Source organism: Leuresthes tenuis, unplaced genomic scaffold (genome assembly GCF_036924035.1).
Source record: "Leuresthes tenuis unplaced genomic scaffold, fLeuTen1.0.hap1 SCAF_2, whole genome shotgun sequence".
Classification (NCBI taxonomy): Eukaryota; Metazoa; Chordata; class Actinopteri; order Atheriniformes; family Atherinopsidae; genus Leuresthes; species Leuresthes tenuis.
In genome coordinates this window covers 18,900,104-19,138,065 of record NW_027325356.1, presented here as the reverse complement: position 1 = coordinate 19,138,065, position 237,962 = coordinate 18,900,104, and the positions used below count along the sequence as shown (strand labels likewise).

The window sequence follows — 237,962 nt, the reverse complement described above, 5'->3', positions numbered from 1 at the left end:
CCACACTTACACGACACTGCTGGTTATTCCAGTTACTTTATGCCAGTGAGCAAAGAAAAGTACCTTCCTTGCTTTTAAGGCAAGGCAAGTTTATTTGCAAAGCACAATTCAACAACAAGGTGATTCAAAGTGCTTTACAGAGACATTTAAGCAGTAGACATAAAAAGCATGATTTCAAAGTTTAACAAAAAATAAAGAATTAAGAACAATAGATAAAATCAGAGCAATAAAGATGAAACTGAATAAAAATCTAATAATATATATGAAAGATGAGATAAAATAAACTGATAAAAATGTAAATGATGATCAAATCAGTAGTTAAAATATGATTACGTTAAATGAACTACATCATATGTCTACCACCTAAAATGAGCAATTGGGAGTGTTGAAATAAAACCGAGACGGCTCAGAATAAAGAAATAGAAACAGAAATAAAACCGAGACAGGTCAGCGGGGGCTGTTAGCAACACACTGGAAGTATCCACAGACCAGGCAGTAATCTCTGGTTTTGGACACACTGACACATCTTTTCATATCGTGAATGAAATTCCTTCATTTATTAAAGCCGAACTGCTGGATTATGAGAAGGTAGTGCACATATAAAAGTAAATATGTTGTGCCCTTAAAATATGCCTGCTGTAGATAACACTCAGATAAAAGTACACAGGACGGGCGCAAAGAATTACTTCAGATGTGGCTTCGGGTTGCAGAATATCCAGATCAACACAAAAAGTATGTCACGATAAAACATAAAATGTCCTTTTTTAACAACAACCAAGATGTAGAGCAGTCACTGGTTTGGTCACCACTCCTGATTAAACCCAAAGTAATCAAATAAAAAAAATATATCTATATATCTAAAAAGATATATAAATATATCTTTTTAAGCCATTTTAATGGTTTGACAGTCAAACGTATGAAATAATCAGATATACAATAACCACACAGTCACATGAGGGGAAAATTACATTAATGCAGTTAGAATTATTCAGTTTTCTGATCGGGGAGAATGATTTGTTGAAAAAAGTCAAACATAGAATGAAATTCAGTATTTTAAAAAAAACAAATTTTACAAAACAGGAATGTTTAACATATGTGTAATTAAATAAAAATATAATAAAAGACAACACTGTGACAAGGTTGGAGATTTGAAATCAAATTTCTGGATGTGATGTAGAAACCACACCTGACTTAGGTTTTTGTTACAACAGGACAATAAACACTTTTACCACACGGAGTAGTTGATGTAGTTATTTGACCACAGACCGAAAGGGATATTACACTAACATGTCTCAGGTTCTCACTGCCTGCATACTGTCTCACAGACAGAAATGAAGCTGTTGTAAATTACGTGGGTTACATCTGCATTCGCTTTATATGACAACTCCCAACACAGCAGTCTGTGCAGCAGTTCAGTGACGTTGCTTTAAATAAATTTACATTATGTCAACAGGAAGGAATTGTTTTATGAGGAATTGTATAGCTGAAAATAAAAGAAGGGCATTTTAATTTGCCATGTAGTGTTGTGATTTAATATATTTTGATGAGAAGTGGGTTTATGGTGGGGGGGCTTCAACAAATCAGTTCAGGCTACAATTAGCTAATATGTATGTAGACAATATGGTGTTTGCTGTAACAATGAAAAGAAAGAAAATATATTTTTCATATTATTTTCCCTTTTGTAAACTGAATTTTAACAGGCTGGTGTCAGCATGTTGGTGAGAAGTCTCAAGATAAAATATTGGGACATTTTATAGTTTGATTGAAACTTGAAAAAACGACCACAGTAACTCTTTAATTACATTTAATGAACATTTCTTTTGCTGCAGGATGTATTTCAGCCGTCAGTGCCGTCAATGTCTTTTGTGATTAGTGTTTTATGGAGAAAGTTTTTTCCTCAACCATAGTAGCAATTGTGGGCTGCTGGTGAGCTGTAATAATGTTTGAACCTGAGCTGGAAACCAGTTCCAGTTGTATGAAACATGAACTCAAACATGATGCTGTTTGTGCATTTGCACCAAACACCAGTTCAGAGAGAAACTGACCGTCGACTGAGCTTAAAGCACCTCTGCCTTTCTCCAACTAACTGCCGTCTATGCTGAACGTCAGTGAAACCGCTTTTACTCTCAGATTTTAATTCTTAACTTTGGTCCTGGTTTTGGAATGACCATAAATTCAACTCTGCATGTTTACATCCTTTCAGATACTGAAAACACACCATTTTCACTTGGAATCTGTTGCACTGCATCTACTTACTACCTTTTCAGGAAACCAACTGTGCGACAAAAACGTTGGTTAAGCAGCACAGCGTTACCTGACTTATTCATCGTGATCGTTGCCCTTTCTTTTACTGGGCGTCAGACTTTGAAAAAGCATTGATTTCACATCAACTCCTGCATAAACAGTCTTGGACAGCCTCCGAGTTGTCACCTCTGGCTCATTTTTCCCCAGTAAAGCTAATCTATGACATTTGAGTGATGCAATTTCACCACTACACAATCTGGTGCACTGTGAGAGACTGCACTGCATAAGTGGGAGAAGACTCGTAAGACTTTAAAGTTCTGCACACATGTGATCTGATACATAAAACACCTCCTGATACCTACTCCTTAGTGCATGTTGTTAGAGAATGTCCACTGCACAAAATTTATTCAAACTCAGAAAACATTATTAGAGTTCACCGCTTACGCAGCTGCATATCGAACAAATTAATCTTTAGATCTCAATTTAAATCAATTGGAGAGTCAAAGCTTCCTCTTTGAACTCCACACAGCAGCTGCAGACTGACAGTATCAGTCATGAAATGTGATTTCAAATGCAATCTATATTTCCATATAAACATGACTTAATCAAGTTACAATGCAAGTCTTAAAATCACATTAAGAAAATTCATTTAAACAAGAGTTTTAAGAGCATCACACTCAGTCTTTTATTTTTTTAAATTTAGATAGAAAAATCATTATTAAACATATCTGAGTGGTAGAACTTTAATTACCATTATTGCAGCAGTTATTGTTCATCAATAAATGCAGCTTGATGCATCAGCTCTTCCACACTCATTTCAATAGTCATTTTATTTTCTGCAGCACATTTTATGTAAAGTAAACGTACTTTACATTTAAATACATGTATTACAGCTGTGTAATATGTATTGCAGACTCCCAAAACACGATCAAATAGACACTTGTGAATCAAACTGTACAAGAAATTATTCATATGCAAACATAAACAAATGCACGCGCACACACGCACAGACACACACACACACATAGTAACTAACCACAAACCTGAACAGAAAAATACTAAGTTTAGCTTTAAATGCAGACACAGTTGTGTAGACAGGTCGGCAGGCAGCTTGTTCCAGAGAGCTGAACCGCAGATACTGAGAGCAAACTCAGCAGACTTGGATCTAATTCTGGGTTCAGTTTGAAGACCTGAACCTGATGACCTCCGAGACCTCAGAGGATTATAGACAGTGAGCAGAAACGTGCAGGAGGACAAAACCATTAAGTGCCTTAAAGACTATCAGGACGATTATAAAATTGATTTTATCTAATAGCTAATGAGGTGATTTGAGTACCAGCGTTACATGTTGTAAGCGTGTAAGAACTATGGCCGTTGCACTCTGAATGAACAACTTCAGATCCTATTACAGCATTTCTATTGGAAAAAAAGTCACGACTTTGACTTAGCGATCACAAAACATCCATATTATTCAACCACTGTTTGGTAGAATTACTTTCTGTCTCCGTCTACTTTCTGAGCCACTTCACAGACAAATATTCTAATATTTTGCCACTGTTCAGTCGTTGAAGACACGATCTCCTGGCCCATGTTTCACAGGTGGGGTAAGGCTTTGTCAAGAAAATTCTCCCTTAATGAGGCTCAGATTCGCTGAAGCCAATTAACACAAAACATTTATTCTTGCAGCAAGGAGACAAGTCTGCACAACATATCACAAAGCTAACCCAGAGTTGTCTGAGTTCAAGAAATTATACTATCGCTATTTATATCTCCTTCTATGAGATCACTAGCCAAACAAGGTCAAAAGACATTCAGTAAATCAAGGTTCAGACAGAAGATAAAGAAGTAACAGTGTGATGCCTTCTAAGCATCCAAGGTTTCTAACAAGATAGGAGGAGGAAGCCTCCCCCAGTACACAGTCACATACCTCATTTCATACAGTATAACCTGTGGAGTCTTTCCGCTTCCTGGGAACTATCATCTCTCAGGACCTGAAATGCGAGCTGAACATCACCAGAGGATGTACTTCCTGCAGCAGCTGAAGAAATCCAACCTGCCAAGAACAATGATGGTGCACTTCTACTCCTCCATCACTGAGTCCATCCTCACCTCTTCCATCACCATCTGGTACGCTGCTGCCACCACCAAGGACAAGGGCAGACTGCAGCCTGTCATTCGGTCTGCAGAGAAGGTGATTGGCTGCAATCTTCCACCTCTCCAGGACCTGTACGCCTCCAGCACTCTGAGGCGACCATATGTTATTCAATATTATAGATGTACATATATATGTATATATATATATATATATGCATATCTATAATACTGAATCATTTTTTAAAAACTGAAATGAAATATTTTATTTTTCCCTGAAAGGACAATAGTATTGTTGCACCAGTATAAAATAAACAAAGATTAGTCAGTAGCTGTTTCTGTGGGCAGGATTGACCTCCTGTTCTGTTCATTGATGCAACAAAGCTGAAGAAGCCTCTGACTGAACACACTTTGTGGTTTCATCATTACATTATGTAGATGACGGGCAGTTTTGACCATCATGCTCACAAACCACTCCATGGTTGACTTGTTCACATTCAAGATCCACAACGTGCCTCAAATAGCTCATGACAAGAAAAAAAATGTCTGTGATGGAATTAATTTTTCATGAAAACATCATGCCATATGGATCACAAAAAGCTGATCACATATAACCTATATAAATCTAGAGTTCATAAACTTACAACGACACTTTAAACGTCCTTAAACCACGATTAACCATATATTCCAGTCTGTATGAATAGAATAAGTTCCACGTTAAGTGGAATAATAATAATAATAATAGTAATGATGTTGATGAATAAGAAGAGGAAGAGAAGGGAAATTTGGGCACATTTGTCTCGTTAAAAAAAGTTACTATTGTTGCACATAGTTTGCGTTTGGATGCATAACTTCCACTTACAGTATTCTTACGAATTGATAATAGGATAACTTCCTGCACAATGTTTTCAGTAAATACGCCCTCAGTTTAGCTTTCTGTTGTTTTCCTCTGGGATTCCTCCAGCTGCAGCAGTGACAAGAAACAAGAGGAGGAAGAGGAGGAGGAAAGGGAGGAGGAGAAGTAGGAGGAGGAGGAGGAGGATGGGCAATGCCAGTGACGACGGTGCCACAGCAAGCCACTCGGTCAGGTTCACGGTATCTGTGAGCGTAAACACACACGCGCGCGCGCGCACGGTATCAGACGGAGGAAACAGAGGCGAAGGAGCAACTGAACACCTGAGGAGTGACTGCTGTCCGCATACACCGCTGTCCTCATCTGCTCGTCGCTCTCTAGGAAGAAGAAGGACGAGGACATTATGGCTGCAGTTTCTTCACAAATCCGAGGACTTCAAGCTGATGAGGTAAACTTACACATTTGTTAACGAGGCTGCTCACGTGACCGGTCGTTAGCCAGCTAGCTAACTAGTTAATGCTCAGTACAGAAAACTAGACGCAGATCGATCTGAATGTCCGCTTTGACAGATAACTCACTATCTGGTTTACCTGCGATTCGGGGAGTTTAGTCCCAACTACATCGATGTGTTACGTATCCCCAGAAAATCGATACAAGTGATCATCTGTAACTACTTTGCAGCTAGCTGCACTTCGTCAAACAGGAAACCAGCTGGGCTGTCAACGCCTCTGCCGTCAACACAAACTTACACCAGACTGAGATTTGTATAGCTACTGTTTTGCCAGTGGCCAGGGGCCCCCGGCGACGAGGCACACACATACACTGAGGCCCCTTGAAGTTACAAAACAATGGGACTGGTTGCGAAATCTGACGATGATTCACAACTTCGCAGGAAAACCAGGAGCGAGGCAGTGGTTATGGTGGAAATGCACGGAGGAGCCTTGCGCTGTCGGGATGTTACATCATCTGCACACTAAACAGCGATCGCGTTCAGACTGTGCACGACATGCACGAGATGGGAGTCATGATACAGCAACAGCTGTCTGAGCCCTCACGAGTTTGATATTCATATCTACCGTCCACCTGTATGAAACAAACCTGGACGCCTGTTTGTGCGCCTGCTCTGCCACAACAACACAGTTAATATGAAATATTGTTCACCAGTAATGAAAATGTCAGGTTTATAGGTAGGGTTATAAATCCTTTTATTACATAGATATTCAATGTGAGGATCATAGTCATTACAATTGGGTTTAACTAGTAAATTATGCCAGTTAAATGTTGATTTTACTGGTATTCAAACAGTGGGTCACAGTCTTTATGTCCCACTCGAAGTTATCGACTTTGGTCCTTTTTTTTATTTGGCTGAAAACCAAAATGTGCCCCGACTGAAATGCATCTGGTTGAGTATTTGAACTTTAGTACCCTGAGATAAGCAGCAGCTGCTGCTGTTAAACCAAAGCAGACAAAGTAGAAACAAACGAGTGGAAACTAGTAGTGATAGAAATATGGTGTTTTTGTGCTAGTTTGATCCAGCTCTTCACCGTCAAATCAAATGATTACGATCAGGTAATTTTATGACAAAGTGTGGCCAGACTGCTTTGAATAAGCACTCCTCTCAATTAAATTGTCATTATTACATTAATTATTCATTGTTTATTCAGGATGGATCCAGAATCCTGAAAGTGAAAGTCGTCGCTGGTATTGGGCTGGCCAAAAAAGATATTCTTGGAGCCAGGTAAGTAACAGAGATGCTTAACCTACCTGTTCGATACTTGAGTAAATGATTCTAACATCCTCAGATGTCACATTTAGTCTTATTAACAGTCCTAAACCCTCAGAGAGATGTTTTACTGCCACACAACACAAAAAAAGGCACGTATTATTGAAGCTATGACATAAAGCTTAGTGATTTGGCTAAATGGTTTTCAGATTTTTAGTGGTCCAACAACTAAGTGACTAATCAGATCGACATTTCAGCTCTTTGTCAACAAATCAGTCACCTGGTCAATTATTTTACAATTAGTAAATTGATAATTGGTTTCTAGTGTCAGTGTTAAAATAGACAATTTCATCTAACCAGCATCCACAACCCGCGTCCCTTTCATTTACAATGATATTTTTTGAGATATGAACACTTTACTTGATTATTTACTTAAATAAATGGCTAATAATCAAATTAGTTTCCAGTCATCTTTTTCACCAAATGTTATGTTTCTACTTTTTTTCTTCCAAACTCGCAAGCCATCATCCTCACATCGGTATGTGTTGATGGTGTTTACCTGTCACTGTTTTCTTCGTCAGTGGTTTAGTTAATCTTCTGTAGTCCACCGTTCTCTGAAAGGCCACTGAGGGACTTTGTTGTTAAAAAGAGAAGCCTCCGTTAAACCTCCGTTTTCTCCACATTAAGTTTGATAATAACGTCCGGGACATCCAGACAAACAAATCTGTGACGCTGGTTCACCCCCGAGAGAAGGCAGTAGCAACACGAGTTGCACATTCCACTTTTTTAACGTGTCACTTTCTCCATACTTATATTTCTGTCTGCTTTTAGCTTTCTTTGAAATCCAAACTTCTCCAAAACCTTTAGTTCCAGTAAGAAATGTTGATTTTTATTTTAGTGTGTTTGTTGCTCAGGGACTTATCTTGCCTTTAAATCTACTGCATGTCAATGTAATATGTTGTTTGTGACAAAACACAGTAATCATTAGGGCTGGGTAATGAATAAAGTAATGGCAATGATGGTCACGGTTTTTATGAACAGTCAGTGTCTCAGATCATTATGAAAATGGAATTGCAGCCATTACGCGAGCAGCCGGAACTGTTATGTCGGTGTTTTTGTGCTCCGAGTCCTGATAAGATCAAACATTAATGTTTCCTTTGCCAAAGCTCAGAGATAAGGCCGACGCTGGTGACAGAAGAGCGTCATTTAGACTTTAAAATGAATGTCTATAAACTTGACTCTTGCGCTCTCTCTGCTCTGCTCTCTGTGGCGCAGTGATCCATACACAAGACTGTCTCTCTATGATCCTGTTAATGGAGAAATCACCAGTCTGCAGACTAAGACGATTAAAAAGGTGAGTAGATGCACTCCTGCAGTTTCAGTTACACTTGCTCCATTTGTGGACTCGATGGATATGTGACGTGTTCTTATTTATTTTCCGTCATTAAGACTCTGGATCCAAAATGGAACGAAGAATTCTTTTTCAGAGTAAGTAAGACTTTAGATAATTCAACATTAGTCACGATTTCATCATGCAGTTATGTATCTGTTGTGCCTACATGGATGTATTAGGAATATACATGTATTCAAGGCCTGCTTCACTTAATTTTTCAATACAAATGTCAGCTTTGTCAAGCAGGGCTCATGTTTACAGCACTTCCACCAGGCGATTTTTCACAGTTTTCACATAACAATCCGCTGTGTGTATTTCAGGTGGACCCCAGCAAGCATCGCCTGTTGTTGGAAGTGTTTGATGAGAACCGACTGGTGAGCCACTGAGTTTTCTTCAACTTTTATATGATTTGTTGATAGGTTTGAAAAATGACCCCCCCCCCCCCCCCCCCCCCCCCAACTTTTTCTCATCTATTACCGTTGCTCTTGTTTATCTCTTTACAAGATGCAAATATAAAGGTTTTATGAGGAGTTTCAGCAAATACTAAGTAAGGGGCTTCAGAAGAGTAGCATCCAGCCTGAGCAGGTGGCTCCATTGTTTGTTATGTGAGAAGAGGAGAGGATGAAATGATTAACAGGACCTTATCCATGGTCTTCATTTTCAACAGATTGCAACCTGGAAAGCAGACGCACCTCCTCCCCTCTACCTGAGTGTAGTTTCATACGATGGTCATCAGTGATATGTTTACATTTTAAGATAACAGGAAATGTAGTACACAGGGACCAAAGAACGGCTAACTGTATTTTTTTATTGTATTTACCGGACTAAATGGCAGCATATTAGTGTAAGCGAGTCACTTAAAGATCCATCGGCTTTCGTACATTTTGATCAACTAGATAACACTTGAAAGCTGGCCCGTAAGCCTAAAATGATGACATCGGTTTTGTTCAGGAAACAATGTAAAATCCTCAGACGAGGCTAATCGCTGCGGTTCTGAATAGCTTGTTCAGCTCTGTTTCCTGTTGTGAAAACTCAAATATAAATGTTAACAATCCTCCAAAGCTCTTTGCCAGTTCACGTCACTCCTGTAGATGTGCAGTGCAGACTTTACTGGAGAAGAAAAAACAAACGAGAGACTGGCTTTCTGCCTGTAATTGCTCTAAAGAGGATTCTTTGCTACGTAAGAGATGGCGACCGCAGTTCTGGTGTTGTATTTTTGTTTTTAAAAGCTCTCTGGTGGAGGTAATTGTGCTGTCGAATGTTTTTTTTAAATGTCTGATAAGTGGATAAAGTATTGGGAATTGCTTCCGTCTTTGTGTTTGAAGAACAGGATTAATGTCTGCTTTAAGTGGAGATTGAAACGAATTAGCATTTTTTTTTTTTTTTTTATATAAACCTGCTTTATATACTACAAGAGACAATGAAAACAAAACAAGGGAATGTGTTATATTTCTGTAGATGCGGGTATCCACTAGTCAGTGTAAGGTTGACTTTGGTTTGTCTTCCTGTCAAAAATGCAGGGGCCCTTATTTTCCCACAACATGTGTGATATTATTGGAAACCAAAGATACCTTATTAGTCTGTGCTGTAAATAAAGGCAAATCTGGCTGGCTTAAGGGCATCCTAACGTCTGTGTAGATGAAGATTGAGAGTCATGTATCACTTACTGTGATGGAGCTAAATAGTTTCTGTAAGCAGCTGCAAGTGGTTGGGGAAGAACTGATGTTTTTAATTGTGTGATTAAGTTTGATTTCAGTGTCTAATATTCTGTTGCCTTTTAATGTTATGGGTTTCAGGAGTACTTGGTTGTTGCAGGATATCAGTTGAGCTGCGGCCTCTTTCTCAGGTCCTGAGACACATGAACAGCCAGGGTTGAGAAACAGCACCACACATGCTGCTAACTGCATCTGTATCTGAGCAGCTGCACAGTTCTGACTTCGACCAAGGCAAATATCACCTTTGCATACAGGCACATGTTGATTTTGAAATACACTGACTACACTAACCAGTATATTATTTTCTTAATGAGCCTTTTAGCCATGATGCAACTAGAAGTTGTGGCGATTAAACCAGAACTGACTCATTTAACAAAAAACATAATTGCTTGAGGAAAATTCAAGCAAAGACACAGCCAGTGCGGTGACTAAAGCAGCCAAGCTTTGGCATATTTGATCAAATGTATTTGTATTAGTGTTTAGGTAATAGTAATATATCCTACATTAGAAATGTAGCCCAATCAAGACTAAGGCTGTGTTCACCAACCTGTCTTTCAGGTAAAGTCTGTTGAGTAATTACTGAGTTGCAGCAAATTCGGCTCCTATAAGAGCAAGTCGGAGCACAGCAATTTCTAACCAATCAGTTTTTAAAAGCCAGTCATGTGCACACACAAACACACACACAGTATGACATTTGTAAGAGGTAATACTCTTATTAATACTCTGCTGGGAAAACAACATCATGTGACTATTTCTTTCCCCTCCTTCAAAGCTTATATGGTTCTTATTGTTGTAAGTCCCTCGTCGAGCTTTGCTTCTTTGTCTTTTTGTAACAGTTGTTGCACAATATCTGCGTCTGACATACATACAGTCAATCATTATTCATTTCTGTTTCCATGTGCAATTGTTTGTAGATTGGCGGAATGTCGCTACGTCACAAGTTTGCTGTCACATGTTAAAATAAAACTAGGGTGGGACTGACTCACATCTGCCTCATCATGTTCCAGGTAGATTTTGTAGTGCTTCAGAGGGTGTGTCCGGGCTGTGAACGGGTTTTTGTGGAAGTGCACGTCACTGTTTATCTGAAAGATTGAGAACAGGGCCAAAAAGTATTGGAGACATTTCCTGTTTAGTCTTGTTGGCGGCACGATGAAAGAATGAAACTCTCCCTTTTTCTGGGCCATAGGCATGTTATTTAGATGCTTATTGTTCCCTTGACAATGAGTAATGACAATTTCTATAACCTAACATTGGATTTTTCAAACAGTGCCATTATAAGATACCTCTGATCCTCATCTAGTTTTATGGTATGGCGACTCATTAATACTCGTGATCCACTCAAGAGAGAAAGCCATGACTTCGAGCTGGTTTTCACTGTAACTGTGAGGGATGTGAAAGTGTGATGTACAGATTGCTATAAAAAGCTCTCACAGTGTGTATGTTTTACAAAAGTGGTGAAAGCCTCAGGCAGCACAACACTTGACTGATCTTTTACAGGTAGATTATTGCCTCTTATGAGTAATTCAGTTAATCCCAGGGGGAGAAAAAATGCACTCTTGATTTATGCCGAGCAGATTAAACTCCAAGCTAAACTGTCACAGACTCCACAGCCCGGTGTGATTTAACAACAGTGTGGCCCTTCCTGGTTCCATGTTGATTTACCAACAGCTGGAGATGCTCTGACATGCACAGACAGACTTGTTGAAAACATAACTTGTTGAAAAATCACACTTATTAAGACAATCCCCTCTTAATGTTTTCGCATACTGGCACGAGGATGTCTGCTTAGCCCTGTCTCGCCTCCAGAAACAGCATGAATAGAGGGTATGCACATGCCATCAACACAGTATGGAGAGGTTGCTATGGTTACCTCCTCTTGAATGCATTACCATCATGAATTCACATGACTATTGGGAAAACAATGAAATGGTAAAGAGCAGTTTTGGGGTTGCATGTAGAGATTCTGAAAGACGAGGTTGTTGTTTTTTTTTTTACTGCTGAAGAAAGCTGAACTCATGGAGATATAGACATAATTGCTCTACTGGACATTGAAGGAAAAATTCATGTTCTGCGAAGTTCACCTATATTTTTACCGATACTATCATTTAGACTTTGCTACATTGGCAAGATACAGGTTCAGATGTGTCTTTGTGAGGGTTGTAGTTAGCACTTACCTGATCATATGAAAGCTAAACTCCACCACAGAGATGTGACTAACTTTTCAGTTCCCTACTGGTGGTGGTTGTTGCCTGGAGTTGTAGCAGAAGAAGATCTTTTTTTTTTCATTAGATTTGGCTAAAATACAACGGTAAGGGAGAAATTTAAGGCCCAACCTGGATGTAGCAATGTCAAAGAGACTCTTCTCACAGAGCAGATGTCAGTTGTGGTTGTAGTTTCGGGTCATTTCCAACTCGTTTCTTTTGCCAGTACTGCCAGTTATGTTGTCTGCCGAAAACATAAGGGCTCTACTGTTTTGGATTTTACATATCGTCAGCTCATATCACTACGGCCCGGTGGAAGATGCAGACACAACAACAAAGTGCTTTTAAATGCACACATTCACGGAGTAAAATAACAATAAAAATGACTTTGTCATACTTGTAAAACATGCTGTGATTTGATGTGTGATTTTAAAACCAGACAATGAGCAAAGGCTTTTGTTAATGTTTCATTTTAGCATAAAAAAAAGGGAGACCTTTATTCATTTCACAAGGGAAAATTCAGATAAAGTAGTTTTCCTAACATGTACTCTGCGTGCCATTGTTCCTCCAGTGCTTTATGTCATTTATTTGATTGTTCTTGATTGAGGTTTGCTGTAGAATAGAGTTTGGGGTGGGATTGCTGAGACCGCCCGTCCCCTGTCTCATGCTCAGTGCAGAATAATTTAATCTGAATCTATCAAAGTGATTGTAAACAGACAGCGATGAGAGAAGCTGCTGATTATCAAATGTCCATCAGCTGTAAGTGGCAGCCGAGGTTGCCACGGTGATATTAAATGCCACACTCTATTTCACTCAGACTGAACATTCACTGAGATTTTGTCTCAAAGCACAGCTGCTAAAAACTCGACTCCTGTTTGTACAGTTGTGTCCTTGCGAGCATTAAGGCTTTCCCACACGCATCGGTGTCACATTCGGGAATCTGCTGTACAAAATGTGGTCAGATGGATGTATTAAAAGCAAGAGTTGGGTCATACTTTGTCTGAGAATCCTGCTCTTATGCCGTATTGGAGTCAATGGGGACAGTTGGTGGGATTCATGTGAGTTGGAGGCATGCAGGTGAAAAGGTGTAGATCTTGGCCGAGAACACGAACGTTCCTGTGTTTTGATTAAAGAGCAATTTTAACCTTCCCCACTCTGTTGAATGTCAGTTTTTTTCCATTACAACATAATAGGATTACATTTTACTGCAGTCCCATCAATAATTACATTTCAGAGAGTAGTTAGTTCAACTTACTGCAGCTGCGCCTGCAAACTGATTTTTCCAGCCTCTAATCAAACCACACCTCACAGTTTTTAGTGACTATGCCTTGGACTCTTTCTTCTTCTGAAACTTTTGATAATGTTTCTTTTTCAGTGTTTCTTTTGTTTAACATTAATGCCAAATTATTGTGTATTTTACAGGCAGCTCCGCTGTATTATTGACATGTGACATCATGCTCGGTGACTCTGTGTGTAAATATGCTGCGTGAGTCACCAATCTTATCTCATGGCCGACACATTACCATCAATTGCAGGTATTGGCCACATGAGTTCTTAATTTCCAGTCACGAGGTTTCCTGGCAGTCTGTCTCAGTTGTTTCAAAAAAAGAAAAAGTGTGATGAGATCCACGGCAGCGGTGTTCTCCAGTGACTCATGTCTTTATCCTGGCTGTGCCTCTTACTATTAAACATTACCCTGAAACTGATTTGGATGCAGTGTAATGCCCTGAAATAGGTCAGTCAGGCTCACAATAGGCTGCCATTAATAAATTGGACTGTCAACAGCCACGGAGAAGGAATCAGACCAGCTCTGACTGTTACATGAGGTGTCGCATAACTGGTGTCATGTCACTGTAATGTCACAGGATCACAGTTCTTTCTCCTTCGTATCTTCTTGTGTTTTCCTCGTCGAGCAGATAGTGTGCAACAGCTTGCCTGCTCCCTGCAGGAGGCGTTCAGCTCAGCTGGCACTCTCTGCAATATTTGACAGCTTAAATGTTCTTTTTGCATTATTTACGTTTCATTGCCATGTAGAATCAGTTTTGGCATCTCTGTCACATTTTCACAGGCTGGGGTATTTTTATGGTGTGCTTTCGTGAAACCCAGTCCCCGTTTTGATGCCGAATTATGTTGAAAGTCATTCTCTTTGATTTCCTGTAATTCAATAGCAGTGGGTAAAAATATTTGTGGGGGCACAGAGCAGCAGAAACATTAGAAGCATAGCAGCGGCAGGAAGGAGAGTCCTGAGTGAGTGGCCTGAAGCAGATTTAGCAGTTAAGCAGTGTGACTGAGCTTCGGTCTGAGATGCAGCATGGAGGACTGCCATGTTGTTTTTTTTCCCAAGGAGTAAACAAGAGCTAAGTGGCTGCAGAAGAGAGAAGGTGATACTAATTTGTCTCCACTTTTGGAGGAATAGTCAAGGGGTACTAAGCTAAAGAGACAGCAGCTCAGCAGCAGAACACCTGTCTTTTATGTTTTAGAATCTTTTTTGTTTTCTGTCTGTGGTTGAAGCTTCCCCAAGGAGCTAACTGTGCAGATCGCTCTAGTTTCAAAGGTCGCATGTTTGGGTCATGTCTCCAAACAGAACCACCTCTGACTAAGAGCTGAGATCAGCCTGCAGAGGAATGTAGGTTGTCACAGGAGCTATTTTAGCAATGAACGGCCACTAATGATTGTGATCACAGAGCGGAGTGCGAAGCAGTTGCTTTGCTCCCTTTTTTTCTTACCAGCAAGTTCGATCATGCAGCCCTCTGTGGCGCTGCAGGGATTAGAGAGTTAAACAAATGGCACGTCGGCTCCGCTTGCATTTTGCGTCAAGGAGAAGCAACACGGACCCCCTGTCAGAAAGCCTCAGCAGCCATGGTGAGGAGAGTGGAGTTAATGTGTCAGCTCACAGCCCCGCAGAGAGTCTGGCGCAGAGTTCTGTCCACTTGAAGGTGACTCCTCTGTCACCAGACTTTGCCAACAGTCAGTACTCTTCAGTATTCATCCCTAGGGTTAACACTGGAGGGTGTAATAAGAAGAGCATTCTGCAAATCTCGCTGCAGCCCTGCGGAAAGCTCAGTGGAGAGCTGGATGGCAGTGTAGAGGATGGAGACCCGGGACTCAGTGAAGGTGGAGCAGGTACTTGCTCGGACGGAGGCTCGTGTAACAGCAGCATGGCCAGTGACGCCGGATACTGTAGCAGCAACAGCATCTTTGAGCCCGAGGCTCCAGAAAAGCAAAGGACCAACCAGGAGAGGAGTCTGCTCAGCTGCAAGTCCAAGGTCCCGCTGCGACGGTGCTCCTCCTTGGTAATATTTCCAAAGAGCCCCTGCAGCACCCCACCTGCTTCCCCAGTAAGTCCTGTGGCTCTGCCTGCTCTCCCACCGACAAGGGGGTCTTATCAGTCATCTCTTCAGACATCTGCCAGTGATTTCTCACAGTTTGATGACAGAGTGACTTGCAAAGGGTCCACCACCGCTGCAGTAAGTGGCCGTCGTCAGTCAAAAGGGAGCTGTTCAGCCGAGTTTAGGGACATGAAACATATGGTGCACTTTAATATTCCTTTACAGGACGAACCAAAATGTAAAATGCAGGACAGGAGTACTGGGATGGAGCTGTCATCGGTTCCAGACAGATATAATCGTCACTCTAGCAGCGTGCTGCTGCATTTTGCCCACCAGAGACCAATGATATCGTCGAAGGGAGCTACAACCATGGCTGCTGTCAACGTGCGATATCCTGAGGCTTATTACCCAGCCGAACACCCCGACAGTGAACACGACTCTCACAAAAAACTGTATCGCAGTACCTCTGCTTGTTTGTTTTCCTCAACGAAGCCATCAGAGAAAAACAATAAGCTCTGTTTATCAGGAAAAGGCCAAGACAGGCCTGAGGAAAACCATTGTCATCGTGCCATACAAAGGAGCTTTTCCCTTGAGGTGCCCTACCCTAACACTGGAATTTCATGTCACGTTTCGAACCCAAAGCTCAGCAACCTTTACTCTCCACATGTGCACATCCACCTGTCCCCATGCTGCCCTGCAAAGTTTCCCGGTTCTGTTTCTGACGTTCACACCCACCATAGATATAATGCACCAAAGAGCCCAGGTCTAAAAACCAAGGTGAGTGTTCATTTTAACCGATGCCTGACTGATGGAATGAGCTGAAATGTCTTAAACTGTCTGTATTGAAGGATGGAGCGGCGTGGATCTGCAACAACAACGTTGTTGACCTGGGTCAAGGCTTTGGTCTGACTCTTCAGGAAACTGCTTTAACCTCAGTTTCCACATACAGAATTTAAATGAATGGTTGTTGGCTGTCGTAGTAGTACAAATAACAAGTAACTCAACCTTAATGCAAAATTTAGCTTCATTGGCTTAATGTAGCTAACATAAAGTTTAGGTTCAAGTTCAAGTAAGGTTACGATGAGCCTTACTTCTTTTTCTTTTTTCTTTTTTTTGTATGGATTTATAAACGATGCAATAAAACGGCTCTTTTCCACTACGTTGCTTTTCAGGTCGTTAAAACGTTGTTTACTCGGGTTAAGCAATTAGGCTTCTCACAAGACGCAGCGACCTCCAGTAACTGAGAAGATCTGTACAGCTAAGTCATGCAATTAACAAGGCCAATGTGGACAAACATTCAGAGGTGTTCAGTTACACTGCAGTAAATCCATCTGCAGATGAGTTTCCAAGAAATGTGGGAATTAGAAAAAGACGGATTCCCTTCCGTGTTGTGGGTCCCGACGTTCATTTGTGTGCAACTTAACTTTAGAATAGTTCTCCGTTTTTATTATTCTGTTAGCACCATGAGTGATCGGCCTAAGTATTTACTGAGGCTAATATTAGTGGTGGGAAAAGCGGTGCCCCTTGCTGGTATAAATAAAGTGCCTCTGAAATGTTCCCCCTGACTCCAGATAGTCTGGTGGTCTGTAGCACTGCCCAGTTCTGTGGATTCAAATTTAACAGCATGATACTAGAGCAGCGCACAGTCATGCCAGCCATCTGCGGACATGCTGGTGTGTGTGTGTGTGTGTGTGTGTGCGTTTGGAAGCGTGTAAACCTTTTCCAGTATACGGTGGTGTGTTACCTTCCCTGTGGGTCCCCCTACCAAGCAGTGTTTGTTAAATATCAGGTGTCGGCCTTCCCTGCATTTAGCAGGTTGTCAAGAGCGAAGGTCTCCTTCAGTAATTAGACAATCCCTTTTCTTAAACTGATCTAAATATGTTTTTGTACTTTCATCCTTTGAGAAGCTTCAAAAACACTGCTGTTGACAACTGAAAGTATCGGTTGTGTTCATTTTTACACTTTAGTGTCGCCTACCATGCACTCGTTTTTATATTTAAGTGCTTTTTTAAAAAACTCATTTGCCCGTCTTGCTCTCACTCTGACCTGTAACTATGATTTTGTACTTAATGCTTATGCCAGGGTTTTACTGTTCAGAAGCTAATTTAGAAAATCACTTGAGATAAAAGAGTTTGTTAAATGACCAGATGTAAATGTAAACTCATCAACAACGTGATTCGCACACTGTGAAGTGACTCCGATCGAAGGTAAATCATAGCTTAAATAAACAGGAAGCAACTAATAGGTGTAGAGAAAAAAAAACACAAAGTCTTAAAATGCTTAATAATCCCCGTCACGCAAGACGTAAATTTAAAAGAAATGAAGGAACTGAGTGACTTTTTTTCTAAATCCATGTAAATGAGGGCATAGATTTATTTTTTTTATTTTTTAAATACCAGCCTCTTGGTTGTGATGCAGCCGGCTGAGGTGTTATTAAAGAAAGTTTCAGCCCTGCTGTTCTTATCTGTGTTGCCCTCGTAAGCCCATATTCCTCCTCACATAAGTTAATGAACAACCAGATGCGACAATATTACACAAGCCAAGTGGAAAACATGAATCACATCTATTTTCTCTTGTGTTTTGAGCCAGTCTGAGTCATACCGTTATTTTGTATATCATCTTTAAGCAATTATGGGTTATTTTACATAGTTAAATGAGCTTGGGTGATTTAGTATTCAGGGTTTTTAAGGACATTGATTTGAACACGCATGCACCTTTAAGCTGATGTTACTGTGCTCGTGCTCGAGGTCCAGTGCTGCACGTCTCAGATCGAGTTGGGGCTTCTTTAGTTTCCGTTACAAATGAGAACACGCTCTAAGAGACGTCACAGCCCTACTTTGAAAAGAGCTCACCATAGTGTCCTTTCTCCATACATGCTTAGCGCAAAGCCCAACTTCAAACTTGGAAAGGTTTATGGATCCGATATCAGCCCGCAGTTTGGGGAAATGTGGCCTTGTTTTGTATTTACTACACATTTCCCATGAGGGTATTAATTGAATAGGTAAATAATCTCTTATAATAACAGCAAATTATTTCATGGTTGTAAAACTGGAGCCTATCGAACCACTTTACAGTTTTGACTTAAATATGCCGATCCTCACCACAGTTACTGGCCCGGAAACTCTTAAGAAGTACTTATACAAGCTGTTACCCACCTGTTGAAAACAGTTAGTTGTTGCACAGCTAAGATGGATGTCACTGAGCGTGTTCCTCAGATGCTTCTAACATGTGTCTGTAGCTGTTTGGACAGCCTCATACAGTACACCATCATCGCTGCTTTCTGCCACATGCTAAACAGAGTTGCATTTAGTGTTACATGAACCCTCAGGGGTGCTCTAGATGGACATTTGTCTGTCGTTAGCTTCATATCTAGGGTAGTAGGTTCATATGGAAAGAGCTCCTACTTCCCCCTTTTGTTAAGCTTCACCTCACCTCACCAGGGAGGCTTCTTGGAAGAGATGATTTCAATTTCTAATTTGTTTGCTACAGATATAGATGTGCCCTACTCGGCTCTTCAAGCTCGCTTGAAGAGCCTTCATCAGTTCTGAGCTGACCGAGGGGATCAGTTGTCTAATTGGTCTATAACTGCGTGGTATGGTTCAGCTGAGCAGACCACTAAACGGTATTAAGAGCGACATCTGCTGAATATTGTTGATACTGATATGTCTGAGTGCCACAAAATTTGGAAGCAGGGTGTTTAAGGATATGTTTCAGCCTAATTGTGGTCAGTGGAAGCAGGTCTAGCTGGAGGTCTGACCAACACTGACAGCTGATGTGAATGAAACACTAAAAATTGTAACGTCGGCAGCTTCTCACAAAACTTATCCTTTTAAGAAGAGCATATATAAATCTCATTGAACTTTTCTGGGCATTACTTGATTTTAATATGCTCTTTCTCTGTCTGTTTTTTTCCTTTTATTGCTAATTTTATGGATATATTGCTCTTATCAGCAAGTTGCTTTTATCCGTATGGTCATTCGTTTTCATGCCTTGCTTTGACAGTTTTTTGTAAAGCACTGAGTCACATTTAGCTTGAAAAAGTTATATCCAGATAAAGATTGACTGACAGCTTGACTGCGTGAGCTAATCTGTAGTGTTTTACGCAGCCGGAGCGTCTGTGTATACTGTATTGATCGCTCTTCTGTATATACTATACATTATGCTTATTATCACTTAGTATAGCTTATTTAGGGGCCATATCTAAACAGTACTGAAAGCACTTACTGAGGACAGTGGAGAGTAAATAAATGCATCAGACATCAATGACACTCAGAATCAGTATTTCTAAGACTTTGGCATCAAGGAAACAATGTGCACAGCAAGCAACTTCTTACAAGAAATGGAAAGCTTCCCAGAAGAACAGCAGTGATAATAAACATGGATAGAAAGCACCGCTCTCTGAGACATGAGTTACAGCTGTGCCTGAAGACTTAAAATAACATTCATGTGCAGTCATCGTGCAAGAAAAAAGCAATTGTTCGGACTGCTCAGTGCTGATTTGACTTTCTCCTAAGCTGACTTTATCTGTTTCTCTTGGCTCCACTATTGGAAGTGCAAGGGCAGGACCAAGGAGGCCCATTTCTAGATTTGTGCATGTGACCGCTTGTGCTGCTGTCAGACAGTTTGACCTGTCGGGGGTGTTAATGTACTCACAAAGCGGACCCCCCCCCCCCTGTACACTGTGTTCGCTTTAGGGCCGTCTGCTTTCGAGACTGCAAAAAGGGGCATGCAGCGAATGCGCCGAGCCTTCAAAGCAGAGAGCGTATATCTGGCAAATGCTACATAATTTTGATCCCAGTCTCTCTTGCAAAAACACAGAGCAGCCATTAATTTGGGGATGATACACACATTCCTATCTGTGCTGCACAGTGAATATGTACAGAAATAGATCAAGTCAAATGACTGTTGCAGTTGGAGGGTGAAAGAGCACAGTGTTTGAGAGATGTTTTCTCTCTCATGTAATGACTGAGAGGAAGCAGAGAAGTTGAAGCTACAGAAATATTTCCAGAGTAAAAGTCCTAGTCTTGACATGGTTGGATAGAAAAGTAGGTTGGCTTCTTGATACCGAGTGACACAGACTGTCTCAATATTACATTTCTTTTATATAGTCTGAAGGCAGCTGAGTAACAGCACATTTGGATGTAAGTCTTCTGTGTGTATGTGTGCGTTATTGGCAGAATTCTGACATTTGTGCGATTTCCTTTTTCCCTTTTAGACACGTGATGACTTTCTCGGACAGGTGGATGTTCCCTTAAATCAGATACCGGTGAGTCTTGGGTTTTTATTTTCTACACTGATTTCTATGATTTGTTAATAGATGCTGAATGTTTTTCCTTGAATTTATTGTTTGACCTTCTTCTGATCTGGAAAAAGGACTCTTGGTGTTTGGAAACTCACGTGTAAAAGTAATCCATTATCACATGCATCAAAACTGGGGCGTTAATAGTAAGTTAAAAAACATCCGCTGCCAGACGTACTGGCCTAAAAGTTTCTTTGACTTTGGAAAAGCGAGACCTGCTCCGTTAAGGTGTTTTTCCAAACGGAAAGGGAGCAGCTTGTTTTCGCTGTACGTACGAACTCTCGACCTCAATCTGATCCGTGTCGCTGTGTAAACATGAATGCATACACCCTTATTCTGGTGTTCGTTCCATATCGTTTTCCATCGTTTTGGAAACACGGCCCGTCATGTTTATGTTATGCTCCTGCTTTTGTTTAATTGTAAACGCAGACCCCCAGAAAATTCCAATTCCATTGTGCCCTGCCACCATCATTTCATGTCATCCTAAAAGTGCTGTGTTGTGATGCAGCGTTGTTAAAACGTGCACAGTAGAATTACACCTTTCCTTTTTTTTTTTTTTTTTTTTTTCCTCCCCAGACAGAAAATCCTAACACAGAAAGGCCATACACATTCAAGGATTTTCTGCTCCACCCACGAAGGTTGGCATTTCATGATCTCTTTCCATTTTACATTCATTTATTTATTTATTTATTTTTTTTACACATGTTGGTACATCTATATGCAAAGGAAATGATACATGGCCACAACTTTGTTATGGAATATTCCTGACGATATTTCTTTCCTCCATCGAAACATTTACTCTTGTTCCTTATTCCTACAAAGCCATAAGTCCAGAGTCAAAGGACAGCTGCGTCTCAAAATGACCTACCTGCCAAAAAACACGGGCTCAGAGGAGGATGCTGCAGATCAGACTGAAGAAATGGACGTAAGTTAATACGAAGTGTCACGGATCCCTTTGTGGTAGATTTGCTTCTCCATTGATCCCTGTGGTGTCAGGCTATCAGGATGTCTAACAATCCCTGAATGTAATACTATGGAAAACGCCAATGTGTAGCTCTGACTCTATCATTAATGAATGCATGTGCAACAATGGGGCGCCACGTCCAGGAAGGGCCTTACAAAGCCAGACACAATCTCTGTCTTGTAGTTAGGGCTATAATGTATGGCCCCCACGCTAATGACAGTCAAATGATGATCACTGGAGCTAATTAACAGCCATGGTCTCCACGCTAATTGCAGCCAAAGATGATCAAAGGAGATTTGGATGTAGGGGAAAAGTCAGGAGTAGGAGGAGGGACTATTATATGAATAAATGTTTTTTTTTTTTAAAAAGACAGGACAACGGACCCAGCCTCGGGTAAAATTAGTAAATAAGACATAATGGTGGAAGGATGGGGAAAATACGCCATATGAAAGGAGGGGCCCGGGGAGGAGCAGCCTCAGGCCCCAAATTGTATAAAAGATGGAAACTTTCAGAAGAGACTTCAGACTTAGCCCGGGCTACTTCTCATGTATGGTCATATTGTAACTCTGCAATAAACCATCATTGGACCGCGAACCAGCTGAATCTGTCTCATCTTTGATTCTTCGTGACTTCTCATCTTTAACTACTGAGTATAGCATATTAGGTAAATTGAACGTCCACAGAAAGTCACAACATCCCTCAATCTGTTTGTAACGGCAGCTTCAGCCTAAGATGAACCCTCGCCGGCTTCTGGGCCACAAATTTTATTCCTCATTCAAAGATATATGTCATTCATTTCATATCTCATCTCGAGTTTCTACTTGCCTAGAATTAGCCACGTGATCAATTTTTGGCTCAGAATCAACAATTCTCTCTTCTGCATATTGTGAGTTCAGTCGCTCGGAATACCAGGAACCTTCTGTTCACTGCTGGGAAGAAGCTCGATGGGTGTAGCTGCAGTAAGGATGGGGTTAAGCTCAAATGCCAACCCAGTCCAAATTTTGGCAGAGGCTTACTTGTGAGACCCAACATGTAACTTAAGCCATGATGGGCTGCATGCAAATGAATTTGCTGCTTAGTCTGCTTTTGAAAACTTCATATTGTGTCTGTATAATCAGTGTAAACGCAGGTAGAAATCACGCCGTGGCATCACCTATCTGAAAAGTATGAAAGTATGACAACATCAACAAGTGAAGGTCAGAGCAGTAAAGGGTTGTTTGTCTTCTGAGTCTCGAGATAAAACAGAACAGGAGGCCTTTATCATAGATCACCATTTGTCCCACTATACGTCCAAGGCATATAGAAGCTATGCTGCATAGTTAATAAAATCTAATCTAGCTGTCAGGTTGACGTTTGCGTGTGCAGTTAACCGTTGATGTTTGAACAGTCACCTTCCAGCATGTTTCACCTTTTAAAACTGTGTCTTCATGTTGTGCAGCCTGGTTGGGAGCTTCTGGAGTCTCAGGACATGTCAGGTCCCAGGCAAAGCCAGCTGCTGCCTCCTCTGCCCCCTGGCTGGGAGGAGCGGCAAGACAACCTGGGAAGAATCTACTTTGTCAATCATGAAAGCAGAACCACACAGTGGCACCGACCCTCTATACAGTAGGAAGGCTCCCATATCCCAACAAGTCGCGTTATTGTCTTGTTGGTGTATATTCGATTAAACCAGAGTGTGTGTTTGTGTGTCTCCCATTGAAACAGGGACAGTGAAGTTGAAATTCAAAGAAGACAGAACAATAATACGGATGCGGAGCATGCCTTCATTGCACGCAGACAGATCTCAGACCACGAAGAGAACCCCACACAGGAGTCTCCTGAGGTAACCGTGAGTTCAGACCTACCTTCACCTTTCCATCCTGTTTAACTTGGTTTTGTTTTAGACAACACAAAAAAAAAGAACATTTTTAATTTCAGCGTGCCCAGTTTGATGTTTAAAAAGTAACATTAAAGTCTCACCTGCAAAGATGGGGTCATCTGCTCATTTTCAATGAAAACAAACTTTGAAAACCAGCTCTGTATTACCTCCTCAGCACCAAGCCACAGGCACAGTACAGTTAGTGGTGAACATGGTGGAGAGAAGGAGAAGGAGAAGATGCATGAATAACCAGACTTTATCAAGCCTGAAAGATGAATCCTAAAAACTAATGTTGCTCTGTCTCTCACTGGGTTGTCATTGCTGTTGTTGATTCACTTTTATGCGATCACATAAGGTGGCTTTTGTCCATTTTAGAGAAATGATGATGTCCATTTGGGGAAATGGAAATCATTTTGTGACCTGGCAAAGACAAAAGGACATGACTCAGTCACTTTTTCCGGTTTTAGCCGGTAAACAGTACACTCACATGACTGACCTGCCTTTTCCCAGATATGACAGAATATCCCAGATATTCTCAGAGATTAAAGTATTTCCTGAGGAAGAGCTTTCCCCATTTTCCTCCATAGGGTGTCCAACACAGTTTATTGTTGTTGTGTTTTCCTCCTCAAGGTCTAGTTTTTGGTTGAGACTACTACTTCCTCTACTGTATTATAACCGCTACCTCTGCCAACACTATGGAGCCTGTTTTATTCACTTCAAACCAGTTGATGGATGATTCACATTTCATTTTTGAGGCTTTTCAAAAGATTGTTTCTAAGTCTAATTTGCCTTGCTAGTGAATGGAAGCGTAGGTTTTGTCAATGTGTAAATCAGCGCCTCTTTTTTTTTAGAAATAAGTAGAAATATGTCAGTGTCGTGGTAGCAGTTTGTTTCCATGGGCCAATAATTTGATTAATGAGGTTTAAGAATGTGAAAGAAAATGTTCACAACACCGGTTAAATAGCTGTCGGCATCTCTAAACACACTAGCTCTTAACCTTGGAGTCTCCTCTCACTTACCCTCCAGAGCTGGGAGATAATCACAGATGACGACTCCACCTTGTGTCACAGTAATAACCAGCTCACATCACCTTCATCCCAGGAGCCTCCAGAGTTCCACTCGTTCTGCGACGAGCTCAGAAACGTTTACGTTTCACGGCCCTCGGCTCGAGAGCAGCGCAGCTCGCAGACGGTGAGTCATTACCTGAGAAGTTAGAGGTTACTGAAAGTCAGAGGAGAATAAACAGATTAATGTGAGCCATGAGTTTTCATTAACAGCAGTGGAATATACATGTACGTTCATGACCAAGTGATCATTGGCGGTATCTGCTGATCTGTCTCCTGTTCTGCAGAATCATGTGAGTAATTCAAGCCATTCCAGTCGCAGAGAAAGTGCCCGAACTTCAGCCGGAGAGGAACATCCTGCTAATCCTTTGGTGAGCTTTTCCGTCTCTGTTGAAATCACAGGTTTTAACAAGCCCGTCTCGCATCAACATGCACTGTGGACTAGATATAATGAAAATGCAAACCTGTGTTTCTTTGTTAGATATCTTGTATTTCCACTTGTAATCTGGGATTTGATCTTAAAACTGTCTTTCAATAGTTGCTTCCGACGTCAGCTGGGTTACCCCCAGGCTGGGAGGAAAAGCGTGACAGCAAAGGAAGACGCTACTATGTCAACCACAACACCAGAACCACCACCTGGGTACGACCTATCATTCAGGTGGGCTTCAGTGGGCTTATTTACTGACATCGATGTGCAATGACACTCCTCACGAAACTTGAACTACTTTTTTTGCGATATACTTATTAAATGGAACAATGACGTGTACTTGGTTTGTAGGTATGCTTATAGCTTTGTTAGAGGTACCCAGCAAATTCACATTTTTTTCAAACATTTTGTCTTCCTCTAAGCAGCAGGACAGGATGGGGTGTACAAACCTATAAATTCTATAAACGTACACCTTCAAACATCATAACATGTCAGCGTGAAATAGCTTATATTTTAGACACACACACAAACAGACACACATTATGTGTAATTTTAAGCTGAGCATTTAGCCGATACAGAGAGTAATGTAACATAATACAGTATATTCATGTGTACACAAACACAGAAAATGTGCCGATTAAGTTCCAAGAAGGTCATCTGTAATACATTTACATGTACAAGTACTTGTATAGTACCAGCATGTTACGTAAAGTATACATGAAACTCACTTCAGAATCCATAAATAAGATGAAATGAAGGTACACTCTTTCTCGTTAAAGGACTTGTTGCAAAAACCTAGAATAACACCAGTCCCTTAATGGATCTATTCAGTGTTTATATAAGTGTTTTTATAAGCATCTAATGCCTTGCTGGTGTATATTTTGTTGGACAGAGATCTTCAGAGGCAGCAGCAGTAGCAGCAGTAGCAGCAGCAGCAGCATCAGCAACACCGAGTGGTGCTGGTCTGTCTCAAAGCCCCACACCGTCACAACCGCCCGCTCCGCCCGAGGAGTCTCCTCAGCACACTCCAAGCCCCGACGCTACACTTGAATCTGGCTCAATGCCCACTGGTTGGGAAGTTCGCTGTGCGCCGAATGGAAGGCCATTTTTCATCAATCACAACACGAAGACGACTACCTGGGTGAGACGAGGGCTTCAACCGCACAATTCAGTCCAAGATTGTAACCACTCTAGTGGGGGTGCAGATTCCTACATGGCACCGAGAGACTGATTTAAAAAAAAACAAACCTTAAAAACAAAGCTGTTTTTCTTTTTCACAACAAGAAGGGGTTTCCATTTCCTATATCCTTTTCTAATTGAGGCAACATACACAATATACAGCAGTGTATGTCAGCAGCATTTCTCGTGTAAGCATTTCCTCTTTGACTGAAACACGCCCTGTTTGTCTTTCTCTGAACAGGAAGATCCCAGGCTAAAGGTTCCTGTGCAGATGAGGAAGAGGGGCTCACTCGACCCGGCTGATCTGGGCCCTATGCCAGTAAGTCCATGCGAATATCAGCAAGAAAACAAGTGGCAGACATGTATCAATCTCGGGCTTTTGGTGTTGGGTAAACTTATTGTACATCATGTAATCAGAGCCAGCAGTACTAGCTATTTTAATCCAAATGCTGTTTTCTTCCTTTCTAGCCTGGTTGGGAGGAAAGGGTCCACTCTGATGGGAGGACATTCTTCATAGATCACAGTGCGTACGAGTTTTACTCATTTAAACCAGACAGCACATCTTAGACTTCTGCTATGTTCATATATTTCCTTGTCATTGAATGGTGTCTGATATATTTTACTTCACAGACACCAGGACCACACAGTGGGATGATCCCAGATTACAGAACTCAGCTATAACCGGACCAGTGAGTATTGACCGCATTTGACAGTCTTTTCATCGACGGAGACCATAACAGGGAGTTTTTGTCAACTAACACTGACATTTGTTGATTGTAGGCAGTGCCTTACTCTCGTGATTATAAACAGAAGTATGACTACTTCAGAAAGAAGCTGAAGAAGCCGGTGAGTGTCCTTGGACAGCAGTTTTAACAGAGGTGACCGTCTCTTACCAGGCTTGCATCTTCTCATAAATGTTTGTTTTTTAACTAAGGCCGACATCCCAAACCGCTTTGAGATGAAGCTGAGACGAAATGCGGTGCTGGAGGACTCCTACCGACGCATCCTCGGAGTAAAGAAGGCAGACTTGCTTAAGGCTCGACTGTGGGTGGAGTTTGAGGGAGAAAAAGGACTGGATTATGGTGGCCTGGCCAGAGAGTGGTTCTTCCTCATGTCCAAGGAGATGTTCAACCCATACTACGGACTGTTTGAGTACTCTGCCACGTAAGTCTAAACTCTCTTGGTTTGAAACCTTTGTTTTCTTCATTTATTATTTCTAGTTTCCAATATACATGTCCTTATTGTTGAATTGTTGGTATTTGACTAAATCTTTGTACATAAGCCAGATTCTGCATCTTGGCAAGACAGATTGGCATCCAGTACTGACAGCTACAGGCAGGTGTGAGTTACAAGGGCAGTCAACAGGTGTGACAATGGTGATTTTCATGTGCAAAGACAGAACTGGAGAAAGAAAAGAAGAGCACTTATGAAAGCTTTTCGTGGATGTAAAGATTCTGCCGCTCGACTCTCAACTGGTTTTGTCAGGAGTTTGATTCGTCAAGCTGATAGAAATTTATTGAAGTGATAGAGTTCACGCACAAAGGGTTTATCCGGTCGTCTGCTGATTTATTTCCTTCCAGATGTCGCTAAGCAACAGGAACATCTGGTGGACGTATTGGGTTACTTGACGTGAGCAGAATCAGAGCTGTATCTCTTATAGACCATAGTGCCACATGAAAGAAAGCACATCTCAGGATTTTTGTGATAAGGCATAGACTGAAAAGGTTCATTATTAAACAGTTCATTATTATTTTAATGATCAGATTTTTTTTTTCAGGGACAACTACACGCTACAGATTAATCCTAACTCAGGTTTATGCAACGAGGACCACCTGACCTACTTTAAGTTCATTGGTCGCGTGGCTGGCATGGCTGTGTTTCATGGCAAACTCCTCGATGGTGAGTCCTACCAGTTTAGAAAACTAAACACCATTTATTTACAGCTTTAAAGACGTGACTAGAATTCAGTTTTTAACTTTCTCTGCTCTTCGAAGCTTTCTTCATTCGACCTTTCTACAAGATGATGCTGCAGAAGCCGATCACCCTGCAGGACATGGAGTCTGTTGTGAGTACCAGTGGAATTAGAGGAGCACACCTTGAACCAGGATCTCTGGATGAACATATTCATGATATAAATGTGTTATTATTTGTTTTAGGATAGTGAGTATTTCAACTCCCTGAAGTGGATTTTGGATAATGACCCAACAGACTTGGATCTGAGGTTCACCATTGATGAAGAGCTGTTTGGACAGGTTTCTAACCTTTCTTTGAACATTTAATATGGGACTATGTGTGGCTTTCTGTGCGCCTGACATATCACATGTTATTCTTCTTGTTCAGACTCATCAGCATGAGCTGAAGCCGGACGGTGCAGAGATCATCATCACCAATGAAAACAAAAAGGAATATATCCAGTAAGAACAGCAAACCTCACTTAAAAATCACACTTTTTTATCATCTTTGGAGTGTTTGTTGTGGTTTCGATGCTAACTTCTGTTTTGTATCTGACAGCCTGGTGATGCAGTGGAGGTTTGTGAACAGAATACAGAAGCAGATGACGGCTTTCAAGGAGGTAACAGTCGTTTTTTAAAACTTTTTTGTAACACTTATACAGCTATTAAAATGCAAACTTGGTACATTTTTCTGCTTCAGGGATTCTTTGAGCTGATTCCGCAAGATCTGATCAAGATCTTTGACGAGAATGAGCTTGAGGTGAGTTTTTTTTTATTTTTTAGATTATCTGGTAAGTAGGGATCAACATTCAGATCTGAAAAGAGAATGATATCGATCAGGCTAACTGCTCCGTTTTTGCTCCCCAGCTGCTCATGTGTGGTCTTGGAGACGTGGATGTGAACGACTGGAGGCAGAACACTAAGTACAAGAATGGCTACTGCGCTGACCACGTGGTTATCCTCTGGTTCTGGAAAGTAAGACGTCTTTTAATATCCAGAGTCAAGACACGTTCTGTGGCATGGACCTCTCTGTTTGTTTTATTGTCATTGTTTCATGTTATTGTAGACTGTGCTGCTGATGGATGCAGAAAAGCGAATCCGGCTCTTACAGTTTGTGACGGGGACATCCAGGGTGCCGATGAATGGCTTTGCTGAACTCTACGGTGAGATCATGTACTTTGATCTTATAATTATTTGCTGTATTTTTGTTGTATAAAACCACATCTATGTAATAATTAACGTTTCATATTCTTCTGTTCACTTAGATGTCTTTTCATGTCTTTTATGTCCAAACAAATGTCGATCTCTGCCCTGTTCTTTCCCTCAACACTCTGTATTCTCACTCTTCATCTTACAGGCAGCTTGACGTTTGTTGGAAATCAGCTCCAGATTTGATCATTTTTTCCATTAACAACGCTTTTGTTTTCCAGGGTCTAACGGGCCGCAGTTGTTTACCATCGAGCAATGGGGCACAAGTGATAAACTCCCCAGAGCCCACACATGGTGAGTGGTTTATCGTGGTTATACTTCGCCTTTGTTTGCACGATGAAGAAGAAATGGATACAGAAATGCGAAAAGGAGAAATTAAATTTGCTTGGGGACATGCAGAGGAGAAGAACATTGAAAGGGGAAATAAAATGGAAATAAACACATCTTCAAATGAAGAAATCTGCAAGGGTTCAATGGAAAAATACTTTATAAAATGACAATAAAGACACAGAGAGGAATATGTTTAGGAAAATAAATAGAATGCAAAGCAAAAAATAACTGAGAAACAAATACGTTGAAAATTGAAAGTAGATCAAAAATAAATGTTTAAAGAAATGATCAAAATCAGTAAATGAAATTGGAAGTTAAAGAAACAAACGGTAAAATTCATCCAGCTGCTTTCTCTCTCCTGGGATGCCTTCAGTAAACACTAGTATCATCACGCTGCCTCAACATGTCTCACGGATGAGGTTGTAGCTTCAGACCACAAGCTGCTCAAAGCCTTCTCTGTACTTTTATCTTCCCGTCATTCTGGTACAGATCAGTCTGAGTTTTAACCTGTATCTGTTCTCTTGGAGTGTTTTCTTCATTGTGGAAAACATCCCGAGAGGAAAAGGCAATGCATCCGTGAGCATGGCAACATGAAAAGGCCTGGATGACAGCCGGGGTGGATAACTGCAGGTGCATATCTCATCATTTCTGTACATACACCTGCAGTTGTCCACCCCTGCTGTCATCCAGGCCTTTTCACGTTGCCAAGCTCGCCAGTACACCGGCTGTTGATTTGTCCAATCCTGATGTTCCTGCCATCCCTTGTATGGATTGTACTGATGGCTGGTTTTACTTGTAGTGAGAGCAGTCTTACCTCATTTCGTGTAAGCACAAGCACCAGACCTTTTTTAACTGTTGAAGAAATTATGGAAGAAAACACCAAAATCAGTTGTCTTCATACAACCTCCCTAATAAAGGAGGTTCAACGTTTTAAAGAGCTATTCAGCTCAGCCTTAAGTAAGATTTAGAGTGGCCATCAAATGAGAAGCTAATTAAAAAGGACTTGCTAAAGATACTGTGTCATAGTGCGCAGTGTCTGTTGGTGGAAGCCTGCTCGCTTTTCTGGTCTTTCTTATAGTGGACATAAGTAGTTGCTTAAGGTGACATCTGCTGGTACTCCAGCAGTTAGTCAAATTTAGGTACAAATGGAAGAATTAACCTGAATGGTAACTTCAAAATTAAAGGCTGTTAGGCGCCCGCTATCAAAAGGGATCAAATGAAGGAGAACAGAAGCTGAACAAAGGTAGACATCTATGCTTTAATATTGTGTTTTGCACACCTTTATCACTGTGTCAGTGTTAGTAGGAGCCCATACTGTAAATGAGCTATAAAAGCAGGGTGTTTTCTTTTTCTTTTGATTTAAGGAATGTTCATAAAGCATTGTTGTCCACATGCTACAGACAATGTAAAGAAAATTTGATTAAATATTTTTTTCTAATGTAACACTTTGGTAATTTATTCTCTCAGTGAGAATGCACTTTAACTGGCACTGTTCTCTAGTGGCTGGATGTTGTCATAGCTCACCCTCTCCACTGCTGAGCTGAACACCGTCATTAGCCTCTGTGATTTAGTGATGTTGATTCTTTCAAACGACAGCTTCTTATTTTTTTGTGACGACAGCCTGAATGTGACTGTAACCCTGATTGTCTTCACTTCACTCTCCTAAAGCTTCAACCGACTGGACCTTCCTCCTTACGAGTCCTTTGAGGAGCTGAAGGAGAAACTTCACATCGCTATTGAGAATGCACAAGGCTTCGACGGGGTGGATTAGTGTGTTTGCAGGGAAACAACATAAAGAGGAATGTGGTGAGAAAACAAGCTGTGCGTTCGACTCGGCTCTTAACCTGCCAGCTGTGTGACAGATGAAGGAAAGTCACACAACCTTCACTTTGGTCCTCTTTTGGGACACGCATGAAGAACGAACACTAAATCTGGAGTAACAGAGGTATATTTGTGTCTCTCCACGTGTTCTCAAGTTTACAAAGCAGGTTTCCTTGCTATTTGATTCTATATTACAAGTCGCTCAAAGGTGTATTTGCTCTTGTTTGTTCTGCTAAAATTGTTAAATATTATAAAGAATTGATTCTGTGAACTGACATGAAAACTTACTGTGAATGAATGCTGTTGAGTTTGTGACAGAAACATCTAACCTTAAAGGAGATTAATTTGGTTTGAATCAGAATGGCTTCGTGAGCATCCTTCCTCTTCAGATTCTTGTGAGACTCTGGTGGTTGTTATCTTTACAAAACTCCTTGCTTTCGGTCTTCACTATTTAGCTAAACATTACAGGTGTAAAGAAGACGTGGGTTGTAATCATCAAACTTCTTAAAACAAAGTAGATTCCTAAGAACCTCAAATAATTGTCATATTAATATTTGCCCGCTATGGGACAAATAAAGGTATTCTTATTCTTATTCTTAACTTTAAAATACACAAAACTGACCCAGTTGGAAGATCATACGTATACATTGGGATGATTTCCTGAATTAATTCATTCAAATAGAATTTTTTTTATCACTAAATCGTGTCCTAAATGTGTTACCTTGCATATACTGAGTGGTATCTCAGGGATTAGGGGTATTTCTGTGCACAGTCACTGTTTAATGCCTGCAAAAGACACCTGAAACCTCCGGCACAGAAAACACACAGTTGCTGTCGCATAGTTGAAAGTTATGCAAGCAAACTACTAATATGATGTCTGCCTAAGACATGTAGACGGCCGCAGCCCATCAAAACACTTAAAAAAAAATGTATTAGTTTTCCATACTCGCCTAATCCTGTTCAGGGTTACAGATGCTCAAAAACGGACATTTACGAACAGTAACAAGCAAACAATAATAATCCCCAATGCGTAGATTCAAGTGTTACAACAAGACAGTTACATGACATTAGATAAATATAACCAGTTAAAGATAGCAGATCATGTAGATTTGACATAGTATTAAGTGAGCATTGTAGTACTGCTATTAATGGCCTTTAAATACTATAAGATGTGGTGTGAACATGTTAGATTATGACGCTAATTATCCCCACAATCTGGTCTGAATAGTATTACAGTTTGTAATGTTGTTGATGTACAGACCAGCGACCAATGTAGCATCCATGTATAAATGTCTGTGGTGTCAGCCACTGACAGTTACAAGCTAACAAACCAAATTAGAAAAGAAGCCAACTACAATTATTCTGCAATGATCAGTCTTTTCTTTGGTTCAGAATTGACTCTACATCTTAGTCTCCCCCATGTCGAAGATGTGATTTCTGCAGACCGATGTGGCATACAGCATCCACAGTGCACGGGGTGCCATCTTGATTCGTGTTACTCTTTAAATGATTAATTTATCAATGAATCAGAGTAAGAATTTGTTCTGCCAGCACCCCCGCCCCTTCAGAGTTTATACTTTTTCTAGATGTAGGAAAACGAATTAGTGGACACTAGAGAACATTTTTACATACTTTGTCCGGAGGGCAACTGCTACCACTTCAATGTCAAAGTGATCCCAGATAAGTAGAAATTTTTGTTTTTTTCATTTGTATTTTCTGTGTTTTCCATTTTTCATTCCAGTAATTTAGACACACAGATGCAGTAGATCTGAAATTCATGGACCTCACAAGCATTTAAAGCAGAAAATTAGCAGATTACTTACAAATTTGAGCGACTTAGACTAATTGTATCAATGTCTAAACAACTAAGGTAGTGATTTACCAATACCAGGACCATTAAAAGACGAAATTAATTATACTGTACTATACCGTATCTGTGTAGTCTGCAGATAAGAAGTAACTGCATGCAGTGTTACTGTGCTGAAATATCATGTATACTTGTACATATTGGCTCATGGTATCTGAATATCACTTGATTTTTGAGTTTCTCTGATATTACACAAATATATTGTATATGCAAATATAACTTTGAGCTCTACAAACTCATAAAGCATTTGTCACTGAAACTGTTATTAACTGTCATTATGCTGTCACTCAGCATCCTGTTTTGCTCTTTGCTCGTGATCAATAGCTCCTCTTACTCGACTTCTCGTTCTGTGTACCAGAAAAACTGAATGAATTTATATTCATCTTGTATTTCCTGGGTTTTAGCTTTGCATAGATGTTAGAAAGCCAATCTTACACAGTTTACACACAGTATGTCAACTAGTTTTGCTGCCAGTTAAAATCATGTTGTTTTTTTTTTCTTCTACTCATCAGGGGTGTCTACTGCAGCACAGTGCTCTATTTTAAGAGTGCACCTTTAACGATTGTTCCTTTTTTTTTTTTTTCTTTCATTCTCAAAATGTGTACAGATTATTGTTTTCAAAATGAAAAGTCACTTGTGCTACCTTTTTCAGAAGGACACTGAACAAAAGCGGTGGCTTTAACATTTTCTGACAGTGAAACGTGTTTACACTAGCTGCCATGTTTACAGGTGGGCGAGAAAGGAAAGATGGGCTAGTTTCTTATCTCTGACAACACTCTTTTCTACTTATGCTTTTATAAAGTGAAGCACTTTGTTAATATCTGATGAGTCTTACTTCTAAACTGTCTGAATCTTTGCCAATCTATCACCTGTGGACTGCTTAAAAATGCTCTTTTTAAAACATGATCCTATGCTTCGAGTGCACGTGTTAAAATGTTTACATGTGAACCTTGCTAAAAACGACGACAAAAAAAAAAGAGCACATTCTCTTCTTTCCCTTCTATTTACAGATGAAATATCAGGGCCTTCTTTTGTAATGTGTCGTAGAATCCAACTGTGTTATCGATGTTTTCATCTCTGAATTATGTGTATTGTCCACTGAACACAACACTTTACTCTGAACTATCAAATTTTGTTGTTGTTATAACACCTATAAGTGCATTACAACATCAGCGTACATGGGTCATATGTTCAGCAGTTCAAAGGTAGAAATGAGCTGTTAAATTATGATTGGACACCTACAGCGCGCCAAACTGAATATGAACTATATTGGAAAAATAAACGGATATAAAAGCGATGACGCTGTGTCTCCATGTCTAACTTTCAGTTTTATCCTCTTTCATCCTTATTCAACGCTATAGAACACATTGGCAGTGATGCAAATATGTCTTCTTTGGAAAAGTTGATGTCGTTGAATAATACCAGGCCGATTTCTTTGACTCTCGAGTGACTTTTACTACTGATGTACTGGGTTCTACCTGCGAACTACGGGTGGGGGAAGAGTTTATTTTAGGACAAGCACAAGATGAAGCAGCGCAGAGAAATCTTCGGATGTCTGGGTTTACTCACGATGACAGGCAGATATGTATCTTAAGAAAGATGAAGTAGCTTTAGTATGTCTGAACACAGAATGGGGAGAGAAAATCTGTCAGTCTGTACAATGTGAGTTTCCAGCAGAAAAAGCGTATAAAGAGTTTGTAGGACTGATTCTAAGCAGGATCTTTGTTGTTTTTCTGAAATGGACTCTTTCTTTTCTAAACTAGATGTTTTGTCTTTTCTCTGGGATGTAACATCTTTTCACACCACATCTTTGGGTAGCTGTATTACTAGTGATAGATGATTGTGCACATTTCTTCCAGCTGGGGGAGATAAAACACACAGCATCTTCCAGAGGGACGACACTAAACTCTTAGCTGATATCTGAGGAACATGTCCGGCTTGATTCAAACATGTTGGCAGTGAAACCTTTTTACTTCCTAGTTTCCTGTCTTGTTTTTTATGTCTTTAAGCGAAGGATTCATGTAGAACCCCTCCTCTCACTAAATAACCAACTGGTCCAACTTGGTTACCGTTATAGCTTCTAACCAGAGCAGCACGCACAACTCAACATCTTTGGAGCTGAAACCTTTTGTGTGGCTCAGCTGAAAAGTCACAGTCCCAATTTCCCCTACACCCTCCCCATTGGGGCACTAAAAGCCCCTTCCCTTCTCAGAGGTCAGTGGGAAAGGTCACGCACAATTCAGGCCAGCCTCTCGGACACTTCTGGGGTCAGTGGGGATGGGCATGCGTGTATGGAGGAAAACACTGTCCTCAACCAATGGCAGAAGGTCTTGGGAAAGCTGGCTCCCCTTTACCAACAACCTTACCAACATGCAAAACGTGATAATGACTTATAGAGCATTGATCCGGCCTCAGAGCTTGACCCGAGTTCACATGCAGTCTGAACATCCCTCACCCACTGCCGTATTGACAGGTGCCCAAACTGGAGTCTTGATTAATTGAACACTCAGGGGAGAGCCTGACTGACAATGCATGAGGTCAAGCTGAGACTTTCTCACGTTATGTAAGAGAGGTGCTCGACACCAAAACTCCAGCTACTGTCAATTATGTGGTTATGTAAGACAGTACAGGTACTGCAAAGCAGTGAAGTAGTGCGGGGTCTACACTGCTATACGTACTATACCCACTTTTTTTCTGTAATCATAGACAATGCCCTCTTCTAACTCTCCTCTTACACTGAACATCACACTCACTGGTATGCCACAAGCCAACTTTTCACTTTCCGAAGAAGGTAAAGACATGACCTGCTTGTCTCTGCCTCTCACTGGCCAGCTCTGGCTGTCTTTGGATGAGTTATGTTGGGTTTATGCTTTAGATTCAGGGCACTAATTTCACTCTGAAGCTTACTCCCTAATTTCATTGTTTATAACACGGAACGACCACAGTACTGCTGCAAGGGAAACATAACAAGCAAACAGCTTATTAGTTGTGTGTGTGTGAGAGAGGTTACGGTGGCAGCAAATTGTTACATTTTTCAAATATTATAGTATAGTTTATATTTATTTATTTATTCATTTGGTTAGTTAGTTGAATATTTCCCATAAAACCTTTAAGCTACATTTAGTCCTAAAAGACTCGTTAATTTGTTTTGAATTGTTGAGTGAAGCTTTTTTTCTGACCAGAATTTGTTGCTGCCAATTAAAAGCTAATCGAGTTCAGAAATTAAACGACACCGAAGATCAAATATTTTCTTCTATTTGGATCAACTTTTTCATTTACTGGAACAAACTGCAGGCTTTTCGAGACGTAAGAACTGAAATTCAGAGCAGAAACTCTGTATCATTGAGTACATCTAGCTTAAACTTTCAAGTCAAACACCCTATCTTAGTAATTAAGACAGCAGTACAGTTGTATATACATATATATATATATATATGCATATTATAAACATTTTAGAAGCATTAACCCTTTCAAATGGAGTCCATTTTTCTCTGAAACTGAATCAGCACTTTCTTTCAATCAACACTGTCTTTTCTTCCTATTGAACATCACAGCTGTGCGGCGGTCCGGCCGCTGAACAAAGGTTCACAGACGGACGAAGGGGGAGGCCCACGGGGGGCAGAGGTTTTGATGTCGCTCCACAATAGGTGATGGACATCGGATCAATATCGACATTGACACAGCAGCTGTCCTGCTCCTATCAGTGCTCGTTTGTAATTGCAGGTCACACTTTTAAAGGACAAACTCATTTATATTAGCATGTTTTTTTTTACCCCCGCAGTTGGTAGAGACCATTTGGTGGGAAGTGGGTCGCTGATACTGAAAGATCTGCCCTCATCAATACATCTGACTTGTATTGACGAGGAAAAGAAAAATGTTCCTGCTGTGAAGGGACTGGAAATAAAAGTTATTCATGCAAAACTTGAACTGAACACTCCAGAGAAGTGTTGTTACTGAGGCTGCTGAGGTGGGTGTGTCAAGTAAGGTTACTCAACTTTAACTTGATGACATTTGTTTGTACATAAAAACTATAACTCAGGTAACAACCTTCAAATAAATCTCACTGAACTGTCTGTTTTGTGTTATTTCGGCTGTCCTGTGTGTAGAAGTGGAATGGCACTATTCTGACAAACAGAGTGAATTCATAATGAACTTAAATAAATGAAAAGTCTGTGAAACATACTACATGGAAAGAAGATCTTCATTCAGTATCTATTCAGTTTTGTTGTTGCTTTTCAGCTTTCCTCAGCAACTGAGTGAGTTTCCCATGTTCTCCTCGTGATCTCTTTATGTAAGCAAACTCTCAAAAAAATTATTTTAAATCCATTTTCTACTAGCCGGTCTAACAAAAAAGAGAAAAAAATACATTTGCGTATGCTTAACAAACTAAAAGGTGACAATTAATGTGCCAATCTTAACTGACAAAGTCCTTGTGAATACATCAAGGTAACAAGCTCCCATCCACATAAAGATTCAGCATCTTGTCTGTTTGGAGGTTCTTCAGGGATCAGAGGAGTGAAAAGAGACTTTAACCAATGCAAGACACTGCAGAACAGCAGAAGATGTAAACTGCACTTGAGTGAAGGTGGGCTTCCTAGTTGTAAAAAGCATGTACATTCACAGAAATATACAAATCAGTGCATGTAAAGACCTGTCCATGTGAGACCTTGTGAGATCTTTTAACCATAACATGGCACCCGAGCTGCTGTTATGGCTGAACACCTCATTTAGTGCTCGAGTGACCCTCAGCATAAGAAAATGCAGTATTAATCAGAATGGCGCAAGCTGCCTTTTTTGTGAATGAACTCCCAACCATGAGAGGACCACTAGAGGTGCCATCGTAATGTAAGTATAAAAGTAGTGTTTTCCAGTGTTTGATCTCTCCACTCCACTACATTTTAGACATGAAAAAGGCTACTTCATCACCTGAGAGTTTTAGATTAAATCTAATTTTATTCTGTCATGGATTGATGCTGATGTAAAGCTGAAACACTTGTCTGATCATTAAAAGTCATTAAGAACTTCCACGACGATTACCTGAGTCATTTTGAATGCAGTGTCAAAAAGTCTCATGTTTCCTGCCTTTTTAAATCTGCAAAATGTGATGATTGGACTGTTTGTTGGTCAAAGCAAGTCCAGTCCAACAAACAGTCATAGCTGAGAAAACATTAAGTGGTGAAAAGAGATGTAGCCACCGAGGGTTGGCTGGGCTCCATCTCCATGAATTACAGCCCTAAATGACTGCTTTTACATTAACACGGGCATATTAATCACCCAATGATGTAGCATGTCTCCTGTGAGTTATTTTAGTGCTGCTTCCTTATCATAAATGTGCATTTTTTGCTGAAGTAACACTTTTTCTATTGAACAACAGAACACTTCTACTTTGCTGTATTGTTCTTTTACTTAATAATGCTTAGAAACACTTATTTCAGCAATAGTGGGTGTTTGTTGGCTTAAACAGGAACCCACATTCACTTTTTATATCCAATGCTTGTCAAAACAATGACCCAAAAGTAGTTTTATAGAGCGAGTGTGCTGCATTTAAGGTGTCCTGTGTGTGTCCTGCCAGGAGATGGCGCTGGACACTTCTCTCCACGTTGACCTCCCTGAGGTGTTGAATTGACTCTGTCCATCCCAGAGGAGGGAAACTGCGCTCCTGCATCTCTGACCACTACTGATCCTCGTCAGTAGCGTTGAGGATCATGTGGAGGACACAACCATGAGAGAGTAGCTAGCATGCGTGGACAATTCATATAAATGGCGCCTGTCCAAAGGAAATTATACCAGCGTTTGCTGCTCTTTGTCATTTTTCTTCCAATCTCAGGTAAGAAGCATTCAAAACTTTGTATTTTGTGTGCGGGTGGAAACACGTTGAGTGCGGTGTGTCAGTGAGTGGTCCTACCTGCGTGTTCGTCCATCTGTGGAGGCTAAACGGGAGCAGAGAGCTCGGCTTTAACTTAAAGTTTAAAGAGCTGACGCTTAGTGTCAACGGCTGTCTGACTGTCTCCTAACTGCCGACCGCGAAATACGAATAAACTAGTGTTTTATCGCCGAGTTTGTCCATTTTCACTGATAAATGCATTTTATTTTTTTTTAACTACATAAACAGTTTAAAGTATCATATAATTGAGAGATACTAAGTCAATAAACTGTACAGTTTCAGTCAATTCAGCTGACGGGTAACCGTCGACACTCCGCTACATTCAGCTACATTGTTTTTTTTATAAAATATATTTAATAGTCAACGGAAATGATAGTTTTTTAGAAGTATAGTTTTACTCGTTATTTCAATTTCACCAGCTGTAGTCGGGGAAATTGAAGTGAGAGCTATTTTCAGATTCTTTTTGTCAGTTTAACACTGCTCAATGCCTCAATAAGCTGACTGAAACGTTAGAGTGAGGCATTATGAGTTGATTACATATCTAAATAACATGTACTTTGAACATCTTGAGCTCATACGAGTGAAATGACAGCATTCGTGCTATATCTATAGCTACTGTGGTTTTGTGATGCTCTCACAAGGGTGAAATTAAGGGTCATCAGTCCATCAAATATAGTCACCAACACAAAGCCAACAGGTGTTTTTATCATCCATGTTAATAAAGGAGCCGCACTGTGGAAACGCTTTATGCATGGTCTGCTCCTTTGGAGGCTTTGGAGTGAGTCATAATGCAGGCATAATGTGATAGGATGAAAAACATAGTCTAATGTTGTTCCATTAACCCTCGCTGAAAGGGAAGACCATGCTTGGAGTTCAGGATTAGGTTTCCATGTAAACTAAGGGGACTAAGAGGATAGTCTGTTTCACCTTGAGCAGGTGACTTTATAACTTTGAGTAAGTGGAGCAGAAAGACTTTATGGAGCTGCAGTGTGACACTGTGCTGAACAGTGGGGCCTCCAGCTGGCAGCAATCCTAGCCTCTTACAGTAAATGTGATATACTAGCTGAGATTGGGCTTTAATCTGTGTTGCATTTGGATCCGCTGTCACTGATAGTACCCACTAATGGTATACCGTGCCATAGCCCTTGTAATTACTGACTCCAGAAAAAAAAAAAAGAATGCATGCTGGTGTGTAAATGCTTTAAATTCTTTCTCAGACTTCTGGGAGTGAGCCTTGCTTCTCAGCTCCAACAGAAGACCTCTTGCCGATAACCACCTTCACCCCCTGTGTGCTTTTCTCACTGTTCTCCTTGTCTTTTTTTTTTTCTTTTCCCACAGGTGTTTTATGCTTTAGTGAGTTATTTTTCATCAAAGAGCCCCACGATGTCACTGTCATGCGGAAAGAAGCGGTTATTTTGGACTGTCAGGCCCACGGAGAGGCCCCCATTGACATGACGTGGCTCAAGAATGGAGTAAAATTAGTGGAGGATGAGCGGGTGTACCTGCTCTCCAATGGCTCCCTTTATATTTCAGAGGTGGAGAGCAGAAGAGGAGACAAATCAGATGAAGGGTGCTATCAGTGCCTTGCTCAGAACAAGTATGGAACAATCCTGAGCCAGAAAGCCCGTCTTACAATCGCAAGTGAGTATCATGTTGGAGTTGCCTGGACACTGAAAAGTGTGGAGGACATGCTATGTATAAATGTATTCAAGTTTGGGTATAGGAAAAAAAAAATCTACGTGGAGGTTGTTATTACTTTTAAAGATCTTTAAGCAACATAGACCTCTAAAAGTGTGGATTATTCAATTATACGTGTACTAGGACTCATATCTGTTGTGTTTTTAGCGGCTCAGTCATGCAATCAGAGCAGCCTTGGTGGTAGCAGGAAGAGGAACAATTCTTCAAAGTTAGAGCTTAAAAAAGATGTTGCTCAGATGGGGGGAAAAGGCCTATTGGTGTGTTAATGAAGGAGCAGGAGATTTGAAAGGTTAGGAGCTGTCCAGGAAACTAGCCCTCCGATGCTAAAGAGCAGATGACCCCTATTCACAGGCCTGGGCTTTCATGTTATTGCACCCTGATCGCTTGAGGAATTGTTCTTTAGGAATGCCTTCCCCTTCAGTGCAGAGCGAGTTGGCCTCGTATTTTAAGGGGGAAGGTAGGGAAGCTTCAGGCTGAGTTGGTCTTTCGGGACCTCATATCATCTCCTCCCACCATGAGATGCATGGCTGGTGTTGTGGCATTTTTTATAGATTGCATGTTGACCATTCTACCCTGCCAGCAATGCATTCCCAACTATGCTTAAAAAACACAGTTTTAACGTCCTATCCAAGATGCTTACATTTGACTTTGTCAGATAAATCCAGCTGTTACAAATATAGCTTTTATATATACAAATAGTTTCATTTGAATCATTTTTCTGTACAAGGAATAATAATAGTAGCGTATCGCCTGCAATCAGCGAGTGTCTTGTAATAAATGACATGAATTACTCTGCAGCAGAACTGAACTACATGCAGTGCTCACTTGTGGAGCTGGTACCTAAAGCGGACATGTAGTTTTATTAATTGATCGAGTAGTTTACCTGCTTTATAGCTTGAAGTAAAGAGGTGATAAAGGCTGCCAGTAAGCTTTACTAGTTTGTTTTAAAATGGCACTTAGACCTGCTAGAAGGTCTATCTGGAAGCTCATAAAATTTTCACATACCTGAGAAATGCCCAGTTGAAGGACACAACTGAGTGGGGGTTGTCACAAGTGGCACGCACACACACACACACACGCGCACACACACAAATGTGAATTGCTGTTTCCCAGTACGGTGGCTTTACCCTGAGTGTCTAAATGACCAAACTTTATTGCAGGCCTTCCCAGGTCACGAGGGATTGGAGGCTCTGCACACAATTGTTTTCTGCCTCACTAGTGAAAGAATGAAAAGCTTTTCACTCTGACCGTTTTTGTCCCCTTTGCCTCCCATGCTCACAAAAGAAAAGGTATTCTTTGGGGGCAGTTGTTTGTCCTGAAATCAGTGGACAGAATAGCTGGACTTGGTCACCACAGCAAAGCCAATTGCATTCACTGTAAAAGTTAAACATTAGTAAGTCCAAATACTTTGGCTGAAAAGTCTGCCGGGCGTGCGTAGTCTTCTATCTTGTGTAGTGTGTTCAGAAAACATGATACATTTTTCACATATGTCATCTGGAGAAATTGTATTTATTTTGATCCACGTGTTCTGGTGACCGGAGGTCTTTTCATATGTTAGCACCTCAGCTGGAAGATTGATGGTATAGTATGTGGGGAGCCTCACTGCCTGCTTTCATGACATGGTTTATGTCTCAGCGCTGGAGTTATGCTCTGTGGGAGATTTTTAACCCTTTGCTCTCAGGCTGAAGCTGCTGGTTGTCATTTGAGGAACGTGGTGTTGATGGAGAGCAATCTTAAACATCAGATCAGAAGGCATAGAGGTGAGATGGGATTTGGCCTCGATGAAAGAAAATGTGACACCTGGGCTTCATCTTCTGACTTTAGTTAACGGACTTCAGATTGATGGGGATATTGGTACATAGATTTGCCTTCTGAGTTGGCTCCCCTTTTAATTCTTCATGTGACAACAGGTACTCAAGGCAAGGAAACAAATGAACATGTCAGATTTCTGTGAACTAACTTAATTCTTCTCAAGTTTCACTGATCTAATATGGATGGCTTCACTTACTGTAAATTGACTGCGAAAGCCTCAGACCAGTTCATGGTGGTAATGCTTTTCAAGTGAAATCAGGGGTCTTGCCGGGAGACAAAACACCAAATTCAATGTATGGCAGCATGAAGACAGGATGAGATGCTGCTGGCCACCACTGAATGTAACTGAGGGAAGAAACACTAAACTTTATAAGTCTCACAAAAGAATTGTGTGTAATGTTGGTCTGATACATTTGCCCAGTGAGGTATCAGCGTTTCGGATCAGAGCCTCTTATGTGGATGTGGGAGGTAAATGATGGCAGCTGTTCTTTGACAAAACAAAGAGTAGTGCAGTGTCGGTGGTCAATTTTAGGAAAATTTCCCGGTAATTTAAAGCTTTTTACAACAGAATCAAACAAACAAAACAGGATTATCCAGCAAAATAATTATCAGTGCGTCATGATGGTGTCCTAGAGTAAAGTTTTGGTTTGCTTTTTTGTTTGCTGTGGTTCTTCAAGCGATACATATATTATTTTTATTCATTTATTTTGCATTTAAAGATTACAGCAGAACAAGCTTTAAAGAAAGTATGTGAACGAGCCGTTGCAGCTGATGTTTTATGTCCTCCCTGTGTCCATAGGCAGGCAGGTCAGGACCACTACTTTAAGTTGCTAAGGAATTCATCTGACATGCACTGGTTTGGCACAATTAGAAGCTCCAATAAGGCTAAAGCAAACCTTGCTCAGTGTGAACTACGATGCGAATGAATGAAATGCCCTTAAGTGAGACAACTCAAAGCCTGGAATCTTGTTTTTCTCCTCTGCTGGATACGAAAGGTTACCATGGTTCCCCTGAACGGCAGGCCTGGAGGTCAAAGGTTGCTTTAAACTGCTCGATAGATGGAGGGCAGAGAGACAGAGAACGGGGCTTAAATCTTTCGTAAAATAATGACAAATAGTTATCTAACGTTTTCTGTTGCCATGCTAGTCATCAACTAATCTACTTTTATTTTTAGTACATTTTTTTTGTCCCACATGTGTTATTTTGCCATCTCATTTGTCTAATAAAACATGAAAAACTATTAAACTTCATTTAAAAGCAGAATGCAGGTATACAGATTGACTTTCTTAACTCTCATCTGATATGCAGGTTAAAGACAATGAAGCCTCTGTCTGTGAGTGGAGGGTTGCTGTTGAGTGATTAGAAAACTTTGTGGCAGAGATAAGGACCTGGAGGAGGGGGATGAGCGCTCTTTCTAACACTGCTCCCCCACTGCCCGTCCCGAGCTTTGAGAGGTCACACTGCTCATGGGAATAGTTCTTTGTTTAGCCAGGCCAGCGGTCACTTGAGTGTCCTGCAGCCTGTGTGTGGAGCAGCAGCACATCTGCCAACCAGCCAGTGATTGATTTGTGGGCTTTTAAGCTTTGCATTCTTCTTTTTGCTTATCAGCCCTCCCTCTTCTTTTTTTTTTTCTGAGCATTTTATTAATGCTCGGTGGGGTCATTGAACATTGTAAACAACTCATCATTCAATGAAACTGTGGAGTTTTTCAGTGGAACTGGTGGAATGAGCAAAACCAGAATCACCTTATTTTCTTTAAGCGAGGAATCGGAGTCATAAGTCGTGTCAGCGGAAAAGTTTTGAAGGTTGATTCCATGATCTGAAAGCCATCAATTCAGCATCCGGCCTGCAGGATCAGGAGAGAATGATCAATTTTAATGTCCCAGCAAAGATTGGACCCTTGGGGGTGGGTTGGAAGAGGGATGGTTGGGGGGGGGGGGCATCCACATAACTAAACACACATGCTGCCTTTGTCATCAGCACCAGGTTTAGTCACACATACTATCTGTGACTGCTGATGAAATCACTTTTGGCCTTTGGAAATGTTGTGAAAATGTTGTCCTGTAATATTTCAGTGTCAGTGAGTGTGCGTTTTGCAGAAAAGCTTCCTCCTTAACAACAAAACTTAAAAGTCATGGAGAAAACACATATTGTTTAACATGAGATGTGCCTTCTCGACCAAAAAAGTCAAAACTGTGATTGCTGAAGTTGTCTTTTCATTCAATAGTAACTGAACTGAGGTAGCTGGTGTTATTTGAAAAGTTAAATGCACAAACAGACACTACAAAGCAACATGGAAGCATAATAGTGTTAAGTCCCCTGTTAAAATAATAGCTGACATGCAGGTGAAGTATGTACTATCCCATGTTTGGCTTTGACTAAGAAACTGACCACAGTAGCCATTGGAGAGATAGCTGAACTAATTCCTGGCATTTGTAGGGGAGTCTTTGTTTGGGCATGACCTGTCCGTTGACCTTAAGTGTGTTGAACTGCTGGCATCTGAAAGCCCATCTGCTGCAAGCTAAAGTGTGTTAAATGTAGCTTTAATACTCTGGTTCACTCAGGACCCCAGGGTGAACATGGCAGAATAAACAGGAATACCTACTCAACTTACTGTTGTATTTCTTAAGCTTTCAGTTTTGAACTCCGGACATTACTTGCACATTAGATCAAACGTATCCTTGTGAGTCATTCATCAGCAGATTTTGCCTGTTAAAAGTATCCTGATATCTCTCCTGAGAGAGGAAGACGACCTTTAAAGTTATCACATTGCAGTCAAATGTTTGCAGCAGCTGGACCGTGTGTAGCCTTTCTTATTTGCTGTATTAGCAGCAACTGGCAGATGTCAAAGATACAACAGCGAGGGATATCATTACAAAACATAATTCTCAATCCTCACAGCTGGAGAACAATGTAAGTGATTTCTAGGCGGTTTGCTCAGCAGCACTGGTTTGGGGTGGTCAAACAGCGTTCTGCCTGAGCCGAGTGCGAGCCAGGATTTGTGGAGGTCAGAGGTGAGAGGTGAGATTGCTGAGAAGGGCAGATGGTCGGAGCTGTTTCCTCAAGCTTTTGGGGAATGGGTTTAGGTATTTGTTCTGTGTTTGAGTTAGGGTGGAGGCCAAAATGTTCAGTCAAAGGTTTCATGTTTATATATTTTGGTGGAAGGAAGATTACAAATACGCAGAAGCTGTGTGACTTGGAGAAAAAAAAATAAAAAATTTGCCTTTTTCTAGACAGAAGAGTCGGTGATAGATGGCGGAATGAGTAAAAGTATTTGGTTAAGTAAATTACACAAAGTTTGATTTATTTGCTGTGGTAATTTAATCCACACATTAGATGCCCCCTCGGCAAACATCATCACTCAAAGCAGCAGGACTGCTATGGCCAGTATGTGACAACCTCTTGCTTTTATAGATTTTCCACCTCGTCTTAGTAGTTTATCAATAATCAATGATTGTCCCGCTGTTTGCCAATCCAAAATCTCTTGCCTGAATAGAAAGGCAAAGTAGGGAGGCAAAGGATCAGTGTAGCACATCTCCCATGCCCTGCAGTCATTTCGCTTCAACACATGGTGGGTGTGTGTGGGAAAGGGGCTTTGAATGCCTGTCCTTGCCTCTATCTTCACATCAAACAGCCACAGAGGAGTTACAGGGTAACAGCTCAAAACTAATTTGATTAAATGGGACTATAGTGAGGACATCTGATCCGGGCCACAGTTTGCCTCTTGTCCGACAAAGAATGATATCAGTAACTTTGTCCGGAAAACGGCAGCATAGTGAACAGCAGTCATGCATTTAATACTTGGTTCGTACTGCCATTAAGTTCCACAGATCCAGCCCTGCACCAGCACTGTGACAATTTTGAATTTCTTAATCCTCACTTTTCTGGTTGGATTCACATTAGATAAATATTTTATGAAAAATTATAATTTAGTAAACAGAAGTATACATTGATCTTCAGGAATTAACCTGTCAGAGTTTGTTTGGGTCAAAATAAGGCGCTCGTTCCAAACATTCCAGAGCGATTTGTTCGCAAGTTGCTGTCGAACGTGTAAAGGTCATAACTCACTGAATGTTTTTTGTTTTGTTTTGGTTTTTTTTCGTTTGAAAGTCAGAGCTCTCCTGCTGTTTGGCACCACAACACCTGGCACCTCTGCTCACACACAGACATTCATCATTCCCCTCATACACACCGCTGTGTGTTTATTGCAGTGCAGGGATTTCCTGTAGGCCTTTTCTCGAAAGCAGAAGTTAACACAGTGTGGCGCCGCATGTTGGGGAAAACACAACGATAAGGATGATGGATGTCGCTACGAAGTTGGCCGTTCATGCTTTTTGTGCGTTTTCATGCAGCATCTCTACGGGATGATATTAGAATCGAACCATTTTGAGGGTATTTTAGAAAGGTTTGGGCTGTTTTCATGTGCTGAAAACTTGTGGTATGAGCACGACGCCGTTCTTTCTGCTCCTTTGCTGAGTGCGGTTGGCTCACTTCAGCAGAAGTAGCTCCAGCTGTGTGGACAGAGGTTAAAGAGCACTGCAGTGTGTTTGTGTATCCATACTTAAGAGCTGATAGCTCCAGCTAGGCTGCAGTTGTGCATTCGGTAAACTGAAGTACTGAATTGTACTGAATTTTAGAAACATGTTTTGTTACTGTCTATTGATTGGTCTTTGTAGTATTGATTATGCTTGCTTTAACTGTATTTATTACAGTTAAAAGTAAGCACGCCCTGAGTCTCGCTGTCACAAACAGCAGTGCAATTGATTTCTTTTCACAAATGACTGACCACAGGCTTCTGCAGCTTTCTGAGAAAAGGGGGATGGTAGAGCTGTGGGTGACCTTTTAGGGACTTTTATGGCTCACAAGGAGAATCTGTCAGCAAAAATGGCTAAAAACAACAACAACAACTTAAATCAATGTAAGATTCACTGACATATGCAGCTGTATAAATGGCCTTGTTGTACTTCATGTTGGTTCTCATTTGCTCGCTGGTCAGCTGATGGCTGACAAGAGCTCAGTTTCAGGGAAACCCTATCCATGCAGGATATAGCTGTTCCACTCCAGTCAACACCTTCTTTCTGCACTCGGCATGTCTATGGCTTTCGGTGGTAGGCACCTCTGTTTTATGACATCCACTGGAACTGACTGAGATGGGAGGATGTCTGAAATAAATTTCTATGTTTGGAGACAGTCATTGATGTCATTCATAGAAATAAATGAATGTATTGATTAATGAATACACACATAATGGCCGTAATTTGGATTTTGTACTTGCAGAAATGTCTTTTTTTCGTAATGACATTTACCATCTATATGGGGGTAAGTATCAGTAAAGTGAAGTAAATCTAATTGTCAGTTATACTTCCTGCTGAGTTGAGAGTCTCTTCCCTGTGCTTTCTCTGTGGGGCAGTTGTTTCAGGCTTTTTAGGTATTTAATTTAATTTGCTTGGAGTCAGCTAAAGTTCTCACAAAGCAACAAAGTGAGTGAAACTCAACACTGGTTTTCACAACAAAGAAACACCTCAAGGGAGTTTCCTGTGACTTTATTCAAAGAAGACTTCTTTCATGGTTGCTGCCGAGAATTCTAGTTTGGTCTTTGAGATGTTTGTGTCTGTTAAAGTTTTCCCATTCTAAAACACTGCATGATGACGGAACAATGTTGCTAGAAGAGATCTTCTGGATTTGTTTTTTTTTTTTTGGCTCTGGTACTGCAGCCTTTGAAAGTCTTTAATTTGTTTCTCACGATGTTTTGTGCAGGTATGTCCTCTTTTGCACTCCAGCCGATGTCCGTAGTGGTGATTGAAGGCTCAGTTGCCAGGTTTTCCTGTAAAATCAGTGCACACCCTCCTCCTATCATCACTTGGGAGTTCAATCGGGTCACATTACCCCTCTCTTCTGAAAGGTATGCGCTGTTGTTTCCAATTTAACTTTGCGGTTCTCATTTATATTCTTCCAGAGAAGAACTTCAAAGATGTCATCACTCTTAGCCATATCACTCGTTGAAAACGTTCCACATTTAATCTCTTCTCTGTCATTTAGAATCACAGTGTTGCCCAACGGAGTCCTTCAGATCCACGGAGTGAGGCGAGCGGATGCCGGACACTACCGCTGCATTGCCACGAACGTGGCCAGCCGTCGCCGAAGCACAGAAACCACCCTCACTGTCACCCCAGGTGTGTCATCTAGCTTTTAATTTGGTCTGTGTCTTTGAAATAATTATAGACTTGTCAATACTTTGCTGAAAGGTTAATTAATTCTCTAAAGATACAGCAGCAGAACGATAGCTTTTTTTACTCGACTCTTTGCATCACATCACTCAACATGCACTAAAGCTGCCCTCCTCTCTCTCTCTGTAGCTCTCGGCCCACAACATCCACAGAGACCGCGCATCATCGCTGGGCCACAGAACATCTCGGTGTCCCTGCACCAGAATGCCATCCTGGAGTGCCTGGCTACAGGCAATCCACGACCCCTCATCTCCTGGAGCCGAGCAGACAGCAAGTCTATTGATGTTTACAACACCAAAGTGTTGGGAAATGGCAACCTCATTATCACAGACATCAAGCCCCAGCATGGAGGAGTCTATATGTGCAGAGCCACGACTCCTGGCACTCGGAACTTTACTGTCGCCTCAGCCAACGTCACTGTGTTAGGTAAAGACAGTGTACAGTAGTTTGACTGTGTATGTTTTGCTTTATACTGTTCGTTTGTAATTCTTCATCTTGCTTTTATAAAGCACCACCTTCCTTTGTGGAATGGCCTGAGAGCTTGACCCGTCCACGTGCCGGCACCGCCCGCTTCGTGTGCCACGCTAAAGGAGTTCCAGCGCCTCAAATCACATGGTTCAAGAACGGAGAGAAAGTTCATTCCAATGGTCGGATTAAGATGTACCACAGGTGTGGGTTTTTTTTTTTATATTAATTTTGATTCTTCTCTGATATGTCAGATGAATTTGTTTTGTGTGCACAAATATAGTAAACACAGGCCACATCTCGTCTGACCACGAGATGCTCGTTAAGCAGTCGTTGTTAACCAATATAAAACCATTTAGATCAATTATTCACTATGTTACCTGTGGTAGAAAGGAAACTGAATAATTTACAGCTGTGCAAATTGGATTTTTGTTGTTTTCCAATAATTTGTTCCTGCTCTTTATTCAACCGTCACTGCTTGTTAAAGTAATTATTGAATGACAACACCTTGGAGAAAGAGCCTCAGTAAGATGCTGTGTGGGTGTTTACTCTGTATCTATGTGTTTCCCAGCAAACTGGTCATCAACCAGATCATCCTCGAAGACGATGCCATTTATCAGTGCCAGGCAGAGAATAAGCTAGGATCGGTCCTCTCCATGGCGAGGCTCATCGTGGTGATGTCAGAGGACCGACCGAGCGCTCCCAGAAATATCCGAGCTGACACGGTGTCGAGCACTGCCATCCTTCTGGCTTGGGAGAGGCCTCAGTATAACTCTGATAAAGTCATTGCTTACTCTGTGCACTACATGAAGGCTGAAGGTGAGTGACGCGCGGACCCAAAAGTGAGAACATCTTTGTTTTTCGTTTGTGTCACAAACAATCCATAAATTTCAAGGAAACTGTTCATTCACAAGGACATTTAAGGTTTGTGACATTTATGCCAGGAAATACCAGAACATTGACTTTTCAGCTTCCTGCCTATTAGGTTTAGGAGCAACTGTGAGTGGCCTGTACTGTTCTGCTGGAGGTCAAAAACAGGAGTTATTCTAAATGAAGCAGAACAAAAGACTTTTGAACAAACCAGCATAGTCCTCAAGACCACAGACCTGTAGAATTTCGAGAGGCAGGGTCCCTTCCTTTACTGCACTGGCTGAAAAAAAAAGAAAAGATGCAGTATGAACACAAAACTACTCACAAAAAAAAAGCACATGGGATGTAGTGTGGCAGCATAAAAGCTTTAAGGCCTTTCAGCTTTCCTGGGAACTTGCTCTTGATAATAAGAGTCACATTCAAACAACACAACTTTTCAGAAAAAGTGCGCTGCCTGTCCATTCAGGCACTGCACTTAATCACAATGCCACTGATTTCCTCTGGGGAAGGAAAGTATGCAGGATTCAACATGGCAAAAAGAACACCTGCTGGATTTTATTGACAGTAAGGAGGTCAAAAAAAAGAATCTGACCAAATACTCTCTCCGTTTTATTGAGTAACTGGTATTTGTCAGGGATTTTCTGCACTTGATATAGATTTTTTTTTTTGGCACAGTCTCCTTGGTCCCAGTCAGAGAGAATAGCTGCTTATTGTCATTGACAGAGTATCAGACAGCGCACTCTTCACCTGAGGTTGATGACAGAGAGGCTTTCCACTAAACTGAGGCTCTGCTGAAAGGAGTAACTAATTAGCCTGTGTGATGGAGTGTCCAAAAAGTGTGTATTCTGTGAGGCAGCGAGCGGGTGTGAATTGGAAAGAAAGGCAAGCATTGTGTCTTTACAAAGAGGCTTACTGAGGCGTTTAGACTATTTAGAATGCCTTTTGTTTACTCTGGAGTACCTTGTTTACCAGGTCACAAATCAGACCAGGTATATAGTTTTTTTTTTTACTCTGGGAAAAAATGTTGTGAGAAACTTTGTTGGGAAGAATGGGAAGCAAGCGTTGAGCATAGCTCCAAGAAATTTTGTCATTTGTAAAAAGAAACTGTAAAAAAATTGTAAAAAAACTTACACAACTCTGTATTTAACCGGTTGAAAATCAGAAAATGTAATGTAATGGTAATTTACTGTGTCTATGCAGGTAATTATACCCTAATTATTTTAAGTTACTCAGTTATTAAAATACACAAACAAAAATAATTACAAGATTTTATTTCGTAGCAGCTTCGTAAACATTAACCACGGATATCCTGCCATATCCTGCTTTTTATTTTCTTATTCACCAACCTGTTTTTGTCTTTTGTCTGTCATCATTAGCCTACTAATGATACTTTAAACCAAATCCGCTTGACAGCTAATTTTATAACCTTGTCAATTGTACAGGATTAAACAACGAGGAATATCAAGTTGTCATCGGAAACGACACAACTCGCTACATTATAGATGATCTGGAGCCGGCTCGGAACTACACCTTCTACGTGGTTGCCTACATGCCGATGGGAGCCAGCCGCATGTCGGACCACGTCTTCCAACACACGCTTGAAGATGGTGAGTTCTGCACCCAGGGAACGTTGGAAATGAAAAGCCCCCTCGTATTACTAAATGAGTAAAATGTGTTTTACAGACTTCTGTGCACAGTGGAAATTTGAGATAACCTTCAATAAGAGCTGGAAATGCTGATATGTCTGTTTAGAATGCAGACAAAAACTCTCAATGCTTCTTCTTTTCTCATCATAACAAGCAGCTCTAATATTTCATTTCACTATGCTTCCAGTGTGCACAGTTTCTCCACTCTGTGGTGGACAAACTTGGAATTATGATTACTATTTGTAGTTTTAAGTTTTACTTTTAGGTTGGGGATGTGTTTTGATTTGTAATCAGGTGACACAATCACTTAGTCGTCCTTCGCCTAACTTTCCGGTCCTATTTTTCCCCACAGTACCCCTCCGGGCCCCGGAGCTCAGCCTCACCAGTCGCAGCCCCACAGACATCCAAGTGTCTTGGCAGCCTCTTCCAAAGAAGCTGAGTCGTGGGCGAATTTCCGGCTACCGCTTGTCCTACCGCACCACTGCAGAGAGTGCAGTATCACAGTTAGAGCTACCTGGAGATATAACCCAGCATCTCCTGGAAAACCTGCAGCCTGACACCATCTACCTCCTGCGCCTTGTGGCTGCCACCAGCATAGGGTGGGGTGAGCAGTCTGCCTGGACGTCTCACCGAACTCCAAAGGCATCCAGTGCTCAAGGTACAACATTTTAAAGAGCTCTCCTCCAAATTTCTGAAACAACAGCCTGAAAATTATACAAAAATGGTGATTTTTTCATTTTTTTTTTGTTTCAAAGTTAAAACACGCCGTCCTGCTTAAAGAATATTGTCGTTGACAAACAGGAACTTGACCCCAACAGCTCAGTTATCACTGCACTGCTTAGCTCAGATTAAACCACGAGACAGAGCAAGAGATAAAGAAGAGCTTGCACTAATAATGCTGTGAAGGCAATGCGTTTCTTACACGCTGACCTTTGCCCTGCACTGTCAATAGCATTGGAAGGGCTTCAGTCATGGGTCCTAAAGGAAGCAGCTCAGGCCTCCGGGTGGGAAAGAGTATATGGCTGTTTGGAGGTACATCTGAAGCATTGAGGCGGGGGAGGGGAGGATTTGTTTTTCCTGCCCATTAGTCTCCAGTTTAGACTCAGACAAGTCTTTCACTGGCAAGCTTCTTATTGCTAATATGAAGTTGTGTGATACGGCTCCCTACGCTGTTAATAAGGTTATCTCTGGTTTGTATTGAGTGTGAAACAGCTGGTGAGCTATCGTACGGTAGTTAACATTATTCAAAGGAAACCTGGTCAGGAGGCTCATCTGCCCAACACATTAACTCTGGAAACAGCTCGTCACAGTTTCCTGACAGTCGTCTGTTAGATGCTATCCATGGAAAAACACTGTCTCTGAAATCTTGTTGAATTTGATTACACTTGTTAGCCCGATTCTTTCATTGGAAGCCCAAGAACAAGCTGGAGAAATCTTTTATTAAACAAAGTATTTATTAGCGATCACATGTAAAGTATATTGCATCGCTGGACTCTGAGTGATGAGCTCCCGCAGGAAATCCGTCAGGCCGAGCCTCGATATCCGGAAGCATTTCATATTTATATTCAGCTTTATCTCACAGGTTGTACTCACACTTGCCAGAGTATAATTGGCCATTTTTTAGTGGCTTGAGCAGGCCAATCACTGTCCTCGTTGTGTTCTTTGGATGTGATAGACTATGTGTATGTGTGTGTGTGAGAGTGCTGTTTTAGGCGTGTATCTAATGTACCAGACCTTTCTAACCCAATAGAGATGTTTTGTCTGACCCAGTTGTTTTGTCTTGCTATGTCATCCTAAAGACTTGGACCATTTAAGGTCATCTATTGTGCAGTATGAGCAGAGTGGAAAAGTACCAGCTCGGAAAATAGGTTATTTAGTGAAATACAGAATATGAATACATAATGTCTAAGAACAAAGCCAATTATAACACATTAAAGAAATATTATAATAGTTTGCAGTCAAACTGAAAATCAAGCCAAAAACAGAGATGTTTTTCAGTTACGAGGCAGCCCTTTGATTACATGCACCCTTATCCAGAATGTGTTTCTTTTCCTTTGCATTTTTGTCTCAGTAAAGCATTTTGTAATATCATCATCATTGAATCTGAATGTTCTCTTGACTCTGTCTCCGGTCAGTTCCTCTGGCTCCCGAGTTGCACCTGGAGCCTTTGAACTGCACCACTATTTCAGCACGGTGGCAGTTGACACCCAGAAAGTCAGCCAACATGCAGGGCTACAAACTTTTCTACCATGAGGAGAGCCAGCCTGAGAGCGCCCTGGTTCAGCTGCATCCGTCTGCGAACACACACATCATCGAAGGCCTTGGTGAGTTTTCCTTCAGGTTGCCTTGTGCCCGAGGGACACCTTCTGTGTAGTTTACTATTTACTTGTGTGTGAACACCACCGCATGACTGATATTTCATAAATACTTTTGCTGTAATGTATCTGTTTTTATCAATACTGCATAATGATAATGTGTTTAATGAAGGACACAGACACAAAACTTAGTTATCTAGCATCAGAATTAGCATAATTAAGGATCTTAGTCAGTGATAATGGGCGGTCATCAAGGAGCTTAAGTACTCTTCACTCATTAGAGTCAATAAACACAGGCAACCTAAATGGTCAAACAAATTCTACAAGTGACTAAAATACAGTCACACAGTACAGTCTGTACAATTATTCAAACTCACAAACTCACAAGGTGTTCAGGAAAAAAGCCTGCGGAGGACAAATTTGGTTTAAAGCATTCACAGCATCTGTTGACAGGCAGGCATGTGAGTGATTAATAGGCTTTAGTCTTGTCATGTGTTGAGCAGAGGTTCACTGGGCGTAGAGGAGAACAGCACCACATCCCACTTCCATGACCTCCTAACCTCTGAGCAGGAGTTTTGTGTGTGTGGCTTTTTAGCTGCCGCCGAATGGTGTTTGGAGCACATCACATCTTTTCTGGCCTTCAGGTCAGATTCATTTTAGCTGTTTTGTTTGAAAAAGGAGAGGAGGCTCAGGCCAGTGCAGTGGACATCTGACCATCTGTGGCCAGAGGGGGTCAACCAGGTGGTCAGCAGCTGACTTGTAAATCAGGAAGCTCTGTGCTTGAATGAGATCTGAAAGAAAGGCAGAGAGACAGGGAGGCACTATAAATTAATTAGGTGTTAACTCTAACCACTGCAGGCTTTTAATTAGTTAGACATTTACTTCAGCGGATTGCAGGGCTGCAGTACAGCTGTTGTTAGAGTAACTGATAAGCCTGACCTTAAATGATAAAGTTTAATACGATATAAGATAACAACTAAAATTACATGCCAAATTAAGAATATCTGTAGATGGTGATCAGAAAGTAGTCACCAAAATATTGAACTACAATTGAACAATTTTTTGTCAATTAACTTCAATTTATTTTTGTCTTTTTTTATGTGTTTTTATGTTTGGACTTCTGAATGAATGCTTTGAGAAGACGATCAAGATGCAGTGAGTTGGCAAAACTGGCTAAAATAAAAAAAAAGGGCTTTAGCTGAATAAAAAGAATGCACTTTGTAAAAGGAGCTTTGAAGGGCTGTGTTTTAGAGAGGAAAGCTGCTCTGTGAAGGCTGATTTATCTTGTGTTTTATGACTGCTTTGAGCTGTGTTGCTGGAGGAGCACAAACATCAAAGACTCTCATTGTGTGGCTTTGAGAGCCACAAAAATAGTTTATTAGCCAAGACCTAAAGGAAACGCATCTCCCGACTAACTGACAAGTTACTGAGTTGCTGACCAAACAATGGGCAGGTTTTTTTGAGCTCTCTAAAATGCTGCTCTGTAAGTATCTAACCCCCCGTGTGGCAACACATCCTGCAGCAGTGAAAACACTGATATGAGGAAGGTTTATGCAAGAGGAGATTTGAACATGTTTCGAAAGGCTTTGGAAGTGATCCCAAAAAAATTTAAACACATAAGAAGATTTAATGGCAGTGTAGATAAAGATCCTAGGTAATGATAACAGCTGTTACAGTAAAACAAATGGAAGTCATTGACTTGGTGAACACCCTCTGTGACGGCTATAAAGTCATTCACACTGTAACTACAGTTTGTCAGCATTAGCCAACACAGGTCACTGGTTGCATCGTCTTAAGCAGAAGCTGCAGAAGTTAAGAACATTTCTTGTAATAAACAGTATTTTACAAATTCTTGAGATGGAGCACATCGTAATCTGCGTTGTATATGAAATCTGCATATTTTAGGAGGTCTCAGGAGAATCGTCTGTTTTAATTACGAATAACCACATTGATTGTCTCGACTACAGCCTGTAATTTACTGCAGATTATCAGCAAGTAATGACAGCAGGCGCGATTTATACAAATAAGATCAAAACCTGAAAAAGATGGGAGACAAATCTTTGGTTTACTCATATTATCCAGTAACAGTGGTGATGCATTACAAGCTGACAGGAAAAAATCTCTTTGAATCTTTCTCAGCAGGTGATCACTACAAACTAAATCTGCTCGCACTGTAAATGACATTTCCTATAATCCATTTGATGTTGAAAACAGCAACATTGATTCCTGAACTATCAGCTGTAGCAATACTGGATGCAGCTGAGTCAGCTCTGTGTACAACTGCAGAAGAGCACGCTCTGAAGTGCCCCCCCCCCCCTGTTAAATTATCACTTATGACAATGCAGATGATTGAAAGCGCCCCACGAGAGACAGGAATGTGTTCAGGAGGCTCCAGTTGGGTGTAAATGGTGCTGTGATGTGACCTCTCCTCACGTGTGTATACTCTGCTTGGCCCATGAGAGGAACATGGAGTCATCACTGAGGCTTAAATACCTTTCATACCTGTTGGCACCAGACACCGCAGCATGCACAACTGTAGATTTATCTCTCTGCTGCAGGCCATGTTGCATCCTGTCCACATTAAAGATGCTGTGACGTGTATTTGGTGTGAAAACTAGGCCAAAACAGCCATCACTTAAAAGGTTGTTTCATGCTTAAGCTGCATGCGTGTCACTATGCGTCTTGGTGTTGATTTGTGTGGGTAAGGGCAATGGGGGGTGTTGGAGGGGATGATAGATGCTGGTGTGAGGGTTCATGCAGGAGTTGACATTTATGGCCCCTGTTCAGGGCTGGTTTGCCGCTGCCTGGGGGGCCTTTCGCAGCAGAACAAAACTTCAGGGGCCAACGAGAACTGCATTTCAGCCATTTAAAAAAATAAAAAGAAGAAAGAGGGAGATAGTGGGGCACAAATGGCTCAATTATGCTGTTTCATACAAACAGAAAGATTCTACCCTGTATGTCTTCACTCAGAAGAGCTTCTAAAGCAGAGCTCTACTTCTGGGTGTCAAAACTAATTGACAACTAAAATTATTATTGGCTCTTAATCAAAGTCAAAAGAAAGTGTACACGTGGTATTTGAAACGTGTGCTGTAAGCATTTTTCAGTCTATTGTTAAATCTAAACGCTACTTAAAAAATCTAATCTTAAAAGAACAAACTATTTATTTCTTTGTTGCAGAATCTGGTTGTGAACGGTAACACCCTGGTTGTTTCTAATCTTGTTATTTGTTGAACCTTCAGGATGTAACAATATATTTTGGTCACATAACAAAGCTTTCGTTGCTTTTGAAAGTTCTGCTCCTCTGTGGCTGAAAAAAAAACCTGTCGGCTGAGTCGTCTCTTATCAGGACACTGCTACACCTCTTATCAAACAGCATTTTATTTTGACTCTTGGTGCTTCCCTGTTTTTGCTCTCACTTCCTCTGCTTGACCCTCCCCCTTCAGAGCTGGATGTGTAACCCCTCCTTTTGCAGGATTTAGCTTGCCCAGATTCCATGTCAAAGGTCGTGGCCCAGATGTCACAGCTTCCCCCCTCTCAGAGCTCCTCTCTCGCATAATTACGGTAGACCCATTGTATTGTGGGGCTGGGAAGAGGTGTCCTCTAAATGCCTGCTCGTCTTTAGAGGTGGACACTAAGGCTTAACAAACTCCATGGATAAGAAGAAGGGCCCTGAAAAGAATGAAAGCCTAGGACTTCTGATTTTATCTACCTCTTTTAGGAACAAATGGAGAAAGATGCCGTTTCAGACCATCTTCTTGCTTGATTTTGACATGTTAAACATTTACATACTCTCCTCAAAGACCAGCAACTCACATCCAACAGCACCAAAGAGCGGCATTTTACCTTTTCTTGCTCTTAATTGCCTTTGCAATTAGCTATTGAAAGTTTCCCTGTGAAAAAAAAAGATTCTCATCTCATATCCACACCCACCACCCTGAATTCTTTCAGTTTTATCTCGACCAGACCTGCTGGCCCTGGTGTGGTTCCAGTGAAACTCCTCAGGGCTGCTGGGGGGGTGCAAGTAGCTGAGCTCCACCTCCTCGAAACTTTGCAAACCTCCATGGAAACAAATGCATCTCATGTGGTCTCCATCTACTGTGATGCCCTTACAGCAGAAGGGCTGTTTTTCCTGCCGGATACACATAGCTTTAGTGATAGTAACAGGATCAAGATTAACTTGTGTTTGTGTGTATGATGTAGGCATTCATATTGGGGTTATCTATTTACTTCCTGTGTAATGACTGTTGTTACCACGTCTAGCTTATATGCCACAGAAACAAGAATTCAAAATGGTAGCACTCACATTTAAAACTTTCTAACATACTAACAGGAAAAAGAACATTAATAATGTCTTATCAAGCAAACTGACTTCCTGTTGAAACCGTTGTCTCCTCAGACTGCAACCAAACATCTGAGAAACATTAACTTTAATTAAAGGTTGACTCATAAGACCCACAATATCGATATTGTACGCAACATTTAAATTAGAGTCTGATCATAATTCTTTTTAGAGTAAAAGGGACATTTGGTCAGATGGCTATTGTTCAGGAGGCCTGCAACTGCTGTTGACCGTCTGCAGCGTCCCTCCCAGGGGATTTTGTCTCTGTGTTTGACCCCTGGACTCAGAACCTGAGAAGAAATGGCCACTGACCGCTGACCAGTAGACCTGACCGGGGCCGGTGAAAGAGCTTTCTCATTTGCAATCAAAAGAGTTGGGGTGACAGGGTGATGGATAGTGGAGCTCCTCTGTTCTGCTGCCCTGGGTGCTGTTGAAGCTGACCAAAGGACTCGCAGCACCGAGCATCTGTCACACACTGCCTCACCTCCCGTTCCCACCACACCAGAAACCTCACTGACCCCACACTCACACAGTTCAGCTCGCCTTCAAACAGCAGCCGTGCCTCCTATTGGCTGTAGGAGTCTGACATAGCGTCATGTTGAGTTATTACTTTGATTGGAAAGTAATGGGGAGCATAATGCTAGACTGAATATGTTTATTTGTTTTTTTTTCATTAAGATCCTAGAAAGAAGTACCACGTCAAGCTTCTGGCTTATAATGTTGCTGGAGATGGGTACCAAGCAGACCAGACTATCAGCACCCCCGGATGTGTGTGTAAGTGATGCAATATACTGCAAAGTGTTCTCTGTGTTTCAGGAATCACAGGGCGTTAAATTCCTTATAAAACAAAGTGGGAAAGATAACATAAATCTCAACGTACTTTACCTCTCAGCTGTTCGAGATCGCCTGGTGCCCCCTCCGCCTCCTCCACATAATGTGCACGCCAGGACCAACGGCTCCTCCGCTGTTTTTCTGCACTGGGCCCGGCCAGCCTTCACCACCAGCCAGGTGGTCAACTACACTGTCCGCTGCAACCCTATAGGCCTGCAGAACGCCTCGCTGGTGCTCTACCTGCAGACGTAAGAATTTATTCATAACACAGGCTGTCATTTAAAGCTTCTGTAATGCTTTTGTCCATCCAGCGTCACTCACACATATTATGGCCTTTTAAACTTGTTCTGGCTTTTATGCTTACAAGTAATTGTGTGATTACATATCTAGAAGACTCAGCAGTTTCTGGTCATCTGATGAACTCATATTGAGTAGTGCAGCTTTAATCAATTTCTGTTAACTTCTGTTTATTACTCTTCTTTCTGTAGGGTGTTACGTGAAAGGTCGAACTATATTTACCGACTCACTTACTGTGTTATGGCTTTATTCAATCCATAGTTTAGCCCCTTCTCTGTACGTCACACCATGTAATTTACAGCGATACAAACTTTTCATCATTTTTTCAGAGACAGTTCAAACTGAATCACATTACACTGAACAGCATGAACACTCTCCTCAGCTGTGACTCTGTTGCTCTGCATCACCATCTCCTGGACATTTATAAACCAGCAGTTCACCTCAGTTAAAACTGAATCTTATGAAGTGACCACATCTCACATTTTATTTAACTTATATCAGTGTTTTGGCTTGATTCATTGAGCATTGCATTTAATCAGTTTGGAAACTCCTGTTTTTTTGTTGTTTTTAAAGTACCTGTCGTCTCTTTATTCTGCAGGAGTCAACAGAGCCTCCTGGTGCGAGATCTGGAGCCAAACACTAAGTACGAGTTTGCCATTCGCCTTCATATTGACCAGCTGTCCAGCCCCTGGAGCCCTGTAGTCTATCAGAGCACCTTCCCTGATGGTGAGCGTGAAATTTATATTAAATCTTCAGTTACTGTTGGCATGAGCATGCACTTCCAGTTTTGATAACGATTCCATGTTGAAGTTGCTCACTGGCTTTCTGTTCCAGTGTTTGTGGTTTTTTCACATTGTCCTTTCATCCATTACCTCGCAGCTCCCACACAACCTCCGTCCAACATCAAAGTGGCTCTGATTGAGGAAGGCACCGCACTGGTTTCATGGAAGCTCCCAGATGAATCCAGTGTAGCTGTGACCCACTACACAATCCTATATGCCTCGAGGAGCGACTGGATTGCTGGGAAATGGCAAGTGCTGCAAAAAGAAGGTAAGGAGGAGAGTTGAAGTACATTCAGATCTTCCTATCAGAATGTATAAAATATACGATTTCCAGAAATAGAAAGCAGGATGACAAACTTCTTTTTTTTTTAAACAATAAATATTGTGTCTGGTGCAAGAGGCAGCAGAGAGGTGTTTTTAAGAGCAGATGACCCCAAGAAAGACATATAACTCCCCCTCTGCCAGTGGCAAAGAGGTCAAAAGTGAAGCCATTCATAAATCCCCTCCCACCCAGCCCCCTCTAACCTCAGGCTGAGCATTCACTCCCCCCCCTGCAGTCTCTGCTGGACACTGGTAGTGTGGAGACTGGGTGGTTGAGAGAATGTGAATAGCTCTGACCCCCAGTGCTTCCCCTCAGATGTCCCTCTCATGAGGATAGTTTTTTTTGTTCCTCTTTCAGTGCATCACAAAGTCCTGTTCTTCACTAGTCTGCTTCAGGGTTTAAACAGTAAAAGAAGTCATTTAGGGAAATATGCCTATTTATGATTATTTTTTGGCATTTTGTTTTATTGTTTTTAATGTCTGTTGCTGTCGACCACTCCTTGCTATGTTGCTTTTGTGGGACTGCACATCTCTCTTTCTGCGCTGGAAAAAAATACCCCAAATCCTCACCCTCTTTGTGATTGATATCATGGTCCCTTTGGACAGAGTTAGGCCTGCTGTTTTCCATGTTTCCAGTTTAAGCAAAGGAGCTGCCTGCTCCAGCTACGTGTTTAATTCATAGACATACAAGTGTCTGGAAGGAAAGAGGCGTGTGGGATAATTCCAACAAGGGGACTTTTTGACTTATTTGACTTGAACCTATGTTTGTAGATTCCTGACATGTTGACTGCATTTTGACACTCTTAACTAGTCTCTCCCACTTGTTTGATATTTGACCAACGTAATATTAATATATTCTTACAATAATAGTCAGTTGGCCTTAAGTTTGCTGCGTGAGGGCAGGCTGCTGTCGTGTTGTTAAACCCTCAGCAGATAAGGTTAAAAAGACAAAATCCTTTTATTCACTAAGAGTCAAATCTCACCACAGGGAGTATTACCATGGCGCTGCTGGAGAACCTGAAGCCGGGTCAGGTGTACTTGGTGAAAGTTTCTGCATCCAACAACATGGGCGATGGGCCATTTTCTCCCACAGTGGAGCTGACGGTCAGAGCAGATCTCTCCGCTGGTAATGATATCCGGCTCTCTCGTGGCCCCACACACTCCACAGGTCAGTGGCATAAACATCACGTTAACAGAGACACACGGCTTATGATGGGCAGGTCTGTCTGACAGTGTAGCTCTGATCCTTCACAGGCTTTTCTGACAGCTTCTACCACCTGGACCAAAAGTCAGTGACCGGTATTGGTGTGGGAGTCTGTATCGCTCTCATCTGTATCATCATCTGCGCTTTCATCATCGTCTGCAGAGGCAAAAACAGGTACTTAGTGTCTCTAAGCGCAGTGATAACAGTGATTACTGTCCTCCATTACTCTCATGCCCTTGACTGTCCTGTTTGGTGTGTTTTTTTTTCCCCTGCAGTAAACTTTCAGCTGTTAAAACTTACCGAGAGCAGCCGAGCACATCTGCTGCTGGACATCTGGCAACTGAGGGACAAGCAGAGAATGCAGAAGTAACCATGCCAATGATTAGCCGAAGCCACTTCATTGATGCCAAGGTAAAGCAAACTTATCAAAATCCTGGGAAAACTTTGGAATAATATCGCTCTGGTACAATTATCTGTAGTTTCCGCAAAATGTGAAAACCCCGATGAGAACCACTTATAATATGTGGATAGTAAGAAAATTGTAACTATTCAATCATCCTCACTTTACAGTGAAACTTTTCAGTCTTTACGAAATGTTTTTTCTCATAGGGGGGAACAAATCTCATCATTAATTCTCTTGGCCCTGTGCAGCTCTGCTCTCAGAAGAAAAAGAAATGGTCTCTCTTCAGCAGTGACATGACAAAAGACGACAAAGAAGCTCAAGTAAGTTTAAGAATGATGAGTTCTGCTCATTAGTTCATAATCAGCAGTTTGTGGGTTGGAAGGGAAATGAATATGGAGGGTTTTGAAATGACGGAGGACTATAATGCATTGAACCTCCGGCACAATGCTCGCCATATGCCACGGCTCTAACTTTAAGCATAGCTTTCTGTAAACTCAGCCTAAACACAACTTCAAGGTCTGTTTGTTGGTGTCTGTTGGAGGTTTGGATGCTTAGTAATTTGTCCTAAAATGATTTAAGAAGCTCCGTGTTTTTTTTAATGAGTTAATCTGAAGGTGGAATATTATCTACACAGAGATCAATTTCAACTGTCAGTAGCTGTAAAAATGAGCCGTGAGACTCACAAACTTTCTCTGTGCTGTAGAATAAGAGATACGGCGTCGTCTCCTACCAGGCAGGCACCACAGTGTTGACCTTCGAGGAAGAACTTTCCGTTTCTCCAAACCAGCCCACCACCCTGCAGTCTCTGCTGGGGCGTCCCGGCGACACGGAGGGATCCTCCAACAGCGAGGGCAGTCACGAAACCGGTGACTCGGGTCGCTATTCTCACGATGAGACAGAGTTGACAAACTTATCCTCTGGTCCCAACAGTCGCCCATCGTCTCTGAGAGCAGAGGACAGCGGAGACTTGGACTGCGGCGATCCTGCTGGAGAACTGAACACGCTGTCGGAAAAGATTCTGACCGACCTTACGGAGAAAGAGCGCGTCGATGGTGGCTGCAGTCGTCAGGAAGCTCAGAGCAGTTCTCAGTCTGCACTTAGTGTGTAGGCTCGTCTGTGAGTTGTCATGTGTGTGTGCGTGTGTATGTGTGTGTGGAGGCAGTGTTACTGGCAAATCATTTTTATCGTGCTAAAGGAGAAAAACAGTTCAGCAGGACTCATGCAGTATATGCCGTCGAAAAAGCGGGTAAGAAGACTGATCCCACTCCCGTGTCAGTCATTAATTATGAAGCTACACAGAGCAGCAAGTTAGCTTAGCACAAAGACAATCCAAAGGTAACAAAATCCACTTTCCTGCTCCACTACAGCTCACTAACATGTCATATTTCATGTGCAAAAATCAGTTTGTTTGATCACAGGGTTTATAAAGTGACTCCCTGGAGAACACGGGACTTTTTGTATGAAATAAAAAAAGTCATAACATGTTAGATAGTGAGCTTTAGAGGTGACGGGTAGATTTAGTTACCTTTGTGCTGAGCTGTATCCACCTTGAAGTTTACTCCAAGCTTCGTGTGAGACTGACGGAAATCCTCTCATGTATCAGTCCACCTGAAGGACATTTTTGAACTGGAATTCATCCCCCAAAAAACCTGCTTCAGTTCTTTTCACTGCAGGCCTGTATGTCAGTGTGACAGTTTTGTAAGTGTGAGAGAGCGGTTTAAAGAAGCGGAGGCATTTTTTGGTTTTGTTGTTATCTTTTGCTCAGCAACATTATGAACAGAGCCAACAAAGGCGGGACAGTAAGCAACGAGAGTGTCGTTTGATTTCTTTAACTTCTTTCTTTTTTTATTTTTTTTTTATTTCAATGAATGTCTTTTTTTTTTTCTTTTCTTTTCATTTGTTGTGTATATTTTTGGAAGAAAAAAAAAAATCTCACCCACCATGAATGTTTAGAGAAGATTGTCAAAAATGTCCCAAAAAATGTGACATTTCTGGCTTTATTTATGAGAGTTTTATCACTGGAGCGGAGGGGAAGTGTGAGTCCTCTCCGCTGATTATCTACCTCGGTTTGCCTCAGGGTGAACTTTCCACTGTATATTTAATAACTACTTATACTTATGTTACGTGATGGGCTGCTTCGGTTACATTACACGTTGTACTTCCTGATGACCTTTTTTTTCTGACCGTCATCCCGTTTGTGTTGTTTTTTTCTCTTGTGTTTGTCGGATTTGGTGGATGGTAAGGGCGCTGCAGCTTCTTCCTCTCGCTCCACCTGTGGCGTGGAATGAAGGATGTAAACACACACAAACACTTTGTTATTTATCTCCTCAGGTGTTGCTGAGGTACTGAGCCAGTATTAATAATATTTTTGTTCATTTTGTCCATTATTGAGTAATGACATGACAGAAATAATGAATGTCAGCTTGTGTTTTTGTCTTGTCAGTGTGCGGCTGCCCTTGCTATTCCTGTTTTATACTACCTCGTTTAAGAGTTGCTTTTATTGTCTTATTGTTTTCCTAAACTCAGGGAACAAGGTTTAGTACATTTGAAAAGTCATGTAGTGTTGCATGGTGAACTGACAGGGTATCTTCTCAGTACTAAACTGTCGTAGTGTGTAACTGCCCGATAGATATGAATGAATCTTATGAATGTATCTCTGACATTTTGTGCCCGCAGCTCAAGTTAGTGCTGCCTTCCCCACAGATGGAAATCCCCTCTTGATGTCTGTTTTTTCCCAACAAACTCCTGCGTTTGTTGACCTCTTTATTTGATTTGCATTAAGATTCACACCAGAAGTGCTTGCAGAGGCATGTCGGAATAGAAAAGCTTTATAATTGGCCTTAAATGTCGACAGCGTCCCTCAGACGGGGAAACCAAAGCCTAACTCGTCTGAGGGAGCAGCTCCACGTGAGGATGCGACACATGAAGAATGATTGTGATGTAAGTGTTTAATCAGAGATTCAAGTGAAGAATGAACACCGTAAAATGTTTTACCTCTAAAATATCTATTTTTCTTAGAAGAATGTACGTCAGAGGAGTACGCTTTGTAGTTACTTTGTAGTAAACTTTTTTTTCTTCGTCACTGTAGTTGAGATAAAAAATTAGCACTTGTCTGCCACGTAGTTTTGTATCACAGGCCAATGTGCAGCGGTGACCGTGAAGAAGCTATTACCCAAAGAGTTGTTTGCTGATTGAGTTTGTTTTAGCCTCTCAACTAATCTCTGGCAGAAGGTTGCTGAGGAGTGAAAGTTAATCGACCAAAAATGAGACGCGGCCTTGGAGATCAGTTGAGGTGCTGCTCCTCGAACGAAGCCTTGCATGTTAGTGGCCTTGACTCACGACAAAAAGAGTGCCGAGGGGTCGTGGGTTCAAACTCTGAGAAAGTGCCAGCAGGCTCCCGAAGGAGTAACCTTTAATAATCAATGTTATGCACACTGACCAAACTATCCTGTCGCAGAGTTCCTCGTAAATTGTTGCAAGCAGATGTCTGTACATTGTAGGTGAATATTATAAGAGATAAACACAGTCTATTATATTGATTTAGTGATCTGTGTCGCAGCAGTGCAGTCGTGTGTGTGGATGTGCGCCCGCTGACTTTTCTCCTCGCCAATGAGTGGAAAATAATTTACAGAATGGTTTAAAAGATTGTATTTGAGAGAGTATGACACAAATGTTTAAGTGTGCGACGATATTATTCAGATTTAATGTCTATATTTTGATACTGTGTCCTTTTAAGAGTTCAGGGATGAAAAGTTGTTGCAGATTTGAATTGTTTTATGGTCAATGAAATGTCAGCGAGGGCACAAATCTCTGCACGCTTCTGTGTTTGTTAATCAGAGGACTCTGCGGAGGATTCAATCATGGGAAACGAGAAGTGACACAATCAGTTTAACTTTCTTTTAAAAGGCAAACAGTATGAACCAAAGATTTTTTATTTTTCCTCTTTTTAATGTCACCGTTGCATGTTGGTAAGAGGTCCGTTTAAAAGCATCCTCTCTTTGTGTGAAATGTAACTTTCTCTGTTTTCATGCTCGTTTTACCTCTAAGATGAGCAGCAGGATGGAAGCAATCATCAAATCCCACAAAAATCAAGTTTTTGCTCTTGTTGAATCAGTTGTCTTTCAAGATAAAATGTTTTTTATGTGGTGGGTTTGTGTTATTCACCGCAGACAAACGTTTCTTTTGTAACTTCAGTGTCTTCATATATCCTGTATTAGTGAAACTTTAAAGGCCCAGTCCTGGAACCTGGAAACATCTCGTTTATCACATGGACTCATGACACTTCCGAAGGTGTTGTGCAGTGAAGATGCCGACTTCCTGCCTAACCAAATGAGGACGTTGTTGTGATAACTAAACACAAGACTAGTTGAGTCCTTCCAGGTTCTGAGTTGGGTCTTTATAGTTCGTGCAGGTGCACAAGTGCTACCTCAGGTGTCTGTTTTGTGTTATATTCTTGTGGTCGGAGCAGAGCAGACAGACTGGGGTTGTTAACGTCTGTAACACTGAGGTCAAACAAGGGACCCCGGGTGTTGCTCTGCCTCTTTTCATCTCAATGACTGTGTTGGAATTACGTTCCTGTCCAAGGATGTGAATTTAAAGGGATAAAACTCAGTGAGTCCGGTGTGCAGAGGAACCGACGGACCGGCTCTTCGTTCTCCCTTCTGAGCGGTGCAGCGCTGCGGGTCATTTACAGTCACACTCAGGGGGACCCGCAGCTGCTCGCCCTCAGTTTTGAAATTGAATGTAACTTTTTGTAATTATTATGTTATCTGATATTTTCTGTCATTGTTTTGTTATATTTTTGTCATAAAATTAAATGTTTTGGGTTTTTTAAAAAGTTTTTTTTTTTTTTTAAATGTTTAGTTAGGAGATTTTAGACGATGCTTAATGACGAAAAAGTCTGATTCTCAGTTTAAATAATAATAAAAATAAATACCTGATGCGACTGTGTCATTTTGTACTGTTTCTCTTTTAGTTTCTTTTGGTTTAAACTTGATAACAAAGAGTCCAGTTTTAGTTCATTCCCTAATTCATTTTAGTCCTTTTAAACCTTTTAAAGTCATTCCATACAGCAGACCACTGTAAAGATGTGTTTTATTTAAACTAGTTTAAAATATGCTACTTTCGGTCAACAAAAATATCTCTTAAAAGAACATTCTGGTCATGGCAGAAAACAAAGCGGTTACGTGACACAGGTTTGTGATTTCATGTCTTTACATTTATTTAAAATAAGTGTCTGAATAAACCAGGGAAACAATGTTTAACACATTCAGCTGCTGATCAGTATTGACGCCTTAAAGTGCAGAGCAAAGCAACTAAACACAAGGACTGTACTTTAAACTCTCAATGATTTTCTAGAGGATTAGCATTTCAAACTCCTTTAAATCTCACCCCAGTGGAGGAATAAACACTGTAGTCTCTGAATAAAGAAAATGTGCTCATAACACAGCAAAACAAAGCCCTGTGTTCCAGTTAATGTCGGGAAGATATAAGAGCATAATAAACTTTATTGTCAAAGTGGAAAAAACGCAACAAAATTCAGTGTGCAGCCTAAAAACAGACCTTAGAAATGTACATAAAAATGTAAATCATTACTGCATTACCAAACACAACTCAACATATGCTTAAAAGAAAAATGAAAAGGAAATGGCAGCATAAAATGTACAAATAAATAACCTTAAATATCATTGTACGTGATATATTCATAAGAATGGACAGTATTGCACTAAAATGTAAATACTTTGTGTGATTTGGAGACTATTTATGATCTTTGTTGCAGCTCAGGAGGAAGAACAGTCGCCTGCCAGTTGGTGGGTTTGTGGTTCAATTACCGGCTTCCTGAGACCACATGCTGAAGTGTCCTTGGGCAAAAGACACTGAACCTCTCATTGCAGTGTGTGACTGCGGGTCGGAGAAAAAAAGCGCTGCATAGCCTGTAACGCTGTAAGCAGTGTTTGTGTGAATGGTTGGTCAACAAGAACAGAAAAGCACTTTATATAAAAAGGTCTATTTAGCGTTTTTCAAATCAGAAAACAGTGAGGAATGCTTTCAGTGAGCTGAAGCCCTACATTTTAATGCCTTTGCTGAAAGTAACTTACTGTTTACTGACAAACTGATGACTGAGCCACTGATTTCAGCTCTAACTGTTGTGACTTTTGAGTATTTTAACTTACGCAGAAACTCTGTCTTGAAATATCTATAATTCTATTTGGTAATGAAAGGTACCAGATAACTGTGGTTGTGTGGAAACCTTAATAATAAGCCTCTAAATGTGAAAAAGGGATATAAACGGCAAAGGGAGGTCAGCTAAATGTACACCTCTACATTTATGTTCTGTAACCCAACCAAACTTGAGCCCTAAGGACATACTCCTGGCAGACTCTGACCTTTCATTTAACCAGCATAACATGTAATTATGGAAATATATTTAGTTAACAGCGTTTTACTGTGAATTACAATAAATTAAAACTAATACACATGAGTTGGTGTAATGTGGTTTCCCAATGACGGTATGAAACATTAATAATAATAATAATAATAATAATAAGAAGAAGAATAATAAGAAGAAATAGGTGAAAAACATTTTTAAAAAGAAGAACATGTACGTTCAACATCTTTTAACAGGTTAATATTTGTTCTGCGTCTCTGTCAGATTGCCACAATAACAATGAACAGGCGTTTCTAACAGTAAACGTTTCTGTGCCTGCCACGTAATTCATGTTAATGCTGTAACACTTTACACAACTCTTACACAAGCCTGTTTTTTGTGTTCCGTCGTCGCCGTCACTGCTTGCTATGTCACGCTTCCTTGTTTACGTTTTTTTTCTCATCCGCCAGGTTTTGTCTCCTCGGCTTTTGCGCCACCCTCGCCAAGCCTGTTTGGCCACCGCGCTGCCTTATGGGAAACGTAGTTCAAAAAGTTTCCAGAAATCTTTTGTCCTGTTTCTCAGTAGTACCACTCAAAAACTACATATCCCACATACTGCTGTGTTGTTAACGGACCACCAGTGTTTGGGTGTACTGCAATAGCTGAGACTGCGTGCAAACAGCTGTCTGGTCGCTGGGTGCAAAACACTGGTGAGTTTAGCCACTTTTCATTGTTTTGAAACATCTGATATTGTGAAACTGCTGCTAAAAAAAAACAAAAAACGACGGGCGTTTTTCACACCGCGGTAAATGTATGCGTTTGGAGGGGGGGGGGGGGGGGGGGGGGTTCATTTAAACTTGTAAAGTCAGCTAACCAGCAGCGATAAAGCCACTTAACGTCGTCGTGAGATGTTTGCAGACGGTGCTAACGTTAAGCTATAATTAACAGTTTATGGTTTGACCGTTGACACCGTTGCTCTTTAGCCACCCGGTGGCTGTTTTCATTGTCAGGCCGCGTTGGTTGGCATCATCTGTTTACTGTTTACACCGCTGTGTGGCCACCTGGGGGCGCTATTATACCTGTTTGTTCGTATTTTATTTAAATGGACATCTTCAGATTTGATACGTCTTATCCTTTCATCACAACAAAGTGCTTGGAGTGTTTAACATGTTTGTATTCTGCAGGCCCTGTTAATTGTTGACAGCTGACAGAACATGTCAGAAACATCCAGTGATGCGGAGTCGTCCTGTGGATGGACCATTATTAGTAATGAGGTATATGTCTTTTTCCCCTTTGACTGCCAAATCAAAGCGATATTAGCGTACAAGCTCTGTGTAGGAAGTATTGTTCAGTCGCACAATAAACATCTGTCTGTCTTCTTTTTGTGATTTGAGAGTTGAATCATTGCTCTTTGTGGGAAATGTAATTATTTTAACACATGCACAATAAAGATGATTTTACAAAGACATGATCATCTCATATTGTCCAATTCTGATGCATGCCTGGTGTGATATAACAGGGTTCAGATATTGAGACTTTGGGATCGGAGGCTGTGGTTGAATTTGGAGCTGAGGTATTAGACCCCCCTACGGTGGAAGAACCAGAGCTGCTGGAATCACAAGCCTCGGCATCTGCTGGTAAAAAAAGACATGCCTTCATTTATATATTTATTCATTATTTAAATGTTTATGCCCAGGCTTAAAATGGATTATGATAAAGCAGCCACCTTTTGGCAATGCTTAGGCCAAGAACCGCAGTTCCTTGAATGACCACAGGGTGGTGGCTTCAAAAATAGAGTCACTGCTCATTGTTAAAATGGAACATATGGCCTTATGCTTCAGTGGTTTTCAGTTTCATTATAACTACTGGAGGATTCATTTTATATAACTTACTCAGTTGTATTATGTTAAGACTCAAAGTTACAAATGAGCACAGTCGTTCTAAGTAGACGTGTACAAGACGTGACGAGCTCCCGATAGACGTGCATGGCGGTCTCAGGTCATCAGTCCTTACATTTCTCACTAGAGCTGTGGATGGAAATGGTCAAATGTGCTCAAGCCTTCAGTATGCTAGTGCACTAACTAGTGTGTGATGTACTGGTGCTAATGTACGCCTTTTACTTAGAGACTTTTTTATTCTTTGTCCTTAAAGCTGAAATGCCATCAGTTGAAAGGTTGTACATATAAAATGTAAACATTTGTGTCTTGCACTGTGGTTTGAACCAAATGTGCATCTTGAAAATTTCAATATGGACATGGAGTTGTGCAATATTCCAATGTTTTATGTACCACAGGGTTAAAAGATTGATTAGTAATTGTCATTGCAAAAATTTTTGCAGGTTCTCAACTTTTTAAATCACATTTAGTGTGCGTTATATTTCCAGCTTTGTCTGTTGAAGAGAAGGCTGCTGATTCACTTGAAGACACATTGGGAGAACAGACGTTAGATGAGACACTGTGTGCCCCAAAGGTGAGCGGACCTGACAATGATATGCGTCAGTCTGTGGATAATTCAGTACCACGTTGTTACTGAGCACCTTAACACCTCTGGATCTCTTGCAGGCTGCAGACTGTGCTGCAGGGAAAGAGCACGTGTTATCCTCGAGCGATCATTCGGACATTGTGACTCTTGGCGACTTGAAGGAGGGTGAGCACGTGCAGGAGGAGGCAACCGCCAGTGAAGAACTTTACCTCGGCACTTCCTGCAGCAGTCATTACGCCTTCACCGCCACAGACACTGGTAGGAATGCAGAACAACACACACTGAACAAGTCCCATGTTTCCTTCTTCAAGCTGACTCTTGTTTCCACTCACATCCAGTCAAGATGGAGATTCAACACAAAACATTTCTCCTCTGCCTGATCAGGTTTGTTGTTGAGTCACTGGAAACTTCCACAGACTCTGGTGAACCTAAGCTACCACCTGAGGAGTCAGCTCACTGGAAGCCGCACTTTTCCAGGTGGCCGGATTGAAAATGGAGTGAATGCCAAGCTTGTTCAGCAGCATTTCAAACTAATCCTGATGAGTGTCAGATGGCTGTTTGTTTCTTGACTGTATGCATGAGCAGATTTTAGGAATGAATGTGTTGTTTTTCCCACCATTTTTTAGAGTTTATTATGACAAACTACAGCAAAGTTATCTAGAAAATCCAAGATGAGTCAAAAATGAGTACAGATGAATTTTCTACCTCAAGTAATAGTTGGGAAATAGACTTTTTTCACTGTCTTCGTGATGTGAAATGAGAGGATTGATTCTTACATGTCTTTGCAGTAGTATTGGGCAGATTATATGAAACTTTTGAGTTCCCTTTCTTTATATGTCAAAAACACAAGCACTTCTGGGTTTCAAATGCAGACTCACTGAAATACCTGCTAATGTTTGTGTACATTCACGTTTTTCTAATGTTCATCTCTGTGTTTTTGACTTAGCTTCCTCTTGTGGGACTGATATGTCTGTCGTAAAGTTTAGCTACAAATCAGACAAACTGAAATAGCAGTTTTCTGAGGCAACAGTGACATTTTAAGATTTGCATTTTAGGCAAACAGTGCACTTCACAGGATTACATAACATCCACCCTCCATACGGCACAGTGAAATTGACGCCACACTCAGCTTGGCTTAGCATGAGAACTGGTAGAGAACAACAGAACCACCTGCTGCTGGGCGCTGGCAGAACAAGGAGCTGATTATGATCTCTATTTAGAAGATAGATACAGGTTCATGGTCAGTGCACATCTCCACCCTGTTAAAGAAAGCTCAGAATGTGTTCTGCATTAGGCATTAAAGATGCTGTTCATCTGCTCTACTTAGTTTTTTTTTAAGGACACAAGTTTTTGCTTGTTGGGAATCATCTTTTGATGGAAGTTTGTTTTGTTATGTGTAGACACAACTCTGGTTCATCCCTTGAGTTAGGTGCAGTTTTAGTTGGTTTAACAAACTAAAAAAGACACATTTATCTGAAAAGTTAAAGTCAGGTACAAGGACTGGACTGAGAGTGGGTGAAACAGCTGACGGTGTCCAGAGAAAAACAGAATTCAAAATCCCGTCTGAAAGCAAAATATAAAGAAATGAGGAGTGGATTAAGACAATCCTGTAAATATCACGTTATGCTGAGGGATGGGCGCAGCATGCATGGATGCATCTGTTGCTTTGATTTGTAACGTGCATGCACAGAATAATGTTCTCTGGAGATGCAGCAGGATTAAAGGTGTCTAGAACATCGCTGTTACATGTCTATCGAGCATCAGGGATAAAGGGGAGGTTACAAAGTCTTCTGAAAAACTAAACCCTTTACAGATAATGAAGAAACCTATTTCGCAAACTGTGGAACTATTCCTTCAGTGTAATAAAAATATTTTGTAAACACAGTTAGTTTTTTGTGTGTCTGCTTGATTAACTTTACATATACTGCACGTGTTTGTGAACCAGCTCTTTTTTCCTTTAATCTGTTTTTCACGTTGTGCTTTTCTGTCTCTGCAACACTTAATGTCCCGAATGCAGCTTTCCCAGCACCGCAGCCACCAGTGACAAACTCAAGCAGCAGTGAGGATGAAGCTGGTCGAAGCGCCGGTGCTGTCGTACGAAGACGAAGGGTGAGGAAGAACACCGCGAGCATCGTCACGGAGCCGGAGGAAGAGGAGGAGCCTGTGCCCGAATCACGCTCAAGTGACGAGGAAGAAAAGGTCAGAGAGGAGGAGCAGACTGAAGTTAGTCCAACAGCTGCTCTGGATGACCGAGGGCAAGGCCGGGGTGGCCGCATGCTCAACAAATGTATCCTGCTCACCCTCATCATAGCCATCAGCATGGGTTTTGGCCACTTCTATGGTGAGAAGTTCACTGGAGAATTGCAAAAAGGTCCTATTGATGCTTCTTTTCTAAAAGGTTTCTTTATGCGCTGCTCACTGAGTTATCGTTACCAGTTTCAGTTATCAGTAAACTTCTGTTCCTCGTAACTGTCGTCACAGATCTTTGTGTTGTGAATAACCTGTGTGACAAATCTCGTGCAGGCACAGTCCAGATACAGGAAAGACAAAAAACCTGGGAGAAAATCAGAGGGAATGAGCCCGATGTCGTCAGGGATCTGCTTCATGTGAGAAAACAAGGTTTTACAAACCAGGTCAGTGAAAACACTGCTCACAGTTCAGAGGATAAGATGCTATGTTTTTGGGAAGAAAGCAAATAATGATAACCACTAATCCTACTGTCACCTTAAACGTAAAGTCAACCAAATATAAAAACACATAAATTCTTAGTATTTTAATGCTTTATCAGGGCATGTTTGTGCTTTTTATGGGGAGAGACTTTCCTCAGTAAAAGGACACAAAGATTAAGTTAATTTGCTTTTTTGTGTTATCAAATGCTCATAATCAGACGAGCACTTAGTCCCACATATGCTCATCAGCGTGTGGTTACGGAGAGGCGTATATTAAAGCAAATATAGCAAGAGGCACCGTGTGAAAGAGCAAAGGAGAAACCATTGAAAAGCTTTTTGTAGGACCTAAATAAGATTAACTGTTGCAATTTGAAAGCTTGGAATGTTGATATCTACTTACACTCAGTATAAGTGTAAATGTGTCGATGATTCTGAGTGACCATCAGAGTACTGTTTTAAGTCACTGCTTCAAAAGAGCAGCAATAATGCCTAACGAGTCAGTCGTGAAACACATGAACTTGACATCACTGAGCCGTAACTTGTTTTTTCTGTTTCTGACTCTGGTTCAGAGGATTGATTTTGGACAAGACGACCTGGATGAACAAGAAGTTATTTCGTTGCTCGCAGAGGTGATTGAGAAGATAAAGAAAGATAACAAAGAGCTCAACGTGAAGCAGGTGCACATTCAGGTAATCTGGATGTCAGCTTTCCGACAAAACACTAATCCAGTAAAAAATGTTTACATGTCCAAATTGAAGCAAAAAGAAGTAGAGTTTTTCCTCTTTGGTTTTGTTTTACAATTCAAACGCTGGACATTCAGTAATCATGACATGTGCTGAACATCATTTACTTCCTGTGTTCTCAAGGCCCAGAGAGATGATCTGGAAATGTTACTGAAACAGACGGTCGAGGAGAGGACTAACATCATGTCCCAGCAGCAGAGTTTGACAGCTGAAAAGCAGCTGCTGAAAAACTCTCTGGAACACAAGGAAAAGTCTTTGTCCATCTTACGGGAGGAGCTGAGGAAGCTGCGCTCTCAGATCACAGATCTGGAGGCGGTGGGAGCCGGAGCCGACTCGCTGCTGTCAGAAAACCAGAGGCTGAGAGACCAACTGGAGGAGGAGAAACAGGTGATCAGAGACTTCCACGTCCAGAAGGAAGACATGGTGGGGGAAGCACAGATGCTGAGAAAGCAGCTTGACAAAGAGAGGAGGGTCACAGAAGAGCTTAGAAGAGAGCTGAATCATCTGAGAAGTCGCATCCCCGAAGCTGGAAAGGAAGGCGTCTTAGAGGCCGAAGAGCTGCAGTCACGACTGACCGAACTGGAGAAGAGGCTGGGCTTTGAGCAGCAGCGCTCTGACCTGTGGGAGAGGCTGTATTTGGAAACCAAAGACGACAGAGCCAAAGGAGACCGGGAGTCCAAAGTGAAAAAACCGAAAGGGAGCATGGCTGGAAAAGTGAAGGAGACGTTTGATGCCGTGAAGAACTCCACCAAAGAGTTCGTCAGCCACCACAAGGAGCAGATTAAGAAAGCCAAGGAGGCTGTGAAGGAGAACCTGAGGAAGTTTTCTGATTCTGTCAAATCTACTTTCCGACACTTCAAGGATTCAGCCTCCACCTTCATCAACAAAGCCCGAGGTTTTTATCACAAGAGATCTAACAAAAAGAACACAGAGGAGTCGTGGCAGCACAGACAGCACGGGCCTCGCCACAGACACAAATCTGACTTCTTCCAGAGCGACCACAACACTCGAAAATCGGGTGGGAAAGTTCATGAAGATCAGGGATACCATAACAGCCACAGAACCAGCATGAAGGGATGCGCCGGGGTGTTCGACTGTGCATACCAGGAGTCCATGAGCCTCTTCAACATAGCCATGGAGCCAATCAGAGCTGACGAATTCTACCAGCTGCTGCAGAGCTACCTGCAGCAGGAAGTCGAGCACTTTCACCACTGGAAGGAGCTGGAGATGTTCATCAACAACTTCTTCCACAACGGAGTGTTCATCCATGACCAGATGCTGTTCACAGACTTTGTAAGTGGAGTTGAGGACTACCTGACGGAGATGTATGAGTATCACAGCCTCGCTGATGATGTGTTTGGAGATCTCGATGACTATGTCTACAGGCACTTCTTCGGAGAAGCGTACACAAAAAGCTACGGTCCGCGGTAAGTCTCCTGCAGATGTTCGAGCAAAGTGTCGTCTAATATCTCCCCCCAAATGGTTTTCAGCTCCCAGCTAAGACGAATGCTCTGTTTTACCAGCATGTAACCTCTGAGGAGTTTCCTGAGACAACAGACTTTTCAACCATACCAGCCTTTCATCTTGGCAGTGAATTAAAGTAGTTATAACTGAATCTGTGCTCCACTCTCCACAGTGGCGCTGCCGTCTTTCATTTGTTCGTCTTGTGTTTGCATCACACAGAGGGCCGTTCGAAAGACCTGACGCAGGCTCAAAGGAAGATTTGAGGGCGAAGCATCAACAGCGGAAGCAGCAGAGAGCCAGATCTCGACCACACAGCGATCGTAAGTGGAGCAGGTCGGGAAGAGACGCAGACAGACACATGGCCGACGTCAAAATAGAACTGGGCCCGATGCCGTTTGACCCGAAATACTGAAAACATCACCGCTAGTTTAACAGGATCGCTATGATTTTTTTTTCTCCCAAATTTTTGGTTGTATTTAGCAGCAAAATCTCCTTTTTTGTACGTTTGCACAATCTTTTTAATGCTACTGAAGGTCCTCGAGCCATTTGGCAAAGTAACGATTTTCAAATTCCAGTGAAAAAGTCATATTTTACACATTCGTGATGAGAGAGATACGTGTTTAACTTTGGGTTTGTTTGTGAATTTACAGCTGAAATAACAGCCACATTCATCTGAAGCAACATTATCTTCTTTAAACGCACAGGAGATGTCCATTTTTAACTAAACTACTGCACCATGTTAAGGAAAAAAATCTAAATGTAAACCGTCCGTGTACATTGTTTTGATTTGCTGCTGCGGCGGCCAGTTCGTGTGACCTGGTTGCGATTTTCTTTTGAAGAGTTCAGATGCTGATTTCTAACATTCCACCTCGAGCTTGTGTTGACTGGACCTGGCAGTTTTATTTAACATTTACATGTGTTGGACAGAAAAGACTGGAAAGGTGACATCGCCGCTAATTTAACTGGGGTTCAAAATGTGCTCGTTTGACCGGAGATATTTTGAAATGACAACATCTGAGTTTAAAATATTTATTTTGGTAGCAAATCAATGTGTTACATTTTCATAGAGAGAAAGTCGCCATTGCTCCAGTGTTTGTCTCAGTGCCTTTCATAAATAAAGATGCTTCCTCCGACTCTTCCCTCAGGAAAGTGTGTATGAAATATCTCTGCAGACCTCACAAAGTGATTCCCCTGAAGAAACGCAGAGATTTCCTGAAACAAAAACATGTTCCAATTAAAAATGTACTTTTTTCCACACCCCGAATACAGACAAAAAGATGCTTTTTGTGTCGCACCTTTTCCAAAACATCGAACAAAACCAGATGTGTTGGCAGAGAGGATTTGTACGGAAACGAAGTCTTGAGCCACAGAAGCGGCTCGTCGAAGAAACTGTCGGCCTCATCCAAATAATCCTCCTCTCCGAGATCTGGTGGGCACTCCAGAAACCTCATCCTTAGTGGGCAGTGCACGTAGCTACGAGGAGACAATCGGCTCCAATGAGCTCCACAAAAAAGGGAAAGACACGACAGACACTGCCGTCTCATCTGAGTCTGTGTGCCACGTAATTTAGCCACAGAGCTCATAAAATATAAACCCTGGTGTCCAGTGATCATGAACTTTCTATTTACTGAACCACACTAACATTTACATTTTACTATGAAGAACATCTAATCGTGTTCAGCTTGAACTAACAAGCAGCTTTTTGTATTGACACATCTATCAGAACTCTCACAGTTAATCATAGGAAAGTGTAAACGATGACGATTTCAACAGAAACACACTTCAGAGCTCAGAGTGTTGGCTCTTTGACGCTGTGGGAGGCTCCTGTACCTGTAGAAGGGCGTCGAGTGGCAGGGCATGAGAAAGAGGACGTCCGGCTGTGGGCTGCTGGGGTCGCTGCTGACGTCGCAAAGCGTCCGAACGTGGCTCATCACGTCCAAGGTGCCTCTCTGGTGAATCAGGCCGGTGTACAGGGCCATAACCAGGTTGGACACTAACAGAGCGACTGCAGCGGCTCGACGCCACGCTTTCAGATGGGCTAACGATGTTCCTGCGGTACGACAAAGGTCCAACATGAACACGTAAGTCTGAGAGCCACAACAGAGTGAGTATGTGGAGGGGAAACTGCAAACTAACCACAGAAGACCATACAGAAGGGCAGCACGGGATAGATGAACCTGAACTCCTTGTGAGGAAGCAGACTGAGAAGAAGAGACAAAAGACACTGGAGTCGCCAAACATTTCATACAATTTATAAGACTTATCATCTTCAGTATTTTCCCTGATTATACTTCCATCCACTCATAACTAAGGTAAAGAACGAGTTAATGATCACGCCTCGCTTCTGTAAACGAGCTTCACCTGTAAACACAGACGGTCCAGACGACTGCTGCCAGAAGGATTTTGTATCTTCTGAAGGCGAGGGTGCATCCGTGAAGAAAGAACGGGAGATGGGGGCCGATCACGACGGCAAACCCCTGCGTGAGGTACCAGTGCCACGGGTGAGAGCCGTAGAAGTCCGCCACACCGTGGACGATGTTGAACATGAGGAAGTTGAGCTGCACCAGGGTCCACTGGAACACAGAGATTGGCCGTTACATCCCATTTTAAAGGCAGGAGCTGCTGGATATGCGTGGTGTGTTTTACCTTTTCATAGAAAAGACAGTCGATCAGTGCTGAGATCAGAACGGCCAACGTCCTGGTGATGAAAACAAAGACACGGTGAATGAAAGAGGGAAAAAGAACGGTTTCAGTGGATATGAGCCCGAGAATACAAACCCTATAGGGACGTAGCTATGAGTGATGAGGTTCAGTTTGTGTTCCTCCTGCCAGAAATGGTAGATCAGCAGAGGAAACCAGACGATCAGGGCGGTCGGTCGAACAATCACAGCCAAAGCGACCAGAGCCAAGTACTTTTTACTGGAAAGAAAACAACAACAAAGTGTGTGTAACTGACACGTCTAAGAGACTGGTGCATATGAAAAAACTGAGACGGGTCAGGGTGGTAACAAGCAGGCACCTGCTGTGTGTTTTGGAGCCTGGCAGAGGAAAGTAAAAAAGAGCCAAACAGGTGAGGGTGGTCTCTGTGCTGTTGGTAAGAGTCCGGGTGCAGCAGAACCACGAGAACCAGGAACACAGGTGACAGAAGAACTGGAGGCCAAAACAAGTGGAAACGGCACAATGACAGGTGAAGATTTCACTCATTTCATTTCATCATTGTGTTTGTCCTCAGAAATTACTCGTTAATAACACATTCAGTGGTGCACTGAAAGAGAAGCTGTTTACAGCTCTTTACTCAGGGACCCGATTACATCAAATCTGCCGTTTAGATCATTATTTGTGCTTAGAGACACACAACGCCGGCGCATTTTCTTACCGTCCATTTTGCCACGTCACGATTTTCCAGCGTTCGGATGAGGAAGAAGAATTTTACATCAGCAAACGCAGCCAAGAGCGCCTGAACGATTCGTGGAAGCCAGATCTGCAGGGGCGGTCAGATCAAGTTTAACGGAGATGACAACCTCCGGTGAAAAGAGGCTTGCTTAACAGGAAATAAAGCAACTTGCCAGAAGATAGACTGAGTCATAGTTTATAAGGTGAAGTATCTTGTAGATGAATGCAAAGAAAAGAGGATAAGAGAACCCTCTTATTCCTGCCTTCCACTCCCAGGTCAGATAGCCATAAGTTACAGTGTTAAGGTCGAAACGGAAGAAATCTTCAGAGTCAAAACACGACTAAGAAGCTGGTTTTAACAGAGAGACTGAGAGGAGGCGTTCCTCCGCAGGTTGTCTTAATTCCAGGTTTAGTTTTTGCAGCCAACGAACTTTGGAGGGCAGGAGATTACCAGTCAGACAACACTGGCGACAACTATTTCAATGTCCTCTTTTTGTGCCTTTGTTAGTTTCAGATTAGTGGCATTACCATCGGGCTCCTTGAGATGAACAGTCGGTGGAATTAAAGCCCAGCAGAAGACACAGAGGGGGCGATGGAAATAAAACATCTGTTTTGGTTTAATGCAGCTGTTTCTACACAGGAGGGTCAGCTCAAATAACTAGTCGGGTGATTTAGTGGTAATAGTGACAGGCCTTGTGTGATCATTCTGCTGTTTTGTCTGGATTTTTCACTTATATCCTATAATGAAATAAAGTGAATAAATGAAGAGCCTGTGTGCCAGAGAACTGATGTGTGCAGCATGAGAAGAGCTAAACAGTGGGCATAAAGCTTTATTTGCCTGCTGTTATGAACCACTCACAGAATTCTGTTAAATGTTAAAGTCAAAGAATTAAAAAGCCAATTATCACATAATGAAATGCCTTATTGTCGCGTGCAGCTGTCTCTACTGGAAGGATATTTGAAGACCATCCGATGGGACACCTCCAGGGACTGCCAGTACTCATCAGGGACGAAGCTGGTCTGGACCAGGACACAGTTGATCAGCCTGAACGCCACAGAAAACGCAACCACTCTGGCTCTCAGCGCACCTGTGGCGATCACCAGAAACAAGTGCACGTGAATAAAAAACGCACCGGGCGCGCGCGCGCACTCACGCAATGGTCACAATCGCGGCTTTAACCATATGAAACCTCAATAAGACCCGCACCGTCGTTGAGACCGCTCCCATCGTCCTTTGAGTACAGCTGGGATTTACGTCTCCTCAGCTTCACATTCTCCACTTTGTTCCCAAACTTCAGCCGCGACCGGAGGCTCTCCATCTGCTCTCAACATAGCTCACCTGTCGAGGTGTGAGGCAGGTGAGATCAGTCTCATTCACGAGGCTGACGGAGCGGCTTCAACCAGGAACCCAAACCCCGCCTGTTTTACAGAAAGTCTGCTACAACTGAAAACAAATCTGTTTGTCAGGCTGCATCTTCAACAAGACAAATGTGATTTCATATAAACTTCCTGTTAAATCAGGGGAGTTGTGCTCGCATGTTTCAGCTCCTCTTCCGCACTCCGACCTACTTCCGGTGTGTTAACTCACGACTTCAAAATATGAGCTCGTCTTCAAACTTTATTTTTTTAATTCAATTAGCTTTTTAAACTAAATGTATATATTTTTTGAAGATAAAGACTTTAAAATAAAATGTCGACGTGGGCCGAAAATCAACACTGTCAAGCAAGTTCATTTCGGCTTAATTTAGCCTTTCTAATTTCAGGATTGTTGATGGAACAGGACGATCAAAGCATCTGTCTGTCTGTCTAATATAAAGATAAATATGTTAAGTTTTTAATGTAAATTAAACCTGTTTTTCTCCGTTTCCAAGTGACTGTAAAATCATGCCATGTAAAGGAGCAGAAATGATAATAAATCCATTCCATTCCTCGAGGAGTTTTGATGATCGTTTAGCTGCATCAGCGTCAGCAATCAGTTAAAATTATTTGGAAAAAACACACGATTATGCATCCCCAGTATGAACACATGGTGTTATAAATTTGATATATTAAAGTATTATGAACTATTATGAACCAAAATATACAGTAAGTGTGGAGGTTGATGCCACCTTGCAACAATAAACTAAATCATTCAACAATGAAATCCATTCGTGTTCAGAGACTAAAGGAAATTGATGCTTTTATAGGTCAGAGCCTATGGTCAGAGGTTTTGTTAATATTTCCTCTGTATCTTTCTCTTGATATAACTGCAATGTCCAGTTGTTCTCTGTGTTTGAGTCAAGACCCGATTGTCTCCTTACATGACATATTTAGCCTTCCTGGTGACACACCAGAATGTATTGTAATTCTGCTCTTTTCTGTATTTTCTGTCATTCTGTAGAGACATAGAAGGTAGTTAGAAAAAAACTTACTAATTCAAACTGATATCTTTGAGAAGATTTTTATCTTTATATGGAAAAAGTAAGTCCTTCTGATTCACTTCTAAAATAGTGCAAGGACAACCTATCAAACATTACACTAAAGCGGCGTTTTGTGTTGTTGTTTGACCTGTTTTGCAGTGGAAATGTAAAAAAAAAAAAAAAAGGTAAACAGCTTATAAAGTTAGCAGGCAACAGGTCAGAAATATATTTGGCTATAAAAAAGAGCATCCTTGATAGTCTGAGTGAAATACATTGCGCTCACATTGTGTCACAGTCACATTTTAACATGCTAAATTAAAAAGAATATGGAGAGTTAATTATCTATAATTGAAAAACAGAGAATGCAAATAAATCTCTGAAGGCAAAAACCTACAAGGTTGCCAACCGTCATTGGAAGCCTCTTATCATCAGGTCAACTGGCAGCATAACATCAAAAACAAAGCAGAGTTACAGAAAAATTGAATTCCACTATAGTCAAAAATTGGCAACTGAAAAGCTAAATACTTTTCCTTAGATAAGTTAATTTAGCAGAATAAGATTAATAGTTTCCTAACATCATTGTGCCCTTTTGCTGGGTTTAAAGTAGTGACACTGTTGAAACAGCTCAGGTGAAGTTTCACCTTCTGTGAAAGACCACACAGCACATCACCGCAGTCTCCGCTGGGGGGCGCTGTGTAGCTTCCTGCTGCTGCTCTGGCACATTTCGGAGTAGAGGAAGTATGCTCTCCTGCTGTACGTAACCGTCCTGGCTGTTGTTTCTTGTCTTTACATGCCATCTCGTCTTCCTATCTATGAATGATCATAACAGTTGCATCGCATAATCTGCTTCCTCGGTGAGTTCATGTTACAGTAAATTATCTCTGAAGTAGCCAAAATATCACGTTTGACCAGCATTCAACTAAACGGTCAGGAAAGCGTCAAGTTCATAGTTGCGTTGTTATAACATCTGGTCAGGATTTTTCAAAATAAATCGATCAATTTTGATACAAGGAAAATATACCTTAAAGATCTGCATTGCACTCATAAATGTTATAAAAATGTGCCAAAATGCAGTTTGTAGGCTCAGCTCCCGTAATTCAGTCTGAGGTTTTGTTTATTTTGAAATTTTCAGTCTTTATGAGGAGAAGATCCAGTTTATCTGAAGCTGACAGACCATCGGCAGAAGTAAAGCCATATGTCACTGTGTGTTAGCTGTGCAATGTGCACAAACATGCATCCAGGCTTTGTAGATTGAAAAAACACAAAGATAATAATTTTTCTTTTTAAATTCTTATGCAAGATACTGCCGTAGTTCATACATATATATATGAACTACTGAAATATTGTTGATTATTTTACCTCATGTACAAGGGCCTGTGGATACACTTTTAGAGTATTTGCATTAGCATACTCAGCAAAAATTAGATGACGTGCACAGTGTGTGGAGTCCATGCAAAAGGTTACACTTAAATTTTTACAAGAACATGTCACATTCAACACAGTGTAGGAAATGTAAAATGTCAGCAAAGACTCATATAGGTGTTTGCATACACACACACACACACACACATCTGTATTCTGAGTGACACCACTTTGTGATTCTTTCAGGATCATTTGGGTGCCTGTGGACTGGGATTCCTCATTAAAAGAAGTCATGTTCCGACGAAGACTGCCGTTCGCACAGTTGGCCATAGCCACGCTACTTGGAGTTTTAGGTGGTGTTTATATCTACAGACCTTATTTCGAGCCATTACCGAAGATACAGCAAAACCAGGATGTGCCAAAGAAACAAAATGAAACAGACTGAAGCGGTTCACCACTCCTCGGAAATGCTTTGGAGACAGAAACCCGAACAATCGGGGGCTGCTGGACTGTCACTGCTATACTGGAGTTCACACAAGAGACAAGACCAGTCGATGAATTCTGCTATGGGACGCTCTGTGTCTTTGTAAAATATGATTATTAAAATATCTTGTGATGATTTTACCTGAATGATCTCATTCAAAATGACATTACACACCTCTTCACATCTGTTTGTTAATGAGGATGAAAAGTTTGCCTCACACTTCCTCTCAGTGCTATACATGCAAAAAGGATTTTGTAGGTGGATAATTGACTGTTCGAAAAATTATGGCTCCATCATTTTTCTAACATTGACATTACATATTGGCACTGTAAGCCAAAAAAAAATATGCATTTATAAAACACTTTTAGTCATGTTTCCTAAATATCTATATAGATGTTTAGGAAACATGACTAAAAGTGCTTTTCCAATGGTTCTTCGACACTCTGACATCCATTTTATACTATGTGTGTACAGGTGGCAAACTCTTTCCCACAAGGATTAATATTCACTGAAAATGAGGTTTGTCATCCAACGAAGCCTTAAAACGGTTCCTGTTTTACAACACGGGATCCATAAATGTCAGTGATTTGTGAAGCCATACAACCTTTGTTCAGGCAACAGCAATAAAATATCAATAAAACTTGCTTAAAAAAATGTTCCTGCAAAAGCAAAAAGGAGGAACTCTTCATCTCAATTCTCTCATGAAGCTCTCACAAGCACCATGTAGTGAATATCTGTAACTTACACAGTAAGTTTTAGCATTTGTCAACAATCGGGGCTTTGAAAAGTTTGTCTTATTCTTATAAAGTCATGTGGGCTGAGCATTTGTGTCAAAAATAGAAAAACACATTTCAGAAATGTGCTTTAATATGTTATTGGTTTAATATCCATCAAGGGCCAAAACCAAAAGTAACCGTGCTGTCCCATTGACATTTACACTTTGTCGGTTTTACATTGAATAGTTTTCTAAAACTGCATCGACCCATAAATAGATGATATTGTGGTGGGCAAACAGAGTCCCACTGATTTTAACTATGTCACGTTAAGCTATATTATTCAGTGGATGAAAATCAGAGAAGACAGGTCAGGTGAGATAATGTTTTTGGACAAAGGGGAAACAAAGAAGGCTCTATGACGTATATTACTCATTGACTTGTGTGAAAAACTCACACCAACACCCAGAATTTCAAACAGTTTCAAACTTTTTAAACAGTATTTTCTTGAAATTATTCAAACAGTCCAGATACTTTGGTTGTAACGGCCGTTGTGGTGACATTCTCCCTTGAAGGTCCAGATGCATCTCTCTGGTCCTGTGTCCGGTCTTTGCTGGATTTCTTCCTCTCTCTTTTGGACAACACTGCCTGTGATACCATCCATCTGCTGCCAAGTTGTTTAAGGACACTGTAGAAGAAGTTTTCTACAAATATCTCTTTGGCAATCACCTTGTTGTTGTAAAATTAATACTTTATCTCCATCAAACTGTGTTTTCTTTAATTTATAGATGGAACAAAAGGCGTGGGAGCATACAGTTTTGTATAGTTCCAAAAGGTCCAATTTGAAACAGGTTCTTTACGAAGTTCTATGTAGACACAACACAGGTACATCAATTAATTTAGGTGTCCCTATTTGTATTAAAACGATTAATAGGAGATTGTAAGTAGAATGATATGTAAAGAAGATACATTATTTCTTAAAAATGTTCAGGTACAAGGACTTGAGAGATAATGACTACAAAAAAAAACCCGACTAACTGTTATTGAAGATCTCTTTAAAAGAGAAAAAACCTGGCTGCTTGGAAACAAAATAAGAGGAAATGAGGACAGGCTCAAACTTCTGAGACAGAACTGCATTTACAACTTTTTAATATTTAAAACAAATACAAAAACCTAAGTTTCTCTCAGCGTGTTGATGGTGACTTGAAAAATGTTTCTAAGATTTGCGGATAAAAAACATCTTTGTGCTGAAAATGACAGATGGATATTTCTTTAGGTAATTAAGATCATATTTTAGTAAAGAATCTTTAAGAAAAGCGAAATAAAGCTTAATCAGTGGAACCAGCTCTGAAACAAGTTTAAAGCAGCATTGGTTGCCATGTAACGTCCGGAGTACTTTAAACAGCCTTTTCTCTCAGTTAACTGTCGCGAGCTCCGTGGGGAGGAGCTGTTTCCCACCAGCACGAGACGAAAGCCACACGGAAAGTTAAGGTGGTTCTCAGAGTAAGTGAGGCTGCTCTCATGATAACTGATGGACCAGAGGCGACGGTGAAAGTAGAAGAGTTGATTTATTCACCTTTCGTTAAGTCTTCAACGGCCACTTTAGCTACTTTTTAAAAGAGGACGACGCAGCGCTCAGCAACAACGCCCCGCGGCTGGTGAGTACTTTGTTTTCAGGAAATGTCAGTCGAAAAAAAACAACAACAAAAAAAAACAAAACACACAGCCTGTAGCATCTGTCAGGAGTTAGCAAGACGCTGAAAACTTAACTTTACTCCGCTCGAGTACTTGGGTATTTAGGAGTGCCTGTGTGCTGATTGTCAAATTCACCCTCACCTAATGGCAGGCTGCTGGCGTTGGGAAGCATTTTTCCACCTGCCTTATCCTCTTCTCAGAGCTGATAGCTTTCACAACACTTGCTTAATAACTGACACACCATTTGTGCAAGCGAGTAAAACACGGGGTTCTCCTCGCAGAAGTTAGCAATTTAATCACACTGCGCTTGTATGCTTGCATGTTGGCAGAAATATGTCTGACAAAGGGGAGCTGGGAGGTTGGCCTCCAGCTCGGTAGTCTCGGCAGGATATGTATTAAGTAAGAAAAAAATAAATAACATGGCCACCAGTTACATCCCGCATGTGGACCAGCTGAGGATCATTAGATTGTCTATATGTGTAGGTTAATTAATCTAGGTGTTGGACATAGACATGGCTTATCATGGAAATGGGTTAAGGGCGCCTGTTCAAGCCTCTTGCTGATAAACCCTCTCATGGTATTTCAAGGACTAGATTTAGCCGCCACAAGTTTTAGAAGTGCACTTCCACAACAAATCCATCCATTAGATTTCATTCTCAACTCTTTTGCTGCTGCTGCTGCTCTTTGTGTCTCAGCCAGTTAAGTTTTTGGTATGTCCATATCCGCATTTTTCCAAGGAGCTGCCTGCTTCTGCGTTGGACGGCTGCCCAGGGTGGGTCCTACACTTTATCCCTGACAAATGATTAAAGCGGCTGTTTGTTTGCTGTGCTGTATGGGTGGTAGCCTGGCAGACGGAGCCTTAAGGTCCACTACCATCGCAGGAGAAAATGCCCAAGGATCCAAAGTACATCTCAGAGTTTTATACATGTACTGACTTGCAGCAGAAAACATTTGAGGTGTCTTTCAACAGCGTCTTTGTAAAAATATTTAGGAAACACAGCAAATAACAGCTCAGTAACATATGACATATGATAGAAAGTCTGAAATCCTACATCTGTCATGAAGTGATGTGAAAGACACCTTGAACTAAAGCAGGAAGAAAAAAACACCCTCTTATTGACATTTTCTGTCAATTGATGGAAAATAGTTGACAGGCTAATCCACAGTGAAAATAATCCTCAATTCCTGTGCCCTAATCAGCTGACAGAAATGCAGATTTATTTGCTGGGTCACAGTAGAAATACTGGCGCTGTACAGATTAAGTTTTTCAGTCACTTTTGTCAGTCCCTGTGGAAAGAAAGAAGTGCTTTGGGCACAACTTGTGTGTATTAGTCAGGAATTAGTTGTGGTGGCTTGATTGATTGTTATCTTGACTAATTTTTTAAAATGCACCGCAAAATGTCCTGAAATAGTAAAAGCTTTAAAACACGAGTTTAACTTTGGGCACAATGTGGAGTCTTTTGACCAAATCATTTCTAGTTTCCTCCCTGCAGTTTGTTTCCTTTAGTCATACATGCTTAAGTATCAGATAATGTGGATAATTGATTTAAAATATCGCAAACTTTAATTACCATTGGATGAGTTGGGAGATCTGGACCTCTCTGAACATCTGGAATAAAAGTTTTCTCAGGTGACGCTCAAGACATTCTGTGAGGAGAATAAAATCAAACGACTCCATTCCTTGTTTCTAGTTTCACACACACATGTGAAATTAAAAAGAAGACTAAAAATACTTCATGAGCAGCCTTGTGAGTGAACCAGACATGCCCTCGCACCTCAGCACAACACGGGCAAGGGTCGTCCTTATTACAGCTGCCACTTCTGTCTTTGATTGAACTGTTTTGTTACTGACCAAAGAAGAAATAAACTCAAACAGGTGTCCCGGTTAGTTCTGCACAGCTGTTTAAAAGCTGATGCTGAGGGTCTTTTTCGACTGAGGGGGCAGTATGATGGGGCGTCTCGGTCTTGTAGTGGAACAGGGACTCGTTTGTTGTCTGTTCAAAAGGTTTTGGGAAACATGAGACTGATGTTATTTCTTCTACTATTGGTTTAACTCGCACGCTTTCTAAAGAATGAAATGTTATTAAGTAAAGTTGATATATTAGGGCAGAATTGTCAGACGTCTGCACCTCAGGCCGTAACTCTTCGCATCGCAAGAATTCAGCTTTTAAAGCTTTGATATGTCTCTTTCCAGCTTTTAGTGTTCCCTTTTCTCCCATTTGGGGAAAACGCCCCACCCCCCCACGGAGGAGGATAGGTTGGGACTTGATTGTGCCAGGAAGGCTTGTGTAAGGCAGTAATGAGGACAGCACTTGTTCTCTCTGATTGCCAACTGCACTGCTCAGTGTTTTCTTGCCCAACACAACGGAAGATCTGCTATCAGAGCTTGCTTCCTTTTCACAGCTATGCTAGTACAGTGTGATGAAGAAATTGTTCTGCAATCATAGATTTCAACAGTTTTCTTTTTCCATTTAACAGCGCTGTTCACTTACTGCTTATTGCAGTGAGATTAAAACTCAGTTTAGTACTCAGAATGATACTCGGTGAGCACCAAATGTCTGATCAGGTTGATATAATCTGCAGAAATGTGCTGCTGACACAGTTTTCACTCCACCAGTGTGGTTTTTGCTTGACTGTGTCACTTCTGCTACTCGTTTTCACATAGTCAAAAATCATCTACTGACTCAAGCTTTGGTGTCAGGTTTAAAAAAAAAAAAAAAAAGCCACTAAGTGGCAGAACGCTTGATAAAGTCGTCTGTCAGGCAGAGTTGTTCAGCCTGCTTCACTGTGCTGCTGTCAGAGTAAAATCTGAGTCGTTATTGCAGGAGAAGAACTTCTTTTACAGCTAAAGCTGTGTGACGTGTGAATGCCTTTGTTTATCTAATGCGTCATAAGATGGGGCAAAAATTGATCTGAGTTTAATAAGTTGTTTTTAACTGGCGTGCTGAAAGTGTGTTCTTGTAACATAAGATGACTTTAACCTCATTCTTTCAATGTTAATGTCCATGGGAGCGAGCAATGGACCGACATAGAAACATAATTCAAAGCTGTTAATCAGCTTATGTGCAAATGTTTGAGTTCATTTTCTGTGATTACCAGGTAATACAATCTGAAAAGAAGAGAAAAAACTATGTATTTTTTTTTTTAAATCACTGAATCAAATGTTTTTCAACAGTCCAGTGAGTTGAATTTCTTTTTTTTTTTTTTTAAGAAAAAAAAAAAGCATTTGAAAAAAACCTGTATTTCTCAGGAAAGTAATCCTCGCAGACATGTTGCAAAGCGGTTTAGTAAAGCCTGAAAGTGGTGCGTCATATGAGAAAGGAGCAGGGAAAACTTTTACAGTGTTTCAGTAACGATGGCATGTGACAGTGTAAGCTATTTGAACCCGAATAAAAACCACCCAACAAGTGCAATTAATTTTTATTTGTTTATTAGCTGGTGACAACAAATTCAGCCGGAGCTGCTTCTAAAAGTCATGTTGAAAAGCCTTTTAAAGTTATAAATAAAACATTATTTCAGACCTTTACCTGCCTGAGTCCAAGCACGTCCTTGAGCAGGAATGTAAACGTCATGTGGTTTGCAGGTTTCAGCTCTCCATTTATGGCCTTATCAATGCTCTAACAACCGTTTCCATCACAGTGCATTTATCACGGATCTTGATTTTGCACGAGACCCTAATCTGCTCATGGTTCCAGATGAAAAGGTTCAGTGGGGGACACAGTGAAAGAATGCATGGCCTGTCTGAATATTTGTCAATTCTGTGATCATATGACACATCCGTGCCTTCTTATAAGTGTTCTGACCTCAGTCAGTGAACCATTACAAATGAGATTGTTTCATCTATATAATAGATGACATATAGTGTGCCTCTTATTAACAAAGGTTTGTGCAGGGAACTTTCACTCATTACTCCTCATTAAGACTAAATCTTTACTCTAAAAGGTTTAGAATAATAGTCTACTGATCAGTGGGGTTGTAATAACATTTACAGGACGTAAACCGAACTCTGGTTAAGGCTGTGTGTTTGGCGAGAAATTGATTGGAAATGCTTGTGTCAGTAGGATGAAACGCCACTTTCCTTACACATATCAGTCTGTTGTGTCATCAGCTGTACAAATTCATTACTGGAAATTTTATACATAACATCTGATGTAAGATATTTCCTCTTTTATTTATTTATTTATATATATATATATATATATATGTATATATATATATAAGAAGACACCCTCGTAATGATGCTGTTGCTCATTCATACTTGCCAAATAGCGGTGCTATAGCATTGTATAAGTGCATGCTTTCAGATAGCATGATTTCATCATGATCTAATCGCAGAACCAAGAGACATGTGTCATGCCTGGGGTGGTTTGTTTGTTCTGCCTGTCTGGCTTTAACTTAAAGACACCCACACGCTGTCCTAGAAAGTCCGAAGATCTGTACTACGAGGCAGGTTCAACATATGAGACGAGACCATGTGCTGTGTGTTTGGGAGAGAAATGTTGTCCCATTCTTGTCTTATAGGATTCTAGCTGCTCAACGGTCCGGGGTCTTCCTTGTTGTATTTCATGTTTCATGATGCATCAAATGTTCTCAGCTGGTGAAAGGTCTGGACTGCAGGCAGGTCAGTCCAGCACCTGGACTGACCTTGTGTTGCGGAAATATTCAAGACCTTACCTGAAAAATATGTTGTCTGGATGGGAGCAGATGTTTCCCAAAGCCTGTATATACGTTTCAGTGCTGATGGTGCTTTTCCAGATGTGCAAGTTACCACTTCCATGGGCACTAATGCACCCCCACGCCACCGGAGATGTGGGCTTTTGAGCAGAGAGTCCGCAGGACAGTTTTTATGGTGTCATATACGGCATTTGATGGAGTATTTAAAGTCTTAACACTTCTACTTTGAGGAGCATTGTTCTGAAACATTGTTCCACAATTTATAGACTCATTTTTCTTTGAGATCGCTGAGCCCATCTTTACTTTTAGGGACTTTGCCTCTGGAAAGTGCTGTTCTTATACCAAGTCCTGTTACTGACTTGTTGCCAGTTAATCTAAATAATAGCAAAATGTCCTCGCAGCTGTTTGTTTTTAGTACCACTCACATTTCCAGCTCATTTTGGCCCCCATTCATTAGCTTTTTGAGGCTGCACATTATGAGCGAGTGGTGGGTTAGAACAGTTGGTTAATAACAGGAATATCTTTAATTTTCCTCTGGACGCGACCCTAATTTACAGATTGAATTATGTTCTGAAAGAAATAAAACTTGCATAGTAATGGAGCACATCAAATAGTTATGAAAATGTTTTGAAGAGTTCTGATTGGAAAGAAATAATCACTTTATTATTATTGCACTTATTTTTCAGGGGAATGCCTTTAAATACTCCAGTATAAATAACCATCATTCCTAAACTTCGATGTTGCAGTGCATATAATACCAAACAGGAAGCCCATCTGCTATTGTGGTTATTTCTCCCTTTCTCAGAATTTAGACTATTTTAGGTTTAGCATCGCATCTAACATGTAGACTTCATATACAGAGTGGGATCAGCCACTGGTTTGCAAACTGCCTTTTTGAAGCCTGAAGTTGGACTATTAGCCGTCACTGTCTTGTCTTTTTGACCATATTTGCACAAGAGAGCGGAAATTGATCCTTGAATTCTTCATGTACAATATTCTAGTTAATTTTTACTCATGGAATTATTTTCAAAAAGACCACCTGCAGCATAATTGGATGGTCTAAGTGTAGCTAATGGCATTGTTATTCTTATGTTTGTTATTTACTTCTCTGGTTCCTGTTATTAGAATAATATACTGACATATCTCCAGTCCCCAGCAACCACCTACACATATTTAACCTGTTGTTGATCGCTCATTTCACAAACTGAGTATCTACAAACTGAGTAAATAAAGCTTAAAAAAAATCTCTGGATTTAAGCACTTTGTGACCCGCCTTTCATTTGAATGCTCAGAGCATTGTGGAGGCAGCAAAAATTAAGTACTTGATAAGATTCAGATTTCTTTAGACTAGAAGTTTAGAGTTTAGTCCAGATCCAGTCTTTCTACTTTAAAAAGGTTATAAGAAATAAAACCTCATTTGTTTTGTCTGGCCCAAAAAATCTGCAAACACCTGCAAAAATCTGTCTTTTGAGTTCAGTATGAAAGTGTTTTAATTGTGCTTAATGAGCTGGAAGAATGTGTTGCTACTGAAACCGACTGCTGCCATTAATCAGCTCTGGCTCCAGTAGGCTTTGATGGAAGTGCCACACCTGGGTGCGTGCGCTCATTTTCAATTAGGGTGCTGCACTGTGGGCTTCAGGAGTGTGCATGGCTCACTCTTTCCTGACAGAAATACAGGAAAATTTACTCAATGTAACTTTTTATAAGAAGGTTCTTAAACTGACTGCAACAGCTTGTGGACCAAAAGAGATGAGACTTAAAACATTTTACCTTAAATTGTACTAACTCTGAAGTCCTGCTGCACGGGACTGACATCCACGCTCCGGTCAATGTAAGAAACTTGCCCAAACATCTCAGGCAGTTGTGCATATCAGAAACTGGTCCTACACTGCTGGCAGGATACATCCCTTCATCTTGTCCTAGCCTTTTTTAAATATATCTATATTTAAAAGACACATTTAGACACTTTGCTCTTGGTGTAAAAACTGTATATACGGTATACTGTATCTCACAGCGTCACTGCCTTGGCAGCGACAAATACCACTTTGACATTTATTTCTTTGCCAAATACTGTAATTTGTTGGTTGGCTGAGTTTTTTTGTTTGTGTGTTTCAGAAATTACGGACTCACTATGTCTGATGGGGACTATGATTACCTCATCAAATTCCTAGCCTTGGGTGACTCTGGCGTGGGAAAAACAAGCTTCCTATACCAGTACACGGATGGAAAGTTTAACTCCAAGTTCATCACTACAGTTGGAATAGACTTCAGAGAAAAAAGAGTGGTGAGTATGTACACATTTCTCAAGCCGGTTTTGAAATAGTGGGGAGCTCCTTCATTACTCAGGGATTTTGTGCTCCAAACTTGGGATGTAGCTGTCTTATTAGGGGCTTAAGTGCTTTTCCACAGCATTAAGTTATACTCTTTTCAGTCTTTTAACAAAAGACTACTGATGGATGTTGCAGCAGAATTCTGAGATTCTGAGGCTCATGTTTGTTGAACATCAGGCAGCTCCCTCCTTAAAATTAAACACTTCATGCCATTGGCAAACAGCTGAGTGGCGTTCATATTTACTCTGTTCTTGTGTTATTGCTGCTGAGCTCCAGCTCTAAGAATGTAGCCCAGTGTCTTAATAACCATTTTATTATACTGAATGAATATCCAGCTTTGTCTTTTAACTGCCGGAAAATACAGAGTTAAAAGATCAGGGGAGGAACATTTAGACTGCGTTGATTTAAAAAAATAAATAAAAAATTGTTGGTGATGAATAAATGATGCACAGAACAGCTTTTGTAATCATGTGGGTCATCGTTGAAGACTAATCATCACGCAAAATCCAAAAACTGTATAAACTCAACTGAAACTGAGTTTTCCAAGTCCATGAAATGTTTGATGTGTTAATGAAATGTGTTCTGAGATGAGTGCTCCAGTAAAACTGAACCCAGGCATGCAGCTGTACGCTGTAAGAACAAGCACCCAGAATACTAACCTTCAGTAATAAAGTTTTTACACCTGAATTAGCGTGTCGAAACAGGTATGTTAAAAACAGTAGCAGCATGTTTATCCCTTATTCTCTGGCACTGTATTATATTCAGAACAGGGTCCAGAAACTAGCACCACACCCACCAGACGAGCCTGCAACTGTGACACCATGAAGGGACGGCGTTACGCTGTATCCTCACACACATGCACGTGCATGAATTGTGTAACAACTCAAATGTAGCTATTTTAGCCTTTCAAATAGAAGCTTTCAAACTTTTTGCTCTGCTGCGTTTGCATTTTAGGTTTAAAAATCAGGTCGTGCTTCAAACTGGTCATTCAGGGCTTACAGACATCAGCAAAGTGACTCTAACGCAGCGGCTCCCAACCTCTGATCACAGGGTGTGCACGAGGATTTCATTCCACAGAGATTGTTCGATTTGGATGTGCACGTGTCAGAATGAGATGCATCAAACAGAGTTCAGCTGTGTGGACAAGTGCTCGTGACTTTTAGAAAATTGAAAGAAAAGAAGACGAATTAAAAGGATTTAAGTTTCAGTGGCTTGTTTCACCGCACTAGGTGACATCGTGCACACGAAAGGCTACAGAGGACGTGTACAGTTTATCAGTGACTTGAACAGGAGCTTCCTTTCATTGTCCATCTTACTAAACTGATTTGCATATGATTGATTTCTTTTATATTTTTTAAATTTTTCATTATTTCATAAAACAAAACCTGGAAATGGATTTATCCTTCTATTCATATGACTGAGACTTTGTAATCATGGGGGGTTTTCTTTGGAAAGGCCCCAAAACAAGTTATTAGATGCAGTGGATGTCCATTACTTTTTTATGTCAGTTTATGTAAATCTTTTAAAGATTAATTTATTTATTTAGATATGATTTAGTTTTTCTGTAAAGCTTAGTTTCTCACATCCTGAGTCCTGAGCTGAATAGAGAAGTCTTGTTGCTGTAAAACGTCTGGTCAGTACAATCAATACTAGAACTGGTAGAGTTGAATCACATTTCTTGGTTTGCTTGCACAGATTTGTGGTGGATTCAGGCGAGTTAGATATTTGACCCGGTTTGTCTGTTTCCCTCAGATTTACAAATCAACGGGTCCAGACGGGACTTCAGGCCGAAAGCAGAAGATCCACATGCAGCTGTGGGACACTGCAGGACAGGAGAGGTCAGACGGCTGACTTGTACCAGCGTTTTATGAACTTCTTCATAGCTCTTTACCTTCATACCATTTTTTTTTTTAATTTCTTCCTGAATGATTTCAGGTTCCGAAGTTTGACAACAGCCTTCTTTCGAGATGCGATGGGTTTCCTCCTCCTGTTTGATCTCACGAATGAGCAAAGTTTCCTCAACATCAGAAACTGGATGAGTATGTCTCCCGATGTGATCATTGATATGTTTGTTCTTAGTCTCATGAAAGACTGGAGACATAATCAGCAAACAGAAGTTAAGATCTGACACTTGATAAGAACTTTAATCTGTCTGAGGGTTGTTAGAGCTAAAGGATGGTTGTTGTAATAAGTTCATATGACGTTCTGACCTGAGCTGCTGCTCAGGTTACTGTAATTGACGTCCATCTTTTCTAACAAGTTAAGATGTTACACCTTTAAATGGGACAAAATGCATAACGGGCCGATGTGTCCCTCAGGTCAGTTACAGATTCACGCATACTGTGAAAATCCGGATGTCGTCCTGTGTGGCAACAAATGTGACCTGGCGGATCAGAGAGCGATCAGTGAAGACGAGGCCCGGGAACTGGCAGAGAAGTATGGGTACGTCCGTCTCCGTCTGAGTCATCTGTGCATAAACTTCTCCCTCAAACATTTGTTAAGAAGGCCGTGGCAGCAGTGTTTGCCTTCATATGCTCAGGAAACTGTGAGACTACAGCGGTCCTCCTCAGACAAGCAAATATTTGTTCACATGTGTAAGATATCCTGCTTCTGGCCACATTAGACACACCTTTACTGAGAGCACAGGTACTGTGCAGCAGTTTATCAAAGGTTATAAATGCCTTCACAGGACGAATAGCTTTCAGTGTTTGACACGAGTCCTACGATAGCTATCATAGGTATGTTTAGCAACATTATTCATTTATTTCTTTTTGAAATGTTACTTATGGCTTTTCTGATTTCTGCCTAACAATTCTGTTGTTGCTGAAACATATAAAAACACCAACATGAGTTCAAATGTCCCCTTTATCATGCTAAACGTGGACAACGTTAATTTTACCAACATGCACCATCCTGGAGTGATACAAGCTCACCAGCTGTATTTATCCACAGCTAAAAATAGACCCCAATACCTTTCCTGTTTGCTTTTGTTTGTTAAACATTATCAAAAGTTACAGTTTCCAGATTTTTATGACACAATTGAGCTCCTTTTTCGAAATACAAACCTGCCCCTTTCTGGGGTAATGAAACGGGAACTTTCATGGAGATTGAAATGTATTAAAAACTGAAGGTTTGTGTGACATCATAAAAATCTCTGGTTCAGTTTCTATGACCTTGACTTGTCTCCTTGCAGAATCCCATACTTTGAGACAAGTGCTGCAAATGGACAGAACGTCAACGAGGTCGTGGACGTTCTGCTGGATCTGATCATGAGGAGGATGGAGCGGTGTGTTGACAAGTCCTGGATCCCAGACGGGACCGTCCGAGCCAACGGACCCGCCGACCTGGACCTCTCTGAGGGCTCTGATAGAGGCAAATGTGCATGTTAGAATGATTTCATGTCACATGTCTGTATTTCACAAAACATTTCAGGAAAGAGTGAGACATCCAAGTACAAGAGAAAGTTTGTTTATCCCACTTTGTATGTTAACGAAATTAACTTTATCATCAAAATATATGCGTTTGGCCCCCTTAAATCAGTGTATTACAGATCTACCGTCAGTATAGAGGTAAATGTCTTTTAAATTGGGGCATTTTATTTGTACTTACATGAGACTTTGGGGTATTTAATTCACACCGGCTCTAAGTCTGTGATATTTATTACTTATGAAGCCTCCAGTTTTAATAAGTAGTTTATTAGACTGATCGGATTTTCTGTTATAAATGCAGTCCTCAGCAGAATAGTGACCTGGCATGTCACGTGTAATATAAATGTATTCTTAACTTGTAAAGAGAAAATTGGGCAATATGTCTTCTTTGTAGGAACCTTTTGTTCACCACTTAAGTGCCATCGTTACTGTAGACGCTGAATGTCTCTTAAAAGCCAGTGAAATGTAGCCCACATTGACCATTCAGCTGGATGAACAGTCAACGCTGGCGAGTTTTCTTCTGTGCACCTTTTCGCCTGTAAAAAGTGGATTATTGAGTGCAGTTTGGTCTATACTTTACGTACAGTTTTGGCCAATAGTTGTCTTAGTTGTTCAAAATGCTTTTAAGTAGATAACGTATAGATGCGTGATTGAAAAGTTAAAAACAGCAGAGGAACTCAGGAACCCAGATAATTCAGGTGCTGCCAACTATTAGACTGATGCTGAAATACAGAAAGGAGGAAAAAAATGAAAGCTTTTTTTGGCTGAGTGCATAACTCCGATCTTTATGGATTTAGTATTTTTCTTTCATTCGGTGCTTCATGTAGAAAATGAATACATATTTTTATAAAGGATCCCCATCATGATAATTAGTTTAACAAATGCCCAATAATTAAGCTTGTGGACTTCAAACTTAAAAACATCAGATTAGATTCACACATTAAATATCAGTTAGAGCAGGAACTCTCACTGAGCCTTAAAATCATGAATTTAAAAATGTATTTTAAGACAACATTCAAGGTAAAGTGGCACAGAAACATTATTGTTATTGTTTATTGATCAAGTGATTCAGTTTTTTTTCTTTGGTAGCATCTTTACTGTAGTGCCAGAAAGCCGCTACATCGGGTTTATTCTTGAAAACTGGTGAGTCTTGCTGTTGTATTGGAAAGTTTTATAAATATGACAATAAAAAGGGGTTTTCACATTAATGTGCCAAAACGTTGCATTTAAAGACATTCAGTTTAGTTTATAAATCTTCTAATATTTTACAAAATTCACGAAACACTGGAATAAAACGTTTAATTGTCTCACACACAAAACTACATTTGTTTTACACTGTATTACATCATTTATTTTGTTAAAGACTAGTTGTGACATTTTTAAGACTCATTGATATATTTTTCTTATCATAATTTCATCATGCAAATTTAGATAATTTGAAAATGTTACAAAAAAGTGTATGTAATGATGTTAATAAGATTAAAGTATATCATTCTGTCAGTTGTGCCATACTTTAAATGTGTAAATTATTTCCAAAATAAACATTTGTATTTATGTATGACCTTGAAGCAGGATCCTGTTTTGAAAACGTTGGAAAAAATGGATGAGAATCATTATTTAATATATTTGGTATATATGTTGCCACTGCTAGGAAATATATAGACAACATCTACACAAAATTTTCTCTCAAGGCAAAAAAGGTAGTTTTTTTTCTGTTAAGAGAAACGGCTGTGCGGCTGTGCTGCAGTTCCACTAATGACCTTCCGGGGGCAGCACTTCCGCATCTGTGGCTGCAGGAATTAAACTGGGGAAGAAGAAGAAGCAGCAGCAACATTGAACCCAAACAGACAGGGCGTTGGAGTTGTTTTAAGGTATCGTTTCTGCTTTTACATGTTGTCATGTGAGAAGTTTTAGGTCAAACCTAAGTTTTATTGTAAGTCACTGCTTAAACTGGGCCACGGGCCGACGTGTCCACCTAAAACGCACTCGCCGTGTTTTTATTTTAATGGATAAATGATGTGTGGTCACAGCGTAGATTGTATCGTTGGCAAAGAAAGTGACGAGCAGCGACTGGCTCTAAGTTATTCGCTTTATAGCTAACCAACTACTATTGGTAGTTGGCTAACACCGGCACAACTAAGTTTGTGTTTACCATGCTAGAATACAAGCAGTGCTAGAATTGTTTCTAGTGTTTTGTGTATTTTCTGATCGAAACGTGTGTGAAGGGAATGCTTTGCAGATAAACGTTGTCAGTTTGGAGTTGGATCCTGAAACCGAAACCTAGTCACATCAGTCACATGAACACAAATTGAACAAGTTGTCTGAACTTTTCTTTGTAGATATTGATATTATGTTCTGTTAATCCAAATAGACAATAAATACGTGATGATCCATAATTTCATTTTAATGATTTTCTTATTGATTGTTGAACAGCTATTCATTGAATTAACGAATGTAGTCAAATAAACGCATAAATGAGCATTTTGGAAGTTTTCTTTCCATTAGTACCAAAAAGGAGTTATAAGAGTTTAAAAGTCAATATTTGGAATCAGCAGCTTTATTCTCCAACACAGCCTGAACCCTCTTAGACAAGCTTTCCTGTCATTGCTTTTAAGTGGTCTTCAGGAATAGTTCTCCAGGGTTGTTGAAGATCATCCCAAAGCTCTTCTTTGGATGTTGGCTGCCTTTTGTTCTGTTCTCTATCAAGATGATCCCACACTTCTTCGATAATGTTGAGGTCCGGGCTCTGGGGAGAATTTGTCCATCCATAAGACCTGTTCCCACTGATTTTCAATCCACTTTTTGTGTCATTTAGCACCCCTCAGCCTTTAGCTTCATCATTTCTGATGAGGCTTCGGCCAACTGTAGATTAATCAACTGGAGGTCCAGATGTATCTATGAGGTCCTACATGTTCGAGATAGTTGTTTTTCACCCTGTTTCCTCTGTTTTTTTAAGGACAAACTTCACACTATGCTGAGAAATGTCAAGTTTTCAGCCAACAGCTTTTTGGGAATCACCTTGTTATCTTTGGTATTTTTTTATGCAGCTAAAGAAATGGGATCAGATTATTTGTCTTTGTCACTGGATACTTTATGCTGGAATGATACATAGGTTAGTGTCAAACAAAAAGAAACCATTCCTCTGAAAACAATCTGCTTGAAAGAAAAGATTAAGAAATGAGGGCGTGCACAAGACTTTGCGCAATACTATATGATAAAATGTTTTTACTGTGGTGACTCACTTCACCATAAGCAGAACATGTATCTCCAGTTGATAATTAGCTTTTAACATGGGGACAAACACATGAAGCGTGTAAAGTTTAGTTCAGTTTAGTTCAGTCCTAATAACGGTTCATAACAGAGCACAGTCTGTATGACAAACAGTTTTGACTTTTAAGCTTTTGGTATAAAGAGCTTCTTTTGTATGTGTTCGTCTGTGAGCTCTCATTCACAGGATCATCTGCACTGAGACTCTCGGGGTGGTGAGGAGGGGTTTCTGATCATTTCTGTGTTCACTCCTGCAGAATGCCTTTCCATTTTTGCCCCCAGTGTGGGACAAAGTTGCAGCCGGATTTCAGATTTTGTCCATCATGCGGGGAAAAACTTCCCTGCTCTGCCGATGAATCTGGACCCGACGAAGCAGCAACGTCTGTAGTTCAAACAAGCCCAGCTTTTAGCTCGAGTTTTGATTCCACGGACAACAAGGGTGAATATCTTTGCAGCGTTGTCATTGATGATTTTTTTAGAATATTGTCTCACTTCTAAACCTTTTTAGTCTGCAACCCATTAATGTGTCACTTTAACCCCAGTTTCACCCCGTCCTGCACTGCGAAAGGCCAGAAAGTCCCTGCACCCGGACAAAGCAGTTAAATTCAACATCAACGATGCCTCTCCACATGAGGTGGCTTCCACCTCTCCTGTCAGAGATGAGAAGACTAAAGGTGATCAAAAGGGCGTGGAGGCAATTTAAAGTTCCTGATCAGAGAAACATGTGGTTGCATGAAGTGCCTGTGTGTTGTTGGCACAGGTTAGATGGTTAAAGCCAAACTTCCGGACATTTTTCTAAAGTATTGCATGTGATTGATAAGAATAAGTAACACGTGAGAACACAAAGAATCTGGTAAAACTACAGCTTTAAATCCTGAAAGTTAAAAGGCTTTAATTTGCATCAGCAGGTCAGAGTCGAGGGTGTTGGGTGTCACCGTCAAGGCTGCACGCGGTCGCTGTCAAAGCCGGAGCAGAGGTGGAGCCGGCGCCAGAGTCCTCGTCGCCTCCTGTCGTAAAATCCTCTCGACCTGGTGAGCTGAAACCCAGTCTGCTTCATCGATCCGCTCAGGCACACACAGCGCAGTATTACAGCGGGTCTCATCTCTATCTTTGCTGTCATATATATATATTTTTTGTTTGTTTGTTTAATCGCTGATGGGTCCATGTGTAGTCAGGGGAAAAGCAAAACTCTGCAGCCCCACGAAGAAGAAAGAAGAAGAGGGACAGAGCCCGTCTGATAAAACAGAGGGATCGACAGTCGACGGCGTTTCCTCACCAGTCATCAGGTCTCCTTTAAAAGGTGAGCTACACCTGTCTCACAGGATGTTACACACATCCACATGTGGATTAAATACATCCGTTTGGTTCATTCGAGTCTACTTAAACTAATGGTGCAGTCTTATGTTGTCACACATCATGTCGGTGACAGATGTGCTGACCATCATGACAGGTTAGGTTAGGTAACTTTATTCATACCCGAAGGTAGAGTTGGTCAGCACATCTGTTCACATAAATATCATCTTTCATCTAAATTTTCATCTTCTTCGTATATATGTTATTTTAATTGTATCTCTTTATTTTTCTCTTGGTCTTTTTCATATCGGAGTTTAGTTTTCTGCTGTTTCCCATTGTTAAGCTGAGATGTTGTAATGAATGCTGCGACTTGAGAGGCCACAGTAGTCGAAGGACTGAAGAAGTTGACAAAATGTTGCTGTTTTGAGGCCAAATGCTGATATCTGTGCTTAATTGTTGATTGTGAAATATTAAAGGAGAAATGGGAAAAGCAATGGAAGGAAGAGCAATCAAAAAGTGATTATATTATATGTAACATTTAGTATTATATCAAACTAAATGATAAGAAGAGTATTTTATGTGCCATAATACTTTCTTTTTTATCTTTGTATTTCCAAATTTGTTTAGTCTTTTATCTGTATCTCTTCATATTTTCTGAATTTATACTTGTTTTTAACTGATTACTCTTTATTCTTTTTCGTTGATGGATTTATTATTTTAGGAAGTAAATCCTGTTTCTCGCCATTAATGATAATTGCTAAACTGCAAAAGACGGCGTTGACGTGGAAACTGCTGTGCATCGACGTTAGATGTTATTTTATTCTTCTTACATGTTAGTTTGGTCTGTTTGTATGAATTGAGCAGCAACTGGTCGAAGCAAAGCCAAGAAGTCAAAGCATTCGACTGCAGTGGAGCCGCTGCAGGAAGGTGAGGAGGTGACGGACAAGACGGGCAAGAAGTGGGAACTGACGAAGCTGCTCAGTCAGAGCACGGCAGAGGTCCTCTATGAAGGTAAGAGCTGTGAAGAAATGGTGAAAGTAAAATCATTTTATAGTTAAAAAGTCTCTCATTCTGGGATTATTAATGGTGTCAAAGATCCTGACAGTAACACAGATATTACCAAACCACAGATTTTACATTTAGACGCTGATGTCTGGATTCATTTCATATTTCTGGAGAAAGCATAAGAATTATTTTTGCTTTTATCGTACAGTTGATATTTCTTGATGCCTACGAGTAGCTTCTTGGAGCTTAAGTTGACTCCTGAATTTACAGCAGAGCTCTAAAACGAACCTCTGAAACCAATGTTTTAGAGGTTCGTTTGGTCAGACTTTAGTTTTGATCGCAGTATTTGGGCTGAATGTGTCCTGGTTCCATGAAACTTTAGTCCTCAAAGTCATGGCTAATGTGGCAGCATATAGGAGCACCTTTTTCAAATCTAAATTGAATAATATTTTATTCATTTCAGTTTTGCGACCCAGTGGTAAGGAAGCAGATCACATCCTCAAACTGGTCGGTACCAACACACGAGTCCTCCATTCATAAGTTACACTGTTGTTTAGCTGCCTTTAATATAGAAATGACACCTTTTTTTATATATATATATATTCAGTTACTTTTTTGTTTCACTTGTTCTCAATTATCCTGCTTACAATCACTTAATTTGATGTCTCCTACATTTTAGGGAGCTAAAGATGGACGAATCTTCAATGAGCAGAACTTTCTGCAGAGAGCAGCTAAGTCTGCATCTGGTGAGGATTTAGTATGTTGTCTTTAAAGTGGATATGATGGGTCAGGATTGTGATGTCACATGATGATCCTCATTTATTGTCTCTCCAGTGGAAAAGTGGATCAAACAAAACAAGATGGACTTCCTGGGGATTCCTTCCTGCGTTGGTTTTGGTCTTCATGCAGATTCATACAGGTGGGAATTAAATCTGTGCGTAATTACACGTTCTGTGACATTTAAAATGAGCTCTGATCTTATTTCATTTTCAAACGTAGGTTTCTCATTTTCCCCGACATGGGCCGCTCTCTCCACTCTGTCATCGAGGAAGAAACCGACCTTCTGTCTGAAAAAGTTGTTCTTCAGCTCGCCTGTAGAATTGTGAGTCGTCCTTTCACTCCTCAGACAACTGTTGGGCCCATCAGTGAAACGCTATGTTACCACGTGTGTAAACCACAGCTTTTCTGTGTCCCTTGCAGCTGGATGTGCTGGAGTTTATCCACTCCAATGAGTACGTTCATGCTGATATTAATGCGGAGAACATCTACATCAAACCAGGACAGAAAGCACAGGTGAGAAACTGAACTCTTCGGCCACCCTGAGGTGAAAAACAAGGAAAAAACACACCTAGTGTCTTATAACTGAAGTGTGTGGTTGTTGTTAGGTGTATCTCGTAGGATATGGCCATGCCTTCAGGTACTGTCCAGGAGGGCAGCACGTGGAGTACCGTGAGGCCAGCAGGACACCACACGAGGGCGCTGTGGAGTTCATCAGCCTCGACGCACACAAGGGAGCAGGTGTGTTTCCTCTCTTAAACCCTCCCATCAGTGTCACCAAACAAGGCATCACTTTATATAAGTTACTGTAAACCAAGCAAACCCGCACTCCACCGTACACACTCTCATAATGAGATGTGATTTTTCAGTTTTAAAAAAAAATGTTTTCCTTGTTTCTTATTTCTAAGCATCTTATATTGATGTTTTCCTGTGTCAAAAGTTCATAAAAGACTCCCACTTGCATCATGAAAACTACCCGAACAAGCTGACATGTGCAGCCGAGGTCTGTTGTGCTGTTTCCATGTGTGAGGGTAAAATATGGACGTGCTCATCGCTGTGTTTCAGCTCCGTCTCGCCGCAGTGATTTGCAGTCTCTTGGTTACTGCATGTTGCACTGGCTCACGGAGACTCTGCCGTGGAGCGATCTCACTCAACCCGACCAGGTGGCCGCCGAGAAACAGACGTAAGTCGGAGATCTTCAGCGCCGTCAAGACACGCCTTTGAAGCTCAAAATTGTGCCAAATTTCTGGTACTCTGGTGGCTGCGTAGCTTCAACCTTTACTGTGGCACAAAACAAAGAAAATGCTAAATACTAACAGCAAAGTTCTCATTGCAGATACATGGAGGATGTTAAAGCCTTGTTGAGCCACTGCTTTGGGAAAAAAAGAGTTTCAAGTGGGTATAAACGTGCCTTCTGTGACCTAAGTGTGACGGCCGGCTGTTTGGTAATCCGTGTGTGTCTTGGCACAGGTGCGTTTCAAACCTACCTGACAGCAGTGATGGCTCTGCAGTACTCAGAGCAGCCCGACTACTCAGCGCTGAAGGCTGGACTCAGTACTGCTTTACAGCAGCTGGGGGGGTCGGTGGAGCTGCCGCTTTGTTTATGGTGAGAACACACCCCTCCTCGCCTCACGCCCGGTTAGAAACATGCTCTAGTTTGACACCGCTGGATTAATAAGCTGGTGTTTTTTTATCGTTTTGGCTGATGAGAGTAAATCTGAATTTGAGATAATGACACCCTGATTACGTACATGATACATAAACTGAGTTAAACCCTTCATGTGTGATGATATTATCTTTTTTTGTTGTTTTTCACAGAAATTGAGCCATAAGACGACAACTGGATTTCTTTTTACCCGTTTTTAGTTTGCTGTGTTTTTATCTTTGATGTTTTATTGCACTGAGAGCTGTGTGTTGCAGTTTAATGCGTGCTAATGACGCATCGGGTTGAAAGGTTGTGGTGGGGGGTGGGTCATCATTTCAAGCATTCGTTGGATCTGTGCTGTCTCTTAGGTAAGTTATATTATGGATTTTAGCATTACAAGAGCTATATAAATGAATGTTCTGTTCCTGCACAGATGGTGGATGGATTGGACACTTACTTGGTTTAAATGTGTCACATTACTGTTGAGCTGTAAGTTTTAAGTAGCCTTACAAGTCCGTTGCAAGTTCACATTTTTCTTTCCCGAGACTGTACGGAGAAAGCAGGATGTCATTTTTTTATTTAAAACTTTAACACTGTTTAAAACTTCATTAAAATGAGCCGACACAAAGATGTGCATTAAAGCAAATAAAACATCTATTTTTCACACACGGCAGTGCCTTATTTTCTTTGACTATTACCGTTTTACTCGACAGAAAAGCTGGTTCTGCCCTGGTTTCCTGCACCGCAGCGCACACCGATTTATTCAACACAGAGGCACGTTCATTTGAAAGAAACCTTTATAAAGTTTAAACATTTCTGAACATAAACATTTTAACATTTCAAGACATATACAATTCTTAATATGAAACAGTAAATATCTCTTGTTGTGCACACTCTTAAAGTGGTTCAGAAAATAAACACTTATCGTCTGCCGGATCTCCTGTCGTGGCATTTAAAACCTTAACATCTCTGTCATTTGAGGCACTTTCTGAATGACGAGGCTTTTAAACACTTAAAAGCACAACAATGAAAGACTACAGCGCCCCCGTGAGGCAGCTTTGATGACACAGTTACAGATTGGGTGGCTTTCTCGGAGCAAAGCCTAGCTTACACACTTAAACTGATCGGTTGAGCGTTTTAAACAGACGTGCTGGCAGCATGAGGCAGCTACACATGCAGGTTTAAATATAGTTCCATACTGCAGATGGTTTTCATGTTTGGAAAAACTGGACCAAAGTGAGTTCTGAGCTCCTGTTCAAGGGTTTCTATTCACTTCTTATGTAACGTGTCCATTCAGCTCAGACGTCGGTACAGACTGTAATGAAAAGGATCTTAAAGGAAAAGATCCTCTTTGTTTTCAGGGTTCATTCCTGGTGTGGAAACGACTTCTTGTCTTCAGATAAACATCACATGCTCACAAAGTCTTTCGTCTGACTAGCTTTGGGCGGTACACTGAATTAACACTGAAATTATTAAGGTTTTCATAACCACAAACACTGCTGCTTTTTGAAACTAATAAAACTTGGTGACTGAATGTTTCTCTGTATATGAAACAAAAAGACTGAACTTATCAAACCGTTTCAAAATAATAACTTTAAAAAAAAAAAAAAGCACTAATAACTTCAGAAACAAGGCCACTTTTATATGTTCCTGAAATGTTTTTGGACACAGAGTTTTTCACATGACAGGAGCAGTTTGTGAAACTGTAAACTTTAGTGGTGTCCCACTTTAACCCAGGCAACACGATTGCCGTTGAAGGGAAGGGTGTGTGTATTTTCTGTTGGACTCGAGGAGCGTGAACCTCCAGGTTTATCGTTCTCGGTAAACAAGGCTGAAACGAGCACAAACTCCACTGTGTGATGGAAGAGCTTGTTTGTCTGAGCGTTAAGTGGAACATCCTCAAGGCCTCCAATCCTGCAGTGTGAAAGAGAAATGGCACCAGCTTGTCAGAGAAGGAAAAAAACGATTAGCTGCGGTTCCACTGAGTCACTGGAGGACAGCGTTGCCCAACTGGCTGGGAGTGGAGGGACGCTCTTGCTGATCAGTTTCCTCTCCTGAAAGATTCGAATCAGCAAATTAAACCTCCCACATCTGAAGTCACATGAACGACTAACACTTCTGTTTACTGACACACTGCTCTCACCCTGCTGTTCGTCTCCCTTTTCCACGCTGCGCTCCTCTTTGTCTTCAGGAATTTCTACCTGACCCAAATCCAGCAGATCATCCACGCTTGACTCCTTTAAATACACACACACATATATATATATATATATATATATATATATATACATATATTTGTATGTATTTTAACCCATTTTTTTAACCTTGAAAACAGCAAAGGTAACACAGCAGCTATAACATGAGTCTGTTTACCTGTGATTCAGAGAAACCATCTTCATCTGAGTTCCTAAATCCTTCTGGAGCTTCCATAAGGATATCCAAACCATCTGCCTCCCCTTCATCACAGCTGAAAGACAAAAACACTGATGTGACAACAACATATATGGTGACCAAAAGGCTTTCATGCTTACTGGATCTTCCCTCTCTTCGCCTCACCATCCTCACACTGAGTTAAACATTCCAACTTATACCTCCGTGTTTTTCTACAACTCGGCCTTTGGAAATGGAGTTTTCAACCCCGGACACATCAATAATCAGACCAGAGTCGGAAAAAGCTTTTACATCAGCCTTGGAAGTAATCCTCAGCTAAACATATGAGGAATTTCTAGCATCTATGATAGTGTACGCTCACTAAAAAGGACCACTGACGACAGCGTTAAAGCAGTGACAATCCATCACACTTAGATCTAACTAAAGTAAACGTAATGGAACACATTCTAATTTGTATTTGGAACAGCCAACCTGTTTAATGCTTTAAAAACTGAATTATGCAGAAAATTGGTGTCCAAATATTCCTTAAAATATTATACGTTGGATAAAAACAGGCATTTTGCTTCTTTGCCAAAGTCCAATATGCTGATCGTTTTAAGCTAATTTTGACAGACATCCTCTTGTATACAGAAATTTCTATATTATTTCTACTCTTACAGTGATAGCCCAAATTTAGTCTCTTAAAAGGCTAATTTACATTTAAAACAATCTACGTTCATCTTTGGATGACATTACTGATCGATGCTTTTGACTTCATCGTGCTTTAAGAAGCTTGTATGATTCTCTTCCAGCAACAACGACTGTATTTGATTTTAAAGCCTTTGTTGGCTGATACCATGAAGATGTTGATATTGTGGTGCATTCCTCATTTGTGGCTTTATTTTTTATTTTTTTTTTTTTGTCTCTAACAGCTGCTGAGAGAAACACCTGCTCTGTTATCTCCTAAATGCTTATCAGCTATTCTGTAGCTGACAGTTGGGACCCCCCCCCCCCGAAACGAGCAAAAACTATATGAAGTGATCACAAAAAATCATATGCTTGTTGAACTAAGCATAACGCTCAGAGGAGCTGTTCTATGCAGGTTTATGACTATTATATCGATCATAGTGGCTTTGATGCCATTTCACATCGATCAAACAGTAAATCACAAAGTTGGCAGATGGGAAATCTTGGAAATTTGAAAACTTGGAAAACTACCAGAACAAGAAATGATTTTTGTCCTGTCGAGACTGACCTCCCTTCAGAGTACAACTGCTCCACATTCTTTTCTTCTTCCTCTGTTTTCTCCTCTTCGGTTTTATTTTGGTCCTCTTTATATTTCCCCTCCAGCTCTTCTTTTTCTCCTTCATCTTCCTGTTCAATCTTCTCTTCGTCGCCTTCCTCGAGATCGGAGTAGTTGAGAAAGTCGAAGCTTTCAAGGGCAGTCTCGACCTCCTGAGTGAAGCTCGCAGAAGCAGGAAAAGCACCCTGAGGGGGAAGCAAATGCAGGCGTTAAAAAAAAGGAAAAACACTGTCAACGCGCGGCCTTCAGATAAACCTGCGCTGCAGCTCACCGTCGGAGCGTCCTGTGGTTGTTTTACCTCCTGGACGGACTGAAGTGGTTCACTTTGCTCCACAGAGTGTCCCTCTGCAGCCTCAGCTGTGCCGTCCTCTTTTTCTGCCTCAGTCTGTTCGGTGTGCGCTGACGAGTCCGCACATAGATCGCTGTTTGGCTCTGCAGCCGACACACCAGCACTCTCCACCAACGACTCCTGGTGTCCCGAGGAGTCGTCGGGGCAGGAGCAGCAGAGCTCTGCTGAGGTTTCAGAGCCGAGTTCCTCTGATTGGACAGACGCCCTGTCAGCTGCAGCACAGTGTGAGCTACTCTCTCCGGTGACGCTCTGAGAGCAGGAAGTCTGCAGATGGCCATTGGGCACCGCGTCTGTCTGAGGGAAAACGTCCCCTCCTTCGGTCTCGTCCTCTTCTTGGTTGGACGAGAGTGACGGCGTCGAAGCGCTGGACTTGTGCGGTACGAGTGACAGCTGAGTGGTCAGAGTGGTTTGCAGCATGTTGGAGGCCGTCAGCCTCTGAGCGTGATGAGCCAGCGCCGGACTGGAGGAGTCGTCAGATGATTCGGAGGAGTTGGACCAGACGGTTCCGTTCTCCATCTCTCCCTGACGCTTCAGCAGGGACTAGAGAGGAAGGGAAAGTGTTTACTGTTATGCTGAAATACAGCAGGGCACATTGTGAACAGGTTGCTCATCAAAATACAAAATTAAACGGACACATGAATTAATCCAGTGGTCCTCAAAGACACACTGAACCAAAGATAAAACCACGTCACAGAGCTTTTTCAAACATCTACAGATTCAAAGTCACATAAGGTTTAGAGCAGAGTTTGTTTTCCTTCAGGGACAGTCACGACATGTTCTGGGAGTTGGGACAGAATGACGCTTTTGTAATTTTATTATAATCAAACATGACTTGGATTTGATTTGAAATCAACTTCAAGAATTTGTTAAAGTTTCGTGACTTCTTTTTAGCACCGATCTGCTCCCGCGTATCGATTTTCTTTTCATCAACTTCTTTTTCACCTTGGTGACATGACTGCAAACTACAGCTACAGCTACAGCTACGTCCCAACACACCGGCTGCGATGGAATAAAGCGTGGTGCTGCTCGGCTGAACTCCCAACGTAGGGACGGCACCCTGTCCGTCGTGACGCCGGAGAAAGCCTCCACCATCGAGCGGCTCCGCCTGGGCCCGTTCTTCATCGGGGTGAGGAAGAGGAGGGACATATTGGAGTGCTACTCAACCACTATTAAACAGCTACAAGGACCACAGCTGCGCTCGTACAGACTGCTGCTGTCACACAACCCTCTACTGCTCCCAGTCATTCTCCTCACATGGGGCACCCCACTCCCACAGCCACATGTCCTAGCACACAACCCTCTGCGAATCTCCTCACACACATCAGTGCTACCACTACACATAAAGCAGTTGGGAAGCCTCTGAAACAGAACAAGCCAGTGAAATGACAGTGGTCATCAGTGAGGTAAGTCTCAAAAAGCTGCAGATTAAGAGCGTCCTGTGCGTTCAACCCGTAATAACAAATCATGCGCTAGCAGTGCAACAGAAAGTGTGGCTGAATAGTTTTCAACGGATAGTGCTGAAGATGAACATCTCTTCTCACACGACTCACATAGAACACTTGCTCTCGCATCGACGGCGTGTCAGGAGGGCTCTGATTGGACAGCAGTCGTTTGGAAACAGTACTGGACGATGATGTCTGGTCATCCTTATCAAATGGACTTAAAACGGGAAAACAGAAAAGGACAAAGAATGAGATTTTATAATCAGTTAAAAGAAAGCAGGCACAGCAGTCAGAGCGGTGTGTGTGCCGCAGGTGGGCCTACCTCCAGGTGACCTCCAGGTTCAGCTTCACCGTCCCCAGGTCGTTGATGTCCACGGCGAGTGTCTGGGGGAGCGGGCAGAACAGGTCCAACATTTCACAGGACACGCTGCCCACCACCACGTGATTGGCCAGGCTCTTAAGCTCCGTAACCTTGACAACAACAACAAAAAAAAAAAACTCTGATATGAGAACACGCAGAGACGATTTAACCAAGAGTGATGATTATCTAAAGCCTCTGAGCACGGACGCAGTGTGGAGCAGGTCTGTGAGTGTGTCCGATCGGGCTGTGGTTGGTGACATGTTCTTTACATGCTGAGCATTTCTTGTGTAATCAAAAGCTGATACAGATATTACCATCGAAAACAGTGAGCTACAAGGGTTGTTGTGATGTAACTTTGTTCATATGTAAGCTCAGTTTTGGTACAGAGACGGGTGGAAACAGCCTGCGTTACTATTTCTGGCAGCAGGCCAGTGCATATAAGGGAAGCTCTTTCTTCAGCAAAGTTACCGCCACGATGCTCAGATCAGCAAAACAGGACAAGTTACATTTAGACTTTGACCATTTAGGGAATCATAAGGACTGAGCATAACTCACTGCACGATGTAAGTCAGTAAGTTTTTCACATGAAATGTTGGACAGGAACTGATGACAATCATGTATCTGTTCTGTCTCAACCCGAGCTGCTTGCTCGTATTAAAGTGTCCTGGTTTGAGTCTCGTGGCGTCTTATTCTTCTCTCTTTAGAAAAGAATCATCCATAAATGTCCTCACAAACTGAGTGGATCTCGTCGGTCTGCTGCGCTTGTAAATTCCTCCTGGTTTCAGTAACATTTGCTAGGAAACTACCACCGGTGCCCAATCTGGTTACAATTTGATGGATTTCTATCATTTCTAACTATCTGCATGTTTAAATGGAAGCATGTAGGAAGGCAGTGTCACTTCTATCTTTTAAATGTCCCGTGAAACGGCTGCTGGAGAGAAATTGTGCTTTGGTACATTGACATGTTTCCTCTAGAAACAAGCAAAAAATGATGAAAACCCTCTCCTCCATAAAAGCTCGGTCTGCTCTGATTGGTCAGCTCCTTTGGGCATAAACTGGCACCGCCTATCAGTCTTTATAAGTGAAAAGAAACTTAATGTGATAAAGCCATGTTCAGACATGAGTAACATCACTGATTCTTTTGCACACGTTCATATTCCTCCATCTTCATTCAGACATTCAGTCTCACTGAAACAGTCGGAGAGAGTGTCAGTTTTCTCACGGCATATGGCATATTTGTATGTAGTGGTTGTGTAAAACAGAGGAGCAGTACATGCAAGCATATGGAAAGATCCCTATTTTTCATGTTTAAGCTTATTCCACCGTAACTACGGTTTGTCAGCGCACCAAAATCTGTTCGTACTCCTAGAGTTTCGGTTCCCTCTTAACATTGTTTTTACTGTGTTGAAACAGCGGTGGATGGCAGCTGTTGGAAATATTAATATGTGGTTGACAGTAAGCAGACACTTAAGTTTTCTCTCATTCATTTAGCTCAGACAACTGAAAAAAAAACAAAAAACAATGGTGCTGCAGATCATTATTTCAGGTAAAACCAGAGAAGAGGAAAGTTTCCACAGCTGTGGTTTAGATATTTTTAATAACATGATCCTTGGGATTCCTCTGAACAGCTGATCAGACGTCAGATTAACCCAGTCAGACCGCCGTCGCAACATGTTACATAAAAGCACCTGGGAGGTAATTCACAGATGACAGTGACACAGTAAGCGGCCAACAGATGCATGTGTGAAAGGGATTAAGGAAGATCTTAGACATTCTATTCCACTACGGGTGGGTTTTTTTTCCCAGGTATGCTGTGTCACCTTCTGTTTCCCAGTTTCAAAATAAATTTGTCCTCAATTTTCTACGTCACCGCTCTCACCCACCAACTGTCTGCCTGACTTCCCACAGCCAATCAGCTGATACATACGTTACTCTTTCTATCCAACCTTCCTGCTCCCCTCAGCTTCCTCCTGTATCTTCCTCGGGGCCTGATCAGCCGTCTCAGGCTGTTTCTCATTCATTCCTGTGTTTTTCCAGATATTTTTTGCTCAAAATGATCTTTCCTTATTGAAGTGAGATTAAAAATTGAAGAATGTGTTTCATTAAATGCTAAATTACACCCCCACAGTGCAGGATGAGTTATCAGCAATTCAAAAAAATGTTTTCAGGGTAATAATTAAAATACTATCAAGAATACTTACAAAACTACTTTATTTTGTCACTGGTAAGCAAGATAGTAAGTGTATAGATGATGAATAGTGCAAGACAAACCATAGAAAATGAATAAACATCAAATTTGATTTCACTGAGACTTTTAAAGTTGGTTTTATCACCTTGATTGACAGAAGCTCAGTGATGAGAGGCAGGAAAATATACTCCTCGCTGTCCCATATCTGCTTGTTGCTGACTTCCACGCGGCCTCGTAGTCTCCACCGTTGCCGGCCGTAGCGCATCAGGACCTAACGGGGCCAAAAATAGTTGAGGAGATAATGCAGAAACAGACAATAAAATAAAATGAAAAAAGGGACGCAGTCCACTGCATGTGCTCATGTTGGCGTCTTACTTCATACTGGTCACCAGCACATAGCCGCGCAAATCCAGCGAGGCCTAAAACACCAGAGATCCACAGAGAAAATGAGAACTGGACTGCGAGGAGAGTGTAGGAAACAAGGAAGTCGCATTAGCAGCGAGAGTGACTCACCCTTCATCTTAACGTGAAATTCTCCCATCTGGCTTTCTAACTCGCTCTCGAGAGAGCACATGTGCTACAGGGACAAAGAGAAGTGACAGTTAGAAAAAAAAAAGGGAAAAAAATCACATTTATTTACTCCTCAAATTGTCTTAAATCACTCAGAATATCTTTTGGTTTTTGAGTGTTGATCATTACAATGTAACAGAGCGATCGTTAGCTGCTACCCAACTTTCACATGAATGTAACTATTGTTACTTGTTACCAGAAAAGCCAAAGTGTATCAAAGAGAACGAGACCACAGTTGCACAGCTGCTGAATTCGTGACACTCTGACCTCAGATCAGTCACCTACCTCTGTACATTCCCTGTAACCCTTGTTGGCTTCGCTCAGGCTTTCTCGGGCCTCCTTGCTGCCGGTGGCAGAGTTAAATGCTGCCACCATCTTACTGGCTCCATCACGCAGTCGCCGCTGTATACAATAGGCATCATACAGCTCCTCCACCTGGAAATGCAACAAAGGTTTGAAGACACAGTTACGTGTTTTTCACCTCCAGGAGAAACACACACACGTTGACATTCATTTGGAGCTGAGCTGATATGATAAAATATCCACCATCCTCATAGCTGTTTTGGTCTACAACCCCCTCATGAAGGAAATATCGGGCACTTTAGCTGCTAAATGTTTTATTATGTTCACCAGATGTTCTGAACCTATGATTTTTTCAGCAGGCACTGCTAAGTGGGTTAATCAAAGAAAATAAAACCAAGAAAATGAGGTGAAAGAAGCAAAGTTCTCCACAGAACTAAAGAAACAAACTGCAGAGTTTGGGTTGGTTTCAGCCTTTCTAAGAACACATCGACTCTTGAGTCATGCTCAGCATCAACATCATGTCAATGTAGACTTCAGTGGTAAAGTTATTTGTTGGTCAGACCATCAATCATGTGTACATACAGACCTTACTGAGATGGAACTCTAAGCGACGCATGAACCTCTCAATGGCTTTCACTTGCTAGAAAAAGGAAAAACAATTGTTACACTTAACAAACTCATAGAGAGGAGTCTCTCTTCCAATCATGTACGGTTTCTCTGTGCTTACATCAATGCGCAACAACAGGTGTGAATGAAACTCACCTTGTCCAACTCATACAAAGACCCCTGCAAAGAAAACAACAAGAATGGAAAAAAAGAAAACATTTAGTATCACAAATCATCCAGGTAACACCCTCATTGAGTGCTGGAGACACCTGTATCTGAATGATATGATGGTCAATACTGGTGTGACTGGTTTGACGAAACGAGCTCTCACCAGACGACTGTTCTTCTTGTTTTCTCTGATCTGCTGACCCAGACTGTCCAGCTCCAGCTGGTGGACCTGCAGGTACGACCTGACAACGAAATCACACCGTCTTTACTTCTTCATGCTAAAGCCTGACGAGCAGCTGATATCAGAGAGATTCCACCTGGCAGCCAGCCATCCACTGGAATCAATGCAAACAGTGCCTGAGATGTGTTTACTCACTGTAAGCCTCTGCGCAAGGCAGCGTACACTTCATCCAGCCGCTCGGGCTGGGGGGTTTTAGTGGGTGGCAGTTTGGTGGAGCCTGTGAACATCCTGCTTCCTTACAAGGCACGTTTCTCTTGGATCAAACAGGACTGGCAGGGGGGAGAGGAAGAGATTGAGGGAGCTTTATCATCTCTGATAAGGCCTTTGGGATCATTTCTATTAAAGTGACCATAAAAGAAAGCAGACAGACACACAGAGTGGGAGAAAGTGCTGCTCACCTGTTGAGTGGAAGGATACTATCACTGCATGCTTGGAGACTTGTGTGTAGCGCTGTGGCTTCAACAAACTGAAGGACATGTCCTGTAATTATACAAAAAGGAGACATCAGAGACAAAATCGTCCCTCTTCTCCTCATTCGGGGCTAAATTTAGCCTAACTTCTGCTCCTCTTTGATCACCAAATATTCCAGTACTCGCATAGGAGGCTACAGGGGGAGAAAAAAAAAAAAAAAAAAGAGGATACAAATCACTCTTTCACTTCCTCGGTTTGTCCAGAGTGCTTTGTTGAAAGTCTGAGACGGCGAGCAACGTGCTAGCAGTAACCACAGTGGCCACCACTGTCAACAGATGGGAGTACAGTCTGCTTACACTTCTCTTCCCCTTCCTTCCCTGCGTCGCCACCCCTCCCCTGCTCCTCCACATCCAGCACCACAGTACAGGAAGTCTCATGGCTGACTCCACACAGGAAATTCTACACTGAAGTTTGGCCCAGGAATATAAAACCATCCCTCCACTGCGAGAGCGAGGGTGTAAAACCCTTCTCAACCTGCAGATCTGAGCGATGCAGCAGTCAGGAGAAAACTGCAACAAGTGAGGGTCGCGTCTGAGCTAATAATCCACTCACAACGGAGATTACAGATCTAAAACTGAATTTGTCAAGCGGGAGAAAATCCAGAGCCCGTACAGCAACTGGTGGCATCTGCTCTGCATTGTCCAGAAATTCCCCTTATTATACTGCAACAGATGGGATGAAGTGCTCCACCTGTTGGACTTACTGAGACGGAAAACACACAGATTATGGCTGTACATGATCAAAGCTGTATTAGAAACAAAGCATTGCTGATATGAGATTAATCTGTCCACCACACCCTGCCCCACTGCTGTGGTGTCCTGCCTCACAGGACGTGGACTGGACAGGGTGCTTCGGGGGTCCAGTTAAACCTCTAATCTCTGCTGCACCCTTGGAGGGGGGTGGGGGATTAAGTGGAGCTGGTTGAAGTTGTTGGAACACAGCAAAGAAAAGGTGCCAGAGCATAAGAGCTTTTACAGATAAAACACCCCACCACCAACCGCCTTCTTCCAAACATGGAGCGAGGCTTGGACTCTTGCTGTGAAAGTGCAAAGTCATCCCCGATAACACGCACAACAAAGCAAAGGCCCACATATAACACGCTCCACATCCATGCATAAATAGCTTAGACCCACACATGTCCTCAGCAGGCCTCACTTATATTGATCATTATCAGAGCTAATCACCCAGTTTCCTCTCTGTTAGATGTGCTTTTATCCCTTTCCTTACATTAGAGGTCATTGACTGGATTAATCCTTTTCACGGAGTAGTGTGAACAAAGAGGATACTGTTCCCAAACACCTCACAAGACTGGAGATTGTTAAAAAAAGAAGGCTTCAATGCACTCAGCGCTTGCACAACTATATACTGCGTGGTCATGTTCAGGCGGTTGTTTGGGCTGACGACAATCTCAGCTTTGATTTGTATTCAGTGCCTCAGTAAATACTGTTAACTGAAGAAGACCACAAATAATCTGTTCTTTTTTTTTTTAACCAACAATGTATTGTTTACCCCATGGTCTGTCCACCTCAGCACATCAATAAAAAGGACAAACATGGTCTGACTTGTACCCGACAATAACAGAAATTGTAATGTGGCATTTTCTCCTTGATAAACAACCCAAATCAGTAAAAAATGATCAACATGTTTGGATGGACTAATCACTAAAGGACCTTTATAAAGTCAGATTAAATTAAAACCATATATGTGGAAATGGAAGCTTTCATTTATATGACAAAAGACTCACAACTAAATGTTAGACACCCGTTTTTTTTCTGTAAGGAGCATTCACCTGTCAAACTGAGAGTTCATCCATACTTTGGGTCTGTTTGAGGAGGAAGAGGAGGCGGAGGATAAGGGGAAGTGGTGTTACAATAAAATGCAGCCACCTCTTCTCCAGATTACTGGATTAGCCTGACCCGGCGGCAGCAGGTCGGATAAACTCGCTCACACATCACAGCAGCTCTGCTCTTTACTTGCACTAACAGCAAAGGACGGAGTCCAACCCGCAAACTTGTGGGATGCCGTCGTGCCAGATTTTGTATTCCGTTCATATCCCACCCCAGCAGCCGCTGGAGCCCATCACAGGCCACAAAAAAAAGTCCTCTCCCGTCCACACATGGACACCCCCCCCCCCTACCCTCCTCCCTCCCCACACCCACCCACCCACCAGCGCCTGCTTTCCCTGAAAATATCAGCCCACCAACTCACGACAAACAGCACGAACCCGCTGGGAAAAGAGGGAAACAGACAACCAGAGCCCGCTGGCTGGCGGATATCATTTCGACAACATCACAGCGAAGCAACTTCACGTCGGACTCATGCCCATGTAGAGAAAATTAGTCAGGGTTCTTGTTGTGACCTTGGCGATAAAGAAAATAGCACATCCCTACCTCTGTTTTACCATCCAACAACCCGGAGGATATAACCGGAGTCCCATTCCCAACGAGATGCTGCAAACAGTTTGCAGGGGTTTACAGTTATTCTGGGCGCTGTCCTTCTCCTTGATTTCGCAGTTTTTTGTGTCCACAGTCAAACCAGCAGTAGACACCCGCGACCACTTCCGGCTGACGGGTTTCAGTATAAAAGCTCAACAGCGAAATCAAAGCCAAGAAGAAGATTTAAAAGTTTCAGACAGGACAATGGCAATGTTTCGGTTCTCAAGATAAGGTCACATAACGCAAAATTTAAATCACAGATAACTCATTATAATGACTTCATAACACTCACAGGGCCATAATGAAAACGAGCGCAAGTCACATCTATGAGCTGTGATGATAACGAGGTCAAATAAATACTCCTAATCTCATAATTATGACTCTGGGCCTCATAATTATGAAATCATACCTCAGATGCACGACTTTATGCAGCATAATAATGACACATGAGCTCAGACCATCATGTAATGAATGTTTTTGATATTCTAATAAATAATCGTAACATATTGAATGAAAGTTAGAAACTGAGTTGGGATATTGTAAGTATAACATAATATAAAACTCTCTATGTGGCGTTTCAGACCTCACCTCTTTTTGTTCCAGACCACCAACTTTCCAAGAGAAAATGAGTTACTTTAAATAGCTGTATGATAAGAAAATGATCAAACCATTATGATATTTTCTCCCCATCTTAAGTAAAAATGACTATATGCTAAAAAAATCATACCTATGAGATTAAAAACACAAACTCATAATCATGAAACAATAGGCACAAATGATAAGATAAAAGGGATAATTATAAGCTAGCAAAACATAACAATAAGATTTACTAGGTTATGATTACACAACCCCTCTTACGATTCTAGCACATTAGATGACTTCATTTCTTATCTTTTTTCCAAGAAGAGGAGACAGGCTCGCATGGAAAAGCTTTTGTCAAAATGTTTTGAAAACTTGAAATGTAAATCCATGTGTGATTAGCACCTAGACTGAGAGCTGAGATGGCCCGTTGGGTTAAAAACCAAGTGAAAAGGGCTGCTACAAAACAAACAGCAAAGCCGCTTTAAATAACTCAAAATTACACATTAAATGGCCTTTTATTTAACAAACTTTGAGTTGTAAACAATGTGTTAATAATTTAGGCAAAATGCATAGAATAAGTAAATCTACAAAAGCTACAAAAGACAAAAGGTATAAGCACTTAATTTATGTGTGTTCTATTTTAGATTCCATAGTCTTTAACAGTAAAAGGCAGCAGATAAAGATTATAAGTTAAAGATACCATATACAAATACAGGATGATTCCTGTCCCTCTATCTCTAGTTCCACAACATTTTGAATTTCTCATTTAAACAAAAAAAATCTGATTTATAAAGTAAATATTTTCTGATTAAACTGACCATACTGTATTCAGATGTCACATTTTATGTTTTAACACTGCAGCAGTTTGCACTGAATCACACAAACTTAGCCTTTTTCTATTCATAACAGACTGGAAAGAGGATTCTCTTTAGAATGCATTGGACACTTGCTCAAGCCAATTTGTATACCACATCCCAAAACACAGTCCCTGTTAGGTACTTTTCCACAAGTTTATCTCAAACAAGAGACTTCGACGCACTGGTTTTATTTTGAAACCCTGCTTATATGACCGGAAATCGAGTGCTCGGTAGTTGCTGTGGCAACGAGCGTGTCCCTCAGCCTCAGTTGCTGTTTTCTCCGTTGTTTCCTTTGCTTTGCTGGCGACGCCACAGCGAAACCAATGGAAAAAAATAGACACGGTGTTTCCAAGGGAGACGACGGAGAGAAGCACCGGCTTCTACAAACGCGGTGGTCACCCAGTAAACCGTGTGGGTTCCCCGCTGCCCGTTAAATCTATCAGGTGCAGTTGGCCCGGGGGCCCGTTTGACCAAGTTTGACCAATCCGACGAGGAGGTGACGATGAGAAGAGCATGTGGCACTTTTTTTTTTTTACTCCAGACTTCCCCATAAACAGAACATTTTAGCTGGCAAAAACCAAGAGTTATGCTGCTAGTGTGCAATGTTAAACAGCTCCAATTATATTCCTGCTGGCGGTTGATGCTAAACCTCGCTGTTTGTTGGTTTAGGCGAGGAAGACACGAAAGCTGCAAACATAGAAGTTCAGAACTCCAGCAGTCGGAGCAGTGGAATACATTTGTATCTTCAGTAGAGGGTTGTTTGAGTAAAACTACCCTTCCCGACAGTTTTGCATCTGTGATTCGATACCGAAAGATCACGTAGTTTCAGCTGGCTCTGTTGGACCTCAGAAGCCACCAGGACTCAAAATGACGTATAAACTGTCCAAAATGACGAGGGTTCGTAGAATGAGCTGTAATGGTAAATATTGCAGAGACAAACATGCTATACATGAACGCTACCATGAGAAACATTTATAATTTAACTAAATACATTCAAGAAATACCAGTAATACTTTAAAGTGGAAGAGGTGAGCACACCGTTGTTAAAGTTGTTCCTTCTAACAGGAATAACATATACTTATACTATCATTCACCACTTTTTTTTTTTTTTAAACCACCCTTTGAAACATCTTTTGTCACAAAAGGTTTTCAAGGCTTCCTTTACATGATTTATCTCTAGTTATAAACCCTGTCACACATTTCCACGTTTTTAGGATTGTTCTCATGTTGAAAGGCCCACGGTCAGCTCAGCTGAAATGGTCAGAGGCACGTCATCTTAAATCTCCTTGATCGGATTCAGAACTCATAAGTAAATCATTTAACACAGGCTGTTCAGTCCCAGAGGCAGCGAGGGAACTCCAAACCATAACGTCTGTACCACTGTGTGTAGATGTCTTTGGTTCCCCATCGAACTGTCCCCAGAAATTTCCTGCATGTTACATGCAAACAGCAGTTTTGCGCCAGTTTTCTTTTATGACTCACTCTCGTGACACAGTTACACGTGCATTTTGGCACAAGCGGGTAGTTTTTCATCCTGTGATGAAACCTCTGGGTTCATAGAAAATTCATGTTGGATTAGCCAGCGTCAGAGCAAATCTATTACTTAAAAACCTTTGGCGGCTTGCTAGAGTCATTAGGCATCCATTCCCCTGAAGGAGAGCCCGACAGATGTTAGCAAGATGACACCAGGCAGATGTTCTCATCACTGGTGCTCTAGTTCTAATGTGAGGGATTCAAGCTATTCACGTCACAGCCTTCCTCTTTTTTCCATGTGGCTGATCTGGTATTAGTAAGAAAATGATAAATGATTTTTTCAGTTCTATCATTTGATAATTAAACATTTAATTTAATTTTCCCAAACTCGTCAAAACATCATAAATCTAATAGTTCACGTCTACAACGCACTGTAAATTAATTTATTTGTGGCTATATTAGAGACAGGGAATGATAGAAGTGTCATATATACTGGAACAAGCGTTTGTAATTGGACTCAACATGCTTTGCTCACATGGTGCATGTGACATGTCACATGCAACACAGACTGTTGTGTTTTTGTTTTCGCCTGACAATTTTCTGCTTGGCAACGAGCTGAGAAAGATCCTTTTATGTGCCTAATAAACCTGTAAGAAACTGCTATTTAGCAAAGATTTCACAGGACAAATTCAGCACATTCAAGTAAGTTTAGTAAGGGAGCGATTCTGGGTTCAAGAAGTCTCATTTAACCATAAATGTTATGTAGACCAAACAATAATCCATCCATGCAAGGTTATTTAACACACGCACGTGAAGCCGAAATGTCAAGTTTTCCATTTAATAAAATATATCTGCAAGCAAAACACACCAACATTTACCATTCTGTTGTTCCTCTGCCAATTTCAATAGACAGCGAGTCAAGCAAACTCCTCAGCTGTAACTGCACCAGTAACATGTAACTGAGCCAAAGCAGTCTTATTTTAAAACCCATGATGGATCATTACAGCTGCAGAAATCTAAAACAGGTTCAAGTCTACTTCTTTTAAAATTGGTTGCACAGTCATACATCTGTTCACATCTGCCGCACAGTTAATAAAAGGTCATTCGAGCTGCTACGTAGCTTTGCCGATGGTACAAAAAAGAAAACAACAACAACAACCCAGAGTGGAATGGCTACACGTGTTCTCTCCTTGCACTCATCTGTGACAATGTTTAGTACGTACACGTTTTCTACAAGTGTTACAGTAGCAGGAAAACAGCAGGAGATAAGCTGTCTATTAAGCTTTTAAAAACTAGAATATGCTTTAAAAAAAGAATTTAGTAACACAGAAGAAGAAAAGCAAACCTCCTGAAGTGGCTGTTATTGGTAACAGTATCGTCTTCCTGAAAGCTGCTCTTTGTTTCGGCAGTTTTCTGCCAACATGGGTAAATAAATTTAATCAACCAGCAAACATGGTGGGATTTATGATACATAAGGAAAAATTAATAAGAATTCCACACAAAAGGTTTATAGCCTTGACCCTCTGGCACAGGTAAAACGTACAAAGAAAGGCCTTTGAGGAAAAGATTAAGCTGCTCACCTCGGTCATTCTTGAAAAAAGATTTGATCGTTTCTGTTTAGGACAAATTTCTCAGCTTAGAAACATCAAAAAGTAGCAACAACAACAAAGGATACTGCTATAAATCACAGCCACTCCTAACTCAAATGGGGTTTTTTGGTTTGATAAATCCTCATTAAAAAAAAAAAAAAAAAAAAAAAAAAAAAAAAGAATTTCCCCACTTATCCAAGTCTTCATCAATGCATGATTAAAATGCAAATCTTAAATTACAACAGTGATGGTTGTTTCTGTGCAGGATGCAAATGTTTGTCTTCCTAAATGCCAAGAATTAAAGATTTAATGAGGGTCTGGGTGTCGTCACAGGTTCCACCCACTTGCCCATCATCGGTCCATCATACTGAGGATCATCTCAGGGGTCAGGTCTCCGTTAGGAGGGGCCCCCTGTGCTGCTCCACCTTCCTGGGACAACTCCTCCATCTGAGCGGTCGACTTCGCCCCGCCAACCACCACCTCCTCTGCATCGTTGCCGTCGTCTTGCTCGGCTCCGACCTCCTTCTTCACAATGATGTCATCTACCTCTCCAGTGGCCTCGTCCTCCACGCGAATGATGGCAGCCGCTGGAAAGAATTTTAGGTCAGACTGATGCAGAAACTTGAAGAATATTTTACTGGTTTAAGGGGCCGTTTAATGTGACACTTACGGGCAGGTTTATTCTTTGGGGGACGTCCTCGTTTCCTCTTCACTGGGGGCTCCACTGGGGCTGGGATAGGGACAACTGGAGCGGCTTGTTCCACTTCCATCTCATCCAGCAGATCCTCCTCCGCCTCATCCAGTTCATCCTCTGCATGATGAGACAAGCCGATATGAATCAAAATCTCATCTTGTTACACAGGTTTAATGGACAGAGTTTTACATTCATTTGTTGCTTAAAACCCATTAGATTATCAAACAATATCCTGGGAGACAGTTAAGCTTTAAACTAGCACCTCTCACAGATCTGCACCTTTACCAGGAACAAGCTGATCTGTCAAATGTAGCCCACCACCTCAAAAAGAGCCGCTGTTCACTCAATTCATGGACCCCACTGAATTGTTAAAACCCAGAGTTCAAGTGAATCCTGCTCATGTTTGTTCATATAGTCTAAAGTTGCCCTTTAAATCAGTTAAATAAACACTTAGTACTCCACTAAGGCTAATCAACTAAATCATCTCCCGTTTACCCTCAGCACTTCGATGACTTAAACATACTCAGAATCTCAGTCAGAAAGCTTTCTGAAATAATTAGAATAGTTTATTATTGTTGTTGTAGTCAGTCCACTGTAGCCAGTGTTGGATACATAAACAAAACCAATAATAAGAATAAATACACAACATAGTCTCGTCTCTCTGTTGCAGTCATGTTCAGAGCTGTTGTGTAATAATAAAATAAAATGTCACAATAAACCTGGAAAACTTAAAAGGATGCAATTGACTCATTTTAGACTAACTTAAATTCATAACCTCATGAAAAGTCAAGAGATTTGGACATTCCATATCAGATTCTTATGTCTACAACACCTGTGTTTTCATCGTCATCTTCAATATCCTCAATATCCTCCTCCTCCTCCTCCTCATCATCATCATCCATCCTGGATTGCATCTTCCTCTTCCTGCCACGACGGCCCTTCTTGGGGGTGGAAGTTCCGTTTTCATCTCCAGCATCTTCACCCATGCAGTTCTCAGCGTGACGCAGCATGGTGTTCTGTGGAGCACCCACACACAAACAGATGCCATACATCAGTGACATGTTTAAAAAGTCCGCTGCAGCGAGACAACTGAAACCCGTCCTACCCTGCGTGTGAAGGTCTTGCTACATTTGCTGCAGACAAAGGCCGTGGGGACGAAGTTGGGATCATGGTAGCGCTTGAAGTGCATGTCCAGAAGCTGCTTCTGCCGGAAGGTTTTGTCACATTGGTTGCAGGCAAATGGCTTCTCCCCTGTGTGTGTTCGCTTGTGCATTATCATGTGACGCTCCTGTGGGACATGAGGGATTCAACAGTTACTAAAACAGTAAAAATACACGAATCACCAGAGCACATGCGAAGATGTTGTTAATAGCACAAACCTGTCTGCAGCAGTAATCACACTGTTCACACTTGAAACGCTTCTCATTTTTGTGAGTCTTCTGATGTTGGATGAGAGCATAGCGCTCGTGAAACACGGCGTCACAGTAGCGACATTTCTTCCCCGTTTCAATAAACGAGTGCTGCTTTCGCAAGTGAACACCTAGTGAAGAAAGAGCAAAGGCGTGAAAACCAGAGAAACCTTCCCCTTAATGTCCCATTTTAAAGCAGAAACATTCATACAGGCCTTACCAAGGTCACTCTTGCGTGCGATGACAGTATCACAGTGTGGGCAGTGGTACTTTGCCACGTTCTCCGTGTGTTTCTGCAGAATGTGCATCTTCATGGTGCCGCTCTGTGTGAAACGAGCATGACAGATGTAGCATTCGTACGGCTTCTCACCTGCAACACAGCAAAGGGAAAACCGTGAATTAAATGCTCCCCTTGAACTGGAGACCAGACTGGAAGTGCCTGATCTTACCTGAATGTGTTCTCATGTGTCTCTTCAGCTTGTAAGTGTCTCTGCTGGCGTAGCTGCACAGACTGCACTGGAAGGGCCGCTCCCCTGTATGAGAGCGGATGTGCCTTTTCAATTTGCTCACCTGAGAAAAGAAATGAGAGATTTCAGATAAAGAAGATGTCCCTCTGCGTAGGGAAGAGAATTACAGTGAAGTGCCATAAAAATGAGCACACTACCCACCTCCACACTGGAATAATCACACATGGAACATTTGAAAGGCTTCTCATGCGTGTGTTTGTAGCGACGATGACGCACTAACTCACCGCTGGTCACAAATGCCATGTCACAATCTGTGCATTTATGTGGCCGAGTGCCTAAAAAGATGGAGAGAAAAAACAAAACACAACAATCTTATAATTAAAGTGCAACCAAGAGAGGATAGCTGGATGAAAAGCAAATAAAAGCCCACTCTTTTTACCATACAGAAGGAAGGTATGATGCCAACATGACACACAGCCAAAATGTAACTTCTCCAACTATCAAGCTATGAAAGGAGGCTTTGATTCTTTTGCTTATCAATTCATTCCAATAACAACCATCATAAGTGACCAAACCATTTCCATTGTCAACATTTTACTGTCTATGTTGATTTACCAGTGTGTGTATTGAGGTGGTTTCTCAGCAGTGTGACTGTTCTGAAGGCTCTTCCACACAAGTGGCATTTGTGTGGCCTCTCGTCGGTGTGACTCTTCATGTGTCTGTCCAGGTTAGAGCGCCTTGGACAGGTGTAGCTACAGAGCTCACACTGGAAAGTCTTTTTGACACCTGGACACAGAAAACAGAGACACTTTGTTCATTTTAAGCACCACATATTAACGACACTACAAACATGAAAAGAAATCTTTTAAACCTCACTGTTAACACATTCATTTGACGTTTCTTGTATGTAAAAGCCAAAACAGTGAGAGCAAGTCTAACCTTTTTTCTTGATCTTTGTGGGTTTTGGAGGCTTCATGTTGCCAACAACCTTCTCTGCATTCACCTCAGACAGCAGCCCCTCCTGCTGCTCCTCCTCAAAGTCATACACAGAAACATCCATGTCACGGTCACCCTCTCCGTAACGCAGCCGGCTCTTCTTCCCTTTCTTCCCTCTACGGATAGCTGTAATGGGCTGGTAGTCTGGGTCTTTGGACCATTCTGGGTCATCTTGTTGAGGCACAGAAGGTTCAACTTCTCCCGCCTCTTCGTCCTCTTCTTCCACCCCGCCCCCACATGTCCCCTGGAGCTCATCATGGGCGGCCTGGAGCTCCTCCTGCTCCACGGTCTCCACTTCACCATTGGCACCCACTTTCACAACCTAAAAGAACACATTGGTTGAAGGATTCAACGGAAAGTCGAGGACACTACTAAAAATACATAGACACACGTCTCACCTGAAAGCCTTCAGGCAAAGGAAGGGTGTGACAAATGACCGGTTCTGCATCCTTATTAGCTGCTGATGCCTGAATATAAGTGGCCTGGAGTCCATCTACAGTTGCTGTTGTGACTGGTACCTGCACCAGCTGAAGCTGACCGAGACCTAATGCAGCACCAGCCTGCTCCTCCATGTTCACCACCTACAAGGAGACGCACAGCCTTTCAACAACCTGATCACGTGTCAAAACATTTCCACAACGAGCGCCATTGCTAATTATCTGACATATGTTTAACATGTATTCTGTACAAACCTGGAGTGTGATGATCTGACCCTCATCTCCACCAGTAACTGTAACTGTACCGCCTCCCTCCAGCACCTCTGTCTTCATTTGCAGCAAAGTTGGATCGAGGGCATCCATCACCATCATTTCCATGTTACCGGCCACGTCACCCTGCGCTCCTTGCACCAAGGCCTCTCCACCCTCTGGTAGGACTTTACCCTCAGAGGCCAGGGCGGCAGCCTGAGCCGTCTCCATGGAAACCACATCGCCCTCCATGGTGATGGGCTAAGACCACTCTAAACAGATGCATGACAAGCAACGTGGAATTGTTACAAATGCATCATAGACAAAACACTTTTTTTTAATAGAGAAACAACAGAAAAAAGTGTTTGCACCCCCCCCCCCAAAAAAACCCATTGTAAACATCTTTATCTGCCCCTTGGCCGGGGTTAAAATACTCAAAAGCCAGTCAATAAATCTTTGTATTTTAGTGCAAGATGCTGGAAACACCTCGTGAAACTCTGCATGCCACTGACTATATGGGTCCTTTATCTTCTAGTTACTACATTAGTGCGATTCCCTCCCAGTACACAATGACTTCTTACTTAAGCCACAAACCTTAGCAATATGAACTCTCATCATTTATTTGGTCTGCTACTGTGGAGCGCTTTGCCGGTCACAGTTCACATAGATCACATATGAACTGTGGCCACGACGTCTCCAGACACAGAAAGTAACAACTTGGCGCAAAGTCGCGTTGAGTACAATGGAGGACATCCTGACTAATAGTTTTTTGGCTTTGTAACACAGCCAGGGCTGCTGAACGTGAGCCAAGTGAAGTAGCGTGTGGACTGAGTTCAAAATGTGTTGCTAAATGTGAAACTGTGCTGGGTTATCTTGCATCGTCTCACTATAGTAGCAATAAGGTAAACATTTGAATAAAGTTAGTTTTAAGACTTCCTGTGCTGATTAGACGTTGATGAGGTTTATCTGTTTCCCAATCACAAACAGTTGATAGCTCAATGCTTCCGACTGTCTCGTTCGTCTGTTTAAAAACATCCACTCTTAATATTTAGTTTGTTACAGTAAGGAGGGGAATTCGTCTAAAAGCAGCACATTGTAATTCAAACAACAAACGAAAAACAACTTAAAGACTGTCCCATGTTAGTTGGTTAAGTGGGGAAGCGCGAGTACGTCTGAAAACAGGAAACAAAGGGCACGATAAGATGGACGTCAGGCCTGAACAAACTTAAAACAGAAATACGGGTTATTACCGCCATTCCTGTGCAAATACACTTTCAAAACCGGTCAAAATGCACAAAAATGCCTGGCCAAGACGGGTGGTTACAGTTTATAGACGATTTAGTGCATTTTGAATAACGATAGAGGGAGACAAACACCCCCCGCCAGCCGCCTAGTCGGTAAGCCCTACCGTGACACCTAGAGGCCGTCGACGGCTCCTACAAAAACGTCCCCTTGTTTGGAGGTAAAGTAATAGTTTCACTTACTCCTGGTTGCTTCTTTTCCCCGTTAAATTCACTTGGAAGCCCAGCGCCTGCGGTCGCTCCTGTCAGTCCTGCAGCGGACGGTCGTTTGTGCTTTGTGACGAGCTAATAATTTTCTCCCGCTTTGGAGGAGTAGGCCTAACACAAAATGGCGGCCAGTGAGTGCTAGCGCGGCTGCGCGCTCACAGCACCCGAGGGAGTAAAGGGGCGTGGTCGAGCTTCTGCTGTGGGTAATGGGCGCCAAATTTGAATTTTGGCGTGGGCGTGGCTTTTGGGAACACAAAGATGATCAATAGAATAGATTACCGATTACATTACTAACAAGAATTGCTGATAAAGTTTAACTTTGAAACATTTTACTTGAATTGTCAGGGAGGAGAAAAAAGATGATGACATTCAATAGACCAGTGTAAATCACGATGTCACCCACAGGAGGGCAGACTTGTGACTGGTGCGTGGGATTTACATCTAACACACACAAACACACACCTCGTGATTGATCAACCACAGAGTGTAAACTGAAGATGATGTCAAATTGGTTTGATCTCATCACTCAGGTCTCATTCTCAGTTACTAAACCATTCAAATCCAAATAAAAAGAAATAACAAACCATTCCAACTTCATTGTACACTAACAAAACAGTCTTAATTTATACATCATCTCAGTAAACAGAAACTTTAAGATAAATGGTCTTTAAGAGACCTTTTGATGCCTGACTCTCCATCAGAAGATCTACTTTTTATATTCAGTTTATAAGTCAAGTAAAGTATCAGACTATTAGCAGACAAACACACTTGAGCTATCAAAAGTACTCATGATCCCTATAAGTGAGCATGTGATGACAGCCTTGTATCAGTAGATTGTTGTTGTTGTTGTTGTGCAGTGATGTTAAAGCATCATCTTATGCTTAAACTTGGTAAAATAAGGTTAGGCAATTTATTATGTCTCCATGTCTTTATAATAATGAAAATATGGTGACTGTAAATATCTTGTTCCCATGTTGAGGATGTGTATAAACCATCCATAATATGTTGTTTCATGCATTGTCTGCTGTCAAGACTGCAGTTGTGTGCTCTATCAAAAGCAGCTTAATTGGCCAAATGTAAATTCACTTAATACCTTTTAATAAAATTAATTAAATCTCTAAAACATAGTTAAACTACAGCTTGGTTGATTGTCTGAGGCATACAACCACAAATTAATACAAAATACTCTTTTATGCACATCAGGCCTGACTTAGTTGATTATTTTCTGGATTATTTTCTTGGTAAATAATTCTATCAATATTCAAGCATTTAGAAAATAGCAACAAATTCCGATAACAGTCAAAGCACATTGTGATAGCTTTAAACCACTGTTTAAATCTAAAGAATATTGAGTTAGCTTTAAGAGGACGATCAGCGAACTGAATGCTTATAACTAATAACTTGCCTTGTGTCCAATTATTATAAATTTTTTTTAATTCACGAATTGAGTGATCAGTTAATCTGTTTAATCGAAGCATTAAAGTTCACAGTGTAAATATTTATGGGTATGTTAGTCTTTTAACCTATATTCTGAAAGGTTTCTGTATTTTTTTGTTTAAAGCTTTCAATTTGTGAAGTCCTGCTGTCAGATAGCTGTGTTTTTAAAAGTACAATATTCCCCTTTATGTGGCAGAAGTACAAAGTGTTTTGAGAATGAAAAACTGTAAGTGTACCTTTCTTTTATTCCTCTTTGGATACATACATATTTTAGTAAATGTTACATTTCCACATTTCATCCCCCTGCTCTATATATTGAGAATATCTGGACACTTGGAGTTTTTCCAGGGAAACTTTTACTTGGCTGAAATTGTTGCTTCATATGGTCTTCAAATTACAAATGTCTTTAATCTTTAGGGGCTATGAGTTACATCTGGATGGTTGGTTTGAGTATTCAATGCTCTGAAAGAAAACAGACCTCACGACTTCTCCCTGATGTACGTAAATAGTTTCAGATCCAGTGAGAAAAGAAACGTGATGTATGAATAGTTCAGCTGAATATCTTGCTTTATAAAACATTCAACCAAGCATCACAGTTCCCATAAAACCCGTGACACATGTCGTCCAGACAGTCAACACTGTAAATACACAGAAGCTGGTGCTTATGGGTGTGTATCATACGTGTTTTATGGTGTCAAGACAAGTCATACAGCTCATTATTGAGTTTCCTGAAAATCCTCCCAGGACCACTTAGCACAATTTCCTCTATTAGGGGTGAGAGATGTTTTTTTGACATTTACATGAATCGTAGACTAATTTGTGCACCTTCTGAGTGACAAAAGAAAATACCCGCTCATCCTGTCAGTTTCAGCACCACATCATCTTTTCCGCATATAAAATAAATTATTAATTTGTTACATAACCAGTGGAACATTTTGTCCATTAAGGTACGTCCTGAGGAGCATAACAGCTGATATGCACTTGACCTGGGCGAGGATGCTCGGATGACACATTTGTCAGTGTGGTTATTTTATACCTGCCTCTTCTTATTTTATCACCATCTTTCTCCTGGTTTTGCTCTTCGAGTGGGGAGGGGGCAGAGAAAGGCGAGGTTATGTTGTCAGATCTGTCAGTCTAGTCAGCCTGGCCCCTCCCACCTTGGTGGAGGCATTACATACTGCTGGTGCTCGTGCTCTTAGCAACCGTGCCTCAGCAACAGAGCCACGGCAACAGAGCTCCACGGCAACAGCGTGCCGTGTCTCCCCAATGGAGCTGCCATTGGGCGGACCAGCTCTCAGGCACTACACCCAGAGCAGACCGAGACCTCACCGACAAAAACTGAACTACCGTCCCACCAGACCGCAGGTACTGTGCAGGAGGATCAGAGGGGTTTGGTAAAAATGGAGTGTGAGGGAAAGGTGGAGAGTGTGAGAAGAGAAAATGGAAGGGAGGGAGAGAGGCGAGATGTAATAGGGTACAGAGGGGAGAGGCAGGGGGAAGGGAAGGATGGAGAGGGAGTGCTGTAAAAGATGCCAGGTCCCTGCTTGAATGAGGCAGTCCCATTGTACCGGTCACTGGCTCTTTGAAGGATGCACTCTATTTTCTGCCTGTGTGAGCACGATGACTTTAAATGAGAGCCAGTGGTAGTTTGGTCTTGCTGTCTTTTCCAGCTCTTACAAGAAAAAGAAAAGCTAATGGTGTTTTACCCTCTCACATCTGTTCAAATCTAATGTGTGTGTGATTTTTCCAGTGAGCTGATCATGTTGTCACAGAGCTATTAGGCTGTAGACATGCAGTCACTCCCTTAGAGACCAAATGCAAGCAATTCCCCCGACAGGATATCATGTAACGGTGACTTCTGCTAAATTTGTTTTTCTGCAGCCAACCTCTTGACTGTCATTGCTACTTGTGGGCACAGATGTTGATTTGATCAGTGTAATGCAACTCTATATAGCTGCAATTTCTATATCAAATTACCTTCACTGGCAAAATGAGTTATCGTGCCCTCATTCCGCATGTAAAATGCAGTGACGCCCCCCCAATATACGTTACTGAGCAACGGACTCCCAGGAGGCCTGGATCGTAGGATAAATGGATGAGAGATTCAAACTAAAATACACCTATAGAGGCAGGAGGAATACTACTCCCAGTGTGTGTGTGGGTTTTCCGATGTGATTGTTATGTAATGTAAAGTTACATATCATGCAAGTTGCTCTTCATAATCAGTTTGTCTAATTTTTCTGTGCGTGGTGCCATAATTAGGAGACAATAATTGAGAGTGAAAATGAAGTCCTCGAGCTCATGGGGAGAGTGGATGAAGGAGTTGAGGAGTTCTTTACAAAGAGGGTTCTACCCACTGATACACTGTGAGTACCACAGCTGACAGATTGGATTCAGGCTGAACAGAAACAACTGGATCTGACATATATGATTCTTTGTGTAGGACCAAGCAAGATGAGGAATGTATCACAGTACATGAAGTGGCTCCGGCCAGCTCTGTCCCTTGTCCACCACCGACAAAAACACTCAGGAGGAAGCTTGGCGACTTCTTTACACTCAAGAAGAGGCGAGGTTTGAAATCAGAGACGAGCCAGGAAGGGCGTCCCAAAAAGGCCTCCATCGCTGATTTCATTCGCCCTCTCAGGGAGGTCGCCAGGTCCGAAAAAGATAAAGATAAGGATCGAGTGAAGGAACAGGACAAAGAAAATGAAAAGGAGAAAGCAAAAGAAAACCCCAGTGCTGTTACTGGAGAGTCAGCTGTTCCGGAGACACCTGTTTCTGGTGACGTGCCGTTGAGAGGTGAGGCGGTGCCTCCCCGCCGTGCTCTCAGAGAGGGGAAATCCCAGTCTCTCATTCTGCTGTCGGGATCAGCAGCAGCAACAGGGACTGCCAATGCCAGAAACACTGCAAAGGTGAGTGTCACTAAGGTAAAAAAAAAATTGAACGCTTTTATGTTCGTAGAAAAGTCTCGAATTAGAATTGAATTAATCATGTGCTGTTACTGATTTCAGAAACAGTTGGAAGGCCAACAAAGCTTTGAGCAGAAACTCCATCTCATGCTTCAGCGTATTGGAGTTTCCAAACCTCAGCCGGGAGAGACACAGGTATGTGAATGTGTGAGTCTCAATTTAGGAATGAAAATCAGTGAAAAGCTGCGTTAAAAAGTCTTTCTTTCATTCCTGTAGAATCAAGAGGGAGAGATGAAAAAAGCAGAGTCTGAAGGTATGTTCCCTTATCTGTGTGACGTGTAATATAATAAACTACTCTCTGCTCCAGCTTTGAGTTAATGACACAAAATTAATCTTTGAAGTTAAAGGATTTGTATCAAAAGGAAAGACTTGTGGACATGGATCAGAGCTCCACTGAAAAGATTAGATATCTCAGGCACTGTGCTGATAAGACCAGCAGGATCATTTGGCTTCAGGCATCTATAGAGGGGCCTAATTTGGGGTTTAATTCCTGTGGTGAAATAAGATGGAAATCTTTGTGCTCCAGGTACCATCATTGACAGTAAACCTGAGCCACCCCCTACTTTCTCTAAACCTCGAACAATGTCTGCGTCATCAGGTAAATCAGCTTTTCCACAGTCTCAGGTGCCTAATTTCTAATCAGCAAAATAATTTCCACATTCATTTTGTTCCTTTAGACACACGGCATCAGATTCGGGCGAGTGTGTCAGCACACGAGTCAGCTGGGAAGCCTGCTCTGCTTCCAAAGCCAGTTATCAAACCAGGTCCACCACCCACAACATCTGGCCGCAACACACCTGAGAACGAGCTAGCCCAGATACAGGAAACGGAGACAAACACGCCCACTAAACTCAGTCCAGCTGCTGCTCCGTCAGCCCCTGCTGCTCCAACCATGACTGCTACCACCACTCCTTCTGTACTGACAATCTTGGACTCAGTCCCTGACTCAGTCGGTGTTGCAGTCTCCTCGTCAAGTACTGTAACTCCTGCTGACACAGATATATGCACTGACTCAGTTAAATCTCCCGCAGCAGCTGTAACACCCACATGTGGGTCAGTGCTTGACAGCAAAGGCTCTGTCTCCAAAACCAGTGCCCCTACCACTGAACCATCCACATCTACCTTGCCAGTAATACTTGCAGACACCACAACACCTACAGAGTCCACTGACACAGTCTCACATCCTTCCACCTCCTCAGACTCCATCACTCCAAGCCCTTCTGTCACCTCCACCTCAGAAACAGTAACAACACCTTCCATTACCACCCCAGAAACTGTTTCTGCTCCCAGCAACCAAGTTTCGGTTTCCTCTGCATCAACAAATCTGTCAACTAAGTCAACCTTGGCAGAGCCAAATGGTGCTCTCTCAGTTGATGATGCTCCAGCTGCAGGAGGTGACGCAGATGTTTCTGTCACCACCTCAGCTTCTTCGCCCTCCACCAGCACATCAGATATGCCATCAGGTTTGTCTGCTAACATCAAATCAGTTAGTGAAGCTGCCTCCAGTAGCCCTGTAACACCAGTTTCATTAGTCCCTAAAACTACATGTCCTCCTCCTCCTAACTCTAGCAGAACAATGACAACTGCAGCTCCACATGACAGTTCCGTCATCACATCTACTGCCCTTCCTTCCACCACCACCACTTCCTCTACCACCAATGAAACCATTGCCCAAATATCCAGCAATGGCATGAGCTCTGTCTCTGCACCTACCATTATTCAGTCAGCCACTGATACCCCCATTCCCTCCACTTCCTCCAGTGAAACGAACCCGACAGACACCTTTTCCACCGCCACCAGTTTTAACCGCGCAGATACCACCTCCACCAGTAGTTCAGCACACACAACTGGCTCAGACACACCTTTCTCCAATAATGTCAGCACCACCCTCACACCACCTGTCTCTAGCCTGCCCCCTGCTGATAACTCAAGTGCCACTTCTCACCATTTGACCAGTCCAGCACCCTCTAATCATAGTCCAGGCCAAGATTGTGTTTTACAGACACCTCATGAAGAAAGAGCAGGGGAAGAAAAAACAGAGAAGCCCACAGAGAAAGGCATCGGTAAGTTCGAACATCTTTCAGTTTGTCATATATGCTTCCATTTAGTTATATATTGAATGGCATGCTTTTGGATTTTCATCTCTTAATGGCAGATGAGGAACTCGACATGGTCCAAAAGAGCAAGTCAGTTGAGTTGGATGAGAAGAAGAGTGAAAGGGACAATGCCAAACTGACGCTTGACAACAGTGATGTGACAAGAAAAGAAGTACCAGCAGAAAGTGTGAAAGCTGAAGAAGACACTCTGGGTGAACCTGCAGCGGGTGAAAAGAGTGACCGAAGCAGAGATGAAGCTGTCACAGAGGCTCAAAAGCAAGAGGAAACTACACCAGTGAGTGATAAGTGATTGAAATATGAATACATCGCTGAATATGGGACCAACTACTGTGACAGGCAGAAGAGAACACAGTAAATGGTATGGGGTGGGGGTGATCCATGGCACTTCCTAGGGACCACCACATTACAGCAGCACACCACAGAGGGTGGGCCACTGGACCAAAGAACTGAGATCCCCTTGGTGTGATGTTATCAACAAATCCAGCAGTGTCTTTGTCCCTTTTTTTTAAACTTATGTTTGAGATTTTACATTGCACGTATGATTATGTACCATAAAAAAGTACTGTGTAAAATACACCATGTTTACAATATATGGATAAGAGACATAGCTATGACTAATAAATGGAATATTGTATTGACAATTGTCCCTCTCTCAGCTGTGTGAATATGTTTTGTTTATGATGATTTCATGTGTTTTTCAGGGGGGTTCATCCACATCTCATGTTTGTCCTCACCTGCTGTTGAGATAGTTTAGGTGTGGGTGGTGTTATATTTATTTTGTCTTATTGCTTTCTGCCATTTTTTAATAGTCTTGTCTTAAAAGAAGAACAATTCCTGAGGAAGACCGTGAGGTGCTGTTGAAAGCTCTGGGATGTTTAAGATGTTTGTGGGTTAAAAATGTAAAAACATATATGCATTTTTCTATTTGATTTATTTGTAAGGCACTTCATAAAATGTTTAAGATAAATGTGGACATATATTTGTCATTAAACTGTGTACTCACCCAATGACAGCTGGGACCCTGCAACCCTGCAGTTGGGTTAAGTGGGTATAGAAATTGGATGGATGGATTAATCTGTATAGAGAGACAGAGGATGTAACAAAAGCGCTTCTTAGCATCACAACTGGATGTTGAAAAGAGAGCATTTGTGACTCGTTCACTGAAAAATGTCTCTTGAAAACAAGCAGAGTTCCGAATGTGTTACCTGTTCATCCTGCTCATATGTCCAGCTACAGCTAATGAATCAAATCTAAGGTTTTTATATAATATTTAGGCCTGGTGATGCTGATTGGTAATCAAACAAAAAGCTTGCTGAAGGAGGCCACTCCTTTATGTCATAAAATCTGCTTCTGTTTTGAGGAGAAATGAGGGAGAGTAAACTGTCATTTAAATCCAGCTCTGTTGGTGTTCAATCTCTACGGAACAGCATAATTGGTGGCAAAAACTCCAACAAAGTAATATATATTTTTTAGTAAGTGCACAGCGATGACATGGTTGATATAATACATAGTGAAGCAATGCACCTGGTTTAGTTTTGGTTTGTTCCGTGTGATATCGTCTCTGTACGCTCTGCTTGTTGTTCGTCATCCAGACCAGCAGGCGTCACTAGTGACGTAATCATCCTCAAATCTCGTCGATTTCACCCGGAAGGGGAGCAACGACGGTAGAGCCTGAAGAGTGCAGCTCTATCTCTGTATCGTTCGCTGTTTAGGGAACATATTGAAATACCCACCGACTATCACCAGAGACGGACCTGCAGGAGGATTACGTGTCGTTGGTAAAGATGTCGGTAGTGCCTCCCAGTCGCTCGGCTACCGGCTGGCCGCGCCGCGGTGGAGACCAGTTCGGGAACAAGTACATTGGTGGGCCCGCTAAACCGCTCACACTGGAGAGGACAATCAATCTGTGAGTTCACGAGGAAAACAGGGAAATAATTCACACGGACTTGGTCCCACTGTCCACTGTGTTTAATCAATGTAAAAAAAAAAGAGAAAAAAGCAACCAAGTCAAGGATGCTTAGTTTGTTTTTGTTTCCTGCAAGAAAAACGTAAAGAGGAGTTAACAGACAATCATTATCATTTGACTCAATGCATCTTTGTCTGAATCCGAGTTTTACTTTATAACAAATTAATTTACTTTGCATATTAGTATAATGGCTGAGCATGCAGTTTGCCTCTTGGCAACGTTTATTGACATTAAAATACTTATTAGTTTTCTATATTACATATTTTATTAGAATTATTGTGACTATTGACTGAACAAAACAAGCAAAGGCTTTGCAATTTATTAATTTTTTTAAGCATATTTGGTGTTTTCTGTTCGGAATTGTTTCATGTTTGCAGTCCATGGACTTCCACTAATCAGCCAAATTATCGGCAGACTCATTGTTTAATCAGTTGTAATTTGAGACCCCTCCTCCCCTAATTGATAAAGTAATTGACTTTGGTTAATACAAATGTAAGCACGCACCTATAACTTCCTAACACATTATTTTGCTGAAAATCTTGTTGACATTGTAAACTTTCATTGCTTTTTAAAACTTTCAAAGAGTTCAAAAATTACATTTTCATGTGTTAAGTAAGAAAATAAGAAACTCTTAGGTTTTGACACTTGTTTTCAATAATTTACTGAGCAGATATATAAATTAGAAGTTTATTTTTCAGACCCTCTGGTGTGAAAATGTGTTCATTTACTTTTGGTAAAGATTGTTTCCCACTGTTGGCCCTTGTGAAAGTGTTGGACAAATATCACCATGTTGTGCCATAGATGTGGAAAATGATTATGCAATGATGAGTTTAATTGTCTGCTGTAGTTTGCGGTTTTATTATATTTTCCCTCTGCTGTTCATCGCAGCTTTTTATTTTTAAAGCTCGTAACTATGATCCACATTGTTCATTTCGAGTCATGCTCGCTGACACCTGTATATTTTGGTTTCAGATACCCTCTCACCAACTACACATTTGGCACCAAAGAGCCTCTGTATGAGAAAGACAGCTCGGTTGCCGCCAGGTTCCAGCGCATGCGGGAAGAGTTTGACAAGATGGGCATGCGCAGGACGGTGGAGGGTGTCCTCATTGTCCACGAACACAGGCTTCCTCATGTGTTACTTCTGCAGCTCGGCACAACTTTCTTCAAACTGTGAGTGGCTACTGTTCATTGGTTGCTGCGTGAACCAGTTTAGGTCTTTTGTTGTTTTTTTTTGCTGCACGGTTTCTTGACGGGTTGCATCTCTGCCGCAGGCCTGGTGGAGAGTTGAGTCCTGGAGAAGATGAAGTGGAGGGTTTGAAACGCCTGATGACTGAGGTAGCTACATCACAGCACAGTGTGTGAGCTGCCTGTCTCTGAGCTGAGTTTAGGGATATTAACTTTTTACTGGTTGTTAGATCCTTGGACGGCAGGATGGGGTGAAGCAGGACTGGGTGATTGACGACTGTATCGGCAACTGGTGGCGCCCAAACTTTGAGCCTCCGCAGGTTTGCACACAAAGATAACTTCAACCATAAAACACTTTGAAAGTTGAAATAAATGAACCATCTCTGAAGATTTTTGATTGAAAGCAGTGTGACATGAACGCAAACCAAAATGTTAGTCTGTCTCTGACCCAGATTGGTGCAAGTTGCTGTGATCCGTGTTCATTAAGGTCACAGTTAGTTTACTTTAAGATGCAGGCAGATGTATTTAGATCTTTAGCTATTGTCAGGCTTACTTTTGCTTTGCGTTATTACCTTTGTGAATAAAGTTACTGAGGACATTTCAGTAACAAATTCCAGTTGTTGTTGCATCTCAGTGTTTTAAAACAATCTGTAACCGCATACATTGTTTTGCATTTAGAGCCATAGGACCAGAACGTGTCCTCCATTTTGGATTCTCCTTTATTTTGTTTTGTTCATACACTCCACACTAAAATCTGATGATATGTTGTGCACACTAATGCAAACTATTCTTAATCTTTTTGTCTTGCAGTACCCGTATATTCCAGCTCACATCACCAAGCCTAAGGAGCATAAAAAACTGTTCCTGGTTCAGTTGCAGGAGAAAGGTCAGTGCGTCGTTTTGTCATCTGTGATAACTTTTAGATTTAGTTTATGAAAGCTTGTTTTTACAAGAAATGGGACTTCTTGTAGCTTTTTAAATTTGTAACTGTTGTTTCTCCAGCGCTGTTTGCTGTTCCCAAGAACTATAAACTGGTGGCTGCACCGTTGTTTGAACTGTATGATAACGCTCCTGGATATGGACCAATCATTTCCAGTCTACCGCAGTTGTTGAGCAGGTAAAGTTGATATTTATTTCTCTATTGCCGACATTTGCCTTTGGCTAACTCGTGTCTCTTTACATTTAACTTGCTTATGTGTTGATTGTGTTGTCCATTTTTAATTAATTTATTAATTACTCATTTAAGTTAATTGTATTTACTTTAAAGGCAAATTAGGAATTAGATTACTCACCTGGTTAAACTTTGTATTGAAAAGTAAATATAAACATCATTCCTTTAAAAAAAAAAAAAAAAAAAAGTTTTAGATTAACCAGAATTTTAAAATGGATTGAATCAGTTTGATATATGGGTTCCTATTCTTGTTCCTTTTTTTGATACGCTAGATGTTTGCACGTATTGCTCCAAATCTGAATGTATCGTTTAGGTAACGTCACAAACGTGCAACTTTGTCGTTTTATGTGCTTTAATGTTCCACATGCCATCGTATATGCTGGTTTTTTAACTGTGAACTCTCTAAACAGCTGGATGGTCCCTCTCTTCTTTATCCAGGAGAATTTCGCATCTTGATTGGTCAGACCATGGGACAGTTAATCTTAAATGAATTCTAGAATTCTAGATTTAGTTGTAACTTTAAGTTGTGGATGCAGTGGGGAAGGAGTGCTCATTTATCGTAATTTTCTGGGGTGTTTGTGAGCCCACGGAGTCGGTCCCAAAACAAAAACGTCTGTTTTAAATGCAGGGCCACATGAGAGTCTGACAGTCATTTGTCTTCAGCCTTGTCCCTCGTGTGACAGACTTTTCTGCATCTTATCAGGATATTATTTTCTCGAGATGCTGAAATCCTCAAATTGTTGCAGTTTCTATTTCTGGAGATAGTTCACTGGCTTCTTTTTTCTTAATGGAAGTGTTACACAACTCTTCTGTTAAGCTGTACAGCTCACATGTTTTTATGAAATCAACATTTATCTGTTTTACCTCTTGAGAAGTGATCGTTGCACGATTTTCTGCTAAAGTGAGACTTTACATGATTTTGAAATGAATTTATTATGTTTTTATTTACATGTCAGACATTCTTTTTGTGGATACATGGTTGTAGGAATGAAACATTTCATTAGCCACATTTTTTACCTAATTGTTAGTTGTTTTTGCGCTCGCATGTAAAGCCACTGCTGTGTGAAAACAGCTTTTGACATCAGTTATCGGTGCTGTTTTATTGGATGTCTTTAAACATCAGCTCTGGGCAACAGGGTGAGGCTAAGTAGACAAAGACTGATGGCTTAAGTATATGTGAAACTGAATCTGCACCACAGCTCCTTTAGACAGGTGTGGAAGCAAAAAGGGGAAATATACAGAGAGTACCAGAGATTGGGTTTAAATTTGACGTTAATCAGCAGAAGTTTTTCAGTTATGTTTAAAAGTTGTATATTATTTATTATATTATGTTTTTTTTCTATTGAAAATAGTTGTTCTTTGACACGAACCTTTGAGTTTACCTTTTAATTTCTCTTTACAGGTTTAACTTCATCTACAACTAACTTGAGTGAACAGGAGTGTTTCTGTCTGTCTCTGTGAGCGCAGCCAGAAGCATTGTGATGAATGGGATTTCCACCTCTGCCTCAACTTTTACATAAGAAATAACTTGTCACGTCAGGTATAATGAAAGTCCACAGGTGTGTTTATACTGTTGTCCGGGGGGGGGGATGTCAGAACTAGTTTCTTTTTTTTTTTTTTTTTTAAACATGAGAAACTTGTAGTGTGCAGGTGTGTTTTTCCAGTGTTGAGAACCTGATTTTATGTTCCCAAAAAGGATGCCGGCGTTTAATTAAACAAACTACAACATTGTGTTTCTTGTTGTTTTAACCTGTAACAATGCTGTGTTTTTCTTTTTTTTTAATAAAGCGGTCTTTTGAGTATGTTTTTATAAAGTTGAAAGAGCTGGTGAGTCTGACTGAGCAGCGATCTTCAAAGTCAATCGAACACAGACTTAACTTTAGAAAGGAGAAGCGGAGAGGCTTTCCAGTATTGAATTCTAGTTAGAAAGTAAGTGTTTCTTAAGGGAGTCGTGCTGTTGGAATGCAAACAAAATGTGGTTTGGGTTTGTTTTGCTGAATCCAGCAATAGCTTCCCTGAAAGCAGTGTTTTGGGGGGGCTTGCAGCTTATGTTGCTTAAAAGCTTGTATAGATTATTAATTATTATTATTATCATTAACTGTCCCGGCAGACATGCATATTGCCCATGGAGACCCTGTACGTTCACAGACGTTCAGCTGTGAGCTGATTAAACAGCTGGATTGTCCCTCTCTTCTCCAGCGGACTTTTCAGTAACATCTTACATTTAATTCTGAGAAAACAAGTATTTTTGTCCCATGTGAAGGTGGAACATCAGAAATCTATTCACGAGTAAATGAATGTTCTTTGTGGGTTGTAAACCCCTTTTATGCTCAGCAGATGGGCTGAGATAACCTACTGAAAATGTAAAAAAAATTTAGGTCTCAACTTAGAACAAGCATTTACAACTTCTCTGGTTAATGTTTCCAGATATCTGGAGTCACCAGCTAATGCACTGTTTTATAACTTTCTTTTCTTTTCATTGCTAGACTGTCGTGTATTATTAGATAATGATGGCAGATGACTGGTTGCATTGCAGTGTGAGAGATGAAATAATTTTGTAAAGTCAGATTACTGGAGGACACGCATTTCTGTGGCTTTTATTTAATGTTTAAGTGAAATTTAATGGGCTGAGTGGTGGTTAGTTGGCTCATGGATTAAAGCAGATATAGAAAATGGATGAATGATTGCTCAGGGGATGTATGTACTGGTCAGTTATGTAACTATAATGTTAAAGTTTCCCTCTTTTTAAAAAAAAAAAAAAAAAAGGGTGTCCAGAATAATGTGGACACTCTTTGGCTTGTTTTAAACAAAAAACACTCGATTATCGGTAATTTCATGTGTGTCAGATAAAGCCTTTTTTCTTTTTTTTTTTATCTGAAAGAGACACATTTGTAAGCTGTAATGGCTGTAATTATCTCTGCCTGGACATAAAAACAGCAATGAGCAAATCAGACGATGAAGCCTCACATCATAAAAGTTAAACAGATTATTAAAGTATCTGATATTGGATGAACCTTTATTTTTTTAACTTTGAATAGATCCCCTAAAAAGACAAAACTTTATTTCTGATTCTTTTCAGTATTGTATTTGAGTGAAGTGATTAGTTAGTATTTTTCAGTTCTGCCTGAGAGTTTGCACTCGGGGCCGACACGTTCCGTGCCTCTAACGTCATTTTCCCGCGACGAACGGACCGCTAGTATTACACACCAAAGATTCACGCACGCGTCTCAGCAAAAGTGCCTGGTCCTCTTAAAGTTGTGTGCACTTGTTGTCACACCGGATATTTCGTGCCATGGCCTCCAAACGAGCGCAGAATGAGAGCGGCAACGCGGACAAGAGGAAGAAGAAGAATAAGAAGAGCTGTGAGGAGAGCGCGCAGCTTTGTCCAGGTGTGGATGACGAGCAGGTGACGAGAGCCGTGAAGGAGGCATGGAGCCGCAGGACTCACTACAGCGAGGGTCAGTGGAGGGAAACTCGCCGCTTCCTTAACTGTGGAGAAGTGATGTGGACACATACAAACGCACACACACGTTGCAAGTTTGAAACGGTGTTACGTGAAATGTGGGTGTGTACTCCCACCTCAGATCTCCTCATGACAAGACGCTTGACTGATATCTAGTTTTTGCGTTTTATATTTGTATAAAACATGACAGTAATTATAGTTGCATTATAGTTGAAACATTCGTCGGCATTGCATGTAATCAGGTCACAAAGCTGTCCTGCTACGTGTATTACAAATACATATGTGTTCACTTATTTTACCTGGAGGCCCCACATCTGGTGATGCTAATTACTTTAAGAAGTCATATGATTTGTCCACCTGTGTGTAGTTCAAGAGTCAGATTGTACATGACACCACAACAAGCCTATCAAGAAGTCACAGACCAGGTAATAATTGTATCACTCAGAGATGTAAAAGAGGCCAAATGCAACCCTGAAGGAGCTGCAGGGGTAAACAGCAGAGACCTGGGTGTCTTTCCACGGGACCACTTTAAGCTGTTAATTTCGTAAAGCAGGACTTTATAGTAGAGTGCTCAGAGAAAGCTTTTGCCTTAAGTTAAAAAAACAAAAGAAGAAATTATGTTTGGAGCTCATGGGTACTCTGGTCACCTGAGAGTTCAGCTGAACTTTTTGAGCATCAGAGGAAAACTATAAACGCATTTCACCACCTTGAGAATACAATCGCCACTGTGAGGCATGGTGGTGGCCGCATCATGCTGTGGAGTTTTAAATTTTTTTTTATCATTGGCTGGGACTGGGAAAACAGGTCGAGATTAAAGTATTAATGGATGCTGCTAAATACAGAAAAATTCTAGGGAAACATCTGTTTCAGTCTTCAAGAGAAATAACACAGGGACAGATGTTCATCCTTCAGCAGGACAATCTGAACAATCTGCTCAAGCACAGGGGTTTGAGGTGAGACATTTGAATGTCTTAGAGTCTAAGCCCAGATCCCAATCTGACTGAGAATCAGTGGTATGATTTAAAGATTGCTGCTGCACACCAGCATGAAGGAAATGAAGCAGCAAAAAGATATCGCCAGATGTGCCAAACCTCTTCAGGCGAGCAGCTGTAGCAGTCTTATTTCAAAGTATTCGGTCCCTGCATATTGGTAGGCGTGTTGTGTTGCTCAGGCAATACAATCCCACAAAAAAAAAAAACAATTTAATTCCAGGCAATGAAGTGAGAAAAAACTAGGTGAAAGCTTTTTTCAAGGCATTGTACATCACATTTCTAAAAACAGACATTGATTTAAAGTAGTCACAATTGAAATGGATGGATTTACATTAAGCTTACTGTTTAAACTGTGTGACAAACACAAGACAGAGTAATGAGAAATGAGGTATTGATATTATTCATGTTTAACATTTTTTTAATTTTTTTATTTTTGATCTCATATAAAACTCAATAAAAGCAGACCAAGTAAACCCAGCAGCAGATTAGTTTTGACCCTGAAAATTTTACTGGAAATTGTAACTCTGTCCCAGAGCCTGCAGGCAGCAAAAGAAGCAGTCCCATCACTGAAGGTGAGGGTCAGACACTGTGAATAATGTGAGGGCAGAATATGGAATCAGCAGTTGTTGTGGAGTTGAGGCCTTACTGGTTTTAAACTGTAGCAAAAGCAAAACAAGTACTGACACTTTTTAGTCAGTTCTGTATTTGACTGGTAACCAGTGCAAGTGAGTGTTAACAGATGCCCAGAGTAAGCCACTTAGTGTTACTTCAGAGAAAGGTCACTGTGCCCCCGCTGTGGTTTATAATGTTGCCTCGCTGTGAGAAGGCTCAGGGGTCGAACCTGCTGCCCGACTGAGGCCTTTCCGTTTGAAAGCTGTGTGCTCCCTGCTCTCTCATCGTCCAAAAACTTGCATGTTGCCTTCATTTGTCTTTCTAAATCAGCATCTTGTATAGGCTCCAGCCCCTGCTGAGCCAAGCTGTTGAGGTTTAGAAACTTAATGGATGGATGGATGGATTTGGAATAGTTTGACCTTTCATTGTGTAATTGTTGTGCAGGAGATTTAGAGTTGGACTGCCATCCTTTCCCCCACTGCATCATCAGGAACTTCCTCAGCAGTGCAACCTTCACAGAAAACCTCCAGAGAGAACTGCTGGAACTCAACTTTCATGAGAAGTCGAATGATCTATACAAATTCAAACAGGTATTCGTCAAACTGACTCCTCACTGCTCTGACATATTTCAGATCATCTGCGTTTAAATCTTTTTTTTTCTCTCTTTTGTCGGTGCCTTACAGTCAGATGACTTGAAGAAGAGAAAAGAGCCGCATATCGTAGGACTGAGGTAACAAAGATTGTGTTTAGGTGTGTTATGTTTGAGCTGCTGTTAACACAGAACAGGGTGAGCTACACGTGGAATAAAAGTGCTTTCAGCTGATGGAGCTCATTCTGTCAGGCGATAAATAAGCTGCAGAAGTTGCTAAAAACAGATGCCCTATTTTTACGTACATTCATGTGTTATTATCGTCTCGCTCAAAAGCGGGGGCTGAGCCACCGACGTGACAATTAATGGCCTGTTAATCTCCACTGCTCCACCACCTGATCCACCAGACACACAAACCTAGTTTGATTGTAATCAATATTTCCTACCTCACAGAGGGACCTGTGTTTATTTGGAGCCATGTCTAGTTGTAAAAGCAGGTACTTACACAGGCTGAATTAAGGTGAGGCACCTCCAGGGTCCTGGTGTTGTGAACGCAGGCTCACTGATGAGACTTAGCAACCCTTAGTGGAACAAAGCCACCGCCAATGTCCTTATTAACACCTGTGTCTTACCTGTTTTTAACATGTCAGAGTGTCCGCTGTGAAATGGAGGTCTATTAGAAGTCACTTTGACTTAGTTGTTCATGTCTTTCAAAATGGATGACAAGAAAACTGCTGCAGTTTTTATACATTTATAAATTAAGCTGTATGTTGTTTATGACCGGCATATACTGACAGGGAGGGGTGCTTTAGGCAAACAGCAACACTAACTGTGACTTTAGTGTTGAAACAAATAATTGAATTAATACATACACTGATCAGCCACAACATTTTCATTTGGCCTCCAAACCTTTGATAGGACCTGTGGGCAGCAAGCCCACTCCACAGAAACTCCACCCCAAGATCCACAAGAACCGAAGAATCTATTCCTGATGTCCCAGAAACAGACTCCCCAGGATGCCCTCAGATGTTCTTTGCCCACACCCTGATTGGTCAGAGCTGTTTTGGCTGCAGATGTCTTACCAACTCAACATTAAGAGTGTGGTGGGAATGTTTTGGCTGATCTTTGTTCATTACAGTGTTAACATAAACCTGATCTCATAGGCCTCATTGAGAAGGTTTTATGATGAAGCAGCTGTATTGAATTGTGGTAGATGTGGGAATCATCATCCTGTCTAACAAACATCTCCTTTTGCTTTCACTTTTACTCTACCAGTCACACGTTTTTTTTTTGTTTTTTTTGCCTCTACTCTGTTACATATTACTTAATTTCTACTTGCTTCTGATCTACGTGCGGTAAAGACAGGGTTTATATCACAACTGGTATTTATAATCGGGGTCAGTGTTGTTAAGTTGATTGAAATAAGTTGTTATATATCCGTTGTTGTAAAGAACCAAAGAATCTTTGGGTTTAATGATCAAGTCCACCAGGTGGCGCCAGAGATCACACCTGCCTTCTAATTAGTCTGCTCAGTGCTGCAGAGTGAACGTTGGTGTTAATATTTGGTGCATGGGCAGTACAGTAAGCATAGATTTTAGATATTTTATTGGCAGCTCGACACCACCGGATAGCCCAGGGTGATTCACGTCATCATGTTGTAGCAAACAGCTGATTTCTACCACAGAGCTTAGAATGACAGTGAACACAAGACTTCTGTGCTGTAAGTCAGCAACAATGTGAATTCTTGCAAGTGACTGGAAACAGATATTTTCACAAGAGGTAATCTGCAGCTTTTTTCATCTGAGTTATCTTGACCTGCATTTACAGTGGAGACTTTAATGTTTAGATTCTGGTCGATGCTTTCAACAGTCAGATCCAAAAGTACTTTGATAGGGATGATTTTCATTATTTTGCCTCTGTATATAATCATGGTGGTTTGAGGTAAACCAATCGCTCTGACTGGAGTGTTGATCATTTTTAGCTTTGATTTAAGGTGTTTAGCAAAAATTCTGCATCAACCTTTCAGCAGCTACAGCATTTTTTTATTTACACAGTTGCTCTATTTTCACTGTTTAAATGGCAAAGTGTGACCTGTTTTCTTGTCATTTACTGACAAATTGAGGACATTTGAGGTCTACCATTGATGTCAAATGTTGAATGTGTGTTTGTTTGCTGTTCATGGTAACTCTCAAAACGTGATCCAAAGAGGTGAGAAAGCAAACCATTCAGGGAAGTATTGCGAGTTACGTAGTGCTCTCATTCAGCCAAATGCTGCTGAACACTGAGAGGACAGAACTTCACAGCACAGACCCCAAAGCATATTGTCTTTATTTGAATACTGACTGCGTATGCTGCCGTGCTCACTAAAGAAATGCATCCCTGGAGACCGAATCCTGCAATTAAATATACAATAACAGCCCCCCTTTGAGATCATCTATTATTCATGTTGCAACAAATGTCACCGTTGGCTTTCAGGCAGTTTCTGTGAGGGGAGGGTTACCAGATTAATCATTTTATATGATGTAAAATGTTACTTTCACTGTACAATCAGGGACTTTACAGCGTACATGTTTCTGCTTCTAAAGAACAGCACTGTTTGGGCGTTTTCGTTCCTGGCTCGGGGAAGTGTTGGGGGTTGAGTTGGAGCCCACGGTGGATATTTCTTGTGCTAAATATGAACACACAGGTGAGATTTGTCTGCCAACTAAGAAACTGCAAGAAAGCTGTTGAATTTAAGGTGACCATTAGTTTATTTTTATTGTATCACATCCTGTCTTCTTTGTAGATGTTCTTTTGTGTCACGATGATGAATTGGAAGGGAGGCGCGTTGCTTTCATTTTGTACCTTGTGCCTCCATGGCAGAGCAGCGACGGGGGAACCCTCGATCTTTACACAACAGACAGTGAGTGTCCCACTGTGTGCACATCTGCTCCTTCAGACAATTGCTATATTTAATTTTTTTTGTTCTGTTTTCAGGTAATTTCCAGCCACAGAGTATAGCGAAGTCGCTCGTACCCTCGTGGAACACACTCATCTTATTTGAAGTTTCTCCAGTCTCTTTTCACCAAGTGAGCATGAAGCCTTTGGTTTTTAACTTCAGACTATGAATCTGGAGCATAAGCTGTGATTTTCTTTCTTTCTTTCTTTCTTTCTTTCTTTCTTTTCCAGGTGTCAGAAGTTTTGTCCCAAGACAAATGTCGTCTGTCTCTGAGCGGCTGGTTTCACGGACCTTCTTTGGAACGACCTCCTCGTCACATAGAGCCGCCCATTCCAAGGAATCCACACTTACCAAGAGATGTGAGTGTGAAATGCATTAAACTGTTTTTATTTGATAATTACATGATATCATTAGTCATTATGGAGCCGGAACCAGCTATCACTTAGCTTACAGACTTGAAACAGAACAGAAAATATGTATATAGTTTTTCTTTGTATGAGGGTACAGGTATAGCTTCTTGTAGCACCTCTTATGATTTTAAATGTGCTTTATTGCTTACTTAGTTTACAGAATATCTAAAACTCAAAGAAAATATATGTCAGTTTTTTGTTTTCGCATGTGGTAAAATACGCACTCTTCTTCTGATGAACAACTTTCATTCCTTGTGTTCCTGACAGGAGACCGTGCTGCTGGAGTGGGTCAATCCCCTGTACTTAGACATTTCTTATCAAGAGCAGATCCAGGTGGAGTTTGAAGACAGCTCTGAAATTCAGCTCAAAGATTTTCTAAGGGTAACTTTTTATTTGTGTTTTCCTACTCTTTTCCTCTTCCCATTTGCTCCAGCCAACTGACTGTGTTTGTTTTCAGGAGGAAAAGTTCAGGGAGGTGAGTGAGGCGCTGAGACTGGCGCAGATTCAGTGGATAAAGAGGGATCCACCCAATAAGAGGTAATTGATGTATGACAGATTATCTCACTTGTTAACTTTGTGTATGTACTGTTTTATGATCTCTCATGTAATGACCTGTATGTCTTCAGATGCTATGAAGTGGCTTCTCTGGGCAGCCTGCCACCGTGTGTGAGTGTGTGTTGGGAGCTGCTGCACTCGGAGGCGTTCTTTCTGCTTCTCTCCAACTTTACGGGTCTTCACTTACACTACTTGTGTCCTGCTGATGATGAGGATGAAAGCAAAGAGAAAGAGGAGGAGCAGCAGGAAGATCAAGAAGCAGCAGGATCTTCAACTACAGCATCAGATGCAAACACAAACACAGAGAAAGGTATGCGCATGTCTGGGCTGTTTTTTCTTTTTTTTATATATATTTTTGTGCTTGTGTACTTAAAACTTTGTGTATTCTGTAGATCCAAGCACACCTGTGTGTTGTGGAGAAGTGCGTCGATGGTCAGCTGGCAGCTACACTCTGTTGCACGATGCAGAGGCAGCACGAGCAGAGTATGCTCTGGACCTCGTGTTGCCTTTTGGCTGCACAGGTAAGCACACCCACACCCACATAAATTAAGAATAAAGTGAAAATCACTTTAATGCTCATGAAAATGTAATTGAATGTCACAGACTGGCAGTCAGAGTTTGGGGGTTTCACATGTTACGTTGCCAATGAAGAGGATGAGGAGGTGAGTGATGGTTATTGTCAACAGTAACATGTATCTGCACATATGTGGGCAAAGCTTCAGTGGATGTCATATTTGCTTTGTTTCCATCTTCTTCACAGCTTCTCACAGTGTATCCAGAGGACAATTCTCTCGCCCTCGTCTACAGAGACAAAGAAACCCTCAAATTTGTCAAACATGTGAACCACAAAAGCTCCTCTGCTGGCAGTTCTACCCGCAGGGAGTTTTATGATTTTTCTTTCATCTACTATGAATAAATGTATATGTATAAACATGTTTGTGGGTTTCTTGACATTGTAATGTCATTATTATTGCTAGTGCATACAGTTTACATTAGCATAAGGACTGCATGTATATGGAACTTTTTAGTTTCCCTCTGCAGCTTATTTTGAAAAATTTGGAGCTCAGCTTCTTTGCTAAAAGACATTTTGACACTTGGTCACAGTGAGCCAGAGATCAAATCCTCAATGATAAACAAGCCGCCATACTACACAAACTGAGCCACAGCAAATAAAATGGACTGATATATAATTTTGTCAAATAGAGATAGCACCTAATCCATGAAACTGAACAATTTGCTCTTAAGAGTAGTTTTACAGAAACTGGATAGCTGGATACAAATTATAAACTCACAGTGTCTCCTAAGTCTGAGGTTTTGTAGTTTAGATTATCTTCCTTATGAAGAACCAGGTAGCTGACATTGTTTGGGTACCACATGTACGGAGGACAAAAGTCCTAAACTAGCCCCGGGTTGGAATCCCAGACATTTAGCCCACTGTAAATGAAGACCAGTGAAGCCCAAAAAACTTTGAAAAAAAAGGCCTTACTTTGAGATCCTGTTCATTCCAATCAAATTGTACCTTTTAGTGAAGTCAGCTGTCATTACTCATGCAGTTGACATTACCATTGAAGACATGGCAGATTACTGAATCCCCCCCTTGCTCACTCTCTCTACCCTTTCCCAGCTGGTACTATTTCCACAGGCAGAAGTAATAGAAACAAAATTTCATAGAGAAAATCTATAAACCAGTGTTTCAGTGTTAAACTACTGCTGCACACTGACTTGACCCTAACTGTCGCTTTCCAGTTTTTGGTGTCGTGTTTCATCGTTTAAATTCATATCTATGTTAAGCGCTTCTATTTCTGAACACGTCATTTCAGTCGTAATCGTTTCGCGGAAATGTTGACTTAAAATGATTTGTAATCTTTTGTAGTCTTTGGTTTACATACGAACTTAAGGGACAGAAAGAGAAAAAAAACTTCCTGCCAGTCATGATTTTTTCCCCGGGCGGTATGCCGGTTTCCACCAATCAGAGTGGGTTTTGATTAAAGATCAGCCAATGGGAGGCCAGGAAGTTATTTCTGTGTCAGTGGGTGTGATTCCTGAGGAGGAAGCGTCACCGAACAATATAACAAAGTTTTTAAGGTAAGTTTTTACCGACTTATTTCAGTTTTACTTCACAGAAAACCAAAATATTGGTTTGAAGTCATGCGTCTCTACTTCCGCGTCCTCAAGCGCATGAGCAAATCTTTTGTCGGTGAGCAAAGTTTTACGGCAGTTACATCTACTGTACGTGAGGTTTACTAGCACGAGCTGTGCATCGCACCCCAAACCACATTATCATGATGTCCCGACAAAATTAAACAAACATTTAATGTCTCCAGGTGACTTAATCAAACTGATTGCAATGTTGGATTACTTGTCAAAGTTATACTTGGTGGCAGGTAATTAGCTAACTTTAGTTGTAAAATAAAATCACCTGTAACTATACGGCTGGGTCGCGTAGCAACCGTAATTTGACTAAATCCTGCTGTTTATATTTTTAATGGCATATTCATTTAGTACTCTGACATTAAAGTTATTATCTCGTCGTATTTACCGAGTTACTAAATACCCTTGACAGGGTTGAAATCAGTGAATAGACCACGCGTTCTTAGCTTAATGGTGCTATTAAGTAATTCAAAATATCAATAAAATCCATACCTTATTGTTTGTGGGATTGTAATTAGAGCACATACAGAATACTTGCAGATTATATATTATTGGTTCACAGGGTATGCTAGATACATTATACCAAATGTTTAATTTGAGCAGGGTACCATGATGCAAGAGAAAGGTTCTGTGAAAAACAAAGTCCACCCTTTTTCAATTCTTAGGCTTCAATTATAAGGTAACAAAAGACCATTTGATCCTTACAAGGTCTTAGAATTAGGTTAATGCTAACTTGGTTGAACAACACATGACAGATAACTGTTATATAGCTTGACAAAAACTGAGCTAAAATTATGTGGCAGTGTGTGAAAGACGAAGTCCATCCTTCCTGCTTCCTTAGAAGATACAGAGGAAAGGGTTATATAGCCATTTCCAACCAACTTGGAGTTAATTAATTCTGCAGTAAGAACTATTACTCATGAGTAGAAAATGCTCAAGATTGTCCTTGACCTTTCCAGGAGACAGCATCCCAAAAAGTTCACTCTATGGTCAAAACACACCCAAAAGCTACAGGAGAAAGCCTCTTCTCTCTAAAAAAAGAACGTTGCAGCATGGCTTAGTCTGTAAAGTTACATCTGAACAAACCACAATGCTTCTGGAACGATGTCCTTTGGTCAGGCGGAACCAAAGTGTAGATGTTTAGTCATGATTTAACAGCACCACATTTGGTAAAAGCCAAACACAGCATATCAGCACAAACTCCTCATACCAACTGTCAAGCACGGTAGTGGAGGGCTGATGGTTTGGGCTTGTTGTGAAGCCACAGGACCTGGACACCTTGCATTAAACCAACGTTTTCTAGAGTCAAATGTGAGGACAGCTGAGCACATCAAATCATGTGATCACACCACTTCAGCATTTTTGCTTAGTTTTTGTTAAACAAATAACGACATTTCAAATGTTGTTGTATTTATCTAATTTTAAGCACTGGTTAGTTTATCTGGTTAATTTGTCCTTTAATTTGTCACCCGTCTTTACTTTAACTAGAACACAACTTGTCTGTAAAAGAACACTGGAAATGCCAGCTTATGGTTTAACTGAACATGAGCTATTTTAATAAAAGCTCTAAAAGATTTGTTGTTTCAAAGTAATATTTTGCTTATCGTTATGTGCAATAAACTCTTTAATGATCACAGTAATTGTTCTCCTGGTTCACACTGGCTTTAAGAGAAATGTTCTAACGGTGGAAAGTTTCTACGTACTTTGATCCAGTGCTGAAATTTTACAAAACTTCCAGATTTCCTTCTCAACTATGGATTTTCCCATCTACTCCCACCAGATTTTTGTACTTTTTTTCATCTTTTGTTGATTATTTTCTTTATTATATCAGCTAAGTACTTTCTGTAAATCATTTCTACTTTCCTCGTTAATCTGCAGCTATCTTTCCCAGTAGGTCAAATTACAGTTGTTGGCTGAGACTTCAGTGTTTTTATAAAAATGGAAGCCTACCCTTTAGGCCACTACACACCCACAGTCCACATATGCTTGACTTAGACCTCCACTCCGGACTGCAGGACACTGGGGGCGATATCAGTTTAACACGCCTGCTTCCTCGCCATGTTACTACAAAAGGACGCCAAAGTGTCTTCCAATTTACGCTGATAAAGACCTGCATTGAGTTTGGTGACATCTTCACATCCCATAGTAGTCCAGACATTAACTTTACTCTGATTCCCACGTTTATAACTTGGAGGCCTTTACGTACCCAAGAGAGTAAGAAGGTTATGTATTCACAGACCTGCTTTTTGGACAACAAATCGTGTGTGTGACCTTATATTTATTAATGAATAGCATTTTTTTCACAGCAACCACTGCAACATTAAATAGTTGTCAAACACATATACCTGTAATGACAGACTAAAGATTTTAAAGATTTTTCAGCGCCGTTTATGTGCAGAGCACCTGGTATTATTTCATAACTAAGTGTCTGCTGTCATCATCTACCTTAAACGATGGACATTGGTGGATGCGTGTGTTGTGAAGCAGTTGTTGTTTTTGTGGATTCCCTCAGCACAGATGGAGCCTGAGGCAGTTTAATGAACAAGCACAGATCTCTTGATGTCGCCCGCCACTATTACTGAGTGCACAAAACACAGTGCTTTTGCAGTGTCTGGCTGGCATAAGTGCCCACTCGCACTCTTTTGCACAGCACAAACGACAGCACGCACACAGTCGGACATTCAAGCGGACATTTCTGCATACAAAGAGTGACTGATTAGACAGCGCCCTGCAGCTGCATGTATTAACCTCACCTGGCCCTATTCCCCCAGCAGCTGAGCAGAAACCACACCTCACTACCACACTGTGCCAGCCATGTTCGGTTATTGTGCTTCTGTTCTAGTGTATGACACACCAGCTCAGCATGACTCATTTAATTTCAGTCAGTGTTATTAATGAGGTTGTTTTTAGTTGTAAAGACTGCCAGGCTGCAGATACACCTTTTCTTATTTAGAACAAGAAACGTGTACATTAGAAAACAACACGTTTAATGTCTGGTGTCAGTGCAACAAGCTTTACAGTAAACGCCAGATCTCATCTTAATGTGTCTTGATTTTATTTGCCTTGATGGGCATGGATGTTATTGGTGTGAAAAATTGTGGGGTTGAGGAGGCAATTAATTAGTCTTTAAATATTATTATATACCTGATTGTTGATTGAAAGAGAAACACTTGTTACTTATTTGTGACAATAAGTATGCAGCAACAGGCCTAATCAGAGGCATTATGTCTCAGAGTTGTGTCACCGTCCCACTTTAGAATTTATATCTTATTTGGAGGCGCATTTGAAGCATTGTTGGCTGTTATGAGACTGTTTTGTTCTGCAGGAATGGAAGTGCTCAGAGGTTTAAAAAAGTAAACTCTGATCAAAGCACAGGTTTTGAACTTTTGCTATGAAGGAAATACGTGCTGAACGGTGGTGTGGTGGTTAGCACCATCGCCTCACAGCAAGAGGGTTCGTGTCAGGGAGCAGAGTTTGCATGCGTGGGTTCTCTCTGGGTACTCCGGCGTGAGTCGATGCGCCAGTAGATGCAATCTTCTTCCCTACGTGAAGGTTTTATTTGTGTGTTTGTTATGAAATGGTGTGCTTCAATGGACACACTTGGGAATTATCGTTGCCTTTCAGGCTTTCACGGATCTGTCCCGTAGCTTCTTCCACGCACTCTTACAGAACTCTCTCTCTCCCAAAGTTCTACCTATCTCCATCCACAAGTTATGGGAGTTGACGTGGTCCATCTGCTGTTTCAGTGCGGTGTCGTACAGGTGGCCTGTACGGACGCACTTCCTCGCTGAGCCTGTTTTCGAATTGGTCCATCTGGTCTGTCGTTTTCCGCACGCGGCAAGTTACAAATTTTGACTGGTGCACGACTACGCGCTGCGCCAGGCGGAAATACGTCATTTAGACGTAAAGCGCTGTGAGTGATGCATCAACTATAAATGTGTGAGTGTGAGCGTGCACGGTTGTGTGTCTTGTTTGTCTCTGTGTGACCCTGTGATGGACGGGCGACCTGTCCAGGGTGTACCCCGCCTCTCGCCCAATGACAGCTGGGATAGACCATGATAATAATGTTATTACATTACAGTGTGTCAGTGGATATAAGTCACGAACAATCCTGTGCTGGAGCTACTGAGCAAATGGACCTAGACGGATTTTATTTACAGGCAGCAGCAGAAGAATACGCTTTTGGGCACATTAATCTCTTCTTTTGAAAAAAGTCTTTCACAATCAACAAGAATTGATAGAGTACGCAAATATATTAATACAAGCGCATAAAAATGAGCTTATGGGGCTTTGTGTTGGGAACAGAATTTTGTGTTATCCTGGCGGGTTCCCCTAAGAAATGGAAACTGATTTTGTAAGTGAAAACAAACAAATAAGTGTCAGAAAATACTCATTATCAGAGGTGATTTGAAATCAAGTTTGACAGCTGGATAAGAGTATGACTTAAACTTTGGGTTGTTGTTAGAATCAAAGCAGAGACCCGACTAGCTCAGAGTTGTTCTCTGAGCTTTTAAAGGGGGATTTTCTCCATCTGATATTGACATCTGGAAGAAGCATTTCCAGCAAACAGCTGACACGTCAGATTGAAATGTACTCTACATTTGCAGTGATGCTACTTTGGAAATGTTCCTCCAGCTTTTCTATGATCAGGCTCAGATACTTGTGGTTACTTGAGACTTGTGGTTTCTGGAGCTTCCTGTTACAAGGTTTCATGTCAGCATCAGCTGCTACACACATGCCTTTATTTGTGATGCCACTCTATGTTATGAAGAATACTTCTGCTGCGGTTAGGCTTGAGCTTTACGAGTCTCTTGAAATTGGCCAACATCCAGGAGAACTGTGGTTGTTCATTCTTACTCTTCTTATTCTCATCCAGAAAGATGGCAGGTGACAGCCAGGTTGGCATCCATATTACTTAAGGGTCAGCATATCTGCAGTGAGGCTCACAGCTGCTGCCTTCAGTATCGTTTCATTTTCCTCTTTATACTTTAACTCAGCCGTTGCCTTCAGACCCTGAGAAGTAGAAATTATTGCTTAGTGTTGAAATTACCTGTAACAGCAACACATACACACCTTCCTTGTTGGCAAAACATGTGCGACGTCCATATTTTTTCCTCGACCTCTTAAACGCTTTATCCTCCACTTTGATAAATGGCTGTTTGTCCTTCGCCACCATATTCACTAAAGGTGTTTTTCAGCTCCCGCTTCCTTGTTGCAAATGCAAACGATCTCAGGTCAGCTCTATGTGAGCTTTTTCACAGTACAGGAAATCAGCATGTCCACGTTTTGATGTAACAAAACAGATTATTGTTGAAGATTCTACCTTAAATTCTGGGAAACTGTTGTGGTTTAGTCTGTTTTATGTCATAGCAGGGTTGTTTTTTGGCAAGATATTGAGGAATTATGACGAGAATGTAACCTACATTTATCGAATTAATATAATCAAATGACAGTCAAGTTGCACAGCAAAAAGTTTGTAGTGCTCTTTTTATTTCAAGCCATCACACATCACAACCCTGTGTGTCTATAGGCCACTGAGGATCATTCAAGCTCACCATTACAAAGAGGTTGGATTACGAATTTCATGAGCTGTGTTCATATATCAAATATCAAATATTTTGTTACCCAAACTTCAGATGAGCTGTCCAGGGAATGCTAGAGGTAACCTTTTGGCAGCAAAAGATAAGTGATATATTTTAAGCTCCTGGTGATCGTGTAATCCTCATACAGCTGGTGAACTAATCTCACAGTATACCCTCAGAGTGCCAGTAGATGGGATAACATATAATTACATACTGGTTAAGTTGCAGACATTTCTGTAGACGGAGTTTGCCAAGCACACTGCGTATTAGTGAAATATAAGTAAATGTATTATAATTCCACTCAGAAGATGCTCTTTCCACGCAGGGAGCATGGAGACAGCCCCAGGAGCGAGCCAGTGGGCCGCGGTGGTTCATTCCGGGTACAGCAGCGAGGGGCTGGACTGGGGGAGGGGAGCAATGAGATTATACATGTTTTTATGTAATGAGGAGGTGGTGGTTAGAGAGGGGAAGAAGGATGAGGTGGACTCAGGTCCCAGAGAGAGATGACAGCTATGTCTTCTGTTTCTGGTGCAGGAAGTTGTAGTCAGACATGTTACATGATTTAGTTTTCTTATCAGTTCAGACTCTCAGCTTGAGAGAGCTGCAAGGTGCTCAATCTTTTGTGTGTCAGAAAATACCAAGAAAACAAATGAGCTAAATGTGTTAAAATGGCTCGTTTGGTCGATCAACAACCTCCACAGACAATCATTTTACAGCGGGAGGAAACAACCAGTTAGAAAATCATTTCTGAATCTGGGCCCCTCCAAAAACAAACAAAAATATACAATTAAAACATCAACTTCAGCTGAATTCATTGAATCTGAGCTGCTGCTGCTGAGGTTTAAACTCTTGTTTCCACTCTTAGCTGAGAGCAGAAAGAAATAAATGTTTTGTTGAAAGTGTTTACATGACGTAAAATAAAAGGCTGCTTCAAAGCAGGGAACGTTAGAGAGCTTTCTTTTAAGATGTTTAATGAAAGCCCAAAGTTCTTGTAATCTAAACCAGAGATGATCGCCCCCCCCCACATCAGTGTTATTACTTTAGAGAGACAAGCTATAAACATGAGGATTATTCTTCCAACATGTTGCACAACAGTTTGAAGCAAAAACATTTTTTTTTGGCATGTCTCACTTGTTCCCTTCGCTCTAACTCTGAAGATAAATTGGACTGTGTTCAGAGAATGGCAGACAAGACTGTGGATGGAGGGCCGTGGACGGGATGTGTGGTCATGTTTCTGCAGTCTCTCCGTTCTGGCGTGGACCTGCTGGCTCTCTACAAAGACGAACGGGAAAAGTTCAACGTTTTCAAAGTCATCAAACTGACACTTATAGGTGAACTACTCAGTTTGGATTTGTTCAGCACCACCAGTGCTAAAAGAGAAGAGTGCTTCCCTCAGAATGTCAGAGATTAATTAATCAGTGTTTTCCACGGTCAGATTCTGCAGGAGGTCTGGGTGGCTACGAGATCCTAAAGGTCCATGATGCTGAGCCCTTCCTGGGGGTGGAGATGAAGTTTGTGGATGTGGCAGCATGCCAGCAGTTCCTGGAGAGCTACAGCTCTGGAGCGGTGCGTCAGTCTCTCTCCCAACATGCCTGCCGGCTTTTTGCTCTGTCTCAAGAGCTCACAGTGGAAACCCAGCTCAAGGCCAGCACACACATCCTGGATCGGTGTCTGGACAAGCTGGAGGTCTGCCTACAGCACATCCACCTTTCACAGGTACACCGAGTGACTGTTTGACTTTTCAGTGGTGACGTGAGACGGAGCGCCAGTATCACATTTTCTAAGTTGTTGGCTTTATATTATCAGAGTGAATGCTTGATGGAGGCAGTCTCATTTAGCTCAGATAGTGTGAAATTCGTGTGAAGTGGAAACCACATCCACCCGAAACAAACTGCCATTATTCTGTGTTTATGAGTGCAATCATTCTACACATGTGATACGTGAGCCATCATCCAGAGGTCTTAAAACCAGAGTAGTTGGCTCTAGTCTTTTCTATTTGTAGCTAAGTTGTTTTGGTTTTTTTTGGTCAAATAATTACAAAAAACAGACATAAAAGTTTGATGCCGCTGTAACTTTTAATGAAAGCTGAACGTGGCCTTGTATAAATGTTGCTGACAGTTTAAATTCAACACGTTGAACTCTCACACTGTTTTTTCAGTCTACATTTTTTAACAAATTTAGGCGTGGAGTTTTTTCCTCCCTCATAAACAAAGAGTCGTGTCATTATCATGGTCATGGATAGTTGATTCAGGAAGGAAACAAAGCTGCTCATAGGTCAATGGGAAAAAAAAAAAGAAAAAGGAACAAATAATTAAATGTTTGGGAAATATTTTACATTCCCTCTATCTATTATTTGTAGCTATTAGCAGTGTTTAAAGGGACACTTTTACTTCTGCTGTATTGTTTTCTAATAATGTGAGATGGTTAAGTATGTTGAGGTCAGTTTATCTCCAAGGACAACATGTGTAAAAAGCTAGGGACCGTGTATTTCTTTAATCTTTGTGTGTAAATGAGAGTTAGTAAGCATATTTACATAATTATTGTTAGTCAGACCCTTGCAACTCTGTGTATATGCCTAACAACAGTCAAATGCACCAAAGTGCTCTGCACATGCTCCAAAGTTACAGCGTTTATAAATACAGCTGAATTCACATTCACTCATTCACATACTTTTCTGTTTCTTTTCTCAGTCTGACAAACGCGTCAGAACTTGTGATTAACAAACCGGTCCAGTAAGACGTATGTGTTCACTCGTGGTTGCTTAAAGCATGTCCAAACTGCAGCTCTGCTCTAATAAAATCCCAATTTTATGACCGCTGTATTAACTTCTGTGTCCACAAAGAATAGTTTGCTGATCTTCCACAGAGAAAGTTAGAGGAGGCAGAACATTTTCTCACACAGTCTAGACCGTCTCTGTATGGGACACACTTCAGTCAATAACTTGTCCCAGTATACACGAGGTATGTATACTGGGACAAGGACAGCGGTCCAGTTAGATAGTCGGGTTGAATTCAAACCGTTTTTTTGACTCAACTTTGCGTGCAACTGTACCGAGTGTGTCAGTGATGTCTGAGAAGTCAGCTGAACAACAGGTCAGGGAGCAGTGAAGTCTGTGAACTCATGTAAAAGGCTGACTTCACCTGGTACTGAGTACTTTTAAGTGATTTTTCTTGTTTTGTGACAGCCGGAGCGTCTGCGCGATGAGGAGATTGATCATCTGGAACAGCAGCTGCAGAGTCAGGCTCTGGGTCCTGCCCCTCAGCCCGCCACCATCATACAAGAAGAGTCCCCCGTCCCCAGCAACTGCTTCAAATTTCAGAACAGAGTGTTTGGTGAGTCCAGGCGACCGTTATTACTTTTTCACACCTGTTTTCCTGTGAGAACAGGTGTTGAACCATTGCCTGAAAGAAGCCACAGCAGAGCTTGAAATGGCATTTATATTAGATACGTCTTTTAAAATCTTTATTTTAGGTTAATTGACAGAAATATGCTCGCCAAGCGTTTGCTCAAACCCAATTTGTTTGTGTTTTTGTCTGAAGTGAAATCTAATTAGATGAATTATAGTCCAAGAATCCAGTGAGCATCAGATAGAAAATATTTCTGTTAATGCATCTTTGTCCAGAATCTGGTTCTGGTTGTTCAGAATCTGCTATCATGCTTACCTTGTAGTATTGGTGGTCTACACCCGAAAAGCAACCAAACACACCAGGCACTCAGATGCTTGTTATCACACTCACAACGGGCACCTTTTTGGCTGATTCATGTATTAGGTTTTCTGACAGCTCATGAGTGCATTGCTGTTTTCCAGCTCTCTATAATCCAGCCTTTTATAAAGTGATGGCTACCAGTCTATGGGAAGAGATTAGTGGAATCAGATAATGTATTTGGTTTTCATATTTGGATTGATTTCATAGTGGGTCACCTGAAATTTAAATTAAAAGAGCTGAATGAGATGCAGCGGCTTTACTTTAAGCTTCGAAATATGAAACAGAACAGAGCTGCTCGGCTGTAATAAAAAGCAGACTTTAACTCGTTCTCTTGGGCTTTGATGTTGGTGGGGGTTTTTTTGGACTGGGGAAAATATGCCGCAAGTCATCCTTTAGTTTTTAAACAGATAATGATGATGGGACAGTAGACACCAGATTGTTCAGTGTATGATCATGCGAATGTACAATGTTAAAGCTGCGCCGGTTGGTATTTTCATCTTAACACTGACTCAGATGAGTTTGTGTTACTTTGGGGGAGGTTTGATGCGGGCAGTGACAGCTTTAGCTGCCCTTTCTCTCAGATTCACGGGGCTCTTTATTGTCTATGAGCTCACTGATTTGGTTTCAGTTTTCTGTTTTAGTTCAGGCTCTGATAAGAGATATTTGCTGTTGCTCAGCATGTCCACTGAACACTTCACACTACCTGCTCAGCGTGTGACAGCTGACAGACAGAAAACCACCTCCAGGGGAGGATAGAGGAGCTGAAGGAAGCTAAAGGTTGATTTACTGTACAGGATAATGTTGTTTCTCAAGGGTGCATCCACATATAGGGTCTGTTTTTAAGCCGTCAGCATGGGCTACAAAATAATCTAATGTGGTAGAATGCGTTTTCAAAAATGCCCGATGTTCTATTAAACAGCTGAATATCTAAATAGCAACATGCTAACATGTAGTGGGTTTGTGTGTAAAGCTATTTAATGAAATGCTCTGCAACTCCCTCTGGCAAAAGAACAATTGCCTGTTGTAAGGTATTCTGGTGAATGTTTGGTATTTACACATACATGTCTGTTTACAAAGCAGAGTTTATGCAATCTCAGTAAAGCACCGTTTATATTAATGTGTTATTCCTCTGTGCTTTATCCTTGGCCCACCAGAGGACCGAATGCTGACAGCTGCAGACGTACAGAGCTTTTCTAACGGTGTGGGTCGTCAGTGGAGGCATGTAGGGAGGGCCCTGGGGAAGAGCTGTCGCGCTCTTAAGGGCCCGGCCATAGACAACCTGGCCTACGAGTACGAGAGAGAAGGGCTGTACGAGCAAGCCTATCAGTTGCTCAACCGCTTCATCCAGGCAGAGGGGAGAGCGGCCAAGCTGAGTCGACTGGTCAAAGCTCTGGAGGACAGCAAACTCACCAGCCTGGCTGAAAATATTCTGGAGATACAGCCCAGAGAGTGACTCTGTGTTCGAGTCGTGAAAACTGAGGGGACGGGTCCTCTGCACGAGGAGCTGGGGCGTTGTCCCGCCTGCTTTTATATACAGCGTGGTTGTTCTTGTTTGACGTCTCTTTTCCTCACGTTAAAATCATTCCCGAGGGTGTGTGTACGTGTTTGTGTGTGTGTGTGTGTGTGTGTGTGTGTGTGTGTGCGTGCACGTGTGCGTGTATCACACAGGTTGTGTGCAAACATGCCAACATCTGTGAGAGTTGGATGATTTATATCAGGATTTGATTTTCAGTTATTAGTATTACTGGTAGTTGTTTTCATTTATGAGATAATCTGTCATCACTGTTAAAGAAAATGTTCCAACAGTTTTCATCATGCGCCTCTTTGATTTCTGCTTTACAAGTCCATTTTCAGATGAAACATGTTGGGTCTTGTTTCTAATGACTGCACAACTGAAGTTTATTGATTTTTTTTTCTATAAAATGGGTTCTTGCAAATTAAATGGCTGTGAAAAAAAGGCTTTGTGTTTGCGTTTGATGCATTAGTGTAATTAAAGCTGAAAACATAATTTTGTCAAAATTCCCTCAGGTATAATTTTAGTGTTAATCCCTCTCCCTCCCTCTCAGCCATCATTCGCCATCACTCACACGCACGTGCACATGTTCATACAACTGAATCGCTGATTGTCGGTGTGTGTGGGGCTGCTTGGGTCGGGCTGTGGGAGCTTCAGGGCGAAGAGGAGGAGACTTCATCTGAGGTGTGTGGGGGGAAGTTTTTATCTCAGCCTGGCTGTCATAGAGAAGATTCACTGATGGATGAAACCAGCTCCTCTGTTGGTCTCACTCAGAGTCCACTATAAGCCCCCTCCTTCCCCCTTCATACTCTTCTTGACCATCCATCCAGATGTGATGTGCTGGATTAGAAGCTTTTATAACACACTTGTTCCCGCTTTATGGTAAAGGCACAACCCCCAACACAGACATGCGCAGTTTTATTAGTTTTGATAAATGGAGTCGCACAACTCTCTCTACATCTGCTCTAACCACTGTGTGCACGACTAAAGGAGTTATTTTTTAAAAAAAGAGATGACTTTCCAAAGCTGATATTGACAGCATTTGCTATTAAATATATTTGAATGAATGCCTCTCTCAGTCATGGTCCAACAACTGCAACATCCTCTCAACTCACCACAGTTAACTTTAAAATGATATAAGACTGCAAAGATGTCCTGCAGATTAAAATATGCTGCATTTTGAGCGACAAATTAACACAAATAATGATTCTTGCACAACACCTTTGAAAATGACTATTATCATTACCGTGTTGCTACCACCTATATAAATGAGGTCACCTTTGATTTAATATGTACACATCATCAAAATATACATGTAAATACTGTTGCTGAGAAAGAGCATTTGTCTGCAGCGGCATGGGATATTTTTGGCTAACTATTAGGTTTTTGAGGGGCATTTTGCACCAAAGCTGAACTGACGCACTCAGATGTGTATTTGAAACCACAGTGAGATGTGCTTTTAGACAGGGGACATGACACTGAGGCGAGTTTTAAAACGACTGTTAAAAAAACCCTGGAACTGAACAAATGGTCACCAGCAGTTTGCAAGTTTTAAGATTATCAATGCTAAATATTGAGTGTAAATGAATAGATCAAATATTACATAATTAGATATTAGTAAAAGTAACCAACTAGTTTAATATGTAATTATATCTGTTTGTGGCAAATTTGCTGAATAGTGGGTATTTCTACTTTTGACATTTGGAATATATTTAAGATACTAGTCTTAAGTACTATTTTGAGTCTACTGACTTGCTTTGCTGCCTTTATTGTAGGCCTTGTGACACTTTTCGAATCAATATTTTCAAAGCAAGAGTTTGATTTGATGTTTTGAGGTAATAAAGTAGGGTAGCTATATGTTTTTCAGTCTTATTTACATGTCACTTCATTTTTGTATCAGCTGCAGCAACTATCACACCACACATAGCCTAATATGAGGCCAATTATTACATTTGTCCAAACCTGACGTCCCTGCTTTATAACAGGCGCAATTGGGTGTTCGCCTGATGCTCCGTGTCCACCACCGGGTGTTTCTCAGACCTAATTATACTGTTGACAACATGATTAAACGTCATCCGGATCCTGGAAAATAGAAGAAGAGCGACGATGACCGTGTTAGGGCGATTTTAATTACTACAACGACACAATTTCCTCCAATACCCCGAGACAAGAGGGCAACATTTGCCATTTACATGGCCCTTTCATTTGAATAATCTATCATCGGACGTGATTAGAGGTCGGCGGCTTTGACGTAAGCCAGATTGTTAGGTGAGTCTCGCGCGGCCAACCCTGCTTCCCTCCTCTTCCTCTCGAGCCCCTCCTTCCTGCCTTCGTGAAAAGATACGGTGAAATCGCTCGCGCTCGCCGTCGTCATCTTCAGCGCCGCCCTGTAGAGATAGCGAGAAAAAGAGAGGTAGAAACACCCCCCCCTCTCCACCTAACAACAACCCCAACCCAGCAGGCTCGAGCATAACGACCCCACCCCCCAAACCCCTCTGAGAGAGGGGACTGAGTGCGAGACTCACAGTCACGGAGAAAAGACCGATTCGGGATCCCGGCTCTGTTTCGCCCTCAATCCGGGCCTAATGCTGTAGCAGACAGCGCGGGAGGAGAGCGCGAGCGAGAGACAACTCAGAGACAGAGAGTCGGCGAGGGACAGGGCGGACCGGGGATTGCTCATTCGCCTGGAAACATGGGATGTACACTGAGCGCCGAGGAGCGCGCAGCTCTGGACCGGAGCAAGGCCATCGAGAAAAACCTGAAGGAGGACGGGGTGGTCGCCGCCAAGGACGTCAAGCTGCTCCTGCTCGGTAAGAGAAGAGGCTCCGTGGCCGCGGGGCTGCTGCGCCTCGGCTCGGTTTGCTTATGGTGGGACTGCGTGGGGCGGAGGTGCTCTCCGTGGTACTGATTTCTCTGCCGGCTCTCACTCTGCCCTCCGTTCTTTACAGGCGGCGGAGAGTCCGGGAAAAGCACCATCGTCAAACAGATGAAGTAAGTATCTGCCCGTTTTTTTTTTTTTACATTATTTTTTTACTTATGTTGACGCTCCTCAACTCAACCGGAGTGAAAGGCCCGAGATTGCGCCTCCCCTGTATGTACTGAGGCAGGTTGAGCCGCCATGTTTCGAGAGGCCGAAGCCCAGGAGGAGCGCCGGTGACTCGAGCACCTCCTGCAGACCGCCAGTGAGGCTGCGGAGGCCTCACCGGTGCGTCCCAGGGTGCTGTTCACTGCCGGGGTGCTGAAATGTAGTTAACGAGGTTTTTACTTGACAACAGGGAGTGTGCGGCTGGGGATGTGTGGGTGTTTTTCTTGTATGTGTGTGTGTGCGTGTGCGTGTATGTGTGCGTGTGTGTAAATTATCGTGAGGTCACAACTGCTCCATTAGTGAATACCTCTGCTTTTAATCTTAATGGCTTTAAGTGCCCGATATCGCCGAGAGTACTTTGCCTATAAAGCGGATTTACGCAGAAATATGGCTTCTAAAACCGCATCTAAACCTGCTCCTGTTTAAGCTAAATCACTCTTTGATGTTTTAAAAGACTGTTGTTGCGTCCTCTAAACCTCTTAGTCAGGTTTCGGGATGTTTCAGCTCGAAAAAGACACAGCCCTTTTACATATTTTGTCTTGTGGAACATCTCTCGCAGTGTTTGTGGGCAGCAGTGAGAGCTCCTTCTTGCACTGCACTGACTGCACCCTCCCTCCGTGCCTTGCTTCCTCCTCCTCCCTACACCTCATTACCCTCCCCGTGCGCCCTGGTTGCCCGTAACTCGCTGCTCTGCCCTGAACCCAAGACGCTGGTCCAGATATTGTTTACAGACACTCTCAGGGCTTGCTGTAGCCTAAGCAAGCGGCGGATGGATGGGTTTTACTACACACCTTGGGTCATAAAGTTTAGGTATCGGTGGGTACATGTCGTATGCGCTGCTGTGATTCGTGGCCTCATCATCGTCACATACTCCGCAGGTTTGTATGACAACTGTGAGGCTCTCCTTGTGGTCTGATCCATGGGAGAGAGGCTTCACCGGATGTGTGGTTTCTCTATCACTGCACCGTGAAGTAGAAATGGAGACTGACGAGAAGAACAGTTTAACATGGTCAGAAAATGCGAACTATGATGAGTTGAAATGATGCACACAGTGGGTAAGGTTTGGCCTGTGGATTTGATGAATTATACAAAGATGCTGCTGCTACTCCGCTGCAGCTGCAGAAATGTCAGTGACGTCTATTTTTATACTTTTGCGTTTTCAGACTCTGTGATTGGTCAGTTAGGGGATTCATTAATAACTCATACTGTCCATATAACTGGAACCAAAATGTTTTATCCTTGACAGTAGAAATGAACAAAAATATTTGGATGATAACTGATATTTTCCTAAATAAAAAAAGTATTTTATTTAAGTCTATTTTAAGTCTTTATATAAAGGTTTTATTTGTCTGTTCATCCAGAAAATAACCAACAAATCAAGTAACAATACTGACTACGAAGATTATGTGTTCACTGATTTAAACAATCTGAATAGCAGCACAGCATGTTTTTCGGCTTTGCCCCAAGAAACCTTCAGTACTGGTGGTGAGATACCACCACTGGAACATGCTGTACAGCTGAATTATATTCTTAACCAGTTTGGAACTCAATGACTGAGTTGATAATCAGTTAATTGATTTACAGAAAACAAAGTTAATGATTAAACTGTCATTTCTGTAGTCTCTCTACTGCCCTTCCTGATAGCAAATTTGATGTTTTGGGTTTGATAAGGTTGTCATGTTACATGTTGGGACCTCAAGTTGCAATAAATATAAAAATAATCACTATTTTCTGGACTTTCATAGACAAAAGCAAAACAATCACCAGCTGTAGCCTGTTCTTTGCTCTGCAAAGCTGCACCCCCTCCTCCCCTGAAGGTTAATGTTTTATTTCGTAAAACTATTAAATCTGATGATGGTGCTGGAGATTCAGGCCAGGTGGTGCTGATCTCAGCTGTAAAACATCTTCTCATAATGTGCACTGATGAGATGAATTCATGAAAACCATCATCCCTCATCTATTTTCCTCACATCAATTAATGTTTGCACAAGAAGCTGCTTTTAAAGTCTGACTGTGAGTTGCAGTTCAGTTTCATGGAGATATTTCACAGATTCAGTCAGGTTGAGGATGTTCCGTTGGACAATTTAACGCTGACCAAATTATAAGATTATAAGAAAGTGATTGCTTAATGATCTGCTTGACTTCAGTCCATTTCCCACCATGCATTGGAACTGGTTGAAATATCACATTACTGCCTGAGTGCACGTCACAGACTGACAATGCGATCAATTTCTTCCCCATTATGCATGGGCACACTTAAAGATGGTGGAGATGGTTGAAACAAGTGGGAGAGGATGAGAAACTGTATGATAGAAATCACCACACACACATACACACTCAGAAAAAAGCAGAACATGTGGAGCTTTTATTGTAAGAAGACTTTAAAAATTTTAAATGTAGGAACATATGGACATGCAAGACCTTTTTCCTTTGGAGTCCAGGCTTGTGCCACTGCGATAATATCTCTGTACGCATGCAGGATTATCCACGAAGATGGCTTTTCTGGGGATGATGTGAAGCAGTATAAGCCTGTGGTCTACAGCAACACCATCCAGAGCTTGGCAGCCATCCTTCGAGCCATGGATTCCCTGGGCATCGAGTTTGGAGACAAGGACCGTAAAGTTAGTCTCACCTGCACACTCACCTACAGACACAGAGATTGTATATATACATATAAATAAATATTTAGGTGTGAGAGTACCAGAGTGGGACTGGGATCTGTGGACCGATGAAACTAAAAAGGAGAACAGAAAATGGACGAATACAAATAACAGTATCAGTCGGCTAGCATGTTCCTGATGTGGAGATGCTAATTTATTTACATTTTTTTTGGAAATTTGTGACCTGGTATTAATTTGTATCATCTTTTTAAAAAAGAAAAAAGAAAAAGTAAATCAATGCATTATATTTCATGCATCATATCAAAGGGGAAAAAATCAGCCAATGATCAGTAATAAAAAACAGATATACCATCGATGCTGTTCCCCTGACACTTATGAAACGTGTTTTATCCAGGCTGATGCTAAGCTGGTCTGTGATGTGGTCACTCGTATGGAGGACACAGAGCCGTACTCTGCTGAGCTTCTCTCCGCTATGAAGCGTGTATGGGCCGATGCCGGGACTCAGGAGTGCTTCAACCGTGCTCGGGAATACCAGCTTAATGACTCTGCTCAATAGTGAGTACAGCAAAGAGACCACAAAACGCCTGTGTTAGTTTTTTTTAGAGCAAACCAATCGTCTAATCTGGTCTTTTTTAATTTTCCTTCTTGCTGTCAACAGCTACCTGGACAGTCTAGAACGGATTGGTGCTGCAGACTACCAGCCCACAGAGCAGGATATCCTGAGAACCCGAGTGAAGACCACTGGAATCGTCGAAACCCACTTCACCTTCAAAAACCTGCATTTCAGGTAGACGAGTTGCTGCAGCTCGAGTCAACTGATGTCGACGCGGTTCAGGGGTTTGTAAGGCCTGGGTCTGAACTGACATCTTGCCTTCTTTTCCAGGCTGTTTGATGTTGGAGGTCAGAGGTCAGAGAGGAAGAAGTGGATCCACTGCTTTGAGGATGTGACAGCCATTATTTTCTGTGTTGCTATGAGTGGATACGACCAGGTGCTCCATGAAGACGAAACAACTGTGAGTCTGTCTTAGTTATTTCACTTTTCTGAGACCACACGTGTCAAAGATATTGATTTTTTAAAAACTACCTTTGTTATAACTATAAATGTGTCAGAGGAGCACCTTACATTCGATGAAACTCCGTCTAAACGCAGACATTTCAGTTTAATGAGGAGTACAGCAATTGTAGATTAATTTATTACACTTCAGCTCGGTGCCCGTGGCTAATTTAACAAGAAACATTCATCTGCTCCTCTGTGATATTCAGTGAAATAAAACTTTTAGAGGAAAGGATTATAAAATCACAAATGCCGTAATTCAAATAGTAAACTGAATCTTGTGGAAATAACGACTTCCAGTTCATGTCTAATCGGAGTCCCTCCTCCGCTCAGTACCCTCCTCCGGACGCTCACGTCATAGTAAGCCTAACGTATTCTTCCTGCAGAACCGCATGCACGAATCGCTCATGCTCTTTGACTCTATCTGCAACAACAAGTTCTTCATCGACACCTCCATCATCCTCTTCCTTAACAAGAAAGATCTGTTTGGTGAGAAGATAAAGAAGTCACCGCTGACGATCTGTTTTCCAGAATACACAGGTGAGTCCAGGAACCTTACTTCATCCTGTGTTTCCTGAGAAAAGTTGACTAACCGAGTGCTTTTCCTTTCACGCTCTTCTCTCCGTTTCCTCCATTTGTGTCCAGGTGCTAATACTTATGAAGATGCTACTGCATATATTCAGGTTCAGTTTGAGAGTAAGAACCGCTCTCCCAACAAGGAGATCTACTGTCACCTGACCTGTGCCACAGACACAGGAAACATCCAGGTAGTGTTTGATGCCGTCACTGACATCATTATTGCAAACAACCTTAGAGGATGTGGCTTATACTGAAGCCCAGCCAGAAGCACAGGGGTTGTCATCGGGTGTGTGAGGTGTTATTTAATGATAATTTTGATGATACTTAAACACATAAATATGTAATTCTACACGTCCAAATGGACCCAAAGAGCTGCCGTCAGTCACCACACCGGATTATTGCCATGATTTGTTCCCTTCCTCTTATTTTAAGTATGAAACCCTCCAGTTTTGTCGTTTAAAAATGTGTTTTTAAGCTGAATGTGTCATGTTTTGTTGATAACCGTGTCAACAACTGGGAAGTTCAGAAGCACCAGGGGTGTATTCAGCTGGAAACTTGTCCTGCGACACTTTGAGAACCCAGAAATGCGACATGAGGTGTGATCATTGTCACTCGTTAACACAGCGTGGGCCCATTCTTTGTGGCATTCATATCCACTCTGAATACAGCCTCTGGTGCTCCGTTTGAAGAGCTGCTGCGTGTGTGAAGGTGGAGATGATGATGATGAAGATGGTATTGGGGAGGTGCTGTTCTCGTGGCTGAGGGTCATGGATGGAAAGAAGGAGGCTGTTTTAACTTTCCTTCAGACCCACACATGACTGAGTAGCCTGCAGGTCTGTTCCACTCTGTTTTCTCTTTTTACTTTTTAACATGATGAAAGAGAGGATTCTTCTGTTTATAGTGGCCGCCCATCGCCATCGGTCTCTTGTAGCGTGAGGAAAGGATATCAGCCAATGATATCTTTAAAAGAAAAAAAATCAAATAAATGAAAAATCCCAAAAAAAAAAAAGTCATATTGGTGCCAACCATCTGAGAATGACAGATAGGGGAATAGGATCAGAAATCATAGCTCATTCTATTGACTATACTATTTAAGTGACATATATAAGATTTTATTATCATTGAATGATTTATTTATTTAAGCCTCATGTCCTACATGCCTCCTCCTACCTCCTGAAATCCTGTGCCACATATTTGTTTCCTGTCATGACAAAATTGGGGTGCACCGATATCTGTTCAGAGGGTGGAAAGCAGCCCTCCAATGACATCTTGTTCTCTGTGTGGTGCTTGACCCTTCGATGTGAATCTGTGTAGAAATAGAAGACTGCACGAGGAGAACAATATGATTTGAGGCAGCCTCTGTCTCGAGAGTTTTTGTTTCCTTTGTTTTTTTTTTTTTCTCCCCTGATCAGTGAACAGGGAACCACTATCCCCACCGTCTGTCACGTTTCTCTTTTCATAGAGAAAAAGTACAGCTCTCCATTTACACCTGTGCACCCAGAAATTCATCTTCCCATCCCTGTATTCTCTTTACCCATCACATCAGCCCTCATATCCTATCTCCATTTTCACCTTAAAAGCACCGTACTGTATATATATATTATGATTATACCAGATTTTTTTTTTACTGTGAATGTTTTTGTGCTGCACCCCATCCTATTCAGTAGTTTATTGGTTGCTCTCATGTGGAATGTTTGTGCTGAGCCAATCGAATGTTGTGTTTACATTAAAGCCACACTTTTCCTAACTATTCTTGCCTTGTTGGTCTGAGTCCATTTATGTTGCAAGGTAACAGGGTTGATGACAGGCTGTGCGATCACAGCGCTGTTCCCTCCACACTCTTTAATCTGTGCAGAGAATTAAGGCTGGACCAGGAAATTAGGCTGAACATTATGAGTGCACCACTTTTAATGCTTCATTGCCTTGTGAACAAAGCTTTGTATTTAGAGTCATAAATACAGTCATGTGAAAAAGAGAGTACACCAAGGTTTTATTTATCCGGACATAATACAAAATAATCTGTTCCTTACCAGGTCTCAAAATGAGGGAAATACAACCACGAATGAACAACAATAAATGATTTATAACACGGTGTCATTATTTATTCAACATGAAGGCAAAACGCAAAAGCAATGCGTAAAAAAATCCACTCTTGCGGTTTCCATAAGAATTAAGGCAGTAAGGAGCAGCCAGGTGCTGCTAATCAAATGCATTTGATTCACTGATCATCAGCAAGTTTAAGCACCTCAGCAAGACATCAGCAATGATCTGAGAGAAGCAATTCTTGCTGGCCATCAATTTGGGAAAGACTATAAGGCCATTTCCAAACAACTTGGAGTCTTATCATTTGACAATCTGCAAGATTATTCACAAACGGAAAACTTTCAAGACAGCAGTCGATCTTCCCAGGAGTGGACGTTCCAGCAAGTTCACCCCAAGGTCAGACGGCAACTGCTCAGAGAAACTGCAAACAGAGCTACTCTGCAGGCCTCAGGTAGCATGTAAATGTTAAATGAAAATACACTTTATTAATCCCAAAAGGAAATTATAGATAAATATCTAAATTTAGATTTTTAAAGTTTATGTCAGTACAAGTAGAAAAAGACTGCACAAGTATGGCTTGTTTGGAAGGGCTGCAGGAGAAAGCCTCTTCTCTGAAAAAAGAACATGGCAGCACAGCTCCAGTTTGCAAAGTCAGATCTGAACAAACCACAACACTTCTGGAACAATGTTTGGTCAGGCGAGACCAAAGTGGAGATGTTTGGTTGTAATGCACAGCAGCACGTTTGGAGAAAACCGAGCGCAGCATATCAGCACAAACACCTCATACCAGCTGAAAAAGCACAGTGGTGGAGGGCTGATGATTTCCAGCTGTAACCTGGACACCTTGCAGTCATTTGGTTGACTATGGACTCCTCTGTACAGCAGAGTATTCTATAGCAAAATTGGGTCACGCAACAGAACAATGATTCCATGCAAATAACCAAATCTGTCACAGAATGGCTGAAAAAGAATAAAAGTGTTTAATATTCAGCACACATTTTGGCTTAGTTTTCTGGTTGTATTCGCCTCACTTTAACACCTGGTAAGTACAAGATGAGTTGTGTTTGTTTTTTTTCTAAGTCCTGATATGTAACACCTAAGAAATGAAACGGGGTGTACTTACTTTTTCACACAACTGTCTGTATTAGAGATTGGGAACAGGTCTTACATGGAAACAGCAGCATTGAAACGTGGCGGAAAGCAGGGATCAGAAGCGGAGCGGCTCTCAATTTATTAGGTTAAAAGTGTTCCACGATCACAGACAAGGAGCTATTCATATATTGAATGACTAGGCTGGATCAGTCTGACCTGCTTCTGTCAGTTTAATGGGTATGATGTTCATTACCGCTCTGTTTCACTGACAGCCCCAGAGCTCCACTCCTCAGTCCCAGGCTGTCCTCATTTCTTGCAGCCAGTTACAGGTTAAAAGGTTGGAATTCCCACTGTGATACAATCACACATTTACAATTTTAATTACGCATTTTACAGTTAATTAACATCAAATAAATCACTGCCACGTAACCCAAACCCCCATGTTTCTTAATGCTCAGCTGTAACCGATACAGACTGGCATCAGCTGGAAGAGGAGCAGAAACGCCAGAAGAACAATCAGTGTTTTTTGTTTCAGACTAAAAGAAACTGTCAGCCATTTGTCTGCGATGTGCCCACGTCCGGTTACTGAACCGTGGATGACGCAGGAATTGAGCTCTTCAGTGAGCAGCAGGTGGGTAATTCACAGCAATCACAGTCGCAGCCTCTTGATATCTTCGCTCCCGAAGTCGATCCGTAACGCCAGAACCTGACGCACCTCAGCCGGGGTCAGCCGCCACGTTAGTGGGCCTGAGTTAGGGCCCCAATAATCCAAGATCTCAGTTACCTGCAGCACAAATGGTTATAAGTGAACCTGAGGACACCGCAAATATTTGTAGGTAAATGTTCATTGTAGATTCTGTTATACCATGTACTAAAGATCATTTACTGTCATTATAACTGATGGATGCACGTACGAGTATAATCCCGAGGCTGATGTCACCAGACATGCACACTAAGCAAATGAGACTGAAACCTCCGCATTTACTTGGATTTCCACACCAAACCTAATCAGACCAAAATGCCTCAAGGTGCAAATGGCACAACAGACAATCAGAGCCACATAATCGTTACTTGGCACCAGGTGATGTGTTCCAGTGTTCCAGCCAAAATATTAAATTTTTAGTTTTACATTTGTTTAAATCCAAAAGCGTTGAAGAGAATGTGGATGAAATACAAAACAAAACAGGAAGAATATTTCTATTATAAATTTGAACTTGTTTGAAGAAAATTAGAAGAATTTAAAAAAAAAAAATAGAAAAATTAGAATAAATCTACCTTAATACAGTTAACCGCTGGTGTAAATCCTCTTAAATGAGAACTATTAAAAGGTGTGTGTTTTGTTTATGTTGGAATCAAAAAGACTAAATTACCCGCTCCAGGTTGAGGATGGTAGCCATTTGTGTGAGACGAGCAAACTTGTCTCTGATGGTCCAGGTGGTCACAGTGGTAAGATACGCCACAAGAGACCGAAGCTCTTTATCGAACTGCAGCCCTCCAAGCTACAACAAAAAGATCAAAAGGGAGTAAAACGGCTCAGCTGAGGTTTCATTATATTGTACGAAGATGCCACTAATCCGAGAGGAAACACCCTCTCCTACAGGCCTCTCTAGACTCATTAATAAATCACTGCAGGAGGCCTTTCTTCACGTGTGCACAGGAAACCCGCTGCCACCTTGTGGCCGAGCTCAGCCCCTCACCCTGCTGAATGAGCATTTGAGGACCGTCTTCTCCATTTCAATAGATATCAAGCTGGTCATCAGACTGGTCAGAGTGTCGTAGATGACAGGAGAGAGGGCTGTCTGGTGAGGCAAGAGAGTGATGATTACAAGACAAAGCAAGACTAAAATATTCAGGAATCAGCAAAGTCAAAGCTTAAAATGTGCGGATACCTTAAACTCTGCCATGAGCTGCTCCAAGTTAACAATGAGCTGCTGCACCCAGGGATCGTTGGCTTCGTAGTCATTAAACTCCTCCTGTGAGGACAGCCAACACTTACAGCAACCTGTGTCGTGAGCTCTGAATCATTTCTGTGAAGAACTGAGACAATTACCTCTTCGATGTTATGTGAGATGGACAGGAAGCAGCTGATCCAGGGTTTGATTTGAGGTTTTATGGCTGTAGTGTTCAACTCTGTCAGACCCTCCTGAGAAATAAAATTAGAGTTTGGGATCCTTTTCTCACAATTATCACACAATTTGTAACATGTTTATAAAAAAAAAGAGAAAAAAAGGTGTTTGCTGAAAAATGCTCATTTCAGTTCTATCAGAACCTCCCAAACAGATCTCCTTCAAATCTGGTTGTTTCCTCTTTCTGTTCTGTGACTTGTCAAATAATAAGCCTCCACTACACGAGGCACTTATCTGCCACACAGAGAATGGTTCCCCATTCAGTGGCTTTCACTCTAAGCACCTCTCAAAGCTCATACACGTAAACTGCTGTGTGCGTGTCTGCGTCCAACCTGTAAGAGATCCTTGAACTTTGTGGACGTGCCGACAAGGTCAGACAAACAGCTCTCGATCTTGGCTTGTTCCCCAGAGCCGAACCCCTGACTGAACAACTTGGAGCAGTCGTTCTGTCAAAAACAAGACATTCAGTTTTTCAAGAAATGGCGCAAACTCTTAATAAAATGAACAGAGGTGAGGCAGAGCCTTGGGAATGACGTGCTACTTACCTCTAGGTTTCTCTTTAAAGTTGTGATATTCTCACTACACACCTCGGCATTATTCAGAGTCACCTGAGGGGTGAAAACAAAACTTGTAACTGATGGAGAGTACAGACAACACAAAGCCAGGACGGTTCAGTACAACTCGATCAGTTCTTTAAAAATATAACAAACTGAAATCAAGGGAATTTGCTGTATTCTGGAGAAAGAGCTTCCTTCAGCAATTAGCCATTTTAAGAGGTAAAGCACCATCAGAGAAGCTAATTCATGCTTTTTATTCTTACTTTAAATTCCGGGAGATCTCGTTTTTAAAAAGGGTTTAAGTAACGTGTGAATGTGTAATCTGTCACAGACTTGCCAACAGTTTCTAAAAAGCTGCCCGAGAGCGAGGCAGGGCTGTACGTGTTTGACTAATTCATCTTACCAGGAATGCAGCCTTGGCGTTTTCAGTGCTCTCGATGCCCATAGTGTTGAACTTTCCCTGCTGTAAGCTGCTCTGCATCAGACTGACCGCACTGCTTACGCCACGTTGGATGTCCTGCAGCGTTGTGGCGGGGAAGCCCTGCCGCAGCTTATTATACAGCACCTCCCTGACACGTGAAAGGAGACCGGGCAGGAGGAAGCACACGTATGAGACATCAGGCAGTGATTTTAGAAACATATTGAGTGTTTTAGGTGGAGGTGGCAGGTGAGCACCTGAAGTCAGACTCCAGCACAGAGTTGGCGTGGTTGATCATCGCACAGAGGCAGTCGATGCTGGAGCTCGATAAAGCTCTACTTATGCACTTTTTTACAATGTAGAAACAATCGTCCACCATGCTGCTGGTCAGCTGACCCTTTTCATGCGTATCCATGGCAACAGCCTGAGGGATGGGAGGGTAATAAATGATTAAGAGTTATATCACAATAGAAATAATCCAATTTCATACGGTTTAGTTAAGCACTTGGACTTATTTTCATGTCTTATCTACTTAAAAATGTTACATTTCATTGTCAAACACAAAAGATACCACAGGACCATTTACATTCCCTGTAAAACCTGCTGCCTTCCAACACTGAAACTCAACCTCCAAGTTTGGTTTGTTGTTGTTGTCGATGCAGCCTGCAGCGGCTGCTGATGTCTGGAAATCGCACTTCCTCCAAACTATACACACCCACATCTTTTTCATGTTCATAATTAATTGTCACCCCCAACCCTCGCTAAATCAAGTAAAACCACTCGAGGGTATTCTAAAAAAAAGTTGTTACCCAATGTAAACTGGAGATAAAATCAGAATGCAATGATTTTCAGACCATTTCAATCCTGAGTCCAATTGAAAATGGTACAAAGATGCCTCTGAGGAAACGTCTGAATGAACACACTTTGTTGAAAGTGAGCGTTTCAGCATCTTCTCTACATAATATAATTAAGAGACTCACAGCGTTCACAGAAATCTCTCCATTTAGACAACAAACAATACTGAAAGGCAGGGTGCAAGTTGCCATGTGAGCTTTGGGACCTCAGGCAACAGATTTGATGTTTTACTGGAAATCTGTGCATAGACTCAGGATCATTTCTGAAAATCACTGTCAGTGAAGAAAGTTGATCCACAAATGCAAATTAAAACTTGACCATGCAAAGAAAAAACACATAAACAAGATGTAGAACTGCTTTTTGTCTTCTCTGGACCTGATCAAAATTTTAAATATTTTTGGAAAGTATGGCCTGTCCAGGCCAAAAAAAAGAGAGGATCCATAATACTATACTACAACAAGTAAGCATCTGTGATGATAAGGGTGGTCTTTATTGCACGTAACATGGGTGATTTGTTTAACTGTGAAGGTATCTATTCATCCTAAAAGATATACATAGGTTTCAGATCATCTGGATTACCAAAAGGGAAGACCTAGTTTATTTTGGCAAAAACAGTAACAGAACACATTCTGCATGACACAGGAGCACTGCTCTGTACCAAAAGAGAACCGAGCAACCGGTCACCGACAGAGAAAATCTAAAGCAAAAAGGTTTTGATTTGTAGAATCAGCCGAGTTCCCTTCCAAGTTTACTTTGATGGAAACTTTCTGATAGAACAGATGCTTTGTAAAACTGACCTTGTTGACAGACTCCCTCATATAGTATTCCTCCATTGGAATGTAGTAGCCTATCAGCTCCTGCATCGTCCTGCTCAGTGTGCAGTGTTTCAGGAGCTTCTCCACGTTCTGCTGATGCTCTGAGTGTTCGAAAAGTGTTGCAGGACAAAAACACAAATGTATTTCGATGCATTTTCAACACCACATCTAAAGACAACCTTCCTTAAATGCAGGGATGTCCAAATCCGGTCCTCGAGATGACAAGTGATTCAAATCAATGCATCATTAGCAGGCTTAAGCAGAACTTAATCATCTTTTGAAGAGATCCATTTAATCTGAATCCGGTGTGTTGAAGCAGGGAAACATCTCAAACCTGCAGGACAGTGGCCCTTGAGGACCGGATTTGGACTGCTTATGTGTAAAATCATGCTTTAATATAAAACTACCCTGTGTGATGCTCTGAGCATCTCCCACTTCAAAGTCGGCCAGGATGCGCCGGCGTAGGAAGCGCAAGTAGAGCTCCGCCCTCGCGTTCATCAGGGTGACTTCTGCCAGCACGGGGTCCAGTTCCCTGTTTGTGAAAAACATTAAACATAAACGCAAACACCTCAGAGCCAAACACTAAGGGGAATACAGCGACAGATGCACACCTCGGCTCGATCCTCTCCCCTGGCACGCTCTTCATCATGCTGCTCTGGACAATCTGAAACTAGAGGACAGATTCAAGGTCTCAGTGGGATTGGATATGCAGTGTAAACAACCATGTGATGCAGCAGATGTCACACACCTTGTTGTGGTATCCTCTCTGCTGGATGAACTTGTCGACTATTTTCTGGGCCTGACAGTCACATTCCTGCTGCAGGTGAGTGATGAGTATGTACAGATGGCCGGGACCATAGTATGTCTCTACTATAGGTTGATGAGTCTCTACAACACGAGCGATACCTGGAAATGCAGAGCAACGCATTAGTGGAGTTCACAGTTCAGTGACATGAGGGTAAAAAAGAAAAAAGAAAAGAAGCATAGACATGCAAATTGTTTCTTCACCTTCCAGCAGCAGTGTCAGCGTGTCTGCAAATATCAGCAGAGCTCTCTTCTCGCCCAGATCGCCTCCTGTCGCTAACAGCAAGTTCTCCTCAGCTTTGGAGGCAAGCTGTGTGATAGAGTGTCAAAAATACAGAGACAGAGTCCCAACAGGATGCGATTAAGTTAAAAGGATCAACAGTGACATGTCTGACTGTATGAAATAATAAGTGTTGCAGCCACAAGGACTTGTGGGACAAAATTTATCTGCTTTCTTTCTTAAAAGATGATCCAGAGTTTCTTTTGCTAAAGGAAATAATATGGGGAACACTGAAGCTCCTTTCCTTAGCATTTAAATAATTCAACCAGCTCTTATTATAGCTGCCACTTAGATATTTCCAGGTCAATTCACTCAGTTATTAACCTTCTTCTATTCAACCGGATGCCAACTCTTGGAGTAATTACAACTGGAAAGCCTCTGACAAAAAAAAACAAAAAAAAAAAACCTTTCTTTATGACACAGCAGGTCTCTTGGTACTAACCTGGCTGCAGAGGTATTGACCAAAACGGGCGAGGCCCTGCTGGTGGAGGCCCAGCAGAGGGAAGATCTTGAAAAACCTCTCCACCTGCGCAAGGTCGACTGCTGCTACAGCCTCATCGAGCTTCTCAGCAACGATGACCTTCAATTTCTGCTCTGCCTCCTGCAGCAAGAGCAGACTGGCGTCCACAGCGCTGCCTGCGCAGACACGATGCACGAGTGGGGTTACGTCACAGAGAAAAAAGCACGTTTAAGCTGAGATGAATATTCTTGAGTTTCTACACATCGGTTTGTGTAAAATCAAAGACAGGTAAAGTGAATGACTGATAATCTCATTTTGATAGAACATGCAGACAGGAAACCTTGGGTGTGCGCTGGCGTTCATGTGAACATTACTTTTGGACATTACATGCACCACCCAGTGCAAGCTCAGGTTTGACAATGTAAGATCTACTGGTGGTCAATTATAGCCAGAAATAACAGAAGCATCTCCTCTTTTCTTTTCCTTTTTGTTTCTGCACATAAAAAGTGAGACAAAAGAGAGGTGTGCAGCAGTGAAAGCATGACAGAGAACTTGAGGCCTCGTACTTTCTTCTCCCTGCCTGCTCAGCTCAATGACTGACTGGTCCAGAGACAGGTATCGATGGATGTGTGCAGCAGCCTGCTCATAATCTTCGTTACGTAGTGCTGTCTGCACACCATCTGTGCAGAACTTTAGGTCGAGGATATCATCAGCCCGCTGGATGACGTTATACAGCCGTGTCTGCAATAAATAAAATGGGATACAAACTTTGTTGTGACGCATCACAAGTATGAGAAATTTAAAACCTCTTACCTCACAGTCTCAAAAGCAAAGAAAAAATGGCAAGTTCTGCAGTGATTCTGTTTCTGTGTTCCAGTGTTTTGCATTATCAGCATTTATACTGACACTTTCCTCTGTGATTTAAAAGGTGTATTTACCTTTGCCAGGTCTAGCTGTCTGACTTTCTGGCTGACATTTTCAGCCAGGCTGCAAGTAAAAGTTATCATCCCCGACAGCTGACTGGCGTCTCCTCCAATCAGCTGTAGATTGGGTCTGCAGAAGCATTTTGCACAGCAAAAAAGAAAACATGAGTATCGAAGAGTATGAAGATCTGAGACCTCCAATTGCTTTTGAGAATAAACCAATCAGTGTGATCTGTACCCCATCCTCTGCAGTGCTAGCATCTTTGTGTGAATGGTGGCCTCCTGGCCCACCAGCCTGTCCAGCTCACCTTCCACCTCTTTCTGTAATAAATAAAAGATAACAAATGTACATCATGTTCTGATTTCTGCGTTGTGAGAGCACAGTAAAATTACAGAAAGAGGTTTATATATTCATCCGGTTGTGTCAGTATATAAGGACTCATAAATCATTTCAAAGAAACAGTAGATATTTAGTGATAATCTCTGAATGTACATAAGGTGACTTATGAGGAGATGATTGTCGGTTTTAAGAGAATATGGCAACTAACTCGATCAGCAGAATATAAGGTGAGGCGATTTACCTTTCTGCATAAACCAAGGTAGTTACAGTAGATGCTGAGAAGCTTTTCCTGTCTAGCTGACAGTATGATGGACTCCAGAGTATATCAATATGCAAAGTTCTTTGATTATTTAAGAGCAGATCTGTGCTGAGCAGTTAAATGGAAGCAGTGGTGTGAAGACGAAAACCACAAAACGTGATATTTCTTTGGACTTATCAGACTCAATCCCTCCACTTCTAGCTAAAGAATACACTAAGATACCCCAACCTGAGCTCACTGCATTTCATTTACTGGCTTTTTTACACAAAGACTTGTTTGCTGTGTTACATATAACTGCACATTGCTAAAAAGAAGAATAACTCAGGACGGGATGACTCAAGCAATTACACCATGGATTTAATAATAATTTTACAATAACACAAACTAATCAAAACACAAGTGTGTGCATGGTCATGATGGCCCTAAATAAAAGTAGCTCATCAGACTGTTGATGAAGTAAAGATGGGCAAAACCCAACATCACTGCCTTGAACTGGTTTGTATGTTTAGAGAACTAAAACCCTTAAAGACCACCATGTCTGAAACCAATCAACAGTAGTTCTGGTCCAGCTTGCTAAACAGAGTCTGTAGCTTCACTGTTTAAAGCTCATAAACCGATAACTGTTAAAGCTTAATGTTGTTTTCTGAGCAGTGTTTGGAGGCAGCAGCGTCGCGGAAGTTTACAATGATGACGTAGGCAGCACACAAGCCGCCGTAAGCGACCGTTGGTACGAACCTCCTCTGCGCAGAGCTGCTGGTAAACTTTCTCCAGGTCCTCCAGCTCCGTCAGCGCGGAGATAGCCTCCATACTCCCAGAGAACAAAGAGCCGGAGTCGCATCTTTTAGCTGCCAAAGCTCCGCTGTCAGCCATCTTCCGCCACACGAAAACTACTCCGGAGCAAACGTCATCAATATGCTAGTGTGCCCTGGGTTTAGTCTGGTAGACAGTGTCTCGGTCAAGGTCCATCTGAGCTGCAGCGCAAGGAGGTTTTTTTAAAATAACAATCATATCGTTGTCATTAATCACGAGAAGCTGAAATCCACGCATTGACCCCCGGGTGGCAGGGTAGTGACAAAACAAATCCACCTGACAAGTCAAATCTAGGGAAATTAACCTAAAAACTGCGCATGCGTTTAATACTGCGCATGACCACTGTGTGAATAAATTGAGACATATTGCTAGTGTTATCATTTCTGTGGTTCATGTGGGTCATCTAAAAAAAACAAAAAAACTTTCTTAACGAGCTTCCACTATTCATTGCAGTAATTATTAAAGTTTATTTGAAGTAGAAAAGCAAAATTTACAATAAAAAATCTCCATCACACTTCTCCCTGGACAGCAGATGAGTTATGTTACATTGAGGATAACAAAGACAGTGTTGCACAGAACATACCTCTTCACTAGGGTATGTGCTCATGATGCATATAATTAGAAGGAATAACACAGAAAGCTTACCCTGCTTCAGTGTTCCCTGACTGTGTGATAAAATAGACGAAGAAATTAGGTATTATCCTTAAAAGATAAGTGTTTTTTTTAGTTTTTTTTTTTAGGCAAAGGATAACACAATCCATCCAAATCACAACTTCCAAAAAGGTGTAATTTCCTTTTGGTTTTACCTGTCCTTGCATTAGAGAATGCAATTAGTATTTCAAAATGACTCGTGAAAAAATATTTACTACCTATCGAATTTCCAAAAAACTAAATCACCATTACAGAGGGTTGATAACTGGGCAGAGCAGAAATCTGTCTGCAGAGGAAAAGCTGTCAAGAAAAACGTCTTCTCCAAGTTATTCCCTCTCCGAGTGGAATCCTATAGGAATGAGGCATTGGTGACGTCTTGACACAATGCAGGGTTTTGTGAAATTACTTCCAAATAATATCTCCCAGATCATCTTATATACCTTCGGTATCCCTGTAAAAAATATGACACCTAAATAAAAACATTTAGGCAACAGTATCACTACAGTATCTCTCTTAAATATACAACAGTTTACACCTCATTATAATCTCCCAAAGGTCTTTCCCAAATAACTTATTTCACTTGAAAAGGTAAACCATCAACAGCACGACATTGTCTTTAAGTTACAGCTGCTGTCATTTCAGGTCCCAACCAGAGACTTTCTGCTGTAACTACAATGCGCCCACTGATTTATTTGAGAGCTCAAATAGAAGTGTGCGCAAAACTAAATGAAAAGACAAAAGTTACACGCATAATAAACTAATTTGAATATTGCTTGTTGTGGCTTTGAAACAAATGCGGGATGAGGTGGAGTCTGATGCTCAGGTGATGGCAAAACATCGGCTGCAACACAAAACTAAATAACTGTGCATAGATTGTCAGCAAACATCCGTTACTGAAAGACCAGGTTATATTTTTAGATCACCCTGTGTTCAAATTAGTCTCATCACATTTACAGAGAAGCTAGAAATCACTGAATCCCCTTAAATGCAGCCGCCGTGTAGCAGAATCAGGAGGTTTCGTGACCTCTGATCAGGAGTTTTTCTCTTTCCTGCTGAAGCTCCTCCCATTTCTTCTGAAGCTCTGCTTTTTCCATCTCCAGCTCTTCTCTCTGCCTACTTAAATCTTTGGCTTCCTCCTGCTGTGCTTTCCTCAGCGACTCAATCTTCTCCCTCTCCACTTCTGCCTCTTTGGCACCAGTGGCTCGCAGCATCACAAGCAGCTCCCTCTGGTGCTCCAGAGTCCGAGCCTCCTCCCTCTGCGTTCTCCTCAGAGCTTCTATCAGCTCCATCTCCCTGTTGAACACTCGCCTTTCTACTACAGATGCTCCTGAACTCTTCAACGCACCTGTAGGGGGAAAAGTTTAGTGTGCAGAAGACCATTTGAGACATTTTCAACATGTAGCAGTACTATCAGTTAGAAATACACCACTCTTTAACAGGGAAATGTATCTCTACCTATTAAAATCACTAATGAAGTCAAACAACACTACAACAACAGCAATAAAAGCTCACCTGAAATCTGTTTCTGCTCTGCTGCAGTTCCGCCGTTTGAGCTCTGTGATGAGTTCAGTGATGACGGGTGCTTCCAATTGGATGAAAGCTCAGAGAACACCTTTGGGTGCCTCTTTGATAAGTGTTGATGCAGATTGCTGGTGCCACCGCTCTGAAAGCACTGCAACTTCTTCATGCATATGAGGCAACGAGCAGCGTTCAAACTATCTAATCGCTCAAAGTGTCTCCAAATCAAACTATGTCTGTGTGTCTGTCTCTCATGGCGGTCACCGCTCACTTCTGCATACGTTATCTGCTGTGCGGAGTGTCCTTGTATGGAGTCCGGGAGCCCATTGTTGATAGGATCATCAGTTTCATTCAAGGTGATGATGTCAAAGTCGCCATCTTCCACTGCCACTTCCACTGAATGGGAAGAAAATAAAGTTTGAACTGAGGCTGCAATTGCTGAATTATTGAGTTTTTAAAAGTCCCTCTTATTATGCTTCTTTCTTTGGGACAGATTATGACCATTCAGGGTAGGATAGGGATAGCATAGGCGTTGGTGATGATATTGAGGATACCATTGCAATCTTGAACCCAGTTCAGTTGAAACAGTCTTTCTGAACATGTAGCAAAAGCTTAAACTCAAACGCCGTTTACAAAATGGTTGGTACACTGAGTAAAATGTAAATAATTTATAAGTAAGTAAGTCATTTCTAAGTATAATGATCTGCAAATTACTGAAACCCTATATGCCACTTAGTCAGTTCGGTTGGGCTGTATAACAGGACCAGCTTTCATGCGTGGACTGTGTGAGAGAACATTTATGAAATTCTGCTGATTCTAACTTTCTCTGCGAGAGATGTAATTACAGCTTAAGTCACTCGACAGATGTTGTCTTTAAGCTACTTGAATTATGTTTTTGTCAGATGACTCTGTGGTTATAAAATCAGGATTTTATTAAAGCAGAGCAACTGCCTGGAAATGGTTTAAATGGCCACGAGTTGACGTGTAGTTTATTTTCAGGCACAATTTCTGGTGCCGTTGAGTCAGATGTCAAAAACAAACGGAAAAGTTTGTGAATGAGAGCAGCTTTGGTGGGAATTCATCTGTATCGATACGCACTTAAATGTGAACTCTGGAACTTTGAAGCATGTGCAGAGCACCTCAGCCCGTTTAGACTGGTTGAGCGTATACATGCAGGAGGTAAATCAAGCTACAATCACATTATTCATGTGTATTAGTCCTGTTTGGAGGAGCTCGACTTAGTAAGATTTCCATGATGTTTCCATGCATTTTAAATGCTTGGTTTTGGTCAGACATACACTACAATCAGTTTTTTTCTCATGTAAATGTGCTTCATGAAAACAGGATAAATTCAAATTAAAAGGTTGAAACTGAAATATTCTATCGTTTGAATAAATATAGGTTCTCTTTTGAAAAGGAGATCACTACTTTGTGAAAGACTTAGTGAACAAATCAAGATCGAGTTTGAGAAATTTCAGAACAATTGTCAAGATATAATTGCAAAGAAGACGGGTATATTGTTGACACACGAGCAAAAAATTCAGACCATCCAGAGGAATCTCTGTATATTTAAGGTGCGACATGCATATTTACTTTAAAACATTCAAAAGCTCAGATTATCAACTGAATTGGAGGTACCAATAGCTCGAGCTAAATTACAAAGTCAAACAGCAATGAACAGCTCACCTGGAATCTCCAACAAGGTCTCATCGATCCTACCATCAGCATTTGAGTCCTGTGTTGAGTTTGATGGTGGTGGCTGCTGCGTTTTGGCAGTTAGTTCAGAGAACACCGCTGGGTGCTTGTGTAACAAGTGTCGACGCAGGTTTCCGGTGGCACTGCCTTCGAAACACTGCAACGTCTTCATGCATATGTGACAACGAGCTGCGTCCAAACTGTCCAACCGCTGAAAGTACTTCCAAATCAAACTCCGTTTGCGTGTCTGTCTCTTATCACTCACATCTGCACGTGTTTCCTGTTCTGCTGAATCTGAGCCTGGGAGGCCATTGATGACAGGATTATCGGTTTCATTCAACATAATCATGATGTCAGAGTTTCCATCCTCAAGTGCCACTTCCACTGAATAAAAAAAAAAGAGAAAGTCGTTAACTATCGTCTTAACCAACAACTCATAATTCAAAGCTAAACATTTCAAGCCGAATCTATCAAAGTGAGTGTAAACAGACAGAGATGAGAGAAGCTGATGAGTATCAAATGTCCATCATCACTTAATGTTCACTCAATATTTGCCTTGAATCACAGAAGTTCAAGAACAGAAACTGTAACGTCTAATTATCCTGAGAGCACCGCAAGGCTTTCAAGCTTTAAATTGTTGTGAGGTATCCAGAAAATATGCATTTTTATTTTCTAAAATGAACTTTGTTGCAACATTCAGCTGCTAGTTTTTTCCCTCTTCCAATATAAACCCTATAATATAAACCCTTCCTCTGATGCAAATACAACGTGCACATCACAAACATGTCATCCATTATAAACAAAGCTGGTGTCTTTTTATGCCATTGTAAACTCTCAGTTTAGAACGTGTGCCAGTTGTTGGTACGGTCCATGTCTGATGTGAACATAATTTAAAGCTGTGATTTATTTTGTTTAAAAAAAATCTCCATCTTCAGCCTGTTTCCATGCTAAAAAACACTGAAGACGCTTAGTTTACACTTCTAAATCACTCACCTGTTGTTGAATATCAAAATTACATCAACAATGTTCCTGCTATGGACTTAAGACGCTTTTACACCTCAGCAATTACTTAAGGAGAAGAAAAGTTTAGTAACATACTTAGTTCAGCTGTCATGAACAATGTCAGCTTCAGTTTTGTAACTACAAATGACAGAAGGAGCTGCACCTGAGCAGAATTGCTTGTTGTCTGTCAAACAACAATATCCTATAAGCTTACCTGGACCCTGTCTTTTCTCTGATCCCAAAAGGGACTCATCAAGGATACCATCGGCATTTGAGTGGTGCGGGTCTGCAGGCGGTTGCTGCCCATTGGCTAGTAGCACAGAGAGCACCTTGGGGTGTCTCTTTGACAAGTGTCGACGGAGGTTGCTGATGCCGCCACTTACATGTAGCCTCTTTGTGCAAATGCGGCAACGGGCAGCGTCCAAACTGTCCAACTGCTCAAAGAGCCTCCAAATCAAACTGCGTCTGCGTGTGTGTCTTACAGGACGGTTATCTCTCGCCTCTGTGTGTGTTATTTGCTCAACTGGACCTTCATGTGAGGCTGTCAGGAGGCCACTGATAGCAGGACTGAGGTGAGCATCATTCATTGTGGTTATGACGTCAGAGTCTCCGTCCTCCAGAGCCACTTCCACTGAATAAAAAGAGAGCAAAGTTCAATTTAGGGCTGCAGATACTGATTCCAAAGGGGTTTATCTGGAAATTATTTGGATCATTGGCAGTACAACGAGCACAAGTGTGAAATAAACCTTAAAAATAAAAATAAACCTTGTACAACGCCACTTGTTTTCATTTTCATGTTATTCACAGCCCATTCTGCTGCATTTTCAATACATTATCTTACAGACAGGACAACTCTTTGTATTTATGTTGCATTTCTAACTTTAGTTATAACATGGGTCTGTGTGAATGTGCCAATATCACATCAACTGTGTTAGCTAACGCAAACTCTCTGTTGACAAAAGCTTTAAGGAACCGTACCGGAGCAGAACCGTTCACCATCTACTGTAATGTCCTGATGGTCGACACTAACACCACTTTCACATAATCGTCCATTATTACTATTGAAGACTTCGGCGGGGTGTTTGAGGCGCAGATGTCTCAACATTGGAGTTGTGGAGCCACGATTATTTCTGAGTAGAAAACCACTGCAAATCACACACTGCACTGTGCTGGAGTCTATGTCTTTAAAATAGCTCCACACAACACTTCTCTTACGGAACAAATCCATCTTTACCTTCCGGCTCTCATCAACACACTGGCTACCTAGTCACTAAATTTTCATTCATTCATCAATTAATGACACGTTGCGGACTCCACTCCTGAAGAGCAGTTACTATTGTCCTTATCAACAACGTTAGCTGTTGTGCTAAGCTAGCCTAGCTACCAGTGACCCATAATGCATTGCAAAAGCCGGTTTTTTTCCATATATTTTGCTCTTAAATTATTATTTTTTTAAAATCCATGAATAAAAAACTATATAAAAAGTGAGTTACATCTGAGTATAAGCAGCGTCTTAAAAAACTTAAAGGGAAAATGAATAAAAACAAGCAAATACATTTGACGTATGTAGGAAACTAGAATCCCAAATTGTACGGTGGCCATGAGGTGAAGAACTCATTTTATCATGTACAAGGAAATAGACACTATATTTCATAAAGAAAACAAATATAAACTCTTAAAAAGTAAACTCAACTTGTTCCATAACACAACAGGCAGAAAACAAAATGAATGTACTTTTTTTAAGTTAAATATTTTTGAAATACTGTTTTGTTTATATTCTTTTTGTGCACTGTAAAATGTTTTGAATTTATTGATTTTGTTGTATTGTGCACCTTAGTATCACGGTAGAATCAAACGTTTTATCAGCCATTACATTAAAGAAACAACAGAAGGTTTTAATCCTTTAAATTAGTGCCTCTGACTTTAGTTAGGCACATTTCAGGCCTTTATGCCATGGAGCTCCCAGTGGCTGAGATACCTGCTCTGGTTTCCAGCCCTGCACCACACTTATTTATCTATCTATTACGTTTATCTATAGGTATTATCTATAGGTTTGTTTTTTATGACAGCGATATCACATTCCACACCTGTAGGGGGCGCCAAAGAACAAAAAAACAACACATTTTCTACAGTTGCCTTTTAACATTCAGAAGGTTGTTATTACTTTTTCTCCCAAGTTTATTTTTGTTTATCAATATAATACACTAATAAATCATCAAAGAATTAATCTAATCCATCACATACAACTAAGTACTGAGGAGTCATTAGTAAAGGGGAGTAGGGTCACACTTCCTCTTCTTCCGGTCTTTGTAAATTCAGCCATGACCTCCTCAGCACTATGTGGCTCCCTGCTGCTCTAGCCAGGAGTTCGTCAATGTTCAAGTTGCAGTCCTTCCAACTGTAAACAATCCATGAATTAAACTTAATTTTGCTTTTCCTTCAACCCTTCTTCCTCTCCTTTCCTACCCTGTCTCCTAGAACTTCCATCTGTAACACATTTGTTGTAAACATTGTCAATGTTGATATTCTAGTTATTGAAGGTTTAAATGTTTTATAGCCCCCACAATATGCAGGAATCTTGTCAACATAGTGGACACTTCAGAGTGGTTTGTAATTGGGCCATCAGTGCTTAATTTTCCAAAAGTATTCCTGACTTTCTTACCCTTTCTTTGCATACCGGTGGACTTCAAATTAGATGACCCCTCTGAACTATTCATTTAGATTTTTAGCCTCATGTCTAAGCTCATTCCTGTACTTGCTGCTTCTACCGACTCACAGATTTGACCACACAAATAAAGTTTTTTTTTGTTTTGTCTTGACACACTGAATTGATAAACCTGCGTCAGACGAGGACCTCTAAATGAAAACGGTTTTATTAAAGGAAATACCTGTTACGCAGATGAACAGTACAGTTTCCCCAACTTTAAAGCAATGAATTAGTGCTCAAAATGCCATCATTTAAAACAACAATTAAATCTAAAAATAAAAGAAAAAAAAAACATAAATATTACAGCTTTTAACAGAAATTCACAGGCTGAAAACAAACAACGGACAGAACAAACATTGGCAAACTTCCTCCACATCGACTCATAAATAAATCTTTAAAAAAAAAGTACTCCTCTGACAAATGTTAAATTCACCTTTGCAGCAAGCTGGCTGGTGTAAGCATTAAACAGCACATTAAATAGTTTGCATCACATCAGTGCAAAAACAAAACAACTGCTGAGGAGTTGCTGGAAAACTCATCCGGAATGTATTTTAATAGCGACGGGACCTTACGCACTTTCATAAAGACACTTTATGTAAACTCTGCTGTTTTTGTAAAGCACTGCTGGGATATGTGAGGTAAGAATGTAGCACGTACGCAGCTATATCTGTAGATCCTGCGCGGGTCAAAGAAGTGAACAGACCGATGAAATAAAACCAGTAGTGACTGTGTCTGTCTTCAACACCTCTTGACTCAGGGGTACAACGCTCATATTTAGGAGGACTGACATGCAGCGGGTGACTGAAACAACCGTAAACCTCCTTCACTTGTACTTTAGTGAGCCATTTATTTATTCTTTTTTTTTTTTTTTACTTGTGAACATCAAATCCAGTGGTTCTACTCAATAAAAAGATCAGTACAGTTTCAGGATGACTGGCATTAAACGGTGGCCTCACACTTTGGACAACACATCTGTAATACATTTTAGTGCATGAGGCTGATCTTCTGGAACGTCCTCAATGATTAACGTAATGTAAACAAACCTTTCACATCAATTTTAAACTCATTTAGTTGTCCAATACCTCCAGGTTTCCAAACCTAAAACCAGTCTTTCAGTTTTTGTTTATCTAAACTTTGGAGCCGGTACATGTTCACCATGTGTAAGCCTGACAGGTCGTGGTTAAAAGGTGGTCGTCTCCTTCTTTCAGATCGGTTTTAATTGTTAAAGGCATTCAGATTAGTGAAGTATTTTCATTTTTGTCTTTCAACAGATAGCAGATGTCTCCAGAAAATCCAGCAAAAAACCCAAAACAAAACCATGGCATCTGTGCTCAACTCTCCTTAAATGTCAGGTAGAGATTTATGCTGTGGTACATTTTGATAAAAGGACTGACAAAAAATGCACGTAGGAGCAGTCTGAATGGTTTAGATGCTTTTTTTACCCTCTGCAGCTGCTGCGCACGAAGCAGGAAACTCCCAAGCTGTCGCACTAAATAAACATTTACACCAAGAATCGGGCATTTTGAGGGACAATGCTACAAATTCACCTTTTATTAGTCTATTCTCTACATAGCTTATTCAAACTCAATCCCTGCTATCTTACGGATGTCAAAGCATGCCGTAACATAAAGAAAAAAAAACCTCCAAAAACAAATAACAAGGCTCTCTTCCAATTCTCTCAGTTATCTAACTATAAGCTAAGCATTTCACAATCCAAAACAAAACAAGAAGTAAACTGTGCACAGCCCCATTTTTTCTGAATAGTTTCAGCTCCAATTGAGAATCATTTTCAGCTCTTTAGCTCAAATTATTTTGGCAGTCAAATTATCCTCATACTTTGTTTTATGTCAATATCTGAGGTAGACTGTCCCTGTCGTAATAAGGTGCTACTGGTGTTTATCAACAGCCAATATATTTTCATTCAAACATCAAAATTTGATTTAAAAAATGTTTGACTATTAACAGTTTGGAGCCATCTGCTCAATTGCCAACGTATAAAACTCTCTGACCCTCAAACACTGGTCTTGGTGGGGGGGACAATGTCTTAATATATTAATTAACGGTACTTATACCCTCTGCAGTCATGATTTTAGAACTTTAAATGAGTGTGAGAATAAAGGCAGCGTTCATATTTGGGCACATGTTGTCAGTAGATTTCCTTAAGATCTTTACAATTAAACTACATTTAGAGGCTCTACAATGTTTTCTGGTGAGAATCCAAACACTGGAGCTGTGGTTCACAAATTCAGCAAATTTAGTGTAAAAACTAAACGAAGACTGTGAAAGTATAAGCACACAATGCAGCTGTGATCCTCTCAAATAAAATATTTAGTTGAAGGTGCGAACAGAAAGTCGTGTGCGTTGTAAGCAGTCGAAGCAGCTGAGTTATTGATAAACAATCGGAGCCCTGTTCTGTAACGTGTAGTTTTTGCACCAATCGAATAAATTAATTCAGTTTTTGTTTCTCTGAAGAGCCTCACACAAGTTGTGGTTGGGATCTGGCTCCTGACTCATGATCTCAACACACACCCATTCTCCACAAGAGCTGGACCGTTTCACCGCCTCGACCACCGTCTGCACATACAGACCATCCTCGAAGGTTGACGCCGTAGCAACCGGCCCTCGCGCCCAAGATCGGCGCTCCTCATGAGCCTGAAAAGACTGTCTCAGTGCCTTTACCATGGACCGAAGCCCCTGCAGGTGAGGCAGGGGCATCTCTTTCACCTCTGGTCCAACCCACCCATTGTCACCTAGCAACAGCTCCTCACTTTTGCTCCCATTGCGTTGGCCATACAGTTCTGTGCCTCTGACAACCAACCTCCCAGTGGATCCAACTACCATTACCTCGTGCACAAATGACCCCGGCATGTTGAAATTCAGGGTCACTGTGCAGCACACACCACCAGGCCCACTGCCCCCCATCAACATTTGGAAGAAACAAAAGTCATCGCTGGTGACGCGGCGGATGCCTCGGATCAAGCTATTTTGTTGAACAAAGGTCCGCAGTAAACCGTGTACACGATGGGCTCGAGCACCTGTCAAGTAACTTAAGAGGTCGATGATGGCGGAGCCGACGGTGTGCAGCCCGCCTCCTCCCATCAGCTCCTCACAGGTCCAACCGTACGACTGGTCCAGGAGGCTTGGGCCGTACACCCGAACATCACACACCTGGATTTCACCAACATATCCTTCGACCAGCTTCTGGCGCATCGCAACAAAAGCTGGCAGGAAGCGCAGGGTATTACCCATAATGCTGAGTAGCTGGGGGTAGTATCTGGCTGCAGTCACCATCTTGAATGAATCCACAGCCGTTGCAGCTTTCTCACACACAACATTCTTACCTATACCTGCCAAAAGAGGGACAGGTAAATTATTATTCAGACAAACTTTAATAATCTTTGAGACAAAAGGAATAACAATAATAGATTTAAGATGCATGCTGACCTGCATTTGGGTTATATAGGTGTACCTATTAAACAAATAACCGAGTAAACATTAAATATGATTTGTAGGTGGAGGGACTTTGAGTTCAGGAATACTGTGGAGTTGATGGCTTTTGATATTATTACTGTGCCCACATGTCACATCACAGTGGATGAACGTAGTTTTCATATATGCAGATAAGGCTTCAGTGGCCCATGGGATCAGTGCTGCAGATAAGTCTTTCAGCAGGGAAATATTCAGGAAGTTACAACTAAAACAGGAAACTGAGCTCAACACTCAGGAATTCCACCAGATACACTAAGTTAATTTTTTACATCTACTCCCCACTGATACGATCATGTGCTGATTATGTTTGGTTTAGAGAGATTTTTTTCTGGTAAGTCTCGTCTCAGATATTTTTTTCTCTCAGAACTCTGTTGTCATTGCCATGATTACCAACAATCACATGTTGACCATAAGCGGTTTAGTACAAACATTTCTTAGGGAGACTAAGAATGATTCAAATATGTTGAAGATCTGACCTGCCATGCCACAAACAGCTGGGCCGTGTTACATTAGCAGTTTGTGTAACAGAGAGTCAAAAATGGACTGAAAGATCAAGTTTATAAAAGAGCAATAATTGATATGGAGCCCAAGATTCTGAATTTTGCTTTTCAATGAGCATTCACAAATAATCAAATTTTAATCAATTACTTAAGTTAATTACTCATAAACTTTAAATATGGGTATAACTTGGATATGTCAACCAGCTAAAAGAAATACTTTGACCTCTTACCCAGTGCTTTGACTGCAATTTGTCTCGTCATTGAGGGTGGAATATAGATGCAAACAAGATCTACATCTTGGTGCAGAAGGACGTCGTCGGATCGGCTGGTGTGGAACGGGATTCCAAGTTCCTTTGCTAAGCAGCATGCTTCCTCTTCACTTCGTCCCCAAAGTGCGTGAACTTCAAAGCCCTCGGCTTGCAACAGTGGAACCAGCACTCGGGCTGTGCTCCCTGTGCCAAACACACCGACTCCTGGCAACATGGCAGTGCCACTAAATGTAACTTTATATACGAACCATGGCCATCCTCACTAACATCTCAAAGGCAAATGATCTTGACTTTTAAGGCTTGTGCTCTCACCTTCAAACCTGGGAGGGTTTACCTATTAAAATGGATGAAAAGACTATTAAAGCCTGTTGGCACCAAGAAAAATCAAACATAACTTATTATCAAAAAACATTTTAGGTCAAATTAATTACGGCTTCCATAAATGGCTCCAAATAAAGGTGAGTGAAATGTGACCAAACAGGACAAGCATGTAATTTGGAGGCCATTTCCAGTGTTCCCTATTAGACAACCACTTAAATTGTGTCCCGCTACATATTTAACATGCCTTTCCTCAGATTTTCCACACCTACCAAATGTCAACGTCATCTCTACCGTCATCTCTGTGCATACAACCCTATCAAAGTTAAACACAACACAGTGCACACAGAGTAGCTTAGTCTGCTAACATCTGTCACTGACTGGGTGCTTGATCTTCAGAAAAATATACATCAAATATTTGACAACACTTTCCTATGTGGTGTCCTAATAAAAGTTTTTTTTTTTAGACTTAACTGTTTGGATTTGATCAACAGATTACATTACTGTTCAACTACACTTGGCTTGAGTAGTAGAAGTCCTTTGCAACTATTTCTGTATTTCTGAGAGGAAGGCTCCAGCTAGTTATAAGATTCATTTGGCTGCAGAATGAGGGGCTGCGTATTAGCAATGTTTAAAAAGATGGTACCAAAGTAGATTTGTGCAATTTTGATAATATAGATTTGTATCTATGGGCGGGTACGTTTCACTGAAGGTAAAGTGACAACTGGCAGGAGGTAACACGCCCTGTGACCATGACTGCACGACAACCGGCTGATAAAAGGAAGTATTGACTTGTGCACCTGCATTACCTGTGTAACCAGAAGCAAGCTCTTTCACCACAGGGTTATGCACATTTGCCACCCTGTCAGCAGGAGAAGCCACTCATACACTGACACCGCTGGAGCTGTGTCGTGTCAAAGCCATGCCATAAGAAACTACCACTGTCAAGATTAGAAGGCGTTGGAAGTGAACATGACTTTTACGACCCCTCTGGCTTACATGAAATGAACTCAACTTCATTCGAGATAAGCGTGTACATACTCTATTGGTACACACACAGCTAGTCAAACAGAGAAGCTATTGATAACGTTAGCTAGCAAATTCAGCTAGCCGGCCAAAAAGCCACAGAGCGAATACAAAACCTCGCGATAAATGCAGGTATTCTATATAGTCAATATATACACTTCCATTATATATCGTTCTTTAAAGGCCATCTAAAAAATATACAATAGAAAATAAGTTTATAAACACTTAACTACTTACTGTTTTGGCCGTGTCAACATCCGAGACGGAGGTAGGTGTTTAACCGGGCACTGCCCAGTTGCTAATGGTAACTCAGGCAGCAACGACAGGACCGCGAGGGAACCGGAAATACTAAAGAGGCTGAGTAGCTGAGTAGCGCAGAGGGTAGCGCTCACAAATGTGGCCTCGCGCTTAAAATGGAGTTAAACAGAAAGACTTTCTTTTGTAGATAAACGAATTAAAAAAGCCAAACGAATAGTGGTGAATGAAATAAGTGCATGATTTGATGTGTCTCTGCTAGATTGGATCAGAGACTGGGATGAAGCGGAAAATACGCCCTGTTGTGATTGGACGTTGAGAGTAGGTTGGGTCTGCGGCCACATTACTTTTCTTTACCATAATAAGTAAACCTCACCGACACGTCTATAGAGAATATCAACAATGCAAACGATGTTATTTGATTTATTCATGATAACCATATTCCTCCCAGATAAGAACTTAAATAGCAAACTTTGTGATATAATGGCATTAGATTACACAAAAAAGTAAACATGCTATCGCGAGTATTCCTCTGAATGGTCCCAGTCTATATTAGAAGTGCTTATAGACAGGGTGCGATTTGTGAAAAAACAGGGCTGGGGGTGTTAAACCCACATTAGTGGTGTGTGCCTGCGGTTCTTATGTGAAATTTCATTATTTACAACAAAACAGCCAATGACTGTATCCCTTTCATTGTTGTTCAGTTGTACTGTAAGCATCCATTGAACCTGTTTAACGTGATTATAGTTTCTTATCATTCTCACTATACAGACTGGCCTGCATAATGAGCCCCATTTCTTGTAGGCTATTTAATAAAATGAACAGAGCACAATATCACAATGAAGCAATCATTGCTGATAACAACTGATCAGCAGAGATTTAGCACCATGAGTCATAAAGTTAAACTATGCCCCTACAGCCTCTAAATTAAACAAATATCATATCTGATTGATTGGAAAACACTCTGTGCACATCTGTATCCCTTCTTTGTGGACATCTTTTCTATCTTTGTCATAAATGTCACACCACAGTTTGTATTTCTATTTTATTTGAAAAATGAATAAATATAATGTGACAATGGTGGACTCTGGTTTTCCATTCCATGGCCTCAATAAATACAAATTATATGTAATATAACGTTTTCCTGACAGTTCCATGTTAGTAATCTAATTAGGAATATGTTTTCAAATTCAATTCAAGTGGCTCCTTTCAAAAATATTCATATAAGGTTTGAAGCTCAGTAGACTTTTGTAAAGTTGATTTTAGGTGGTATATGAAGGAAACTACTTGATTTAAAGTTGCCACATTTTAAGACTATGATAATGCAATATGGCTGTTTGCTGCTGGGGAAAAAAGCTGCCCAGCATCTAAATGGACAAATCCTCCGTGGGAAGGGTTGGAGTGGTTATATCGTTGTGGCCACCATCTCAGCCTCAAGGCCATGAGAGAAATCCATGAAGGCCATCCAGTGGCTGATTATAGTCACTACCACCAGGAGACATACAGGCTGCAGTGTGCCTTTTTAGAGGGAAAAACTGACATAGAATAGGAGAAAAAAATCTGAGAAAAAATAGTCTGAATTCAATTTCAAAGCAAACATAATTTTGCCGCATGAAACATGGACAAATAAAAAATAAAACAAAAAAATTATACTACTTTGATTAAATTTTTCTTTACCAGCTCCACCACCTGAAACATTTTTTTTAGATTAAGAAAACATTACTCTGGTTCAGTAATTGTATTACCTCTTTTCAGTTGATCATTTTGATTAAATAGTGTGCGGGAATAAAACATATAAAATGTATGGAGGCTAAATCGAGTGAGTTTCTCTACGTTTATATGTTTTTACTACCAATCTAAGTTAATAAAGTAATTTTGAATCTAGTAAACCCACACAACTGTTTTTACTTACGGATAAATGCATACATGTTTCAGATATCTACGTTATGGATTAAATAAGCGTTTGTCAACAGAGCGCTCGTGTTTTCTCAAAGTTTTCGTCGTTACGAACCAAAAAAGATTTAGATAGAAACACAACGGATGCGTAAGACTGTACGCTGACCAGCAGGGGCGCTACGTAACGGATGGATTCGAAAAGGGCGCGCAAAGAATTGTGGGACTTTTAGTTCTCAGTTGGAGACGGTTGGATTGATAACACACCGAAGAACGAAACAACAAATATGTCGCCGTAGATAAATTATCAGCGTTGAAGTCGATGTAAATACGAGTTCTGTATGCGGCTGGCTTGGATAAATTCGAGTGGATTCAGTTGTCATAAGACAGAGATCAGCTCACTTTGGTGGAAAATAAACAGGAAGTTGCTAGCGTTGTGGGACGTGTAGTTCTCCTTGCAGGCCGTCGAGCGTGATAACAACGCATAGATAAAGAAACATCTATAAAATAATCTGAACATAGCCCGAACATCGTGCTTATAGCCTCGACTTTGGAGAGAACATGCCCGGGTTCACCTGTTGTGTACCTGGCTGCTACAACAACTCGCACAGGGACCGGGACCTGCGCTTCTACACATTTCCTAAGGACACCACGCTGAGGGAGCAGTGGCTGAGAAACATCTCCCGGGCCGGGGTCAGCGGCTGCTTCAGCACGTTTCAGCCCACCACAGGACACCGAGTCTGCAGCGTGCATTTCGCGGGCGGTAGGAAAACCTACAGCGTCCGAGTTCCGTCCCTTTTCCCTCTGCGGGGCGTGAACGAGCGCAGGAGTCGGCGGGGCAGAGGAAGGAAGGTGTCCACCGCGGTTCCTGCCCCCGCCAGTGTGCCGACCTCCAGGATTATCGCCACCAGCGTGCTGGGTAACACGGCCGGGGTAGCCGAGGGCAATGCCGGCGGTGAGGCGGGCGACGAAAACATAACCGTGGTTCAGATAGGCCAAAACGGAGAGTACTTGGGCACAGCTCGACTACCTGCCCAGTCTGAGGGGACTTGTTACACCGCGCCGGTCGGCAGCGCAGAGGAGCTCACAGTCGACGACTCATCGGTCGAAACCGGCACCGCCGTGCTCCAGCCGCCCGTACATTATGTCAGTGTGACCAGCAGCCCGCTGGACCACTCGTACTCTCTGACCACCGGTACCACGTCGGCCGAACTGCTGCGGAAACTGAACGAGCAGCGGGACATCATCGCACTGATGGAGGTGAAGATGAAGGAGATGAAGGCGACCATCCGCCAGCTCCGGGTGGCCGAGGCCAAGCTGCAAGAGGAGGTGCGGGAGCGAGACCGACTGCTGTACGGCCACTCGTTGGCTGTTAACGTCCGAAAGAAAGTGTGATCTTGTGGGACATATCCGGAGAAGACCCGTTACAGAGACTCAGACTAACCGAGAAATCTAGGAAGAGTTTGAAGACAGATTCGTCCCTATTTTATAATAAACTACGAGCGGTGACAATTTATTTTCAACAAGTACATATGGATTTCATAAGCCTGATGTTGGAAAAAGTCCGGCTAGTTTGTGTAGCTGATAGTAATAACCTCATTGCTAATTATATAGAAACATATACAAAACACTGTTATCCGCTGCGGGGATCAAACAGTACATGTTTTATTCCATCAGGCAGCACTTCCAGGCAGGGCAGATTCACAAGCTGATCAGACTCATATTTATGAACAAACAGAGGGGAATCTGTTAGAAAGATCATCTGAACTGCTGAATAGTGTTTTTTTCTTCTTAGCATTTCATTGTTTTTGTTTCCTTTTCATATGAAATTCAGAAGTGGATGCATAACTCGTGCTAGCTTGCAGAAGGAAGATGAAGTGTGCCAAGATTAAGTTTAGGATTTTCTTTGTAACCAAAACACTATTCCTGGCATACTTGTACAATTTTGATCATCTAACTAAAACTCTCCCGTGACTGTAACAGAGTTGCCTTTAAACACACCTTAAAAGTAGCTTTCCTGTATTTTTGTTGCTGCAGTTATTTGTGCAACAGAAGGAGGATTTTTAACAAACTTCTTGAAACGACAAAGGGCGCTCCAGGTATGAAATGTCATTAAAGGACGTTTCATGAAGACTTGCATTGTGTTCCATTTGTACAAGTGTTTGTTTGTTTTTTTGTCATAGGAAATCTTAGTACCATGACGTTGGAAAAAACATTTACTCAAGATTCTTTATGCAACTTGAACATGTATGTGAGTCTCTAAGGTTGTTTTGTGAAAGGGCACCCGCTTGTTTCTGTGTGATTCGAGAATATTGTGTGCCTGTTTGCAGCCAGATGTGTTCTCAACACAGGGTCAGTGACTGCATCTCTTCATCCTCTTCACAAGTGTTTCAATAACAGGATCTTTTCATCCATTTCTTAAACCTGGTCCGGCTGCTGTGTTCTGCTCTCAGTTGAAGTAAACTTCATTTTGAACTTTTGTGCTGATTCGCAACGAATGATTTCTCAAGTCTACCGGATGGGTCATTATTCTTACAGTGTCACAGTAACCATGGGCAACAGGCTCCAGCAGTGCTTTGGATGCCTCTACCTTTAGGTCCAGAGAGGTTTGGTCCGTCCTACCTGGGTAAAAAAAAAACTCTATGGACCTCAGTGTGGATTTATAGTGGCTCTTTTAGTGGACTGGATAGTGTAGTGCTATGATTGCTACCTTTTGTGTTGGAGACCTGGGTTCAAATCCCCTACATGAAAGGTACAACCTCCAGTAGGGGTCCTTAGGCAAGACCCCTTTACCCTATCTGCCTACCTGTAAGTTGCTTTGGATAAAAGCGTCTGCCAAATGCATAAACATAAAACATTAAAGTTAAAGTTGTGTTGACTGGTGAAAACTAATAAAATGTGTATAATATGTAATTGTCAATCATAAAGATTTGTGATTGAAACTGATCAGAAACTCAATGCTGCCACCCATTCATTTTGGTTAAGATGTCATCTTAAAAGGGTGGCTGAGACGAACAATGTGGCTGAGACATCGTTTTAGCTGTCATGAAACCATTGAGACCCTGCACCTGGCATTAAGATTTAAAGGAGGACCCCAACTGTAAGTTACAGTAGTATGTAAAGGCTTGGGTTAAAATAAATTATGTTTATGAATAGGTAAGTGGGCAAAAGATTAACTTATCTTCAAAATTTAGCATCTCAGCTTTTTACACCTCCCAGCAATCAGCAGCCACTGTCTCCTCTAAGCAGCTGCCGAGTACTCTGTAAATAAAAGTATTTTATGCCAGCTAAGCAGGTGATTGCACGAGTTCAACATGTTGTTTCAGGTGCACAAATAATAATAAAATAGAGTAATCTGAAGAAAAAACCTTTCCTGCACAGTCACCACGAAATTTAACATCTGCAGGGAACACTGAAAAGAGCCCTGATGCAGTTTGGAAAAAAGATGTTGGAAATATCCTTTTTGACTGCAAAGTGATGAAAAATGCATTTGAAAAACCCCCAAAACTAGTGTGATGTTACCCATTGCATTGTGAACGGCAGGTGTTAAGCCTTCAGTTTGGGGTTTGACCATCACCAGCTTGATCTTTTTGGAGCCAGATGTGATTTCATTAAGACAAAAGGGTGGAGAAAGATGCCCGAAACCTGGCTGAACAAAAATACATGTTTAAGGACTATTATCAACTTAATCATGAACTTATTTTTGAAACACCACCAGGACAATGATAAGACAAAGTAAATCTAACTAATGTTAGTTGTGGAGAACACGCATAGTATAATAGTGTTTCATGAGCTGAGGTCATGCTTCTTGAATGGAAGTCTGTCAGAGCCAGAGAGGTTTTTAAACCAGTGTCGAGCAGCCATCAGTGTTCTTGCACTGCAAGATGCGTCCTCCTGGAAATCATGTCTATCCTTTATATAAAGGGTAAACTGTTTGCAGCTTGTGACACAAGGACTGATCGTGGGAAGAATGAGTTAAATGAAATACCAACAAACCCTGGAGGTCAGTAAAAAAGCTGAAGATGAGAGGAAAATAGCTTCACCAGGATAATACTCCCACAACACATGTCGAAATCCAAACTGGACTACCTCAAATAGGTGCAAATTGAAAGTGTTGTCATGGGGCATCATAGTCTCCTGACTTTATTATCACCAAAAAATCTACAGATGGACCGTAAAAGGGCAGTGTCTGCAGGAGGAAAGAGAAATAGAAGCTTTTGTGGGAAGAATGGATTCATTTTCCCGAAAAGAGAGCTGAAAGAGTTTGAGAAGCTGCAAAAAGCTGATGGAAAGGGGCTTTGCAAAGTATGCAGGCAAACTTTAACTTCAAGCCCCTCTTTGTTATTTTGAAAGTGTAAAATATCGGATTAGATTAATATTGTTGCTTCAAATGTTAAATTCAATTTTCTTCTCAATCTTTATGCCTTTCATAAATAATCTTTTATTTGCTGAACTTTTGACGTTAACTCAAGTTTTGACCAGGGGGGGTCCAGTGTGGCAGGGAAGCAAAATAAATAGATTTGTCCAGATGTTGCCCATACTAGATTTCAGGGGGGAAAATGTCTTCTGGCTGCTTGTTTTGATGAAGTAATTAGATTAGCCCCTGACTTGGTATTCTTAATTAATCAGTAAAAACATTTAATGTCTTGTCAGTTTAACTCTGGTTTCAGCAAATGTGGGCAGCATCAGAAATAAGAAACTATCTATCTACATCACATTTCCCCTGGGTGAGATTTAACAGTAGAAATGTCAGTGGCAGAGTGAAGGCTCTCATGCTGCAGCATGATTTTTTCCTCTAGATGGCGATGGGATAAACGCCCTGCCAGGGGAGGTTTAGCTCCCGTCTATATGGCCTAATTTACTTGATCTGTCTCACTGTGTTTGTTGGGAGCTTTAATGGTCATTTGCTAATTGTTTCTCATAGGAAAGCGCTGAAATGTTCAGTGTATTATGTGAATGCAGGACAGAAGTGCAGCTCCTTGACCTAAACTTCAGTTGGTGATCGTGAATGACAAAAGAGATGAGGTGCAACATGAAATAAAACAAAGACAGAGGAAGAGATGTTGAATGGATAGATAGAGCGCATTGGAAAGGACAAGGATCCAGATCCCTAATCTCATCTGGATTTATTTTTTTACTCCCAACAGAGTTGCGTAATGCCTTAATCCGCTGCTGTCAGTCAAACTTACACAACTCTTTCTTCTCTGTGGCTCCTACTATTTAGTGCTGACGTCTTTATGTTCAGACCAAACAACAGCTTCTCATCATATCAGATTGTTTTATCCTCTGAGAGTTCTTATGTAATGTGAATGAATTAAAACAATGTAAGCAACATGGGATTCTGACATCCAGTGTTTGAAATCTGAACAAGTAGGGGAGCACAAAATATGTTAAATCTGCACACGAGAAAGGACACGATGGTATATTCAGTTTCATCAAAATTCTTCCTTTCTTACAAAAACAAACAAACAAAAAGGAAATAACCAACAAAGAGGGGCGTAAAGATTAAAGACCTTCTAACAGTTATTTAAATAAAGACCATATGCAGGTGTAACTTGCAATTAAATTCGATATCTAATAAGTGAATAATGTTATAAAAAATGATGATGTGAAAATAATTACAATGAGAAGATGAGAAGTTTAAAAAGTGGAGACTTTGAGCACCTGCTGCATTTTTATCCTGATGTCAGATCCGTTCAGACTTACTGATGGAAAACACAAAGAGCCAGAGAAACCTAATTTCTTATGGAAAATCTTATTTCTGATTTCTTCTTATTTCTATTTTCATGATTATATACACACAGCTCTGCTTAACACACTTTGATCCATATGAAATACATCAGAGTGATCTTTAAAATGCATAGACTGTGAAGCTGTTTATTTTAGGTTTAAATCTTGCTTTTTCTATTTATCATATATTGTTTAAATCAACGTGTTTCCATTTGATAATTATTCAGGCATCAGAATACAGTCAGGAACTGATAAGAAGTTCATGTAGACAGACTTTTCAAAGCACTTTTCACGTCAGACAATCCTAAGGAAGCATAACAGTGCTGATGCTATGATAAACATTAAGAATAGCTAAGTTTAAATTATTTTACAGCATGAGAATGAAAACCAACATGCGTACTGTTATGTGAGTTTAGGTTGATTAAATGAAAGATTTGATTTGTTTTAGTAAAAACATGATGATTGGATTATGCTCCAAGACTCCTTTTGTTTTTTAAAGCTTATTACAATTTCACTCCACCGTTGCCCCTGATCCCAACAAATCTAAAGGTTTCTGTTTCGAGGCTAATCACACTTTTTCACATAGAGTGAAGTATCACTAACACTGTTCAGTGTGTGGGGACATTTGAGTATGTCGACCACTGCAGATGGCTCAGAGTAGTGTCTCTGCAATGAAACTCAGTAAGAAGGTGACAGGACCTAAAATTAAGCTTTTAATTTGTACTGGAAGATTCCTCTGAGAGGAATATTCAACTGAAATCTGTCTTCACAAACACCTGCTTACAAAACAACAATCCTTCCGGTGCCTTTAGACAGTATATAAGATTTAAGATCCAAACAATGTAAATCAGCCTAAGAACAGTCCGTAAAAATAAACTGCATAGTGCTGATAGAGGTGTCACACAATTACTGGACCCCAGGCATCTTCAACGGTTCCCCTCAATGTATAAGGACAAGAAAAGCCCACATCGTTATCTTTTCATTGAGGGGTAAATAGAAAAACAACTTTATGCAGTGAAGAAAAGTATTTTGTTTTTCAACCAGTGTCTTATGTTTAGATTCACAAATTCAGAGCCCTTATACCATACATCCATCCATCCATCCATCCATCCGTCCATCCATCCATCCATCCATCCATCCATCCATCCATCCATCCATCCATCCATCCATCCATCCATCCATCCATCCATCCATCCATCCATCCATCCATCCATCCATCCATCCATCCATCCGTCCATCCATCCGTCCATCCATCCATCCGTCCATCCATCCGTCCATCCATCCATCCATCCATTTTCTATACTTTTCCATGTATATTTCTATTAATCCAACTTGCAGGGGGGTCGTAGCCGTCATTGGGCAAGAAGCAGGGTACACCCTGGACAGGTTAGCCCTTGTACCTTATGTTAAAAACAACACATTTACAGAGCTAACACAGATGGTTTTTGCTGTCAAATTAGCTTTGTGATGTGTTGATTTGGGACAGTGGCCTTGGACACAGGCAGATTATTTTGTAGTTAATGGTTGTTTTAAGCTGCAGATTAACAATGAGTTACTGTTCCTCTTGAATCAGTATACAGATGTGAACCAGGATTTATACTAATGCACAGAGTTTGACCCATCTGGGGGTGTAGCAGGGGATTTTGAGGCAGAAAGGAGGTGGAAATGGATGTAAGTTAGATGCTCATGAGGATAAGATGGGGTCTAAAATGGATTATCCACAATCAACCCTTTTTAAACTGTTTTTGTGAACAGTCACTGTCCAATCTCTTAATTAAGACTGTTTACGACATCACAGTGCTCTTCACTGGCCCCTTCATGACCCATTTAGCTACAGATGATTCTCCCATGGGCTGCAGCAAATCTCTGAGGCTGCTCTGCCTCTGCATCAGATTCCCAGGTGAGCTGGATCCTCTTATTCTCCCTGGTATGTCATCCATCTGTCCAAATGAAATGAAAAAACACAAATCCTCCTCACACTTCTGATTCAGTTTTTTTTTTTTTTTTTCACATTATCATGATACAAACTCTCTGTTTGAAAGTAAAAGCAGCAGGTTGTTGTGTCACAAGGTATGTGAACTGAGAGAACAATAACCATTATACCATCCATAATTCTTTTGTGTTTCAAATAAATGTTCCAAATACTAAGGACCGGAAATGAGAATGCTCTAATCCACTGTGCTGCATTGGGATGCTGTCATTGGTCAGCTGCATCCAAGCTCTCTACACCACTCGCTTCCCTGGTGTGCGCGCACACACACACACGCACACACACACACACACCCACTGCCACAACATCCTCTTTACTCTGTGATACATTGGTCCCGTTCACTGTTAATCCAGCGGGTTTGTGCCTCGGAGCATTGCTGTACTTTTGCAATCTGATGAATTCCCAACGGATGACAGGAAACATTACATTTTAACGCAGCAACTTCTCCCTCTGTAGAATTCCAGCCAGTGAGAGCTTCACTCTTGTTCAAAGGTGCTACTCAGCTCCACGGGACTCTGCTGAGCTGAACAATGAAGTCCCATCCAGGCGCTGCGACCGTGCTGCTAACCGTCGCTCTCTGCCTGAGTAAGAACGTTTCTGCACTCTCCAGCTGTTGTATTAGTGTGTTATATGTTTGTGTGTGCACTTATGTCTTCTGTTAGAAGTTTAAAAGTGTTACCTGTACCCATTTATGGCAGAGCAATAGGTTTCTCATCTTTTTCCACTTCAAACTTTGTTTGATCAGAGAAAATTCAGTTTTTTTAGAGAAGGCCCTTAGTAGGCAAGAGGGCTCATGAAGTCTATTTCAATCTGAAATTGAAGAGAGACAGATTTTACGAATGCACTTACCTTAATGAGATTCTCACTGTCCACTCATGGGTGGATTCTCTCTCTGCTGTGCGCGCCTCAGTGTGTCTACACATGCATGTCAGTGGGTGTGTGGATCTGTTATCTATTGTTTGACTTCTTTCTGGTAAGGAAACTGTAAAATTGAAAAGAAAACACAGTTTGTGACTGTAGCATAGACAATAATCACCACTAATGGAAATGTTGAGATGGGATTTAAGGGTTTTGCCTTGGTTTATGGGGACCTTTCATTATAAGGTGTGTCACTGCAGCTCAACACAAAGAAGTTCAGAGTGATCAGTGCTGTTCTATGATGAAGAGTTTCTATCCAGATGGAAGTAGTCTCAATCACTTCAACTCTGTGTTACCGATTGCTTTGATTAGTGAGAATATTATATTATCAAATCTTATGATATGGCCTTCACACTAACCGGATCTCAGCTTGACTGGAAAGCTGTGGGAGATTTTGAGCCAATGCTTGGGTCATTATCTCATTCACCACATGACCAAATTATGGATTATCCTTTGGTATAATGGTGTAAATTCAATGGCAAATGGGAACTGAAATCGTTCCAGCTGCAAATGGTGGCTTTAAATGTTTATTTTTGCTTTGATTGGTCTCTCTGTTGGAATAAATCCCACTTTATCAAATTCATTTTAGAATCCCCTGTCCCCGGTCCAGTGTGATGCAATATCTGCAGACAGAAACAGGTATCTTAGTTTTGGTGGGGAAAGCTGAGATGGAGCCCTGAGTTTAACCCAGTCCAAGGTACTGGGGGAAAAGCTCACACACCAAAAGTGAGACTCACCTCACTGCCTCAATTCATTAACAGATGAAGGAAAGTCTGTGGCCAGATTAAAAAATCACGGACACCCTAATTAGAAAAGGGAAGGCTGCTTTGGCTGTAGAATGAGGTGTTCAACAATCCCAAGCTGTGAAGTGCACTGCTGACCCTTGAATGTTGTATATGTTGTATCGAAGCTGCTGCCAACAACAAACTGGAGGAGAGTTTGTGTGCACATTTTCACCAAAAGTCCTCTGTTGAATATTCTAGTTAAAGTGCAAACTCAAACCAATCCCAGAGAGATGTGAAATGGATGAGCTGATCAATTGATACAGACAGCCCGTACATGATTTTACAGTACGACACAGAATTTGGCTTTGTGGGTGGATAATCCCTCCAGATAAATAGAATATAACATTTTCGGTATTTGTTGATCAATCTAAGCACATCATGGACTGTGTCTCTATAAACACTGGATGTCACTCCAAAAAAACTATATCAGTTTTATATATTTGTATTTTTCTGTGTTGTACAAATTTATTTGCTGATATTTTGATAAATGCATTTGAGGTTTAAGGTTATGATAACACGTCCTTTCCTCCTCTCTTTTTGTGTTTTGTCTGCTCCAGGCTTGGTCCCTGTGTGCTTTGGAGCTGCGCTCCCTGTCGCCTGTGGTTCCATCTACAAGAGTTTTGCACAGTGTTTGCTCACACTGGGGGACAGTTTGGTGGAAACACAAAAAGACCAAAACACACAGGATATTGATTCAGTCTGCAGGTATGTGTGTCACTATGGCAACCATGTAATCAGATTAGGTCTGTCTTGATAGTGGATTTACTGTCCATCATCAGTCACTGATTTTCACTGATTTTAGTGATTCTTTCACTTTTTTACTTTGTGGCACCCTGAGTGGAAGATGTTTGGCTTTCGAAGAAATGTCTTGACAGCAGTTTGATACATGAACTTTACTTCACCTGTTCAAGTTATCCTCGAGATGAACTGTAATGAAAAATTCTGTCAGTCTTCATGTAACGCCATCATCGAGTAAAAATTTGTCCAATAACTTAGTTACTGACTGTTCACATGATTATGAGAGAATACCTGCACCACTGTAGCAACCTCTCCACAGTCAGTGAGCAAAGTTTTAGTGTAATTAGCATTTACAAGCTCATGGATTAACACTGATATACTATAGTCATACGACAGACTGGATGTTTGTTGTACCCTTTGACATTGAAGACGTTAAATGTGAGAGGGTTTTTTGTATGTTGGTTCACATGTCCAAAACATAGTGGTGTCACAAGCCACGACTGTAGTTTGTGAGATATGTATCCCAAAGCCAATGTTTTCTTTTAGGGAAACGGGGAAAAGGGAAAGAACTGTTGAAAACAGTTGTGCTGGAAGAGTTTCAAAGAAGCAGCCTCTGGCACGAATGTTCAGGACTTAGCACCTTCTGCCACCCCCCTCCTTCCTGCATGTTAAAAGTGTTCGTAAACAAATAATGTTCAAGAATCTCAACTTAAGTTGTATCTCTGTAAGGAACAGCGTAAGGAAAGTGTAGTAATACTAGCAATCATTTTTAAACATTTATGATTAGGTTGGCTTAGTAAATCACATGTAATCTCATATGATTGTGGGAATGATGCACTGCTGCCCTGAAATCTGCTCCTTTCCCGGTTCCTTGAAGGTCCTGGAATGCATTCCATGTTTGTGCCAACTCAGCTCTTGCTGGCTGTCCTGGAGAGGCAGCAGCTGTCTGGGAGTCTTTGAGACAAGAATCCAGGAAGACACAGTTTTCTGGAAACCTCTACGATATGTGTGCCAGTCGCACCACCCTCCCCCCCAGCGCCTCGCCTGTACCCCAGAGCCCTCCCACCTCTGACCAGATGAACCAGGAGACGCTGAAAGGGCAGACACACAAGCATGTCCCAGCCCCCATCACCCTGTTGTTCCCTTTGTGCAACATGCTGCTAATTCTCCTCAGGAGTTAGTGGACCTCAACAGAGACACTCAAAGACTTTAACACACTGACAACTTCTACTCTCTTGTAACTGTTTTAACTAGAAATGCTACGTGTCATTGAATGTGTACATGTAGCTCTATTTCATGTTTTTGTACTCTTGCATATAAGATCTTTATCTAGATGGCATATTATGATTAAATAATTAAAGGAATCAATCTTTAGTCTGAGTGCTGACAGCCAGCCATCTGAATTCTGCTCCCCTTACAATCCAAACCCACAAGTCATGATATTGGTTTTATTGGTCCTGAGGTAAGGATTGATATGAATGGATCACTTGTTTCGGAGCATCTTACACGGTCAAAGTGGTTCAATCATTGAGTAAATATTCAGTTATGATCAGATTACTGTATATCTTGCTCTCTGAAGGACGATGCTTGCATTCTAAAATGAATGACAACCACACCAGAAACAATTCAGCTGTGTGGCTTAAAGACATCGGATTGTGAACAACTGCTCGTGTTAAGCAACTGCAATTCAGTTCACATTATGTAATAGTGATCATATTGTTTTAGGCTGGAGGAATGAAGGCTTTAAATAAGGTATATATATGAACTTCCCATGGAGGTTACAATGCTGCAAGAAAGGACTCTCTCAAAGGCATTTTTTGCTACTGCAATAAATCAGCAATGCTACATGATTTTAGGTCAAATGAGATTCTAGGAAATGTTGTAAACCCATCTGTGCAGATGTGCCTGTGATCCAATCAGGTGGGTCTGGGCGCAAAATGGTGTTTTTATACAGTAGATTTTATTGATAATCTTGTTTGATTGGTTAGTTGGCAGATTTATGCATGCACATAGATGCTTTTCTAAGTTCAGTCATTTATTTAAAAAGTAGCCAACTTACTACTTTCAGATCTTCTGATCTGATCTGCTAGTTACGATAAAGTTTCCTCTGTGTTTGCTACATAACTGATCACACATTATGAAGAAATTAAATGTGTACATACAGCACCAAACAAGTGCCTCACCAAGTCAGTGGTGAGAAAAAATCTTTATCAGTTGTAAATTACAGTTACAGTGATGTTTTTCAATGTTATCCTGCTGTTCTATGTGACTGAAGGAGGCCTGTTTTTACACACATTGCATTTTGTTAACTGATGTTTACATTACCAGTGTAGTTACAGTACTTATATTAAGATGTAGCGTCGTTCTAATGTTTTCTCAGCATTATGGACTGCCAGTTTGCTTCGCACTGATTCTCAAACCAGCTAAATTCAAGGTTTGAAATAAATAAAATGGAATTATTTTGCAACCATCCCTTGTGTCAGAATTTGTGAGTTTAGGTGTTCCGTGCGTGTTGGAAAGAGTGCTTTTTTTGTGTGTGATCTTAATACTCTTAAGCTGTTTCATAACAGCAGAATTATGAGTAGATTAATCTCATCTGTCTTCATCCATCTACAGTGTAGCAGGTTGCACCTCAAAGCAATCTTGGTGCCCTCAGTGAGCAGAAGGTGGGAGGTGAAAGACAGCTGATGGTGTGTCAGAACAGCAGAGAACCGAGACTGGAAGATCGTGTGATCAGCCGTGGACGCCCGTGACTCAGTGGTTAGAGTGGGTTGTCCAATAACCGGTGATTCAATCCCACTCTCGCCAACATATGAACATGGTGAACTGACAGCTGGAACCTCCTTGTCATGGCAGAGGTGCCCTTGAGCAAGACATCGTACAGGGCACTGCTGTGAATGGCTGCCCACCGCTCCAGTGTATATGGTGAGGAACAGAGCTGAAACATCATAGTTGAAGTATGCTGAATGTAATAAGTTATCACAATGGTCACTGCAGTGCCTGCAGTACATCCCCCCCACTGTAGATTGATTAAATTTGATTAAATGTATAGTTGCTGCTTTAATAGGTAATCTAAATACAGCTGATTTACAGAATTGAAATTACAAGGTTCAAATTCTAAAGGGTGTTGTATCTTATTCAAGTTTTCTGATTAAATTATTGTCACAGCTTATCCATAGATGTTTAAAATCAACGTTATGATATTGGTTTGGACACGATGACTGACTTTAAAGTATAAAAAGTCAGGTGTTTGGTGGTAATACTGGGATTACAAATGAAAAAACCAAGCTGGCTGTTAAAAAGATTGAGCCTAAAAAACACATAAAACATGGATTGTAAAACAAATATTTGCAAAGGAGAAAGCTAAACCTGACTAGAAAGATATTTCCTATGAAATGCAGTGTGAATGCGAAAAGCTGAATGATCTTTCCTCACTTTGCTGAAGAAGCTGAACATATGATTGCAAAGTAGTAAAGCTAGAACCAGAGATTGAAATGTTCCTTTATGTCCCAAATCATTTGGAAGTTTTTATTTAGAAAAGTAAGTAATCATGGTTGATTAGCAAAGGGACAGAGGAAATTTTGAAGAGGTATAGAGCACAATTTGAGCTAGTGATCTGTTGCTTAAATATTAGGTTCATGGTGCCACCCCAACCTGATAAATGTGAACATGAGGAAACATAAGAGATGCAACGGGAGCTGTACCCTGCAAACAACTGGAAGCTAAATGGGGATATTGGGCAATTTTTAAACCTTTACTACAAAATTTCAACATGTTTTTCCATTGACCAACGTCCATATTTTACAGTCTATCTGAAGAGCTGAATTGCTTAGTTGAAACAAGGATTATTTTTACATTCTGATATTCAAATGGTTTTACTAACACAAAGTATACATATATTTTTTAATGTTTTATCACAGCTCTAAAATATGAATCTCTTTCACATCTGTAAAAACAAAAGGACTGTAGGACTAGCGTTGTGTTGTGCTGAATAGAGACATGTGATATTGAGAGGAATGTAGACACGTTTCATGTTTACTCTAAGAGACACGTTTCAGATTTGGTGAGAGAGGTGGAAGGCAGGCAGAAACCTGAGATTTCAAATGACAGCACAAGGGATAGAGGAGTAGGAGATGCTGATAACCCTATTCCCATTAATGGTGTCCCCCTCAACATGTGCTTTTCACGTATTTTTCTGTTTAAAGACCCCTGTAACACTGAAATGAAATTTCTATCCGTGATTGTAAACTTTGAAAGCATTTGGTTGGACAGAACTCAAAATTATTTTTGATAAATATGTGCAGCTCAAACCACCTCAGACCTTCAAATGTTTTTGTGTTAAAGGGGAACTCCAGTATTTTTAAACTTAGTAGCCACATAACAGTAGCTATGTGCTAACAGAGCTATAGTACACATTCGTTCATTCATTCTTCTTAAAGTATTGGTGAAATAAAGACAGATAATGCCTTATTTAGCAGCTGCATCGTTTTTGCCCCGTTTTTACTCCGTAATATGTATTGCGAGTTATCTAAATAGCTTCCGAAGGACGGCGACTTTCGCCAAACTGTTCTCGGTGAGTAGATAAACGTATTTCATGCCAGAAATAAGGTCGAGGTTTAAAAATACCGGAGTTCCCCTTTAATAAATGTGATGAGCACCACTTCAGTGAAATCCCATTAAATACAATGAGACTACATGTAGTGCAGTTATGTTTGTAATCATTTGCACCAAAGAGCCGAGATGTCTTCAGACACAAATTAATAAGACTGTATTCTTGTGTGAGAAGATGTTTATCTATCTATGAAAATAGTAAACCAATTAAAAACGTATGAAGAATGTTCAGTGAGTCAAACAGAAGCATGAAATGAGTACATTAAGAGAAAGTTGTCCTCCATTAAAGCTTATGCCTGACATGAAGGAAGTGATCCAAACCTGTTCTTCAGTTTGAAGGATTCTTTATTTGTCCGTTCGACACCACTTTTCTACCAGGTTTCATGACAGACATACAAATACAAGCTAAATATACCATAAACAGCACTTATGGGCAAAATAATTCTTTGATTGGATTTTATTATCCATTATACACCTGCTTTGCCAAAACAATCACAGACAGTATGTGGACATTTTGTGAAAACCTCTCCCTGATATGTGTTTCAGTTACATCCTCTATGTGATTATCTACCTCTTTGACTGCATTTCGTGGTAGAATGTCATGACCGGCATCTTATATTATCACACACAGTTGGTCATTTGTAACAACCTTAAGAATGATAGTAGTCAACTTTCTTTATGTAATAAAACAGATATACAACTGAAAACATTTAGTCTGAAGGACCAGCTGCTTAGTCCCTGAACTGTCCTCAGAGCACCTTGATGTGCGCACCCTGTCTAATCTCTCTGTGTTTCGCTCTGAACTCCTTTATTCAGCCCCAAGGTCCCTTCTTGTCAGGCTGTTTTCTATTTTGTTAAAAGACATCGTACAGGTTTTTATTTGTTCTTACGTGACAGGTCTAGTCATATCCTCTAAAGTCAGTGAGAAGTGGAGCAAAATACACAGGATTATGTGTGATGCTATCAGTTCTATAGCAGATGGTGTGTAGCATCAGACATGGAGGAGATTATGAATTCCCACTGTAGTAGATTGTACTGTCCATATGGTGGGATTTTATAGAATCTGAACATACATACTATAAACCTGTAAGCTGTATGGCACTCTAACTCTTTATGTTTATTTCTTTACATAAAATAATAAAGGAGTAAGAAATGTACAATAAAAAAAAACTCTCAAGAAAACATAGTGTCCAACCTCTCCAGTGATTACTTCCCAAAGACAAGTGATATTTCTGGAACCTTTGCCTTATCCAAGTTAAGTTCAAGCATTCATGTCACAGAGATTTGTTTATTATGTGTTACATTATTGTACAAACTCCCTTTCCAGAAACGCTGGAACATTTTCTAAAATGCAACAAAAACTGAAACTGACTTTTAATTCTTTTTTAAACAAATTTATGGAAAATGCATCTGAGTGGTGTATTTGTTGTCCATAGTAGACAGCAGTCAGAGCACTCTCATTTTGGAACAGCAGGGACATTTTTTTTTAATAGAGGCTAGGGCAAAACCTTTGGATAAAAAATGTCTGTTTATTATATAATGATATGATAAATTAGATAAAAGAAACACATTTGAGGACAATGTGAGTAATACCTACCTTGTTTCACAATGACTTCACCCCAGAGATGTTACAAATGACGTTTTCTGAAGTGCAGGATCACTCTAAAGCAAAGCGATGAAAATATAAAAAACAGCAGCATCTGGTCCAGTGATTGCAGCTGTAAAATCAGTCAGAATTTAAAATGGCTCAGTAAGTCCTGTATCGTCATCACTTTTGGATCACTTTTACTCACACTTATTGAAGTTTCTTGTCAAGAACAATATAGTATAATCAGGGCCTCGCCATCTTTTGTCACTTCCACTCAAAGGGGAATAAAGCCTTTAAGTTTGACAATTTGATACCTGGTCTTTTTCCAGTTTTGATTTACAAAGTATAACATAAAAGAACAAGATAACATCAGAGCATAAGACCCCTGTTCAAGTTCAAGTACAAATCATTCACACTTTGTGTGAGGCACAACTCTGTCGAAAAACAACATCTAAATCTTCAGATATTGCCTGAGAAACAAGCCAGGTTGACAAATGAACACCAAGGGCACCTCCAGTTGAGAGATTACAAAGAAAAAATTATATGAGACTACATAGTGGCTATTGAAACTGATGTTCTGGGGAACCCCCCCTGACAGGCTCAATGTTTTCTCTTATGTTAGTAGTAGCAAAGGAAGTGATTAGCAAGCCTCCCCTCGGCCATAAACTGGGACTCCCAACACAGAGGAAGCCCAACAGGCTCCCTGTTTAGAGTACATCCAACAGAAGAGGGAGCAATGCCACATGTATGCAGGCACGAGTAAGGATTTTTGATTTTGAGGAATTAAAGCACAGAAATGCAGACCTCCATGGGATGATAATGAAAATTAAATTCCAGGGAAAAGAGGCTGAGGTAGAAAACTTGAAACTGCCCCAAACTCAAAGGACAGAAACACAGCACCTACATTCAAAGACCTCAGTACAATCCTGAAACATAGACATGTTTCTCAGGAGAGAATAAGAAATGTGAAAAGGAAAAGAGGTGTCCTCCAAGGAGGTGCTTCAAAAAATGCATTATTCACAAGAATCAAGATAATTATACCTCACACATGAAAAAAAAACAAGAAGTACAATCAATTACTGTAAAAAAAAAAGACTTTACAGCTGTCTGTAGGATTATGACATTTCTTACAGATTCATAATTGTCAACAAGTGAAACGTTTTGTATTTTCTTTAGATTTCTTTTACAAATGAATAAATGAATGAATCAAGGTGGGATTAGAAAGAGCACCTTGAAGTCTGAGACCATGGTACTCTATTAGAAAAAGTTGGATTGGATTGCCCACTCTAGGCTGAAAATGAGTGATTGCTAACTCTTGGTCACACATGGGGGATAAAAAAGTGGGAGATTGACAGACTAACTGGGGCAAATACTTTATTGGTAAGTGGTGGTAAGGGAAGGATGAGCTGGAAGGTGAAAACATTTGATAAACCCATGAATCAACCCTCATCAGTGGTCGCAAGCTGTGCGTAGTGATTGAATGAAAATGCAAATACAAGAGGCCATACACTTCATCTGAAGGGTGCTCACTTCTGGAAGGCACTGAGAATAGCCACCGTTCCTCCGCATTGAAATGACCCAGTTGAGGTGTTTTGGGCATCTGGTAAAGATGTGTTCTGGATGCCTCTCACATGTCCACACAGGAGGCCTTGGGAAAAAGACAAGACTTGCTGGGAGATTATATCTATCTATATCAAATGCCTGTAGAAATGGACATGTAGACACAAATCAGGAACAGCCCTGATGGGAATGTTAAGAAAAAGGTCCAAAAGCTGTGCTGATTTATGAACACTGTTGACAAGAGTATATATCAAATAATAACCTTTGGGAGGCAATCTGGCCCTAAAATCTAAAAAAATCCTGCGTTCAACATTTTGTTTAGTTCTACTTATTGTTAGTGTTGCTTAGTGTTTAAATAACTTAAGCAAACTTGGGGCCGTAAAAAGGGGACCGCCTAAATTAGAGTATCTCAGTATAGTAGTAAATCCAACCATTTTCCATCCTTATAGTTTCTGCTTTTTCAGGGAGCTTCTATTCTTGTTAAACATCTACAAAAGTCTTTTGCTTTATCTTGTTATATTTTCATGTGATGTAAAGTGGCTCCCATGGCATTAATGCCAGACATAAAGGGACAGGGCGAGAGCACACAGAGGCAAACACACACACTGCAGTGTCAAACTTATCACTTCTGTGTGAAATGCTTAATAGTCAAATTAAGACCATGTGTGTGGGTGTGTAGGTCTATATATTCCATGGCTTTCCATTCACCACATTTACACAGAGTTGTTCCCAAAGGCTCTCTTTAAACGTTGCCTCAGGTACCAGTGTCTGGGTTTGGGGGCCAGCTCATCATCATGGAGGAACTGGCCCGCGAGAGCATCAGCCTGTTGGCCCGGTCTGCTTCTCATGCAGATCCCCCTCGGCTTGGTTCCTTTGGAGCGGTGTTCATTATGTTAAAGTCTGCGCTGGGAGCTGGATTACTCAATTTCCCCTGGGCCTTTGAGAAAGCGGGGGGAGTGACCACTGCCGTCAGTGTTGAGCTGGTGAGTTTTTCATAAAAAAAAAAAGGGTCATTGGTGCACTGTAAATTATTACAGAACCCAGTGTAGACTTATTAAGTGCCTTTATGTGCTTAGAGAGTTTTGTTGGTATGTTTTGATGTTCGACCTGCAACCTCTGTACACACAACATACACCACCATCCATCTGTCTCCCCTTGGTGTGAAACAGCCACATATTTTTCACAGGTGAGCTCTAATGAAGCTCCCAGTTTGCTGAACGGTCACTGTGCTGCATCAGGCTGTCACTGAAATGTGTGTGTGTCTGTTTCATGGATGGATAAAAAGGTTTTCCAAGAATTAGCACACTTAGTGTCTCGGTCACAGTTCTGTGCAGAAGTCTTGAACCACTCCTCATTTCTTCATATTTTGCTTTCAATCAGCCAGAATTGTAATCTTTTAAAGTGGGCTTGAACAACAGTTATTTTTAACCAGTTTGTTGAGCCAGTTGATTCTGACCTCAAGGAATTAACAGTGTGGTGTCTACACATAACGGACAACTTTGGTATTTTAGATAGTATTTTTAGGTACTTTGTTATTAGCAGCCTGTCACAGAGACACATAATTTATTTCCATTTCTTTAGCTGCATCTTTAAAACACATCAAAGATAGAAGTAAGTTAAATATTAATTTTGCACCAATAAGGTGATTTCCAAAGAGCTTTTAGCTGAAAACTTGGCATATCTCAGCATGGTGTGCAGTGTGTCCTTAAAAAATGAGAGAATACTGAATAAGTGAAGGACAAAAGAAGAAATGGCAGACCTACAAAGTATCTACAGCAGGTGAACAGTTTCTGAAAGTGATGTCCTTAGGATATAGGAGAAATGAAAAATCCAGCAAAGACCTGACACAGGACCTGAGAGCTGCATCTGGACATTCAGTTGATCTATCTGCTGTTGGTCAAAGCCTCATCAGAAATGTTCTCCACAGAAGCGTAGATTCTGTATGTGTCATCTTATGCTTTGTGATGTTGTGGCAGACTTTTACCTTTTGACATGGCTCTGGTGATGAGCGGTGGGACAACGAGTAGTCTTCCTTCCTTAATGAGTCTTTGATAAGTGTGTGTTTCATACTCTGCTTGTGGTTGGTTTCAGTATCGCCTTGATCTGTGTCTGAATGAGGATTAGCTTTAAACTCCTCTCTGTCATGTCCTTCCAGGTATCCCTGGTATTCCTCATCAGTGGTCTTGTTATCCTCGGCTATGCATCGTCTGTCAGCAGACAGAAGACGTATCAGGATGTGGTGAGGGAAGTGTGTGGACAGGCCGTGGGACAGCTCTGCGAAGTTTGTTTCTGCTTTAACCTCTTCATGATAAGTGTCGCCTTTCTGGTGGTGGTGCAGGACCAACTGGAGAAATGTAAGAGGAGGAAAAACATGACTGTGTTTACTTACTACTTCATGTCCTGTTGCTCTATTCAGTTTAGTTATGCTGTGTATCCTTCTCCACCTACAGGTCCATATTCTACCTGAAGTTTGAATCAGAAAATACGCTTTTGTGGCTGTGTTCTTGCCAATGGAGAAGGATAATATGAAATGCAGCATCTTTTAAGCAAAACTTGCAAGTTTTATACTAATCCACTCAGACATGAAACATTAGCACAATTACGCAAATGAAAACATCAGCTGAGTTCTCATTTAAAAAAATGCTGGATGGTGCATGCGGTTCCATCACCATCCTTCTTGTTCAGAGTTTACTGTCTCCTCACTCTGGTTTCTCCAGTGTTTGATGTTGTTGTTAAGCTAACCCATTGAGTTTAGGTTCAGTTTGGCGGCCATTTCCTATGTTAAATTAATCTTCATCAGAGAACAAATCATCCACTTTTTGCTTTTCTTTCTTGCCGGTATTAGGCTGACCATGTGATTGAGACCAGCACAGCTTTACATTCTCTTTTAAGGTTTGTCTTTGTCCATCTGAAAACCGTCAAATTTTTTCTCTGTTCCAATTTAAAATGGAGCATTTAATCGGATTTACGAACAACACCTATTCGAGGACAAAAAGCTGCGAACACATTCATAGAAGCGCTCATCATTCTTAATGTTAAACACCAACATAAAAATCAGAAATTGCACAGTTTAGCAGAGTCTAAGATGTAAGTGAACCCTTTGTAGACTTCATGGGAGCCGATGTCTCCTCTTCTGTCTTGTTGTGCAGTTTACTGATACCTGGTATTGCATACTTTTGTCTCTCCAGTGTGTATTTCTTTGTATGAAACGGTGACTGGGTTGACTGAGACAGAAATGCCTTATCATTGGTACACTGACCAACGCTTTGCCCTCTTCGTCATGTGCGTTGTCATCATCTTACCACTGTCCATCCCAAAGGAAATCGGCATCCAGAAATACACAAGGTAACTGCACTCGCCTGTCGTCAAGCAGACATCTAGCTTAGTGTAAATGATTTTTGTCAGTTAAATGTTTCTATGTCAGTGTTTTAGGCACGCTGGCTGCTACATATCTGTGTGTGGCAGTGATTGTCAAGTATCAGCTGATGGACAGCCACACAGCTATAGTAACTCCCGAGCACAGCCAGGGGTCAGTATCTCTGGATTTTATTGATGACTTGGTGTGTTTTTGATCTGTTTGTTGTGTCATGTAAATCGGTAAATCTGTAATGTGTGTGTCTTTCAGTGTGAGTTCATGGGCGTCCATGTTCAGTGTTGTACCAACCATTTGCTTTGGCTTCCAGGTAGGGTCATCTTCACAAAAACCAAATAACCAATAACCAACATGCCACCTGCTCAGGCTGTCCACTTGTGCTTTTATCCAGTGTTTCTGTCAGAATATGATGGGCATCTTGCCACCAGAAAAACCCTGCTTCAGAGAGTCGGTCCAGCAAAACTTATCTCAGAAATGCAACAAAAACATTACAAGAAGGCAAACACTAAAGTCAGTTCTGAAACATGACATCCAGCTCATTACCACAATTTGTAATAATCATTATGATCGGACTGATGTCACTGTTAAATGTTTCATGTCCTTATTTCACCGCATCCTTTTTAATTCCTCTCGTAAGATCATAGCACTACTTATCTATACTCCTAGAAGGTCTTTCCATGTACAGTGACTTTAACATTTTTTTTCCACAACAAACGCTCCTTTAACATGAAGTCATTCAAAATGTTTGACCAACCCTCATTACCATGCCAGAAAACCATTGCCATCTTACATTTTTAGAAACATGGGGTATTTGGTATGTTTATTTCAACATGTACGCTCATTGTCACTTCCACCCGTCCAAGTGTTGTCATTTGTTTGTGCAAATTTACAGAAGGGTCTGTTGTCGTTTTTGAAGCACATTTGGAGGGTGTGGGGAGAAAAAGAAGCCAAATCTAAATGCTAACACACAAAAAAAGAAAAATCCACTAATGTGGATTCACAGAAGTCTTGGTACAAATGATAGAGAAGATACAACAATTTTGTGAATCGCGTCTGACCTGGCAAAGATAATAAAGGATCTGAATGGTTTGATTTTCTCCTTGAGGTAAGGGCTTAAGTTTCTGTTTCGGACAAAAGCTTCTTTCCTTGAATTACAACCAACAGCAACATAATCTATGCCACCCTCTGTCGACCCCTAGCAGCCTAGTTTATTAATTTGAAACCAATCTATGGAAATGTATCCGATTCATATTTCTTTTTTGTCTTTGGTTTCCAAACTTGTAAAATAAAAACATTTATCTGGTGAAGAACACTTAGATGAGGTGAGGTTATCTTCTTATGTTCAAGCTGAAGCTGCATTTCAACAGCAGGAACCTTTTCCAGAAACTTTTAGAGCCTTTAAGAGGGATTTCTTCTTTTGTCTTTCATCCCCACTGCAGCAACAGGATTAGCCAATGCTAAAGGAGTGTAAAATTAGATGACCATCAAGGCTTTTTAAAGAGAAATGTGTTAATCAGTGTCAGAAAACTTGGTTTGAGATGAAGTTCTTGGGACAATGGGATAAGGTCTGATGCACACTTGCCTATATTTTTAACAACAGTGAACATTTTCACTGATTAACATCAACAACAACATTGATAACAGGACTCCAAAACTTCCTATTACTGTGTGTGTGTGTGTGTGTGCAGTGTCATGAGGCCTGCATAGCGATCTATAGCAGCATGGAGAACCAGAAGCTCTCCCACTGGGTGGTCATCTCTGTGCTCTCCATGTTTTTCTGCTTGCTCATCTACACTCTCACTGGTGAGTTCCCCACTAAAACTTCCCTCTGGTTGAATCATGGTCAGCTGGAAACTGCTCATCATATCCACTTTTTCTCTCACCAGGTGTGTATGGCTTCATGACGTTTGGACGAGCTGTCGCCTCAGATATTCTGATGTCATATCCAGGAAACGATGTGGTCATGATCATTTCCCGACTACTTTTTGGAATATCAATCATCACTATCTATCCTATCATTCTTCTTCTGGGGAGGTAAGTCATACCGTAGGGGGAGTTTTTTTAGTGTATGACTTGCTGCGTCTGCTCAGTGTCTTGTTGAAAAAACAGATCTGTAGTCCTGAACCTGATGTTACGAGTTCAAAGACGCCGCCGGGGAATTGTCACTCATTCTTTCGAGAGTCGCTGCAGAGTTGTTCTAACTGTGGTCTGGATCACCTTCACCCTTCTCATCGCCATGTTTGTCCCTGACATGGCTGACGTCATCAGCGTTATTGGAGGAATCAGTGCCTTCTTCATCTTTATCTTTCCTGGTATGAGCAAACTTGAATCTGTGCCAATGGCCACAAACGATGATTTGAACTTTGATTTCTTCTTTAAAACTGAGCAATATTTGATCTTATGGTCTGAGATCTCTTTTAGGCTTATTTACAGTTACAACATGAAAAAAAAATAAAATTGAAACAGTCATATAATTTGCTCAACTTCTGTTTGAATAATAATGGATACTGATTAGTGTGAAAGTAACAACCTATATCCAGTTCTTCTCTTAAACTGATCAATGATGTGATCTGCACAATGTCAACAAACTCTCTCAAAATCTCTATTTTTTCAATATTTTTCTGCATTTATTTTCACTTATAAATTGATTCCTGAAGTTAATGATTATCTAAATAATCTATTAATGTAGTTCATGATCACCAACATGTGGACAAAGCTTTTCAAATTATGCTTAACTGAGGGTAACTGAGGGCAACTGTGGTAACACAAGCACTTTGGTGTTTTTTTGTGCTTTGCAGGTCTTTGTTTAGTGTTCACAATGCAAAGTGAAGATGTCTCTCAAAGAGTCAGGTGAGCATGTGTCACATGGTACTAGTATGGACTCGTACAAGAAGCAAGATCTGTTTTTGATTTCCTGAAAATAATCATAATAAAGATAGCTTATGAATTAAATCTAATTGTTACTCATTTAGTTGAAAATGCAACATGCAACTGCTGTTTACAGGCACACATACAACTGAGCATCTACTCACTCACAAAATTGCTTTGCAAAGCAAACATTTGATCATCCAAATACTTGACAGGAACTTTAATGCCCCTCTTTAAAAATAAGAATCAGCATGGTGGGTGTTGTTTTTTGTTGCATTGTTCAGACCAAGTCCCTTTAGGACAGTGTGTAGCTATCTCTGCAACACTACGTCACAGAGCTCACATGAACTGAGTGTTTTCTTGAACATGAGTTCATCGCAGGTAAGTAGCCTCCAGAGTTGTCAGATTTCAAACCAGCTTAACTCCTCGTTTGATAATCTGCAATCTCCGATACTATCGGAATACAATCAAAATAAATCAAAATCAAAATACAATCATATATCCGAGGAAGGCTTTCAGCAGTGTTGAATCTACTCCATGAGGGATTAAGGATGTTCTATAATGAGAAAGGACTGAAAACTTGCAGTGGGTATGTTGTCCTAATCATTGCTGCTAAGAGTTGCTTGTACTTTCTTTTGATGATTTTATTTTTTATTTTTTCCATTTCAGAGCAATTCTAACAGTTTGGGGAGTGATAACAATTGTAGTTGGAGCCTTCATCTTTGGACAGAGCACAACCCTTGCTGTGATGGAGATGTTCAACAAATTCTGAATTTTGCCTCAACCATCACCACTGTCTGCAGCAGCTGCCATACTTTGACGCTCATTTCTATTGCACAACTTAGTGCTGAATTTTTAAAGATGGATTTTTGGAAGACGGTATGTTTATGATGTGAAGACTTTCATGTGTGTGATGTGTAAAACCTTGATCTGAAGGCATTGTGTTTTGATCATTAAGTCATGTAAAAGTGCCCAAAAAAATCAAATACATATTACTTTGTTTGCTGCAGCAATAACATACCAACCACATGTATCTGTTTTAGGCCTCATCTGTTCTTGCTCAGCTCTGCCAGGGGGCAGTGTTGTACCATTGAAGAGTTATTTATTGAACGTCATGGTTTCAGTTTACATGATATGTGTAGAGCTGTGTATTGGGATCACAGATAAGAGAAAATGGGCTCTTATCATGGTGATTCTGGTAGGCAGGACATTTTTAACATGAGAATGACATGTCTAAGGGAACTGAGCAAGAAATTTATATTTTATTATATTAACAGAGGGATTCATTGTTATACAAATGTGTTTTTACATCCACCATGTGATGCAATAATAAACAGAGCCTGATTCATATATATTTTCTGTGCTACTTGATTCTTTCTTTCACTAACCTCAATCATTGCAATGATTTCAATCTGTAGCTTTCTCTGAGCACAGAGTAATTGTTAAGATGTGCAGAATGGCACCGTTTATTATCAATTGACTTCATACTTCAAGGAGTTGCAGGACACTGCCTGCAAACACTCACCCATATGTGTTGGTGTAAGAGTGAGTGATGATTTACAGTAACTCTAAAAGCTGCGTGCCGTTTCTGTGTCTTCAGGGGTGTGATTAAAAGCAACATTTGAGCCATATGGCATCACGGACATGCAAGTGGCATACATGCAACATGTATCTGCCAGAGCACACATGCAGAATGAAACTGATATGATTAAAAACAGAGATACACAGCAGCTTTTATCAATTCTTGTATTATGTAATAGATTCATCATGTGCAGCGTTAGTGTTTTTTTACAGGAAAACCTTAAGCTGTGATACTCAGCTTGTGTTCTGCCTGTAGGACTATATTTCAACCTGCTGGCAAAATGACTAAATCCAGTAAACCAATCCTTGGCTTTATGAGGGAAACTCAGTGGGACCTACCCTTCAAGTAGCATCCAGTTATCAAGAGATGAGCATTTCAGACTTTTCTGCCTGAAAAAAAAGTTTTGCCTCAGTTTAATCAGAAAATAGTATTTTCATTGCATTCAGTTGCTTTCCCATCAACTAGTCATCATTTAGTTTTCCCAACCAGGAAATATTAGCCCCTTAATGACTGTGAACCATGACCTGTGAGTTCCGAGTATTCATGATATATTGTTAGATGAGTTCTAAGTCAAATCAAACTACACACAACACACTTAAACACCTGCCAAAAGACTCCAAACTGCCTTGATGTTTGTTCTTGCTAAAATATGTCTCCAAGATCATATTCTACCATGATGACAAATACGTTCACAAAATGAAAACAATACCCTCAAGGCTATCATGACTCAATAAAAATCCACAATAAATCATCTCAACTCATGGTGATAGGAAAACTGAAATATTATCAGGAGCTTGAGTGCGTGCACAAAGTCTGTTTTGTGACACTTTCTTGGAAAAGTTCAAACTTTAACCTACTAATGGTACTAAATCAAATGTCAGAATTCAGAAATCATTAGGATCCTGATGTCCTAAATGTCTGAACAAAATTTAATTGAGCCCTTCTGACAAATTATCTTCTCCAAAGTGGTGGACTGAGCCTCCGATAGACTGACATTATCTCTGTGATGCCGCCAGCACGACTGAAATCATCTATTATTCTCAGCATTAGATTATCTCAGCCTCTGAAAAATCATTTCCAGCCCTCATTATTATGCCGTCCCCTGTAGCTGCTGTCGTACTGAAAGATTACTTATAATGAAGGCTTCTTGCAGGGCTAATTAATTAAATGGCATTTTGTGGCGACATCCCTTTCATATGTTTAATTGTTTCTGATAAGAGCATCAGCAGGACGCACGAGTGGAAAAGGATGTTATTCATATTACTGTGTGTCTTTCACACTGATTGAAATCTTCATGCCTTTTGTTCTCTGAATGAATAAAAAGATATTTTGCTCCTGTTTCTTTTGCAGATAAGTGATGGATTTCCAATTGCTGGTGTTTGTCTCCACACCATAAGAACAGAGTTGTTACTCTCACTGTTACGGCAGTTTGCTTCAGGCAGCGCACTGCATCTATAACATGGTTGTGTGCATGTGACCTCATTTTATGTGGATCAAGATTATGAAAAGCAACCATCATACATCAGTTGTTGTGCTGCTCAGCCTTTATTGAAGTGGGGACAGCAGACCTTTGACCCTGTGGGCTTAACTCTGAGAGACAGTTGATGCAGCAGTGGTGAACTTGGGTTAAAGAGATGTGGGGTCCAGTATTTTGTCCGAGGATACTTTGACGTGCAGTCAGGAGAAGTTGGGGATCAAACCAGCAAACTCCCAGTGAAAGGGCAACCACTCTAAGCTACAACCACCCTAATTAAAGTTAAACCACTGTTGATCTTTGAAAATTCAGCAGAATCTGAGTCCTTGACATAACATGAGTTTAGCTAACATTTACACATTCATGTGAAATGGATGAAAAAAAGGTTTTTAGATAGAATTCTCATGAACCAAACAAAGAACATTGTTCAAACAATGTGACTGCGTTCAAGGTCCAGTAACAGACTAAATAGACCTACAACAATAGTTGAATATTGTTGTTTTTATGTAAAGAAATCTTTCTGAATGAACCTTGGCACATAATTTACATAGAAGCTATGTAAAACGTGCACAATGAAGACAGCGGGAGTAAGACTGGAAGATTAAAGTACTTTCCATCATGTGGCATTTATTGATGCGTACTGGGCATAAGTCTCTTCTTTTATCCTATGAAAATTAAATTAAAGAAAAAATCTAAATGCTCTAAGATGTTAAAACTTCAATGTGTCTGGGTAAAACTTGAATGGGCTGGGTGAGGTGAAGTCACTGTGAAATCGTTCGGAAGGAGCCATCCTTCTCAGATGGTTTCCTCTTAGTTTCCTGTATTATCTGAGGATGATGGAAGAGCTAATGTTTTCTTGTCATCTCGTGCAGCTCGTGTCATTTCTGGAAACTTTAGGGACTGCGAGGGCCAACTCACGCGTTCTTTTTCTTTGATACATTTTGTACTCTGCTCTCGTCCACCAGGGTTCTCTCTGCAGATGTCCGTTTGCAGTCCAAACTTATGGTCGCGTGCCAACTGCTTACACTTCCTGTGCTGTGTCCGTCCACTGTGTTTGGAAAGGGGAGGGCAAAAAAAAAAAAAAAAGCCTTCCTGCTGTTTATTCACTTATACCGCCTCAGTGAGTACATATGAAACCGTAACAAGTCCCTTTACAGTACAGTCTAAAAGATGTGTGTTGCAGTTTGGTTTTCAACACTCCAGCATGGATAAAAAGGACATTATCACAAAGACTGAGCTGAATGTTGGCCGTAAATCTGGAGTGGATGTGCTTTCCCACTATGGGTATACAGCATGAGTCTATCTTTCCATTTGCATAGTCACACATGACCTTTAAAATCCCCATGACTTCAATATCAGTTGTCACATATATAATGTGTTGCTATGGTTGATTTGAACAATGCAAACTCAAAGCTACAGTGTCCCCTCAAGCGCCCTGATTGGTTGACTTTCTCGCTATTATGTACCCATAAAATAAGACACTCAAATACAAAAATAGTCTAAAAGAAGGAAACAAAAATTACACTGATAAGAGTTGCCGATATGTACAAAACAGATTACATAAATCCTCTGAACCTTTATCATTTATCAAGGGTTTGGAATAAAAGTTTGGCTCAGTTCTGTTTTCAGGTTCTCAGCAGTTTCAGAGAAATGTTTTCTTTCTCTTTTGTTTAACTTCCCACAAAAGCAGTTACTTTCAGCTTCTGCAGAAGTGACAAAGATGCAATCAAGATTTCAAGTCAAGTAGTAAGATGTTACGAGTCTTATTTGCGCTATTGGTATGGATGGAGTAAAACTGTGCTTATTTTTCACAGAACAGAGGAGAAACCTGAAAACATGATGAGCTCATCTGAGTACAAACAGGGGTTATAAACCATCATCACATAATATAAAGATTTATTTCATACATGACATGCTTCACACGTCCAGAGCTTAATTCTACAATATGGTAACTACTTATTAGCATCTCCTTTGATACCATTTGCAGATATTATACGATAAGAGAGTCAGAAACTTTTTCACTAAAGCTGGAATTATCTTTGCAGAGGCAGCAAACGTTATCAATGTGAATTAGATTTGAAGGACAATGAAGCTAACAGAAGAAAAACGATCCAAATGTGGCATTAAAACACAGTATTACTGCAAAGATGTATAAACAAGAAAACTATGTGAAACTGTGGACATTACTGAGCTTATTCCCCTTCAAAAACCTTAAACCTTAAACAAATACTCTGAACACTCTTCTGAATTAATATATGTAGTTATCTTCCTCATATTATCATCAATCTATGAAGACTGAGAAGGGCTATGCTTGAAATTATTCTTGTCATCACAAGATAATTATCACATTATCTTGATGTAACAAACTTAATTACCTTGAAATGACTGGTAAATTATTTTAATCCCAGGAAAACAAAAGGGTTTTCTCTTATAGTTATCAGACATCAGGAGTGCTGTGTCAGCACACATAGGTGACATCTTGAAAGCTGCAGCAACTGATTTATGCTGAAAATGTCAGATCGCAAACAGGAATGGTCTGACAGGCTATAGGAGGACTTTAATTTGGCAGCTGCTGGAGCATGAGTGGGAGATGTTGACCATCTCCCATTTTCCCACTATATGGTGATAACTTACCTGCAGCTCCCCGGCAGTCATTACAGTGATGTTTAAAGCTGAAATTAGGAGTTTTCAAAAGAATCAGACACTCATTTTTGAGTACTCCAAATATGACAGCATTCTAATAAATAATCACATTCTTGGGTTTAGTATCAATCTACCATAAATTCAATGTAAAAAGCAACAAAAGAAAAAATGTTGTAGCTGTAGACTGACGAAATTACAGATGCAGTTGAATACTGACTCTCTGCGTAATCGTGATATAGTTGTGGTAATAGCAATAAACCGTATTTGTTTATTTTCTCCGTTTATCTGAATATTAGCGATTAAAATGTCAAGCCAAAGTGGCTTTACACAAAGTGACATTTGATACCATTAAATAGAGTTTAAATGTTTCCAGTGCATTCGCTCTGACACGACATCATTTGGAAAACTGACGCACAATAAAGTCAGAGTTCATTCAAAGTTCACACCAATTCACCATCTGATTACTTCATCCACAGATTAGACTGCTGTCATCACATAACACACACAGATATGCACAAACACACAACACTTTGTTTTGTACAGATATTTGGACAGGTCAGAAAAACATGTAACACTGAAAACGGATTACATTCTTGTTGCACAGCAGAGCCCAAGTTCTCCCTCAGGAACACACACACATACACACAGAGATAAACCCTCTGATCCCATTTTTAAAACTGTAATCCACAACATCAAACTCCACAGGTATCAAACTAATCAACAAAAAAAGTAAGAATCTGGTGGGTTTTGAGTGCAAAAGATGATTTTTATGGTTTGACAATAACTCTGAACTGCAGTTAAACATCAAGTCAATCAGACTCAAGAGAAATCATTATATTAGAGTTCTATTTGACCAACATGTTCAGGAGAGCCAGTCTTGGCTGGCTCACCAGAACCTAAACCTTTCCTGGGAGGTTATTTCTTCATTAACTGAGACTTTCCTCTTAAGGTTCTGTGTGTGCTCATACAAAATCTGCGTTTCACACATCACACGACTCCATTATTTCATTCATAAAAAGGGCAGGTTGTAGCACCATTTCTGCAATCAAGCAGGAGAACGACGCTTCCAGAAGAAATAACTAAAGTTTATTCATTCCTGCTGTTTCTATCATAACAGCTGCTCACAAAGCTCATAAACTTTGAACTGAATAAGATGATAGATATAATATTCTAAACTTTTATATTCTATAACATACAGGCTCAGTGTGTCTTAGAGCAGATGCCAGCAGTAGGCTGTTGAACAGATTTGTCGGCAAATCAGGACAAGATCATATACAACCCAGTCTGATTAACCCACATAAAGGATGGTTGTCATGGTAACGCGACGCACAACCCACATGTTGTTTTGCTGTGACTGCGAAACTCCTTTGGTGGATCAAATGTCTGATCTAACCAGCTCACTTTGTTGCATCTGAACTCTTCCACATAGAAATTAAAACAAATTTTATCAGTTTAAAAATCAATTCGCCTGTTCATGCAACATTTTAATAGCAGCCGACAGTCTTCTGGTATCTGATAACACTTATTTCCATTTCAATGTAGACATGAGATACTAAACCCAAACATGTCTTAAACTGCAGCAAATTGTATCAATCTGAGAGAAAGAGATTTCAACTTCTTTTTGGGGATTTAAAGGAAATAAAAATTAAAGACTCTCGGCAGGGACACCTGGCCTGCCCCTATAGCATCCAAGGATAAGCAGATTTCTTCATTTTCACATCTTTAGGAGATATATTCACACGTCAGCAGTGTCAAGAAGGACCAGACGTCAAATCAGTGCACATTTTTTATTAAGTTAGTAAGAAAATAAATTATAGCGACACTGAAAACCAGAATATACAAATAAAAAACTTTTTTTTTTTTCCCCCCATCAATGCCTCCCCTGCAGCGCAGACTTTCATGACAACTTACACATTCCAGTGCGCTCAGTCTGCTCCCCTTACGTGAGGCCGGAAAGTTTTTCCCTCACTTGGCACAAAAGAAATTAATTGGTTTAACAGCGATTCAGCTCCAAGAATCACGGTGGCTTACAGATTCCCACCAAAGTCTCACTTAATGAAATAATGTGCTTTTGCAAGACAACAGGCACTTGAGGGTAAACTTCAGGCTTTCTGTGATGTAAACTTCAACTCCAAATATCTGTGACTGTTTGGTGCCGCGGGTTGGATTACTGATTATTTGGTCTCTTTAAAAGCCTTCGAGACTTCAGTCATGGATGACTTCTGCTGATCAAGAACTGAAATCAATTAGCATTTTCATGTGTTGGATGTTTGGACCATCAGTTTTGTTCTCGCCTGCAGGTTGTCAGTAGTTGTGTATGAAAGACTAAATGAAACCATGAATAAAATGGCTGAATTTGTTTAATTTGGATTAAGCGGGTAAAAACTAAATCGATGAATGGATTTGTTCAATATTAAGGGTGCTGCTTAAACAGCAGTGAGGTAGATTAAATCAGATTAGTCTGTTACAGATGTAGCCTACGTTTAAATAAAGTTATCATTGAATGGATTGAATTGAATGGATAATTGAAACTTTTCTGGCGAGACAAATAACTGAAAAACACATTTTACATTTGAAAAATCAACTCATCCCCATTTCTAAAATAATTCAGATTTGAACACAAATTTGGAGGCCAAATTCTGACTAATAAGTTTCTTCTATCTCTTCTAAAATCAACATAAAATTATTAATATCATTTTAAAATAATAAACTGGAAAGCCTTCATTTGCCATCACAGCAACAAAAAACGGTTCTTAAACTGCTGTGAAGGCAAGCAAAGCTGGTTTTGATGCTTCAGCGTCAGATCACTGTAGAGCCTACGGTTTGTACCCGACATCGTGGCCTTCACCACCCGAGTCTGACGTGCACCTCCCTAAAAATATGACTTCAGAGCCCAGCAGCTGTGATTGGTCCACGCGGTACGGCAACTTTGCTCAAATCTAATGCACTTGTTATTCGCTCGTATCGCCAACACATAAACCATTGGTCCGCCTGCAACTGTTTTCTCATTTTGAACGCCACTTTCTGCATACCAACACCTTCCTTTTATAAAACTTATAGTTATTTAGCATTTATCAGCTTTCTACGTAGTCTAAGAACTGAAAAGTTACATGAAAAAAGGGAACGAGCTCAGGTCACATATGTAGGCTCCATAGACTCTGCGTCAATCTGATGTTGAGGCATGAACCGAGCTTCAGGGCTCTGATATCGATTACTGAGAAACTGTAAATCATTGTGGACATAAGAAAATGTAAAACAAAAAGAAAGAACCTATTGGTCATATGATATCTAAATAAATAGTTTCAGGCTTAACTGCATATCTTCAGCACACTGTACAGGTTTTTCATTTATATGCCAAAACCAATATATCTGTGAAAAGATCAGCAGTTAGAGAGGGAGTAAGTCAGGATGTAAGTCAGGATGAATTGTGAGTAAAATAGACACATGGCTGGAGGAAAGGAGAAAAACGGATATTTCTTGCTTTGCCAAATGTTGATCCTCTTAAAATCTGTTGCATTGTATCATAAAGGAGTAATATTTAATCAGATGAGTCCTCTTGATTTTTGCATGCAGAAACGATTTGGTGCCAAACAGCTGGAAGTCTGAGCAGTGCTCTGCAACATGATGAGACATGAATATGTATCGCAGAGTGACAGCTCACCAAACTGCACTACGGCTGCATGAGCAGATGCAGCTTCTGTCGAATGATTTCAGAGTTCACGGCCCACAGAAACTCCGTCAGTCCTCCAGTGAGCAGCTCCTCCATGGGAACAAACTGCAGCACCTGGCTGTCACCTCCACAAGGCTGAGTTTTACCCGTCCCCTCGTCTCCTTTCAACAGCTGACTCATGCTGCTCTGCACGTCAGTCAGAACTGGATGCATTCGGGCAGCAGCTTCGGGGGAAAAGCCAACACAGACAAGAACCACCCCAACCGTACTGGAGGGGGGCGAACACTTGTAGGAGACTGACTGAAAACATGCCTGCAGGCAGAGCACAACAGCTGCAGAGACACGGGTGAGGGCAGAAAACACAGGCAGCAGCAGTGCATCCCCAGAGCTCAGAGTCTGCAGGGAAAACACGACACAGCTTAAGAGCTGCTGCTGATACAGCGGCTCCCCGTCGTGCAGCGAGATGCCGCCTCTCTGAGGAAATGAAGGCTCTGCGCAGAATGTTAAGACTAAATCCCCAACTTGGCTCCCACAGTCACCCCAAACTGAGCGGCTGCCAAACACAAGACACTTTTTCTTCTTGTTTCCCACAGAGCCAGCTTTGTGGACACAAAGACCCGCCACCTCAGACAATATGGAGGCGGCGCAAGTCACCTGGCAAGAGCCACAAGGGGGCACATGGGTCCAGTCTACAGCTGTGTCCATCAGGGCTTCATTTAAGTGGTTTAAAATGACCCCATCACAGAATGGAGAGTTTCTGACTGCAGGTAGTGCAGCCCCAATAACAACATACCATGAGTCAACATGACAGCTGGGCAGGGGTCCTTCCAGCACGCAGCCTGTCCCGCTGTCCTCAGTGCAGTGCGTCTCTATCCAGGCAGCATGGCAGCTCCTCTCAATACGCTCCCTCCAGTTCAGGGTCTGCAACTCCCTGCGCTCATTGAAGGAGCCCGTCTGCTTCTTTTGTCCCTGAGGTCGGCCAGCCGAAACGGTGCTGCAGGCAGGACTCACAGCGTTACGAGAGATCCATCGGCTTCGTGGAAGAAAGGTCACCTAAACAAAAAACAAGGTCATATTCAGGCGTTTAGATGAACTCGTCTCGTCGGCTAAAATGTTTGGCACCAGTGTTGATTTAAAAAAGTACCGATCATAGTCTCCAACTAAAATGATCTGAGATTATTGCCGTTTATCAAGTGCTCAGATATCTGCAGATCTTTGTCTCCCTTCTTGGTACAGCTGTCGAACCAGACTGTAACACAATCAATCATTATGAGTATTTCCAACATATTAGATGTTTTGTCTCATATATAATCATAACAAACTAAATACATCTTTTAAAAACAGATAAGAAGACAAATGTAGTCATGCCGAGTCCTTCAATATGAAGTTAACTACTTTGTTAAGTTTGACATGTTAGTAAAACACCAACTGTACTCGACTGTTTTTTTATCTAATTTAGTTTTTTTCATTTAGTGCATTTTCTATTTGGTTTGTATTTGTTTTGTTACTTTAGGATGATAATAGCATGAAAGAAAGCAACTGGACAACAGTTACAAAGCCAAACCAACTGATGCCCTGGTCTCATCGCCTCATCTTTGTTCTTTCATTCATTCACTTTCATTGTTCTTTCACCCTTTTCATTTAAATCACACTGACATTTACTAATTAGCACAAAAGTACCGCTGAAGCTGACGGGAATGCCATTAATTCTGAACAAACTGAAATTTAAGCTTATTAGAGAATGTGTGATTACTGCTAATATTAAGGGGAATTAAATGATTGTAGAAATGTTCTATTTGTTCAAATAACTCAGTTTTTAATGATCACATTGTGAAGTTATCTTACATGGAAGCGCTGCAGGTATTCGTGAGCCACACAGTCTCTGATGTGGTCCAGCTGCTGCCTCTGCTCTGTGCTTATTCCCTCAAACAGATGCAGGTTTTCTGTGATCGTCTCCACCTGCAGTGTGTGGAAGTACGAGGACACCTCTCCATGCTGCTGCAGAAATGACTCTGGGATAAGAGATCTGGGGAAAAGTGCCTCTTTGTCAGCCAGGTGCGGTCCATAATTACGAATCAGTTTTGACAGCAGGGGCCTCACAGCTTCCTTGCTGTCATAGTTCAGACACACTACATAAACCTCAGAGTTTCCCGCCTTGCTGGTTGCAGGTTTGAAGACATTGACAGAGTGGAAACAGCAGTTCAGCAGGTACAGTAAGCAGACAGAAGAGTGTTCATACAGGGTGAACATCTTCAGTACAAAGGATCCACCGGGGCTCAGAAGCAGCAGTGCAGCTATGACTTCGCAGTAATGGAGTGACGCCACCAGGGCCTCCTGCTCGTCAGGGTTCTCCTGACAGTCAAAACTTCCATCCGCCGTCACCAAATCAACTCGACGCATGTTCGACACAAACGCCTGCAGATCTAACAAGTGTTTCTGGATCATGATGTTGCCGGTGTTGTCTGAGCCAAAGAACCACCAGGGCAGCGTGTTGGCGATTAACCGATCGTCTGCGATGGTCGTGCTCCCTCCATTGGCCTCATGGTAGGGATTAAGAGTGTTGGCGGCCCAGCACCAGTCACAGTATCGTGTGGAGTCACTAGTTTTCATGTAGTGGTTAAGAGCAGTTATAAATGCACCTGGGGCTTCACACAGGTGGACTGTGTTCAGCTCTCCGCTTTGAAGAGCCTCCTCTGGCAGAAGATGAAAGGTTCCCAGGATCTCGTAGAACTTGCACCAGGCCTGAGTGCAGATCTCCGCGTTGGCAGCAGATCGTACGGCAGCTATAACTTTCCCGGCCCGATTGGTGGAGTTGGTGTGCTGATGCCACACCTGTACGTTCTTGTCACTGAGCCGGTTCTTCACAGTGTTCAGAGAAGCCTTCATCTCCTGCAGATGCTGGTGCTCCTGCGCTGGGTGTCGGAGAGCAACATTCGGGTCGGGGATGTTCCACTCGCCGCTGGATGGCTTCACATAGGCTCTAACTTTGCTAAAAAGACCTTGTATCTCCGCCAGTGTTTCAGGGTCAGATGCCACCACACTGAAGTGCTGCTGCTTGCTGGCTTTCCTCCTGGTGCCATTGCCTGAGCTCATCCTCCACACCTGTTGAGAGGTAACAACACGAAGAGGTGGACATGCAATGATTAAAAGGGAAACAGGCATCACCTTCTCTCCATTTTGACACAATTTACCACAAAGCGCTCATGTGTCATGCTTAGAAAGCACAGACACATTCCATCCTCATTAAAGTAAAAGGAATCAGCCGTGACTTATACTGAGGTTCAGCTCAGTATAAGTTTGTGTCATAAATCTCTGTTTGATGTGTGCAGAGCGAGTTCTGAATAGAGCGAAAGTAGAGTATTATATACGAGTGCAATGAGATGACTTATTTTATCAATGTATTAAACCACCTACTTTCTCTTTCAAAATACCTTCAGAGCTCACCTGGTTCTGTGTGCATTCTATCAGAGTTGAGAAAGAAGTTACTACATGCAGTGTATCCTTTTCAGCACCAAGACAGTTAGAAATGTCCTCAATAACAATAATAATAAGCCAAAAAAAGAAGAAGACTTAGTACATTTACACCAGCAGAGGATGCAGGGACCTTGATAACACGGTGTCACAATTATGCTTATGGACTCGCAATAGAAAATAATCACTGCCCTTGATTTCTTGCCTTGCTTAAGTAAAAGCTGTTGCTCTCAGATTAAGATATCCAAACAGCAACGGGATCCTAAAATGGGAAATTAAAGAAATAATCAGTCACTGGACTTCCACAGCTGGAACAAAACACCGCGTGACATTTGACCAAATCAGGTGTGTGGATGTGTTTCCTGCTCAGTCTGCAGGCAAAACCTTCTGCTTCCACTTGAATCAGTGATACAGTAAAAAACCAGGGAGTGTATGCATCAAAGTGCTTAGCCGAGTTATGCAGATTCATGCTTTTGGGCTATAAAATCTGCTACATGCTGTCATCACTAAAGTTTCTCCAAAACTGGACATTTCCTACAGCGCAGAGCTGTAGTGTTGTGTCTCCTAAAACCTGCAGTGGCTCAATTTTCCCACACGCCGTGGTCAAAACGGCAAATCTCACAGCCAAGTCTCCTCGGGCCTCTGCTGTTTGCCGATAAGACACAAAACAACCTGAAAACATTGGTCACAAACTCACCGAACTGACGCGCTGATACAAGACGGAACAGCCAGTTCACGTGACTAAGAATACATGTGCGCATGCGTAAGAAACAGTGGGCGGTGCTTTTGTTAAAGGAACATCTCTTAAATTTGAGCTTTAAATTGCATCAAACGCTTCTGCCAATTTCCAATTACTGTATTATATTATCTATCTCTTTGAACGGCGCTGGCAATGACAAGCCAGCTTCACAAAAAGATGGCGACTACGCATGAAAACATAATGCAAAGGACAACGTATAAGGTGTTTTTTGTTAAATGTTTGTTTTTTTCCTTTTAAATATTAGCAACATATTTTGAAAAGCTTGACACACAGGGATCTTAACTACTGTACTACATCATCTAAGCACTCTGTGTTTGGGAACTGTGGAGACCATGTGGGTTTCAAAGTTAAAGGTTTCCTTTTCTCCTGTTTCCACCTCCCTAAGAGTTTGAGACTTCGTTGTCCGATTTTTAGCTTTATAATGAGGCAAATGTTTTCAGTGGGTGACAGATTTGGACTGCTGGAAGGTTAGTTTAGCTCTTAAACTGTATCACTACAGAACTATGCTGTTGAAATATGGGCAGAATGTGGTTTGACATTGCCTTACTGAAATAAGAAAAGGTTTCCCCTAAAGAAGTTTGACTGGATGGCAGTTTATGTTGTTCATATAGTTAAAGATTAGTGTAATCTGTGTACTGACCAAGCATCCGTTTGATCTTTTAAAAAATAATTTTTATTAATCAGTCCACAGGACTGAGATGATCTTTAAAGTGCTTGGGTCCAGAGAATGGTCAGTTTTCTTGAATTTGAATTTCTGGATGCAGAGTTGAATGACTTTCAGAACAGTCTCTGAACCCATGCACTGATTTCCACAGCAGAAAGGTGTCTGCTCTAATATAATGCTGCCTTCGGGTCAAAAGATCACAATCGCTCAACACTGGTTATCAGCCTTGACTTTTCTTTAGAGTCTGTGAATATTTTGATGATATTATGTTGCATATTTGATTACATCTTTTCATTTTTTAACATGTTTTGTTGCTTAGTAACCTGATTAGTAGTATGTTTTTCTAAGCATCAGACAACTTTTACAGTCTTTTTTTGCCAATGCCCCAACTTTGAAACAAGTTTCTGACATCAAATTCGAATTAGATTAACTTTAAGACCATTGTAATTTCCCAGTTTCATCATCAGCATATATAACTTTTGAAGTGACATGAGTGATGATGTTTTAAAATCTTGTGTGCAGGAGAGAACAACTTTACTTGTTCACTTCAATTATTATCCCGTGTGCTCATGTTGTTATGTTAAATGCACAAGATAAAACTGAATCACCAGTGACACTTCATGGGCTCCACATCACTGAAATCCTGTAAAGTAAAAAGATTAATAAAACTCCTTGTTCATTGTGCATTGCTGTCGTGATCTTGGTCAGGGTTGTAAGCCTAATGATACATTTTACGACCTGTTAGAAAGTTCTGTTAACTTCTTTGCTGATAAAACATGATCAGTTTTATTTTCAGTCAGTGGAGGAAGTTAATCTTTCAGGTGGTCACATAACAGCGACCTCTCGTCCAGGCCTAGTCTGAAGACTGTATTTTTGAGATATGAGGCAACCATTTAAATAATAGTTGGACTGTAAGAGAAATACAATTCTTTTACTTTTGCAGACAAAATAATTAGCACTGGGCTAATTTTTATTTTTATTTTTTAGGATTTTTTCAGCTCTGGTGGCCTTTATTGGAACGTTGCTTGACAGGAAATGGGGCAAAAGGTGAGAGAGAGGAGAAGGACATGCAGCAAAGAGCCCTGAGCTGGGACTCAAACTGAGGATGACTGGATCAAGGAGCTTAGGCCTGTGAGCTCAACCCACTGAGCTAATCGGCACCCCAACACATTCTTTTACAGAAAATGTGTAGTTTAGAAGGAGAAGCATCAAGCAAAGCTTTGTGCTAACACCTCTGATGTAATATCTTAACCCACATGGAAATCTAAGAGTAAGAATGATTATTAAGGTGTCCATAGTCAGACTATCTCTTACAACGTTTGCTTGCTTCTAGTCTATACTGGTTGTGCTCCTCTACACTTACTAAGAGGGAAAAAAGTATGTCTGTCAACTAAAAACACTGCATTCTGACTCTCTTCATACCTGTCTTGTCATGTCACACTTGTCTGTTTTTCGTAGCTCTTGTAGCGCTGTCACTTCAGTGAACATGCTTCATGTAAGCTGGTCTGCTGATGACACTGTCACTGTTGAAGCAGGTGCTTTGCCAGATGCTGCATAATTCCTGAGTAATTAAAGAATGAGTGAGTCCTTTTATCATGTGCAGCTTTGGACTGAAGTATATCAACTCGAAGGATACATGGTGGATCCGTGGTCAACAGAGAATGTTTCCCATTTACTTTGGTGATTTAGATGATAAAATGTTAGGATAAAACCAAATCTTGCAACATTATCAACATCAATTTGTTATTTTGGTTTGAGACAAAAACTAGTGACCCCAGCCTCAGCTGTGCTTTGTCTGTAGTTATGTGTGACAAATCCCTGATGCAAATCATACCCAGAATGCAATCTTCATATCAAACACAAAATACGACAGAGGAAAAAAACATTCTCTATATGGTGAAATGTGAAAAGTAATTAAATGAGCCTTAAAATGATGGATGTTTGTAACAGTAGTGGCTTGGGAGTCATTGCACAGGATGAGAGTTGAGGAAGACAGTAATGTTTTATCTCTGATTAGATGAGGGGTAGAGTAGGAACAACCACGGCACAGCAATCACGGTGAACATCTGTTCTCTGTCAATGCGACACAGGAACGATGCAAACGAGTCATTCTCTCTTCTCCTGCAGCTGCTGTCTGACAACAAACCCTCTTCATCTCTCTCACTCATGAAAGATGGATCCTCTGAAACAGTGAGAAAAGAGATAAAACTGTAATTTAGAAAAAATATATGAAGCACATCACAGCTGGTGTGGTGGACACAAACTCAGCTTTCACAGTGCAAACAAGCAAATGAAGAAATATGACATTTTCATTTGCGTTCACAGGCCTGGTGAGCAGCTTGCAAAGTTACTGTCATTACAGAGGACTTTTCAGTTTGGCGATCCAAACCTTCTGAACTCTGATAGTAATGGCACTCAACTGTCTTCTTCAGTGTTAGGGTAAATGATAAAGGAAAAAACAAAACTGTAAAGATGCAATCCGACTAAACTATGATGGGTTGACTTTGTATTAGTTACCCTGCAAGATAAAACCATCTTTTCTTAAAAAAGAAATGCTGCAATAACATAAGAAGAAAAGTGTGCAGAGTGTATTCTGCTGTGAGAGTAGTGTACACTGGTTTAAGAATCTTATAATAATCCTTCACGAGAATATGCTGTTCAGCAGTTAATTAAGCCATCTGTCATTTATGTTTAAGGTTTTTATTCTCTGTTGAAGATACAGATTAAGAGTCTTCAGGGAAAAATTGCTGCAGAAAGGAAAAAGGGATGCGGGGGGGAGGAAGCCACAAATCTTCTTGTGTGGGCAGGTGTCTTCCATTCATAAACAACAACAGCAACCAATTAACCATTGGCACCGTGACAGACACTGAGTGTCAATCTTTCTATGTTCTTGGAAATAAACATTTTAGGCGCTGTTCTAATGCTTTCTTTTATGGACAGGTTGTGTAAATCATTTTGAATATTTTCACATTCAACGGAAGCACAGTCGCGTTTGGGTTTAGGTTTTTTTTAATGAATTGTTTCTGAGTAATAATAATAATAATATTGTCAATTAAACATTAAACTGTGGTAAAAGAACCAAGAAAATGAGCTAAAATGGGGGCATTTAAAACATTCACCTCACATAAGCTAAAGATCATCTTTAGATTATTTATTGTTTTATTTTATGTTTCTTAAATGTGTGCAGCATAATTTCCATGTGGTTTATATGGGCTGTCAAACTGCTTCAACACTATTAGTCATTTCCATGCCAATAAATGGGAACTATTCAAATATTTAAAAAGACAATAAATCAAAAAGTTTTTTCTCCCGAGCCTATACGCATAATACATTCATTTTATTCAAGGTACCAAGCATTCCTACACAACAGTCCTACATTAGATCTTATAGATTAGATCTTATAGGCGATAATGTAAATTTTTAGTTTAAACTGAAATAAAAAAAGCTTTTAATTCAACAATGATGTGCTGTGACTGCATCGCACTACATTCTGACCAACAAACATCAGCAATGATCACTTTTAATTATATGATTTTTTTTCCAAGCCACATCTCTCTTATCATGTTTCACTACGTGTTTCGTTTTGATAGTTGCTTTAGGCCTTTGAATGTTAATTGATGTCATTTTTAGTTGTACAAACATCTGTGAGCTGTCAGATTTTTTGATACAAGAGAATTTACTGTGACAAGTGACAAACTGTCACGACGTCAGCAGAAGCGTACTTCAAATTTACTAACAATGTCAGATGAAACAATTTATTGTAAAGAATAAAACACACACACACACACATCCACACACACTTAAACATGAAGATAGTTTTGTCACAGACTCAGTCTCCATGGAGGGAGAGATCGATGCCGGAGCAG

At 41.1% G+C, this 237,962-nt stretch overlaps 21 protein-coding genes across 34 annotated transcripts; 14 read left to right on the top strand and 7 right to left on the bottom strand.

Annotated features, from left to right (window-relative positions):
• Positions 1-5,364: 5,364 nt before the first annotated feature.
• Positions 5,365-34,809, top strand: nedd4a (NEDD4 E3 ubiquitin protein ligase a). 5 transcript variants are annotated; one of them, XM_072380512.1, is made up of 29 exons: positions 5,365-5,636; positions 6,853-6,926; positions 8,187-8,265; positions 8,361-8,399; positions 8,625-8,678; positions 20,765-20,815; positions 21,425-21,486; positions 21,671-21,773; positions 23,251-23,414; positions 23,514-23,631; positions 24,694-24,858; positions 25,019-25,102; positions 25,270-25,389; positions 26,051-26,299; positions 26,579-26,656; positions 26,806-26,860; positions 26,968-27,026; positions 27,118-27,183; positions 27,272-27,501; positions 28,115-28,236; positions 28,332-28,402; positions 28,494-28,589; positions 28,678-28,751; positions 28,849-28,909; positions 28,990-29,049; positions 29,157-29,264; positions 29,356-29,452; positions 29,720-29,792; positions 31,497-34,809. In XM_072380512.1, the coding sequence occupies exons 1-29, from the start codon at positions 5,592-5,594 to the stop codon at positions 31,597-31,599; spliced, it is 2,760 nt and encodes a 919-aa protein (XP_072236613.1). In that variant the 5' UTR covers positions 5,365-5,591; the 3' UTR covers positions 31,600-34,809. The 5 variants fall into 5 exon arrangements, with proteins under 5 accessions (XP_072236613.1, XP_072236611.1, XP_072236609.1 ...); XM_072380510.1 differs by lacking the exons at positions 5,365-5,636; positions 6,853-6,926; positions 8,187-8,265; positions 8,361-8,399; positions 8,625-8,678 and adding an exon at positions 14,812-16,326 and having other exon boundaries at positions 25,270-25,371; XM_072380508.1 differs by lacking the exons at positions 5,365-5,636; positions 6,853-6,926; positions 8,187-8,265; positions 8,361-8,399; positions 8,625-8,678 and adding an exon at positions 14,812-16,326.
• Positions 34,810-39,276: 4,467 nt separating this feature from the next.
• prtga (protogenin homolog a (Gallus gallus)) lies at positions 39,277-63,718 on the top strand. The gene is made up of 19 exons (XM_072381307.1): positions 39,277-39,343; positions 40,739-41,041; positions 48,668-48,812; positions 48,950-49,083; positions 49,267-49,563; positions 49,647-49,806; positions 50,174-50,421; positions 51,915-52,079; positions 52,471-52,776; positions 54,254-54,442; positions 59,451-59,546; positions 59,665-59,851; positions 60,499-60,626; positions 60,780-60,950; positions 61,992-62,171; positions 62,258-62,381; positions 62,483-62,618; positions 62,817-62,930; positions 63,314-63,718. Exons 1-19 carry the CDS (start codon positions 39,277-39,279, stop codon positions 63,716-63,718), a joined length of 3,555 nt encoding a protein of 1,184 aa, XP_072237408.1.
• Positions 63,719-69,600: 5,882 nt separating this feature from the next.
• On the top strand, positions 69,601-77,467 carry ccpg1 (cell cycle progression 1). Of its 4 annotated transcripts, XM_072380497.1 has the most exons (11): positions 69,601-69,687; positions 70,162-70,251; positions 70,497-70,614; positions 71,361-71,446; positions 71,539-71,716; positions 71,843-71,935; positions 73,476-73,799; positions 73,982-74,091; positions 74,697-74,816; positions 74,994-76,297; positions 76,554-77,467. In XM_072380497.1, exons 2-11 carry the CDS (start codon positions 70,192-70,194, stop codon positions 76,744-76,746), a joined length of 2,586 nt encoding a protein of 861 aa, XP_072236598.1. In that variant the 5' UTR covers positions 69,601-69,687; positions 70,162-70,191; the 3' UTR covers positions 76,747-77,467. The 4 variants fall into 4 exon arrangements, with proteins under 4 accessions (XP_072236598.1, XP_072236596.1, XP_072236595.1 ...); XM_072380495.1 differs by lacking the exon at positions 71,843-71,935 and having other exon boundaries at positions 71,376-71,446; XM_072380494.1 differs by lacking the exon at positions 71,843-71,935.
• pigb (phosphatidylinositol glycan anchor biosynthesis, class B) lies at positions 77,350-81,291 on the bottom strand. 2 transcript variants are annotated; one of them, XM_072380498.1, is made up of 12 exons: positions 80,935-81,291; positions 80,686-80,815; positions 79,901-80,018; positions 79,711-79,815; positions 79,354-79,484; positions 79,113-79,253; positions 78,981-79,032; positions 78,696-78,907; positions 78,471-78,535; positions 78,165-78,384; positions 77,630-77,807; positions 77,350-77,546 (listed from the first exon to the last, which is right to left on the bottom strand). In XM_072380498.1, exons 1-12 carry the CDS (start codon positions 81,044-81,046, stop codon positions 77,433-77,435), a joined length of 1,578 nt encoding a protein of 525 aa, XP_072236599.1. In that variant the 5' UTR covers positions 81,047-81,291; the 3' UTR covers positions 77,350-77,432. The 2 variants fall into 2 exon arrangements, with proteins under 2 accessions (XP_072236599.1, XP_072236600.1); XM_072380499.1 differs by having other exon boundaries at positions 79,901-80,024; positions 80,692-80,815.
• Positions 81,292-82,863: 1,572 nt separating this feature from the next.
• LOC140302420 (protein PIGBOS1) lies at positions 82,864-84,104 on the top strand. The gene is made up of 2 exons (XM_072381249.1): positions 82,864-82,980; positions 83,735-84,104. Exons 1-2 carry the CDS (start codon positions 82,943-82,945, stop codon positions 83,931-83,933), a joined length of 237 nt encoding a protein of 78 aa, XP_072237350.1. The 5' UTR covers positions 82,864-82,942; the 3' UTR covers positions 83,934-84,104.
• Positions 84,105-86,114: 2,010 nt separating this feature from the next.
• Positions 86,115-98,370, top strand: rab27a (RAB27A, member RAS oncogene family). Its single transcript, XM_072380493.1, has 6 exons — positions 86,115-86,343; positions 93,170-93,338; positions 95,137-95,222; positions 95,320-95,423; positions 95,703-95,826; positions 96,578-98,370. The coding sequence occupies exons 2-6, from the start codon at positions 93,186-93,188 to the stop codon at positions 96,771-96,773; spliced, it is 663 nt and encodes a 220-aa protein (XP_072236594.1). The 5' UTR covers positions 86,115-86,343; positions 93,170-93,185; the 3' UTR covers positions 96,774-98,370.
• Positions 98,371-98,629: 259 nt separating this feature from the next.
• vrk3 (VRK serine/threonine kinase 3) lies at positions 98,630-105,447 on the top strand. Its single transcript, XM_072380501.1, has 16 exons — positions 98,630-98,683; positions 100,337-100,518; positions 100,622-100,753; positions 100,988-101,110; positions 101,251-101,379; positions 102,237-102,383; positions 102,841-102,884; positions 103,057-103,123; positions 103,212-103,296; positions 103,377-103,479; positions 103,578-103,670; positions 103,763-103,895; positions 104,220-104,337; positions 104,491-104,549; positions 104,625-104,760; positions 104,973-105,447. Coding segments are annotated over exons 2-16 (1,551 nt in total). The 5' UTR covers positions 98,630-98,683; position 100,337; the 3' UTR covers positions 104,974-105,447.
• Positions 105,448-105,578: 131 nt separating this feature from the next.
• Positions 105,579-117,711, bottom strand: LOC140301863 (rho family-interacting cell polarization regulator 1-like). The gene is made up of 17 exons (XM_072380500.1): positions 117,562-117,711; positions 115,099-115,180; positions 114,836-114,969; positions 114,623-114,701; positions 114,448-114,471; positions 114,272-114,325; positions 113,668-113,817; positions 113,326-113,389; positions 113,188-113,231; positions 112,958-113,083; positions 110,586-110,734; positions 110,372-110,480; positions 108,744-109,361; positions 108,425-108,657; positions 107,173-107,266; positions 106,943-107,036; positions 105,579-106,853 (listed from the first exon to the last, which is right to left on the bottom strand). Exons 3-17 carry the CDS (start codon positions 114,925-114,927, stop codon positions 106,786-106,788), a joined length of 1,998 nt encoding a protein of 665 aa, XP_072236601.1. The 5' UTR covers positions 114,928-114,969; positions 115,099-115,180; positions 117,562-117,711; the 3' UTR covers positions 105,579-106,785.
• A 3,631-nt stretch (positions 117,712-121,342) lies between these two features.
• On the bottom strand, positions 121,343-128,018 carry LOC140301858 (transcriptional repressor CTCF-like). Of its 2 annotated transcripts, none has more exons than XM_072380491.1 (13): positions 127,844-128,018; positions 126,366-126,631; positions 126,072-126,254; positions 125,617-125,995; positions 125,293-125,463; positions 124,879-125,012; positions 124,660-124,780; positions 124,431-124,580; positions 124,181-124,341; positions 123,907-124,089; positions 123,634-123,817; positions 122,778-122,918; positions 121,343-122,694 (listed from the first exon to the last, which is right to left on the bottom strand). In XM_072380491.1, the coding sequence occupies exons 2-13, from the start codon at positions 126,609-126,611 to the stop codon at positions 122,459-122,461; spliced, it is 2,289 nt and encodes a 762-aa protein (XP_072236592.1). In that variant the 5' UTR covers positions 126,612-126,631; positions 127,844-128,018; the 3' UTR covers positions 121,343-122,458. The 2 variants fall into 2 exon arrangements, with proteins under 2 accessions (XP_072236592.1, XP_072236593.1); XM_072380492.1 differs by lacking the exon at positions 127,844-128,018 and adding an exon at positions 127,600-127,736.
• Positions 128,019-130,347: 2,329 nt separating this feature from the next.
• LOC140301857 (uncharacterized) lies at positions 130,348-135,086 on the top strand. Its single transcript, XM_072380490.1, has 8 exons — positions 130,348-130,669; positions 131,567-131,670; positions 131,748-132,216; positions 132,316-132,408; positions 132,490-132,526; positions 132,800-132,871; positions 132,951-134,336; positions 134,429-135,086. The coding sequence occupies exons 1-8, from the start codon at positions 130,571-130,573 to the stop codon at positions 134,677-134,679; spliced, it is 2,511 nt and encodes an 836-aa protein (XP_072236591.1). The 5' UTR covers positions 130,348-130,570; the 3' UTR covers positions 134,680-135,086.
• A 943-nt stretch (positions 135,087-136,029) lies between these two features.
• Positions 136,030-140,294, top strand: nudt21 (nudix hydrolase 21). Its single transcript, XM_072381248.1, has 7 exons — positions 136,030-136,296; positions 137,329-137,529; positions 137,631-137,694; positions 137,775-137,864; positions 138,355-138,430; positions 138,547-138,661; positions 140,118-140,294. The coding sequence occupies exons 1-7, from the start codon at positions 136,175-136,177 to the stop codon at positions 140,137-140,139; spliced, it is 690 nt and encodes a 229-aa protein (XP_072237349.1). The 5' UTR covers positions 136,030-136,174; the 3' UTR covers positions 140,140-140,294.
• Positions 140,295-141,928: 1,634 nt separating this feature from the next.
• Positions 141,929-149,205, top strand: ogfod1 (2-oxoglutarate and iron-dependent oxygenase domain containing 1). The gene is made up of 13 exons (XM_072380489.1): positions 141,929-142,173; positions 144,227-144,372; positions 144,466-144,512; positions 146,957-147,057; positions 147,157-147,273; positions 147,348-147,439; positions 147,540-147,668; positions 147,987-148,100; positions 148,177-148,256; positions 148,346-148,584; positions 148,667-148,795; positions 148,878-148,936; positions 149,035-149,205. The coding sequence occupies exons 1-13, from the start codon at positions 142,008-142,010 to the stop codon at positions 149,188-149,190; spliced, it is 1,575 nt and encodes a 524-aa protein (XP_072236590.1). The 5' UTR covers positions 141,929-142,007; the 3' UTR covers positions 149,191-149,205.
• A 1,083-nt stretch (positions 149,206-150,288) lies between these two features.
• tradd (tnfrsf1a-associated via death domain) lies at positions 150,289-185,765 on the top strand. Of its 2 annotated transcripts, XR_011914934.1 has the most exons (6): positions 150,289-150,359; positions 157,185-157,338; positions 157,443-157,723; positions 159,192-159,339; positions 160,869-161,510; positions 185,755-185,765. XR_011914934.1 is itself a non-coding variant. In XM_072380488.1 (5 exons), exons 2-5 carry the CDS (start codon positions 157,188-157,190, stop codon positions 161,165-161,167), a joined length of 879 nt encoding a protein of 292 aa, XP_072236589.1. In that variant the 5' UTR covers positions 150,289-150,359; positions 157,185-157,187; the 3' UTR covers positions 161,168-161,677. The 2 variants fall into 2 exon arrangements, 1 of the variants encoding a protein (XP_072236589.1); XM_072380488.1 differs by lacking the exon at positions 185,755-185,765 and having other exon boundaries at positions 160,869-161,677.
• Positions 163,313-170,316, top strand: gnao1b (guanine nucleotide binding protein (G protein), alpha activating activity polypeptide O, b). Its single transcript, XM_072380486.1, has 8 exons — positions 163,313-164,037; positions 164,176-164,218; positions 166,792-166,933; positions 167,328-167,488; positions 167,592-167,720; positions 167,817-167,946; positions 168,374-168,527; positions 168,633-170,316. Exons 1-8 carry the CDS (start codon positions 163,920-163,922, stop codon positions 168,818-168,820), a joined length of 1,065 nt encoding a protein of 354 aa, XP_072236587.1. The 5' UTR covers positions 163,313-163,919; the 3' UTR covers positions 168,821-170,316.
• cog4 (component of oligomeric golgi complex 4) lies at positions 170,644-180,462 on the bottom strand. The gene is made up of 19 exons (XM_072380485.1): positions 180,274-180,462; positions 179,178-179,260; positions 178,955-179,069; positions 178,583-178,757; positions 177,999-178,192; positions 177,481-177,586; positions 177,221-177,378; positions 177,084-177,142; positions 176,880-177,004; positions 176,455-176,573; positions 175,060-175,226; positions 174,788-174,953; positions 174,373-174,435; positions 174,160-174,273; positions 173,752-173,844; positions 173,591-173,674; positions 173,399-173,500; positions 173,072-173,200; positions 170,644-172,485 (listed from the first exon to the last, which is right to left on the bottom strand). The coding sequence occupies exons 1-19, from the start codon at positions 180,406-180,408 to the stop codon at positions 172,351-172,353; spliced, it is 2,322 nt and encodes a 773-aa protein (XP_072236586.1). The 5' UTR covers positions 180,409-180,462; the 3' UTR covers positions 170,644-172,350.
• Positions 180,796-186,627, bottom strand: LOC140301854 (uncharacterized). The gene is made up of 5 exons (XM_072380487.1): positions 186,193-186,627; positions 185,429-185,845; positions 184,204-184,596; positions 182,512-182,913; positions 180,796-182,344 (listed from the first exon to the last, which is right to left on the bottom strand). Exons 1-5 carry the CDS (start codon positions 186,440-186,442, stop codon positions 182,007-182,009), a joined length of 1,800 nt encoding a protein of 599 aa, XP_072236588.1. The 5' UTR covers positions 186,443-186,627; the 3' UTR covers positions 180,796-182,006.
• A 1,442-nt stretch (positions 186,628-188,069) lies between these two features.
• gfod2 (glucose-fructose oxidoreductase domain containing 2) lies at positions 188,070-194,069 on the bottom strand. Of its 3 annotated transcripts, none has more exons than XM_072380484.1 (3): positions 193,761-194,069; positions 192,141-192,513; positions 188,070-191,262 (listed from the first exon to the last, which is right to left on the bottom strand). In XM_072380484.1, exons 2-3 carry the CDS (start codon positions 192,391-192,393, stop codon positions 190,373-190,375), a joined length of 1,143 nt encoding a protein of 380 aa, XP_072236585.1. In that variant the 5' UTR covers positions 192,394-192,513; positions 193,761-194,069; the 3' UTR covers positions 188,070-190,372. The 3 variants fall into 3 exon arrangements, with proteins under 3 accessions (XP_072236585.1, XP_072236583.1, XP_072236584.1); XM_072380482.1 differs by having other exon boundaries at positions 188,070-191,268; positions 193,761-194,068; XM_072380483.1 differs by lacking the exon at positions 193,761-194,069 and adding an exon at positions 193,307-193,697 and having other exon boundaries at positions 188,070-191,268.
• Positions 194,070-195,887: 1,818 nt separating this feature from the next.
• thap11 (THAP domain containing 11) lies at positions 195,888-197,519 on the top strand. The gene has a single exon (XM_072380481.1). It carries the CDS (start codon positions 196,233-196,235, stop codon positions 197,064-197,066), a length of 834 nt encoding a protein of 277 aa, XP_072236582.1. The 5' UTR covers positions 195,888-196,232; the 3' UTR covers positions 197,067-197,519.
• A 6,402-nt stretch (positions 197,520-203,921) lies between these two features.
• Positions 203,922-207,013, top strand: nrn1lb (neuritin 1-like b). The gene is made up of 3 exons (XM_072381247.1): positions 203,922-203,976; positions 205,652-205,799; positions 206,710-207,013. The coding sequence occupies exons 1-3, from the start codon at positions 203,922-203,924 to the stop codon at positions 207,011-207,013; spliced, it is 507 nt and encodes a 168-aa protein (XP_072237348.1).
• A 7,372-nt stretch (positions 207,014-214,385) lies between these two features.
• On the top strand, positions 214,386-220,604 carry slc38a8b (solute carrier family 38 member 8b). The gene is made up of 10 exons (XM_072380505.1): positions 214,386-214,574; positions 215,747-215,945; positions 216,780-216,936; positions 217,016-217,120; positions 217,217-217,274; positions 218,653-218,767; positions 218,851-218,998; positions 219,074-219,276; positions 219,763-219,814; positions 220,502-220,604. Exons 1-10 carry the CDS (start codon positions 214,386-214,388, stop codon positions 220,602-220,604), a joined length of 1,329 nt encoding a protein of 442 aa, XP_072236606.1.
• Positions 220,605-227,166: 6,562 nt separating this feature from the next.
• cmtr2 (cap methyltransferase 2) lies at positions 227,167-233,401 on the bottom strand. 2 transcript variants are annotated; one of them, XM_072380480.1, is made up of 3 exons: positions 233,370-233,401; positions 231,047-232,303; positions 227,167-230,254 (listed from the first exon to the last, which is right to left on the bottom strand). In XM_072380480.1, exons 2-3 carry the CDS (start codon positions 232,292-232,294, stop codon positions 229,202-229,204), a joined length of 2,301 nt encoding a protein of 766 aa, XP_072236581.1. In that variant the 5' UTR covers positions 232,295-232,303; positions 233,370-233,401; the 3' UTR covers positions 227,167-229,201. The 2 variants fall into 2 exon arrangements, with proteins under 2 accessions (XP_072236581.1, XP_072236580.1); XM_072380479.1 differs by lacking the exon at positions 233,370-233,401 and having other exon boundaries at positions 231,047-232,465.
• Between the last annotated feature and the right edge of the window lie 4,561 nt (positions 233,402-237,962).

Excerpts from the sequence above, each read along its gene's own strand:
- pigb (XM_072380498.1), bottom strand. The coding sequence starts at position 81,046 with ATGGAGAGCCTCCGGTCGCGGCTGAAGTTTGGGAACAAAGTGGAGAAT. Across the intron at positions 79,033-79,112 it reads CATAGCTACGTCCCTATAGG|GACGTTGGCCGTTCTGATCT; the intron begins GTTTGTATTCTC and ends TTTCATCACCAG. Across the intron at positions 78,536-78,695 it reads TGGACCGTCTGTGTTTACAG|TCTGCTTCCTCACAAGGAGT; the intron begins GTGAAGCTCGTT and ends TCTTCTTCTCAG.
- LOC140301858 (XM_072380491.1), bottom strand. The coding sequence starts at position 126,611 with ATGGAGGGCGATGTGGTTTCCATGGAGACGGCTCAGGCTGCCGCCCTG. Across the intron at positions 124,342-124,430 it reads CGCACGCAAGAGTGACCTTG|GTGTTCACTTGCGAAAGCAG; the intron begins GTAAGGCCTGTA and ends TTTCTTCACTAG. Across the intron at positions 122,919-123,633 it reads AGATGACGATGAAAACACAG|AGGATGAACTGGATGAGGCG; the intron begins GTGTTGTAGACA and ends CTCATCATGCAG.
- ccpg1 (XM_072380497.1), top strand. The coding sequence starts at position 70,192 with ATGTCAGAAACATCCAGTGATGCGGAGTCGTCCTGTGGATGGACCATT. Across the intron at positions 73,800-73,981 it reads GGGTTTTGGCCACTTCTATG|GCACAGTCCAGATACAGGAA; the intron begins GTGAGAAGTTCA and ends AATCTCGTGCAG. Across the intron at positions 74,817-74,993 it reads TGAAGCAGGTGCACATTCAG|GCCCAGAGAGATGATCTGGA; the intron begins GTAATCTGGATG and ends TGTGTTCTCAAG.
- ogfod1 (XM_072380489.1), top strand. The coding sequence starts at position 142,008 with ATGGCCTCCAAACGAGCGCAGAATGAGAGCGGCAACGCGGACAAGAGG. Across the intron at positions 148,257-148,345 it reads AGGGATCCACCCAATAAGAG|ATGCTATGAAGTGGCTTCTC; the intron begins GTAATTGATGTA and ends GTATGTCTTCAG. Across the intron at positions 148,796-148,877 it reads GTTGCCTTTTGGCTGCACAG|ACTGGCAGTCAGAGTTTGGG; the intron begins GTAAGCACACCC and ends TGAATGTCACAG.
- LOC140301857 (XM_072380490.1), top strand. The coding sequence starts at position 130,571 with ATGGAGCTGCCATTGGGCGGACCAGCTCTCAGGCACTACACCCAGAGC. Across the intron at positions 131,671-131,747 it reads GTTCTACCCACTGATACACT|GACCAAGCAAGATGAGGAAT; the intron begins GTGAGTACCACA and ends TTCTTTGTGTAG. Across the intron at positions 132,527-132,799 it reads GAAAAAAGCAGAGTCTGAAG|GTACCATCATTGACAGTAAA; the intron begins GTATGTTCCCTT and ends TTTGTGCTCCAG.
- LOC140302420 (XM_072381249.1), top strand. The coding sequence starts at position 82,943 with ATGATCATAACAGTTGCATCGCATAATCTGCTTCCTCG. Across the intron at positions 82,981-83,734 it reads TCGCATAATCTGCTTCCTCG|GATCATTTGGGTGCCTGTGG; the intron begins GTGAGTTCATGT and ends TGATTCTTTCAG.
- nrn1lb (XM_072381247.1), top strand. The coding sequence starts at position 203,922 with ATGAAGTCCCATCCAGGCGCTGCGACCGTGCTGCTAACCGTCGCTCTC. Across the intron at positions 203,977-205,651 it reads AACCGTCGCTCTCTGCCTGA|GCTTGGTCCCTGTGTGCTTT; the intron begins GTAAGAACGTTT and ends TGTCTGCTCCAG. Across the intron at positions 205,800-206,709 it reads GATATTGATTCAGTCTGCAG|GTCCTGGAATGCATTCCATG; the intron begins GTATGTGTGTCA and ends GGTTCCTTGAAG.
- slc38a8b (XM_072380505.1), top strand. The coding sequence starts at position 214,386 with ATGGAGGAACTGGCCCGCGAGAGCATCAGCCTGTTGGCCCGGTCTGCT. Across the intron at positions 217,121-217,216 it reads ACTCCCGAGCACAGCCAGGG|TGTGAGTTCATGGGCGTCCA; the intron begins GTCAGTATCTCT and ends TGTGTCTTTCAG. Across the intron at positions 219,277-219,762 it reads CTTCATCTTTATCTTTCCTG|GTCTTTGTTTAGTGTTCACA; the intron begins GTATGAGCAAAC and ends TGTGCTTTGCAG.
- cog4 (XM_072380485.1), bottom strand. The coding sequence starts at position 180,408 with ATGGCTGACAGCGGAGCTTTGGCAGCTAAAAGATGCGACTCCGGCTCT. Across the intron at positions 179,261-180,273 it reads AGCAGCTCTGCGCAGAGGAG|AAAGAGGTGGAAGGTGAGCT; the intron begins GTTCGTACCAAC and ends TATTTATTACAG. Across the intron at positions 177,005-177,083 it reads GGGGAGAGGATCGAGCCGAG|GGAACTGGACCCCGTGCTGG; the intron begins GTGTGCATCTGT and ends TTTCACAAACAG.
- tradd (XM_072380488.1), top strand. The coding sequence starts at position 157,188 with ATGGCAGACAAGACTGTGGATGGAGGGCCGTGGACGGGATGTGTGGTC. Across the intron at positions 157,724-159,191 it reads AGCACATCCACCTTTCACAG|CCGGAGCGTCTGCGCGATGA; the intron begins GTACACCGAGTG and ends GTTTTGTGACAG. Across the intron at positions 159,340-160,868 it reads ATTTCAGAACAGAGTGTTTG|AGGACCGAATGCTGACAGCT; the intron begins GTGAGTCCAGGC and ends TTGGCCCACCAG.
- LOC140301854 (XM_072380487.1), bottom strand. The coding sequence starts at position 186,442 with ATGGATTTGTTCCGTAAGAGAAGTGTTGTGTGGAGCTATTTTAAAGAC. Across the intron at positions 184,597-185,428 it reads AGAGAAAAGACAGGGTCCAG|TGGAAGTGGCACTTGAGGAT; the intron begins GTAAGCTTATAG and ends TTTTTTATTCAG. Across the intron at positions 182,914-184,203 it reads GACCTTGTTGGAGATTCCAG|TGGAAGTGGCAGTGGAAGAT; the intron begins GTGAGCTGTTCA and ends CTTCCCATTCAG.
- prtga (XM_072381307.1), top strand. The coding sequence starts at position 39,277 with ATGGCGCCTGTCCAAAGGAAATTATACCAGCGTTTGCTGCTCTTTGTC. Across the intron at positions 54,443-59,450 it reads ACACATCATCGAAGGCCTTG|ATCCTAGAAAGAAGTACCAC; the intron begins GTGAGTTTTCCT and ends TTTTTCATTAAG. Across the intron at positions 62,619-62,816 it reads GCCACTTCATTGATGCCAAG|GGGGGAACAAATCTCATCAT; the intron begins GTAAAGCAAACT and ends TTTTTCTCATAG.
- gfod2 (XM_072380482.1), bottom strand. The coding sequence starts at position 192,393 with ATGTTGCCAGGAGTCGGTGTGTTTGGCACAGGGAGCACAGCCCGAGTG. Across the intron at positions 191,269-192,140 it reads AATTGCAGTCAAAGCACTGG|GTATAGGTAAGAATGTTGTG; the intron begins GTAAGAGGTCAA and ends CTCTTTTGGCAG.
- rab27a (XM_072380493.1), top strand. The coding sequence starts at position 93,186 with ATGTCTGATGGGGACTATGATTACCTCATCAAATTCCTAGCCTTGGGT. Across the intron at positions 95,424-95,702 it reads CAACATCAGAAACTGGATGA|GTCAGTTACAGATTCACGCA; the intron begins GTATGTCTCCCG and ends TGTGTCCCTCAG. Across the intron at positions 95,827-96,577 it reads GAACTGGCAGAGAAGTATGG|AATCCCATACTTTGAGACAA; the intron begins GTACGTCCGTCT and ends GTCTCCTTGCAG.
- nudt21 (XM_072381248.1), top strand. The coding sequence starts at position 136,175 with ATGTCGGTAGTGCCTCCCAGTCGCTCGGCTACCGGCTGGCCGCGCCGC. Across the intron at positions 137,530-137,630 it reads GGCACAACTTTCTTCAAACT|GCCTGGTGGAGAGTTGAGTC; the intron begins GTGAGTGGCTAC and ends TCTCTGCCGCAG. Across the intron at positions 137,865-138,354 it reads CAAACTTTGAGCCTCCGCAG|TACCCGTATATTCCAGCTCA; the intron begins GTTTGCACACAA and ends TTTGTCTTGCAG.
- gnao1b (XM_072380486.1), top strand. The coding sequence starts at position 163,920 with ATGGGATGTACACTGAGCGCCGAGGAGCGCGCAGCTCTGGACCGGAGC. Across the intron at positions 164,219-166,791 it reads ACCATCGTCAAACAGATGAA|GATTATCCACGAAGATGGCT; the intron begins GTAAGTATCTGC and ends GTACGCATGCAG. Across the intron at positions 167,721-167,816 it reads TTCAAAAACCTGCATTTCAG|GCTGTTTGATGTTGGAGGTC; the intron begins GTAGACGAGTTG and ends CTTCTTTTCCAG.
- vrk3 (XM_072380501.1), top strand. The coding sequence starts at position 100,338 with ATGCCTTTCCATTTTTGCCCCCAGTGTGGGACAAAGTTGCAGCCGGAT. Across the intron at positions 102,885-103,056 it reads CAGATCACATCCTCAAACTG|GGAGCTAAAGATGGACGAAT; the intron begins GTCGGTACCAAC and ends CCTACATTTTAG. Across the intron at positions 103,124-103,211 it reads AGCAGCTAAGTCTGCATCTG|TGGAAAAGTGGATCAAACAA; the intron begins GTGAGGATTTAG and ends TTGTCTCTCCAG.
- cmtr2 (XM_072380479.1), bottom strand. The coding sequence starts at position 232,363 with ATGCCTGTTTCCCTTTTAATCATTGCATGTCCACCTCTTCGTGTTGTT. Across the intron at positions 230,255-231,046 it reads AATACCTGCAGCGCTTCCAT|GTGACCTTTCTTCCACGAAG; the intron begins GTAAGATAACTT and ends TTTTTTGTTTAG.
- nedd4a (XM_072380508.1), top strand. The coding sequence starts at position 15,004 with ATGGCACGTCGGCTCCGCTTGCATTTTGCGTCAAGGAGAAGCAACACG. Across the intron at positions 21,774-23,250 it reads ATCAGACTGAAGAAATGGAC|CCTGGTTGGGAGCTTCTGGA; the intron begins GTAAGTTAATAC and ends CATGTTGTGCAG. Across the intron at positions 25,103-25,269 it reads AACATCCTGCTAATCCTTTG|TTGCTTCCGACGTCAGCTGG; the intron begins GTGAGCTTTTCC and ends GTCTTTCAATAG.
- LOC140301863 (XM_072380500.1), bottom strand. The coding sequence starts at position 114,927 with ATGTTCACAGGCTCCACCAAACTGCCACCCACTAAAACCCCCCAGCCC. Across the intron at positions 110,735-112,957 it reads CTGAGCTTCTGTCAATCAAG|GTTACGGAGCTTAAGAGCCT; the intron begins GTGATAAAACCA and ends GTTGTTGTCAAG. Across the intron at positions 107,267-108,424 it reads CAGTTGTACTCTGAAGGGAG|CTGTGATGAAGGGGAGGCAG; the intron begins GTCAGTCTCGAC and ends TTTGTCTTTCAG.
- thap11 (XM_072380481.1), top strand. The coding sequence starts at position 196,233 with ATGCCCGGGTTCACCTGTTGTGTACCTGGCTGCTACAACAACTCGCAC.